The sequence below is a fragment of the Aquila chrysaetos genome, chromosome 4, assembly GCF_900496995.4.
Source record: "Aquila chrysaetos chrysaetos chromosome 4, bAquChr1.4, whole genome shotgun sequence".
Taxonomy (NCBI): Eukaryota; Metazoa; Chordata; class Aves; order Accipitriformes; family Accipitridae; genus Aquila; species Aquila chrysaetos.
The window spans coordinates 42,968,715-43,210,979 of record NC_044007.1 but is presented as its reverse complement, the minus strand read 5'-3'; the positions used below and the strand labels follow the sequence as shown (position 1 = coordinate 43,210,979).

Here is a 242,265-nt window from a genome sequence, read left to right as displayed (position 1 = left end):
ATATGTGTGAATGGCTTTACTTCCAAAAAAAGCCCAATTCTTTTTGAAAATGCACAATAAATAGAAACATATTTAGCTATAAATGCACAAATTAATGTTTGGGTTGGTAGGGTTTGACATTGCCAGAATTGATTCAGGAAGGGTGTAGGATACAGATGAGTCTGAAATGAAATCATGACTTGCACATAACATGAAGTTTCATGTGTGTGATCAGAATACAAATATTGTATATGAGCTACATAGGGCATCCCTCTGTTTAATCAAAGGGTCCAACTTTAGTACCTCCAACATTTAAAATCTATATGAAGATCTGAATTTTAGACCTGTTTCACTCTCAAGGCACTACCATGTTCTGTAGCAGCAATGTGCTTTCTATAATTATAAGAATTAAATGAGTTTCTAATCTGTGCTGATGAAACATTGTCTGGCTGTCTTTTTAATATGTTTAATGTTTATTTACTCACATTATTCTGTGAAATGAGGAACCTTGGCTGATATCTGCATGGGTGATGAGATTTCAGTTTGACACAAAAAAATAATGAACACATATAATGGGTCTTGGTAGGTAATTTCATTTTTATCTACCTTATACGTCATCAAAGGGAGTGCTAATGTAAGGTGTGGATGTGATCAGAGTGAGCAATGGAACAGAGTAAATTTCTTCTAAAAGTGCTCTTTTTGCTCACACTGCTACCACGCACACAGGAATGGATTTGAAATTGTATCCCCAGAGTGCATGGTTCACTTACTTAGTATCAGTATTCATTACACTGAATCACTTTGTTGTGATCTATTATGTGATTTGTTTCATTATTATGTCTTTCATTAATAGTTTGTAATACTAGCTCTCTTTGATGCCATTTCTGATTTATCAAGTGTAAATAATGCCTTCCTAATCTGTTTTTCATTACTAACAGTGAATACCCTCCTTCAGCAGATGCCTTCTGTATTTGAAAATTATTTTCTCTACCTATACGGTGTACAAATCAGGTTTTGGATTCGCTTCCCTGGATCCAGAGCCATATAAACACCTCAACCCTTTCACTAACAGGACCACCACAGCAGTGGGCTTAATTTTGAGCGCATCACAGGTGCTTGCAGCACATATTACCAGGGGGTTACACTTTGATAACAAAACCTGAAATACCGTAAGAACCCCCTTCTCAGGTCTTGCTTGGAAGACTTGTCAGCTAGCATATTTAGCTTGTGGCTAGTGCCAAACCCCAAACTTGCCTCTTCCACATGGTATATACAGTGATGTCTGCTGTGTTTGGCACAGAAATCACTTAATCTCTGTCCTTGCAAGTGGGACAATTTTCGGACAAAATTGCTGGCCAAAGACAGAGACATTACAGAGGTGCCACCTCGTGTCCACTCTGCTGTTGCTGCACAGCAAGGGTGCTGCCTTGCTTTTTTCCTCCCAGCACCCTGCCCGACCTGTGGAGAGCCTGGGCAGATACTGACACTACTGATGCCTCCACAGGGAACAGAGATGTAGCATGGAAAAGATACTGCCCTTTGTTGACTGGGTCAACATGAAACCCAGGCATTTCGCACCCATGGGAGCCTTGGAAGGAGCAGTGAGGTAACTCCATCAGCTGGAAGAGGCAAGGCTGTGGTGGAGAGAAGGGTTTGACTTCTGCTGCCTCTCTATGATGCAACCTGTCCTTGAAGATCTGTGTGAGAGGGCAGTGCCCAGAGGATTTTGCTATTATTATTATTATTATTATTATTATTATTATTATTACTATTATTATTATGAAGCAAGAACATTTGATTTTGCACTGCAGAGAAAGCCTGGAGCTGGGTGCTAAAATACAGACCCTGGAGACCATAACATAGTCTCTTAGACATAACACAGTCTGAAAGTATCCATTAAGGGTCCAGTATTAGTTAACTCTATCTTTTTTCCTTATCCACTTCTCCTGGTGTGCTTTTATATATATTATTAGGTTGATGTAGGTGACATATTTCTGCCCATTGAAGCCCTTAAATGTCTCAGTTTCTCTTGCTGATGATGTTAAGGATTTGAAAAAAATATGACCATGTTCTGACTGGCTCATCGGACCATTTAATATTCTCCCACTGCCTTGCTGAAACTCATTATACAAACGAAAGGATTCCCTCCTCCCAAGTACGTATGAGCAGTTATATTGCATCTATCCATCCTGTAGTTTGTCAGTTGTGGAAATGGAATGAGAACAAGAAAAAAGGAAGTACCAAGTGCTCCTTTTTGAGTTCCTTTAGAAGTCTTGGATAAATACCATCTAGTCCTGGTGTGTTGTTAATATTTATAAATGTGTTTGAAATATAAACATCCTCAGCTCGCACATCAATTTAAAATGGTCCCTTGGACTTCTTCTCCATGAAGAAAAGCAGTAGTCTGGAAAAGTCCATGAACTCCTCTGTACTGAGCAGTGCAAAGCAGTGTCATAACTTTCTGTGCTGTGGCTGAATCGTTGTTGTACAATTCTTTTGCTTGGCTTGAATTAATTTTAAACAGGTGAACCAAAAAGGGGAAAGGCAATGGGACTTTTCTTCTCCAAACTTTTGAAAATTCTTAATTACATCTTAAATTCAGAGTCACAGGGCATGTTAATATCCCCTTAGGCATTCCATAAAAGCTTTTCCCATTTATCATAAAACATGATGCGCTTGGCTGTTCGTTGGTTTCTGCATGCACAATGGCAGTGAAAGACTTGTCAGCATTGTACAAAGCCTGGTTGCAAGCTCGCTTCCTGTGATGTCTTCCCATATGTCTACGTCTTCTGCTCTCATTCGTTATATATTTATGTCTATCTTTGATTATATTTTTAAATACATACTATGAAGCAACATGAAAGGTAACTGACATCTGTTTCTAAATAATAAATGCAAATTTAAGAAATCCTGAGTTAAATCTTTCAAAAATTCTAAGAAACAATTTCTTCTTTCATACATAATATTAAAATCCATATGCTGTCATCAAAGCAGGACTGTTCTCAGTCATTCTGGCTGCTTAAACCTGGAATTCATTTATCTATCTACCTACCTACCTATCTGTTTATTTAGACTGTACAGTTGAATGTATTTACATGTTTCTAATGTTTAGACATTCTGGAAATGTAATAAAAGAAACTACAGCCCCAATTCACCATGAAATTTAAATATGTGCCTAAAATGTAAGTATATGCCTAAACCATAAGTATATAAACAGTCTCACTAAGTTTGATTTATAGGCTACTTAAAGTTAGGTGTGCACCTAAGAACCCTGCTACATTGCATCTCTTCCTTTCCAGATCACATGTAGTGGGTGCGTATGCGTTGGCATTTTCACATGAACCTTCACACGCTACAGAAAAGAGATTTAGGTGTGCAAAATACGCCTGTCAGCATCAGTATGTTATAAAACAAAGTAATTTCTGAAACCAGGGAACATTCCAGAGCATCCTTTGTAATTCTAAAAGTGGGCTAACATATGGAGATACTTGATTCATGCTTTTCTCAATTTTAAAGGCAAGTTTATAGTTCAAAAATGTTTCTGTGTGAATCTACATGTAGGTCTATAAATAAAATAACCCCAGGCTAAAGCAAGCAAGCAATAGCTGTTTATACTCAATATGTTTTAAAAATATATGGTATTTTAATATTAATTTTCTAAACAGCGTACCAATTTACCAATGTATTTCTGATTTGTGCTTATGTTAATTTGCTGAAATATTGGCTTCATTGAAAGGAAATGCCTTCTCCCTTTGCAATGAAGTATCTCAGTTATTGGAGCATACAGTGGCATGTGCCTCTTGTGAATGAAGCTGTTTGGACAAAAAGGCAATTAAGTACTTTAGTGTGTAAATATTAAACATACAGCCTATATTACAACTTCCACTGACACTTGTGTGTATAGTTTAAACATGAATCTATTGAAAACATCTGAAACTTGTGAACATTTTGTAGAATAATTCTCACTTGCTGCTTCTAAAGAAATTGATTGCATGTGCATGTGTGCCTGAGGGCACTGTTTTAACATGGAAAACTAGTTAAAGTCAGATGTATGGAAGACAGAATAGTAAGACGATGTCAGAATGAATGAGAAAATAGATGTTCATCAGATTCTCCAACAGGTCACCCCAGCTTTACGTCATATGCATCAAGACAGAGAGAAGCACAATGCAGGAAAAGCCATTGGGTGTCCTTGGGAGAGAAATAAAACGTTTATCAGAAGGTAGAAAAGAAGGGGGAAGGAAGGAAATCTGCTAGCAGATTCACCAGATCTTCTGGAAGAAGTCACCAGAGAACTCCTTATGGCTTAGGACTTCATTTATTTCTAAGGGGGGTCTGCTCAGGAGCTTTGCTCGGCAGCAGAGACTGGCCCGTTGCAAGCCCTGCCAGGACAGCATGGTTCTGCACAGCTCCTTCAGGATGCAGAACTGCTCCCCAAAGGACTGACTACTGTAAGAAAGGCAGGTTTTGTGCCAAGATACTGCCATAGGGTGTCAAAAGCAGGCACAACAAACTCATTCTAATGCTTCAGTTACTCTGAGCTAGAAGAAAATGCAGAAACATCAAGCACGAAACTGGAATTGTCAAAAGTACTGCCAAATAAAAGAAAAAAAGACTTGGGAACCATTTGGAATGAACGCATGCAAAAATTGATTAGACCTGTACAATATACTGATAGTCTAATGGCGAAATGAGAGAACTACAAGCAAGAGCTTGAGTGTATTTTGATAGGGCAGTCTATACAATATAGCTAAAGAGGACTGGGAAAAAGGTCACAGTTAGGAACCTGAAGAAATAAAAAACACTTTAAAGATAAGAGGATTGGAACCCAGAAGCTTATTTCCTGGACATTTAGGTTTGAGCTGATAACAGTCTACAATGAAAAAAACAGAAAGACACACACACACAAAAAAGTATTCCTAAAGTAGACAAAGGTGATGTGATATTGTAGGGCGGGGGGGGGGGGGGGGGGGGGTGGGAAACAGGAGTTGTAATTCAGAACAAAGCAAAAGCAGTACTTGTGATACCCATAAAAATGTTTTCTTTAAACAAAGGTGCAGAAAAAGGAAGCCAAGAATAAAATCTCCTTCAGAAAAAAATTAGCTTTACATGAGAAATGAATGTGTCAGTACTTGGTTTATGAAATATGTATCGATGTCTGTGATCACATTTTCGCCCTTCAATTATATTTTGCATTTAATAATTTCTGAGGTTTAGTAACAACATTGGCTTGCTGAATGCATGCTGGTTTGTACACAGTGTGTATACAAACTCTTCTGGCCATGATACAGATCCATAGAAGCTATGTCAGTCTAACAGAGAGGAAATTTGGTTCTGTTTCTTGGAAGCAATTTCTTCAGTACTTACATATTATTTGGGATCCTTTCCATTTTTTACCTTTTAAGTGAGAAAACAAAACAGAAGACATTCCTCTGGAAGTATCAAACGGCCTTAAATTTAATTTAAGTTTAAATGTTCATCTATTGCACTGCCTTCATTTAACAGATACTGTTAACATGAAAATCAAGTGGGAAAGAATATTATTCCCCTCACAAATGTGACAGTAGCTGAATCCAAGAAGAGAAAACCAAACCAACCAACCAAAAGAAACAAAAAAGGAGAGAGGAGAGGAGAGAAAGGAGACAAACCAGAAAAATGTAGGGAAGAAAGTGTAAAACTCTCCCCACCACAATAAAATGTCTGGCAAACTGAACACCTTTCAGACTTACAGGTCTGATCTAAAGCCTACTGCGGTGAACTGGAGTCTTGCTAGGCGATGGATCAATCCCTTTGGTCAAATTCTTCCCCTCAGTGAAGCGGCTGAGGGTAAATAGACCAGAAAATTTGCCCCACATCTGGGGCAGGGAGGGGAGGATGTAGGGACACTTGGTCCCAACAGTTACCTCCTTTTAGTGTGTTGGACCTTGATTGCCGCTGTTTTATTCCCTCCATCTTGAATCTTCAAGTTACTCTCTTACCCCACACCCAGCCCGAGCAGTTTAGGTTAGGATTCCAGCTCTAGGAACACAGTTGTTCCCCCCCCCCCCCCGCCGTGTATCACACTATAACCACCCTTACAAATTTGTAGCTTCTTTTAGACCTGTATATGTCAGACAGACTCAATTAAAGTAACTTAAAGTGCACACCGAACCATTTTATTAAAGATGTAACTATAAATAGAATAACACTAGAAACTTGTTGGTATATATAAAGCACCAACTTGCAGCTGAATTAGCATCATTATTAAGCACCTTCTCTGCTGACAAGGTAATCTTAAGTGAATATATTGTATTATATATAGGTGCTGACAATTATTAAAAGATGCCTTGAGAAAGAAGCAATTTCCATTAAAAGTCTAAGGCAATAACAATCATATAGACTGTAATGAGAATGAAATTAATATGGGGTTACAAAAGGAATAGAAATAAAAGTACAGCTACACCACTGTAACAGAGATTGCGGAGCAAATGTGTATTATTTAAGAACCATTATGTGATGATGTAATTAAAGGCTCTTGTAATGTGTGATAACATACAAAATAACAAGCCAAATTAATTTTACGTGTGCTCTTCACCTTTCGAACTTTGATTTCTATGTGCTTAGCACTCTTTGAATAATACAGTAACGCACACTGTAGTCTTTTCTTGAAAGCTGGGTTATGTATCAGTAAAAGCTAATTTCCAGAAAGCAACTTTATACTTACCATATACATTTAAGAGTTAGAAGGCAGATTTTTCAGCTGTCCATATGACTTCTCTTTAATTAATGAAGGGGCTATATTTAGTCACGTATCTTAACGTAACAGTGCCCTATCACAGTCTCACTGGCATTCCTATTAAGATATTCCAGCAACGTGGCTGAACTATCTCACCGCTCTATTTTGAGGAGGCAGAGGGCACGCTTACAAAATATTCCAGAGGTAAAAAAAAAAAAAAAAAAAAAAGTCGAAGAGGTCGATGGGTTGCTCATCCTGTACGTTTGGAGATGCAGGAGGACAGAGAGGGCAGAAGGGCCAAGGGTGGGTGGCAAACGGCCCTCCCCGGCCGCACCCCGACCCTGCGCCCGGCAGCTGGGCATCGCGGCCCGGGTGACTCCCGGGGGCAGGAGGCTGGCGGCTTTCAGGGGCCGGGTAGCGACCGCACACCTGCGTCCCCCGCCGGGCTCCGAGTGCGGCGGCAGCCGCGGGCCGCCCGAGGCGGGGCGGGGGGGGGGACTCCTCGCTGGGGCGCGGCCGCCGGCTCCGCCCGGGACGGCTCCCCCCGGGACGGCTCCCCCCGGCCCGGCTCCCGCGGGCCGCCCAAGTTGGAAACTGGAGGCGGGGTCGCCTCTGCCACCCGAATACCCGGGGGAGCTCTGGGGAGCGGCCGCGCTCCAGGGGCACCCCGAGCTGCGGGGAAAGGGGCGGGGGCGCGGGGCGGTGAAAGGCGTCGTGAGTTCGCCTGGTGAATCTTACGCATAAAATGCGGTTTCTCCGGGTGGCGGAACAAAACGGTGTCTCCCCACCTCCCCCCAAACGCCTCGAAGAGAGCGTGAGTCACGGCGCAGTGCGAGAACCGCACCTCGCCGTCGCATTCCACAAAGTTAGGGGAACTACGGCAGCGTCTCCTGCGGGACTTGCCGGGTCGGCGGGGGCGGGGGTCAGCGCAGCTCCGCGGGTGCCGGCCGCTGGCTCCCGCTCTGCGCTCCGGCGGGGCACCACCGCCGGCCCCGGCCCCCCGGCCCCGCGCCGGGGCGGCGGCGGCTCCCTCCGGTCCGGGGATCCCCGCTCGCAGGGAGAAGCCCGGGGAGCGGGGGCCGCCGCCCTCCTCGCCGCCCCATCCGCAACCACCCGCGTCCCGCCACTCCGCCCCCTCGCCGGCGGGGCAGACTCACCCCAAACCGCGCCGAGGACGCCGGGGGGGGGACGGCAGCGGAGCCGTCGGCAGCGCCGCGCCGCTCCCGCGGCCCCGGCCCCGGCCGGCGCCGGCCACACCCCGCCTCTCCCCGCTCCCTCGTCCCGCGGGGCAGCCGCCTCCCCGTCGCCGCCGCGCCCACCTCCCCAGGCCGGGCAGCCGAGCGGCCGCCTGCCCCCGCCGCCGCAGGGCCGCGCTCCGCACCCCGGGGGCCGCGCCGGGCCCTTCCCTCCCGGCGGCCGAGCGCCCCCTTCCCCGCCCCTGCGCCAGCGCCGGTGCCGGTGCCGGGCGGGGGGCGGCGGCAGCGAGGGAAGAGGGATGAGGTCATCCTCTTTCCCGGCGTCAGTCAGCTGGGTGGTGGCGGCGGCGGGTGCGGGCGGAGGCGGGCGGGGAGGCGGGGGCGGGATGCGCTGCTCCGGGCAGCGCTGCCCTGCCAGCTCCCGGCTCGGGCAGAGCGCGGCGGCGGCGGCGGCGGCGGCGGCCCCGGCAACCGCCGGCCCCCGCGGAGGCGGCGGCGGGGCGGGCGGGCTGAGCGCGGCTCCTCGCAGGCAGGCGGCGCTGCGGGCGCGGCCGCCGCGGAGGAGCCGCCCGCGGGCGCGCAGCCCGGCGCGGAGCGGGGAGAGCGGACGCGGGGAGCGGCGGGTCCGCGGCGGCTGCGGCGGCGGAGGGCGGGCGGCAGGAGGCGGAGGAGGAGGAGCAGGGGGAGGCGCGGGATAAAGGAGCGCTCGCTGCTCCCGCTCGCTCTCCGGCGGGGCTGAGGGAGGCATCATGGCCGCGAAGTCGGACGGGCGGCGGAAGATGAAGAAGGGCGGCGAGGTGGCGTTCACGCCGCTGCAGAACTCCGAGCACTCGGGCTCCGTGCAGGCGCTGGCCCCGGGGCTGCCCGCCGGCGCCGGGCCGGGCGGCGGCAGCGACGACGACGAGGCTCCCGGGGGCGGGTGCTGCAGCGGCGGCGGCGGCGGCGGGGACGGCTCGGGCGGCGGCTCCCGCTGCTGCTGCTGCTGCTGCTGCTGCTGCTGCGGCGGCGGCGGCAGAGGAGGAGACGGCGGCGGGGGCGGCGGCGGGGGCTCCCGGGGCTCGGGCGGGGGCTCGTCCTCCTTGTGCCTGCGGCTGGGCAGGGAGCAGCGGCGCTACTCGCTGTGGGACTGCCTCTGGATCCTGGCCGCCCTGGCCGTGTACTTCGCGGACGTGGGCACCGACATCTGGCTGGCGGTCGACTACTACCTGCGGGGCCAGCGCTGGTGGTTCGGGCTCACCCTCTTCTTCGTGCTGCTGGGCTCCCTCTCCGTGCAGGTCTTCAGCTTCCGCTGGTTCGCGCACGACTTCAGCACCGAGGACAGCGCCGCCGCCGCCGCCGCGGCCGCCGGGCACTGCCCCGCCGCCGAGAGCAAGCTGCTGGTGAGCAGCGGCTCGGCGGCCGCGGACATCGACGCCGCTCGCCCCTGCACGCCGCAGCGGCAGGCGTCCACCGCCAGCAAGAGCAACGCCACCAACAGCAGCAGCAACAGCAGCAGCAACGCGGCCGGCAGCGGCGCCGCCGGTCCCCGCGCCGGCGGCGGCAGGTCGGCGTCCTGCGCCTTCTGTGTCTGGCTCCTGCAGTCGCTCGTCCACATCCTGCAGCTGGGGCAGGTCTGGAGGTGAGCAGCCGAGCCGGGGCCGGGGCCGGGACCGGGGCCGGGGCCGGGGCCGGGGCCGGGGCCGGCTCCCCTCGCCGCGGGGGAGGGAGCCCGGCCGCGGGCGGGACTGCGCACGGCGAGCGGCCGCCTGTCCCCCTCGGGGTCCCTCCTCGGGACAGCGCTCCCCGGCCCGCCGGGCCGCGAAGGGGCTCGGGGGCGGCCGGGACCCCGCGGGGCCGTCAGCGGCCCCGGCCGCGGGGTGTCCCGCCCCGTCGAGAGGAGCCCCGCCGGGTCCCTGAGCGCCCTGCGCCGCACGGGCGGCCGCCGCCGCCGCTCCGGGAGGCGCTCGGCTGCGGCGAGGTGCCCTCAGCTTCCCGGGACCCCTCGGCCGGGGGCTAAGTGAGAACAAGGGAGCGGGCGGGGGAAAATGGGAACACCCCGGCGGTGTGCGGCTCCCGGTCTGCGCACACGTGGCCAGGGCGGCGTTGCCGCCGGCGGGGAACTTCACTGACGGCGAGGAGTTTCTCTGCAGAAACTGTTAATGAACACCCCGTTGCTGCGTTTTGATACTTCTGTGTAAATTCGCTGCGTGCAGTCTGCTCCATGCTACGCGTGTGCGTTTTCTGTATAGGTGATTTAGTAAAGGAATGGCTTCTGAAGCAAACTTTTGAGTAACTGCTCTCAAAAACGTTCACAAGCGACTTAGTGTGCGTTACAGAAAGGATGTGCAGAAGTAGGCTGTGGAAGGCACTTACGGAACAGGGAGGTGACATCATAGTTTGCAAAAGTGAAGTTTTCCTTTACTTTAAGCACATTTCCAGGAAAGTTTTATATGCAGGCCGATTACCCTGCAAACACATTTAGTGCTGCCTGAAAAGTGCAGAGTTCAGAATGCATAGTGTATAAGGAGTTAAAATTTCCACATAACATTGTGGAAGAGAGGGTCTGTGTTGAAGAAGGTCATGTGGTGGGGCAGTGCACTAAAGCAACAGCTAAAATCCTTTGGGGGTATCTCGTCTGATGGGTGGAAAGGAATTCTCTCAAGTTTCTTTTCCGGAAACATTAGTTTTTCACAATTATTTCATTAGAGAGTTTAATTCATTGTTCCTCTCAACTTCCAACTCTGCTGTTTTTAATCTCTGTCACACCCTTTTGGACAGGGACTTTTGCTCTGTATTAGTGCGGTATCCACTACTGCTCCGTTCTGCTTGTGGCCTTTAAGCATCAAGGAATCCAAGTGCTGCGAGATAATAGACCAAAGATCTTGGCGTGCCATAACTAAGTATCTTTCACCTTCCAGGTTCTTTGGTTTATTATAAAAACCACAATTTTCTAAACTTGTGAAACTAACTCCCAAGTTACAGGTGTGCTTGATATTAACTATGAGAGGGAAACAGAATTCTGAATGAAAAGCAGTGCTTTGTTCTGGATCTTGTATGCTTGTATGCTCTACCTCCACAGTTGAACAAAAGTTAAATTTAGGACTTTCTGAATGAGATGGTTTTATGTAATATTTAGACCTGGTCCTGCAGAGACAGAAGAGTAGGTACAGTGGCTCAAATTGTACATAGAAATTCATGTTGATACTCATCCATATAGAAAATAAACAGTGTGTATCATGCTGAGTGACACAGAAGAGAGTTTTACAAAGTCTGGCATCATGACTCTGTATTGGAAAACACAAAGAGCAGGGCTTTGGGTGGAGCAGGGTGCGATCTGATATTGCACAGCACTTCTGTCAGATGAGGTGGCTGGGATTTAGAGCTCTCCAGCTGCTTGCTTTTTGCTGAAGCACAATCTCTTTTAACATAAGATTTGCTCCTTGCAAGAGCACCTAGTCCTTGTATTTAAAGCTAGCTGAGCCTCTTTTGATTATATGTAGCTTTTCTTCATGTTTTATGTGCAGTAGCTTAAGACTACCAGAATATTAAATCGATGAGGTGTGTTAGGACATTATTGATGTTTTAGCCTGTTAAACTTTTTGGTTTTTTTTTCAGTGAAACAGAGTAGTAGAATTGTTTGTCTGTCAGTAATTTAGTAGTGTTTATTTGCAGTTTTCCACAAACATACAAATTATGTGGTCAGTTGTATGCAGTCGTGCATATCAGCACTTCATAATTGATTAAAGTGACTTCATTTTAATTCCCTAGGTATATGCCTCATAAGGGAGAGCCTTTGGAGTCATCTAAAACTAATAATGGGCACCAAAAAGGAGAGGTCACATCAAGCCCTGAGAAACTCTGTACATAAGCGTGGTGTCAGAACTAACACAATCTGTGGAAATTTTCTGGAAAATAGTGTCTCTATTTGGACACTTAATAGTCCAAAGCTTCTGCTCTGCAGTTAACATCTGCACTGGCCTGAGCAAACAGCTCCTGAGCATTTAGGCTGAAGATGATCTGAAGTGTTTCCCAGTTGTATGTGTTTGCGGACTAACTCTTTCTTTGATGCAGCTAAACAGACCGTGCCGGCTGTGTTAGCACCACAAGTGCCCACGTGCTGGGGGCACCATCCCCACAGCTGACAAAACCCACGTTACCCTTTGTTCTGTGCCTTTCTCTGCGTGTTTCCCCTCAGCTTTCAGTTTTTCCTTGTCTTTTTCTTTTGGCGGTGGTTAAAGCTCTCTTATAGCTACATTTAGGTTTTCTGTTACTTATTGTATTTAATCCCCCACAAGCAAAAATGACAGTAATATTTCTGTCATTTCTCTGCCGACAAGAAGTCCTAGGTATGAGAACTGAGGTTTTGCATCAGGGCAAGGATATCAGGGAATGAGGAGAGAGGTTTGCTTGTGCCTGATTCTCAATATACTGAAACTGGTGTTCATTCTGCTTTAATTTGGTGTTCGTTGTCCTCTGCCTCCTCTTAAAATGCTGAATTCTTGAGGTCTTCAATTTCCCTTTATTTGTCCCATTGCCAAAGGTTTTGGGGGGAACTGTGTCAACTGCTTATTTAAGGAAGCCATTCTGAGGAATGGGGGATACAACTGGCAATCCCAGTGTTCTTGGATTACAAAAAAAAAGAAGTGTAAAAATGTGGGTTTAGTGATTAGTTCTGTCAGGGTGATTTTTAACAATTCCAAAGATTTTCTTTGTCTTACAATCAAGATTAATTTTTGTTTACAAACATATTGGAAACCAGATCATTGAAAATGATTATGTGTTAATTTTAACTAAAATGTGCTAATGGGAAATGAATGAGGTCTTTAATGTGGCATGGAACAATGCTGGAAATAGGAAATCTAAAATTACTAAAACAATTTTTTTCCTAGATTGTAAAAAAGGGGATCTGCAGCAGCAGCTAAGCTGCCAATCAGTTCTGAATAAAAATGTGTCTTTTTTTCTTTTGAAATCGGTGTAACGACTTTTTTCCCAGAAATTTTAGAAGACTGAATTCTTCCATTTTGAAGAATAAGCATTTTTTTTTTTTCGGGGGTTGGATGTTCACAGACTTCCTGATAACACTGTCCCTCAGTTAAAATTCCAGTGAAGTCTCTGAGGAGTTGCTTGCCACAGCTGAGTGCAGATACAAAGCCTTTGTTGGCAGCTAATTTCACATTAAAATATGATCACTGATGAGATTCTGCCTTCAGAGATAGATACAGCTACATTTACTTATCCATATTTCCAGTGTGTTCTGCTTTTTACCAATATGTGGGCATGGAAGCCACGCTGTGGAGCCCTGTTCTCCCAAGCAGGTGCTGTGAGAGACATGGCTTTTTATTAGCAGACTCTGAGGAGTACGAGGAGGATGTAACGTACTGGGTCTTTGTATTCCATTGAAAGGAAAAAAGGGAAGTGGGTGCTTTAATTTATAGTCTGTAAGGACTATGTAGAGGTATATGGGCCAGTAGGATTCAGATAAAGTATTGCCCTTTCAGCCTGGCATGAAAGTATGTAACCACTACCCTTGAGTATCCCTTTGATTCACTAAGCTTCCCAGGCTTAGCCCTGGCTTTCAGATTTTGCAGTGGATAGCAGGACTTGGTGACTGGATGTTAAGAGATAATAGCATTCCCTTGGCATCTGTGGAGCTGGTTCATTTCCTTGAATACTTTTTCTCTGGATGAGATTCCTTTGGGCTGGCAGGACTGGGGAGCCATGCTCCTGAAGCTGGGTGAAGGTGTCCTGAAAGCCAGCCCTGGGGGGAGCATGGGTTGTGGGAAACTGGGTGGGCAAGAGGAGGAGATTGCAGGACTTGATGGTGCCCATCTTGTGGTGTCTGGAAAGCAAGAAGTAGCTCCCTGAGACAACTGTTGTGCCTTGCAGGGGAATGGTGTGAGCAGGCTGCCTTCATGCTCGGAGTGCTTGGAAGTTCCCACGGTCGCTGTCATTTTGTCTGAAAGGCTGCAGTCAAAGTGCCTGAAAGGGAACTGTCAAGTTTCTGTAGCCAAAAAGGCCAGAGGAAGGGTGAATCATTGGAAAGAAGAGGACTGGAAATTACCCTTTAAAGTTATTTCTGGGTAGCTGAGATGATACTGAGATGACTTAAGTATATCCCTCTCAACAGAGTGAGGGGTTTTGGCTGAGATTTGCTAGCTGTGTGGGAATCCACCTAGAGAAGGAGGAGGAGATGCCAGGTTAATTGCTGGCCCTTCCAGGTGGCACTTGTCCAGGGCAGGTATCTGTTCCAAAGGGGGTCTGGTTCCCTGAGAAGTGATGCCATGATTTAGCTACATCTGTGTCCTGGTTTCAGCTGGGATAGAGTTAATTTTCTTTCTAGTAGCTGCTATAGTGTTGTGTCTTGGATTCAGCGTGAGAAGAATGTTGATAACACACTGATGTTTTCAGTTGTTGCTCAGTAGTGTTTAGTCTAAAGTCAAGGATTTTTCTGCTTCTCATGCCCAGCCAGCAAGAAGGCTGGAGGGGCACAAGAAGTTGGGATGGGACACAGCCAGGGCAGCTGACCCAAACTGGCCAACAGGGTATTCCATACCATGTGATGTCATGCCCAGTATATAAACTGGGGGGAGTTGGCCTGAGGGGGGCAGGCCTGGGAAATAACCTGGTACCAGTCAGCAAGTAGTGAGCAGTTGCATTGTGCATCACTTGGTTTGTATATTCCAATCCTTTTATTATTATTGTCATTTTATTATTGTTATTATTATCATTATTACTTTCTTCCTTTCTGTTCTACAAAACTGTTCTTGTCTCAACCCATGAGTTTTACCTTTTTTTTTTCCCCAATTCTCTCCCCCATCCCACTGGGTGGTGGGGAGGAGTAAGTGAGCGGCTGCATGGTGCTTAGTTACCGGCTGGGGTTAAACCACGACAATCTGCTTATGTGTAATACTAAGAAATCATTATCTTCCTTCTCCTTCCTGGCTCTTACTTGGAAAAAAAAAAACCCTGAACAAAAAAGAGTTGGAGGAAGGTTGTAGAGGTGATGCTGGGTTCTGGAAGCAGTGTGAGTTGCAGTCCCTTCTGGTGCCCTGTGGAAGCATTTTTCACAGGGCTGGATCATCCGCCAAAGAAATTTCATTGCCTGCACTCACAGGCTTCACCTCTGCAATCAGTTGATGCTCTTACAGTTTCCAAAAAAAAAAAGGGGAATGGTGTCTGCACTGTGTATGGGAAGTCCTTATGACTTCCTCAGGTGCTCACTGTTAAGCATGACTGGGTGCCTAAGCTGGAACTGTGGGCAAGGTAGTTCAAATTAAGAAAAACATCATCAGTCTTCAAATCAGCTCAATTCCATCCTTAAATAGGTACATTTGTTTTCACACTTTTGCTCTACATAGTAGTTTTGACACTTTTGTTCAGTAGTAGTGTAGGAGTTCAGTGTAGTTAGGTGGTCAATAACTCCAGCTGCCATTGGACTGCAGACTGAGATGTGATAATATCTCAATCTGACACTAGTTTTTCTCACTGTTTTGAAATCTGCCAGATAATTTGTCACATTGAGTCCAAATTTATGAATCATAGCCGTTTTCTAGACAAGATTATTGCATATCCTCCCCATCTGTCTCTTAGTGTAGCGAAATGCTAACACTCAGCAATACCATATTTCTTTTATTGAGTTACTGCAGTGCTTGAGTTAAAGTCCTACTGGCTAACTATTTTGCTTGCTGTGTCTTTAGGACTCAGGAAAGGTGATGGGCTGTCAGAAATAAGAATTAAAGTTTTCTTTTTTTCCCCTCTCAGAAAGCAGGATTAGAAGGGGCAAGCCCACGCTGTAGGTGGCCTGACTACATTTAAACTTTTGCTAATACATTCAGCAGAATAAATATTCAATTTTTTTTTCTTTTTTCTTTTTTTTTTTTTTTCTTGAAGACAGTGATATGCAGATGAAGGCTGTGCCTTTCATAATTTTTTTGGAAACACACAAGTGAAGCTTTACTATGTTCTTAAAAATCTCTTACAAGTCTGCATACAAATCAGATTTTGTATTCAGTTTATTCTAATAACCTAAGCTACATGTAAAAGATGCTGATGTACTTCAGAAGAAAGATACTGTACTTTAATAATTAACAAGGGTTCTCTCTATAGAGAATATTTATCAGTTACGTAAGTTTTCAGATTTTCAAAGGATTGCTTAAGCACTAAAACTTCTGATTGCTCAACTGGCTTAGTAGGAGAACTAATATTTTACACATGGAATGCTTTCTAGAAATTTATATATGGGAAGAATTTGTATTTGGCTTTGACCAGACCAGTGGGAAATCTATATGATTTTAGGGGTTTGTGTTTCAGAGGATTTGGTGTCACCATGTATAGATATTATTCTAGAGTTCTCTGATGCCATGCAGGAATGACTGTATGTACATACCATGAATTCAAATAAATGTTTCGCATTATAATTTGTTTCTAAATGTTGTAAACTTGCAGCAGGTTCTTGCAACCAACTGAGTTGTTTCAGCTAAAATTTCTGTTACTTACATCAGGGAAAGTATTTAGTGCTGAAAGGTCAGTCTGCATGTCCACGTCTCCTGTGGGAAAGCAAGAAAGTGTAACATCACAGCATGATCTATAGCTTCAGTTATCCTGCTCCGTATCTTCAGGTCATTTACATCACAGTTTACCTTGTTTGGAAGAGTACTCTTTTTGTCAGCTGGCTTAGTCCTTAATATTTGTCCATGAGGACTAACTTGGCTACAAAGGTACAAAAGTTCTAGTAAAATTAAAATGAAATCAATTCATATGTCACTTATAACAGTGTTCACTCATTCTTCCATCTCTCTGTTCCAATTAAGTAGCTTCTAATATACAGCAGATTAATCACAACAGTGACTTACAGTTTCAGGAAACAGGTTGTTTTGGAGGAATTTATCAGGCACAGACAAAATCAATAGCTCTTTTGCTTGCATTTCAAGGTACAGTAGAAATTTGTGGTTGCTGAAGTATATTTACAAAGTGGTGCCATTTTTGTCTATTTTAGCACAGCTGTCAGTTGTATACATTGTGTCAAGTAGACACATAGGAGTGGAAGTGGCAAACAGGCTGTAAAAAGAACTGTTTTGATTTGCTTGATTTTTAAAATGAAAGGAGGCTGATATAAGAGAGAACACGAGGGAGAATTGAGGGAACATATAAAAGGAAGCAGGTTGTGAAAAGGCACAGGAATACCAGATAATCCTTGTATGCTGTGTGCCTAAAACTCCAGTTTATTTCCCTTCAGCCACTGACCAAAGAGAGATTACTTGAATAATTTGCTAAGTGACTGCTTGAGACACTGGAGAAGGAGGCAGGAAAAAAGAAGAGTTGTGTGTCTGGGCAAACTCACAGCGAAAATGTTAGATACCCAGAGAAAATGTTAGATAAACTCTGATTGCAGTGAGTAGTCACCTGAACAACAATAAATACAAAGGTGAGGTAACAGTTTGACATCAGTTCACAGGGGAGGGAGTACTCTTAAGTATCTTTTCATAAATTTTAGAATTAAAAAAATCTTGGTCTTGGATATATATTTTTCCAAGAGATTTCACCTGAATTTCCTGACAACGATAACCTGAATTACCATCTCCCTGTGTTCTCTAATTGCTGAGGTGGTTTCCTATCACTGTCCCTCTCATTCTGTTTCCCTCCCTGAATGGCTGAAATGGGTAATAATGTCTTTTTTCCCCCAAGATAAAATAATTGCTATCCTAGGTTATTATTTCCATTACTTTTCTTTTGACAACATGCTTGTGCTGTTCACTATGTTCATGGTATTTGTATGGCAAGCCATATAAATCTTTTTGGTTGGCAGGAATAATCAGTGGGGGTGGTTAACACTATCAGTTACAAATGATTTGATATCACGAGTTGGAGCAAATGGAGCGAGACTGTTTTGTGGGGTGTTTTCAAAGGAAGTTTGGCAGCCAGTGATGTGACAACAAAAGTAACTTCTTCATGTTCTTCTAAAACTGGAAGGTGTGACTTAGGCAAGACTAATGTACCAAGGACCGGTACCAGCTGCTTTAGAGAAAGATGCAGATGTCTTACGGTGAATAAAAAGTGAATTAACCTACAGACGGAAGGACAGTTTTCCTTATCTCTATCAGCTGCTATATATCAGATTGATTTGTGCCCTTAAGAATGAAGGTTAGTGGTGCCACAGTTTTCAACATTACTCACTTTAATGGGATGTTTTCGTGTAAACATCTGAGCTATTCTAGGATCCTGCCAACTTCTTTGAGTGGTGTTTTTCCATGTGTGGTGCATAGGATCGGCAGATTAGTTCCAGCAGATCCAAGAAAAGTACCTTGTAATATCAAGCACTAGACTTCAGTTCTCTACAGAGGGATCTATACATGCATAGAAAACAACGAAAAGCCACTGTGCTGATACTTTCACTGTTTAATAGTGGCTAGTGTGGAACAATAAGCTTTGTCATTATAAATGCATGGTCTTTTTTTATCTTAAAAAGGAGTATCGGTGGAGGTGTGTCTCTTCTTATTTTTCTTCAACCCTAATCTTCATATGATCACTTTATATGGAAATCTTTCTGTGCCAGATCTAAAATAGACTCAGCTCTGCAAAGCAGAATTTAGATGTTCTTCAGGCATAAAGACCTGAAAAGATGATCTAGAAAATTGGGCTCAACAGCCTTGTTAGGAAGTTTCTTGAGGAACTTAAACATAATGGACCATAGTGTTCAACTTGAAAGCATCCTAGAGGCTTGTATTTCTGTGTTTTGCCTGTGTCCAGAACCTCCGCAGCACACACAGCCTGAGTTTCTATTTCTCATTTAAGCCCACTGCAAACCAGAAGCTCAGCTGGAGCGGCACCAAAATCCCTTAGTGGATCCAGTTGGCAAGCATTGTTTAAACCTGCTTTATGAGCAATGATGAGCTTGGATCCCCGACAAGTATTACTGACTCAGCCTTGTTTTATAGTACTGGAAAAATGTCCCTTGTGATTAGAATATTTGCTCAGGTTTTAGGCAATCTGAGTCCACTGCCCTTTCCAGCTGTGAGGGCTCAGATCCTGTCTCCCTGAGTGCTTTCTGCACCGAGGCTTGGGCAAGACTGGATGGGGACATTTTCTGTCCTTCCTGCTGGAGCTGTGTTATCATGCTGACAGAAATGTCATGTTCGTGAGGCCAAAGAAGAAGACCTAATACTTGGGGCCTTCAAATGGGACCAAATACAGATTTCCCTGTCTTTCTTTTTTACTGCTTAATTAATTTTTGTTTCCTGCCTTTTAACCTTCTCTCTCTCTTATCCTAAAAGTACGCTGCTGGTATTTCTGTTTACAAACATTCATCCGTCATGCATAGTATAACCACAAACGGCACCATAATACAGATCTACATGGAAATGCCTGCTTAGCTTATGGGAGTAGCTCTAGATGACCTGAATTAGCTGAAGGATTGCTTTATTCATTTTTTCATCAATGTTTCCCTGTCATATGTAGTCAACCTTAGAAAAAGAGAAAGAGGAAAGATGTTTTTGATACGTCACTCAGTAGTTGTTTCACCCTTTTCCTCTGTTGTCTCTTGCAAAAGTGAATTAAACAGAAATTTAAAAAATGCTTGAGTTCCTGGTTCTTGCTCTGAGTTGATTTTCTGATAACATTTTTGTAGTTGATTTTTATCAACATAAGCGGCACAGTTTTGTGGCTGAAATAAAACCCTATCTTCATGTCCCAACTCCTTGTCTCTCAGCTCACCACAAGCTCCACAGCAAGTGGAGCCCAAGTTTTCAGTATGCGTAATTTTGGTTGCCTTTTTTACCTCTCTGAGTTTCAGAAATGAACTACATCACTGCTTCACTTTCATTGGAGTGGAGCTTATTACCTCTTTTCTTTTTTTCTTAAAAGGGGAAGAAGATTTAAAATGGCTCACTTTGGGATTCAAAAGCAGTGCATACTTCTGAAATTGTTATCCTTTAGTTATTTAGTACGTATTTGCAGTCTAGTTGTTATATGGCTATTATGAAGCTTAATTTTTGTAACATACTTTGAGATACTCAGATGGAAAATGATCTAAGTGGAAACAATTCAAAACAAATTATCATTTCAACATGCCTGTCAAAACATGTTTTAAGTTAAACGTGTTGAAAACATGAACATCTCTCTGTAATGGACGTCATTGGGATATTAAAGCAAGACTTTAATATTTTAAGGATTTCTTTCCTCAAGGGTTTATGCTTATTATGCCCATAATAGGATATACAGCTTAAAAAGTTTTGTCCTTCACCCTATTTCCTTCACCTGCCCACTTCTGCTGCTTTAAGTTAGCTCATCACTTCCTCTCTTGTGCCATTTTCCTTGTTTGTTAGTTTGCTTTATAAACTGGATCTAACATGCTATGGAAAGAAAATGGCCTGGGTAACAAGGGTTAGGAATTTTTTTAAACATAATGGAGGTGCTAGAATCAACTTCAGTCCAAAGCTTCCAAGCACTGGACATTTCAGCTTCAAAACCAGTGACATGTATGGGTGACAGCAGACAAATAAGCTGAGTGTACAACATTTCCAGTAGTAATGGCGGAAACTACATTCAACACAGAATTATTGGAAAAAGCATAAATGTAAGCAGAGTTCATAGTATATTAAACAAAGATGTTCTGTAAGTAAAGACTGGGCAATTAAAGATGTACCCAAGTGAAGCCAAATACAGTGCAGAGGATAATTAATGTGGCTGAGACAACTCAATAATAACGGCTTTGAACTTCTACAATAGTGCATTAATGCGTGTGTCAAAAGGAGGGATTGCATTTACAGTCAACAACCATTTGTTAGGAATTTTTACCACACAGGTTAATTAAGGACTCATGATAACAGAGTATGAAAATTACCTTACCGAACTAAGGGCTGTGTTTGGTCCTTAAGTATGCTATTCATTATTTTTTCTGTACCTAAAAAATAAAAATTTGGAGAGGTATGTTTTTCTATACCCTGTCTTCATTCTGTTAGTGTCACTTCTGTGGCAGAGCTACTCCATTAATTAGCCAATTGACTTAGAGAATTAATTAATTATTGGGTGTGTTCTTTGCATGGCTGGATTAAATCAAGAGGGCTGCTGAGAAAACTAGCAAAGGGTTCAAAACCAGCCACCCCACCATGAGTCCCTAAGTTTGTCTCTGAAGGGGCTGGCTCAGCCCGCTGTAGAGCCTTCTGGTGAGTGTGGGTGAGCAGAGCGTAAAAGTGTGGCACCCGTTGAAACGGGTTGAAAAGTTGAAACGCACCTGTTCCCTTGCCAGGTTGGACCTGTTACTCAGATGCTGTCAGGGAGACTGAGAACTTGAGAATTTGGGCTTGTTTTGTGAGTTTGTGGGGGTTTTACACTCATCAGTTTAAAAATATAGTCCCTCTAGAGGGAGAATGCTGGTCTCATGACCAACCTATGATTTGGGCCATGGGAGGTTCTTCATGTGGGCCTTGCCTCAGAGAGCCCAGAGCAAGTCTTTGATCTTCGTGTCTCCTTTCCTCTTCCAGCGAAATGTATCAACAGTTTCCAGCCTTACCTGTGTTGGTAAGGTGGTAAGCTGTTTGGAAGAAGGATTTCTTTCCGTTCCTTTGAGAACTTCATAGCACGGCAGGAGGCTGATATTAATGTGCAGGTTTGGGGCTACTTCTGTAATACAAGTAATGAGGAGTTGCTACTACCTGTGGTTTAAGAGTGTGTTCAAAAAAGAGTGGTGTTTTTGAGCAGGTGTGTTTCCTAACTCATCTCAAAGTCAATTCCAGACCTGGACTCAGACCTTCTCTGTGAGTCTAGCTATTCCTACACTGTGCATCTCTTTATTACACAGCGTGTGGATTGTCACAAGAGTGTCATCCTCTTCTGTGATAAGAGCCAGAACTTTTCTACAGGGCTACCATCTTTTAATAGGACAGGTACCAGATTTGTGGTGTATCCTACTGCTGCAGAATTTGTATTAATAAGTCATTATCAACATTATTTGCAGTGTTTTACAAATGAGAGATTTCTGCAACAAAAAATGAAATGATACATCCATACCTTTCTATTTACTAAATATCAGGTATTCTGATTGGCTTTCTTTACATGCAGAAAGTATTGAATGGGAAGAACATTTTGAAAAATGTTGACTGTCAGCTGAATTAAGTATATTTCAGTAATGGCATAAAAAATGCTCCTAATGGATACTCTGAGTAAGAAATAGAAGTGTATTACAAGAAAAAGTATAATATTTCAATTTTTTTTTTTAATATAATGCTATGTCTTAAAGGATTTTAAATTTCCATAAAATGATTCATTGATCTTTGAAACAATTGGGGCTTAAATTATCAACTTGTGTTAACACAGGATGTTTTCAGTAGCTCAGCAAAACCTATATCCCTAATTTTTAATTTTATACCAGCACCTAAGGAGGAAAGATGGCCAGTAGCTTTATTTGACAGCTAGTACTAATATAGGAGTCCAACTTAAAAGGACACTGTTCATAACCATCATCATAAAAAAACCTTACAAGTATTCTTTTGAAGTTCACTTACGAATTCAGTTTGACTGTGTTAATGACTTGTACTGATTTTTTTGAGCTTGAGATTTATTAGTGCAAATACTTAAGGAAGGTGTATTTTAAGCCTGAGTGCCAGAATATTAATCAAAACCTTAATTACATATTCAGTAGTAATATTCACAATTCATATGGGTCTTACTTAATTTCATTACTCATCCAATCAAGGATCAGAAGCAATGACATATGATTTAAATAGCAAATTGTTTTGGATATTTCTAATTAGTAGACACAAAGGATTGGTTATTAAAGAAATTAACTTCGGCACCTTGAAAACTGAAGAATAACCTTGAAATAAGAATAAACTCAACATTCAAATCTGTTCACAGAAAATTTACAGAAAGATTTGATCCATGTCTAGTGTGTATAAGCTATTTGCAAATAAATAAACAACAGAAATATGATAGAAATATGTCTTCTAATGGCATGCCATAAATCATTCTTTGGAGAATTCTTCATGAATAGCAACCTTAATAGTTGTGGGGAAGGAGAAGGGAAGAGAGAAGGATTATTTATGTTCATTTCAAGTAATTGTTTTGAGTTCAAGTATTGCAGCTGTCACTCAAGAGTGCACTTTATTGTGAGAATACCTCTTTGACCAAATAAATTCTAATTTGGTCATAATGCAGAATGTGTCACACTGGATTTATCTTATTATGTGGGAGTCTGCTGCTGCTTCATCTGTGTTTTCACTTCCCCATCCTCAAAAACCTGTGAAGACTCCTGTTGAGGGGGCAAGGGTTTGAAAAATGTGTCTGAGAACTTGAAGGACCAGTGGGAGAATTGGGTCCTTCTCCCTGTTCCTGCTGTCACACCATGCTCTGTTAAGTGTCCTTCATCTCCACTACAACCCAGAGCTCTTTCATTCTGTCATGTACCACAATTGATGCCAGACGAAGGCTGCTCTGCAGCTCCCTTGAAGCTGCATTTTTATAAGCAGTATTGGATTCTAGAGGCAAGGAAGCACAAAGCCATGGGAATAGTCTAGGACTCCTATTGATTGCCACCACTGAATGTGTATGTATCTGTGATTTGTTGCAAGCAATTTCCTGACACAGGCTGTCCCACATCTTACTGTTTTTTAGGGGAACATCATTTTAGCATATAGACTTCACAGAGAGAAGAAATGCATGAAGGAGTTGGGTAAAATCTGGGAGCCGTCAGTCATGGAAGTATCTTTCTAAATTTCCTTTTTCTCTTGGCAACTATTTTTATCATATTCAAGCACTAACTCAGAGAGAGAAATAATGTTCACTTCAAAAGCCACTTCCTCCTCAATAAATAATTCAGAGCCATAGATTGTTCACGAGGAAATATCAACACACTGGTAGTAATTTAATATACTGAGCAATCGCACTCACTTTAGCCTACATATGATTTAAATAGAATATGACAGTTTAGGGTCTCCATTTGCCCCATGGCATGTTGGGATCAAACTTGGCAAGTGATTGCAGTGTTCTCGTATCTTCTGAAGAAGTGAATGAAAGTTGCATAATTCAGAGAGGATTTCTTAATTACATGCTAAATCAGAGTCTGCCTGCTTGTGTTCTGAATCCAAATTTTTGCCCAGGACCAGCTTTAGAGCATGTGAATATTTTCTCTGTCCTTTGTTAACTAGCACCTTGCAATCATGTCTCTTCTTTTAACTTGTCAAACTGTCATTTTGAAGCACAGTTTCAGTATATTAGCTACCTTTGCTTTATCCTGTGGGTGAAAGGCTGTGCCTACCCTTCCTGAGCTGTCTGACCCATGGGATCCATCTGCTGAGGATGACTTCCTTTCTGGAAGTTTTACCTCCTTTGCTTTTTAAAGCAGTCTCTTTTATTTATTTATTTTTTTCTTCCTTTGCCACTAGTAGGCCAACACCCTACACCACAGAGTGTTAGCTGCTGGTTGTGCTGGGAAGGTTTGTCGTTCTTTCTGTCTTAAATAGTTATGATTAAAAATAGACAAATTCCTTCTCACGCTAATGCTCTTGCCCTAGTAGTAGAAAGACGCAGAGCTGGGAGTACATCTATGGCACGGGTAATGTGTGCTACTAGAACAAGGCTACAGATCTGTCATACCTGAACTCAGGTTAGGACTGTATTTGGGCTCAGTATTTGTGCTGTTTCTCAGCTGTATTTGGGCTGGTCTGTGCTTGGTACATCACTGTACTTTCTTCTGTTTTGGTTCTACACAAACAAAATTAGTCTAAACGCTGAATGAAGGATTATGGCTATAATCAGTTAAACCATAGCAACTTATCTCTGGTTCGCATCCATGGAAGTGGGTTTGCATTGAAAGCAAGGGATGCCTACAATCAAGAGATGTTAAGTGCAATGCATAACTTCAAGTATTTGTCCTTTGCATCCTTTAGGGTCTGTATCTTCTAGCAAGCCTATTGTTAGGAAGCCTTCTAACCATAGCAGTGTTTATACCAAAGATATATAATGAAGTCATACATAGGGACATGTAATTGTCTTGGTGATAAGATGCGGCCCAGGGCTGAATTTCTCCAGGAAAAGAGCAGATCGAGATTGAGGAGAAACATGTTTTTCTGTGTTCTTGGGAAGGAAATAATTGCCCTCCCTACTTGTATAGCATTCTCGAATTCGTCTGCCTGATAAGGGGAAAAGAGGGCCAGGGCTTCTCTCACAACCTGTTTGCCTACAGAGAAGGCTGTAGCTGAGTAATTCTTTCTCCAAAGTTCCAGTATAATCTGAATAGATCTAGGAAGGGCTCAAGGGCAGCCATCCTCTCTTCATATAAATCCATGCTTACATGAGGAAACGTAACGCCACAAGATTTGGCTCATTACTGTGAATGTAATGGTGGCCTTGTTACTTAACTTCCTGGTTAACCTGGCCTTTCAGCGGGACTACGCCAGAGATTTCATTTTGGAAACAGTCTGCTGATCATATGGCATGCATGTGGAAGCAAGGAACATTAGGTCAGTGGTAGATGTGTTTCTGCTTTGATTTAAAATGTCTTTAAGATGTTCAGAAATTTCCTTTATGTTCCAGTGGGATAAGAAAGTGGACGCATGATGGAGCAATGGTGATCGGCACATAACTCATAATGCTACAAGGGATGTGTTTTGAAGCACCAGCCGCTACTGTGCAGCTGGATGAAAGAGATGTCTAAAGATGCACTCTTCTTGTCTAACTGAGCAACTGGCCTCAAGCTGGTGCTGACACATCTGGAAGAAGGACTTTAAACTGAGAAATGAGAGGAGAAGACTGGGGGAAAATCATATATCCCCTATACCTTTTATATATATGTATAAAATTAGTGCAAGAGGAGTAAAATGGGGAAGAGGAGGATAGCACAGTGGATATAGAAATGTTAATAGTAATTTGGTTAGCTAAGAAAACGCTTAAGCTGCTGAGAAAGTAAAGTGTCAATGACACATTGCTGCTACGATTGTGCTTGTTCTGTTCAGTGGCTGAATGTTGTCCCTAAGGAAAAGCTGAAACATGGATAGAGACCTACCAAAAACCTGTGCAAGAAAAGGGAAGAAGTAGGAGCATCTGTGCAGAACTTGAATCAGGTGAGTTCATGACTGGAAATAGGGCCTTGAATGCTGTATTCTACTGAGGAAAGAGAACTCAAACTAGAGACCTGCTGGTATACTACTATTAATGATATGATAACTTGAAAGAGGGGGTTATATGTGTTTAAAAAAAATAAATAATTTTTTTAAAGGTCTGCAAAGGTGGTTTCCCTGGGCTAGCACTGAGCTTCAGTAATGGATTGCTGGAGTATTGTTGTGAGAAGGGAAGGGTAGACAGTCCAGAAATCCGTGGATGTTATCATCGGGGGGATTTTAACTACTTAAATGGATACTGGAGGACACAGCCTATTAGTAATCATCATAGATGTTTTCATGTGATAGCTGACAGTCTTCATCAAGTAGCTAATGTATCAATAAGATGTGTTACAGTGTTCTGTTTTTTATGGAGATATTTTGGAATTCTTAGAATTTCTCAGTAAGCAGTGAGGACACTATGGATGGCTAACACCAAGTAACCTTCAACAAAGTGATCATAGAATCACAGAATAGAATCACAGAATCATTTAGGTTGGAAAAGACCTTCAAGATCATTCAGTCCAAACATCATCCATGCCCACTAAACCATGTCCTGAAGTACCCCATCCACTCGCTTTTTGAATACCTCCAGGGATAGTGACTCAACCACTTCCCTGGGCAGCCTATTCCAATGTTTGACAACCCTCTCAGTAAAAAAAATTTTTCCTAATATCTAACCTAAATCTCCCTTGCCTCAACTTGAGGCCATTTCCTCTTGTCCTATCTCCAGCCACCTGACAGAAGAGACCAGCACCCACTAGATATCTTCCTTTTATGTTTCTTGAGGAAATAAAAAAGTTGCTACGTGTTTGGGTTTTTTTCCCCAAAAGAGCAAAATTTCATAACTGAGGCAAATGGCTAGTAGGAGAAACTTGCAGAAATAAATATATAAAGAAATTTTAAATTTCATTGAAATTAATGATGCTAAGACTGCCAGGAATCTGAACATCAAAAAAGAGAAAAAATTGTAGGGTGTGGTGCTAAAATAAAGTGTATGTATGCAACACGATTAGGAATATGCAAGAGACACCTTCCCCCCCTTGCATCCTTTCCTTCCCAGTTGTCTGATCAGCACTGTTTCAGAGGTCATGAGGTTTGGAGATAAAGTCAGAATTTCCAAAGCCAAGCTGTGCTGGGCTTTACAGAAGAAATAACAAATAGCAGAACACTCTTAAGCTACGTAATAGGGACAGAAAAAGGAAGAAAGAGAGCTGCTATCTTGTGAGGGTGGATATTAAAGATAATCTGGAGATGGCTTTCCCTCATTTTTCAGTAACTATGATTATGTTAGCATGCTGGCAAAGGGAAGACAGATAATGTACATGATGGTATTAAAATAGAAATAACCACAGCTGCAGTGAAAGCAACAGTAAATGAGTTTATCTTTGTAAAATCAAAGGGAATTGATAATTTCCATTCCAGAATATTGAAAGAACTGGTGAATTACACCTGTATTTTGAATCTGTTAAGATAGAGATAGCACCATAGAACAGGAGAACAGCTGCATGTTTAGGAAGCTGAGAAATAAAATTATTTAGCAACTATAGATCTATGAGTAAGTGAAGCTCTAAGTGTCCTTGCCTTTAAAAACTTTTCTAAAGACATACAGTTAAAGGGGTGGAATGGAATAAAGTGTAACAGGATTTACGAAAGATCGGTACTGCCAGACTGACCTGGGAACTTTCTCAGTACTGTATTGAATTTTACAGATGAAGGCAATGTGGTGTGCATACTCTGTCTTGCAGGCAAAAACTTCTGATGCACCCTGGAAGTTCTCAGCAGAGCTGAACAAGAAGGGGATTAGCAAGGGGCTGTAGAGTAGGCAAGGTAGTAACTTGCTAGCAGGTGTGTTTAAGTACAACCCACAGAGCTGAATTACGAGAGGGGCACTGTGCGGCCACAGCCACGGCTTCACTGAGTGACCCAAAGCTCGTGGCACACTGAGTGAGAGCTTACATTCCTCTTGGCCTCTTCCTTCTCCTCCTCCCATCCAGGAGACTTATGTTTAAATTACTGCACTGAGATTTTGCCAGAATTTCCAACCCATAGCTCCTTTGTTTTCAAAATTCTGAATTTTATATCAGATAGAAGTTTGCATTTCACAGCCTGGTCTGAGCATATTGGGATTTTGTTTATTCTCCAGGCATGATCTGAACAGATAAAAAAAAAATTGCTGGTAGAAATACAGTCAAAACAAATTGAGGCTTTCTACATTTTGATTTTGCTCCACAGAGATGTATTGTCACATGCTATGAAATCAGAGGGTTTAAAAACTTCAGAGTCAATGATTTAAGCTTCCACTAAATATCTTCTCAAATAGGATTCAAGCTTGTATATCTGTGGCGTACCCCGAGACCACAGTTAAATTAGAGCTCTCCATATGTTGCAGCATGCCAGAAAATTTTGCTTAAACTTTGCTATGATAATATGTATGTGGGACCAAGATTTTTCAAAAGGTACAATCCTCAGTTTAGATACATAATCTCGGTGAGATTTACTGGCTGCTCGGCAGCCATGAGCATTCAGGTGTTTAGTTAGGTGTCTGCAAAGTGACAGAGGAAACTAACTGTTATAGCTGAAGATTGCGACTAACTTTATATCATTTAGATCCAAAGTGTAGAGATAAACTACTCCAGACCAAAGCTAGCCTGGGTATTATACTTGACCATATGCTTTGTAAGACTGCCTGCTTGGAGTTTTTAGGGTAACTAAAAGGACTTCCGTCAGTTCCTGCAAATTGAGGTGGTGGTGGACTCTGTGTGTGTAGTCATTTGTACTATCCTTAAATCAAAATGTAAAAATAACATCATGTTACTGTGAAAATGGCTTTGTTTTAATTTTTATACTTCAAAACATTTTTCACTTGCTGCTGCAGAATAACCACAACAGCCAGAGAATGAGACTAATTGAGAAACAGAACAGTATTGCTTCACTGAGCCAGATTATATATTCCTTGTCCAAAATTGTAATGACACAGGTATATGTCAAGTAGTTTTGAAGAGCTTTCTTTAGGCTGTGTTCACTAATGTTTGTTGGTTGGTTCATACTAGAGTTTTTCTAACCTCAGGCGTAGAGCTGTCCCTTTTCTCTGGTGTTAAATAAATCTAGGTGCTTCAGGAATTTAGTCTGAAAAAAAATGAACTGATGTTTTGGACTGAGTCTGGAATGTGTTCCCTCTTGTGCAGAGTACCACAGCCCTAACTGGTTAAGTAGTACTCAACCTAGTGTTAAACCGGTTTAAAGTACAAAAGATACATGGGCACGTGACCCTGCGTGCTAGTCCGCAAGCGGAGGCATCCCTGCCCTAGGATCCACATGAAGTCCCCACAAGCTTAATAATGCGTCTGACTCCTTTAATCAGCCTACTGACGCCAGTTCAGAAATTCACAAAGTAAGTAGTATCTTACTCATCCGGGGCGGGGGGAAGACAGAATCAGGCCATTAGGTTTGCTAATAATTGTAAGTTTGCTAATAATAGTTACAAAAGGGATTACTCAATTGCTGTGAGCAGTGGCACTTTTTTTTTTTTTCCAAAGAGTTGGGATTTTTGTTTGGTGAGTAGTGCTTCAGCAGCCCTCAGAGGGAGAAAATGTATACAGGACTCTGGTCCTCCAAACACCACACCACTTGTGTTAAGTACATGTACAAGCAGCTGAAGAATCAGGGCCAGAGTTTACTAAGCTCAGACAAATGCAGTCACATGAGTGAGCCAGAGAAATAAATGATTAAATAAATCAAATATTAAGTGTGTGTAATACAGAAAAATAATTTGGGGCTTACATTGCTTCTTTTCTTTTTGCTTTTAAAAAAGGTAACTACCATTCATTCAGATGCAACAAAATATTGTTGGGCCAAAAGATTGTTCAGTTTCAGCTGCAGATTTTGACTCATGAGTAGACCTGAGGCACCTTGGATGGCAGATTAGTTTGCACTGCTAAAGCATCCAGAGTTGTATATTCTGCTGATATTCTGTATTTGCATACTTCTCGATCTTAAAACCAACTGAAGTTTTTTTAGAAGTCAGCAAAAATTATTCTGGTTGTGCATTATGCTAGTAAAATTTTTGCTGAAAAACAGGACACTTTTCAATAGTGAGATTAGCTAGACTGTGAAATATTACCCCTCAGGGAAGTTGTAGGAGACCAGTTGCACGGATCATTTAAATGCAATTAGAAAAAGCAGCAGAGGATGGAGCCAGGCAATTTTCCCCTCACCCCTTTGCTTCCTCCCCAAATAAGTTTGGAAAATGTCATTTGGGGAAATAATAACAGATTCAGGTTGCATTTAGCAAGTAGTTTTGGCTGAAAAGGGGCAAATTTGAAGATAGTTTATTCCAGTAATTTTGTAAAAATGTCTGCATGTTTGGGAAAGAAATTTCATGCTAAAAATGTGACTTGTCATTTTGAAATTTGGTACTTTCATTTATGAATTGGCTCATACTTGTTCCAGGTGATGCAAAAATATGTAATTACATTTTTCTTTTCCTGCTTCTGTCTTTCCCCAAGATCAGATTTTAATTGGGCTAAACTTTTTTCTTTTTTTTTTTTTCCTTCTTATTGAACCAAAGAATCTATTATTTGCACAGTTCTAGAAAACATGCTGAGAAGTCAGTTTCAGGCTGATAGAAGGACAGACTTCATGTCTTTTCCTGTGAGGGCTCTTTCATTTAGAGTCTGTGATTTACAGGTTGAGTTGGCTGCCTCAGTTTAACTGATGCCTTTAGTAGCTTTCGAGTTTGATTTTTTCTGAAAATCTGGTGATGATATCAATGACTTCAGTTTCATTATGAGGTACACTTTCTCAGCCCCTCTCAAAATTAGCGTCTAAGTAGCTCAAATTTGGTGCTTAAAGCTGAAGCAGTTCTAAATAGGAGTAAAGACTAAAAGGATCTTTAGTGGTTCATAAATCTTAGACTGCTTTTCTGAACAAGGGTGAATTTTACCTACTGAGCCCTGGAAGGTTACCTCCTCTGTAACTTTCGCTGTATGCATGTCAAATTCTCTGACAGATGGGGAAGAATTGAAACCAGTGAGGCTTCATAAAAATAAGAGTTTTGGGGCTACTGGGATTAATGCTGGCAATATTTAGCAATCTATAGTAGAGCAACAGATTTATAATTCAATATACATAACTTCATTAGTCATGTTTCTTTCTTAAATGGTGATAAAAAAATAAATACGTGCTTAGAAACGAAAATTGTCTACAAAAGCTTGGTTTTGCCTAGTTACTTCAGAAAGGTGCTGTTTTTCCTCCTCTGTTGCTGTCTGTCGTTAATTAGGGAAGTGGAGATGGATGTGTAGAATTAGGTTGCACATAATCTCATCTGAATATTTAATCATAAATGATTAAGATGAAGATTTATAACACAGATTTTGACATTCTGGCTGATATAGCAAGGTTAATAGAGCTATATTCTCCCCAGTTACAGATTGTCTGGGAAAGTGGGAAAGACAATAGTGTCTACAGACATTAGAGGGCAATAAGATCTCCAAGAATGTTCTTTCATTTCATTATTCTTAGAAAAACTTGTCCTGATAGTCTGATGTAACACTAAAAGTTCCATGAGGGAAAATTTAAACAGAAGAAACAAAGTTGAAAGGAAGATTATTTTCCAGTAAAACAAACAGCAGTGGATTCTGATAGAAAAATAAAAGCAGAGCTACTTCATGCGTGTCCTAGTTTCAGCTGGGATAGAGTTAACTGTCTTCCCAGTAGCTGGTACGGTGCTATGTTTTGAGTTCAGTATGAGAAGAATGTTGATAACACACTGATGTTTTCAGTTGTTGCTAAGTAGTGTTTAGTCTAAAGTCAAGGATTTTTCAGCTTCTCATGCCCAGCCAGCGAGAAAGCTGGAGGGGCACAAGAAGTTGGCACAGGACACAGCCAGGGCAGCTGACCCAAAGTGGCCAACGGGGTATTCCATACCATGGGACGTCACATCTAGTTTAGGAACTGGGGAGTGGGGGCGGGGAATCGCCACTCAGGGACTAGCTGGGTGTCAATCGGCGGGTGGTGAGCAATTGCACTGCGCATCATTTGTACATTCCAATCCTTTTATTATTGCTGTTGTCATTTTATTAGTGTTATCATTATCATTATTAGTTTCTTCTGTTCTATTAAACCGTTCTTATCTCAACCCACGAGTTTTACTTCTTTTTCCTGATTTTCTCCCCCATCCCACTGGGTGGGTGGGGAGTGAGTGAGCGGCTGCATGGTGCTTAGTTACTGGCTGGGGTTAAACCATGACAATCTGAAAAATCTGAGATGGTATTTGATGGAATAAACAGCTAATGTGATATGGTACAACCAAGGACAGAAATTTTCCTGTACTGTCTAGTTGTACATTTTTGGATTAGAGCCTACTGAGTTGCATGTTATACCCACTCTATAAGAGTACAAGATCATTGATATCACCAGGACCACATGAGTTGGATATGGTTACATGCATTAGCAATTATTAGTCATACAATATATTATCTTATAATCTCCCAAACAAGAAAGAATGATTGATTAATTATAATGCTGCTCTGGAGGACTTGATTTGCTGGAGGAAGAACTGACATACTGAAAAGATGCTCCCCCCGCCCCCCCCCAAAAGGCATGTGTGTTGGAAATTGAGCATCTACACCCAAAATTCAATCTGAAATTCAGTTCAGCCACTACCTCAGCCTGGAAATGTTCAAACTCTATGGGCATCATTTTAGATTATGCATTCATGTAGGTGAAGAAAGGACTGCTTCTGATATGTAGAAACATCTCAGCGTTAATATAGCTGGTCAAGTTGTTGTCTGTGTCAACCCTAGCTCTGCCTGGGATCTAAAAATTAAGAAGTGCTCTGCATATCTGTTGTGAGGATGCACTGAGATGGACAGTCTCCAAGGTTGCCAGTGAATATTTCTGGGATCAAAATCTCTGAAATTATTAGCTGGGGTGTTGTGCTCTTTTCGGGTCCTGTGCTAGCATACCTACACAGTGCCACTTGGCTTTGTGCAGGTGTAGTACCTGCTACCCATCACCCTGTCATTGTCTCTTTTCTGTCTGTTCACAGTAGGGCTTAGGATAGGGTACTCGCTAGTACATTGGCCAAAGTATATTGCCACTCAAGTCAATGAAAATTTTTACCAGGGCCTTTAAAAAGAGAGTTAGGAGATTGACATTTTTTTAAATCTACGGTATGGGAATTCACAAAGACTGAATTTATCCTAGGAAACCTAATCTTGCATTCAGCTTAAAGGAGGGAGTCTCCCCCAGGAGGGGAGTTGACAGCAGAAGACTGGTTATAGCTGGTTGCTGCTTTGAATTATCACCCTGGAAGAGCCCGTCTCCTCTGCTATCTGTAGGAGGAACCTAGGGAGCCTGGGAAGAAGTCAGCTACTGGAAATAAATATCTCTTCAAGTGGCTTTCCCTCCTGTGCTCCTTACTTCTATCTTACTAGCCCTGGGCTGTTGTTGCTGCCCATTTCTTGCATCCTCCGATATTCCCCCCTGCCTACCTGTGTCGTCCTTGTTCGCTGTTACCAGATTTCAGGTGGGAGCGCTACCTTTCCCATTCACAAATGACTCCGCTATAACATTGACCCACCTCTGGTGGTCATATCTGGTTGCCTATGAAATTTATCACATAATTTGTGTTGAGGATAGAAGGCTAACTGTTCTGCAACCATAGGTAGCTGTCCTTCTTGGTTTTGTAGGGGGTGGACAGGATTTTTTTACCAGACTTCACAACTTCCAGCAGTAAATGAGCTATTTAAGCCTTTTTGCAAAAGCCATCGTTCTCTTTTTGTAAAGTCAAAAGAATTGACATATCTCATTAGTCTGTTAAGCAGTACAAAGATAAATGCTTTATATATAAGAATGAATACAGATGATGATAACAATTAATTGGTAGGCTTCATAAATATAAACTACAGTGGCTGTGAAGGGCTTTTCCTTCTAGAATCTCATGAGTGGTTTTTTTTAATTTCATAGATAATTTAGTGTTTTAAATAGATGAATACTAATATTAGGTGGTCATAGATGAAAACTGTCAGTCTACAGTAAGACATGGATATTGTCTGTGCTTTGTTAAGCAAAAATGTATTTAACTCCTGTTTGTGTTTCTTTCTTAAACAGTTGGAGATTTTGATAGAATAGGGTTTTTAATGACTTTGTAAACAAGATAGGAGATGATTGAATTCTCGTAGGCAAGTGGTGAGTTGTGATCACTGTTTCTTCCTGGCTGAAAATTAATTATGAAGCTAATCCATGCTAAAATGTTTGAGGTTTATTTCTGTATTGTTGTTCAGCTGGATAGTTATTTACTAGTGCAAAATGAAGCCTGGTACTCAAACAAAACCATGGTGTTTTTTACTCAAGTATATATAAGTGTACGTAAGGCAGAAAAACGTGTTGTCAGCTCCCACTTTATTTGAAATTCAGCCCTTCTCAGCAAATTTTGTTCCCTTATGTATTTCTTTCATTTACCTTCCGAGTCTTGTCTTAGAATATGTTTCTGTGGGTAATTACACTAAGTACCCCCATGTGAAAGCTGCTGAGCAGGGCTGGACCTTTAACCTGTAAACTTTCTCAGGCAGAGACCATAACTAAAGTGCTTATAAAATTCGTATCTTGGCAATGATGGCTAATATGCCTGGAATTGGAAAATAATAGCAGTAGCTAATGAGGGGATTTTCAGGAAACTAACGCAATCAAGTAGGCCATCTCAGCCCTGATGGGAGAGCTGTCTGCTTTTTAGTCAGAGCATCCTTTTGCACGGGAGTTAATGTGAGGTCTGGGAAGGGACAGCATATCCTAATGATTGGCTGCTTTTCCCAGCTGTATCAGCAGGACTAATAAAAGATATTTCCCCTTCCTACAAGCCTTCTTCCCTTTTATCCTGAAGCCTTCTTCCCTTTTATCATGAAGCCATTGTGCCTACAACAGCACTACCAAATTACAGTCAAAGAGAGATTTGTGATGGGTGTTTGGGAGTAAGGTAACAGCAGTGAACTGACAGTGACCTGTAACATCACCCAGGGTTGAAGATACTGAAAGTAAGCAGAGGTGAATGGTAAATGTGTTAAGACGTGATCCATGTAGCAGTCCTCCCTATGCAATTCCTGAAGGGGAAGTATAGTAAATCCAAATGACAGATACGCCTTTTTGTATGCACACTACTTCATTCATAAGGGACAAGTAAACACTTTTTTTTTTTTTTTCTGGTGAGTTTGCAAAACTGTAGACAAGTGACAGTGTTAGTTGGTAAAAAAAAATAAATAAATTGTTCATCTGTGTTGCCAATGTTAGAACAGTAGATGTGATAGATTTTCCTAAAAGAACTCTTCCTTCATATGCTGAAGTCAGGAGGAGCATAATTATAAGTTAACTAAAAATAAGAACCAGTTTTCTTATTGACAGCTGTCAGTAAATATCAGTACAGCAGAAAATATTTGACCACAACTTGTACTTCTAAAATTGCTAACTGCTAGATTTGCTGAGACTGGTCATGGCATTGTTGGGTTTTTTTGCTGCTAAGAAGTGACACTAATGATTACACTTCCAGTTTGAAGCAATTTTTACTGCAGTACTTAAAATATGAAAAAATCTTTACTGGTACTATTTGCAGGAAAATTAATTTTTTTCAAAGCCATTCTACTAAATGGAGTAGAATTTCCTAATAGCTTTTGATTAAAATAGTCTTTTTTTTTTATTTCTGCGTCCTTTAAATTTCTTCTGCCAGTGTTTTATTGCATTACTTCAACTTTACTGCTGTCAGTGCAAAATTTCTCGTGAAGGGACACTTGAATTCTGCCAATAGGCAATACACTTTCTGTTCTAGACAGTGATGTACATAATATTCCTTTTTCTAAGGGATAATTCTATCCTGAAAAAATCCCCACAACAAAGTTTTGCAGAAAGGCGGTTTTCTGGCATCTTATTCATAAGCACATGCATATGTATTCCTGCAAACACACACAGACCTTCTCTTCTGCACACTATTTGATTGGCATAAGAGATGGCATAAGCATAAGGATTTGTGCACAGACCTACAAATGATAATATTAGCCATGTCCTGATCCATCCTTTCCCGCTATTTTTGCAGGCACCTTTCTGGTGCTTCGCAACGACTGAATTTCAGGGACCGCTACAAATGCTATCCCTTTATACTTGGATCAGTTCCTCACTGGTATGAATTTCCACCTAGCGATAACCTGAGGCTTAGCAGCAGTTTCCCAGCAGTAATGGCTAAGAAGGCAAGAATTGCTTAATAATTGTATATCATTTCAGTTGATGAAATGGAAATTGAGAAGTCTCAGTATGAACCTTATTAATCCTGTCCAATGTACATGAGGAGGGATGGTATGCATGTTTGCAGTCCCAGAATGGTGTGCACCATGGCTCTTGGGACCATCAAGCTGAGCAACGTCTCCCATAGATAACCTCAGTCTTTCCTCCTGCTGTTCGGTACAAACCCTCACTGGGGCCTGCCTTAAATGAGAAATAAACTGTTTGGAACATTGCCTCTGCTGGTGGCTTGCTGGAGAGCTCTGTGGGACCTGCATGTTCATGAGGCTCTCTGAATACCTCCATCATGAGAACTTTTCAGACCATTTACTTTCAGTCAATGGGATCACTTGTTTCAGACTGTAATGACATCACAGTGTTGTCACTGTTGAGCTCTGCCTTGTGGGACCTTTGTGGAAGCAGGTGGGGAGCCTGAACCTCCAACTGTATAGTGAAAAATTACTAGACAAAAAGCACGTCGAATGAAGTAAACGGTCAAGAATGGAGGTGACGAAAAATCAGTTAAATCTTATCTAGCTCTGTTAACAGTATGGGTTACTATTGATGCCAATAATAAATAAATTAATTTCATTTGAATTTAATTCCAGGTTTTCAATATAATATTTCAATGAAAATGTTTTTCAAATGACTACTTTTGTTTTAACTCATCAAGCTTAACACTTCACAAGTGACAGAAAGAAATCAAATGAGGATAGCTTTCTATCAAGAATTTTAATTGTATCACTGGCCCACGTTTTAATTTTTAAATGAAAAATTCTCATCTTCTGAAAATTCTGGCCCAAGTCCAGCATCAGAGCTATTGTGTACTGGAACCCTCCAAAAAGGTAATCCAAATTAAATAGAAATGTGAATCCACAGTGGATTAATTAAATGACATTAAACTCTCATGTGGATACTCTGAATCAGAATTAAAAGTGTCTTGATTCAATTTAACTTAATTTCCAGAGCAAATTAGTTAATTAAGTGTGCTGTAATTTTGAATGAAAGTGTCTACACAGAGGTTTAATATGTTTTGACTAATCCACTTTAAAAATTAATTCAGATTAACTTTCTTGAGTGACCCTTGTACTGGCACACCAAGTTGAAATGAGCAATGCTGAAAGGCTAGTGCTCAAAAAGGAAAACTGTAATCGTGACTAGCAGCTCAGACTTGATTTTCGTCTTGGAATTTTATACAATCAAGAAGCAGCTTTATTTCTTGGGCCAGAAATTGTTCGTCATGAATAAAATTCATTCTGTCAAAGAAAGAGAAAATAGTTGTGCAGCCTCAAAAATGAAGTGCACATGATGGTGCAGTTGGCATTGCCACAGGAGGTTGCTATATATGACATGTTTTTGAACATCAGAGCAGGGAGATCCCAAGTATTTCTGGTACTACAAGAACAGAACAGAAGGACAGCATTTCTCAACAGGCGAGGAGGAGAGAGAAGTCCTGTTAACATTATATATTTGGAAAAAAATCATGGACCACCATGGACCTATTCCACTATTGATTATAAGCTGGAAGGGAGGCACTCGGATGAGGATGTGAAGGGGAGAGTACTGCCTTGGTATAAGGAAAAAGCAAATTAATCAGTAGCTTTACATTATCAAACAACGTGAGTTAAGAATGGTTACAGTACTGCCAGTCGGGATGGAGAAGAGAAGGTGAATGTGGCTTGATATCTGTGCAGCAATGGAGAGGGAAATGGCAAGGAAGAGGCAAGTGGAGAAGCACAGGTGTCTCTTTCGATGGTGAAGACTCCTGTGCAAAAACTGTGGGCACTGTCCCACCTTAGCCTGCGCCACAGGTCTCCTGAATGAGCTATGAAGCGTTAGCTGGACTGGCAGGGCCAAAATTGGGGTGAAAGAGATGAAGAGTGACAAACCTAACCCATGCCCTTAAGGCGTTCCCTGAGCCACCATGTTCCTCTGTCCCATGCTTCCTGGCACTGCTGTGATGTTTTGGACTTGTAGACTCTGTCTCAGCTAAAGGTACAGAGAGCGAGATGTTTCCTTTTCCTTCAGCTGATTATAAAGAACAACATATAAGGAGGAGCCAGTTTGGTGCCATATGAGACCAAAGTACTACCAAGCAAAGAGCAGGAGGGCATGTGCCCCACTGGGATGAGATAGGAAAAATATCAGGAAAGAGGGATAAGGACTCAGCTGCTGTCTTGCAGAAGTAGTGCTTCCTCCATTGACCCAGAGACTAACATGTTTGTCTTGGTCAACTTTTTTTCTTGATTGGTATTTTATTGTAATATTGGTGGTAGGTAATTTGCGGACTCTAAGACTTCAGGACTCAGTGCTTTGTAATGGTAATGTGATACAAAGCTGCGTGATACAGAGCTGAGACAATATCAAATGCACACTTTGATTGTACTTTGAATATTTGTCCTTATATTTATCCACTTTTGTTATACTGTGTCCATTGCAAGAGCCTTTAAGACCAAATATCAGCCTTCAAGCACTTACAGAAATTACAGCAGCTACTGCTAGTAAAACGGAGAAACAGGTGCATAAGAAAATGAGATTTTAAATGCCTGCTTTAATTTTACTGCAAGAATAAGCTCTGGAAACAAAGCCCTGATTGGAAGAGTGCAGAGAATCAAAAACAAGTTGCATGAGTGTCTTCACTACATCTTTTAATTATGAGGAAATTTTGCCACATTCTCATTCTGTATTATTATCAGAGCACAATTTTCATGTCTTTCATATTCTAAAAACTCCAGAATGACACACACATTTATTTCTAGTATTAAATTGTGCTGCTAAAGCACATTCTGTTTGGCATGACGTCCTTTCAGTTTAATTTTCTCCAAAAATCCGTTTCATCTTTTCAGAATATAAATGGCATACCATTGACCCTTCAACTTCCTGCTATTCCCTCCTGTCTTCAGTACTCAGATGACTAAGTTGGGAACGTGTTCAAGTGGTGGCATCTGGCTCTTTGGGGAGCTCTGTGAGCAATTATGTTGGCAGCTTTACAGATGGCTCTTCATGCATTGTGGGGTGAATCTGAGCTTTTATCTTTTAGTTATCTGTGATTTGGAAGAACTTGCATGCTGGTAAATAACTGCACTCTTCCCTTCTTGAGCACCCATTCAAGACTAAACTAAATGCTGCTGCATTAAAAGCTCATTGCTTTATGAACCAGACACAAATAAAACCCATACAAGTGGTCATCTACAAAGTTGTTTTTAGAGGCTTGGATACATTAATAGCATCCTCCTCAAAAACTCTGCTCTTTGTCTTCCAGATAACAGACACTGTCTTGTTAGCCAAGTGTTTTCCAACTGGAGATTTAAGTGCCAATTCTTGAAAGAGAAACTGTTAACTCTTTAAAGAGAGTATTTCCTTAGTTTATAGTCCCCTTTAAAGACTAGTTGCTTCAAGTGTGTCTGGAGGATCTTAAAACTTGGATGCTTTGGTTTTTTTTTTAATATGTGTATCTGTTAGATATATTTAGAATAATCAGAAGGCCTTATTAAAAGTGTGTATCTTCTCAGAAAACAGTCAATTAATACTGAAGTAGAATGTGGGGACAGGCTGCAGATCAGAGAGCACTGATGGGTGCAAGAGGGTGAGAGCTTCTAGACTCTACAGCCTTTGGTTTTTCGACCCAAGATAAATGAAAGTGTGGAGACTAATTTGTCTGTATTTTCATAGCACATCTGACCTCATCTCAAGCAATTTACTTAATTTCTTTTGGGGACATGGAGGCATGTGTAGGTAGGTATGAATAAGGTTTGAAACATCCGTCAGTATGGGTAACAATTAGCTTGAGCATCTAAAAGACATCGAAGTCCAAGACGAGATGTGTTTAACTGAAGATGTCTCATTTCATCCCCTTCCTTACCTGAGTCCAGAGAACAGCAGATTCACATGTGAAAATGGCATGAGTGCACCTAAGACAGTACACTCAGGGATTTGTATGTGAAATCTGTGTGCAGAGCGGAGGGGGCAGTCCGGTCCAGAGCTTCTCACTTGGAACCTGTGAAGGGAATTGCTGGTATGGTGTCTGCCTATCTGCCTACCTTCTCTCTGTCTAGAAGGGATGCTTTTAAGCAAGCAAGAAGATGCAAGAGAAATCTGGACACTGATTCTTTGCATTAGTGATTCCTATAGATAACGGATTAATAGATAATGTCTTGTTCTCAAAAAGCTGTCCTGGGTCACAGGAAAACATGTGATACATTACTGCCAAGATTACACATTGCCTGTTGGGGTCTGAGCTTGGTGAAATCAAGAGGGCTTTTTTGCAGGGACCAATTTTTATAGTTGCAGAGCTCCCCCTGGAGCAAAATGAGGTCCTGGGACCTGGCAATGAGGGAGGGAGACTCTCAGAAGTGCTGAGGAAATGTTTGAGGTATATGATGTAACCTGTAAAATCCTGGCATCAGGATGCTGTGTCATTTGAGAAAGTTCTCCAGAATTTTCACTTTGATTAAAACTGCTTGATTATAATCTTTGATTATAAAACGTTTTATAATGTGTTCTTTATGAAGCATTCCAGGAATGAGGAGTTTGACATAGCATTTCTAATGAGACAGATTTTGAGCAAATACACCATATCTGAGTTGTTACGAGTTCATAATCTTTTTTAATACTTAGATATAGCAACTTCTGACTAATCTTTTTCCAGTTGTAAGACTGCAATGTATTCATTTGAATGATTAGCTGATATTTTGTAAGGATGCCTAAAGTAAAATGTGAATCAGCTTAAAGGACTTAGCAGAAAGCCAGAATTTTTATATATCCTATAGAAGGTTGAATTGCAGCCTCTGAGGATCCTCTGTTCACACTCCCAGTCACAGCCCAGAGACAGTAAAAATTGTTAATGAACTGTGAAGATCCTATGACTTTCATGTGTCTTAGCTGATTTGATTATTGAACTGTACCTGGTTTTAAAGAGTTAATTTCTGCCTGAGACAACTGGCACGCAGAGGAACACAGCATTGGCCTTAGACAACCCTTCTGCTGGCATTTAAGAGAAAAAGTAGCGAGCTAGCTAATTTTGAAGATGATCATGACTCTCCATTCCTGCTCCCTGGGCAAGGGAGATGAACAAAACTGGCCAGACTCAGAAGGGCCAGACAGGAGCCTCAGGCAGAATGCTGAATTTAGGGAAGATAAGATGTAACCTGGCTTTTGTGTCAGTGTTTTCTCCAGTTGCTTTTTCCTATGATTTCTAAAGAAGCTGTTCTGAGTTACTGTATTTATCATCCAGGCATGTCTCCAGAGGGATGTCCCTTGCAGATGCCAAACTCATTAGGACCTGCTGAAAAATGAGGCTGGGGCACAGTGAAGACATCTAACCGTTGAACCCAGGAGGGTTTTTTGTGTTTAGGTGCACACCCTTGAAACTCTTCCTAATATTATTTTGTGATGAAACCTGGGTATATACCTCTGGTGTCTCTGAAAATAAACCTGAGTATATGAGTAAAACGAGAGCTAGGGTACACACCAGCAGACCACTTGATCTTGATAAGAAAAGCCAAAACTTAAGCAAGTATTGTGGTGTGCATTTACCCTGTGCGTTAGAAGCAGTTTAGTGCTCTAGCTCAGTGGTCTCCAAAGTAGGATGCACGCATAAGACAATCCATTGGGGTATGGGAAGAAAATATATTTTGTACCATTAATAACTAAAATAACATTTTTTAAATAGTGTTTATTTCATCTTTATCTCATTCTTTCCAATTTCTGTTTTTGTGTATGCTTTACAATATACATAAGTAGTACATTAATATAATTAATAAATAAATAAAATTTATATTGCTGAAAATGTTTCTTACTGATAGGTGTTCACAATCAAAAAAGTTTGGAGACCACTGCTCTAGTTGATTTCTCAGGTGAAGGAATACTGAGCCCTTCTGCAAGGCAGGAGGAGGTAAACTCTGTCTGAGAGGGTTGCCTTAGGAAGATACTCTCTGTAAAGTCAAATGTACAGCCTCTCTGCTGTAGATCTGCCAAGAACGTGTAAGTCATGTCTAAGGGTAGCATGTGACTGGGGAAAGATTTAGAAGAGGGGCAATTTCCAACAGCATGGAATAATCTTTGTTTGCCTAATGTTTAATTACTTCTTAGTAAAAGGTAGTTAACCTCTCATTATAATAACTAAAAAATTACTGCATTTACTCAGAAACAATGAAATACTGACTAAAGGGACCTAAATACAATAATTCATCCTCTTAAACAGATAAGTTTCCTGATGGAAACTCGATTCCAAATTTATAATAATGAAAACCAACAAACAATGATTTTGAGATATTTTGTTGCTGATGCTAAGTATAATTCAAGAGAATATAAGTATACAGTTCTTTTTTTTTGTTGTTTTGTTTTGGTTTTGTTTTAAAGAATTTCCTAGGCAGATGAAGTCCTCTCTTACATATCGAGTAGGGCAGAAGCATGAACAGCTTCCTGTGGTTGTATCAGTAGAATAAAATAGTATGAAAGACAAATGGGAAATGAAGTAAATGTCTAGCATTAATCAGTAGGATCAATTTTGCAAGACATCTCTCTGAACTTACTTTAGGAAACAGTATGAATGCCATGAAAATTCTTAAAACTACAAATAATTTATTATTGGTTTAAGTACTTCAGGTTCTGAATGCCTGCTTCTGTGTTGCTTCTTGGCTAGCACTGGAAAATGTCCAGTAAAAACTCTCTATGCCCCCAGGTCTTACGACCTACCTATAAAAAAGAGAAAGCCAGTGGAATATTCACTTCTCATCTTCCTCTTGGGTTTTAATGTACTTTGTTGACAAATTTAAATACTTATAGCTTATATATTAAACACAGACTGACAGTAATACACCAGTTTACCACAATGTATGTATATAAACACAACCATGATCAAAGCCATACTATAAACAATCATTTCTAAACTCTCGCCCCAGTCAGCTCAGAGAAGGGAAGAGATGCTTATAGCCTGCAACGTGCCCTAGGTTTGGCAGAACTGGGTCTGTTGACCTGACATAGTGAAAGCCAGGACCACATAGGAAGAAAGTCCTGAGGGCACAGCTTATGGAAGTGGGTGCTTTCAGTTCTATGCCTTTCAGCTGCTTCCACCTGACACTGAATCATTTGGAGAAGTCAATTCTCTGGTTATTTAGGGCCAAACCAGTTTTATATCAATTTCCATATCTTACTCTTTGTATATACTTCAGTACAAAATTCATATTCTACATTGTACTGGCCTCTTATTAGTTTCTAGACATATATATGAGTGTGTCTGTGTAATATGCATGATATAGGCAAGCTATGCTTTACTAGCTTTTGTTTCCAAAAGACTTAGAGGCATAATGCATTAGTTGGTTAATCTGCAGAGTCATGGCATGAATATTTAGAATAAGTAATTTGCTGCTGCTTTGTTTTTAAATTGAGAGTAGTCATGTTAAAAGGGTTTAGGAAATTAACAGCATCTCTTACTCTGCTTGCTGTAAGAACAATCTAATTGTATAGAGGATGAGCGCAGTGATATACACATATAGTTATGCATTCCATTGTGTAACTTAAACAATTTTGGGAGAGGTAAAGAAGCCTGTGTCATAAATGCACAGCACAGTGGCAAAACTGCAACTAGCAATATTTGATGTACTCAAACTGGGAAACACTCAGTAGTCACTATCTGCTGTCAGCACTGCTGTGCCCTAGCTTATGCCATATAATTCTCCTTTGGAGATTTGAGTCAATGATGCTTCTCCCAGACCCCTCACGCAGTGAATCCTTTCCTGCCCCTTCTCACACTGTCAGTCCTTTGCTGACATGGCCCTTTCACAGGCTTTCCATGCTGTTCCACCGCAAAGGGAGAATACATACAACCCTGTAGTCCTTTGCTGGTTAGGCAACAGCAGACAGTGTCCAGTTAATAACAAAATTAAATAACTCCAATTAAATCATAAGATTATTTTTTTTCCCTCAAAGACACATATTGAATTTGTCTTCTGTACCTAAGATCAACAAAACTCTAATCCAGAACTAATCCACATAGTACATGATGGAGAGGTAAGTAGAAAATGTGTACAGCAGTTGTGGCTTGGAATTGGGATCATTAGCTGTGCTGACATTCCCACAGTACTGCCAACTTGATCTTTAGGTGATCTCCATTGGCTTAAAAATTGTGGAATTTTTAACTGTAATGAATTGCAGAATTTGTTTCCTTCTATTTGTTGGCTTTTTAAGATCAAGGAGAACAATTACTTCAAGATTTTTCCTAAGCATATGGCTCAGAATTGTATTAGTTTTTAAAGATGTATTATTTTTATGTAATCTCATTATACCAGCCTTAGGGAAAATACCAATTATTGTGTGATTTGCATGAGTTGGCAACACTGAAACAGTAGTGTGGTATGGTGCGGTGTATCACATGCTAGTATTGCACCACTGAGGTGACTAATCTGCTGTGTTAATTCTCTGTTCTGTGGGAGATAGCTTGAGAAAACCCTTCCTTGACAGTGATAAGCTCACTGCTGACCCTTTAAGTATCTTAAATTTTCTTAAAAGCTCACAGAGAATAATGTGACACTATTTTCTGTTCTCTATTGTGGATCTAATGAGAACTGATGAAAAGAATAGATATACAGCAGACTAAAGAAAACCCACAGGTTAATGCTTCCTTTGGATTACTTCATATTTTACACATTACAACTCTTCACAGAAGTCTTTCTAGCAATCTTTTAAAGATGACATTCATACCTCTCAAAACAGGCACCACAACGTATCTGTCTTTACCAGTTCTGTTAAAATTCATTTTGCATGTTCATTTAGTGTTTCAATTGGCAAGTGGAATGTTTTTATGGCTTTAGAATATGCTGTGATTTATTGTCTTTATAGAATTGTCCAAGTTTTAGACTGAGTAAAACAGTGGCATGCAAGAGACCAAATTCTCATGGCATTTACCCTCTTGTAAATTCGAGGTAACCTCGCTGATTTTAATTAATAATACTGCAGGTTTACACCGAGATCATGTCCACATTCAGAAAGCTTTCCTGATTAAAGCTAAACTGAGAAGGCAAATTATGATTTGTTTAATTAATAGTCTGTAGTTCAAAAGATTATAATTCAGGATGAGATCTCCAAGATTCATCTCTGAGCCGGGTTCCCAGTCCACTCAGTGAAAATATTGTCAGCTACTGTGAGACTAGAGTTCAGGGCCTTTGGAAACCCCCTTGGGTTTGTGTTAGTATTACAGCTTTTGAAAGAAAAGCTTCCAATGCCTAGGTAATTTCAAGGCAGTGTAAGGGCACATGGGACATTGTGAAGGTGGGTATAATACGAAATTGTACCTTGTAATCATGAGGTTATTGATCCTGAAACAATAGAATTTGCCTATATTGTCATTTATTAGACATGCTACTATTGCCATGTTAATGATTTTATTTTAATATTTAGTTCACATAAGTATTCAGGGGCCCTGTCAAGATAAGGGAAGGAGAAGACCAGTAACTGTCTTCCAAATGGCTATTTTAAGACAGAAAGTAATCACTTGTTCTGAGTGGCCGAGAGGGCCAAGAAATCTTTAAATTGGGGTGAATATTAGGAAAGACTTCCTGGGCGGAAGGAGGATGGGGCAGCTGAGTGGATAAGATTGCCTTGTCCAAGAAGCAGTGCATCTCCTTCATGGGGCTGTTATTGTGTGGTGAGGAAGGGGAGCAGGAACTAGAACATTTGTTGAGGTGTTTGATCTTCCTGGAAGATCCTAACAGTTCTAATGTGAAATAATCACAGTATTCTGGTAAGAAGGACTAGGAAAACATCTTATTTCAGGCAGCGACTACAGCAAAATATTTATGAAAAAATAATGTATGTACTCCTGCAGTCCCTTTACAGCTGAAGGAACAGTGATGCTGAATGCATTAAATTTGGAATTAGAATACTAATTATTAAAAAAAGCAGCCTTCTGAATATTGGGCTAATGACAGTTCTAGGGGTATATTAATGAATCTGTGTGAAGGAAGACAGGGCTGGAAAATGGCTAATCAAAGCACAAGCTATTTTAAAGTGATTCCAATTTTATCTCATGACCTTCACAAAAAATATGCAATATCTGTATCAGTAAATACTCTGCTTTTTTTTGCTTGCTTAGTGCTTCTAAAAATATGTTCTTCTTTATACTCAGGAAATAGAGAATACATAACACTTTGGACGAAACGGGTCAAAATACATTTCTTATCATTACCTGTATTTGCAGACCTCTGTCAGTGGTTGAAACCAGCCAGTTATTTTCAAGAAGGGTAGATTTGGGGTAACTTTAAAAATCATAGAATGGTTTGGATTGGAAGGGACCTTTAAAGATCATCTAGTTCCAACCCTCCTGCCATGGTCAGGGACATCTTTCACTAGTTCAGGTTGCTCAAAGCCCCGTCCAACCTGTTCATGTACTGTTCAGAAGTGATAAAAATAAGAGAGGGAAAAAAGCCCTACATAATGTCTGTTAGCATAATTTCTGAACATCCCAAATAAACATTTAAATACATTAGAAATTTAGTCTTATGAGTTTATGAAGCCCAGAATCATCATCATCTCCTAACTGGTGGGATAGTGTATAATTCCCCTTGTTATTCTCAGTGTTGTCTGAGGATGCAATAGCAGTGTGTTTAAGAGGTAAGCTGTCATTTTTCCCCACTATAGGATGTAATGGTGGTACAATAAAACTAATACTAGTTTGACAGCTTTTGCATTCTTCTGTTGTATTCTCATTTGTTTCTGTTAGTCACGCAAATGCTCTGATTGATGAATTAAATCCTAACTATGGCACTTCATGAATCCAAAGAGAAGTAGTGATCTTCTGGAGCCATGGAGACCCTTTCCCTGTACTGAAAACCGTAGCTGGAGGTTAAAGGTTTTGGAGCCTTTATGGGATGCAAGACAGGAAGTTAAAATAGTAAGAGTTCACCATCACAGATAGATGTTGGCAACATTAAGGCTTGCATTGCCACCTCCTCATGGATTGACAAAAGCTGTACCCCAGGCAAAGTTTTGTATTCTGCTCAGTGTAACACTGTGTCAGATGAAATGATAGAGCTCTCTGTGCAGAACTTCCTTGCTCATGGGCATTTGTTCTGTGTATCACTGAATTCCATCAGCTCCTGGTCAACACAGTAGAAAGTTAAAGTACTCACCACCTTACAGAAATTCTCAGTTCCTGATGGAATTGGGTCATGTTTGTGTGGGGTTTTTTTGTTTGTTTTCTTTTTTTTTTTTTAAATATGGGAATCCCTGGGTTTTTTAGTTCTGCTTTGAGTTTTGAAAGTGGACTTGCTCTTGCTTTGACTATTTGGGTTCAACTCCATCAAATTTCTGATACTTTTGGCATTCCATGGACAGCCCCAGAGTCAATCATGCAGCACAAGTAACAGGAGGTCCTTGGCTGCTATGAGAGGGGAAGGAGGGAATACAGCAACAAGGAGATCAAATAATCCCAATTTGCTTTTTTTTTTTCCTGCCACGGAAAGTCAGCTAACAGCTACAAAAGGGAAAAAAGATCTGTTGCATTAGGTTGCCTTGTATATATTATCCTCCATTCTGTTATGTGGTTATTTTTTAATAAACCTTGTTAGGAAACACTTCTCAGAAGGCTTTTGATCTGAAATGCTGCTTTGGTAAAAGCTGGAGCATTTTCTCAACCTGTTTGTTTAAAAAAAAAAAAATCTTAGGGATTTTTTTATGAAGTTCAGAATGAAATTCTTGTTCAAGAGCAAGGAAGTCTAGTAGCAGTAATAGCACAGTGATCTAGATTCACTTTGTAGATCTGTTTCAACAGTCTGGTTTGAGTTACACACAGAAAGGGTTTATATACATTTCCTCAATCAAAGAGAGAACTGAGCAGAGTAGAGGCATGAATCTGGGTCTCCTCTGTAGTCATACTGTAGAATTAAGTCTCTCTCAAATCCCCCCCCCCCCCAGTGGAGCACTCTCGCTTCACACAGATAAATACTCATAATACTGGGAAAAGGAAGGCTGATTCTAGAAGTGGTGGGAAGATCCTACATGCTTATTTATGGCCCACTGAAATGTTGATTCAGTAGTATGAAATCAAATGGTTCCAACAAAAGTGACTAGGAGAGGTTTTATTTGGTATCAAGTCAAGCTCCAGGGAGATCCCTAGCCACTTGATTATTCTGTGTGCTGTCTCCCTTTTCCTACCTCCCCTTGCCCAGCTTTTATTTAGCAAGTTTTGATTGTGTATATGTGTGGAAAAAATATCATTTCTGAAACGTTGCATTTTTATGGACTTCTGTCTACCAACTAGTTTTAGATTTTAAGATGACAATGAAAATATGCATGTGTTCTTGCATATTTTTATGGAGTCACAATAAAAATAGTACTAAGCTTATTTCAGAATTCATCCCTTTAATGTCCAAGATGGTTTTGCTAAGGCTCACTTCTAAGACACTTACATTTTATAATTAATTCTAATATAGTACTTCATACTTTTATAACACCTGCTGTCTCTAAGGTCTTTATCTAATTCACAGAAAGTAAGAATTTTAGCCTTATCCCTTTGAGTTAAGTAATAACAAATATTTTCTTGTATAGCTTCCTTTTTTTTCATTGGAAGGCTGAGAAAAAAAGTGTCTTTCCTTCTCAAAGTCTTCACTGTCTTTGATTTCACCGTGGTTTGATTCCAATGATTTGTTTCTTCAGGCACTACACAGCAGGGTCTTGGACTTTAGGGTCATAAGCTGGAATAAAATCCAAGATCTTTTTTACCAGCAACCACAGGCACTTACCACTTGAAATAAAATAGAATTTCCATTAACATGTAATAAAAGTTTTCTTTTAGACTGAATACTAGAGGGCAGTATAGCTGAAGCAAACTCTGAAATTTTATTAATATGGGAATCAAAATGTGCAATAGCCTGTTCTCATGGACAAGGCAGAATAAACAGCAACCCATAGCAGATCTGCATACTGGGGCTTATTTAAGAGCCAACGAGAGCAGAGCTTTTACCCTACCCGATTAGCTTGCACACCTGCTGGTCGCTCTCCCCGCAGCGTTACGCTCCCTCAGTCTTGACTTTCCCACCGAGGGGCCACCACTGCCCTGGGAAGGCTGGGCAGAAAGTCACGTTGGTTCATATTGTGTTGTTGCTCGCAGTCACCCATCGCACGTGTCACCAGCCAAGGTCCCTGAGCATCCACCAGCATCCGTCTCCTTGAAGTGATCTGATCTCCAGGATCTTCCCTGACTTCGAGGATCGGTCCTCCAGGCAAGATCTTCACCTTCCTTCCAGACCCCCTTCTTTCTGAGACCACCTCTTCTGTTCAGCAACCCTTCTTTCTGGCAGCAGCAGTTCTCTCCTGAACCCCAAACCCCAGTTTCCCAGTCTAAATAGTCTCTGTGCGGAAGCACAATGCGTGATCAGCCTCCTGATTGGTGACTCTGTCTCATGTGTCCTTATTAATAGGAGGATTCAGGATGTGCCACTTCTGTTTAGCCCAGGTGTTACTGAAATTTTCTCCTAGCTCATACCAGTTGCGGCTAGCTTCTGCTTGAGGACTCAGAAGTTCAGGTTTGGACATTCCCCTCCCCCCCTCCCCCCCCCGCCCCTACACCCAATCCTCCGCTGCCTTTTGGCATTCACAGTTCAGGCTATTTTTTCACCTATGACACCCATTTACATTGGGTAAACCGGGGAAAGTCTAGTATTACAGGCTTCAGGATCCCCCTTGCTATTTTCAGCCTAACTATTCTCCTAGCTGTAATACGCTTAAACCAAATTCAATTTGGTTTCTGCAGAGACTGTTTGCACCAGAATTTCTTATCTGTAAACAATCTGTTGTCTCTTCTCTTTCTTTTTTGTCCTCATCTCAGTCCTTTAGGGATTATGACAGAATTTGAGTTTTTCATATTCTCCTGGGCATCTTCCCAAACCAGCCTTCCCATCAAATGCTTCTCTCTGCTCTGCACACCTTTTAAAAATCTCAGCATTTAGCTGTGTTAAACTACCTTTTCTGGTCTGAGAAATGATTGATACTCCTGGGTGAATTTTAATTGCACTGTACAAGCATGGGATCATGTGATTCCCATTAACATTTATGGGAGTCGTATAATTAAATCCCTGTGCACCACAATGAAAATTTACCCTTCTATCTCCTTCCCTTTGTTGCGCAGTTGTATGCCATGCAGTTGGGGTAGTTAGAACATACTGAAAGAAATGCAGAAATACCGCTCTCTTCTTTCTTCCTTCTTCTCCCCCCCCCCCCCCGAAATTACCCCTTTTTAAGGGGGGAAATTCTTACGAAATTCTCCCTTGTCAGCATTGAATATGCCAGAGTTATGAGTGTAGAAGGCTGTTTCTTGCAGTTATCTGATGCTGTCATCCTTCCAAGACTTGTATAACTTGGATGTTCTCCCAGCAGCTGCCATGTAGTCCCACAGATGACAGATTAAGTTTAATTTAGTGGCCCTACATAATGAAAGAAGGTCAAGGTTTTCACTTTATTTTGGTTGTTGGTTTGAAGCCACCCAGGTTGACAGTAGCCAGAATCATTATTATATGATGAATTTGAAATTGCTTATGAAACAAACCCAGTATTCTTAATAGAGTTCCAAGTGGACAGGTGTCCACAGGGCAATTAGCAGTGAAGGAATTAGTGCTGTTGTGAAGAAGCCAGAGATTAAAAAAAGCATTGGGGCTAGACAGACCTCTGACCCGAGGTCGTGATTGCTCATGGTAACGGTGAAAGCAAAATACCAGTATTGTAAAGGAAGTTTTAGTGTCATTGCATATGCTACCCTGATATTATGGCTAAATTAAGATTCTTTTACTGGTGCAATTGTGGGCTTTCAGAGACAGTCACCTTTTTATTTGTATATTGCAAAGAGAATGGGTAAATACCATTTATTTCCTTTTCATTATAAAAATCAAACTGGTCTCACGGTGATTTCTCCACTTACTATTAGCTGATTGCACACTGTACTGTGGCAAAAGGAACAGTTTTGTCCACTGCAAGAGGAATATTCCTATTTCTCATCTACATAAACTATAACTTGTCTTTTGATTTAGATACGCAATGTCTTAGCAGTCATCCACTATTAAATGCTGAGTCATTTGATTGCTGTTTCTGCAGTCTTTTGCTGACTCCAGCAATGCTTCAGCTCTTTGCTTCCTGGTCAAAACAAAGACCTGAATCAGAAGTGGCAGCAGCAGCTTATATACTGTGAATGCATTTTTAATTTAGAAAAGCCCTCACTAAGAACAAGTTTTTACATGTTCCTAAGTTAAAACAAGCTTCTGGGAATTCAGATGCATCTTTTATTTCCACCTGATCGCTCAGGTCTTTTTGTATTTTTTCATATATATGTGTGCATATATATGTTTGTGCTTATACATATACATTCATACATATGGATGTGTATATATATTTAGTTTAATATTTTTTATCTCAGTGTCGACTAAAGTGGGTGTTTTATAAATTAGGGTCCACATTAAAAAAATCTGTGCATATTATAAAAAAAATGAATCTCTAGGACTTAATTCCAAAAGTGCACCTACAATTGATTTGCTTAGGCAGAACCAACATAAGGCAAACTGGATCCTGGTCTCTTGAAAATGCAGTTCATCATTTTTAAAGGTTGTAGAGATTTGCCTTTGCTTTGCCAATTAAGGCTGGACGTTTGGTTTACGTAAACAGCATACAGATTGCATACCTTGATATGATAGTGGAAAAATCTATATGGACAAAATGTTCTAAACCTATTACTTTTTTTATGAGTCTGACTTAACATCTTGAAGCAATGCAGTGTAAAAACTAGGTTAATGCTGAAGAAAGCTGTCCTAGAGTGTGATAAAAACAAAATGTAAATTCCTGAGTGAATACTTAAAAGAAACCTGAAAAGGCTATTAGCAAGCAGATCTGCTTGCTGATTACACATGGATTAATGTAAAAGTTGACAAAAATAATTGTTATTAAGTTATTTCATGCAATCTCTTTCAAACCCAACAAAAATATTTATTATCCTGATAATAGGTCCTGTTTTCCCTGTGTGTTACTATAACCGTCATTAGTTCTTGTAATGAACTGGGGTGTGTTAAAAGTCCTCCTTCAAGTATGCAGGAACTTCATTACCTGTCTTTAATTTCTGTTGATTTTCTGTGTTAAATCATAATTAATTTTTAAGACTGAGATTTTTATATTTTAAAAAATGCCAATGAACATTATTTGCTCAAGATTTTCACCAACTAGTAGGAATCATACTTCAAATACAGTTATTAAAATATTCTGGTTCTTCAGTAGGGGGCTAGTACATATTACAGCAATTACTGTTATTTCATACAAAAAGCAAGTCTTGCCCTATGGTGCTCTGATGACAGTTTTATCATGATTTGGTCACTTTTTGGTCTGTAATTCATCAAGCCTTGTAAACATTTACCCATCTGAATTCAACTCTAAATAAATGATCCTTTACCATTTCAACAGTGGTCAGTGACTTTTACTCAGTGCTGTGTTTATTCAAACATACAAATCTCAGATTTTGGTCTTAAGTGATAGTAAGTAAATAATACTTCCAATCTTTTTCTTGTGAATCAGTCTCCCATTATATCAAGTGTATATATTGTGTAAACTTTCTTAATGTGTATTTTCTTATCTAGTATTTCAATTTGAACTTTTACTGAAAGTAGGAACATCTGTCAAAGCCTGTTTTCAAAGGCTCCAGAACATAATTTTCAAGTCAGTTAATGATTTCAGTGCACTTAATAATCCAGTTGGTCACAGAAGAATGGATGTACTAATCATTAGTCATTTTATTTGAAACTTCCTCTTTAGCCAGTCTTCATCTTCTCCTTTTAATAAACCGTAGTTTATTAAACTAGAGCTTAGTGACTTAATGGTCATTAATATAAAAAGCAATATTTGCTTTTATTTTGCAAGTATTGCTGTAAAATATTGTGATTAATTTTCTGGCTGAAGAAGGCTTTTTCTGTGAAAAGCATTGAATTTTCACCCTTTGGGATTTCCTTTGCAGCATGCTGGAAACTAATACTTTTCTCCTAATGGACCAAAATGTGTGTGCTATTAACATAGTGAGCTCAAAAAAATACTTATGTCTTCCATCAACACCTTCACTGAACACAGGTCAGCCGTGATTATATTCCTGCTAACAGAGGGAGACGCTTTTTTGATAATATCTTCACACTTAAGTAGTTATCTTTTTTCCATGTAATACGGCATCGCGTAGTGTGGCTTGGGTTCCCAGAGTCTGGCTGCTGACGGGTATCTGTTCCTATTTGCGTTGTGAGGAGATGGATGAGACGAAAATTGCCCAGTGGCTCTGAGGTTATGTTCTGTAAACACATGGACTTGTTAGAGCACACAGACAAGGTAGATGATGGTTTTTGCTGATTCACTTCAGTGTAAAGATGTCTTCTACAGTAATGCTGCCTTTGTTTTTTCCTTGAAAAAAGATGTAAGAATGAGCATAAGCATAAAATGTGATAAAGATGAATTAATAGACTTGCTACTTGCAATGCTGCCAGGACTCATCTGCTTACGTTACTGAAATAAATTTATGTTACTACAGTTTGTACTAGCATGGAAGGACTGATTAAACTACAAGGGAGTGTATTGAATTCTGTTCTAGCTGAGGTAGCATGAACAGCTTTGTTAACTACAGATACACGTAGCTACTCTGCATTGCAGTGTTGAGGTGCTTGAGCTAGATTAACTAGCTTGGATACAAAAAAAATCCAACAAAAAAAACCAACCACAAAAAAGCCCACACCTGCACAATGAAAGACAATTTTCTCCTCTTCTTGGATAGCCTACTTCAGAGCACGGTGAATTTGGCCATGCTGTGCTCTGTGCTATTACCCCTAGTTAGCTTGGTACCCAAGCCACTTCATTCACATCTAGCCTGGGCATCTTAAGACTATCCTGCAGACTGCACTGTGAAACTCAGATAAAACAGGATGATGTGGGGACCAGAAAACACTAAATTTGACTTTCCAAACCCAGGCTAACTTACGAGGGCCAGCAGTTTTCCCATGTTAGCTTCCCCATAAGTAATTTGGAGACACTTACCATATAACTCAATGCAGTTGTCTTTCCCGATTAAAAAAAAAAAGTTACGATAATGTGTATCTTTAACAAAACAAGTGACTATTACAAGGACGGAGATGTTCAATATATTGTATGGCAATATATTGGTTATTTAGTTCAAAAAGGAAGGGAAAAATGAATATCGTGTGCTCCAGAAGAGAAGGTGCTTTATTTAATGCTCTAATAACACACGATAGAGTCATCTGCTTAGCCCCCAAACTACCAGTTAGCTCACTTTCAATTTGGCTGTGGGAAGAAGAGGATCATCCAAATGAGCTTTGCAAATGCACTTCACACAGATTCTGTGCTAGATATTTAGGAACGCTCTAGAAATGCTCAAAATCAGTGTTTTTAAAGAAAGAGCTCTTCATCATTTGCTAGGTTCAACACAGATTTAGGACTGCACCAGATCTTACGTTCTCCACTGGGCATTGTGCCTGTCTTCTTAAAACAAAACACCTCTCCAGTCCCCAGTAAGCAAAAATACTCCCACAGTAGTCCCTTCTTTTGGCCCCAGACCCTGAGTTTCTTCTTTTCTTTCGTGTGGCAGATCATAGTTGGATTCCTAATATTAGAAATTCATTCAGTTGGTGCAAAACCAGTCAAGGTGGCTTCCTTGTGATCTGTTCTGAACTCCTTTCAGAAGAAGAGATCTGTGTCATGTGTGAGGGAAAGCTGAAAACAAATGTTTTTTTTGAGCATGGCTGGGAGGAGAGATGGGCTGCTGCTTTGAGAGCTTACAGAAATCTGTAAGAGCAAACAGTGGAATACTTAAGGTTAATCTATTTCAGGGTTTGGTCCATGAGACGTGCTAGAACGGAATGAAGTAAAAACTGTGGAAGAGATGGAGGTAAAAGCAACTATGCCCTTTAAATGGGTTTTCTTTATCTTTTACTGCTAGATAACCACTTAAGCTCTCTGAGTTGATGAAGACAGTAGATAAGGAGCAGTTGGGGTCAACATAGTTTCAAGCAAACCTTAAGACAGGGGCTCTCTTTGTATTTACATAAACTAAATTTAACAATAACAAAACATTACCATATATAGCATTGGCTTAAGTTAAACTGTTTAAGCAGTTCAGGAAACATGGATTGATTTCCTAACATGTGATGTATCTCTCTTAAACGTAACAGATACTTGTGTAAAAACTATTTCAATCCTGCACTGGAAAAAAAAAAGGTGATCTGGGGCTTTGTGTAACTGCCTCCTAAATCTGACGTTGCTTTCTGTCAGTGGAGCAGGCCAGCCGTATCTTTTGTGACTTTTATTAGCACAAATGAAGTTAACTGGAAGGTTTGATTTCTGTAAAGCAGTGTGTGCATATTTAGTAACACAAATGATTTAGAGCTATTGTTAAATCCCCTGAAGCATGCAAATTTTTGTTAAGCTTGATTAGTATTTGTTAGTTCCATATGTTCAAAATCTTTCCATTTTAGGCTGTCTGTTGTTCAGTAAGGAATTAATTTCCAATTTAATCTTTCTATCTACAGTGTGTCCTTTACAGGTACAGTCCTACAACAAGGTAGTATCAGTGAATTGTTAGAGATAGTAAACTGTAGTATGCATATTAAAATACAGACTCATTTTCAAGTTTATGTGCCACAAAGCTAATGGACTTTATTTCAACAAAAAGTAGCTCTGCGTCCTCTCTCTATATATATTTTAAGTAATATTCCTGTGCTTTCATAAATTACATCTGGAGGACTTAGTTGTCATTTAAGAATTCTCAGTGTCTATGGGCAGCAAATTCTCTCTCGGAAAAAAGCTTTTCTTAAAGATCCAGTTATGTGAGCTGTACAGCTTAGAAAACTTTTGCTTTGCATTTTAGCCCTTACAGTTGCAGACAGTATCTCCAAAAACAATCTTTAAAGGAGTATAGGAAAACACCAAAAATTAAAAAAGCTTATTTAAATTTCACCTATGTGCGTACAGACCTAGGTTCACTGTTACTGAGCATCTGGCATTAGCCACATCTGTTAGCAAAATTAGTTGGTAATTTTAAGAACTCAGATCTTGATGAACAAGGGGCTTTGCATCTCTGCTTCTCCACGTGTAGAATCCAGGTCTGTATGCTGCTGGAGAATACAGCTAATCTAGTATCCAGTCCTGTAGCCATTTACAATAAATATGTAATTCAGGAATTTGGGCATTACCATCTGCTAACTAGCTAACTGTGATTAGTGGCTTTGGAAAGAAGCTTCTTACCACAAGGTATGAAGAGTTAAAGTTAAGCCCTTTTTTTTATGATTAGCCTGTCCATTGATAGCAAGGGTTTGTATCAGTTCATTCAGTGCAATAGGATTATCATTATCCTGGCCAACACTGAGAGCCAACCTAGTTTTTTTGGCTACAGGCTTAGTAAAAACAATGGAGAATTAATTGTGTGATACAATTCTGTTGTTTGCCTTTTTGTGGTAATTAATAACAGTGGATAAACTTTTTTGTGTGTTGGATGAATAGACTTTTAAAATTTTTTTTTAACAGAAATTTTCTTATTCAGTCCACAGTTGCAAAATTATTTAACTGAAAGGTCAGAACAGCAATTGCCAGATTTGCATGAACTTATAAATGTCAGAGGTTGGTCCAGTCTGAGTTGCTATTTGAAGTTATTTTGTATGGGATTTTTGGTGTTAAATATCTGCATTTTTCACACACAAAGGGTCTTGGGTTGATTGGTTTCCTTGGTAACAGCTCTTTGCTCTGATCGCATAAGCACACTGGAGTGGTGCAGAACAGATTATTACAGAAACACATTGGAATTAGTCTGATGTAATGGGATGTTGTTTGAGCTGTTACCGAGTTCTTAATTCCATTATCCTTTATGTTATTCCCATTAATACTTCATTGTCATGAAATAACAAGTAGCTTACTTAAGACTAATCAAATTCTCTTTAACAAGTTAGTTGTTGGCTTCTGAAAAATTTTTAAATGAAGGAAAGTAACCTAACAAAACTCTGAATAAAATGTACTGTCATGATTGGTGTAGAAGAACACTTAATTCTTGGCGAGTTAGCTTGCAAGATAAAAATATTTATACAGCTTAAATTTATGTTGATGGATTGTCTCAGTCATCCTTTCTTCTTAGCCCATGGAAGAGTTCCCTTGGGTATTTTTACCAAATCCTCTATGTCAGTCTCTGATAATCTTCAGAATATGTGTATTTTAATAGGAATTACATTATTCTGGAGATTATGATTAAATCTAAAATAGTAGAGAGTTATTTCAATCAAGTCAGATATAAACATGGCAGTGGAATTTTTGAAATGGGTCAGTTTGAAAATAAAGCACATTACCTGCAAAATTAGAAGAAGTTGCATGCACGTGTTTTCAACTGCCACGTGCCAGGTTGCTGCCCCACTGCACCGGAGGCTTTTAAGTTTTCTGGAGTCTTGGGAAGCTCCTCAGGCACAGCATTACCCCTGTGCTGAAATGAAGGCATCTGCGATCACTCCTAGGATCTCAGGCTGCAGAAATCCATAAGGCTGGGATAGCAGTAGCTAGCACGGCGGTGCAAGAGGAGCCAGTCTCTGGGGTGAAACATTGCTGAAGTCCTCATGTCCACGCTGCCAGCATTTCCTGGCAAGTCACTAACAATTTAAGTGGATTAGGTGTAGTCTGTGGCATGGCTTTAGGGTTTTTTACGTCCAAAAGGAATCTGGTTCCATGCCCTGAAACCTCTTTATGATCAACAGTTAAATGTGCCTCCTTAAAGTAAATGGGAACGGCTGGGAGGTTTGCTTTAGAAACACTCTCCTGATCAAAGCCAAAACCTCTGAGGAAGGACACCCTGAACATCCCCCAGAGCCCCAGTGATGTGGTCATTTTTATGTTCATAGATCAGCTGGTCAAAGGGCATCTGAAAGCTGAACTGACCAGAAAGAAAACCTTTGGGCAGGGAGAAAGGGAATCCTCCCTAACTGCTAAAAGGAGTGTATACATATGAACGAAGCAGCAGATCCTTACGTGTTTTCCTTATTTTCTTCACCTCTTTTTGAGTGTGATTTGTATTAGTGAGAATCATGCCTGGGATTCGTGACTGGTCCCCTTGCTGTTCACTTTTGAGTCATAGGACACTTATTCCGCTCAGTAGCCAATTTACCTCATCCATGGTCTGATAATCACAGTAGACGCTTGTGTAAAGGCAGCAGAGCTGTCATCTTTTCTTTTTCCTGTGACATTGAGAATCTCAGTTCCTTTCAAGTTGTTCGCGCTTTGAGGCCTCTGAAACCCAGCAATACATCTGGTCTTTGTTTTGCTTTTGAAGAAATTCCACTCCTCCTAGCCCCTTTCCTTCAGAGAAGCTCCCCAAGGGGGATTTTCTGAGGCATCTCATTATTCTGAGGTGTTTCCACTTAAATAGGTCTTCCTAGCAAGGGACCTTCCCTTATTCCTGGCTAGAGAGAGATGTGACACAACCTTGGTCAATTCTATCTACCCAGAAGTATTCAGTGAAACAGCAATTTCATTAACATGGACAGGATCTGTAAGCAATACATAGGCAGCCATACCACATCTGTCATTTAGATGATCCTGAAAATCACTAGGGTTAAATACTGGAAATGCTACTTTGAGTCAACTTCAGAGATTCAGACGGAATATTATCAATATATAGGATAATGACAGCATATATAATAGCACATGCTAGAAGCTCTCTCAGCACTTGAGTTTATTCAGAAAGTTTATTTGCAACTTTAAACATTTCTCCTGAACCGTGTGCTTGTTGCAGATGCTGAAACAAGATTGTTTTTACTCTGGTTGAGTTTTGTGACCCAGTTTATGGAATAGCCCATAACCAGCCATACTGGCACAGGTCAGCAGATGACAAACTGTAGCATAAGGGCAAGAAATGAGCTGCGAGCAGAGAGAACCCCTTAAACTGTTTTCATGCTATCTGAGTTGAAAAGGAATGTTGACTTCCATACAAGAACAATATGTGGAAGCAAGGCAAGAGACTAAGACTCTGGCTATCTACTTACATATGCACATATATATAAAAGACAATGCAATTACTTTTTGTGATTCCAGCTCAGGTTGTGTGGCATTTAGGAGTTACTTATTTTTCCAGAGGTGCTTTCTCTTTGGGAGAGTGTAGACTTCAGACTGCTAAGACTTTACTCAAATCTGAGTACTGGTTCTCCCCTTCTACCTCAATGCATACTTTTTTAGTTTAGCCTGAACTTCCTTGAGCAGAGACTCTTCCACCCCGTATTCATACAAGGACCATCTCGAGAGAGCCTTGCTTTTTGTTGGTATTTCTTGGTGATGATGTGATGCAAATAAATAATGACGTTGTACCAGCCATGAGGAAGGGTGGGAAAAGTTGACCTTGAAAAGTACTCACAAATGATAAACTGTGTTCAGAATTCACAAGTGTCCAGCTTATAAATATTATTATGGTTTATTATTATTTATTATCATTTAAGGTGATGCAGCATCTGATGGAAAAATTAATTTGTGGGTAGGTGACAGCTCAGTCAGGAAATTGGTCATCTTAACTTTTGATGAATATCAATTTTGTTTGCAAAATCAAATGGCAGTTACAACATTTTACAGCCAATCCTTTCCATGCCACCCATTCTCATGTCAGGCTGATACTCCCACTTAGACCAATACAAATCCAAAACAGCAACAAGTCAGTGGACTTACATCTGCTTGAAACTTATGACTGAGAGAGAGTATTTAGCATATATCTGTCAGCAGGGGATTGGGAGTCATAAGCTGCCTGCAAGCCATCCACAATACAGTTGTGCTGTTGAAAGGCAGAAGGGTTGCACAGTGTGCCATAACTCTGCCTCTTCTTCCCCTGTGTAGTGCAGGGTAGACACGGGCATTGAAGCTGTAGGGCTGCAGCTCAGTCATTTCTACACTGTCCAGGCAGAACAGGCAGGTGAAATGTGTTCTTCTGGATTTCTCCTCTTCTTTCTTGGTTATCAAATTTTACATCTAAGTTCCCAGCACGTGGGGTAGGACTTCATCTCTTTCTATCCTTAAGGGAGTTTAAGTAGGTTGAAAGACATTGTATATAATTTTCCTGAATATTTTTCCTTTGTCTTTTGTATTTTGTAAAATACAGATTATGGATAGGGAGTGAGATCAAGGTTGATGGCATGTGGAAAGTCAGAGTTAGGAAGGGAAAGAATGGGTAAACCCACAGGAGGAATGGGGTTAGTTGCTGCCGCAGTGAACACTGCAAGTTCACTGTGCCTTTCCTTCTGCATGAGTAAACTGTATTACATAAAATACAGCCTCTTCAGAGGCAACGCCAAGGTTTCTCTGAAGGATACTGAAGGGATTAAGTAGCCTATTCAGCCTATTCAGATGTTAGAAAAAATATAAAAGCATAAAGAATATGAAAGTAAATTGCACACTTTAACTGTTAGACATACTTAAAGATGGGAAAAAGTTATGTCTGTAGCAGTGAAAGGGACCTGAAGAATTATTTGTCAAGTCCCTTCTAAAACCAGCAAGGTCAACTATAAGAACTGTATTATTTGTCACAAACTGCTGAAAAAAAATCTGTTATTTATGGGTCTGAAGTCTGACTTTGTACAATGTTCCTAAATGAAAAATGTCATCAATCGTATCACATTAGTTAATATAGCATGTAAATAAGAACAAAGATATTTGGCCAAATACCATTGTAGTTTGATGAAAAAAATGTAATACTGTCTTTACTTCATAAACACCACATGCTTCCATTGACAGTTCAACAAGAATAGGTTTTAACTGTTCAAAATAATACCTTTGCCCTTAAAATGTCTGTTGATACTAAAAGCTGACTGTTGAAACTAAATAGAACCCCATTATAGCTGCTGTCACTCAGTGACTTCCAAATCAACTTTGGTCATTTTATAATTAAAAGTTTTACCTAATGGAGTACATGCAGGCTATTAAATGCAGTTGTGTTGTCTAACTATCTTCAAAGAGGTTTCTCACTGGAGAAAATAAAGATCCTTCAGCAAATCTTTGCCATTCTTTCTTTATCTATGCTAGCATAAACAAGCTCTGATGATAAAGCAAGGAAAGTTTCATAATTCTGTTAATGTATACATTACACATTATCAGCATTTATGTGTTATTGTGGTGGGTTGACCTTGGCTGGCTGCCAGGTTCTCACCAAGCCGCGCTCTCACTCCTTCTCCTCAGTGGGACAGGGGAGAAAATAAGATGAAAAACTCATGGGTCAAGATAAAGGCAACTTAATGAAGAAAAGCAAAGGCCATGCATGGAAGCAAAGCAAAGCAGAAAAATTTATTCTCAACTTTCTATCAGCAGGTGATGTCCAGCCAATTCCTGGGAAGTAGGGGCTCACTATGTGTAGCAGTTGCTTCAGAAGGTGAACAATATAGCTCTTATTGCTGAGCACAGCATCATATGGTATGGACCCCTTGGTCAGTTGGGGTCAGCTGTCCTGGCTATGTCCCCTCTCACACTCTTGCTTACCCCCAGCCTACTGGCCTTTGGGGGGGGGTGGTGGTTGGAGAGCCAGCCTTGATGCTGTGCAAGCACTTTTCAGCAGTAGCCAAAACACTGGTGTGTTATCAACACCGTTCTAGCTTCAAATACAAAGCACAGCACCACGAGGGCTGCTGTGGGGAAGGTTAACTCCATCCCAGCCAGACCCAGGACACTTATACTAAGCTGAGCTCCAGCTTGCCTGCTGTAGCCAGGCTGGCTCTGCAGTGTAAGCAAGACTAAAAGTGATTGTGTGGTTAAAGAATTGAGTGGTATAAAAAAATACAGATTGGGATAAATTCCCATATCTGCTCCTATAAAACCTCCAGCCATCCCCTCTGCTCTTGATACTAATGTAGGGACAATATCCTCTTTCCTGTGCTTCAGTTACCAGATTAGATGATAAACTGGGTAGCACAGGAGCTGACTTTTGATATGTCTGTACACACAGAGAGGCACTATAGGGTGCTGCCCCTCATTTAGTGCACGTCAAGGCACTATAGGGTGCTGCTCCTCATGTAGGGCACCTCTGTGGTACTATAGTAACATGAGTCTTCACTCATGTAATTAATTATATCAAAATCATCATGTAGAATTCTGAATAAAGTGGTTGAATAAAACGTCGATGAAGAATGTGGCGTTTTTACAAGTTTAATCTACATATTGACTTTTTCTTGCCCTTGTGCTTCATCCCATCCTCTGTCCCTCAGCTTCCTTGCCTGAACCATATTGGGTTTTGGAGATTTAACTTAATAAGTACAGACCACTGGCAAATACAGCTTCACAGCTACGAGAAATTTTAAGCTATTTTTATTGTAATTTTTACATTCAGACTTGCATGCAGTATCAAGCCAACTCTTGTAACTACAAAAGAATAGAATCTGGTTTCTAGAAAATAGCATATATATTGCTATTCAAAGCCTGCTACATTTGTTGATCTCTACAACTGTTTTTAAAGTCCTTTTTTTAATCTTTTGGTTCAAAGGCCTAGTTACCTCGAAGTTAAGGCATAACAAACTTTGTTATACCTGCCTAGTGTCAGTAGGGGTCTTTTAAAGACTTTCATCCATTAAAAGGAAAGAAACAGCCCTTTTCATATTAAATATGTAATAAAAGTGATAGCGGTCTCAGGTTAATTTCATGATTTTTGTGGGGCTTTTGGCCTAAGAATATGAGGGGATTCTAAAATATAAGGAGGAGAATAAAAACATTTCTACATTATTTTTCCCCATGCCTTTAAAGAAATCTCTAATGTTTTTAAAGAAAATTATTCGAAGGGAGTAGGAGGAATTAAAAAAAAAAAATCCAGATTTCAAAGCTAGTGTAGTTATTGAACCACATGAGACATTTCAGTGTTGACAGTAATCAGAAAGAATCGTCTTTAATGCTGTTTTCAAAGATATCAGAAAAAATGCTTTTCTGTGAGGGAAGAATATAATTTGATAAAACATGCTGGTAATATGAATTCTTTCCCTGAATATTGTTAAAAGCAGATTACAATATGCAACTGAAAATTAGCATCTATCTTCTCTCTGGAGTGGCAGAGAAGGGTAAGGACAGCTGAGGCTGCTAACCAAAGAGGAACACAATTGCGGCTCCCAAACTTTTGCAAGTCTGAGTGGAAGCATAGGCTGTAGGGTGCATCAGAGAAGCGTTCCTCCTCAAAGAGGCATTTGTCCCCCATTAGACCAATAATTCAGGTGTATTTCCATAAAGAGAAAATGTCTTTTTTAGACCTATGAGCGTTTGGTTTTTTTTTTTAAATAAAGACCATGTATAGTTTAGGGATTGTCTACAGAGTGACCTCATACCACTTGTCTCTCCTACACATGACTATGGGTTCAAACCAATAATTTTGTCTTGGACAGGAGAAACTGGAAAGAACACCTGGGCCCTGTACTCAGATCGTTTTACCTCTTCTTGCTATGCTTTTTCTCCTTTCGTATTCAGCATGCACATGACCCTTCCTCAGGAAGTATGCAGAGGTTGCAAGGGAACTATCAGTCATGTAACAAAAATTTCAAAATCACTAAAAATTCTGAGAAGATTTGGTGACTATAGGATGTCTCAGGCTCTCCTGTGAAACTCAGAAGAAATTAAATTTTATTCTTTAGACAAACAAAGACCTTTCCTGTATAATTGTTGCACATCCCCAGCATCTTTCAGACCTTCCTTGACATTACAGTTCTTCGAGATTCGGCACTGATGGCACTCACTAGAAGTGCTGTGATTAGTTTAAATCCTAAACCTTATTATCATTTTTAAATACCGCACTGCAGTGCATTTTTATTGATGTGATTGATCAGGGCTCTTGTGTTTTATTGTTACTGATCTTTAATATCTAGATTATAAATTTTTTGTTCAGAAATACATCTTACCCAATGTGATGTGCAGTGGTGAACAAACTGTCAGCTCAACACAACTGGTATCAATAAAGATGAATTTTACAAGGTATTTCCGTCTTGTCATGAAAGCTGACAAGCATAAGACCAAAGGTCTGTATCTGAACTGTGTGCCATATTTCATTGCCATGCAGCGAAGATGATTGCATCGTCTTTGTGGGTGTTGAACAGTGACTGTATTGTCCCAAAGGTAAGTTAGAAAAATGTGTCTCGTTTCTCCCACTACTTCTTTTGCAGTGCTGAGGTGTCTCAGCCATGACCTGTCTCCTGCTGTTACTCAATAACATAAAAGGCTGAGAGAGAAGAGCTCTTGTGATTGTTTTGTGTTATTTCAGGATTTGTATAATTCAAAGAAACTTTCTAGTTGGGGTAGCTTTTGGGCTGGTTTATGCTACTGTTCCACCCAATGCAAGGAATGCAATGCAATGCAAGACTTTAGAGGGAGGGAGATACTGTCTGCAGGCCTCTAGGTCCATCTCCAGAATATTCCATTGTCCAGTTATGGAATAGTTATATTACGAAAGGTACAAAAAACTTTCTGCTCCTGGTCATAAAGGTTGCAATGTAACCTTCTGTAGTTAACCTGCTGCCAGTTTTCATGTCTGGGACAGCAGAAAGAGGTGGAGAAAAAACCATATTTTTGTGGCTTTACATTTTTTAAAAAATTATTGTACTATATTGTCAGCAGTGTTTACTTTTCTAATGAATGACAGTGAACCTCTGTGCGGATGCTCCTCAGGTTCTTCCGTGACACTACAGTGGTTTCACAGTACTGCAGAAGCATCATGGGCATCCCATGGTCAGAGGAATTTGTGAGGTCCTGCTCTTAGTTATGCAGTGCTTAGTTATACAGTGCTGTAATGGTGATTAGTTAAGTGCTGAGGCGGGATTTTCATGGTTATTAGAGGACATTTTAATAGAAAATTACTGTTGTTTGATGACACATTTACAAGTTTGAATTGCGTTGGTCCTGAGTGGGATAACTGTGCCTCTTTCTCCTTCTTGTGCCCGTACAAACGCAGGGTTAAACACTTCCATCTTGACTTCATGATTTTTTTACATCTTCTTTGCTATGACTCCAGAAGTTATGGCTTTCTGAATCCTAATTATTAATTCACTGGTGATAAGAAAGAGTACTTGTAATGCAGGCAGTGGAAATGAGCTTGTAAAACCCCTCACGGGGTTGGCAGTGCAGGAGCGGTACACATCAGGTTTCCTCATCTCCTCTTCATATTCTGCTCACAACGCCTCTTGCATTTCACAGGTTTAGGTGTTTTCTGCTGAAATAGTAGTAACCTTGGGAATCTTAAGTGGATTTTAAATAATTAACTGGTCAGTTTAAGTATTTTTTTTTTTATTGGTCTTAATAAAGAAGCTGCCAAGGAAGTAAATAGGGCTTTGCTGTGTTGATTCTGTGCCATTGCACAAACTTTTTATGGACTGATTAAAAGATAGGATAAATTTATCACTAGTGTAGTAGATACAACTCCACAGTCTACAGTGTACCCATTTAAACTGTGGTTAAGTAATGTTTCTAGTTCCTTCTCTGAGGTGTATCATAATTTTTTTTTCTTTTCTTTTGTCTGATATATAGGATTGCCACATAAAGGATAAAAAATTACTTTTTTGATAACATCTAATATTTTTTAAAGCAAAGTGGACTTTGGAAAAATATCAACAGATGCTGTTTGAAAAAGTTATGCTGAACTTGCAGTTGATTCTTAGTTATGAAATGCCTTTAATAATTTTTTTTGAAAATCAAATTCTTGAGTTTTTTACTTCAGGAGCTGGATTTGGGTAGGAAATGGATTTCAGCAAGAAAGGTGTAGAGAGGATATGAGTACAAATATATAGGAAGCATTTCTATAATATCTACAGCTCCATTTCTTTACATGTTGTTTCCAGGAACTTTGCCCAGTTGAACTTTATTTTATTCTTAAATAGCTATTGACTGTCCCGTAAATGAAGTGGACATGAAAATTTTGCCTATTAGGTCTAGCAGCATTTCTTCTTAAATTTGCATGCTAAATAATGCCACAGAAAACATGTCAACATTTCCTAGTTAGCAGCAAAGGATGATCAATGGTTCTATGATAATTAGTATAGTTGACAGTCAATCAAAGTGATGAAAATAAAAGGCTCTGATCAAAAGACCTTTCCTTCTGTGCATTGTGAATTAGCATAAACATTGCCATCCCTTCATAATGCCAGTGAAAAAGCAAATATTGCTTTGGCATAAAAAGGATCCTTATATGGTTAAAGGGCGATGAATTTAATCCACTGCAATACTCATCTTTTTTTCCCAATTCCTGTAATTTAGATAAAACAATTTAAAAAAAAACCAACCTGTTCTTGGGGCAGGGGGAAGTTTGCATTGCTTGTTTTTAATGGCTGGGATTGGCAGAAGAAGGTGTGTAAACTGAACAATCATGTATAAACCAACCAAAATTAGCAATGTCTTAGGAGCTGAATGACTATGCCAAGAGAGAAGATAGGTTAACTTAAAAACACTTGCTCCTCGCTTCTGTCCCCTGATCTCTGGGAAGCTGTGGGAGCGGAGCTTTGACAGATCCCATGGGCAATGCATTTTACCTTGTCACCATCTCCATTTTCAGCATAACACCTGTGACTTTCATTTATTTAACTTCACTGCCATTAGTGGGATGACTCATGATATTTGTAAGTACTCACATGATTGAGCCCTGCTATCTAACAATAGTTTGATTCTGTATAACAATAATCAAGAAAAATACTGAAGACAAAACCTTGTTATAAGAGCCACCTTGGTGTGGATCTTGCTTTTAAGAGTCAGGGGATGGATCTTTTATGAACAGTCCTAATTTATAACATTTCTCTCTCTAAGGATTAGAGTTAGGCACTCAAGAGCTAAGAACATTAAGCGTGGTGAAAGATTTGTTTTTCTTGCCCTCTATTAATATTCAGCACATCCCAGCCTGTAACTAAAGTACTGCAATACACAGATAGATGCACAGATGTTTCAAGAATAATCCCCTCTTTTGTATAACAAAGCATTTGTTTCCCTTTCACCATAATTATTATTATTATTGATTGCTTATCACATGAGCTACTAAACATTGAAATAGCTTCACCTTTCTCCATTCCAACTCTTGTAGCCATTACATGTTGTTGTTTGTTTGGTTTTTTTAATAAATTTTAGTAAATAAAAATAATACCACTGTTGGCATTTGGTACTTGAAATCTGACCTTAACAGCAGTGAAGTCCTGTTCTAAAATGTAAGGTATCAGTTATGAGTGAAGTTAAGTGAGAAAACAGGGCTGTGTCCTAGAAAATTGCCATTCACATACTTGGCAGTATTTTCACTTGGGGGTTGGAGCTACACAAGCAATAATAATTTTTGAAAAATTAAAATTTTTCTTTTTTTCAGTCAGAGGTAATGCAGTCAGGTATGGTCAGATCTTGATTTAATTTGTTTGCTTCTGTTTGCTTGTGCTCGGTTTACTATGAATGCTCTTTTTTGCTTCGAAACTGATGTGTAACAGTAGATAATGAACAGGGGGCATTCAGGTAAGCTACAAAAATATTAGAAGCAAGTTTTTTTTTCTCTTAACAAATATACTGCATGCTTTGAACTCTTCTTTTATGCCAATGAATGTATGGTCAGTGCAGATCCTATGAGTTCTATAGTTCTATATGTCATTGCAGTCAGTTGGCTTCATGCCTGAAAAATATGAAAATGGTTTACAAAGCAGAGCAGAACCATTTCATCCTCTGAACATGATTTCAGAAGTGTAATTTACCAGCAATTAAAACCCCCCAAAATGTAAACTGAATTACTCTTCTCTTGGGATTCCTACCACCATTTAATTTGTGTTTGTTTTATCCTTTGGCATTTTATCTTCTAATAAGCCTTCAAGGGAGAATGGAGTATTAGCTTTCTATTTAAAGGAAAGGACAAATAGATGCAGAGTAAGTACACTCTAATGGCCAAAATTATTCAAGATTTTTGGCTTCAGCAGCATGCAAATAAACGTCTGCATTTACTGGGTTGGAAAGGTTTGTTTGTTTTACAAAAGCATTTGCAAGAGATTTATTTACAGGTAATAATATTTATTTACTATCTTTTCTCCAACTGAGTAGATACAAATTTTCTTAGGTTATTTATTTGTGGAACACCAGCTGTTTCACTATACTTGTGTTCAACCTTCAGTATTTCTGTGTTTCCATACTTTGAATATTTCTTTAATGGAGAAGCTGACAGTAAATTTTAATCCTTCTAGTTGTTCATTTATCAGCTCTCCCATGTGTGACCCACACAGTTTATTGCCTTGGCCAGCTGGTGGTGAAAAGTGAATAACCAAAATACTACCACTAAAAACCAGATAAAACCAGAATGGTCTTTCTAAGATTCTCTTGCCATTCTCTAAATTAACACATCTCTGAACTGGTTTTCCATTCTTCTAGCCCAATTTCTGACTATAAAATTAGAGAAAAATCTTCCAGAAAGGTTATTTTTATTTTATATGCATTTTTTTTTCATCAAGACACTTCAGCATATCTAGGAATACACTAGAGGAGCACAGCCTCAACTTGAAAGTGTTTGCAATGTGATTAGTTTAGAAGGGTTTGCACTTTCTTGTACATTCTTTATGTACATTCTTTGTTGTCTTCAGGTCTGCTTTTTATACCTCAAATTCCCAGAGAATATTCTGCTATCTTGTGTTATAAACTGTCTTCTCTTTAGAGACATTTTTTGAAGAGAAGACTTGGAAGACTGCAAACAACTCATTAAAGCCCCCAACCTGCAAATATTTGCTTGGTAACCACCTATGACTTGCTCTGTTTTTCTCCCTATAGTAGAGTGAAGCATTTCCATAAACGTGTGCTTAGTTGGGGTTTCCAGGCTGAGCTCCCTTCAACACACTCCATGCTGATGGAGTCTAGCTTAGGGCCCTGTTCATTAAGTCTAGCTGGTGGTCTAGGGTATGGAGTATTTCTTGGCCCCAAATATGGGTTGAATGAAGGAGGTAGCTGGTAGGTTGGTGCTCTTCAGACGTACGCAGTTTTAAATGAGCATATAAAGCTCAGGTGCTATAAATTCCTTCTGCTTTTGTGGCATGTCATGTAAAAGCCCTTCCAGCGTGGTTCCTGCACAGCCACATGATATCATGATATCCAGAGGTGTGTGGGCCAGGCTCAGTGTGCACCTCCTATCCAGATGGAGGGAGCGAAGCTTCCACCCCACCAACAACCAGGAGTTTGCCTTGGGCATATGAATGGGAGTAGACTTGCACTGAAGTATTGGCTGTTTGAGCTTGAACGAGCTCTTGCTTGGGTTGTGGTCAAAATACAACCAGAATTAATTCGCTGTGCCTGTGGGGAAATTTACACAAAATAGTGCCTATTTATTGGCTCATTCATAATGCTTATCTTGTAAGGGGCTAATATGGCCATTTAGGGCCTGGAATGAGAAAAAATTCTGCCCATACAGAGCAACAGTTGGGATTTGGGTGCATTTGCCCCAAGTGACTACAGGATTTCCCTGATATTGCTTCATGTATTTTTCTCAAAAGAGGAACAAAACTAATTGCCGAGATCTTTCTGTCCTGAGGGATGTGTCATGGCCAGAGAAAAGTACTCTTCAAGCCATTACCTTCTCATAGTTATTTCTTGCCAGACCCTCAAGGATAAGCTGTCAGTGCCCGTATACAACAGATTATATAAGATCATCATTTTCCACTCCATGTAAGATGTTACTCTGAAAGCTATATTCTGATATTAAATAAAAATACTTTGTACTATATTAAGTCTTGCATTCAAAGACATAAAAATGCTCCCCAGTGTTATTATTCATGTTTAACAGAAGATTAAAAAAAGCCATGCAAGGGTGTGGTGATTTGCCCAAGGTTACAGGGTTACAGGGTCAGCAGTGGTTATCCCAGTCTGAGACCCTCTCCTGAAGTATAAGGAAAAATGTTGGGTGTTTCGGTCATGCAATTTAATGCAGGGAAAAGCCTCCCTACTCATGTGTAGTGCTAACACAGCAGGAGGATTCAGAGAGAGCCTACATGTCATTAGTTCGGATCAGATTACAAGATAGGGCTTTAATAAGCAACTGTGATGTAAATCCAGTAGACAAGTTCAAATCTTCTTATTGGACATAAGTATAGCGAGGTTTTACAGAGTACGAAGTAGTATGAGATGTAGGGCCAGCCAAATTGTTTTTTCAGTGGGTCATTTGCCAAAACCTGCAGACTGGGGCTAGGTGAAACTCTGCTAATCCAGGCTAAAATGTTTTGTGCAATTCACAGTAAATTCTTTTATTTTGAGTGGTACCGTCCTCACCATAAACACTCATCTGAGGTTTATACTGGGTTTTCTGCACTCGCCCAATGTTTTAGATCACCCAACTGAAAAAGAAAGACCTATTATTCATAGTATAACAGCTCAGGAAAAAAGACAATAAAAATTTTACTTGAAAGTGACAAAAACTAAATCGTAGTACATTTTTGACAGATAACTAGTATTACTATGTACATGGACTGTACATGATGTAAATAGGTTTATAATATTTGGAGGTATACTTTGAGCCGTCATCTTTGCAGTATTGCTAACATGGTGCAATAATATCTGTGTAAGCAAAGATAAAGAATTCTCGTGGGCAGTGGATATCAGTTTGGAAGATTATAATTGCTGAGAGCTTTCCACACTCTTTTTTTCTTCTGAGTATATCTTCCCTTCCTATTTCCACTTACTGCATAAAACTGAGCAGAGCTGACCCCAAACCCCTTTCCTTGCTCTTCTTTTGCTGGCAAGGAGCCTTGCCTAGCGCAGGAAATTGCCACAGCCCTCACCAGCAATGATAGTTAGCAGAGCCAGAGTAATCCTGCACTGTGACCTTCCAACTTCCCCTAGGTTTCGGGAAACAAGGCTGGCAGGGAGACTTGCTCAGTTTGGCAAGGTCGTGCTTCTGCCTCTGCTGCACCCCCTCTCCCCAGTCTGGCATCCTGCTCAGAAGGGAGCCATCCTCCTCTTATCACATATAGTTATGTCCATGTGCATTAGCTGACTTACCTGAATAGCTGTCTTGATAATTTACAGTGACTTTCTGGGTTTGAGAAATGTATGCCACATAGCATGCTAATCTACCGTATTAATGCGAGTGATAAATTAGGGTTTCAGTCTCACTCTACTGTCTGGAAAAAGACCTTTCGTGTGCACTAGGTGCATTCCTCTACACCTAGCCTTACAGAGAAGCTCCTTTTACAAGATTTTCATAGTTCTGAATTTTTTAGGGCTGTAAAATTCGAAGAAAGACCTCTGCAAAGCTTTTCATCCAGCCACCACAAATGTCCTAAATTTCAGGATAATCCATCAATTTTATTATGAGGGAGTAATCTTGGTACCAGAATAGCTACAAAACACACAGAGGTACTTCTGCAGAAGCAAACAGACAAAACAAAACTTCTTTTTGATGTTAGAGTGGATCCTGGCATCCACACAAGTATTTTCTACAACATAGTACCTTTAATCATAGAAAGTACCAAGGCTAGATCAACAGAGGGATTTGAATGTTTGTAATTCCTTTAGAAACTTTAATTGCAGCATTTAGACACTATTGAGATTGGTTAAAACTTGCTGAGCTACTGTTTAACTTACATCAGGTAACTAATACATTTGCATTCCTGCCATTGAGTCTAACTATGCTCCTCCCTAAGATACTGGCCGTGACTCCTCTGACCTTTTGGAGGATTGTCTGTGCACCCACCTGCAACTTCTGCTTTTCACTGTACTAAAGAGGTGTTAAAAAAGTAATATTTTTACTGAAGAATCTGAGTAGTATAGAAATAAATATCTGCAGTATGTTTGCAGAATAGTTATACCTAGGACACAGAGACAACTTTTTAAAACCATGTGATGATACTGCTTAGTAGTAACTAGCTTAAGTTACTTTTTAGTATTCTCACTAGCACCACAGTCTTCATCAGAGTCATTGGCCTAGCAAGCAATATAGAAAGTAATCACAAATCCTGACAAAAGCGCAACAGCATGAGCCTAGCAAAACCTGTGCCTGCTATTATCCTGATCATTTCATTCCTGTTGTTAACCCTGATGGTCTAGCACATGCTGATGTGCTCATGGCAGGCTTTGTGGACTTGAGGAGTACTAGTATTTTGTTCTTCTTCTCTTCTCATTTTCCATTTATGGCTTTGTTTTTTCAGACCTTGAACTCTTCAGGTCAAGAATCACCACGTGGTGTATGTAGAGGATTGCTCAGGTACTAGAAGAAGCACAGCTGTGCAAGCTGTAAGTTTGTTAGGATATCACAGTGTCATGCTAAGGCAATTAGAGTGCATAGACTCGGATCAGGTTCAGATCATTTAGCTCTAGTTTGGTATCTCTGTGTGGTGCTGTGTTGTTTTGCTGGGCCTTTCCAATGTCTATCTGAATAGCTTTGAATAGCATGTCTATCTGATCTATCGTGATGCATAACAAGAAGTTGACCTAGCACACATTGAGCAGGTATGATTTGTAGGGGTTTTTTTAGATATGTTGCAAGGCAAGATGGAAACAAAATTACTTTTTAAATGAATAGAACTTCAAGCAAGCAATAATAGCTACATTATTCTGTGTAACGCTGTACCTATGATACAGTCCTTTCCCAAAGAGCTTGCCATATAGAAGCCCAGTCCTGAAAACCGTACTGGAGAAGGTGCTTAATGGTGGTTTTACGTATTATGACTGGGCTGTACATAGATAGCACTGTGAACAATGGTATATCAGATATCATGCATTAATTTCTACGTTTTCTCACTAATAAGAAAGGACAGTGATTTATCGCGTATTGATCTAATGATGTTTTACAAGCCAATAGTTACTACTATACACTGCAGTGCATTCGCAGTATACAGGAATAAACCATGAGGCATTTGTCAGTTAGAATATTCCTTGCATTACAGATTTGAATGCCTTTAACATTAGTCTATTAGAAGTTACCTAAGTATGCTCCAAAAATCTAATCCCTGAAGGTGAGGTGAAAAGAGCTTCCTGTTAGACATCATTCAGCTAGAGTTGCAGAATGAAGGGTGACAGCATCATGTGAGAGCCATTCACCCGAACTGTCATTTTACATTTCCAGGAGGAAAAAGATTTAAGCATTCAGTTTATATATACAACTGTTTCCTTATCTTTTTTCCTCTTCTCTCTTGACCCTTCTGGAATGTATTTTCTCCACTGTTTCTTTGGGGCAAAGCCTTAGCACCCTGTAGGTTTTCTGTCGGACACTCTGGCTTGCACTCGTGACCCAGCTGAGTGGACTGTGGAATGTGTAACAAGTCTGAATCCTCGCTAAATAACAGCTGTTCTCCACAATGCTTGTTACTGAAACAGAATTACTGCAGATCTGCACCGAAATTTCTGTTGGGAAGAAAATTGATCTGAAAATTGCCAGTGCCAGCTTACCTATTAGAATAAAACAAATGATATTAAATCTGTTGGTGTGTGTCTTATATCCTGCTCCTGTCTCTCTAGCCTGCGGAGACAACTGCAATTCAGATCGAAGAGAGAATGCAAATTCAAAATCTGCCGGAGTTATAGGTTTGCTTATTTGTTCTCACAAAGCACATTCACCTGGCTGGTGGTGGTGCTGATGCCTCTCTTCTGGCATTTAATAGTTCATTGTTGCAGCAGCACATAATTCTTTTGAGAGTGTGAGCTGGGGAGTGTGCCCAGAAAAAAGTAGCTCTTATCCCTTTCCTACCCATGCCACCCTCTCCATTATGTACAGCTCACCACATCTGTTTTATTAGTCAAGTAGTCATTCCACACCAAGGTTAAATACCTAGGACACTATATGTACCCTCTCTGGTAGTATTAAGTTGTGAAGTACATTGTGATACAGCTGCCGTGAGCCCCTCCTCACCATGCAGATGTACTGAGCATGCATGATGTGACATGGGGCTGATTTAGTGGGGTTTTATCAAGAATGCTTAAAGAATGTCTTTTAGCATCCCACTTCTCAAGTTCTGCACAATTAAAATAAAGAAATATACTTGCCAGCGGCCTATATTACAAAGAAAAATGATTATAGCATTCAATCTGTGTAATAGCTTGTAAAATGAAAGCTGCAGATTACATTTTAGTCACTGGGGGGTTCTAAATTAACTGCTTTGACCAAACTAGGAAATTCTGAGTTAAGTCTGAAAATCTGTTCTAAGAGTCAGATCTTATCCCTGACCACTTACAGAAAACAAAACCACAAAGTAAGATTCATCTGCACAGTCTTTCAGTTTAATCTTGGAGCTTTTCTTTTCCTTTGTGTGTGTGTTGTTTGCTTGTCTTCAAAATAAATTCTGGGACTATTGACATGCAAGTTATGTCCATACTTAAAGCCCTAAGCTGAATGCCATATGTCTTTTTCCTAATTTGAGTGAATAGGCACATCAGGAAGTATAGGCTGAAACTTGAGGTAGGACAGTTTGTTGCTTGTTAGAGCAACTGCCCTGTGGAGTGGACACGAGCTAATTCCACTCCATTATTGCTAGTTTTCTGTTGTCTTCCTGCAACTAACTCCATGGGTGTTTAGGAAGGAGAGGCAAGTTGTTCTGCAGGTCAGTTGGAAGTAATTCAGAGAGCTTACCAAAAACCTCAACATCCTCCAGGAATGAATGTAGTGCCAATATGCGCACAAGTGCTCATAGTGTGGTATAGGTATACTATGAGAAAAGTACAGTTACCCCAGTTGACTTTGCACTGGTGAAACACTTTTGCTTATATTGTACTGTATATTCAGTTGTATCATAGAGGCCGACAGAATCAGCATTAGAAACAGAACCAGCAGTTACAACCATTTTGTTTTATATGTCTGATGTATATTTGGGTGCTGGAGCATATGATGTATGAAGGGAGAGAAGAGAAGAGAAGAGAAGAAAAAGAGAAGAGAAGAGAAGAGAAGAGAGGAATCTGGTAGAGGACAGACTCTGAGGTGTGCAGTGAAAGAATGAGAAATGATGGACACAAGTCGCAGCCAGGCATAAGGAACAAGTTCTTCACCTTAAGCGTGGTCAAACATGAGGGCAGGTTACACAGAAAGATCCCCATTCCTGCAGACATTCAAAATGTGACTGAACAAGACCCCGAGCAACCTGATAAAACTTCAAAGTTGGTCCCATGTAGAATGTCCTGGTTTCTTACCAACATAATTCTGTAGTTCCATGAGTATGATTTTTCTTTTTAAATGGACTTCTGAAATTCAGCAGATATCTCCATTTATCTCTTGTTCAACATGCAAAACCTCATGTATGCAGAAATGTGCACCTGGCTGTACTTGTGCATGGTTCATGTGTGTGAGGTCACTTGATGGAGAGGGGTCATAATGTTAGGCTGTAGCAGAGGAAAATCTGGATTCTTCTGGGGTTTCTTTGAGCACAGAGCCCTGCCAGTTCGTACTCTGTTGCACTTCAGCACATCATCACACCTCTCCCCTGGAGCAGTACCCATCTGCCAGGTGCATGCAGCTTTGGAAGACATGGGTTATGGAGCATGAAATTCACCGAAGAGTTGTGTCTGGCATATAGGGTCCTTCGATGAGCCGGGAGAGAATTAGGTATTAGTACTACGTAGTAGGCTCAAGTCAGGGAGTCATACTCAGCGTGCCAGACTGAGGCAGATGCTCCCCTCGATGGCTGGTATGGTAGTGGGAAACAGGAGGCTGAAGAAGTAGAAGCAAGTCCCTTGCTGAATGCAGATTGCATAAGACTTGGCAGGTTTGCTCTGGCTGTGTTTCACACGGAAATATGTAACTCTCAGTTGATCCTGAATATTTAGTTCAGTCACTGAGTTCACTCTGGAGCAGCTCCAGTCTCTTTCAATGAAGAGTGATGTGCTGCAGAGTAAGCGCTTACCTCCAGGTACCCTGGTTAAGACATTTAGAAGACCTCTGCACGCACGGAAGAGGGAAAGTTTGTAGAGAAGTTCAGCTTCCATTAGGCACAGGAGAAATGGCCATTTTTTCAGGAGAATTTATATTGATGTTTGGTGTCCATCATGGATTTTCTTTCTGCTAAAGTCTCCTCTCATTGTAGTTTCACCTAGTTCTCTCCAAAAAGTTAGCTCCAAATGGTCTTACATTTCATGAGCAGTTTGGGAGGCGAAGAGGCTCCACATAGGTACACTTTATTTCTTTACTCATATAGCACGCACTGATTCATTTTTTTAATGCCTTCGGAGTTCATTGGGAGTAGCAATTGCACATCCAAGAACAGAGTGTCCCCTTGCTTTTTTGAAGTTGATAATAGTGGTAATCTAATCTCAGAATTGATTTGTACTAAATTCAGATATTAGCCATGTCACTGCATTGTATTTTCAATCTTGTGTTTGGAAATAAATTCAATGATCCAACTTGATATCTGAGCCTGAAAAAAAAAAGAGAATATAATAGCCTTCAGACTAGATAAGTACTTTCAAAAAGGGTTTAACATCTACTTGACAGAGAGAACGCTATAGTTTCACAAATCCATGTGCAATTCTCTTTTGTGAAGCCAATCTAATGTGTTACCACCCTTTTAAAAATTGTAAGTATGTGTTCTAATGATCATACTGTTATTATATTTTTAGCAGTCTCATGTATGTCTGAGTATAGATATCCCGAAGAGATGCACAAATTTTTGTTAGCTTCTTGCCTATAGATTGTATGCTTTTGGGGGTTATTGGTCACCTGTTCCAATGACAATCAGTCAGTATCAAGGAATAAATGTAAATGTTTTTCTATAATGTACTGTAGTTCCCTTGAACTAAAAAAAATCTTTTCAGTTTTTCCATCTTCAAATATTCTGAAGAAAATTTTGTTCTAATTTGGCTGTCAGACTCTTATTTCATTATACATTTAAAACAGATATGGGAAACATATATTTGGAAACATTTTACTCTTTCAGTGATGCTGATAGTGATGATGCCTTGCGGGATGACAAGAACATTGGTCTGTCTTGTGTCACTGGCAAAGTTATTAATGAAGTTGTGAATGTCAAAATCTTGCTGATAAATGATCACGAGGAACACATCTTGCTTTTCAAACTCCAGACTTTATTTACAGGACTAACAATAAAAGCTGTCTCTCTGACTATATTCTTCATCTGTGATCGCTGAGAAATGATAAACATGGGCAAAAGGCATCTTTTGAAATATTATAGGATTCTAAGTATAAGACACATGCTAGAGTTCATTCTGTAACTCCTTCAGGTGATGAAATACTGTAGGTTTCCAATATGGTTCTGCATGGCTTGCTAAAACCAAACCGTGGTAACAAATTCTTCTTAGATTATTATTGCTCAATTGTGGATCTGATATGTTTACTGCTAAAAGATTAGACATTGTCATTCCCACTATTGTCCAAGTAAAGCAGGCCTCTTCTAAAAGACACTGCATGGTTTTAGGTAGAAATTTGAAAGGGCATTCATTGCTCCTTCAGGAGGTCTAAGATTTCTGTTAGGGATGAATGAAAAGAGTATGATTTGGACACTGAAGTTAAAAGACCTTGTTACTTGGATAGTATCTTTAATACTGTGCTCCCTTAATCACCCCTCTTTCTTTCTTTCCCCCTTATGTATCTTGCCAGAGAAACCAAAGAAATCACTTTCTCCTGTGCTTCATTGTCTCTAACAATAAAGAGTTAACCAAATACCAATACTGAAAAGTGCTTTTGAGTTTTACCAATAAAAGGCTCCAGAGCAAGGTTATGTTTATTAATAAATAACAACAGTTAAGAATAGGGATGTTGGTGTAAGTGGTGAGGAAGCAAAATAATCTGTAGCTTTACATGTAATCAGTCTAGCAATTCCAGAAGGCAACCTACCCTAAGAAATCTGTAATAGGCTGTTAATAATTCGATTTTTGGTCTTACTGGAGCTTGAGCTGTTCAGATTCACACATGGGCAAAGATCCTTGCACTGGTGGGAAATTGAGTATCCTATTTCTATAACATCATGTCCCCCCAAAGGGACATCATTCCCTTTTTCTTCTCAGTATTACCTGATGTGATCTGTATATCTCCATCTTTGAAGAAGGCTAAAATAGCCACTGGTTAAAAAGAGTTAATTTTGCTACCTTTACTTACAGTGACATAGAAGTCTTAAAATATATATTGCCCCTGTAATAACTGCTCCTGCTTAAAAAATATGCTTCATCTGTTTACAAAAAATGAAATGTGGTCTATATAATCATGCAAAGACAGTCTGGGTCTTGAAACTAGTTGTTTCTGCAGTAACCCTTTAGAAAAGAGGCTATATTAGGCACTCAGAGTAACCCTCCCCTCAGGCATTTTAACCAATGTAGCATGCCATGTTAATGTTGTTACACTACTTCTGGTATCCCACTAAGTTCATTTAGGATTAGCGTGTATATCCATCTACAGCACTACATTTTCATTTTACCTTGTGATGTTTGGTCTTAGCTGGTGTTTCTTTAAACACCGTATTACCTGTATACTTCCTGATCTGCCATAGCTATTTCCTAATTTCTGGTTGAAACTCAGGAGCTGTGTTGACTGGGTTGTAAGATAGCATTGGTGTTCTTTAGATGGGAGTTTAGAGCGCTGGGTTACTAGCAATGGCCTTTGATTTTAGAATGCTTTTGCTTCTTAGTTAACAGATCTTCAAGGTGTTGATGATCTTCAAGGTATGCAGCCTCTCTGCTTTATCATCTTGTTTTTGAGGAAGGCTTCAGGACAGTTTGTAGAAAATAGGAAAACAGAAAATTGGTATTATGAGTAGGATTTCTTCATAGTCATCTCCTTTATCGTGTTTATAATCATGCATTGTTCACAGTGCTAAAATTATGCTTCTCACATGTTAAAGTATGAATGCTTTGCTGCTTGTAAACTAGGTGCCATGCTTTATGGTTCTGTTTTGTGCTTCTCTCACATACTGGAATCATAAGAACCTCCCCAAAAATGACTGCAATCAAGCCAGTGGTGTCTGTCTCTCTCCAACAATAAGGAAGAATAGCAATTAATGTTTGTCGTTCTAACAATGGACTTTTTATCTCAGCATTTTGTCCTTAAAGTTAAAACTTTAATTATATACTGGACAAAAATTTCGTTTTAGCAATATGGCTAACAGATTAGATGACAGAATTAAAGTTACTTATAAACAAAAAATCAGGCCAAAATACAGGATGCTTGATACTCCTGTTAAATTAGTGGATTAGCCCTCATTCAGTTCTATTAGCAGGGTTATGTAGCAATGATATTTTATTATATAACTAAATATATAATTTGTTTATAATTTGTTCATAGTTTCATGCTAAGGGATTTGACCAGTGAAGTTTTCAGAAACCAGTGTGTCTCTTCCACAGAGGGAAGATTAGACCTGAACATTTCAGTGGCCATCTAAAGAAGCTTCTGTAGGCTGTTCCAAAAAGGCTGCTGTTTAAAAAAACACAACACAAACACTAGTTAATTAAACTTCACAGGATGATATGTGTTCATCTGAGAATTTATTTTGGGAGCTGTAGAATGCATTTCCATATTTAAAGGGAGCATTTATCTGTGATATTACTAAGCTTCCTAATTTGCCCTTGCCATCTTGGGTAGCACCTAACAGAACGGAACAAAAGGAATATTATTTGGCAATGCAACACCATGAGAATTTTCTGGCATGCAGTATTGTCTGACACTGTAAAACTTTTTTTTGTATATATTCAGAGAAGTGTGATAACAGAATTTTGGAAACCCCTTCTCAGCATGTGGCACAGAATATAGATATGCCTATATACACACTTAGTTTATTGGAATATTAATTTGAATTTTTCTGATTCATCTCTAGACTATGAATACATGAACCAAAGTTGAGCTGCTTTTGATAGTGAACTGTCCAACTCTTGAGTGTCTGTTCAGATATTCTTCATCTCTTCTGGGTTCCTGTGAGACTTTTTGCCTGAAATCCCATGTTTTGCCTTCAGTTTGATGCATATTTCTTTTGCATCACTCTTCAGCAATGAGTATTCTATTTGATCTGTTCATCCACAAGAGATCAATAGCTCCTTCTAGCCCTTCCTCTCTAAAATTTAGGAAATTTGACCTAAATAATCCAGGTATCTAAAATTCTTCCATGGATGAATGAATCTCTTGAAAGCATGATTCATTTAAAGCAGACACCTATCCAGTACTCCATATTTTAAAAGCTATCTACGTAAGAGCAGTGATGGAGGTAAATATTTTTCATGTCTATGGTACTTTTATTAAAAGATTTCAGTGTGCGAGAGAGAAAGGAAAAACTGAAATTTCAGGAACCAGAAATTCTTTCCTCATTGCTAATGGGAGAATGCCACTTTGTTATAAGCCTTGCTATTTGCTCTAATTTTGATGGTGTCAGAAAGCATTGGCTGATTTTAGGCAAACAGTCAGTTTTGGCCGGAAAACGTCCTAAAGTCATAGACTGGGCCATCAATTGGCTCTTCTCAAATTCATCTCAGAGAGAAACTGTTTCCTGTGAATTCCTGTGAAACGTTCTTGTGAATGCTTTAGCTAATTTAGTATTAAAATGGTAAGCTTCTGAATATTTCTCTCAGAAGATTAATTCAAGTCCTAGCAGAATTTGTTATACTAAAGAAAATTTGTGATTCTGAAATTCTTTAAAGGTGAATCAAATTTTGCCATTCATATTGACCAGCTATGTTTACTTGAAGAGCCAACCCTGACTTCCTTTCCTTTCAGACAGTATTTCAGAGCACATTGTTTGATTTTGAGTCAAGAGGCGGTGGTGTTTCCCAGACTACATTTAACCAATACTGAGGCACAATAGAAGGTAAAACTTCCCTGAAATTGCCATCTTTCAGGTGAGGTGACAAAACCATTGGGATTTCAGTTGGAAAAATTCCTGTGACATCTATCACATTGAATAATGTGTCATCTGTTGTTTTTCAGGCTATATTGGTTATTCTCTGCTTGCCTAAAATTTTTTGTAGAGTACTAGCTGGGGGAAAGTATTCTTTCCTAAATAGTTAATGGGTGCCAGTGAATCATCTCATTATACTGAATGATCTGTTTCTCTATCACCTGGCAAAATACACTGTGAGAGAAGCATCATCTAACTAACTCTTGTGGTCCAATAGATCATTTTATTAACAGTATTCAACAAGCAGTGTTTCTTTGTAATGCATGTGTTGCCTGGTTAAAGGAGGATTCTCCTTGGATTCTGCTTGGAATACACAAAGGAGAAAGGTACTTGGGGAGGGCTGAATTTGGCAACTCTATTCCACTGTGTGTCCTTTTACTTGAGATATTTTAATAGGTAGCTTATTAATCAATCATACTTTTAGAAAGATAATTTTTAGAAGTAGTACATGTAAATTAGATTTTCTGTATTATACATAGGGACAGGAAGGACCAGTTTCCCCTAATGTGACTGATGCTCTTAAAAGTTGCTGGAGTTACAGCAGTGCAAAAGTGACCCACCTCTCTCAATTCCACTGGCAAACGCAGATGTGAGTCACAACAGCCAGTAGATGTCAGTAAACACAAATCTGAATGAGAGAGATCTGAAAATATTCTGCCTTTTGGGGAGTTCGGCTAGTCAGTATTCAAGTGTGATTTACATGGGTGGTAAAAGACGATCAAGTGTCTCCTAAAGGACTCGAGTGTTGCATTTTTTGTGTATCAGAAGTATATGTGATAAGCTTTTTCTTTTTAATTTTTTTTTTTTTGGAAGCATCTTTCCATGGGTAGAGGGAGGAATATTTAATTTGTGCCTGCAAATTCAATTTAGCAGGTGGGGAAGATTACTTGATACCAGTGCTTGACTTCAGTGGCAACCCATAGAGAGCGTAACTGGGAATGGGGAAGAGGAACCATAGCAGTAACTCCCGGGAGCTTACCCCTGCCCAAGTCTGCACTGCTTTGCTCAGTCCTTGCCTTCCCTCTACAGACAGAAGACAACTGAGGGAACCATTATAGCCTACGTCACTTCAAGGCACTGATAGGAGTTATAGGAAGATTTGGCTCTAAATTTGTTTCTTTTCACACTGAGCACTGACATAGTTTAAGATCAGTTTTAACACTGGCGCCATTCAAAATTGTTGGATTCAGAGAGTCCAGCCTCTAATGCTTTTCCAGTTGCAGAGAATGAACATCACCATCAAGTCTTCTGCTAATAAGAGCATTTTAATGACTCTGATTATGACAAAAGTACTTTTCAAAAGGTTTTAAAGAACAGTTGAAGGTTGCAGCATGGTAATGCATCTGTAGTACTTCTACTACACACTATTAATACACTAGGATAACTGTTGAATTAATTAATAATGGATTCAGGCCCTTCACATCAGGAGACAGGGTAGGCACTCTCTTAAATGGACCCATCAGAGAAAGTAATGGTGGTACCTGTCTTTTATATAACATTCATGTGTTTTGAGCAGGAACCGTGATGGGAGGAGGCAGTCCTGGGGTCTTTACCCTCGGTTCTGTGAAATCTCTGTGGATTCATTCAGTAGCCTCATCCTCAATAAGAAAAGGGTGGTTTTCAACCCCTTTTAACTTGGTGGTTGCAGCACACTCTTCACTTTGAAATGCTCATGCTGGAAGAAGAAAATTGGATATCTCCCATGTCTGATTGTGATTCTAATCACGAAGATGTTACCTTCCAGACTGGTCTCAGCCATGTATAAAACACAGCTGTGTTTTAAAATATAATTTAAACTACTCCCTTATTTGAAAAAGGAAGGGTTTCTTGGGATGGTTTTTGGAGGGGGGGCAGTTCTTAGGCAGAGAGTGAGCCTTTCCGTCTTTGGTGGCCTGAGATGTTTGTAGCACTGAGTCAGCTGCTTTAACTTAGGAGAGAAATGGGATGTCAGATACATCTCTGTGCTAAGCATTTCTGGTGAGCAAGCTCTAGGCACTACATTGTTTAAATGTGTTGGGTTTTTGATTCACCATGCTGACATGTTTTGCCTTGTATTATGCACTGCATGTGAAACCTGTATGCTTAATACAGGTTTCTGAGTACTACATCTCTATATTGGCTATTGAGTGGAGAGGCTAGTGAACAATGATGTGTGATTGAGGCCTTTGCACAGTGGACTAGGTGCTATCAACTGTAGATGGATTTCTCCTGTGATGCTAATAGAAGCCATCCATCCATATCTGTGTGTTAAATGCCAATGGGAAATGCAGGGAGAACACTATTTTTTGTTACTACTGTTGCTGCTTACAGCCTTTTAGAAGGCTATTTTAACTGTACTTTAGACTTTAGCACTACTTAGTGCTTCAGTCACTTTGGGTAAAAGAAGAATGAAATAATTTTTTTTATGTGACTTTTGAAGGACTTCACTTCTGGTGTATGCCTCTTTCACCTCAGTGCTCCACCTCAACTATCTTGGTCCTGTTTTTCATACTTGTGAGTAAATTAAAGCAAGTCAGAAGTAATTTATTCAAAGCAGAACATTATTTAGCTGCTTGCTTAAGGGTCAGCAAAGCAAATGGTAAAAAGCAAGAAAGCTTCAAAGCACATCTTTGCTCTTACATAAATCTTAATCTTTTCTCCCAAGCTTTCGGAAATGCTGTTCAGCTCAGCTACTTTCACAAACAACCCACAAACTGCAGATGTTGTGATTTTTCCTTTTCAGAACTCTCTCAGGCATTTGGTGATAGCCCCATTCATCTTCATCGCCAGCCTTTCTTTTTTCCCTGCCTGCTTCCAAAAGGGAGGAATGGGAAAAAAAAGTGTTTGCTAGGGTAGATGTAGTCAAGTAGCAATATTCGCCAATTAATAGCTCCAGGCACCATTCAATGAAAAGACTTTATCACTGGTTTTGTTCAGTTTCCTGATACCTTCATCCATGTCAGCCTCCTGCGCTTTAAAACTATCGGACCGCATAAACTGAGGTGCATATGATGTATAATATTCATGTATAATGTAAATATTTAAGTGATGCAATTATTCTTTTCCTTTCTCCACACTGAATTTGTCTTCTCCCTGTATCTCTTACTCATTGATTTGTTGTGATAGAACTCATGTACACTTTACATATATTTGAGTTAACATATGGTTCCAAAGATTTAAGCTATATAAGAAAAAATCTATTTTTAGTGTATCAGGATTTACCATGAGAGAAAATCGTGGCCTTAGGTTTTCCCATAAGTCTCAGTAGCCATACTAGAATTGAAACATGTAGATGTTGGCTTACTGTTACGTGAATACAAAGACAATTCTTTTTCCTCTGCTTCTAAATTTTGTTTCATCTTAGAAGGAAACAAAACCGGTAAAAAAATTATTACCCTTGTGTACATGTATACGGATTTTATATTTACATTGTGTCTTTTACCTGTAATTTTCCAACAATCTGGTAAAAAAGAAAGTGCCAGCAAGCTTCACAACAAATTTTGTAAGGAGAAATCAAATACAGACTGTACATTGAACTCAGATAAATGAACACTGTGTCAGGTAGAATTATGTCAGATCAACTCCACTGCTGTGAGCGAGCCGAATGCGATGCAAATATCTGTATTGCTTCTGTATTACTTACTGCTAGTCAGATGGAAACATGTATTATTGGGTGCAATATGTCGTGAAGTTGGAATGAATGAACTTGGGACAAGGGTCGTCCATTAGAGTTGCTGAAGAGAGTGAGAAGTAGATACCAGTCTAAAATGATTGAATGGTGTGTGATTACATGGCAGTGAAAAAACATCCAAGAAGATTACATTTCAGTCCAGGGAGGTCTGATTGTTGCGTGAAAAACAACTACAGTGTACTAAACACAATGAAAGTAATAGAGACTAAATTCACAACAATGCTTTATAATTATATACATAATTAAACCAGCAAACTAGCTACTTGTGTTTGGAAAAATATGTGTAGCTGAAGATTTGAAAGTGGCAAGTTAAAAGTATGCCTATCGGTTTCTGAGTTTCTCTATAAATTACAGGCTTTTTATTTCTACTCTTCTTTTATTTGTCCTAAAATCGATATTCTAATGACAGCACTGCAAATGGAAAAAAAAAAAAAATCTCTGCCTTTTGTTCAGGCATGAGGAAGCTGAAATCACTTCAGTATTTCAGCAAAATGCAGGCTTTCTTCAAACATGTGAACATATCATATACATTTTGCAACTGTTCCAAAGAAGTCAACTTTAAGATATATTTCTCACAAATCCATTGTTTTGACCATTACTCAGTGCAAAGAAGTACCTTCTCTTAGATATAAACTGCTTGTATTTTTAGCACTTGTTGCACAAGCTCTTTTCCCATTGAGACAAGGTACACAAAAAAGGAAGACATCTTTGCTGCTAACAGAGAGTCCCAGTGAAAATGAATTTTGTTCTCATGGCATATTTGTCCCAAGGGAGATAGGACCACACTCCAGAAGTAATCAGGATTTTTTAATGAAGCAAGTTAAAATGTGAATAAAAGCTCCAGCCTCTTATTCAAGCACGGGAGATCCTATTATCCTTTTATTCTCTGTGGGGTGCCCCGTTTATGTGAGTAAGTCTTTATTGCAAGAAGCGGGCAGTGGAACATGACCCAGCCAGCCTCCCTCGTGAGAGGGACTGGAGCCATGGGTTGTTCTCTGAAGACGCAGCTGGAGGATGTACCTCAAGATCTTCACCAGAAGCTGCAAAATGATCTTGCCCTCTGCTATGAGGCAGAGGTTAGCTTAGACAACATAAGATACATGACTGAAGCCTTTCCGGGCTTGAACAGAAAGGTTACAGAAACAAGCTTAAGCCAATTTTCCGTGAATCATACCACCTTTGCTGCAGGGTTTGAGTTATGCAGTTGGCAGTAATATGCATGATGATGTGATGGAGACCTGCTCCAGAAAGAGGGCCCTTCCTGACAAAAGTGGTGATGCTCTACTACATGCTGAACCCTCTACATGAGACATCAAGAGAAATACGGTTTTCCCCTTCAACAGCCCAAGCTGTGTTGGAATATAGTGCTCATTCATGGGCCTTTCTCTACTCACTCGGCACCTACGTCTTTCAGGCACACACATCTTCCTCCTGTGAATGCTGAGGGTTAGTCCTAACCTCGGAAAACCTTCCAAGGACCTGTTTATGTAATTTTATGTTTCTATCCATGTGCTCCTTAATAGTATTTCAGAGGCCCAAATTTATGTGGTTGGATCTTTAACTAGTCTAGGGAAAAAAAAATATGCTGGAAGTCCTAACCACCGTAGTGGGTCAGTACCCACAATCCAATTATTATTTGTATGCTTAATATATTAATATTGCAGCAGACTTAGAGAATTTAGTAAAATGCTCTCCCTATCTTCTTCATTAACAGCTGTCTTCATATGTGCATTACTTTTTACATGTCGCTTCTTGTCCCTAGTGTATGTTGAACAATTATAAGTCTTCCAGTTTTTCCTCATGACGCTGTGTTTCCAAACACCTAATCTGACCATTTCTGCTGCTGCCTTCTGGACTTTTCCTAATCTGCCTATCACTGTCTTACTGTGATTTGGGCAATAACAGATATGGTATTCCAGCCATGTCAGTACTAAGTATGCACACCAGAAGGTTTACTTCTGGATGCATATGTGCGACATCATCATGCGGTTGGTCCCTATTTGTTCATAATCTGCTGTTTTTCCTGGTCCTGTTGCTGTCCAGCATGCCATTACTCATTTATTGGTGTACTTGATATTTTTTACCCAAGCATGCTTGTATGTATTGAATTTCATAGGATTGAATTTGGGCTATTCCTTGAAATTCCCAGTATCACTGAGTTCTGATCCTTCCTCTGGAATATCCACAATTCTTTCTGTTCCAAAATGACTGAGATGGGTCTCAGGTGAAACCACACAGAGCTCTTTTTGGAGAACCATTTCATTTTGACCAAAACCTGTTTTTAAGAAGTGTTTGAGTGAGCTTTTTTCAAGCAGAAATGTGCTGTTTTATGAAGATTTCATCTAGACCATGTTTTCTAAGTCTATGGGAATATTGTACAGCTTTCCTTACATTATGGGTTGCTTTATATAAAGCCGACCTTAATGACCCACTTAAGGGTGGAATTTATGTTTAGCAGATAGAGAATTCAGTCATATTTTGGGGACTTAGCAAAAAATGCCCAGAGTGCTGCAGTACTAAGCCACAAATTGAATGTTCTATTTAAATCTTTCTGCAACAAATCTCCTGTAACCCAGACCCACGTCATTCGTATTCCAAACCTTGTCAGAGTCTGATTCACTCAAAAATTTTAAAACTTTTTTTTATTTATTTTGGAAGTTGAGAGAGGCTTCAGTCATTTTAAATTTATTTTCTTCTGTAAGTATTTTAGGCAGTCAGTGAAGCAAGCACCAGGCTATTATTGTGGTGCAAGGTATACTGAAATAGAAAAAGTACTGAATGCTGAAATCTCCACAAATCTACTTTCTTGAACGTATAGAAAACAGTGAAACTTCTGGGAAGCCAATGTTTTGAATATAAAACAAACTGAAAAAATATTTAAACTATATCTAAAAACCGATGTGCATTTTCTTGTCTTGTTTTGCTTTTTTATGAGGTGAGTTTCATTGATTTCAGCACAGCATTTTCAGTAAATCCTTCTATCAGTGAGGTCTGTGTGGCACAACAGAAGAGTTTAGATGTAATTTATAAATAAATCCAGCATTCAGCTGACAAAACCACCAGGCAGACTAGCAAATTGGCTGGAATTCCTGGATTCAGATCTCCTGATGAGGTAATGCTTTTTGGTTTGACAATCTATGCTGCAGAAGTTACATTTTTGCTTTTAGTGTATGCAGACCTTTAGCTTTAATGTTTGCAGAATATTCTTACTCTTGTCTTTTAAAACTGTGCTCTAATATTTTTTTCTTGGTCAGGTCCTGCTTCAGCCAGTTTTACTGGGACTTGAAATTCAAATGTTTTGAGATTTTTGAGAAATATTTTCTATCAAATGGCACAATGATACATTCAGAAAGTTCATTCATGGTTACATGCATCATTCATGGTTTTTATTCATATATAACCTCCTATTTGTTTTGAAAGCTTGCTCTCAAAATATTCCATTGTGTACAAAATTTCCCAGAGCACATTCCTTTTACAAGTAATAGTCTTTTATAGGTCGCTTCTAATTTGGACACTTCACTGAACACAGCTGCCACAATTAGAGTCAAATTTGTGATTTTCTCCATTGTATGATACCAGTGTGAATGATACATAAACACAGCTGGCCTGAATGCAGATTTCTTCACATGATGATGCCTATCATCAGCAGCAGTTCTCTGAGGCACTGACCCACAGAGGCCAAATCAAAAATCAAATTAAGCATCATAAACACAACTTCATTACTATTCACACTTTGAAAATCACGGACAGATATGATTTATATAAGAAAATTGACCAAATGTCCCTGACTGAAGAAATGCACAATATAAGGTTTCATCATACCATGAGACATTTAGGCATAAAACTGTTCCCAGCTCCTGCAGTTGTAGGTATTCTTTCAAAAGAGCATTGTACCTAAAAGGATGATGCTGAAAGACAATCTCCTTCCCCATGTCTATGCTATTAAGTAAAAATACTAATTTGCTCTAAAATGACATGAAAGTTCTGTTAAAATTGTATTAAAGTTATTTATTTGTGCAGATACCAGACTCCACAGTGACCAGCAGGGATTATGTATTCCTGGAACTTAGTGTCAACAAATACGTTGTCTTTCCAAAATTTTAACAGGATTTTGAGTGTGTTTGGAATAAAATCATTCTCCCATCAAAAGTGGTGGAGAGGGAGAGATTACAAGGAGAAGGCCATGAAAATGGAAAAGGATTTGGGAAGGGCCTGACTATGAAAAACAGATTCAAGCAGAGAGATGGATTTGGCAAATGAGGGAAAGGACTAACTAGACAAAGGCGCAGAGGATGACCTGACAGTGAGTGCAGGGACTCAGGTGGAAAAAGAAAGGCTTGAGGTAAAAGAAGGAAAAGCACATGATAACAGTTAGGCCAAAAAAGCTAAATTCAGGATAAGTTGTTTGAGGAGGAGAGACTGGGAAAGCTTGAAGGCCCGTGGTGTGGATCAAAGGGATAGTGAAGAATCAAGAGTAAGAAAGATGGCAGTGGAGCAAAAGGATTCCAACATTGATGCTGGAGGAGCACATTACCAATGCAATCCAAATTTCTCAGAGTGAGTGAGGGGGAGGGAGTGAATCCGGACTATGCAGTAATGGAGCTTGTTTTTCTGTAAAATGCCTTTTAATCTGCTGTGAAATTTGAAAGTTTCTGAATGTCACAAGGCAGCTCAGAAAGAGAGTTTCAGGCTCAAGGCAGTTAAATTTTCCTTTGTGAAGCTGGATTCCATACCTGCCATAAGTTTTATATAAGAATACTAGATAAATCTTTTAAACCAGACCTCCACAAATGGGCACTGATTGCATGTGTTCTTCTTCTGGGTGCTCAGCTGAATTCATTAACTCTTGGTTTATGCCCGCTCAAAGGGAGTGGAAACTTTATACCTGAATTTCCAAATGACACAACTCCTCACATGCCAAATAGAAGCGGTTATAATACTATCAGTCGGAGAAATGTTTAAAAAATAAATCAGTTAATATACGTGAACCATTTGAGTATCATGGTGATGAGCAAGGCTGAAAAACCCAGGAGGATGCTAATTCTGTTAGTGGAGCAAGACTGAGCAGGAGGCAGTAAATACAGTGGCACAGGACCACGTATCGACCCTGGAAGACGAAACAAAAGAGAAATGGAAGCTTGTCCAGCTGATTTTTAGCAGAGTACTCTTCCTTCCTGTGAACTGAGTACAGCAGTGATCCTGAGGGGAAAAACAGTGTGTGAATGTGTAATTACAATACTGTATCATAATGTGTATACCCAAAGGGACTGGATTAATTTTGCACAGGCAACCTTTCTTCTGACATTGCCTAACTCTGAAATGCATGATTAGTGACTCTAAGCGGGAGCAGAGGGACTGCTTTTTTGGTAGTTCTCCTGTGTTTAAAAAAACACCCAGTAACAGCTCTGAAGCATTAATTGTATTTTATATGCAATAACATCCCTGGTCATGTTCAGTCCTGGAGTTTTATGTTAGTTTGTTTGTTTACTAAGACTGTAATATTTGTGCTTAATGTAGGGTTGTATTAATTATTTCAGCAACCTGAACTTCAGGTTAAATAGGTATTTAGCACGTGAGTAGCAGTGTATGTAGGACAACTATGAGTAATGCAACAATTTTCTTGATAGTCTGCAGGGCCAGACAGAATAAAATTGCTTGTTTAATAATCAAATCTGCTATGGCATACTCTTCGCAGTCCTTTCTCAAATGACTCCTAGAGCTTGCTCAGAGACCCAGGCTGCTTGGGAGTGGGAGGAGGTGTTGATATTTCTCTTTGTTCTGAGGCTGCGGTACTCTGTGAGGTGACTGTGTCGAGTGATGAGTATCCTGGTTAGGGGAGACCGAGTGTGAGGCTCCCACAGCACAGCCTGTTTCTCTTCTGGCCACTTTGTGTCCATGGTTGTGCTGTCTGCACTGAGATGCTTCGTGGCTCTTTCCCAGTCAGTAGTGCCAATCCAGGAAGACCTGCAAGAAGGTCACTTGGCAACTGTGAACATCCAGGTGACTAAAACTGGGGTTTAATTTATATGACTGTCACAGTGTTCTAGCCCTTGCTTGAAATTCCTGCTGACCTGCCACAGAGATTGGTGTAGGGTTTGGGTTTGGGTTTGGTTTCTGCCCGCCATATGGATCCTATATAGCTGTGGTGTTACCCTTGCCTGGTATTCTCACCCCATCATACTATGATGATCCACTGAGTTCAGTACAATATGTCAGTTCTTTTATAGCTACACTTGAATTTTGGGCCAAATATTTAGCAAGAAAATGAAAAATCAAGAACATCAGAGGATATCATGAATTCACCTTATTTTTGCAGAGTTGTTCCTCTAGGAAAGGAAGTTTTTTTTTTTCCTTTTCTTTCAATTCAGAATTAATTATAAAGATTTTTTCAATTTTTATCAAAGCAGTGTTTTTAAAAAGCAATTTAAGTCCAAATTGAGGTATTTGTTTTAAAGTCAAGCTCATGATTAAGTGGTGTCTTTTTAGCTTCCAATTTCAGTCATCATAATTTTTTTTCTTTTCAAGATACACACTGAGCAGCTCCAGCAAGCAGAGTTATAGAGTAACTATACAGCAACTGTAGCTCACAGTACTATTTACTTTTTCTTACCAGAAGAAAAAGTAGTGTACTAGGACTGTCTTTCCATTATCTATATTTATAGCTTAGATTCCTCCTAGATTCCACCATTATGAGAAAAACTTGCCTCAGATTACCAGAATGTCTGACTGTTTCATAGTCTTATCATAATGTCCCTTGATTTGGTCTAGCTGTGTTAAGAGCAGATTCAGCCAGAAAAGGAGAGTGCCAGATGGGGTTTGTGACATACCTGCATATCTGTATCCCACGGAGGGATGAACAGTATGTTCATACAGTCTTTTTCCGGTTTGGGGGGGCTATAGGATCATGCAATATAGTGTGTATCTAATGGACTACCTTTGAAATGCCTTGTGAAGAAGATGCTAAAATTTATAAAATTTCAAGATAGGGATGGAGAGTAGCTCTGTAATATCAAATGTGTTTCTGTGTTTTTCATTGTATCCAGCCTTTGTCTAGACGTGCCACAATATGGTTTCTCTTCCATGCATTTATACTTGGTTCAGTAGATTTTTATGGAAGGTAACATGTAATACTCTGTTTAAAAAATAGTGCTGTCTGAATCTCTTATTTTAGAAAAATATTTTGTATTCTTATGATCAGTGGTATTTCAGCATTTAAATTTATTGATGGTAACTCTTTGTAAGATAGGAAAGCTTTATTGTCTCCTCTTAGGGATAGCAATGAAAAGCAAAATGACATGATGGCAGGCAGGCTTGAAAACTGAAACAGAATAGGCTATCTGAGATATGTAGCAAGCTAAAGTTGTGACTTGAATCTGAATTCACTTTAGTGGTATAGTGTTGCCAAACAAGATCATATACTTACATGATAAAAGCAAATTTGACTACAGTCTCGTCTATTTTGTGATGTGCTGACTACAAATCTATTTCAGGTATTTGATGGCTGGAATAAAGAGAAGGGCTCCTTCTATCATGAATAAATGTTTCAATCTTCCCAGGATAATTTTTCCAGCATGCTTCTGAAAAACCACTTTCCCATGAGATTCTCCTGAAAGCTATGCACTCTTCCTAATGGTCATACCTGTTTCTTTCTTTCCTTTTTTTTTTTTTTTTTTTTTTGGGGGGGGGGGGGGAGTTGGTTTGTTTTTTTTTTTTAACTAATGGTCATGAAACAGAGAACTTGGCTCCAAAATAAAGCAGGACTAGTTTGGCTGCTTGTACAGAGAAGCTATTGACACAAAATTTGGACTGGAAAGTATTTGGCTGTTAAAACGGGCTAGAAGTTGTGTTTATGGTATCTTTGACAACAAAATTTTGTGGGAACACAGACATAGTCATTTTACATCAGGTCCCATGTTAAGAAAGTCTAATTATTCTCAGACACTATCTAGAGCAATTTTTTTTAGAAAAAGAATGTGAGAATCCAGTGAAGATCAAGGTGAAGACTATTTCCAGTTTCCTTCTGACTGATAGGAGTTTGACTTAAATCTGGAAATTTGAGAATCAATGCTGCTGCCAATAATTGTACCATAATAGTTCAGATTCTGTTATCTATATAAATGTTTTTCTTTGGCTGTTGTATTTCTGACTTCAAGAATCCATGGCGGAAATTAATTCTATAGTTTCATTGTGTAGCATGTCAAAAAAGCATTTTCATGTAACTGTTTTGAATATTCAGTGATATTATTTTTTCTGTTCACTGGGTACCCTTTCGCTTCATGTTTATGATTTCTAACTCCTGTTTTCACACTCCATCTTTTCTTCTACCTGAATTATTTTGTATATTTGTATTCTGCTCTACTTTAATGAATACGAATTGAAAAGAACTGAAACATGGGTCATTCCAAAACTATTTTGCTTAATCTACTAATTTTTGCAAAACAGTGGTTCTTTATTGTACAGTAACTGAGAGCAATAGTTACCAAAGTGTGGAAGGCCTGGGCTGAAATACCTCTTCTTGTGGGAGGATTTCATTCTGTATCTTTTGCCTTTGGAAGAGAATGCCTTAACCACCAGCCTGCACAACATGCTGGGAAGAGCTTACCTGAGTCTCTCTTCTTGGAAATTGTTCCCTAACTCAACCTGATACGCACTGAGAGGGAAGGAATAGTGTAAGAAAGATCTGAATTCTTCTGTTTCTATCAATAGCAGAAATTGAGGAATGAACTGAGATTATAGGTCCTTAACTGTTTCTCAAGTCTTGTGAATGTAGCCCTTTGTTCTGCAGGCAAAGCAAAACATCAATTACTTACATATTCTGTACTAGTATCATTCCCATTTCTTTTATTGAGCTGACAGCACCAGTATTTTCCAATTATACTCATGGACAGAAGTTTTTTTCGTTTCTGTAAAGTATTCTCATTTCTTTTCCTTGAGCAACCCCATTACTTCAGCAATATTCTCTTTGAAAGAAGTAGCAAGCTCTGCGTACAATATTGCAGGTGAGAATGACAGAGTTATAGGGCAAACTGAGTTTCTGATCTCTTAAAAGTGTGTACCACTTACGTATGAAGCTTGGTTGTCTTAATTTCCTTGGGGTGAGTTCATAGACTGAAAGAAATTCAAGCTCAGATCTTGAGTGACTTGTGTAGCAAAAATGTTTAAATTAGCAGGTTTATCACTTGATCGCTTGATTTTGTGTTTGTGAGTCTTCTGTTTTGGGAAGTGGGATCGACAGTAAATGCACTATGCCTTTGTAAAGGAAAGAGCATCATTTGGTTTAATGAACGTGAGCAAGGCATAATATTGCAGATTTTTGCAAGAACGATAGATGTTCATGTATAGATCTGGTATATTCCCTATAAAAGCTTAACTGCTCAAGAGCTCTGTCTCAGGCAGTAGGAAAACCAGTATCTGGCCTTTATAGAGAGAATTTTTCATTCATTTTTATCCTTTTGTTATACAAGCTTCTAACCATGGCAAACATTCTCTGTAGCATAACTAGAAGAGTGGGAGCAAGTTACTCGTGTTTGATAGCTCTGGAGACTCTTAACCCTTAAAAACTTGTCAGCTTATTTTATATAGAGTTTACATCAGATCTTAGCTGACTACTGTTAGTTTAAGTAAACATATATATGCTTATGGATTCAGAAACTTGGCCTCTGGTGAAGCTTGTCGCTGTGAACTGTTATAATACTTTTATGGACTGCAATTTGGAGTATTGGTTGCTACTTCTTGTTTTAAGGACATGAAAAAGTGAGGCTATGATCCAGACTGCCCAAATCCTGCCTACAATGGAATTAAAATGATTTAAACCCTGCTGAATCCTAGACACTGATCCAGCCTGCTTACTTAGTAAGGCTATTAAATCCATCAGGCATTGAAATTCATTAGATGCCTCCCATGTAGTCTGAGTGTTCCCTAGGCACTAACATTTTGTCACTCTGCATGCACAGAAGAGCCTTTCTTTCTGGGGAATTGAGTGCCAAAAGGTATATTGCAATCTAAGATGAGGCAGAAAGGTACCTGAACCAAGAAGCCCCAAATATTAGACTGTGCAATGTCTGTGTCTGCCTTCACCTTATATGAGGACAGTACTGGGGAGGAAAGGGATGGGATCTAAGCTTCTGTCCCTGGTGATAAGCAGCATGACCGGGACATGGTTTAATGGGAAATGCGTAAATAAGTCAGTCGTCTCACAACTGAACGTTTTAAATAATAAGCTGGACTTGAGCTCTTGCAGCACTTGCTCCCTTTCAATGCGCTGGACACGGTGACACAGTGCCTAAAGAGCTCTCGGTGTTCACTGGGCCACTCTACTGAGACATGACCTCAGCTCTGATCAGGCTGAAGATAGCCTGGCATCCAGATCTTCCACTTCTTTCACACATTTTTATTGCCAACCCAGTTCTGTGGAGTGCCACCACTCCATGGACTAAGTGAGTGGAGCCGTCCAAAATTTTCCTTGAGCTTCCTGTGATCTCAGTGAGAAAGATGAACCCCTCATTTAAGCAGACTGGATTGATGTTGTCTGGAAATGCTTGAATTCCATATATTGGCAGGAAAAAAGGAGAAATACATAAGCTAGGAAAACTGGATATACTTTTGCAAGTCTTCAAAGGTACCTGAATCTCTCCATTGACTTTTAGAGAAGCTGGGCAAACTAAACTGCCTTCCCTCGCCAAACACATAAAACCGAGGTGATGCAATATCTGAATTTGAGCAGACTGGATAATACCCTGAAAAACAATGTTCTGTGGCCAGATGGTTGAATGAAAATGGCATGAGTCTCCTGCGGTATGAATATTGCGAATGGCAAAATTTCATGTTACCCTTGCCAAGGAGAAATTTTGTATAATGAACCTTATTGCTGGAGGGAGGAGTCACATGTACAACCTTTTCTCAGACTCTACATGAACTCCTTCGTCCAGAAGGTGCAACAGCCTACTTATTCCTTCTGCCCTGTTGTTAATGTACTGTTCTGTCTGAGCAATACAGCTTGAGAGCAAATTGTTTTGATGGATCCAGATACATTTCTGTATTTCACTGCCACTAGGTTATCATGATGTTCAGGGACAAAGAGCAACAGATCTATATCTGACACATTTTGATATATCACACCACCTCCACAAGCCAATTGTTTCATTTTGACTATTATTCCTAAATAACTGCTAACCTAAGGTATAGAGAATACTTGCTTAAAAGCATGAACAGCTCACACATGGAGGGGGCTCTGCATTTTTAGGAGAGGTTGAGGAAGGAGTAGTCGTGTGTGTTTGGGAGGTGGGGGGAGTGTTTTGTTTTTCCCCATTAAGCATCAGATTTGTGCTTGCTGTTTTAAGGAACCCGACAAGTCAACGCGATTGGATTGTATAAACCTTATTCCATTTGACCTATTTGAAAAATCCCACGTGGACTTCACAAAATGCTTTTTCACAGAGGAGGGTTTGGTGAAAGTGTATCATAACTTACTAAATGGAGCCTGTTCAGATTCCTTTGGAGTCCTTGGATATTTGCCAGGGTCACCAAATGCACTGTCACTGTCTTGAGTTGGGCTCACAGATGCTGCTTTGGTTGTGTCTAAATCATATTTAAATTATTAAATATGGTAATCCTCCATATGCCGAGGACAAGCGTGGTCCTTCCTGTTCTCAGGTCCCTTGGCTATGAGTGCTAGATGTTTCTTTTATCTGTGAATTGTTACGTGCTGTTAAAAATATTTACCTTTTTTGTCCAGAGTTATCTGAATAGCAGTTGCCCTTCTGCAAAGCACATATATATTTTGAATTTATACTGTTTCATCGAACAGTGAGATTCCAACCTGTGAGCACATTTATGTAATCTCTTTTTATCCTAGCTCCATATAACAATATTTTTTATTTCTAAGAAGGGAGATGCAAATCAATTGTAATTTACAATACATAACCTCTAACACTTTAAAAATCATTATACTCAGGATCTTTTTCAATCGGAAAAAAAATCAAACTACTACTAATCTGTGTATACCTTTCACTTGGGTGGCTAATTACTCTAACATTGAACAGGGAGTTCTTCTATCTTCTTTGAGGTTTGGCCTTGCCGTGGCATTATGGAGAAGCCATACAAAAACTATAACTTTGGGGACATATCACTCCTATTTTTACACTTTTTCCTTTAATGGTGGATATTAACTCAAAGGTTTTACCACTGTATGTTCAAGGCACTTAATGGCTCCGGTATAAAATATTTGACATTCCTGTTTGCTTCTGAGCATTTGTTAATGTAAGAGTTGGCAGGTTATGTAGCTCGAGACTGAACTTTATGCCTGTTAAAGATTTTAACATCTTTCTATGGTTGTGGAATTCACTTACGATTACTGGTTAAAATAATCATTTGTCTAGACACCTAAAATTAAAAGACTGTTTTGCTGCTTTCTGTATGAAGTACTGATGATGTTGCTATGAGCCTTGAAGTAATTTTCTGCATGATTTCATTTGATCCTTAACCTTTTGATTTGTTATATAAAACAAATTGACAGTCAGAGAGGGATTATGTAAAAAGTTCATTGAATAGCCAAGTCACCTATTCTCTGCAGACTTCTCAGATCTGGTCAAGAGCTTTTCCAACAAAAAAAAATCTCTTTCTGCTATTGAGGGTGAGGAGGACGGACAGGGATGGCTATTTGCTGAAACCCAGTGTTTTGAAGAATTGAGTCAGTTGGTTTTGATGATCATCTAACCAGCTGGGCCTGGTTTCTTCCTGATGCTTTGCCTGAACAGAAACCCTTCCCATCACTTCTCAGGTCTTCTGCTCAGAGGTGGCCTGGGAGCGAGGACCACTCTGAGCATGAGAGCCACTTGGGGGGAAGCAGGGTTTTGCCAGCCCCGCCAGTACCTTGAGGTGTCTGGGAATTAGGGCTGTGCTGAAGCCCCTAGGACTGAGTCCTGCATGCCCAGGCTGTGTAGTGCTGGATAGGAGGCAGTATGAATGTGCCAAATAAGCCAGAACTACATAATACGTAATTTGGGCCAGCTTCATAGCTTTCGGTCAGCTTCATGCTGGCTGCAGAAGGACAGGTGGTGTTAGCCTGCTAAAATGTTGATTTCTGTATAATTTTTGACCAGGATGAATGCTTCATGTGCTGCTGCTTTTTTTTTTTTTTTTTTTTTTTTTTATCTGGGATTATTGGGATCTGTAACGGCAAATTTGCAGGATTTATTGTTTACAGCATTTCATAACTGAGGTATCTATTTTTGTCTTAATTTGGAAAAATCTGAGTAACTTGTATGCATTCTGAGAAAGCATGCCTACCCAGAAATATCTCTCTTTCCAATATGAAATGAAATGCTTCTTAAATATTGACTTTACCAGCAGTATGGGAATTGTGAGTTCTGAACATCTTTATTGATGATGTTGATCAAATTAATTTATTTTAGGGATGCCATGTCACTGGTTTTAAATGACTAAGTGCCTTCTTGGAAGAAGAAGCAGTTACTGTTCTGTGATAGTCTAAGAAATTCAGGGTGGGTTTTTTTTCTTTTCTTCATTTAATATAGTATAGCCGTCCTGTGGCAGAATTACAGAGACATGGCTCCAGCTGTGCTACTCAGCTTCTGTAAGCAGAATTAAAATTGCATATAAATGGTTTAATTGCCCTTCAGTTTGTAATATTGCAAACTCAAGCTGTGACTAAATTTTTTTTTATCTATAAATATAGGACCAGCATTTGTTAATGTTTTATGCATAGCCATTCTTATTTATGTTATGGGTTGTGGGCAGTAAGATAAGGTGTGACCTCAGAAGACCTACTTTTGGTAGGTGCAGCTCTACAAAGCTGGTACTTGACATTATTTCCATACCTAGGATGACTCACTAGATTTTGATTAACGTTTTAAAAGAAGCCAACACTCATTAAATACAAAGTAGCTGTTATCAACAGCTACTATAAATGAACCCTAATGGGGTTATTGAATTTCATTTTACGTATCAGCAACAGCTGGTCCGTTCAGAGAGTTCCCATTCAGCTTCTTACAGTCCCAGGAACTTGAATTTTTTTTTTTAATATGACTGAGGGGTCCAATCTCAAATTATTGATGGGAGTAGAAGCCTCCTGGTGCCACTGGGAAAACTATGAGAGGTGTGCAAAATCAGGGATAATAAAATATGACAACATCTTGCATCGTATCATTGAATGGACTGTTTTTATTTTGTATTCACAAAAGCTTCTCCAGTGAGATGAAAAGGTGCAATCAAGCTCATCCTTTATAGAGGGAGGAGTTTGGCCCTTCTGTGAAGCAACACACCCTAGATAAAATACATAATATTTTTCTAGTCTTAGGTGGAAGACATTTTAGTTATTGTTATGAAGAAATAGTGTGCATGTGGCCATATTTACATGTTTATTTTGACAGGAAATTATTTTGACTGCTATTCTAATTTAATTTTCTCCTGAAGGGGAAGAAAGAGGAGACAAACATCTACATTTTTTCCATTTTAGTGTTCATATTGCTGTATCAGCAAAAACCTGTTCAATGTCTATGAAACTATGAATTTCTGTCATTTCATAGCCCAGAAGATATTATTATTCATTTAGCATAATGGATAGATTGTGATTGCTTGTGCTAAATAACCTAGACATCAGCCAGATACTGTCACAGTTAACAAAATGGTGTAGTGAGCATAATATACTGCTTCTATAATGGAAAAACATATGTTTTTCAGTTTTATAGCTAGATGCGGAAAGCACACTTAGTTCATCCTATCCTGTTTGGGGGCTGAGATAAAAGCATATGCATTTTTCATGGAAGGAGGCAACACCTGAGCAATTTATGGCAATGTAGCAATTGGGGTTTTCTATCTATAGTTCTATAGTGACCCTAAGGACTCAATAAACTCCTTTCAGGGAATCACACCTTTTGCATACAATACTGTTACATTTTTCACCTCCACATCTGCAATAACTTATAGAGTAGTAGCATACTCCTGTCAAGGCCCTATTGAAATGAGTCAGCTGTTAAAATAAAGGACTTCTCAACAAGAATATAGCTGCTGTTATTAATAATATGATTTGCAATTGCAAGCTATGGTTCATGCACGTTGTGCTCATGTATGTCTAAAGAATGGTAGAAAGAAGAACGTGAATTCAGTTTAGTCAGACCTTTAGTGCTGTCTTATCTTGATGAGTCTACTTTGACTTTCTCTCTTTTTTTTTTCTTTTTTCTTTTTCTGTCTTTTTTCTTCCTCTCTTTGTTGTGGTTTCAGAAACAAGGCATTACAGGTGAGGTTTTTTTAAAGATAAAACTGCTAGCAATGTCTCCCTGCTAGTCCTATGTGTAATTTAGTAGCTTAGAAAAGACTCTAAAGTACATGCAGCATTAATTTTACTTCTTACTTTAAATCACCACTCAGAATGGACAGGCTTCTTATCCTTAAAACTATATCTTTCTGCAGAATCCTAAGAGCATAAAAGGAATAAAACCATGAGAAACTGATTATGCTTAAGAGGGGACCATCATTCTATGTTTTTGTAGATAGTTTTAAAACCTCCATCACACTGCAAGAGGCAAATGTGTGCTGTGCTTCTCTCAATCGCTGTATTTATGCAAAAACTCTGCAATGAAAATCATCTCCGGTGCTTTCAGTGAGGAGACTGTAACTCCCAGTAAGTGATTCCCTGCAAAAAGCACTGCTAAAGTGGACTGGTCAAAAGTTTTTATTCCAAGTATTATAAGGGCTCTTTGGATTTAGTCCAGTTTGAGTGCACACAATACTGTCTGTCATCCTCATTTTGCGCTCTAGATACTGTTCATCTCATTTGTGTTTATGATGGAAGATTAACAGATAAAATCAAAGATCTATTGCATGTTTATTTCACAGGCACACACAGAGAATATTTTATATCGTAAACTGCCCAGGAACAGGTGTTTTCTGATCTTGACACAAAGTCAAGTTTGATGGCACTAGATTAGCAAAGGAGATCAAAAAATAAAATGAGTGGTAAGTATCCTTCTCGGTTTATTTTCATCTGAAGATGTTTCCCATGCTAATGTGCTGCTTGCTTAAATAGAAGTGCCAAATAGTGTTAGGACAATTCAATTATCAGACTCTTTGACAAGCCTGATTCTGCCTTCCAAAATACGAACCATACAAAGGGCAACATGTCTCTTTATTTGTTTACTGCCCCTCTCTGCAGATCTTCTTGTGTCTACTTGCATTCATAGGACTTTCCTAAACTCTTAATTTAACAAAATCTAAACCAGGTACCAGCTCTCAACCTTCAGGTAATGAAATGCTTCCTGGCATGACATTAGCCTTTGTTATATATAAGGGCACTGCTGAGATGCAGCCTCTTGCTGGGTCAGCCCAGGCAGTGCAATCACCCTGAAGAGCAAAGTTCCTCATATGGTGCAAATGTACTCCTTCCTGATCATATACACTTCCACATTACTACATTAAGTCCATGGGAGCACATAATATTTCATAAATTGAGAACCCCTGATTATGCATGAGTTAAATTTGAGGCTTGGATTAGGTGACAGTCAACGACAGCTGGCTGGGTTTGGGAGACTCCTTGGTATTTTTAGGGATCCCACGACAATGTAAGCACTTCTGCTAAGTGATTGCACCTTACTGTACAAGGGATTTCTACTTAAAATGACCATAAGCAGAAGCATATCCATGAAAATACCCTTCTTAAAGGCACTGTCATGCATACCTAACTTGTCAAAGAGTGCATTGATAGCAACGGAAGTTATGCTAGTAGTGAGGCTCACAAAACACGCTGATTGTAGGAAATGCTTGATCTTTGCAAACTCCCATTTTAAGCTGACTGCCACCTCTTTATGCATTATATGTGAAACATCCTGCATTTTTCCAGAAGAGGTAGTATTTCAGGATCAAATTAACTGGCAAATATAGTAAATTATTATGCTGTAAAAGTAGTCTTGATTAAAAAGTGACCAGGTGAGATTAAAAATCTCTAATGAAGGAAACCTCAGGGTACCATGATTATAAAGGCAGAAAAGAATAGATGTCTCAGTTCAATTTGCCTTTGAGTGCAAATACTGAGTTTGGGTCCTGATGGCTGAATAAAGCTTCTTCCTACTCATATGATACAGCAGTCATTGAGTGTCTCTGAGTACCAAGTGCAGGAATGTCTGATAAAAAAAAGTTTCATCCTGAAGTGCTCATTCCTGGGGGCAGAATTCTCTGATTCAGAATGTGGCGTGTTTGATGAAATCTTCTGCAAAACCAGAGTTCAAATGAGGAGCATCTAGTTCCCTGATGGCATCAGCAGTGAGTCTGATGGAAGTCACTTTCACCAAGCAGCTGCAAGGCTCAGGGGGATTCTGGTTCTCTGGAAATATTGAAACATTTGCATTTAGTCCCATTTTGACCAAAATGAGACTCAATAACAACAGAAAAAACCATCCCTTTTCTGCCATTAGGGAGTCTGACTTGTCAACCAGCTCTGTCTGCATCTCATGTGGTGGAGATGACACTCCTCTGATGTACAGAGCTTTGGCTGCAGGGCATTCCCAAAGAGGAGCTGGACTCAGCATTAGGCTTGCCTTTGAGGTCCACCTGTGCCACCTCCTGTTACTTGTGAAAGACTTGCTTATTTCTTAAAGGCTTTTTCTTGTGGAGGGAGCAGTGGCTAGCAAATGGAAGGCTTTGACTGACGCAGTAATAGAAACCAGAGTTTGTAGGAAACAGATATTTCAAATCTGTGCATAATTCCAACATTTGGAGCGTAGGTTGGTGGCAGATTTGTGCTAATGTGAAATGGAAAGAAACCCCAAATTTCAGTTCCTCATGAAACAGACATTCCTTTCTCTTCCCATTGATTGTCTCCAACATAAGCGCTGATGGTTTTGGTTTTTCATTACTGCAACATCCTATATAAAATTTAAAAATAACATCAGCTGTAGGCACCTAATTAGCATTAAAGCTTAATAGCTTAAAAAGCATGAATCAAGTTATTTTCTTCCATTGAAAAGCAACTTGTCAGTCAACATAATTCCAAAAAATAGATAAATTTTTGATAGTTGCATTTTTAAAGGAAAACTGTATTGCCTCACCATAACAAATACTTTCTTGGCAGTTAAGAACCAGCTTTCCAAGTGCTCTATTCCTAAAAGTGATATTACTTGTTGTTTAGTTTAGTATTTGGCCAAGGCTTCTGTTTAATATGCCTAGTGTTTGATTTAATTAAGATTTAAAAAATCTAAATAAATATATTTATGGTAGACATTGTCAAGAAATTGAATGTTGGCAGGAGTATTAACAAGCCCTGTCATTGCTACCAGGTAGCAAGTAAGTAATATCTCCTTGACGTGAATAATGCTTGTGAAAATGCATCAGTTTTCATTGTCACCTTGAATCTTCCTGCTACTGCTTTAACAAGGATTTGTGTACTAGAGACATCTATGTAAAGGTGTAGTTTATGGGTGCAGTAAACATATACAGGAAAAAAAGTAATTGTAATACAATCAATAACAAGGAGAAAGCTAAGAAATCTGGACTACCACTAGTAGTGCACAACCTCAGGAGTAAAGGATTCCTACTCCTTTTTTAAAACATGACAGAACTGAGAGAAGGAAGGATGTGGAGGACGAGGTGGAAGTGCAAATAAAAAGTAACTGGAGGGAATAAACAAGAAATTCTTGATGACAATGGCAGTAGGGTGGGGACACTTCCTTCCTGAGAAGGACCAAAAGAACTGCAATTGGAGAGGACACAAAAGACAGTGGAAGAAAGTATGTACCCTGAAATGAGAAAGCAGCCTACTACAGTGTTGAATGCTTATCCTATAATGTGGTGCTAAGTAACTCTTTAAAATCACTTCCTCTGACAAAGCAAATGACCCATTTCTATCTGGCAGAGGATGAAAAATAAAATCCATAATGACAGAAGTGTGTCCTAGGCATTCTTTGGTAAGTTCAATGAGTAAGTAACGTGCTTGGTGCCAGCTTTTATCTTGCTCAGCATGAGCTCTCTTTCTGTGGCTCCAGGCTTAGAAGTGCCCAAATAGAACAATGCTGAATAGTACTCAACTTTTCTAAGACAAGTGCCAAATACACATTTATACTAGGGACTCTACCACAGCCTGACAGAGGAAAGTTCATTAGCATGTAGGGGAATGTACTTACCCAATCTTGGCATCTTTTTTTTTTTGCTGTCTAAAGGAGCTTAGCATTATGTTTTCTCATCACTGCACTAGTATTCTCTGATTTAATTAGATGATTGCCAACTATTCTAAAGTATTAATGACTTTCTAACAGCTAGTCTGACAAAATTTCTTCCAAGTTGCAAACATCTGTGATTTGCCCAGGGTTAAACTTCTGTGAAGGCCCATACACAGTGATAATTTAGCCCTACATATTAAAGGTTCCCTGGCTGGGGTCCTCCACTGCTGTGATTTGCTGTGACCTTCTCGCTGTTCCTACCTACCATGTAGAAGTTTTCACTAGCTTGTGCATAGTCACCTTCAGATCCATTTCTGTGAGGTCGGATCACTTTGTACAACACTAGGCAGATGCCTGCTCAGGTTTTGCAGGCAGCATAGTCGCAGTATGCATGCACCAGCTAATAAGCCCTTGCTCTCAGACAGATTCATTACCCCGGGGGCAGCACCAGAGCGGCACAGCAGCAGAGCAAGATCTCTTGGTGCTGTTCCTCCGTGTGCCTTTCTCCCCAGGAGAGCAGTGCAGAGAGAGGGAGGTGTTAGAGATAAAACACGGGGGGAAAATTCATCCTGTTGAGAGCCTGCCAACCTAAAAAAAAAAAAAAAAAAAAAAAAATCACAAAGAAAAAAAAAGGTGGTTTGAATGCTGTAGATGAAATGCTGTTGATGACATGCTGTAGATGATTGTACTGAGTCACTAGAGGCATTTGGGACTTAACTTGTGTGCTCAGGTGCAGTTCTCTTGCCTCCAGGGGAGGTCTTTGACCTGAAAATGCCCGGGGAGCCTTGGTGTTGCCATGTTAGAAGGCAGCTATGCTGGAGTCTTCACAAACATTTGGACTAAGGTTTCTAAATGTCACCTTTTAAGTCTTCTCTTTCAAGTCCACTTTGTAAGTATTTCACCAAATATTTGTTCCAGTTTTTCAGGAAGTGTGTTAGCCTTGCCTTCTTCCCTTGCCCTTTCCTCAGCTTCCAGTGAATGAAGTTTTACCCATGTCACTTTTCAGAAGCATTGTTGCAGGGTCAGATGCCTGAATAGATGGCAGGGCTTTTGTTTAAGACTAGCATGGGTGAAGATCTTGCACCACAATACAGACTGAAATAAGATTGTGTGACTTGTTGGACCAATGCAGTGAAACTGCACCGTTCCAATATCAAATATAGCAAATAATTTAATGATTAATCCACAGAAGGAAAAAATGCAACAAATCCATTTGAATTCTAAATTGAAGGGAATTACAATCTGCTTGCAGCTATTTTGCAAAGTAAGCATGGGGCTAAATTGTTCCCTAAAACTATTCACTCACTCGTAATCACAGTCAAGACGAAGACCTTCCTTGAGAATAATAAGTGCAAGAATGGCATTAATCTTAAGGAAGGGCTAAATCACTGAACCTGTAAACCAGATCAGTAGACTCGGGTGATGGAAGGCAGCCACTGTTCTTTGGCACTGAAGTACTTCCAGATTGCATCAAATTATCAAAATTCTGCAGAGGGCTGGGAGGTTGGCAGTGACCCTCAAGCCTTTCTACATGCAAAGTTCCAAAGCTTCTGGTATTTCTTATGATCTTTTACTGATTTTCTCTCACACACTACACGGGAGGAAAAAAAAAAAAAGAAGAAAAAAAAATAGGTTATTTGCTTTTCCTTTATGACAAATTTAATTTTGTATTCCTCTTTCCCTTCCAGTTTCTGTTATCAATATTTACTGCTCATCACTCATTTTTCATTAAATATCATTTATGCTAAAACTGGGTTAGTGGTAGGAATATCTATGCATGAATATTTTGTCAAATTGGAAATTGCTGACTGCAGCTCTCAGAGTAAATCAGAGTTCATTACTAAATTAAGCTGCCCTGATTACAGTTTTACTTTGTGATGGTTTTTGCATCTGTACTAGATATGGGGATAGCCTGAGTGCCACCCACTTATATTTTCACAGTGCAGATATATTCAATTGTTTGAGCATATCCATTTGGGCACATATGTGCACATTGATTGCATATCTCCTTGCAGGTTCCTGAAGTCCATATTTAGTGGTATTTAACCGTTATTCTAGTCCCCTTTGCAACAACTTATTCTTGTTGGCTTGTATACAGTGGGATTTTCAGTCCTGTGCACAATCCTGTGTACAACCTGTGCAGAGGGTCCCCATAGCATGCACGGGAGGAATCTCAAGGAAACACTTACAGAAAATGGCTAGCTGAGTGGGAAGCCCTGTAAATTAGAAGTGAAACGGGAGAGATGTGTATAAGAGAGGAAGGAATCTCGGTACCTGAGGTTGTGAGGATGGCTGGCAGGCCAAGGTGAATGTCATATCTCTGTCTTCACATCTTGTCCCCAAGCATCAATAACTGCTGGAACTGAGCATCTAAGTCAGATCAAGTATTTAAGTAGCCCATGCTCTGTTGTCAAAACTAGTGCAGTTTCATGCTCCCTCTTAGCTCCTTGCATTTATTTACCAGTACCCCCTGCTCTGCTTTGGGTGGCAAGCTTCCTGCCCCTCCTCCCAGCTGTGACATACCTCATGCAGGATGTTAAGTGTATTTGGTACCCGCAGCGCCTGTCCACAGGACGGGGGGCTGCTGCTGAAATATGTGTTCCCTCATCTGAACAAGGATCCCCTTCCGAGTCTGCCTGGTTTTGTATGTCTCAGGACACAAGCGAGGGCTACGGGAGCTGATGTTTAAATGGCTTTTCAACTGATTAGTGGTAGAAACTTAGATGTCCGGGGACCCCGGCCTAGGAGTATTGGAAGCTGGACAGCAGGCGGGCGACAGCTGAAGATGTCAGTGGCATGTCCTTGCCAGACATCAGGACGTAGATACCAGGTTGCAGTGGCTGTGTACATACTCATAATGAAGCAAGGCCAAAGCACCGCCATGTTGATTGCCCTTACCATTAGCCTCATCCCTGGCAAAGCTTTAGCATGGGCCACCTATCACTCCCTTAGCAGATCAGAGATAGGCATGGGCGTGACTGGTCCCTAGCACATTCCCAATGGACAGTTGACTTATAGGCAGGGTCTCAGACCACATTATTTGCTAGTACAGTTGTAGCCACAGGTTCTCTGAAATGAAACAAAGCAGGGTTTCTAGACCTCCCAGTTCTTCAGCCTGATTGCTCAGCCATGCTCTCACACTGTGCAGCGATGTTACAGAGCTGACTGTAATGAGATGACCGTGCACTGTCTTTGATTTTCTCCTATGAATACCTCTTTCTGGATTATTGGCCTGACTGAAGCTTCTAACAGAGTGGAAACACGAGTCACTATGTTGTTTAGCTGGGTCAATAGATAATGGGTTCCCCTGTTTAGCAATTGTATTATTGAAGAGGCTTTTTGTTATAGATTTTCCTCAGACCTATGATTTCCATGAAAATATAGTCATGAAGAACAGCTTCTTCAAAAGAAAGTATTTTTCCCTGTTAGACTATAACAAGCAGGAAGGAACAGGTCAAAAAGGCAAAGTTTAAATATCTATTGTTTTGCCTAAATCTACCATTTTTCTCATAGAGTTAAGTAGTTTTGACTTAGCCTTGATCCTCTGTGGCCTTTCAAGGTCTCCTGAGCCTGACCTTTTAACTGCTTTTTGGACTTGTATTTGAGGAGTACCTACCAAAAAATTGTCAGGGTTTCAATTACCACAATAATCATGCCACCATATAGCAATATGAATTTTTTGTATCACATACACTGAAATATTCACAAACTCAAAAGGTATAGGTATACTCCATCATCACTTCTGTCTCTCAGCAGGGTTCACTTTATTTTATTTTCATTTGGTTGTTACTTGACTTTCCATGCAACCTTTTCTAATTCTCACCTCCCTCTTCATGAACTGAATAGTTCCACTGCTGAAGTTAGTCTGTTCATACTGAGTGTAATTTTCAGCAGAAGTTTTCCAGCCTCTTCAGAGGTTTGTGTGCTCTCTGAGCCAACTGCTGGGCCAGAAGGCAGATGCAGGGATGCTGAGAAGCAGTCTACACTGCTTCCCATAAGAGTGTCCCAGGAGTGTCGTGCCAGTCTCCAAAGGTTGCCTGTAGGGCACGACTAGCCTGCAACCTTGTGCTGTAGCAATAAAATGTTACCCAGCAGCCATCCTGCCAGGCATACCATTTATTAATCACAGGCTATATCTCCCAAACTGGAGCCACACTGGAGCTATTTTCAAGCCACATATGGCTCAGCAATTTCAGCTTGGTGATTCTGAAGTAAGTGAGACACATTGCATAAGCCATGTGCACTAACATGTGTGGGAGGAATTGTGAAATGCTGCATACATTAAATTTTGTTGTATTAGGGTGGTGCCTATGATGAAATCTTGCCTGAAAATTTCTGATACTACAGGGTCTCCCGAATCTAGGTTTTGGATGCTAGATGCTGCTTCATGCTGGCAGTTCAAAGAAAAGTTTATAAACTTACAGCAGTATTTCTATTTTCTTGCCTATATGATGGTTTTCCAGTCAGACAAACTGTTTTGTTGGGTTTTTTAGCCAAACTCTGATCAAGACTTCAGTGACTAAAATTATGACAAAGCTTCCCAGAAATTGATATGTCTGTTTAAGATTCAGATTTTGACCTATAAATAGAATAAAGGACGACATTGAACATAATGAAGAGTGCACATATCATCACATATTTAATACGGTAATGGTGCTGCAAATGGATAATTGAGGATTGGCAACATGAATCATTTAGAATTATGTTCTCAATTCTACGAATATTCTTACGGGCTCTTATAAAGTCAGTGCCAATTAACAGGGGCACCTGGGCTCCGAGATAAATCTGTTTGTAGGTATCTAGGACAAGAGCATTCTTCAAGTTAAATCTTTCTCCTTTAATGACTCCTTAAATGAGTCCCAGATTAGGAGATAAGCTTCTATCTGTGTGGATAGCCACACTGGGAAAGTATCTGCTGTGATTTATAGTAGTAAATCTGACTGACCAGCCATGGGAGCCTGATTTACTTGCTTATTTATTTACGAGTGCTGGACCCTTTGACTCTAGATGCAGCTGAAGGAACTCAGCCACTGTGAACGTCAAGCTTAAATTAATACAGACGGTCTGAGCCTCACATGAAGAAGTTGAGTTTGTGTGTTCAGTCTCAGACGGAAAATACCTGACTCCATTCAGATCTCTTTACACTGTGTGTAGAGAGGTATGGGGAAACAAAGTATGTGTGCACTCTGCATAGAAATTTTAGGTTTTCTTTCTTTTGAGAAAATATTTATAGGTCTGCCTGGGAGGCTAAGCCCAAAATTCCACTATGATTAAATAGTAAGAGCTCCTGTCGGCAAAGTTGTCAGATGTGTGTTAATATATGGTGCTCTGGTGGAGTTATTTAGGCTTTGCTACTTACTAAACTGTAAAGGATTTGTTTCTCGGTGTTCAGATGTCATCTTTGATCCAGTAAGATTTAGCTTAAAGACCTTTTCCTCTGTTCTTTGGCAAGCAATCAAATCCAGCTTTCTTTCATAGTCTTCTGAGAAACATATCAAGATTATCAGGATTTCCAGTACCTCACATTTTTTCACTGTATTTATTGAACCCCATAGATTCCAACTTGTTCTGCAAAAATATATGAGTTGGAAATTCATGTTGCAAGTAAGAAAAAGTCAAATCAATTTAAACTAAAGTATATATATTTTGGCAATTAGGCAGTGTTCCCTGCTAACATGTCTGTGGAAATTTTCCAAGGTTCTGCTTCTTGATCAAAAGAGCTCAATGTATTAAATGGGATGGGATATGGCTAACGGTGCTACTTTGCTCCGAGATTTGGAAGAGGATCTCAAAATGCCATGCCTTTTCCTCTCCTATCTTGCCTCTTCATGCACTCTTGCACTACCCCATAGTGTGTTTTGGTTTTCTTAAGGCAAAATGGAAAGTAGTGTGGCCTGTGGCCTATGTATTTGACATTAGCTCTACAGTACTTGAGTGTCCTCCTACCCAGGAATACCCCAGTGAGATTGTCAAATTCCCCTTCTGCTCGCTGCCCTTCTGAAAGGGTTCAAATTCAAGGTCTCCATTTTAGCACATTTTGAGCAGCAGTTTTAGTTTCCAAGTGCCTTTTCCCTTGTGGGGGCTTGTCCTTTTACACTCTGATGTTTCACCTTCTGATATTAGAGGTGTAAACTATATATGGCCTCAATGTTTTGACTGTCCTTCCATAGGCCAAAATGTGATTGGAATTTATTAAAATTACTTATTCTGTTCTTCTTGGAGGCCTTTGGAAAACCAGGCTGGGAGTTTGGAAAAGGGATTTGATCCAAAAGGCAGAATGTAAAGGAAACAGAGAAGTCCCTGTGGCTGTATGGAAACACGCTGATTATCTTTATCCCTCTGTTCAGCAAAATCATAACATTATCTGTAATAGGGTTAGCAATGCATTCATTGCCTTTACAGAGTCCACAGAATCCTCTCTTCTGGCCCGTAAGTAGAAGGTGATGGGTACAACTACAGGAGAAGTGTAGAAACTAGTGTAGAAAGCCAGTGTACTTCCTTGGCTGGCATTATGTGTTTCTAGCTAATGACTTAAAATTGTTAAGAGCTGTAGCAGAGCTTATTTACAGCTCTATTGATTTTTGTCATCATGAGTGCCATTATTGCCTTCCCTTAGCTTTAGATGAATGATCAGTAACTTAATAAATGAAAGCAGTGTATGTTCATGTTCAGAAAAGGAAGCAAGCTAGTGCAAGGTGTATGACCACTAACAATTAAAATAAAGATTTTAAACATTTCTTATTAAAAAGATACACTCGGTTTGTGAGGCCCAGCTGTTGATGTGGATTCTGTAATTCAGTTAAGCAGCAGACAATAAAAACTGGTGTAAATAAATGAGACAGGAGAGATCAGATGATACAAGCCTGGGTGTTGGAGACCTTTCTGTCTTTCAGTATTTCTGACTCTGCCAGCCATTTGATCTGATGACAGGCTGTTTGAATCTTTTTCTCTTTGCACTTTTTGTCTGCCATATACAAGCCCTTTTGAAGCATAGTTTTCTTATTATGATTTTGAAAAAGTGGTGAAATGGATCCCAGTTTCTGTCAGCATCAGTGGATGTTAAAACAATACAAAATTAAAAACTCACACCTATTACTCAAATTTATCCTACAACACTAGATCAAGACTGAAAGATAGAGTTCTACTACAATTAATAGATACATATTACATATGGCAACCCCTCTAATTAAGGTGGCACAATGTTCTTTAAATGTTTCCATTGAATCACTTGTAAAAGGACTTGTCAGGAAGCTGATTCTCCCATCTGCAAGATGTTTCAGGACTGCAGTAGTTCTTTCATATAGTGTTAGCATTGCACTGTTTTGCCAAATGCATCCCGCCCCTCCTCCCTCCCCCTCCCCCCACCATGTTATCCAAATGTGTGTATCAGCCTTCCATCTGAGATGAGCCGTTAGTGCTCTGGTTAGGGACAGGGCTCCTTCTGGACAAGCTAACTTCTGAAAATGAGATTTTCATGGTCTTAACTTCTGTTCAAATGAAAATTTTATTTGTAAAACACAGGTTAAAAAAACCCAAAACTGTTTCTGAGAAGGAGATGAATGTAGGGAAAAAACCAAAATTAATCATTCTTAACCATAAAAATAGCATGATCAGAAAATAATTACTGTAGAGCAGAAATGAGTTGTTTAATTTTGAGTATAAAATACATTTATGTGATTGTTTATGTTTGACTAATTGCTAAGTTTGCAGATTAGGAAAAGGATATCCCATAAAATGAAGGGAATACAGATAATTTACATTGTGCCAATGTACCTGGAAAATCACATACAATCAACTTAGAGCATTTCTTGTCCTGAACTGGCATGTTTCATCCATGAAGTGACAAGCAAATAATAGTCTTTAAGATGGATACATAGGAAACACTTTCTTTTTTCTCATTCCTGCTGTCGAATACTTTATTTCAAAGTCTTACAATGGATCTTGCACGTTTTGGGGCTAACTTTGGCTGTGGAGCGTAGAACCTCTTAACACTTCTCCACTCAGTCATTTGAACCTGTGGGAAGCACAGTCACAGATTCTTCTTTCCAGGCAACACGGCATATTTAATTCCAGGTGCCTCCAGCTGGTCATGAAATCTTAAAAGGAGATGAAGACTTAATGCTATGCTTTCCAAAATGATTTTTAAGTTTGTGCACCCACATATGACCAAGACTGATAGAAGTAAGCACCCAAAAATACTTAATGTATCTTTCAGAAACACACATGCGATAGATTTCTTGGATTCACAGTTGGATTTGGCAACTTTTCAGTTTTTAATTTATTTCAAATCATGAAGCCCTTTTTCTCCTCCAGCCCTCATAAAAGTGTAGTATTTATCCTTACATTTTTCTGTATGAGAAGCCAGAGCCATGAGAGCAGTCTTGCCCACGATGACACAGCCAATACAAATCTGAGACTCAACCCCAAGCCTGCTTCCATTCCATAGATGGTTGTAACTATTAAAATATGGGTTAACTAATGTTGCTGAAACAGCAGTGTTATCCATGACTAAGTAGCAGAGTAGGAGTTTGGAAAATGAAGGTCCATCATAACCATGCAATGAAAGGCAGTAAGTCCCCACGCAGATGATGTGGGTTTTAAATCTGAGTTGTAGGCAGGTCTTCTGTCAGTAAAGCACGTGCTTAGGGTTGTGTGATGCAGTACAGTCGTGTGCTTGTGAACAGTCACACTCAGAAATGCCTGTTGGCTTCTTCCAAAAAATGCAGTGTTCTGAATAATCGCAGCACACCAAGTACCATCAAGATACAACACAAAATTACATCGGTTTAGGGCACAAGTACACAGCATCAAAAATGCCCTGTAAGTAGGCAATACCTGATCACAAAATGGTGTCAGCAATTAAGACAGATTTTTGTCCTCTTTTCTTCCTTCCAAGCTGATTGAAAGGGAAAAGATGAAAAACATTTTGACAGGCAAGGGAATCCAGCATTAAACTCAAGCTGCCTGATGTTACCACTTTGAGGCCAGCTTTACTCGGGTAAAACTTTTGAGTGCAAGTTGACAGAAGAGCTTGGGGGAAAAAAAAAAAGCAAGGTCAGGAAAAAGCATGGGAAGATCAATCCTTTAGTTCTCCAAAAGGCTTCATTTAGTATTTTGCTGAAGAGGACAAGGCTTTGTTTTGGTCTCTCCCTTGCATGTTGTCATTTAAGTATAGCTTGTAAATGTTCTTTCAGAGCTCTAGGAAATATGTCCAACACTAGGTTATTGTTGTCTTGTCTATTTTACTAAAAGATCATGCACAAAAATTTGCTCTGGGTGCTAGGATATGATAAAACCAATTCCCAGTTATGGATAACAAATAGTACAGGAGGATGCTTATAGCACTTTTTAATAGAAACCATTAAATCAGATATTTACTCAGTTTCTCCTTGGAGGCTATTCAGAATTTAACTGACTCACAAATGGATTATGCAATAAAGTATGGGATAGTATAAAAACAACAAAACAGTAGACTGAACTGAGACAAAACTATACCTTTGGTTTTTTGGGGAGCAATAAGGTTTGCGGGTTTTGAGGTCTTCTGTGTCCATTCCTTCTTGGAATTTCAAAAGATTTAGGGTGGGTCTGGGAAAATTGTAAAGTTTTTACAGTCAACTTAACCAAAAAAAAAAGGATGACTGGTACATATGTCAATGAATGCCTTGAATGGTCTGTGTAATTAGCTATTGCTTGCCAAGGGCAATCACTCTCCAGGTTATTGATTTCTGAGCTCTCTGGAGAGAGGTTGTGCCCAAAGCACTGTTGTTGCAGTAAGAGACGCTCTGGGAACTTGTGGACTGCCTGGGAATCTGCTCTGACCTGCTGCTTCTGAACATCACTCTCTGCCTCTTCCTTCTTCCTCTTGGGTCCTTATCTTGCCTTCTGCAGGCCCTAAGGTAGATCCTGTTGCTGTCTACCCTTGCTTATCCTGGCTCTGCTCTTTTTTTGGGATCTTCTTTCCTGTTTGAACTTCTGTGAAGAGCACGTTTTGGCCTGATTCTGGACTGTGCTCCTCAACTTGGTTTATATATTGTGCTTATGGACCCCAACAGCCTCTCTTTCTCATTGAGACAGTCACTCTTTTTCCCCAGGTCCACCCTAAGCTTATTAATCTTTCTGCATTTTTTCCCCACTTGTTCATCTGCAGCTGGGACAGTATCCCCAACCTAATACTTCAGGAGGCATTAAGCCAGACGGGCTGTGGGTTTCTCCATCTCCTACTGCACAGAAAGCGCATCAGTATGACCTGAGAGTGCATAGCCTGATTACAGCACATTTAATTCAAATCAGTAATACAGGTAATATTTGTTTTCCCATATATGATACTCAAACCTCCACCCAGTAGCAGAAATCAGATGGCAGTGGTAGTGTGATGGAAGATTGTCTCACTTTGCTGCAACTTCCATGTTGCATTAGTACAAAATGTTGACTGATAATTCTACCTCGTTTCCAGAGATGCCTGTCAACACGGACCTGGCATGCAGTTTTATATTTCAAGATGTTCCCATGAACATTACTTACAGGAAGATGCCTTCAGCACATTCATGGTGGAAAGGAGGTTATGTATGTTCTGTGTCTGTGTTAGCTTTCTGAAGATCCTGCACGTTTGCTCAGATCCCTTTTGGCTGTTACACATGGTTTGCACACTTCATGCTCCAAACCAGAAGTAGGCAAAGTCCCAAGGAAACACGAATGCTTTTGTTCCAGTAAAGTAACCTGCATACTTTTTAGGGCTTACGGAATGTGAACATGAAACGTTAAAGGCTGCCAAAGATGCTAGGGAGAGTCTGGTCTGCTAATATAATGTAAATCTACTTTTTAAAATGAGTAATTAACAGAAGCAAAACTGGAAATCACAAAAGCGGTGTGAGGAAACGTATATTTTTCCCCTGTGCGTTAGAGGGAGCCTTGCAGACACTTGGGAGAATCTGCCTAATGACATTTGCATATCTCTCTAAGTAGAAGAGTTTCCAAGGTAGTATTTAAAAAAAAATTGATGTTATTCTAACCTCATTTACCAGCAGCATAGTCTGTTCTGCACTTTGAGCATGGATTCAGGTCCCACTGAATGTTATGAAAACATACCTAAGGGAAGTGTCTGGACATCACTTGTGATATACTTTTTTCTTATTCACTTTAGAAGCACGAGAAACGTGTTTAATTTGAAAAGGTTGATGATGATAAGAGTTAACTGGCCGAACACTTGTAATGGAGACTTGTCGCCAGGTGAGCACTTAACAGCTTCACAGTGCCCTAGTGTTGCACAAACTGGTAACTGTCCTAAAGTAATTGCTCTTGGCTGTATTCTCCTTTCCTGGCTCGTGAGGAAGGGGCACTCCTTTCCCCAGCACCAAGTGGGCAGCAGCATCAGCACCTCCTCCTGCCTCTGCCCCCCAGTTCCTGCTGGGGCTGTTGGCTGTGAGGTGGCGGGGACCATGGACTTTGTTTTTGTTACCTGCGCCCTGATCCCCTTTGCTGGTCGGCTGACCACGGCAGCGGCAGGGGGGCTGTGGGGAAGTGAACGGCACATCCCGCCCTAGCGAGGTGCTAAAGAGGAAAAACTGCTCTTCCCAGCAAAAACAACGCTGCTGCCAAATAGCTGGTTGCAGCTTATGAATGCTAGGGCAGAAAGTCTTGCTCTGTGTGAGAAGGTAAGATTAGGTTCTAATTAAATAACTGCAGAGGAATCATTGGAGTAGTCAATGTGCAACACCCATGAGAGGAAAAATCAAGTTAGGATGGAAAGGTTTTATTGAGGCAACTGAGACCATATCTGACATGCTACTTAGACTGATCCTGCTATGCAGGAGCCAGAGAAATTAGTTTTAACATGAGAAGCGTTGTGGGAGAGGGTGCAGGACTGGCTGAAACTGGTGCCTGCTCTTTTCTGGTAGATTGCCCTATTTGAAAATGCCATAATAATTGGAATTACAACCAAATGAGTCCTTATCGTGGACAAACTAAATATTCAGGGACATGCAGATTGTGATTCAGCAGATTGGTGGTAGGGCATTCAGCTGGGAGGTGGACACGTGTGTTTGAGGTGTTGCTCCAGGAAACATTTATATCCTTGACTTGATATACAACTAAATCTTTGGATCTTACATTTTGCAAGGAAAAAACTTTCAAGTTGGTCCGAGCTGATAATTGCTGTTTATTATTTTTTTCAATGCATAACATAAAAGCCATTAATATGTACTGCCCTAACTGCATATCTCAGCCTTTGATTTTAGATCACAGCAGATCTTGTTTACACTGTCAGTCCATTTCATGTCCTGAAGAAAGGTTCAGAAAATGAAAAGAAAACCTTTCAATAAAATAAATTTTGAAAAATTTGAAATTGCAAAACAAATCTTGAGTTTCTGAAAGCTCTCAGAACTAAAATTATAAAATGTTTGCAATTTTTTTAAAGATATATTTAAGAAAACTTGTATGCAAAAGCAGTGCTTTTAACCTTAAAAATTCAATTTTAAGTGGGCAGTAGTTACTTACATTCTATTTACTGCTCTAAAAGGCAGTAACAAAACCCAGTCAAGAATTTTAATTTTTAAATCAGTATTATTAAAAGGGAAATAGCATCAAGGAGCTTGTGATACTTGTCTAATTGGTGTCAGCCGGGTATGTGTGAGACAATCCACTCAGAGCAGCCTCAGCAATGATCAGAGCTCACCCCACGGTGCCTGCGACAGTGCCCTGTAGCTGGGCCGTTGCAGGGAGGAAGCCTCCTGTTTTGTTGCTACACATGGTCATGGTCCATGCCATGCAGCCTTTCTGATAGGGGAGCTGCTTGAATTGCATTGAATCTCTCTAATAAATCAGTGAATGAAGAAAATGTGTACACCATTATCTATTTAACTGGTCTCATTTAGTTTTCTCCTAGACTTCTAAATGAAATGTTATTAAAATTAATGCAATTAATTTATTTTCCAGCCATTAAAAATTAGCTGCTTACCTAAAGAGTATAGGAATATAAGTGCTCCTTAATGAGAGCATGGCTCAGGGTTTCATTTGGCCTTAAATCAAATTAGGAGTGTAATTAGAGCACTGTTAACAAAGTATGTGTTCCTCAGAAACTAAGAGAAGGCTTCTGTTGTCCATCTTCTGTTCATATCAACAACCCGGGCCTTTTTAAAGCTCCCTTTGTATGGCCTGTATCTTCTCAGGTCATACCTCTACAGGTCCGGGTATGCTACTTTTGATGCCATTGCTGGCTAAACTGGCTCTTGAGGCTATTATTCGGGATGTGTAGTTTCAGGATGTAGTTTCATGGATGATACAGGCGTATCGGGTTCTTGCGCCATTTGCACTGCCGTCATGTTGTCTCATGCTGGACGAGCTGCGTTCCTCATGTCAATCACACGTTAATGACGAGGCACTGCGACAGCTGCTGTTTGTAAAAATCATGTGAGACCTGAGTTCAACTTCAGTGTCTGTACTTAGATACTAGGAGAAAACAGTTCCTGGAGGAAAAAATGGAGGCCTCTCAGCTAATTGCTGGGTGATACTCTTTTGAGCTTCTGTTACTCAGGAGATCAAACTAGGTGAGGAGAGTGGTGTCTTCAGGTTGTAAAATATATGTCTGTAGCAAGGCTAATGAGTAATCAGTGGCTTTTATGGAATGGTAAATTCTAAGTTTTACTTTTAAATTATGATATCACTAGGTTTAAAGTGTGATAGAAGTCAGGTCCATTAAATAGATGAATTAAAGTGCAGATAGAAATGGTACAAGGCATATCATAATAAACAGAAGTCCCCCTGCCACCAGCTGGTGTGTCCAAGTGCTAGCAGACTGCTGCAAATTGCACCTCATTTGCAGGTGTGCAGTGTATCAGAGAAAAGCGAGGTTGGTTCTGGTGACTCTCAATGAGACAAAGAGGCCCCTGTTGCATCTGGAGGCAGAGGAGAGAACAAGGGCACAGTCTCAATGCTCCTCAGGGAAAAACTGAAGAGAAACAAGCCTGGAGGGATGGTGAGAACGGGAGAGCTTGCTGATGCTCCCCTGTTGCTATAGCCATCCCTTTGTGCTCCGTATGTTCAGACGGTACATGAGGTATGGAGGGAAGTCATCGGACTAAGATGTGCATGTGCCCAAAATCCCATTGCCTTCCTGGGAGCCATGCAAAGATAAAGATGGCAGGTTTTGTTTTCTTTAGCCACTGTAATGATTTGTTCTTTGAAATGCATGTGTAAATTATGAGTGACTTCAATTATTTTAAAGATGGGCATTACTATGCATGACTCAGTTTTGCAGTGCTTCAGAGAGGAAGTTTTCTTTTGTCTTCAAGATACTATCAATGCCCATTATGTTGCCAGTGAGGTGCTGTAACTGAAGTCAGAAATAGAATATGATTAAGCTATGGTGAGACTAGGCAGAGGAGAGAGAAGTCTGCCTTCATCTACAGCAACTCCCGAACTGCCATGAGACTCTCGGTTATGTAACGACTGGATTGTCTGAGACTTCATCTGTGAAGTGCAGCCTAGTCGTTATGTATTAAGAAATCTCTTGCATCCACTTTATTTATTCTTTGATATTTATTCTTGAATCACTGAAACAGTCAGCAGTAGGGAATAGACAATTAAAGGGAGAATTGCACTACTAAACACTGTGTAGTGATCACTCATTCCAGTAAAAAGATTTTTTTTCCCTGATATATTTGTATTAGACAGTACAAATACATTTAACTTTTAGGAGAATATCACAGCTGAAGAGAACATTTCCAAGATGTTCTGTGAAATTAATCTTTCTCTAAAAACTGTTTACAGTTTTATAGGTGAACTGTGAACCATCATCTCTGAATCTGTTCATAAACTGCTGTAGGCAGTTGCTCCAATACCTCTCAAATGCCTCATATTTTGAGGGTTGTTGCTCATTTTGTCTCTAAAGTTGCCCATGTTCCACCAAACCTAGTATCCCTCCAGTATCCCAAGTATCTTCTCTGTTATTGAAAACTTTGCACCATAATTAAAAGATGTCAAAGTTCATGTAGAGAAAGCTATTTATACAGAAGATGGGAATTCTCCAGCTTTCACTGCTTCCTGCATTCTGTTTTATGTCACACAGTGCCTAAACCGCAGGAGGGATGTGTTCAGTGCTGTGCCCCGCAGTCTTAACCCCCCGTCATACAGACCTGCCGGGGCACAGGGTGACTGTCCCCATCCCACCCACGTCCCCAGCCTTGGGCTGACATGCAGCCAAGGTGCATAGCCAGAGCCAGGAGACGGAAAGCGCTCCTGGGCTCAGAGTTCAGCTGGACCTATGATGTCCTAGATTAAATTTTGTGACGTGAGATTTTAATACTTGTCACTACAGATTTCGATCTGAAGTTAAGTGCTTTTCCCAGTGTCTACTGCTGTCATTTATTTTTAGCATGTGCACAACTGGCCAAACCAAACCATGACAAGCTTGGCAGTGTTCCGTGTGTTTAGAGCCTCCCTGGCCAGCAAATCATCCCCTGTGCAGTGAATCATAACATGCACCTGGCCAGGTAGCTGACACAGATTGTCCTAAAAGCCCAGCTGTGGGTGCTGGCTACACATTGGCCATGGCCAGCAGCAATTTAGGAGGGTCCAGGGGTAACGCAGGCTATCAAAATCTGTTATCTGAATGATAGGCTTTCAACACAGAAGTGGATTGGGACCCATTCTGTCTGCTGGCAAGATGCTACTGTGCCATAAGAAGTTACGGCATAGCTAAACTGCTCATCAAGGATCCTGGGATTTGAGACGAAGTGGAAGGAGAGAGGAGGGGAAGAAAGCTACATTAGGAAGTTGGGAGTGTGTTGGTCCTTGAGCTGAAAAAGCTTCATGGTGAATGTGCAGCAGTGGTGTTGCTCAGTGGGGACAGCACGGAGTTAGGATTTGGGTCACACAGTATATGAGCAGCATGGTTGCACACAACTGCATCTTGAGCATAACATGAGTGGACCTTGACTGGTGGTGTGGTGGCAAATAGCAGATGAGGCAAATATCAGAAGGGTGCCAGTGTTAGATCCCTCAGCAGGTTAGTAAACTTGACATTTGAAGTATTTCTCCTCTTGGTTTTGGCAGCCAATTTTATCAGGTGGTGACACAAAGTCAGCCTTACGAAGGCAAATGCTGAGATGCAGTCGGTGGATTGTGAACCAGCTGTTGGCCTGACAGGGAAGCAGTCGTATACACCAAGTGTGAGTGGGAAGATGATTTGAAAGTGAAAAGCACACACAACTGATTTAAAAGCATTCAGCAGAGCAAGCACCATTCATGGTTGTATGGGGCATAGCTGCTAAGTCAGCATCAAAGAGGCAGTAAGTTTTCAAAGACTGAGAACAGGGACCTAAAAATGAGTGCCTGAGCAGAGATCATCAGCTTAAAAAAACCTATAGAGGAGTTTCAGGTGGATCAGGGAGGTAAAAGTTACAGACAGCAGGTGCTGAAGAAGATGACTGAGCTGAAATTTCTAAGGACGAGCTTTGTGGACAAGTGCACTTGAAAACAGCAGCATGTGAAACTTTCCACAGTGCAGTCAGCAATGTGGGGAATATTCTAGAGTTTCCCGAGCAGATTGCTGGGCCTCACCAACTTACTTGACACAGGCATTTACTGTCCAAAGTTGCATTCATAGCTCAGGTTCCTACCCTCAAGAGAGAAATTGCAGGAATGCAGGTTCAGTGCTTATGCATCCGGCGTTGGCAGTGAAGGTGGAATGGAGAGCAACTAGCAAACTTGCTACCCAGCCTTTCTCAGCAATCATTAAAGTGTCAGTTCTCACTATTTTTTTCATAGCTGCAGGCGGGAACGTTACTGCTAATTTTCAGCTCCCTGCTAACACTTAAATTAAGACTCTAGAGAGACTTGGTTGGGTTTTTTAGCGCCTGAGTAGTCATTTGACAACTCGCGAAGTAGTAGATGAATGCTGGTGAGGTTGAGAACTAGGTGTTGTCCAAGGGTAAATATGTGTGGCAGGGAGGCAGGGAAAATTCACAACAAAAATAGGCTGTACTGACCTGGGAATGAGGATACTTGAAATAAAATTGCTGCAGGCAAGCCTGTTCTCAGAGTATAAAGACCAAAACAAGCTCCCTTGCCTTGCTGATGTGCTTGGAAGACTTTAATATGACCTTGGAAGAGTAGTCTGCTTAAAAAAAGGGGTCAAGAGCCAAGGGTCTAGCCTGGGGACTTAAACAGAAGCCGGGATAGGGTTCAAACCCTGGATTTTAACCTGGCATAACATGCAGCATGAATGCCACAATGGTATGTAAGAGTCAGATGGAGGAAAGCAGGTCTTTAGCTGTTCCAAATAGCTGTTTTGAGCATGAATTATCAGTGTGAGGAGATCACACGTGTTTGTGCCAATGCTGAAAGCTGTCCTGTTGCACTGTTAAAATGTTCTCTATTATGGGAAAGAAAGATTTGCTGAACCTGATGTTCCAGAAGCTGTAGTAAGCAACAAGCAGGAATACAGGCTGATGGTACCAGGAAGCTAGCTAATTTCTGCATGGATTTTATATGAAGATCTTCCACTGATAACTGCAGCTTTGCACACACAAATTTCAGTGAACTTTGGATAAAGTCATAAATAAGGTGAGGGATGATCAGAACTTTGCAAGTTGGGCCAAATAATGGGATAAAATTGCATATGTTTGATAAATTTGCATATGTTTATTCACTGCTATATGGTAGTTGTCTATGTTTTTTTTTAATTTACTCTAACAGACACATATTTTGATCTTATTGAAATCCACAGTGAAAATCCACAGTGTAAATTCGTGTAAATGGTTTAAAATATTGAGAAACTCATTAAATAAAGGCTGATCCAAATCAGTGATACTAACAGCTCTGTATAAAACTGTATGTATGTTATTAAGAATTTCTAAATTAGAAGCCAAAAAAGTGATCTGTGTGTAAATCTAGAGATTTCCACTGCTTTTCTAAAAATCTGAGATTTAAAAAATTATTAAATATCTAAATGAAGGAATCCTCAGAAAAGCAGCACTTGGCTTTCTGAAGTCTAGAATTTTTAAATTTATCCAATAGATACCTGAAGAACTCGAGTCGGGTGTTGCCTCGTCTTGGACAGAGAGGAACATCATTTTAGTACTCTCTTACGACATTTGCATAACGCAAAATGCGAAACATTGAACTAAAAGACATGGCTCATTTTATTTAAGTGAAGACCTAGCTCATTTAATCATTACTGCCTGCCAAAAGAATTTGTAAATTACTAAGCAGTCTCTGACAGGGAATGATACTTTTTAAAAAAGCACTTATTTTGAATTATTGTAAGCAATTTCAATTTTATTCCTTTTCTAAATGAAGCTGCACTTACTTACCCCAAAGCCAAACATAGGCTCCAAGCTCAAATATTTAAAAGCACTAGGGAGAAACTTAGGACAATACCGTATCTTTCTGTAATCTGTAATGCATTATTTCAGTGTTTCTTGGCTCATCCCTCCATGTTAAAAATAGAAGCACTGTTCTAAAGCAAGTTGGTTTATAAATTTGACTCAAATACCCACTTGGCACCCTGTTTTCCTGGTGATGATTGTGTGGAATATAGTCCCCTTTGGCCTCTTTCACAGCTCCGAATGCTCCCTTGCAGGGCTAGTGTGACAGCTGCAAAAACAGATGCCAAACTCTGTATGATACCGAATTTTTCTGTGTATAATCCTTAAGTAGTTTGTGTTAAATAAAGCGACTCTGCCACTGCACACCCAGGCCATTTCCCCTGTGATGCAGCAGTAAAAGAAAGTTATCTACATGTATGGGTGTATGATGGAAAGTTTACCGCTTTGCTCTTAATACCTCTGTGTCTAATATTGCAGCAGGTGCTTTCTCTTCCCCAGTAAGCTCCTGTCTCTGCTTCTCATTTGTTTGGATTATAAAAATATGTCCCAGTACTTCACTGGTACTTAGCTGGTTTATAACTGGCTTATTGGAAGTACAGGTGGTATACACAAAACATTATTTGTATTATGATCTTCAGTTGGCTCCCTGAAGGTCTCTCTGTAAGCAGCATTCTGAATGTAGAGGCATTTCAGAGCTGAAGTGGGGTCAGCTGGGTGTACATACCATGTGAGAATCCTTTCTGCTTACTTTGTTTCATACCATATTTTTTTTTTTTCTCACCGTGCTCAGAAAAGTATTTAGGAGATACCCATTAGCATAAATAGGAATTACATAGCAGTATATCACAGTTAAGCTGTACTTACTGAAGCTTTTATATCTACAGTACTTAAAGCATCACTATTTTTATGCTACTTTTTTCCAAAGCATAAAAGTGATTATTATTTCTATGTATTGTTATTTAAGCCTGTTTTTTCAAAGAAAAGTCTTTCCTATTAACTCACCATTTTCAGCAACTGTTTGCAGATTAAATATTTCCAGGCTTTTTTCCTCTTAAAACATAAATTGGAACAGTGCTCCTAAGCTTTTCAACTTGGCAAAGTCTTAATCAATTTTTTATGATTTCTTTCCACTTACTGTAAATGTAAGAACAAAGAATATAGAATATATCCATAGTAACAAGAAGTATATGTAAGCTTATGTTCATGTGTCTGTTTGGAGAGGTTAACAGATTATTTGACCTTGAATGGCTTGTGTGTAGAATTGGAAAACAGCGTTCTCTGCGCTTTATACTACAATAAAATTTACAGCACTTCATGTCACCCTGATTTCTTGTCACTGTCCTTCTGCGTTTGTGACCCTTTGGTTCAGAAACAGTGCCCTAAATCCTTATTAAAGTATCCTTTGTATCAAATTGTACTTGAATGCCGAGGGACAAATCACATTGAACATAAAGGAGCTAAAGTGAAAAACAGTTTGGATTTAGATATTTTGCAGTGTTCTTGGCAAGATGTCTTACTGAGTAACACTTTAAAGGCATAGCTCTGCATGCTTTCAAAATTATATTCACTACCAAATGAGAAGGATGAAACTGAAGTCTGCTGAGAGGTTACTGTAGAAGAGAGAGATTGAAGATAGGCCTAGTCTTTGTGTTTTAGGGCAGATGTCAACACATAACTAGAAAGGGAGAAAATCATACATCCATATTGGTCCCTTGCTTAGACCTACATGATGTGATTTAAGGAAAGATGAGTTTGTTAGCTTAATTCCAAGCCGAAGGTTATATGGTCATGGCCTCTTTTTTTCTGTCTTGGAGTGTGGGCAAAATAAGCTGATGTCTTGCTTGCAGCACAGGCAGAAACAAGCTTACATCTGTCCATAGAGTGTGTGAGCTGAACATGTTCACAAAAATCTACCGACCTGTTGAGGCATACTGGGTGAAGGACATCTCACGGTTTCTGCGTCAGTGCTGAATTCCACCATGCTGCTTGGCTGTAGCTCTTGACTGAATGACAGCATCCTTTATTGTAAGCCACGGAGCAAACTCTAATACCTGAAAGCAGCTGTACAGATCTCTAGGTCTAAAGTCAGGAACCTCTTTTAGCTCAGGTTTATAGTGTGGCTGGTGAGACATACTGTGCTTTCTTTGAACATCACAGTTTACTCCGAGGATCTTCATGAATGCAGTGTAGCCACCAAGACCTTTTCTGCATAACCTATGTGTAAAGATTCTTGGCATTGCTCACATATGTGTTTAGCGATGTTGTGGCCACTGAATGTACCTTTTCAATCCGCAGCTTCCCCATTTGTAAAACAGTATTAATGATATGTATCCACTTCAGAGGCCAAAGTACAAATTCCTAATGCTACATTTATGCAAAGTATTATTAAGATGACCATCTGGCAAAGGAGAGATTCTGGCTTGCAGCCCTTTGTTCTTTCATCTAGCCATTCTGTTACTATTTTTTAATAGCTCTGGGTTCCAGGCAGGTCTGCAAGCCCCGCAAACCTTTTAACACCTCTGAAAGCTTGGGATAAGCTAAAGAATTCACAGCAACTCTTGCAGCACACAGGGGAAACGGGGATCAAGAATCCCAAATTCTCTAAAATAGCAGAGATTTTGTTCCTGCTATCCCCAGTTATTCCCCACAGGAGTGGATGACAGTTCATGGATCATTGAGCCTGGTTCCTGCAACCACAGCCAACCATGTAATAGATGTAATAGTCCAGAAGAGACCAGAGGAAAAGCCAGCCTGTGTCTGCTACACCAGCCAGCACAAAATACTTTCCTTCCCAACATTCCTGTATGTAAGGCAAAAATCTCCCAGAATTACACAGTGTCACATGAAGAGAGTGTAACACAGATGTCCTGCATCCCCACAACACTATGGGCTTTGGGAAAGTGCCACGCCATTCCTGGGACATAGACTGTGACCATGGTACAGAGGGAGGCAGGTTCTTCCACCCTCACTGCCTCTCTAGGGTAATGGTCCAGAGGCTGACCTTTACTCCTCCCTCCCCTCAAATCTGGTCACAAGTGTTTTAACTCTAAACACACAGACAAGTCAGAAAAACCAGGAAAGTGAGAGTTTTCTCAGCTCTGCCAGGTATCCTGCACTTCCTGCCCCAAACCCCAGTGTCCTGCCTCGGCTGCGGCCACGTCTTCAAAGGATGATTGCCTGCATCCAGTGGAGAGGCGAAGAGAGTGCAGTTCGTTCTCCCTTAGTTCCTGCAGTCAAAGCCCTGAGCTAGAGGAAGGCAGGTCTGAAGTGTAATTTCAAAGCAGCTTGATTATGACTTTGCATTAGCGCCTGCCATAGAAGATGATGCATATACTCCTACTGTAACACTTGTTTTTGCAAGTGAGAACTAGGCATAATGGGAGATGAGATGTTAAAAAATGGAGCAGTAGAATAAACTGAAATTAGGTAGTGGGCCTAGCCACTGTTCATGCAGGAATAACAGGGATGTTTGAGAAAGTGTCTGAGCTACTGATAAAAATGTAGCGTCATGCTAGAGTCAATTACTTACCTACAGCCTTGGAGTGTAACAAATACTACACTTCTCCTAAAAAAAAATATTAGGGGTGACTTGAGGAACATAAAGCACTGACCTTAAATTAGGATCAGGAACATTAGTTGAAAAAAGCAAGGTAGAGCCTATAAAACATTAAACTAAGCATGGTACAATTAGATGCAAATCAGTCTGGCTTCCATGAAGAAAAAAATCTAATCTTACTAATCTAATAGAATTTAAATCTGTCATTAAAATAGCAGAAAGTGTTTTGTCAGCTAGTTCTTTATCTAGACTTTTGAAAAGACTTTGCCAAAAGTCCCTAACAGGATGCCATGTCTGTCATTTGTCATAGTAGGAGGCTGTCTAGGTGTGCTGGTTTTGGCTGGGGTAGAGTTAATTTTCTTCACGGTAGCTAGTATGGGGCTATGTTTTGGATTTGTGCTCAAAACAGTGTTGATAGTTCAGGGATGTTACTGCTGAGCAGTACTTACACAGCATCAAGGTCTTTCCTGCTTCTCACCCCAGCCCACCAGCGAGGAGGCTGGGGGGGCACCAGGAGTTGGTAGGGGACACGGCTGGGACAGCTGACCCCAGCTGACCCAAGGCATATTCCAGGCCATATGACATCATGCTCAGCATATAAAGCTGGGGGAAGGTTGAGGGGGGGGGCTGTTGCTTGGCGACTGGCTGGGCATTGGTCGGTTTGTGGTGAGCAACTGTTTTCATTTGCATCACTCGTCTTTCTTGGGTTTTATTTTTCTCTCTGTGTTATTTTTCTTTTCATTACATTATTATTATTATTATTATTATTATTATTATTATTATTATTACCACCACCACTATAATAATAATTATTATTATTTTATTTCAATTATTAAACTGTTCTTATCTCAAGCCCCAAGTTTTCTCAATTTTATCCTCGCAATTCTCTTCTCTGTCTAATTCTTTTCCCCCATCCTGCTGCTGGCGGGGGGCGGTGAGTGAGCAGCTGTGTGGTGCTTAGTTGCCAGCTGGGGTTAAACCGCAAGACTAGGGCAGGAGGCCATTTGGAGCAAGAGATGACTTTGCCTGTGATAAAAAGATCAACTGTTCCAGTAAAAGGCACCCCCCTTTGCAGTTCTGCTCCTGCTCCTTTTCCCAGCCCCTGGCAGGGTGAGAGGCACAAGGCAATGGCTGGGGGATGCTGCACAGGAGAACGGTGCAGGACTTCTTTGGCGTCAGGCTGGAGTCAGAAGAGAGATATCGGCAGTTTCTATGAGTAGGATGAGGGTAGGTATTACCAGAGGGATAAGCACTCAGACAGGGTATGCTGAGGAGGAGATGAAAGAGGCCCTTCACATACCTGCATGAAACTTCATTGATCTTTTCTATTATCCATGTGTCCCGTAACCCAAATTAGCCTTTTCTTGATTTCCTTCCTCCCCACAGATCTTCAAAACCCCACTGACTCTTTCTAGGCTTCTTAGGAACCAGCTCTGCCATCACAGTGCTACTGCACCAAGAAAGAGGACAAATTCAGCTATGCCCCTGGGATCTTGATGTGGCTTTGTCAGAGGTATTTAAGGAAATTAAGTATTCAGGGTAGGCAGGCCCAAAATAAAGGAATGTTATAGACTATAAACTGACTGAGGGAAACAAAGAGGAGCTATAGATGGCTTATGGTCAGTATGGAAGTAGGTTAATTACCAGCTTTCTCCAGGGCATTGTACAAGGACTGATGATCCATGTGTGCATTAATGACCTGAGTGAAATGAGATGTGGTAAGATCTGAGAATAAATAAATATTAGATTAAACCCAAGCAAAAAAGACAGTGAAACTCTGTCTTCTTTTTTAACTTAACTAAGGTCAACACCAAGTGTAAAAAAAATGGAACTAATATGTAGTGTTAGGAATTTTTTCCTGCATGAATATTACTCTATCTTAAATCCATATCAAACATCATAATGGCTTCTCAAATGAGATCATCTTGGTATGCACTGCAAAGACAGTGGAAGTAGCTGTCAGCTTAAAAGACCCTGTTCCTCATTTTCAAGATGCTGAAAATCTTGTTTTACCAATGGAGAGCTAAAGTTGAAAGGAAATCTGAAAAGCTGTAAGAGGTCGGCATGTGTGAGCAGCTATCTGTAGAGACAAGCTGGCATAGAAAGCCCAGTAGAACTGGGCCTTTTTGTTCCAGAAATGTGAAAAATTAAATATGCACACAATATGGTTTTGATATTCTCCTCCTGAAAAACTTGTTTCTAAAGGTTTTCTAAATAACTTCATTGCAGGGATGATCTTCAGTCTTTGTCTCCCACTCTCATTGTCCCAGAGGGAGCAGGAAAAAAAATATTGAGCCTATTGCACTCCAGTATGTGTCAAGGTGATCACAAATGCTCTACAGAAGGCTGCGTCTGAGTGTTTTTACTTTGGGTAAAGGCACAGTGACATGAAGACTAAAACCCCGGCAAGGTGCACTCTCGAGACAGGGGACAGCAATGAGGTTCAGTTGGTTGGGTAAATACAGCACTTAATCGGAAGATTTGTGGCTGTTGAAATTCATCACAGACTTGTACAAAATAATGCGTTTTGGAAGAGAAAATTGTACCAGCTCACTCAAGTGTGTGAGTTCTTCACCTTTTTAGCAAATGATGTCCTCATTAGCTGCCACAGAAGCTTCTGAAGTTTATTTGCAAAGTACTTCAACCTTCAAGATTCAGCACAAGCCAAGAAAAATGACTTGTCTGCATGCATGGATTTTACTCTGAAGAAGGAAGAGTTTATCATTGGATTCTGGTCCAGGCAGATAGATTAGACAGTCTAACCAGCATGACAGTCCTTGATGTATGCTCTGTGTGCAACAGCTGGACACTCTAGGAGTTTAAATATTTGTCTCATACAAAGAAATGAAATAAGAAACCAAAATGTGCATCAGTGAAATGAAATACCCATGCTTATAATTCCAAAACAAACAATATTTTAATAAAATCTGGTTCAGTTATAATTATTCTCACACAAGTTTTCTATCTATCTGGAACATGCAGGGCAAATCACTAGCAAGCTAATAAAATTATCTGAGCATCTTTAAAAATACTTTTTCTGAGGAAAAGCACCTAAAAGTATAGTCTAGAAAGAAGTGAAGAACTTGGTGAATAAATTTGTGAACCTGAATTGTAAAGTTAACTGCTGGTGACACTAAGATGTGAACACATGGAAAAGCATGCATGACATGGACAAGTGCAAAAACCAGCAGGATTCCTCATGCTCTTCCTGTAAATCAAACATAGAAAATTGACCCTGATTTTTTTTTCCACCCCACAAGCTAGAATACTTTAACTGCTGCTTTAGAATTGAAGACAATAGTTCAAAATATGAACTTGACATTTTAAATAGAAAAGGCAGCTGCCAAACACATCCCTTTACTCTATTTTCTTGCTTGCAGGTGAAGTGTGTAAGCTCCAGGGTTATAACAGAACAAAATAGAGGTACACTAGTTCAAACAATATTTTTATTACTGCTACGTGAATTTTCAGTCTGACTCTGTATTGCTTGGAGGAGGTTGAGGAGTGCAAGGGAGCACTATTCCAGTAATGCCCTTAATCCACTGCCTTTATAGCTGAAATATTTCAGTTGTAAACTGAAAAATATAAAATTGAAGTTGGTCCTTTGAATGATCCATGTAGATTCTTTATATCCATCTAACCTATTGACGGCAGTAGACATTTATGTGGACTGGAAGACTAATCAGATGCATTATGAAGTCACATCACTGTAATCATATTTGAATGAAAATTCAGGATATTAATAGTGGTTACAAAACTAAGAATACATACATTAAAAGGTCACAGATTGATTCCCTATTGAGATATAAAGATCCTGGATGTATGCTAATGATTGCTAAAATAGAACTTTTGTTTAATTTGGGCTTAGTGATGTCAACTTGCAACCTGGTGATACAGACCGTATGAAGAAGAGGTATGAAGAAGAGGAAAAGGCAAGCTTGCACTCATGAGAAATAATTCAGGAGTATAAAAATAAGTGTAAAATAGGAGAGAAGTTTTGGATCTGAGATGTAATTCTACTTTCACCCTGCTTTATGCAAGTGTAGGTCAAATACTGGTGTAATTGCATTGATACTGCAATTGGTGGAACTGCTACTGATTTATCTTTCTATAGTAAAGTAGGACAGTGAGATTTTTTGGCCTATTATTTGGCATATAGATACCTGTATCCAAATTTTTCAAATAAAAGCACTTGAGCAAAAATTATTTAAAGGATTTGCTAAGCTTCTGTAGCTCCTGATGATTTCAGTTTAAGGCTACCTTACCTCTGAAAGACAGCAGCCATAAAGTGTGTTAATACATCTTAACTTTAGGGTACAGCCCCAGTCTGGGTTTGGTTTATACAGCCTGGAGAAACCCATGGCAAGGGGGAAAAGGAAGTACTATGGGGATGTAGCTCCTTCAGACCCCTGACAAATCTATTCCGTATTACATGTATGTAGTTGAATTCTCTTAATTTTCATGAGTCATTGCATTTTAGAAAAGCCTTGCTCTTTTTGGTTCTGCACCTTCATTGCATGTGATTTTAAGAGCAGTTTTAATAAAATACAGTAATTAAAGAGCAAGAAGGGTACTGCATTCAGGGAAGAGTGTGGGGATTTGCCTGTCTAAATTAATGAATCTGTTTTAAATAAGCCTTTTTGAATATGCAGAGAAACCTATATATTTTCTGAGTCTGTTCACTCCAAAATATCAAGTGTTGAAACATCATATCCACATCTATGTCAGATGTTGTGATTTAACTATCAAGAGTCCTAGATTACCGCGATAATTACTTTCAGTGGTTCTGTTAATGCACAGTCATTCTTGAAAGGTATACAACTACAGGATTTTTTGTATCCTTTAAAATGGAGGGCTAGAGAGTTCCTGTATATAGTTATGCTGCCATAATTATACTGTATGTAGCTACATTCCTTATGGGAAAAAGCTGTAAAAGGAAAAGCCATTTTTCAAGATTTCATTACGTTTAAGACATACAGTGACAAATTACTTAGTTCATGCATGCTGCAGTGCTCAAGTCAGTTTACCCTTGTCTGCTTCTCAGTTTAAGCTTTGCAAGACTAATTTTTCAGGCTCTTGCCTATTTGTTGGGATCTCAAAGAGGGTGTAATTGATTACAATTTTACAAGAATTTAAAGGGCATGATATTAGTTTTGCTACCTGTTTTGGATAGCTATGTCATAGCATCAAGTATTAACACAAAATTGCAAAAAACACAGAGAATATTTGTGTATCTTTGTACTTGTGTGTATATGTGTATGCATGTGTATATAGATTGTTATTTTCTATGTTGTATATAAATAAAACCACAGCTTGAATATTCAAATTACTATTGGAGGAAGGAATATTTAAATGTTTGAAATCTGTCCAATATCTATGTAGCTCTGATTTTAGAATTGTAGCCTATAATCCTCTCTAAAACTATTATGTCAGTTCTGTGTCATATTCCCAGATTTTGCTAAGAACATAAGTGGAATGAGTATTCTGATATGTATATAACAAGCAGGGGTTTTTTAACCTACAAGCCGTTGCCAAAGCCTAACAAGATATTCAGCAGGATACAGTCTCTGGATCCAAGCTGTAACTTACCCTTTTTGAATACATAGGACTTTTTTCAGTGTGTGCATTAACAATTGATTTTATTGGGAAGAGGCCAAATTTGTTTGCTGCAGCCAAGGACTATGGTGGTTTTGGATGAATGAAATGAAAGCATGCATAAAGGAGGTCTTATACTGTTCATAGCTAATTAATTTCTCTGGTGCAAATTCAATATTAAGTGCAGATTACAGCTGCATTGGTTGTTGGGGGAATTCAGGAGGATATTGCATCTTATGGGGGATGCTAATTTAAAAGAATGGCTGGCCAGGATGCCAATTTCAATAACCATTGAAAACTGTAACGTACAAGAAGAGACAAGGGAGAAAATAGTGCCTGATGTGGTACAGATGGAGGGTCCTTCATTAGGAAGTACCTGAGATTGCCATGACTTTTTTGGAATGGACAGGGTGCTATTATTTCCTGAAATGTGCAATTTGATTTATAACCAATATCTACTGTGAAGCAATTATTTTCCTGGTCAAAACTGAATTAGTAGGGTCCTTACTTGCATCTAGCCATTTTAGAAGAACTGGAACCAGTGTTCTGCTAACTCATTGATTTAACGAGTAGAAAATGAGGCTTTAAAAGAGTTTAAAATGGAGGAACAAGGTAGGTAGAAGTCCCCAGTCATTTCTTCTTTGCTACTGAAACAGTATTTTGTTTCATTTAACCTGTAATTGTATTTGTGTGCATAAATTTAGCTATTAAGCATGTACATCCGCATTCTGCAAGTGTGTTCGTATGTGTGTTTGTGTATAAGGTGACTTTGTACGTGTGAGACAGAGAAGCGTTTTTAGCCCTAAAAAGAAATAAACTTTTGCTGTTGCTTACTATGATTCTTTTCCTCTTTTAAAAGTGCCAAATTTTCCTTTGCTGTTCTGGATGCTTCGAGATGGCTTGTGTTTTGGGGAAAGAGTGGGAGGGAAAAGAGAGGATTTTGGGAGGAGGGGCTGGTGTTGACAACTTGTTAATGAAATTTCAACGTTAAAACACATTGAGGATTTCAGTAAGACAATCTTCTGAAGAAAAAAATTTCCCTTAACATGACATTTTAAATACAATCTCTTTCACTTATATAGCACCTGCCATCCCAGGGAGCTAGTCTTTTGCAGATCCTAATTTAATTAGCCTCCACATATACCTACAATGTTACTGAACAGTACCATTCCCATGTAGAGATGATGAGAGATGTGCAAGGAGATAAAGCTACTATATTGCATTAGAATTAATGGCCTGTCTCATGCTACCTTCGACACAGGAGAATACTTAGGAGGAAATACTGAGGAGGTATCTGAAATCTCATCTGCTTTTGGTTGCCTACTGGACGCTGAAAATTAGCTGCTGGTTCCTGGTAATTGTCTTAAAACTATAGAAGTCATAACAGGGCCAGCCTAAAGTGTGGTGGGCAGAGCACTGCTCAGGGAGTGCATGGGCTTCCTGCAGGTCCTCCCCAGCCTGGGGGGATTCAAGCCCCAACAGCCTCATGTCTCTTGGGAGCTACTCAGCCAGAAGGCCACAGGAAAGGTTTGCAATAAGCACACAATCTGCTTTTGATCACTAAATGTGTTTAGGCCAGAAAAATAGAACGGGGGACCAAGGGGCATTTTGTGTGTAGGAGTGACTGAGGTTATAGCCAGGATTGGGTCCATATCGGAGTGGTAGGCATGTAAATTTTGGTACATCACATATGGACAAGAGCAGGGAGGAGATAGCGAGTCATTCAGCTGGATCAGTGTGGTAGCAGCTCTGGGCATTGCAGTAATTCTGGTGTTCCTGGTGGATGAAACTGGAGATATCACCAGTTGTTTGTTCCTCAGAGGAGTAGTCAAGATTTTCATCAGTCTCTGGGCTGTAGGTGCTTAAATTGAGTTGCATTCAACTCTATGAGCACACTTGCTTTTTGTGCATCTCTGTCTTATCTTTTGTACTATGTTGTCAGCCTATCTCCACTTAAGTCATCCTGCAAGCTTACGAGAGATATACAGAATGAGAATTAGGACTGAATTTTCCTCACTCCTGATGCTAATCATTTAGAGCATTTCCTCCCTCCTGCTTGAAGCGTTTCCCCTTGTCACCAGGATACGGTTCAAATCAAGCCAAGAAGATAGAGATGGATGAAACCCCACAGGTTTGCCTTGAAACAGCATTTTCAAATGTGAAAAGCTTAACAGGAGCTTAGTCAACTTCCTCAGTTCATTAATATTAATTTGGAGGTCTCAAGAGGATCAGTCTTCTTTATGACTTCTGGTACGCCCTGTGCCTAGTCAAGGTCCACCCGTTGCAAACATAGGCCAGATTCCCAGAGTGCTGAAATTTGTTTCATCGGCTTCCAGGCCTGCTTAATATACTGAAGTCCGAGAGTGTGAAAAAAACCAATGTTGAAAGCCAGCTAAATGAAGGGATTTGGACTGGCTCATTCAGGGCATTTTGTTTGTTTGTTTGTTTATTTGCTTATTTGTTTCGTTTTCATTTTGACCAGGTTCACTTCTTTTTAATCCGCTCTTCTTCTAGACAAAGTGGTCTGAGCCTAGCTGTGGCAATTTAATGCTAAATGCCAGATTCACCCCTGTGGGGGAACGAGGTGTAGCAGACACATTTACAGCCAGGCAGCGGATTATAGCATGAGGAAGGTACCATGGACTCATTCAGTCCAGGGAAGTAGCACACAAGCTTGGGGACTGTAGGGGGGACTGCATCCTGCAAGGTGGGCTGGCACGAAAAGAAGCCTGGAGCTTGTTCTTTGCCTTTGGCTGAACTTCCTGCATTTACCATTTTGGTGGATTTATCTGGGAGAGCTTCTATTGATGTTGCCTCAGTTCTTTGTCTTCATTTCCCTCAAATGGTTTTGTTGAATCTCAGTCTGCTTCTGGGAAAAAAGTTAGGTCACAAGCATGCCGATTCCTGTAGAGTGTCCAGCAGATGTATAATAGTATGGTATAGCATGTGTGTGTGTATATATGGGACGTGTGTCCATGCATATACGTGTATGCCTGTAATCCTCAGCCTGTCCCATTTTATCGATCTGACCCAATATTTAAAGGAAGCTAGAGGTCTCAGTCATGGTGATTTCAGTAAGAGTTGGGCCTCTGCCAATGCTTTCTGGGAAGTGGGATGTTTCAGTGTTCTGTGAAGATGTAGCTATAATGTGCTTCTAACTTAAGGTAATCTGGAGCCAAGTTTAATCAGATACACATTAGTGAATGGAATACACTTTCCAAATAATGAAATTCTGGTTGGACCACTCAGCGCAAGATAAGAAAATCACAGCAGATGCTACTAAAGCAAAGGTGGGAGTTGAGGGCAGAGACTGCCAAGAAACAGTATATGTATTTTGCAGAAAACCCACTGATTTTTTTGTCAGTGTCTCTTTCTTTGCGTGCCATCTCTCTGCAACTAATTTTCCCCTAGGAAGTTGTAAGGTCACATTGACCTGTATGTTCAAACCATGCGGTCAGGAAGGAAAAAAAAGATAAAAATGCATTTGTGAAAATACTTAACTAGTCAGTACAAAAGGAAACCCTTGGCACAGGAACAGGTTTTCTGCAGACTTTTTCAAACTTAATTTCAAAAGCAAATTAAATGAGTGAATGATGGTCTTTATCTTGACCTAGGGTTTCAGTGCTTCACAAGTATATCATGCCAGTCTGCAGTTTGGTATAAGGAAGAAAGAATCACAGGTCTTTAGAGACAGCGTTGATCATTAATGTATTTTACAAGGAAAATAAATATTCTTCTGGAAAGATTCTTTTTGGTCTTTTTGCTTTCATGTCCATCTTGACAAGGACAAGATGGAAAAACAGAATGTACGAAGAAAACCATTGAGAAATATACCTCAATACTAGAATGTTTTTCTCTTCCTTTCAAGTAATTTATAACACAAAACAAGAGCTTTAACAATTCAGTTTTAAAAAAAATAAAATTGCAGTGCATTGAATTAAACAAAGCACAGAGAGATCTTTATTACCGTTACGCGCCTGGTATAAGTTAGTTAAGAAGCAGACATGATTCTTTGGAGTACAGCCAGCCATATTTGACCAGCATGCCAGTTGAAATGCATTTTGATACCTGCATTTCAAATGTCAGTAAAAGGTAGGGTGTTTCTAATTAAAGAATCGAAGTATTCCCTGGGGAAATATGGCAAGGCAAAACTGCACCCTTGGAGCCACCAAGGTGTTTCCAATAAATGAAGCTGCCCTGCCATGGCAGTGGGACTCCCTCCAAGTGCTGGATGATGCAGTTCCACCTTCCTTCTGCCTTCGTCTGCCCATGGCTTACTGTTCTCTTGCCTCTCCCTGTGGTTCTGGTGCTCTGTGATCCTCATGGAGCCATTTCAGCATGCTAAGATGACATAAAACTAATCAAAATTAGATGAGAAAAACAGGGGTGGTTCTTGACCAGCATGACATGTTGAAACAGCTCAGCACAGATTCAGACATGTGCAGCAGCTGGCATGAAGGAGGGAGTAGGTTTGCACAGCCAGGATTCATGGAGTGTGAGTGTCAACAGGTAGATTGATGTAGGCTTCCGTTTAGCCGTGGCTTTAATTGCTTTTTTGAAATGGCCTTCAAAGCACAGGGTCAAATTTGTTGTGTATCTCTGTAGGTGCAAATTGCAGACACAACTAAACGTGAGCACAGAAATGGAGGACAGTAGCAGGAAACCTTTCAGATCATTATAATTGTCTTCTTGCATGAGGACATGCTTTGAGAGAGCAAAGAAATGCTGCCAGAAGTAAACATGTCAAAGCCCTTAGAAAAACAACAGAATCGAACACCCTTGGAACTGAGACAATCATCTTAAAAAGGTGCTTCACTTCCTTCGAGTGGTTTTTTCAAAGACCAGTTCTCAAACTTAATTAGCATTCCTAAGACATAAAAGACCTTCTCTGACATAGAAAATGGTAAAAGACATGTAGAAAGCAAATGTGTTACCTTAGCTACCTGTTTGGGGTGACATTTTAAATACAGAAAATAAAGCTGGCAGAATTATAGTGACCTTTCAGCCTGAACAAATAAAATAACATCTGCCAAATCTAAATGGCTGCCTCTAGCTGTAGGAAATTATATGCATCTTTGAGCACTAATACATAGGTCTTAGGTAGAGCTAGCTTTAGTAATCCCTGCTAGACCTAAACAATTTATTTCCCAGCAGAGCGTGGAAGGCTGAAAATTCCAGGAATATGGTGCAAGCGCCAAGGGATACTTAGGGACCAACCATGGTTGTGGGTGTGGGGAAGCCATCTGCATAGCCTTCCACCCTCTTAACCTATCCTGAGTCCCTCGTTTTCTTTGGAGCACCCAGGAGGAGCTGTTCAGTGTATCCCTGTATGTTTTCTTTACCCCTCCTATACGTGCACATTTCTGTGTATAGAAGCAGTCTTCTGAGTTATATGCCCTCTTTTTGAATTTCCTCTGGAAACTGAGGGCATATATGTGGCCTGGGAGCCAGCAGCAATCAGACAGATTGCTGTTAGAAAGGAAATTGGTGGGTCTAAAAAGGGAAAGCTTCTCTTTATAATATTCTCCATAGAAAAAAAGGAACTCCGAAAATTACTTTTTCCTGCTTCACCAAGCTCTTTTAGCTTCTGGTCTCAGCTATACCAGCAGATAAAGCAAGTTCTTAATTGTGCTCTTGAAAAGCTGAGAAGAGCAGTTCATAGTTTTATTGCCTCCTTTATCAGGTACACTTCCATCCCTATCCACCTTCACCTCAAATGCTCCTTAAATTCAGAGCTGCCACACACATGGAAAATCCAGTTCTGCACTTGGGTGATTGGGATCCACAGAGCAAGCAAATGTCATGGAGGCACTGGTATTTTACCTAGCTAACATAGAAGGCATGCAGGCTCCATGAATTGCAACCATAATTAGCCAAAAATACTGAATTTCTTAATGGTTTCCAAAGGTTAAAGGAAGTTCATGCAATTTGCCATCTGGATTAATATAAATGGTTTTCAATTTAAGCAAATAAAGCCAAACAGACTTCTTATTATTAACAGTGGTATTATTAGCATTATGTATAACTTCAGTTGCACATAGGATTTTGAGAACATTTTTATTCACTGTGCAAAGAGCTAGGAAGACATGTGTCATGTATTCCTTGAAGAAGCCATAATCTGTAAGTCTAGGCCAAGAATCAGACTCGTAGCAGGTGGCATTTTGGAGATGGGGTGTCAGTCTGAACATGGAATTCCAACTCTGGCATCTGCCATATGTCTGAGGGATTTTCGGTGGCAGGGGCGGGTAGTTAAAGAGCTATCTGCTTGTTTTAAGATGCTAGAATTGCATTTTTTTTTAATATTTAATTTACTTGTAAGCTTTCATTTGTTTCACCAATGCTGTACCTATAAACCTGACCATAAGTACCACCATACTGATCCCTTCTTAGTTTTAGTATTAACCTTTGATGATGAAATGACTGGCCTGGTAGGTGAGGGGAGAGCAGTGGATATTGTCTACCTAGACTTCAGCAGGGCTTTTGACACTATCTCCCATAAGATCCTAATAGAGAAGCTGATCAGGTATGGCCTGGAGAAGCAATCAGTGATGTGGATTGAAAACCGGATTGAACAAGCTGAGCTCAGAGGGTTGTGAAAGCGGCAGGAACTCTAGCTGGAGACCAGTAACCAGCAGTGTATCCCAGAGGTCAGTGCTGGCTCTGCTCCTGTTTAACAACTTGAGAGATGTTACATCCATGATCTGGATGATGGGGCAGAGTGTATCCTCAGCAAGTTTGCTAACGTCACAAACCTGGGAGGAATGGCTGGTACACCAGAGGGTTGTGCTGCCATCCGGAGGGACCTTGACAGGCTGGAGAAATGGGCCAACAGGAACCTCATGAAGTTCAGCAAGGAGAGTGCGAAGTCCTGCACCTGGGGAGGAACAACCCCATGCACCAGTATACGCTGGGGGCCGCCCAGCTGGAAAGCAGCTTGGCAGAAAAGGACCCGGGGGTCCCGGTGGACACCAAGTTGAACATTAGCCAGCAATGTGCCCTCACAGCAAAGAAGGCTAATGTTGTCCTGGGCTGCATTAGGAGGAGTGCTGCTGGCAGGACGAGGGAGGTGATCCTGCCCCTCAGCACTGGTGAGCCCACACCTGCAGTGCTGTGTCCTGTTCTGGGCTGTCTGGTACAAGAGAGATACAGAGCTACTGGAGACAGTCCAGCACAGGGCCACAAAGATAATTAAGGTACTGGAGCATCCCTCTTTTGATGAAAGACTGAGAGAGCTGGGACTGTTTAGCATAGAGAAGAGATGGCTTGGGGGCAATCTTATATACCTGAAAGGAGGGTGCAAAGAGGACAGAGCCAGGCTTTTTTCTGTGATGCCCAGTGACAGGACCAGAGGCAATGGGCACAAACTGAAACACCGGAGGTTCTCTCTGAACATCAGGAAACACTTTTTGACTGTGAGGGTAAGCAAGCACTGGAACAGGTTGCTTAGAGAGGTTGTGAAGTCTTCATCCTTGGAGATATTCAAAAGCTGTCTGGACATGCTCATAGGCAACTGGCTCTAGGTGATGACCCGGCTTGAGCAGGGAGGTTGGACCAGATGACCCACAGAGGCCCCTTCCAACCTCAGCCATTCTGTGATTCAGTGATTAAGATTGTAATGGAAGGGTAAAGCAGATCACCCCAAGTTTGCCAGCAGGGCCAAAGCAGGATTGGGAGATACCCTTCAGAGCTCTTTCAACCTGCAGTGTGTTTAGGGGAACCAGTGCTGGGGAATGTTTCCTGCCCAGGTGCAAAGGGATAGTGCCAGATGCTTTGTGGGGAGCAAGTGTTCCCCCCCCCAAGTCCCAAATGAGCGTTCCAGCTCTGGCATTTGCCCCCTCCCCTGGTGAGGAGCAGATGGCCCTATGGCTCCTGGCAACCCCCTGTCCAGTTTTACCCTCTTGAAAGCACTGCTGTGCTACCTCAGGCTCTCAATTATACTGATTCTCGGGGTGGCAATGAATTCAGACTTGATACTTAAAGCATTGCTCTTTGTTTATACATATATGTACAACAGTTTGGGACTTAACCTGCACACAGATTTTGTGTTTGTTCAATTTGTAGCATTTCAACAGTACGGTCTCCCAGGTTTTACAAGCCTTCTATCGGATGTTATATCCTTCTCTACTGGAATAAGATGCCTAAATGGCAGGGGAATGACAAGCTTATACATATGCATCTGTATGCAAATACGATTGTGGTTTATGTTGCAAAACTTTACTGATCTTACACCAAACTAAAAATAGTATTAAAAAAATGTTCATAGGCCAAAACTTAGCTAAATTTTTTCAAACCTTCGGGTGGAGACTAGTTCAGTGCTACTGGCTTATTTCAGTTTACCTTAAACTGCCTCTTAATCAATCCTAAACCAAAGCAAGCCACCTGTAAGTCAAGAGTTTAAGTGCTTAAATCAACCATTTTAAATTAATATTTTCAATTAAATGGAGGTAACTGCCCTTGTAGACTAACTCATATGGATCATACAGATTTTTCTAAAGTAATTTTTTTCTTAAATAGACTTTTCATTGGAGTTGCTCCTGCTGCACATGAATGAATCTTTTCTGAGCGAATAGGTAACACGTAATGTGACTCTGACACCCCTGACTATTTTGTGCTGCCTCTTTCAATGGCCATTTTGTTCATCTGCCCCTTAGGTTGTCCTTCTCAAAATACAATATAAAAGAGATTGATGTGGTCAGGTCTCTTTTCTCCTGTTTGTCCAGGGAATTCCTGCCACAGCAAAAAATCTTTCTTCATTCTTGTTGCATGTCTGTGTTATCTCTGCCTCCTTTTCTGAATAACTTCACAGGCAAAATGGCTGTTGAATTCACAGTCAGTCTCAGCCTTTGTTATAAATTCATGCCCTTTGATACAAGCTATTCCTAGAAGCATTTGTTCTCATAGGCATTTTACTATCCTTCAGCACTTCTTGGGTTTTGAGCTATATTTTAAGATGGAACTAATATTGGAGTTGAGAATTCCAGTTAGACTAAAAACTGTAGATCTCTAATGACCACAGTTTGCTTTCAAGTCCTACATGTAATTGCTGTCTTGCCAGCTCATGTTATTTTCTCCTTTGGTTTGTGTGTTGCTCCCAGCATGTCACCTCTTATATTCCGTCTTTTTCTATAATACATTGATAAGGGGGCAATCTGGGAGGTCTGTTAAGTTGGCAAAATTCCAACTAGATTTCTCAGGGTCTTTTTCTCACTGACGCCCTTTCGGTTTGGCCTATGGGAATTGATGAAAGGCTGAAATGAAAATGCTGCCATTTGACCTAGAGCTTTTCCCTAGGCAAAACCCAAGCCAGAAACTTTATTCCAAAGATTTCTGAATACTACATTTGCAAAGCATGCAGCTATAGTGCATGGTGCAGTGTTCAGCTTGGTATTCAGGACCATTTCTTTGTGAGATGCTGTTGAGCGCTACTAATACTATTAGCTGGCAAATTTGGTTTTGAATTGAATCTTATATAAAATTCTTCAAGCAGGCAACATTTAAAGCACATTCTCCATTAGTCAGGACCACTTACAAGCACCAACAGGAAGGTAGCCTGAATTCCTGTTAAATAACGCTGACAGCCATTTGAATATCAGATAAAGATCACACGAGCACTGTCTGTCCATATCTTAATGAGTGACTAATCCCACATTGCTTCCTGAATGCTTATAGATTGCTCCATCCAAACAATGAGCATTCAATTTATTAGGAGTTTTATACCGGAGGATTAGCTAATAGCTTTTCCTGAGTACTTCAAAAGAAAAAGCTGAAGCATAGACTGCTATATAAATAGGATGAATAAAAAGTTATTTACAGCATAGATATTTTCAAACAGAATTCTCAGTTGTGTTTTCTCTGAGCCAGAAAGAGCAGGCAGGTCTTATAAAAGCTCTTATAAGCAATTTGGAAGGTTTTTTGGAGGAAGGAAGGAGAAGGTTGGCAGTAGTTCATTTTTACTGGTTAGTGGAGGCAGCTAGCTCCTGCTGTTTCACAGTGTGAGATTACATGCTAGGCCCCCAGAGTGACACAACCCAGATTCATCCTGGCACACACCAGTGGTCATGAAAGAAAGATGTGTATATGGAAGGAAACACATTATATTTTGTCTGTGGGGATAAAATATAGCCTCTACCCTAGCCATTCTGATTCTCTAGTATTTGTACTACTTTTGCTTCTCTTCACTTTTGCAAAAGATACTGCAGGTATCTCCTCTGCTGTGAAAATGCAATTTTTTCCTTTCCTGGACCAAGGAAATCACAACTGCCTACTCTTGTTCTGTGGAAGTTGACACTGGAAAGCTGCTTATTCTGCAGGCAGATGAGTCTACTTAATTTATCAAAGACATCAGAGAAAGCAACAAACAACATGGGTTCTGGTGAATAATGGCGTGAAGGTATTCCCTCTTCCAGATGGTGAGTTTGACCACGAGTTTGAGAGCTTGCCACAGAAGGATTCCCTAACAAAGCTAGCCGTGAACTGGCACAGGAATGCTCAAGGGTATTTACCCCGCTAGCTGCTCTGGTGCTCCACCTCCATGTTGAACCCTCCCTTGTGGACTGTTCAGATCAATAAATAGCCCATGTCCCCCTGGAAATGGTCTGAGAGATGGATGCTGGGAGACACTTGGTTCCCCTGGAGGGGCCTGATTGTCTCCCTGTGTGCAGTGTGAATAATAAACACTGGTACCCAGGAGAAGAGCTGGTCTCCAGACTGAAAGGTCTCCAGCCATGGGACACTGGTTTTCAGAGTGTGCCATTGTACACTTTGCTCCTGTGGAAACTAATAGGTGGTAAGGTAGGCAAAGGGTTCTTGATGCCTCATCCTGGTCTTGTCCTTATGTGATAATGGGATGCTGCTTGGCTGCTTCTTCAGAGAGCTGGGAAATACACCTGGTACCCCAAGCTGAGAAGAAGCCAGAGGCACTGGTCTCCAGCTGTGCCCACTTCGTAACTCTACGAGTGGTCCTTTCTTCAAGTGCAGTCAAATAGGTAGTCGGGAGACAGGTGCATCTTCCTCGCTGGCCTCAGAAGGGGGGTCTCGGGACCATTTCCAAGGGCTATCATCATAATTCTGTCGTAGCTGGGGAGGAACAGGGAAACAATTCGGCTCCTGCTGCAGCCCCAGGGGCTGGTGAAGTGAGGATGTCTATGATAATGATTATATTCCTGTGACAGCTGCATGGTACAGATCCTTGGCCATGACTAATTGCCTTTCCAGGGAATGCCTGAAGCTCCCTTGGGGATTCTGTGCTTTTCTGCTCCCTGATTCTTCTTGATATCTCCAGACTGAGACAGAGGCAAACCAGGATTCAGTTCCCAGGGTGTTTTGGGCTGACTAACAGGCAGACAAGCTTAGATGCAAATGAAGATATGACATGGGGAGGAAGGAAGGAGAAGAGGAGAAAGAAATTCAGTGTAAACCACTGTTGGTTGGGGATCTCAACCCTTGTTCACAGGACAGAGACAGCCTTCCACTTGGGCACCCCTGAAAGCGTGTAAGGCTGCGGGAAGGAAACCAAAAGGAGACAGTCACACAGCAGACTGTGACTCAGGATTTTAATTTATCTCTTTGGAGTGCCCTGGCATTTATCAATAAAGACATGTTTTCCTAACAGTTTCAGTTGAGTTTTTTTTGCTTCAGGAAGCCTGTATGGACCCTTCCAACATGGCGGGAAAGCCCTCAGCTTTTCAGAGGACACAGAGCAGGGCAGATCTCTGCTCTCTCGGGAAGCTGCTTGCCCTCAGGGGTCTGGTCTCACACAGGCATCACTTCCAGGGCTGCAGCCTCAACGATAAATGAGAAACTCCAGTGTTTCCCATAGGTGGAAACCAAGGGGCCTCTGCGGCCCAAAGCTATTTCATCAGCTTTTGATGAAGCAGTGGCTGTGGTTAAAGAGCACGCAGGTGTGCGGTGCCATACAGGAAATGAGAGCGCAGTAAAACTTTTGAGTTGTGCTGCTGAACATGTCTAAATGGCCTTGTCCCCTGACTGAAACAGGAAAGGCAGCTGTTATGCAGCACCAGTGGCAGTGTCTGGTGAAGAAACTCTGAGGTACAAAGCTATAGACAGCTGCAGCACACTATGAATATTTTTTTTTCCATTTCATTTCTTCATTTTCCTTTTTAATTCTAGCCCATAGTTGATAGTGCAAAAAATGCACTAATGTTTACTCCTGAGAAGTATCGGGGTGGCATCTTGAGGAGCTGCGGCCAACGGCTGTATCACGCCCCATGACAAGGTTAAGCCATCCCCGTCACCGGCGGTGCCACCATCAGCTGCCTGCCCGATGGGTCCGCGGCCGCCGAGCTCCGTCTGCCCCGGGCCCTGGCACTGCAGAGGGGAAAGCTGACGCGAGGACGAGCACCACAGACACGGCAGGGGCAGCCAGGCAGCACGGGGACTCACAGGCTGGTCGGGATGCCGCAGAGCCGCCGGGCTGACGGGGAGCCCTGGGAGGCGAGCGCGTACTGGGATTACCCCGGTTTTGAAAGCAGGAACACGGAAATGATTAAACGGAATGGCAGACTTGCAGGGGTATTTCTGTCTGATGTGGCAGCCCATGGCGGGCGTGGTGTGGGGGTATCACCTCGCTGTGTGCGTAGGCAGGGGGGTTGCTGCCCATCTCACCTGAATATGCAGGGTGCAGAGAAAAGGGACAGTAAAATGCTGTAAAGTCAGAGGGGTGCTAGCACAGGACAGCCCAGCATCCATGTCATTCAGTGCAAGCGTGCGAGCTGCACCTCTCTTGCAATACAAGGAGGTTTTTTCCCTGGAGGGGGCCCTTGCCTCACGCAGGGTTGAGTCCCACTGTAGCCTGAGCAGTGGGGCCAAGCAGCCATACCCCGCAGGTGAGGGGGGTTAGCAGGGGAGCAGGGATTTCTTTAGACCACCCTGCCTTCTCCTCATTAAACCTGTCTCCCTACACCAGTGGTTCACGTACTGGAGGTCTGCAGCTTGGCCATGTCAGGAAAGGAAGGGAAGTGCTGGGGATGACTGGCTACATTTGGGGAATTCAGACAGTAGCTGAATTCAGATGGCCATAAAAATTTAGATGACCATAAAACGCTGCTCTAATATGACTCGTGGCCATTTGGGAAGGATCACCCAGTCATGGAAGATGCTGGGGAATGCTTTATAGGTCATAACAAAACAGATGTAATCATTTTGTTTATGCTCATAAAGTGCCTTGCTTTGTATTAAAGGAAGTAAAGGAGCTACTTCTCTGATATCTTAAATACTGCAAGGGGAAATTAAATACCAGAAGTTGGGGGTTGTTTTTTGTATTTGTAATGGAGGTATCTTCTGGAAATAAGTCTTTTAACATCTCTTATGATGAAATACTCCCCAGTGGGATCTGTCCTCACATGGATCTCATCTCAGTGACACAAATGAGGATGCTGCACTCATAATTTAAAGTAAATTAAGCCCAGACTTTTGACTGCTGGTAAATTGCCAGAACTGTGCTTGGTTGGACAAGCTTTTGTCACTGCTGTGCTACAGAATGCATTTCAGTTTCCTTTTGCACATTAAACCTTAATGCTCCCATCAAAAAATAATTTGATTGGAAAATTAAAAGTTGGCTGCTTGTTCCTTCCTAAAAAAAAGAATTAAAACTGAAGGGATTTGTCCGTTTCTTCAGAACAAAAAGAATAAGCGTTAGCACACGCTGTTAAGGAAGTATTCCTGCTAAAGAAACTTTTTTTTTTTTTAAGTATTCAGGCACACCTAATAAAAAGACACATAAGAAGCAAAATAGAACAATCTGTTGTTATTTAACACGGCAAATACTGTTGAGATACAAATACAGTTAAGTTTTCTCTGGTAACTAAGCAACAGAAGAAAATACCACTTATCTGAATTGCTGTTTATTCTACTGTTTTTTAACTCTGCAGTAGTGATTTTTATTCTCCACACCTCAAATACAGAAAGAACAACTGTTTATGATATGGCTAAATTGTTTAATGTACTGTTTGATACAGGGGCAAATTAGGCATCAGAATAAATGTCTAGGACTGCTACAACTAGCCATTAATGACTTCTGATCTTCTCGCAAATGTTTTGGTAGATTATGTAACATAAGCAAATGTCCTCTACTGACTTAGGCAATTGTAATAAATATGGACTACATGAGGCATGAAATCAGAACATTTTCATTTTTCCAAAGAATGCAAATGGTCTTTCATTCATGTGTATCATCCTAAGGACTTTTTAGATTAAGCACATGGTAGCAATGTAGTCTTTGACACTTCTAAACTGAAAACTTTTTTCTAGAGCTGTGTATATTACCATCAGATGGATGGTTTCATTAAGGTGGAAATCTGTAGCGAGAAGTGCTCAGAGCTATGGTCAGACTGGACTTGCATATGGCCCTGCACTTCCATATGCACATACTTGTGCACATTGTCTAAATGAAAACCAACTGAACATAACTCTTCCTAATCTCCAAAATCTCAATTTGTAGCCAAAGATTTGCAATAAATTGTGAGGCTGGAAGAAACGAGGTAAGGGCAAATGGCAAACTTCAGGATGGGGAGCTCAGAAGATTGAAAGACGTTGACTGAGGCAAACCGTGTGCAGCAAGAACAGTTCAGTCCCACACGCATGGGAGCAACATGTCCACCAGCAATCAGGATTTGGATTCTCTGTTCCACTTCTTTATAAGCCTCAACTGTCTGTACTAAAAAGAATAGTGTCTGTGAAGCATAATGGAGCAGCTTCTGAAATCATTTCATAGAGAGAAGTAATGGGCATAAATGACACCCAGCTACTATGAAGTAAACCAGGTAAAAACCCAAGTTCTGTTAAATCACTGCCAAAAGCCCCTTCCGTTTCAGTGATACCAGGATATTCACGAAAGGCCTTTTATAAAAGAGTAGATGAACTGTAGTCAGGTTGGAAACCTTTAGCCCGAATGCCAGTGGCATCTCAAGTCTCTCTTCCAGAATATCTGACTCTGAGGAATTGCCTCCCGTTTGGAAAGTATTCTGGGGGCCTCGTTGCCTACCTTGTACTGGAGCAAGAGCTGGGGAGAAGGTTTTTTATCCACAAATTCAGGACAGAATATCACATTCCTAAGAATGAGGGAGAAAGGAGTGAGATTTTTCTGCACACAAGAAAAGGACAACTTATCCCCATCATGGGCTTATGAAATCTCACCTGGATTTGAGTCTGCTGAGTACCTACTCCTGTAGGAAGGTATTAGGTTGGTCAGCTGCCAATTCCTGGGGAACGAACCCTGTGAGATTATTTACATTCATCCCAGTTAATCAATTAATGTTTGTAAAGCACTTTAAACTCAGAAAGCACTCTCTATAAATATTTGGTATTATCATATAATTACACTACCACATCTCAATTAAATGTACAATTGGGCATGCTTTAATCATGTAATTGAAGTGTCACCAGAAGTATTTCAAATATAGGTATCTCAGTCTATGCTGACCATCCTCAAGAGTGGTATGTAACCCTGGAGTAAAATGAGGACTCTTGATTTTGGAAACACTGGGGAGCCACTGTCTGATCAGAATGAATGTCTCTTTCCCTAGAACAGAAATGCAGGTTTTCCACAACTACAAATATAGGTAATTTTTTTGCTTCTATTTGTCTTGCATCTTGAACACTTCTTGTGGGCAGCACACGGACTAACCTGCTTTCTGTTTGTTTTTTACTTTACTGCCTTCCCTCATTACTATAATGGAAAAAGAATGTCACTTGCAATCTTGTCTCAGATTCGTATCCTTCAGGGTTATGTTTTATCAATGGTCTGTATACTGTGCTGTGTGATGCACTGAAATAAATTAAAACAATTAAATGCTGAAGCATTCTACACTTCCTCCAGAGGGTAAAAAAGACATTAGGTCTCAAATAATGATATGTATGTTGCCATCTGACTATCAGCAGTATAGGAAGTATTGCTTCCTACTCCGTTGTCTTCATTCTGAATAGTAAGCTTGTTTATATCAGTGTTGACAACCCAAGCAGTAGTCTGGCTTCATTTTAAAATAATAAGGTTTGATATTGCTTTTTCATAGTACATTTTATAGTCTTCTAACTGTAAAACCTTTAGGAAACTAAGTTACTTCTAAGCTTTTCTCCACAAACATGAGAGCTATGAAATTGTGGATTTTTTAGGGGTGGTGGAGTTTTTTATTTGTTTTTCAATTTTCTAGTGAAATCAGAAACTTCAGTGGACTATCTTGACTTATTAGACGAAGTAGTTACTTTACTAGATGGCAGTATTGTTACCGTAATTCTCTTTCCTCCTTTTTTTCCTTTTTTCCTCTGGTGCTCTAACTCTCACTTCTTCACTCCTTGTCATTTCTTTTCATGTCAATTAAATGCTCTTTGGAGAAATGGATAGGCGAGTTTTGTATATTTGTACAGCACCTGCACAAGACTTTAGCTGAGGCCTCTGGATGCAATCACAACCAAAATAATAACATTCACATCTGTTCTTTCAGGTTCATTGGCATCAGTTTACCCTAGAATGAACCTAAGATATTTTCCAATGCAGAGCTGTTATTACTTCTTCCTATATTGTTCTGGAATAACTGCGTATAAGAGCCACAACCTGGACTCATAGAAAAATATGAGTTTCCATGAAAATGATACCAGAAGGCCAACATATAAAAACTCTTCAGGGCAGGAACTACCTCTGAGTGTGTCCGTATAGCACTTGCTGACAATAGGACTCCAGTGAGGGTGTCTAAGATGCAATTACATAATGCATATATATATATATATTTATATATATATATAAAATGGAATGTGTCATTACTGCAGTGTTAAGCTATATTTGGAAATCATAACAAAATAAGCACTTTCTCCCAATTTTTTTTCTTCTTTCTATTTCACTAGGGGGAAAAAATGCCTTTGATATATGAAGCATTTTATGAGACCATCTTTTTATTTTAATAACTGCTAATTTGCACACCTAACATCAATTGCTGGTGCAATTAATTGTGGATGCAAATGAGAATTTTTAGCTGTCTAATCACCTGATTGTGCCTATAAATCAGTGACAGTAATTATGTGTGTAAATGCTCATTTCAGCCTGCTATTAATTTGGCCAAAATTGATAGGACAGAAAAAAATACCACCCTAGGCTGAAATTTGGTCCCCAGTGTGTAAAAAGAGAAAGTATCTTCCTCCTCTGCCTCTCGTGTCTAAATTGCAGAGCTAAGTAGACAAAGAGCAATGATTCCCCAGTCCCCAATAACTCACTGCCAGTGTTTCACAATAAAGTGCAATGGGAGAGGAAATATTTCCATAAGGGTTCATTAATCACAACATATTTGCCATGCACAACCACTCTGCAGAGCAGGTAAAGAACCCTAGGGGACGTTGCCTGGCACAGCATGTCATTTTCATAATAGGAAAAGTATTTTTTGCACAAACGCTGTAGAACTGAAGTTGCAGATGGCTCCACTGGCAGAGCTAGAGCCTCCTGGCACAACCCTCAGCAGCCAAAGCTACTTTAGGTATTTATAGCAAGGGTTAGTGATATCTCAAAAGAAGGATGCTGAAGATGCTGTCTGCCCCCGCCATGTGCAATATTCCCAGGTGTGCCCCTTGGGAGGCCACGTGAGGAGTCCAAGCCCTACCTGTCCCTGTTGTGCTGCAGGACACTAATGAGAGGTCTAGGAACAATTAAACTGATTGTGACTGAGAACCTGGAGGTCCAACAGACCCCATTAGCAGAACTGCGCAACAAAAGATGCCTTTCCAGCTGGGTGGCTTCTTTCAGATCTGGACAGCAGGCAATTTCACTTTACGTAACCCTGAGGACGCCGGAGAGCCCCTGTTACCCCATCATACTCTGACCCATCTAGACCTGCTCAGTGTTTTGCACGAGAGGTGGGGTCGGCTTCTCGTTTACTGTACCTCTGTGGTCTCAGTCTCTGAGTAGTTCATTGCTGCTTCGCTCCCACATGGGACTTTGATAAAATTCAAAGCCACCTGGTGTGATTTTAATTTAAATGTGAATTTAATGTGCTTTCCTTTTATATTGCTATGATGTGCATTGTCAAGAGAAATGGTGCAGGCTCAGAACTGGCCTCTCAGCTGTTTCTCTGTGCTACTCCCTGGTTTTGTTTGATGAATATTCCTGAGTAAAACTGTTGCTCTGCAGTGGCACGTGCATCGGGTACAAGGGTTCATTGGATACAAGCACAGCAGTCATTCTTCAAGGGGGCAACTGATTCTTGGGCTGTTTGCCAGTCAGAGGCCAAAAATCTTCTCATCACCAGGAGATACCTTCAGAGTTACAACTGAATAGAAGAGGGAGGAAATGTTGCATGTAGCCTATATAAAAAGAGGTTCGACAATTCACCATGCTCCACCAGTTATGAAAAGTGTTTTAAGACAAGAACTTGTGAAAAGGAGGAGAAATACCGAAATGTTTTATCTTAACCAATTAAAACAATTCATATTGGAAGTGGTTAAAATTTACTAAAATTTTTCTTACTAGAAAATATAATCTCATTTAAAAAAAAAAAGAAAAAGTGCTGTGAAAACATATTAAAAGATCATAAGGAAATGCTTTCAGGACCAGGATGTGAAAGATACGTCAAGAAAAAGAGAACCAGAGATCCACATCAGTTAGTAGCCCAACAGGGCACTCTGGTAGGATGCAAGACAGTATCTTCAGAATTTTTCGTTAAGTGAGACTGTTTTTTCAGCCAGCCTTAATTCGTTTTGAACTAAAATTGTAGGAGCAAGGTGGGAGCCTAGACTTTCTGACACAGAATAACAAAGAGGAGATTAGAATAATAGAGCAGATCAAAGGCCACCCAGAGTGGTCAGTGTGCTGTGACACAAGCGTGTCATGGGAGACCGCTGCAAGCTCTGCAAGGGTCATGAAAAGCATCACAGCAGCCAGGTGGCTTGGCCATCAGAAGACATCCCTTGCTTTCTAAAACCACTGGTTGCTCCCGCACCCACTGAAATCTCTTTAATTGGCTGGTCGCCAGGTGTTTTTCCTCCTGCTTGCACAGGCCACCAGAGCTGACGTGCTTTCTGACCATTACTTCTCTCATCTGCTGGTTACTGCTGCCAGCAGCAGCAGCAGCCTGTTGGGCTCCTGGCTCCTGCTGCTTCTTACTGCTGCTGCTGCATGGGAGTTATTGTAGTGAGTCACTTCTAATCACCAAGGGAACCCACAGCCAGATCTCTGCTCCTCCTAAAATAGGAGCTCACAGCTACATCTTCTCTCCTCCTAAAATAATCAAACTATGAGAAAAAGCACTATATGTTTGGCAGTACCTGAAATATGATATTCAATGCATTAGACGGGTGGAAAAGATGGACTATGAGTTCAGCCATAGCAGGGCCCCAGGCTAAGACCACCCCAGGCTTGCAGTGCAGGTGGTCTTCCAAGTCCACATAGAGCCATGCAGAAAGATCAGTTCTTTGCAGGTTCTGAGTAGAGACCATTGCAGAATCACCTTTTTTCCCCCCATTATTTGAAAAAACTCTGAGGGACGCCACATAATCAATACATCCCCCTTATATTTCAGTTCAGAAGACTGGGTCCTTGAAAGGAATACAATTTAACAAATAAGACAATGCTAAGCTTTTTAAATGGTTTTATGAGGGCAAGTCTTGTCTTCAGTTTAGTTCACTCTTATCACATCAACTACTATAAATTGCAATATGATAATCCTTTTAAATAATAGTGGTTATTTTGAAGTACACTGAAAAAATGGTGGTTATTTTCAAGCAGAAGTGTTACCTGCAAAATATCATTCTGCATTTCTATAACCTCTCTCTTTTATTTCTAGGTATTTCCACACAATATACCTGGGTATCCGGAGTCGACGGAGTGGAGAGAATGACAGATGGCGGTTTTATTGGAAAATGGTGTATGAGTATGCAGATGTGAGTATGCTGCATTTGCTAGCCACGTTTCTGGAAAGTGCACCACAGCTGGTCCTGCAACTCTGTATTGTTGTACAGACTCGTACACTCCAGGCTCTCCAAGGTAGGGGTTCATTTAATCTATTTGGTTTTTTATGATTTTAGGAAGATGTAATTTCTATACATACATATTTATCCTTCTTTCAAACTGCTGTGCGCCTTGTACTTCTGGCATAAGAGCAGATCTTGCCTGCTAGCTGCTATTAAGCGGTTAACAATGACTGTCAAGAAAGCCTGTGTTGTTGGAGGTTTTTTAGCCTTTCTTATTGGCCCTGGGGTGTGGGTAGGATTTATAATGTTTTGCTTTCTGCACGTCCTTGTAATAGAGGAGCTCTTCTGATTATCCAGTGGGCCAATGTGAAAATTGCATCAATCAAACTATTGCTCTTATCCCTGTGCTTCTTTCTGTGAATGTTCAAACCCCTCCAAACTGCAGTAATGACGTTCATATGGTATTATGCAAAACAGAAAACAACACAGCAGAAAACAGCTATTCTGTGAAGAAAATGCCAGTGTCTATGGAATACATGTCCATCAGTTCTCAGCCATGTTTATCTGAAATAATACAAGTCAGCTCCTGAGCATTACAGCAATATTCATTCCTTCAAGCTCTGGGTTTCCTTCTAAGGTTGATGCTTTCAGCAAGAGTGATTTCTTCTTTAAAATGGTAAATGCATGCATAAGTCCTGCCATAGGGGTTGTCAGTCAGCAATACAGATATAAGAATATCACTTTCTCTACTGCTTTTTTGATGCTACTTTTGGTTACCTGACAGCTTTCCTTTTGTATTGCACCATTGTTTTGCCTTATGGCTGCACCTGGGCAGAAATTATTGGCAAGGGAATGAGGTGAATGAGAACTTGGGATCCAGAAGGTGACACAAATGTCATGAGGCAGAGAGGAGAGGAAGAGGAGCAAAGGGACAGAGGGAGGAAGGAAATGCAGTGGTTTTGCCATTTGTTTTTAAGAAACAACTCATGTGCTTGCCACTGTACAAGACAAAACTATGACAGCACCTTGCTCCAAGAAGCTCTGGGTCTAGTTAGCTTATTATGAGTAACGTGCAGTGAGACTGATCAGGTGAAAAAGGAATGGGAACAAAGTGGGTAACTGTGTGAAGACCTTGATCCTGGGCAGTTTCCTCTGGATAAATCAGAGCCTTTTCATTTACCTCCCCTTTGAACTGACGTCTAATAACAGCTGTCCTGCTTCCTGTGGTTTTTGGTTTTGTTTCTTTAGATCTGAAACTCTGTCACCTTAAGGGGAAAAGAAAGCCAAAGTTTCTGTTTTAATTACTTGGTGCTCTGTACAAAGAAGGTTGCCTAAGCACTTCCTGCAGCTATTTCTCAAAAGGATGCTGCCCGGCATCAGCCAGTCCAAACTATTATCATTCAGGAGAAGGTATTATCACTTCAAGAAGCTTTGTCCCCCAAGAAAAAGAGACTCCAGAGAGATGTTTAGGAGAAGAACATAGCCAGAATACTTTATGGTCAGCTGTAATTTAGCTATCTTCATAAACTATTAATACAGAAGGCCTCTCACCCTCATTTTTGTGCAATAACAGATCTGTCTACGAGAAATGTGGCTAGTGAGTAGGCACTAAGCCTGTGATGTACCCTGCAAGTGGTTGTTAATTAGAGAAAACCTGAAATGCTTCAATTTAAAAGGCAAAAATGGTTCCTGAAGCCTGCAATCAGCTCTGTGAAATCTATGTATCAGAACCCAGAAAGGAATAAAACTATAATTATGGATTTCAGCTGAGAAAGCTGAAAATATTTACTTATCCTCTCTTCCCCCATTTTCTCCCATCTTCCAAGGAGGAAAGGCTCCATTTAAAAAAAACTAAGAAAATTAAACAAGGTTGTAGCATTTTCTTAAACAGTAGTACCATTATATTCCCCTGATGAAAGTTAATATGTTTTAGTACATTGCCAGCTGTGAAAATCCTTTTTCCGTTCTCTCTCCTTTTTTGAAGAAATGTTAAGGATAATGCATTGCACTATAGGATGGTAGATTTGCTGTGAGGCTGCATAAGGACAGCATAGTTGCTCTCAGTGTTATCATGCTGCAACTGAGTGTTTTAAAAGGCCTAGCCATAAGGTATATGCTTCAGCTAGCTGTCCACTCACTGAGGCTGTTTCAGAGATTTCTAACATGGATCAATAAACAGAGTATTGGATTGATTTTCTGTGTTTAGAGAATGCTACTTGGTTTTTATTATTGTTCTTTTAGTTCTCTGTCCCACAGGACAAAGTTATCATGACAATTAATAAGTGCCATCTCTGGTCCATGTTCTTTAAAGTATACTTCCATCACAAACCACAAATTTGGCATGGGAAATGAATGATACTGGAAATGTCTTGGTCTATAAGCAGGGTATTTCTATTATCAAGCCATTAATGACCACAAGAAAAAATGTTAAATATTTTATTTATGAAATTGTGTATTTTCCATTCTAAATGCACCAAAATAGCATCATTCCCAACAGGAGAATGCTGTCAGTGTGACTGAAGATTCCCCGTTTTATAATGGGTGTTGGCTAGGTGTGGATTATTTCTTATTTCAGTCCTTAAGCCCTGCTAATCAAGGTAAGAAATACATACAGGCATGCACGTATGTGCTTAGGACGAAAAATACTGCGCAATGTGTACAAAACCTTCCCTCTCAGTTTTCCATACACAGCAGTGAGGACCACTTCAAAAGCCCGGAGGATGCACCACAAGGATCCTTTAGCACTTGCCTGGGCTCCCCAAACATGAATTTAAAAACTGCAATGTAAAATTCTAGCAAGGATTGTGTACCACTGTACTGTGACTGCTGCAGCAGAACATTGCTTGTGCATAAACCGTCACTATGGACTGGCATCTCTCTTCTGTGTTGGCACCCAGAGAAATCTGAGTATTGATAAAACAGTATCTAAATTCTTATCTAAAAATCAGATTCTTCTTTAAGATTTCATCAAAACTGGCACAATTAGAGGAAGTGATCTTTCTTATTCTGCCTTCAACCAGCAGCCAGGTCCCTCCCAGAGTGGAAGAAATTAAACAGCTTATGGGGGAAGGTGATGATTTCTCAATGCTAATTCCTCAAGAAAACAAACAGCTTCAGTATGATGCTGGACTAAGCTGGAGCTGTGCTAACCCCCCCTATTACCTCCACCTTTTCCACCCTGGTGGTTCCTTTGAGTTTGAAGAAATATCTACTCTTTAGAAGACAGTCGTGCCTCAAAAATAAGTAATTCCTCAGTCTTTTCCTCATGGGAGGCTGTTTCCCTTCCTTTCTCTTTATGTGCTCTGAGCACAGCATTCTTGCAGCAACTTCTCTGCTGAGCCAGCAGCACCTCCAAACTGCATTGCTTTTTTCTTTTTTTTTTGCCTTTTTTTTTTTATTTTTTTCTCTTCCTTAGTTACTCTGTAGGAAAGTCATGTCCTAAGCAGCTTCATGGTGGGAGTCAGTAGCTTCACCAGTCCTATTCTAGGTGGGAACTATATGAGAAATGAGGCAGCTCTGCATGTGGGGGTAGCAATGGCAGAAAGTCCACTGAAACAACTGATGTTCATCCTGCATACATCTGTTTGCATAAGGGCATATATGCAGACAGAAATGTCTGAACCATCTGCAGGTGAGCTAGTTCAGCTACCAGAAACAGTCTAACAGCAATAGCCTCAAGGCCAGGATGGGCTAGCTGATCTCAGTGCTGGTCTACATACACCAACCACCTGGACCCGGGCCCTTCGCCCTGTGTTTTCAGTTCTGCTCCCAGGGCTGGGCAACCAGGTCCTGCACTGGATCTACCTCCAAGTCACAGGGAACCAATATACCAGAGTTGAAAGTGTTTGGATTATTGGATTACCCCAATAAATTCAGAAGGCTGCAAGTAATTCCCTTAAAAATGCCTCCACCCTTCAAGCTATTTAGCAAATAAGCAGTAGTTTCACAGTCTTTGCTATAAAAACAAACACTTCCACAATAAACTGCCATAGACTAAGTATTAGGCAGATTTGCTGACACAGTAAGATCAGTCTAAAGGCTATGAGACTCTTCCTTGGTTGGGTCTCTGGACATCCAGCATAATGGCCACATCTTACCACATTTGCTCTGCTGGCTCAACAAGTCTGAGGACTGACAAAATGACAGACAGACCTGGACTGGCAAATTGGCTCAGGGCCGTTATTCCGCAATGACTTGAAGCCAACCTACCTGAAGGCTGCCCCTGAAAATCTTTGATTTAATCATGGCAAGTCCTGCCAGCACCTCACCCGAGTTGCATGTTCCCATCGCATCCCTGGCATTGCCATGGCTGTATGCTGGGTCCCTCGGACACTTTTATTTTCCCCATTGCTAACTTGGTTGAGTCTCAGCAGGATCTGGTTGGACTCCCTGGGGCAGGGAGGTGTCGCACGACTCGTAGGGACTAGGGGACACGGCATCAGGGTGGGTAGGGAAGGTCAGGGCTGTCCCTTTCTGTGGCACCTCGTTTAGGAATCATGCATGCAGACTGGCAGTCATCCCTTGGCATTCCCCTTTTACTTCCTTCGATTTTCCCACTATGCCATTTGATTTTAGAAAGACTTCCCGTCTTCAAATTAGTAAGCAAGCAAAAAATCCTGCTGATCATCTGATTGGAAAGAGAGTCCTTTCTGTTAGCATACAGTTACTGTCCTCTTACTCAAGGGCATGGTGTTCTAGCTGCTCCAAGATGAGCAGATAGACAAGATTGCTCCCTGGATTTACCACAGATTTCATTATTTATGCTGTATTAATTAACACATTGTTTAAATTATAGATTAGCTTCTCATTCCTGTTTACTGCATATTATGCTGGCTAGTCAGCACTTGACATTTTTTTCTTCATCAGCCCCTGGGGGGTTTGTTCTGGCTTCTCCATACAGTACTATTAATCAAAGTCTCTATCAAAGTTTAATCAAAGTCTAATCAAAGTTTATATCATATAAAGCTGCAGTTCTTAGTATAGACTGACAGCAGTGCAGAAGCAAAATGAGAAGTTCAGAACAATTTATAAATTCATCAAGTTTCATTGAAGTCACCACACTCCCATAGAGCTGCTGGATTCTGCTGAAACTGCATTTCCATGAAATCTCCCTGGTCAACCATTTTCCCATTTTCTACCAGCTCTGTTGGAAACTCCTACGCTGTTCATATGCTGACACCGCAGCCAGCGTACAAAAGTTCACAGTGCCACTAAGCATCGCTCTCCCATCCTTCTACTCCAAACGATTTGCTGTTCCTGCCTGAGCTGAACAAGAGGTTCAGAGACTTGCTAGCAGTTTATGACATGGCTGATAGGTCCTAACTTTATCTGGCAGAAGGAAATTATGTGTTAGCTAGTTCCTTAAAAAATCCTCTGGCAAAGCTCATCCTCATGCATCAGGAATTCAAACTCTTTTCATATCAGTGCAATAAACTGAAATTCATTTAAGTCCATATATTTTTTTGTGAGCACAACACTATGCTTTTACATGGCTTTTCTTTTTTTTGTTACCTTCACAGCAATTTTGGATTTCTCTGCAAAGTGCTGCCTACATTTGCAGTGCTCTTTAAATAAATAAAAAAAAGAATTCTGATGTAAAATCTTATACAATTCAATGTATATTTGTATGGAAATAAGGTGCGGCACTTGAGTTCTGGGCAAGCTGCCACTGCTTTTCTCTGTGCCGTCAAGGTTCTGCACCACTGCAGTCCAGCGCCCAGCCTTTCCAGAGAGGAAGAAAAGCAGAGCAAGCAATAGTCCCAGATTCTGCCTGCAACTTGGCAAAACAGATTTTCAGTGACAAGGATGAACAAATATGATATACTATAGAGTAAATGTGTCTTCTGCAAATGACTTTTAAACTGATCTGTACGCCTCTTTGCAAGTCTTAAAATGTTATCTTGCACTCATTAGGATGGAGCCATCATATTAGCACACCCTTGTTTCTGATAGGACAGGAGAGGACTTCCTGAAGGCGATCATGTCATATAATCCATTTCATAACCTGATTACAATCTTAAAACTAGTTATACCCTTTGTATCTAATATACCAGTTGGAAGTTTAATTGTCTGATTGATAGAGACCTACTGCTGCTGTCCCGCCTTTTTAATTTCATCAGCAGTCTGTCCCTATTTATTCTTGTGCCATCCCTGTTTTTACACTTGTTCCCTAAGGAAATGAGGTTCATATGATGCTATAGTCCATTTCTGTCCTTCAGTCCTGACTATTAAGAACTTGTGATCCATTGCACTATTTCAACCAAATACAAAAGAGCAGCCAACATCTCAAAGATAATTATGTTTCTTTAAATGTTGTGAAAAAAGGCAGCCAAGTCAGAGGAAAAAAAGACAAATGAGACCCTCCACTAAAGGGAAAAAGCAGGCAGACTTCAGCTGTTACTCTTTTTGTTAGGCACCAGCCACCAGCCGGTCCAAATATGCATCCTTCCAGCATCCATCCTGCACTGCTCTCCCCTGCCCAGTGGGACTATTGTGATAGACAGATGGGATTAGGGAATGAGAGACACTTTGATGGGAAAGTAAGAATCATTCCTTCTGCTGCTCGTTCTCTCATCTCATGAGAGGCTCTGCATTCTCTTCTCTTGATTATCTTCACAGACTTTCCCTTCATCATTTCCAGTCTGAATTCATCTTTGGTGAATATGGATGACCAAGACTGTACAGAGTACTCCAGATTACATTTCTCCAGAGCTCTCATATTTCTCATGGCAATATCTCACTAGGTGTGATCTAGGATTGTAATTCCCTGTTGACTCAGGCATTGCACTGGTTAATCCTAGTTATTTCATGATCCTTTAAAACACACAGGCTCTTCTGGTGTCATGTTACTCTCATGAGGGTTCAATTACATTAAAAAAAAATTTATTAGTAACTACATGCATGTAATGAAATTTCATCTCATTTCTACTTTTCCAGCCTGCAAGGTACTCCTGATTTTTCTGCATATCAGTCTCCTTTTCTATGTTGATAATGTCTCCCCAAACCTTATTAGTATATTACTTTTTAAAACCAAGGTCATCAAAAGAAATATTCAGCCAAGATTGGTTTCAAGAGTAATCAGTACTGAAAAAGGTAATAGGAATCCTACTCCAGCCCAAGAATGTTTCAATAGCATTTCAACATAATCCTGCAGTATCTTTCTTTAACTAGTTCCTTTACCTGCCTTAGCTATCTTCTACTAAAGGCACCGGATTGCCTCTTTTCCAGTCACATGGCACCAGTTCTGAGTGGAGAGACTTACTTAAGATGCTTCTCACCAGCAGAAGGATTTCATACGCCAGCTTTTTCTGAATCCTGAAACAGAGGTTTTCTGGTTGCACTGGGTGAAAACAAGGAGCTTCAAGTTTTGCTTCCATTCACAGTAATGCAGATTTCCTTTCTGTTCTCATTTCCTATCAACTGGCTGTGTCTTTGAGCCCTTGTTTCAAGAGCCTTTATTGAAAATTGACCTATAAGGCACATCCTTTATTGCTGAGCATCCTTTTTCGATTTCCATCTAGGTACCATTTTTGAGGTGGGTTTTCATACAGGTAGGTTTTGAGGCTTTTTCTAGAAGTTTTTTGCTTTGCAGGGTTTAAAAGCTCCAGAAATTCTTCTGTGTTTTGCCTTAAAGAGAATCCAAGTCTCCTCCACAGAGAAGTCCCTGAACAATTAACTTCTGCTGCCTTCACTCATTTCTTTAAAATTCTGATAGACAGACTTACCAACAGATCTATTTTTGTTTATCTCTCCATTTTATTTAGATTAAACCAATATTCATGTCATCTGATGCTATTTTTTATAATTAGCTGTCCTATAACAACCTCAATACTTTCTGCAACTAAGTTTAGAAAGAAGCCTCTCTGTTTTCTGTCAGAAAATCTGTCAGTTGTCACACTCCGGAATATCCGGGCTGCCTTCGGTAGCATTTGTTCTGCAGCCTGTATCTGAGAAATTGGAGTCTGCCATAATGAGACAATTCTCTGCAGAATTTCTCCCTGTAATAACAGTTTGAACATCTCTATCCATATCCAAATATAACTCTGGAATTCTACAGCAGAACTACCCACTGTCTTTCCCCAAAGTAATTTTCTATGCAAACAGAATCTGTTTTATCGGGGATCCCTTTCTGAAACATCAGTCTGTCATTCCATTCACACACACTGCTTTTACCATCATTTTCATCTTTTCTGAATACCAGCTCCCCTTCAGTACCTATGTGCAGGGAATCATCATGAGTCCATGATGTTTCTGTAACCCTCTAGTACTCTTTGCAACCCTGTAGTGCTTTATGTATGCTTTTACCCATGACTGTTTCCTGTGTTTTGATACCCAGATTCATTGCAACAATAGTTCTCTTGTTTCTTACATTAACTGATTCAGTTTTCCATGTATTAGACACTATCCTTTCACTAACTGCATCACCTACCAGAACTACAGCTCTCATCAGTTACGACTTTTTTTGGCTTTCTTCTTCCTGTATACCTTGATGTAATAGGTGTCCCTATGCCAACTGCTGCATTCTTGTTTCCAGATATCCTGTCCCTGTCCATTCATGTATCTAGGTATGATACATCAATACAACTTTATGCAAAAGAACCAGTGTACACAACGTGGCAGGTACTGCCAGGAAGATAAGGAGTTGGCAGAGTGATGGTGTTGTTTCTTAGGACATCCATAACAAACCCACTGTACAGAACCTCAACCTCTGAAAGTCAACCAGAGAAGATATTAGTGAGCATTTTTCTTCTTTCCGTTTAAGTGCAGGAAAAAAAAAAAGTGAAACTTGTGGGTTGAGATAAGAACAGTTTAATAGAACAGAAAAGAAGAAAATAATTATAATAATAACAATAATAAAATGGCAATAATAATAATAATAATAAAAGGATTGGAATATACAAACCAAGTGATGCACAATGCAATTGCTCACCACCCACTGACCGATGCCCAGTCAGTTCCCGAGCAGCAATCCGCCCCCTCTGGTCAACTTCCCCCCAGTTTATATACTAGACATGACATCACATGGTATGGAATACCCCTTTGGCCAGTTTGGGTCAGCTGCCCTGGCTGTGTCCCTCCCAACGTCTTGTGCCCCTCCAGCCTTCTTGCTGGGAGGGCATGAGAAGCTAAAAAATCCCTGACTTAGTCTAAACACTACTTAGCAACAACTGAAAACATCAGTGGGTTATCAACTTTCTTCTCATGCTGAATCCAAGACATAACACTGTACCAGCTACTAGCAAGAAAATTAACTCTATCCCAGCTGAAACCAGGACAAATAGTGGCTCCACAAAGCTGCTAATACATAGATAGTGGTAAAGACAGCCCAAGACACAAAGTAGTGCATTTAGTTTCTGCGAGCGTGATATATTGCCTACACACTGAATTTTATCTGTTGGGGAATGTCAGAAAGTTAGCGGCATATCCTTCTGCTCCCTTTTTGTTGTGCTAAAAGCACAGTTGCCAAAGAACAGATTCCTAGTTTCATTTTGGGTTACTGTGTTTTCTATGACTGGTACTTTTGTTCAGGGGTGGGAAAAAAGTGATGCATGCTTGGCACAGAAAAAGCTCTCTTGTGTCTAATATAGCAGTGAGAAATTGCAGTCGTGATTGTGTCTTACCCAAAGACTGCACAATACGGCAGAGATAAGAATTAATGTGAATTGTTCATCAGGCAGTGGCCTTTAAAGCTTCAGTCAGGGAGCCAATGTAAACATCCAGCCTTACTCCAAATACACAGATCTGAAATTTCCTTTGTTAGTGCATGATATATCCCTTCCCTTATTCCCTATTATTATCTTGCACCTTTTTGCCTATCTGCAAAATTACTTTTTTTGCCAAAATTTACCAGAAAAGTAATCCTTTCTGTCGAGAGTGATTTTAGCTGAAAGTTGCAGGTCAAAGTGGGACTGCATGTTTTAAAATGTGTCTCGCATGAAGTTCGTTTAGTTGTATACAGGATATACTACAGGTGATGAACTCACCTAGGGAAATTAATATCTATAAATTATTTTATAAGTATTAGTATTCTTCAGTTGTGCATACACTAGGTGAGTATCAAACTGCAAATATAAACAAAATGCATTGCATTCTTGCTTTGTGCTCAGAGTTTTGCAAGTATCAATGAATAGCCAGTACTACAGTGATACTCAAATGAAAGGTCCTGTCTGGCACAGGAAGGTCACCCCTGGGGGCAGCTTCTCACTGGAGCCAGTGGAACTGCTTTCATGAATAAAGACTATTCACTAGGCTGGGGTTTACAGGACCATTGTTTTACAAAAAGGTATTAAATAGCTCTCTATTGTGTTAGGCTTGACGCTCTACCTAACCTAATGGGGATACAAACCTATTAAATGTATTTTATTAGTTTTTGGTTTCCCTAACTAAATTATAATGAAAATAAATTTCAAATCCTTTTTTTTTTTTTTTCCTGTGGGTGTTATTTCTCGTAGTGTGTCAGTTAATAAAGTGGTAAACTATATTCTGTTCTCTGTATATAATGAATACAATTTAAAAACAAACTATTAATGGCTTTTGTGTTACAGTTGAAGAGAGAATTTCTAGTTTTAGTTTTAACCGGGTCCTTTAGCGTATTGTTTGTGCATGGGTGGCCAGTGCGCTCTCGTGAGTTAAATAGCCTGCGCAGGAAGAATCTCATGATATGAAGGCTACTGAATCACTATTGATCCCAGTCCATTACATTTAATAGACACTGCGTCTGCATGCTCTTTCCCACCCTGTGGACATTTCAAGGTGCGGAGGGATTCTTCCATTCTCACATAATTGAGTAAAAAAGCGTGAACTGAATCCTCTCTCAGTGTGGCTTTCCTGGCACAGCCACGAACAGTCCTCCCTGTCACCCTCCAGCAGCCATCCGGGACTGTCACGGGGTTTTGCAGGAGCTCTGGCAGCAGCACCCACCCACCCAGTGTCACCGGGAGGACCCAGCAACCCCGTGGCAGGGTCAGAGAGTGGCCGAGGGACTGATGGGGAGCATCCTGCAGGTGCTGGGCACTGGGGCCGCGGGGCTTTCGGGACTCACGTGTAGCAGAGATCAGCAGCAGCAAGCCCCTTCTGCCAGCTGCCGTATCGCTCCGAGCAAGGCTGCTGCCGTGTCCCTGGCGGTGGGGACAACCGAATGACTCATGGAAAACCTCCTGATTTGCTGCAGTTTTCAGTCTACGAAATTAAATAAACTAACCCCCATCTCAGCTTACTGTTTATGCTGTGCTAAAATCTGCGGTAGCTCAGGGGCTGCTTCGTGAGCCGTGCTGTTGTCCCCGTCACAGGGGCAAGTGAACGACGGGGTGTACCCCTCCTTCAGCCATCTGCTGCCACCCCTGCATCAAAGCCCTCGGAAAGCTTATGCAACTTCAGGCTGTTTTCAGGTTTTAACGAGTGCCTTTGGTGCTCTCATATTCTCTTTCCCACTCTGTGGAAAAATGTATTGAGTGGTTCATTATCACTGGAAAGGTGGATAGACAGGAAAGAGCTGTTCGTGCATGCACTGTCTAGTTAAATTGGCTCTTTCCCAGGTCTCTCGTGCCACAGAAAGGCGTTCAGAGCTCATTTTGAACTCCTAGGTTAGTCACTCTTGGTAATGAAGCTTAATAAGTAAGATGCCCCAAAGCCATAAAAAATTGAGCTCTGGTGATCTTCTTGATCCTGACCCTAAGTGGCACGGTAGCATTTACTTTCTGGGCACTCATAGCAGCTTGTCATCCTTACTACTTACATCTAGAACAAAACATAACTGCTTTCTTAGGTAACTGGGCTCTTTGCTGGTTTTGCTCAGCAGAAGGCAGAAAACATACAATGCGAGTCCAATGCAACAGTAAACTGAAAATGGCTTCCCATGTCTTTTCTTCAGACCCACTGTAGTTCCAGCAGATCTCGTAGGCACGCCATGAGACCAGGACTCTCATCTAGAGGGTTTTAATCAGGTCTTTTCACCTGCAAGCACAATACACACTAAAATGGTTTGCAGTAAAAAGTGATTCTTCTAGGTGATGAATATTTTATATCTTTTTCTTGGCATTTCCTTTAAAAAGCATGATTTTACTTTCCACTCCTATGGAGTCAGTTTTGTTTTAAAGAGCTGTCTCAGAAATGCCTGAAAGTGTCTTGAATGGTGATTCAGCAGGAAAGGGGATTACAATCATCTTCTTGAGGAAAAAATCCAAAGGTGTTTTCTGTTTTTGTTGGAGTTTTTTTCAGACTTGGAATTTCACCTCCTTGATAATGAGGGTAGCAACAAAACTGAGAAAACAAGTTGGAAAGAGTGCATGATGTAGCCATGCACCTGGCTGACTCATTCCCCACACCTGCTCTGGGGTGGTTCACTTTCAGCTACTTCAATGCCATTCCTTGAGATGTAGAGCGGTGCAAGCAAGGGCAGAATCAAGCCTTTGGCTTCGCAGCAGCAGCACATCGTGTGGCAGCAGCCTTTGGAGCCAGATGGGTTTTCTGAGCACAACATAATGGATTGCAATTGAATTGATATTTTAAGCTAACAAATGTTTAGATCAGAGAGGCTCACAACACAGACGCTTACAATACAGGGCTGATTGCAGCATGACAGAAGCAGCTAAATGCTGTAATGGGGAAGGTGGTGTCAGCATTTCACTTCTAAATTTCGATTCTCAATGACTTCAAGCAGCTGTAAAAATTCACTTTTAGCTGAGGCTTGAACAAGGACATGGGCCAAGACCCAGAGCAATCTAAAAAGGGATCCCAGTTCATCTCTGTGTGAAAGGCTTCCCAGTATGAAAAAGCTTAAATGTAAGAGGGTAGCAAAATCTGCTTCCCCACAGATAGGCTCCTGTGTTTGTTTCTGAAGCTGACGCAAGTGAGGCAATGAGAATGAACAGAGCTTTGAAAAAAGCTCTTCTGAAAAGATCAGCTGGATAAAATGTACGGAGCTGCAAGTGATCTCTAGGAAAGCACATCAGCCATACTTCACCTAACTTGAAAGCTAAAGGACTAGTAAATTGAACAGTAGCAAAGTTAAAATTGTGTATTAAGAAAGTACTCTCTTTAAACCATTAGCCTCTATAAGGTATCCCTTTGTCATGAAGTATCACTGAGGCCAAGCAACCAGTAAGGGTGACCAAGGATTGAAGAACCTTATTATTATTATTAATAATAATAAAATTAATATTAACAATTCTAACAGCAATTGCTTACAATCCAGGCATTCTGGAGGTAATTACACTTTTGTATCTTTCAGAGTTCTGTTTCCTGAGGTAGAAAAAGCCCTTTTCTTCATGGCAGGTTATTCCTGATCTGTTTATTGTAGAATTTCTTATACCTTTCAGTGAAGTGTCTTGCACTGGTTATCAGCAACACAAATGAAATAGCTGGCCTGCAAGACCAGTGCAGCTGACTTGTCTTATGTTCACCTGTTACTACACTTGGGCAACTCTTCTGCATTATGGGATTTTTTTCTCCTACTCGAGGTTTCATCAATAGGGAACAGTCACCAAGACCAAGTCTTTCAGATTATACATTCAGAAGTATTTAAACTGGCTCTGCAGAACAAATTAGGAAGATCAGACACTTAAAAATATCTCCTGTTTTGACAGTCTTGATATCTGTACACACTGTGAAATGATTTCCAGATTTGATGCTAACTAGAGAGTTCTTTATGCAGCCTTAAAACAGAAGAGACAGATCACTGCATATACAGAAGTTAAAAGTAAAATTGAAAGGTATTGTAGAAGATGGTTAGACAAATATCTTAACACGAGCAATTTGTAGAACAAAGTCCTCAACTAAGAGAGAATTCCAGTTAGAGACTTTCACACATTTTTCTACATAAGAGCCGTACCTGCCATGAAATAAAATAGCCCTGCTGGCAAGACTATGGAAGGATGGTTCTCAGATACCAAATTCCTGGTCCCAAGAACTGTGTAGAAAACTTTGCCAAATGTCTCCACTGCCAAGTCTGGAAGGAGATAAGATAAAGATCTGAAGTCTGAGGAAAGCTGGAATATAATGAAGAGAACACCAGACTTTTAGATCAAGTCTTTGGGATGCTATTTTTGGTTTCTTCCTGTAACACGCCAATAACCTGTTACTTTGACAAACACTTTAAAAATCGGGTGTCTAAAGTTAGGAAAAGGGATCCATAGTTAAGCACATAAGTAGGTAATATGCTTTTCAAATGGATAAGGATTTGTAACTTCAAAAAAAGTTTGCAGTTATGTGTTTGTAAATATGTTATGGCTACAGAGGAATTGTCTAAATACCTGTTGACCCAAATGACAGCTTGCCCCATTAAAAAACTGAAATTATGTAACGTTGAAAGCCATGAAAATATTTGTGAGTCTTTTTATGGTAACCTGTGAAATCATTAATATCTCGTAGTCTTGTGACTAATAATAAACCAGTCACAAGATATTTTGCAACTTAAAATGCTTTCTTGACTCCATTAATAAGCACCATAATATCATTACTGGATTTTGAATATATATATATATCTTTAAAAAAATAGGGTTGTCTGGAACATGATTAGATATTCTTTCATTTTTGCTCTTTTATTGAAATATCTCATGCCCATCAGACTCTGAACTTACTTATAAGTGGGTCTACAATTTTGCTGCCTGATAAGATGGCCAAGAGGAAGAAAATCTTTCCTTAAGGATAGTATTAATTAACTAACTAATATATAGGTTTTGATTGCTTCCCTCTCTATGGACACCAAAACATACATACAAATTCATTAGCACCTCACCGGTGAGTGCTAAAATGTTTATTACTTTTTCGCGGTGACTATTTGATGCTGGTTCCAGTTAAGCACTACTGCCCAAACATTCATTCTCTGGCTTATTAATCCACAGTGAAAAATCCTATTTCCTCCTCCTTCCTGTCCTCCCCTCCATTCCCCCTCCCAAACACACTTTTCCCTCCCTGTCATTTGCAGAAGATGCTGGTTTTAAAGGCAATGTCATAAATTTTGAAGAAGAGGGAGGCTATGCTTTCAACCAGTATTTCAGTTGTCAAAACCAGATGCTTTAGCTGCTGAGTGTCTTTGTGTGCAATCATTAAAATATGTTCAGCCCTCTAAGGCTCTAAGACCATTACAAAGGCTGTAATGGTACAACTCAGTCTGTTTTTATCATGGCCTCTCCCAATACTTAAAGGAATGTCAGGTGTCAGATGAGAAGGGATGTATTTGGGTCACCAAACTCAGTCTCCTGCAATGAAACACAAAGAAACTAATGAAACAATATTAAGCTACAAAACACAAAACAATAATCAACAAAAATTAGCAATACGTCATCTAACGATGTCCCAAGTAAGGCAAGAATAGGCAAACTACCCAGAATAGCTCATGTATTTATATGTGGAGTGACTCAGGACTGAGATTAGAGATTTCTAGGCAAACAGGCACTAAATCTGTATTGTTATCCAGCTAGGGCATGAGAAATGTCCCCACGTCTCCTCAGTCAGAACTGAGAATTCACCCTGCACGTGGATGTCCTAAAAGCTATATAGGTGTCGTGGTTTAACCCCAGCTGGCAACTAAGCACCACGCAGCCACTTGCTTATTGCCCCCCACCCAGTGGGATGGGGGAGAGAATCGGGAAAAAAAAAAGTAAAACTCAAGGGTTGAGATATGAACAGTTTAATAGTAAAGAAAGGAAGACGATAATAATGATAATAATAACAATAATAAAATGACAATAATAATAATAAAAGGATTGGAATATACAAAACAAGTGGTGCACAATGCAATTGCTCACCACCCGCTGACTGATGCCCAGTTAGTTCCCATGCAGCGATCCGTCCCCTCCAGCCAACTCCCCCCAGTTTATATACTGGACATTCACATGGTATGGAACAGCCCTTTGGCCAGTTTGGGTCAGCTGCCCTGGCTGTGTCCGCTCCCAACTTCTTGTGCCCCTCCAGCCTTCTTGCTGGGAGGGCATGAGAAGCTGAAAAATCCTTGACTTGGTCTAAACACTACTTAGCAACAACTGAAAGTATCAGTGTGTTATCAACATTCTTCTCATACTGTATCCAAAACATAGCACTATACCAGCTACTAGAAGGAAAATTAACTCTATCCCAGCTGAAACCAGGACAATAGGTTTGGCAGAAGTCTGCATCTCTGCTAACATTTCCTTTAAACAATTGCAAGGAAAAAGAAGTAAAGCAGTAGTTATGTGCATAATCATAAATTGCTCTAGCCTTTGTGTTTCCATGTCCTAGTAAGCTTCAGGGTTTCACCAAGGAATGCAAATTAAAACTGACTGCAACAGTTGGCTCTAGATTTTCTTGTCAGGGAGCAGTATTCATTTTCTTCAGTGCCTGGTTTCTGTTGCCTTTCTGCTTAAGAGAAAAAGAACAAAAGGAGGTAAGGAGGCAGATCGAGACAGCATGGCATAAAAACTAAAATATGCTAAAATTATACCTTCTTGCTGCCATGAAGTGCTATAACCCAAGGATACTGAAAAGCTAGATCTAAAATAGCAGAAATGTGCTGTTCTGAGAGGGGAAGAAAGAGGCAAACAGATAAAGGTACCGGCCAGCAGAGTGCAAGCATGTAAGTGACCCACCAAACTTTCACTTACATTTTAATTCTCATCCCTATGCAAGCTTCACCCAAAGCCAGTGAGACATTGTGAGAATGAATCCTTCTGCAACATTATGCTGAAGAAAAGCACGTGGCCCATATCTTTTCTTCCAGACAAGATAGCTTTCTAGAATAATTGTAACACTGATGCCACAAGTGGTACCCAGCCCTCACAGCAGCCTGCAGGAGCTTAGCATAAGCTTCAACCCTGCTTACCACCACCCACGGGGGTCCCATCCACCCAGGTCACCTCCAGCTGACCCCCCCCGGTGTAACTCGTGTTGTAAGACCTGCAGGTATTGCGGGCAGTCTTTCCTACCATGTATGTCAGCGGCAATGCTCCTGTGAGCCTCAATGAGCACGCCAAGCGGAGCTGTGTCCTGCAGGACAGCCAGCCTCGCGTGGCTCAGGAGCAGGCTGCTCCCCCCACGCCCCCCACGCCCGTGCTGGGGCTGTTTGAGCAAGTCCTGGGGTACTGGGCCCCCGGCATGGGCATCTGACACTGGGTACGGCACAAGGAAATTCTGCAAAGATTTCACACTAGCCGTTTGGGTTCGGCTTTGGTTCTTGACACGTGATGGTTTGCTCTGGTTTTGACTCAGGCTCGGGTTCAGTTTGGCTCAGTGATTTTGAGTTATGCTTCTCAGACATCACCCACTGTCACAGGGTTACTGTCAGTGATTCTTTTAGATGGATTCTGGTGGAATATGCCAACGCGCTCAAACATCATTGATCATCTGGCTCAGGTTCTTCTTCTGACTTGTATATTAAATGAGCTGACATTTGTTTTGGCTTCTTTTGTCTTCTGCCGGAATTCAAGCTATCTCCAATGAGCTTGTTTCAGCAATGTTCTCCTTTCTGCTCTCTGCTTGGATGGGGGCTTGGTTTTCCATTGGTTTCAGCAGGCTTTTGATCCACACCTTCTTATAGATACTGCTCTGAATATCCAATTCTTTTTGTCGTCAGTGGGAGTTTTATGCAAGAACATGTATAGTTACGTCAACAAGAGAGAAAAACTGTCTTAGACTAGATATTACTCAGCCAGTTGTAGAGGAAAAGTTTGCCTGAAATCAGCATTACACCAAATGGAGAGATGTCAACTGTCTGTATATGCTTCCTAGATTCTCATGTGAAGAAATCATTGGAAGCTGCTCAAAAAACTGACAAGTTTTTTTGTATTTTTTTTTAATTGGGAACATCAAGTGTCAACAATATCCTGCATACACAATACTGATACAATTTATGGCCCAGTACTGTAATCTCTACCATCAACTGCCATGGGAGCTGCCTGAACAATGAGTCTTTATTATGTGTAGAGCATTTCATACCATCTGTGTCCCAGAACACTTAAAAGAGTTAGATAAAAGTCTCAGCAAATAACAGCAGAGAATAAAGAAATTTAAAAGGTTGAGGCAAAAGAAAGCAGAAATAATTCAAAGTCTTAGTCAGACATGCAGCACAGAGCGTGGCAGTAAATGATGCCATGTATTTCTGTTGAAAATACCAAGAAATTAGAACAGGTTTTTTCCATTTGCCCTCTGAAATACCAACACTACTGCTCAAGAAAGCTAAAGAGAATTAGTGTCATAAACAAGCAGCCTGGAGTCTAACAGAAGCAGCCACGCAGAGTGTGAAGCGTTCAGTTCAAGAAACCATTGAGTCCTGATGTAACAAGATACTTAAGCCAGTCCATGTGATTAGAGTCATTCAACTGTGGAAAGCTGGGCATGTTTTTAAATACCTTGCTGAATTGTGAAGATGATACTAAGGAAACTGCATGTTAAGGGTGGAATTAATCTCACTGAACTGTAGTTCTGTTTAAAAGTTAGATGTCCTGTTTAAGCCATTTTTATAGCCAATTAAGAGAGAGGCACCTGAAGGATATTCATTCTTTCTTGAGGGGCATCTAATATAGGTGAGGTGGCTTACCCTATAGATACACTTGCTTCTCTCCATGGCCTAGAAGTGGAGCCCAGGTAATTAATGTAGTTTCAGTATCTGACTTTAAGATGGCTATAATCAAAGGAGATGGACACACATTCACTTTTTCCACATCTTTCACTGCAAGATAGCTGCTTGAAAAATTTGCAGAGAGCTTTCATGAGGTTCCATGCATGTGCCAGGAGTTTGTATTGCTTTAGAATCTGAGAAATTTTGAATTCCTCCACCACAAAAAGTTTTCCTGCATTATCACCCAGGACTAAGCTAAAAGTTAGTTTAGAATGAAAATAGGATGCTGCACTTAAAAAACTCATGCTGAACTCATGGCAGTTGTGTGTCAAACCTGCAGCAATGAGAGAGGCTGCAAATGTTTGTGACTTAATAATGCTACAGCTCATACAGTGAGTTACAATATCTGCTCTGCGAGGAAGGAACAGCTTGTTCCACCTGCCAGAAGATCAGCCTTGCAGCCTTGTACAGGAAATGCTCCAATGTGATACCTTGGGAGTATCCTCGTACAACTGGTCTGTCTAATTCATACTGGCAGGCACAATCTAAATTCAGTGAATCAGAAGATACATGAGATTTCATCAGCAAGATCATTTGAGTAGACCAACAGAGGCACCACCAGCGTCCGTGAGCTGCTTCAGAGAACTGTTGGGGCAAAGGAGAAGAGTACAGAGGCCAGCTAAGACCACTTGATTGCAAGTGCCTATATTGCAAACACTTTATTGAAGGGGCATGCATAAGGGAACTGGTTTTCTAGGGATGAAATATTGGGCCCCTGGTTTAACTGGTTCTCACAGGCAGACATGACGTGTGCAGTTCTTGCACTATTTTTTACAATTCTTGTTCTAATAATTATAAATACCTCTTGTATACTGAAGACATATCTTCACTGTCTCAAAGATCTTAATAACGATTGAATAACAAAATGCAAACATTATACTTTGTCAGCATAAACAAAACAACTATATCAAAGGTCCTACAGGCATTGCTCATTTGTACTAATAATTCCTGCTTTGCAATCAAGTTGCACAAGATGCCAAGTTAATTATTTTAAACACTTTTCACCACTTAGCACTTATTTTGGACTGCAAGTGGGGAAGTGAGGAGAGGAACAAAGAGCAGGGAAATGGAAATTCCTTCACCATCAAATAACTGAGGCATATGACAGAAGAGGATTTAGGAGGATAAAGCCCTAAGGAGATTTTTGGAGATTTCACTGGTTTGTTTAATGGTGAACCATCCAAAAATGAAATGGCTGAAAAGCTGGAGGCTGAACAGCATAAGATAGACTGTGCACACAGAAACATTGCAATGTTAACTGCTGGAAGAAGCATAAATTATGCATTTCTGATGTGTCTCTGTAGGCCTTGTAACCTTTTTTGCCCCTTAGGGTGCTCGTTATCTGCAGGAGCAATTAACAGATAGTATCTAGCAGCTAGCATGATTTCTTACCTTTAGAGTGATTTCAAATCAAATAAAAAGGAGGCTAATAGACCCAAGGAGGCCTGAGCTGTGAAGTTGTTTCTGAAGTATATTGGATAGAAATAATGAGTAAATTGAAGGTACATGGTGCCAGGGAGCCTGGATTATGTCTAGCTGGTTTTGCTTGCTGAATCTTTTATGTTTCAGATAGATATTGTTGTTACTGTGAGAGATTATGCAAGTGACACAAATAATGGAAAAACCCTTCATCAAGTAATTCTGAAACGAGAGGCCTAACTTCCCTTAATTCAGCGACTTCATGCTGATTAATCAAAAGATCTGATTTTTCAACTACCAAGAATAAAACAAAGGAGGAAAAATGCATACTTAAGACTGGTCTCTGAAAAAGAAGTTCTGATGACTAGCAATCTGCTTAATTCCCCAAACCGAGTGGAAAATTTTCAACATTTAAGTCTGAGGAATAGTGTAGAAAAAAATAACTGATCAAGTGCAAACTACAAAATTCTAAGATAAAATTTGTACAAAACTAATTATTTTAAGTCTTCAAAAAGTCTAAATTAAATGTTTCTTATCTAAAAGAGCAGATTGTTGAATACAAATCAGTCCTATGTTATGATACCTCTAGAGCTGTCCTACTGTAAAATGCAAATCCATGAAAATGTTTAATATACAGACCCTGTCACAGTTCTACATGCTCCTCTAGTACTAGATGTGATGCACAATCTTTTTTTTTTCGGTGGTAACATGCTTTATTTTCAGTTCTTTCCTAATGCATAAAATCATTCCCAAGGCTACCACCTTATATGCACTGAAATACATTATGAAAGCCACATAAGTTAAAAAAAAAAAAAAAGGCAATTACTAAATTTCTCATTAAATTGGTTAAAATAAACAGAAGTTTAAAATTTATGCCCAGTGTCTTTTTACTGTTTCATCATGAGTGTATACTGAGTCTGGAAATGGAATTTGTAGACTCCTACACCATACAGACCTGCAGATTTCACTGAGAATCCAGGTGGAGTCAGGGACCTGGGTCCCATTACAAAACTGAAGTTTTAAGTCTTAAGTTCTTGGGACTGAGGATATTTTTCTCCTGTAAACTACAGTGTCTTGAACATTTAAAAAAAATATACTTGCAGAAAACCTTGATTTTATAATAGTTTCATGATGATTTGTTAATGAACTGCATAATTCAAAACTTTCTATTGTATTATGTTTAAAATAAAGAATAATTACTGTAACTATTAGTATCAGGCTTTTAAAATAGTCTAATTGCATCTAAATACATTGGGAATAGTATAAAAAAAATTGCAGGGAAAAATCTTGGAGTCATTCAGTTCACCTGAAGTTTATCATTGCTCACACTGTGGCTAGGATTTCACTCCCAGGAGAAGCAAAACCAGATAAGAAGTGAGACTGCACGGGTAGCAACATGATTTCATTTTTCTCAAAATTATAAAAATATCTATTAAGCCTAAAAAGTATATTCAAATTATGATAACAAAATGCAATTTAATCTTGCATGTAGAAAAAAACAGTAGATTTATTATTTTTTAATGTGTAAAATGATACCTAGATTTCAGAAGCAGAAGATGAAAGGATGCTATTGAGCTTGTAAGGAGGGGATATGTTTTGGCTGACACAGCGGAAGCAGACTGGTTAGCATTTAGGACAGCAAAGCCAATCATCTGACCCTATCCTCCTCTAGAGGAGTTAGAAAGTAGATCAGGAAAGAGGGCAGGCAGAAGGTCACAACTTTGATCTTGAAGGATTTCAATTACTCAGGTATTGATTAGGATGACAATTATACAAAAGCTGTAGAGGAACACATTTGTAAAGGTTGCCCAGGATTGCTTTCTTTAGCCATTTGTTGAGGTGACTACATAATGAGAGCTTATTTAAAAACTTATCTTAACAGTTGTGACAGTTCTAATAAATAAGCAGAGTTCAGGAAACAGCGAGACCTTTCTAGGATCTGCTAAAAACAGTTTTGTGGTGAGGAAACACGACGCCGTTTCCCTATCACAACTGCGACCACTCCTTCCGGAAACTCCTTGTCAACTCACTTGTGAGAAATGACAATATGCTTTCCAGAGATCTTTTGTCCCTCCTACGTTAGCTCAGAATATGTCTCTGCCCTGACTAAACTCCTTAAAAAGTCAGCTTTAAATCACAGACATACTACCGACAGAGGGTCAGAAAGACACACATATCTGCACGTGTGTGTGTGTAAATACTAAGTCATCATCCTAATATTAGAAGTTTTCTTGGGATCAATGCTTTATAGTCCTTCAAAAGAAGACCCGTAATTAGGTGGAACATCCTCAAAAATTACCATAATGGCAGTTAAATTTCCTGTGCAGTATGGATTTAAAAACATTTTTTCATAGTCTTTGCCAAATAGAAATTTCAATAGAAATGAAATCTTATTCAGTCAGAATATGATCCACCTCTACTATTGAACTGTTTACTCATCGTACACAGAGAGTGCTGCTTAGTTATCACAACAAAGGCTTTTCGAGGAGTTTCATTAAGCTGAGGACTGCTTCTAGGCCAAGGATCCCAGGCCACATTTGCAATTAATCCCCTATATTTTTCTAATGCTTGAACAGTGTAGTAATTTATAATTCATCCGAGGGTTTAATGCTACCTTCAGATATCCAGGCTCAAAGCCTGACTAATACAACACATTTATTTCTTCACTTTTGAGAAGTGGAATATGAAAGGGCTGGTATCGCCTCTAGCACCGTTGTTTACTTAGCAGCCTCGTGCCCCATTTTAGCCAAAGGTGATTCCTCTGCAATTAAAACAGAATTTCATCTATTTCCAGCCTTTCTTTTGCGCAGTTTCTCTGACACGATCTGTAATGAGCAGTTTGTGTCCATCTGGCTTAGTCGCGTGCAGAATCAAGATATTCCAGGCTCTCCCCATTCCATCAGGGATGCTGTTGTTTGTCAGCTGCTGCCTGTGCATGTCCAGGGAAATTTCTACAGAGGCTAGAACAAGCTCTCCGTGACAGGTCAGATCTGTTCTGAGGAGTTTTGAAAGATGCAAAGAATTTGTGAGCGCAAGGATCTCCTAAAATACCTCAGTATAACTCTGCTGCGCAATTCAAAATTAAGGCGAGTGAGCTGTGAAGCATGATTTGCCGCTCCTACAGGCCACGCAGACTTTTTTATGTGAGAGAACCCCCTAGTCCCCCCATGCCTGCTAGAAGAAACAGCCCAGGGGAAAAAAAAAAAATCCTTCTCGGTGCTTTATTCCCTGCAGAGGAAGGGAACAGGGCTCCTCGGCTGGCAGACCCCGTTCTTCTTTTGCCGTCAAAGGGTACGGAAACAATCCTTCGTAGCCTGCTCAGGCTGCGGGTCAGGCAAACTTGAGGAGCCAGCGGGCACGGAAGGGGGCGGGCGCGGGGCTGCCGGGCCGCCGCCCCCCCGCCGCAGCGCCGCAGCGCCATCTAGTGAGCGCCCGGCCGGGGGCCGGCGGCCTTCTCCGGCGGGGCTGGCCCTTCTCCGGCGGGGCTGGCCCTTCTCCGGCGGGGCTGGCCCTGCTCCGCCTCTGCGCTGCCGGCTCCAGGTTACGCAGCCGTGAGCAGCCTGCAAAGGCGGCCTTACGGAGCTCCCCTTGGAGGGACCGGCGCTTCGATGCAACCTCCGGGTCCTCGGCGACGGCCGCAGCGCTGAGGAGTTGCACAGCTGCTGAGTGCCGCCGTAGCCGTTTGCTCTGAAGAGCAGGCAGGACAGCAGAGAGGGAAGGAGGGGACAGTTCGAGCAGGTCAAAGCCTACGCAGACTTTGGCGTTCTAAGCACCTGCCTGAGAGAGGTGCTGGGGAGGGGAACGTTAGGCTTGATCTTGCAGGAGGAGGCTTGGGAGCGCTCTGGTGGCTTTTGTCAGAATGGCTGGGGCTTCAGTATGTGCCGCTGGGTGTTCACGGAGCTGAAAAAAACAAATGGGAATTGAGGTCAAACTTTGTCCCTCACATCTGGCATAGTAAATATACTACCAGAAACCCACGTTGAGTAAATTTACTACCAGAAACCCATAGTACGAACGGGTGAAGGGGAAGCTGAAAGCAACTGGATTCAGAGAGGAATGAGCAGGAGGCTATAGCAAAGGAGCAGTCATGTAGGCTTGCAGTGGTTGGGCTGCTTGGCTCATCCCCACTGGCTTCTTTAGCTTTCTTGCTGGGGCTGCTAGTACCTGGTGTGCATATAATACAGTTCCAAACTGCTAAAAGAAAACATAGCAAGGCAGATTTGTTATATTGCTTGGAAAAAAACAACTCCACGCATAATAAATAGTGCATCAAAATTCATACCTGTTTTTTTTAGAAAAAGATATACACACGTTTATTACCAGTTTTAAATTCTTTATGATATCAAATGTAGCTACATCCAATCCCAGAGGGACTCCCCTGCAGAAAAAGGGAAATGTATTGCATCAGTATTTCATTACACAGTCCGCTGATCACAAAACACATCCACTCTAGGTTTACCCCAGAGTCCCTACCCAACACGCTGCTCACTCGGAACAAATGCAAGCTCCAGAGTCTCAGAAAAGGGAGTTTAAACCACAGGCTTTCATTGTAGCATCTTGTTCCCTGTAGATAATTAACACACTTCACAAAGCTCTGATTAAAGTCGTCTTTTTTTTTTTTCTCTCTTTTAATCTTGCCCTGTCATCTAATGGTCCAGATACTGCAAAAATGAAAATGCATTCATTGAGTTAATGATTTTCTGGACTGTGATTCAACATCTCCTTTATTTTCTGTCTTCCCTAATAACTACCTCAGGAACCAGCTGGTGTCTGCCATGTTTACACATTTTGGAATATAGGAACCTCCAGCTTCCATATAACAAGCTGAGAGTAAGTGGTCTAGGACCATGTTGGCAGGGTATCCCCTCAGCCCCAGGGGTGCCATCTGGCCTATTTAAACAACTTCTTTGTATTCCCTTAATGATGTTAATATGGGGAAAAGGAGATGGAGGTGCAAAGGTCAAGCAACTTAACTACTTTAAAAATGCCCCTTTAAGGCATCAAGGCACTGGTTCCTGAAATGAGTATGTGGAAAAAAAGATGGTTTTTTCCTTCCAAATATGACAGATTTAGTAAGTTAAGATATCATGATGTCTACAGTAATGTACAGCTGGAGTGACATATAAAGTCTGTTCTCTGCATCCTGCGCAAAGCAGGTATGAAATATGATTAAACCAAAATGGTATTTTTTTAAATACCCACTTCACACAGCCATAAACCACTTCAAGAGGTGCAAAGCAATGAGAAATCAAGCTCCCAGTGATGAAGAGAGCAGTGGTATGCAGGAACACTACACTATTCAGCAGCAAAGTGGTTACAGTACAATGCAAATTGTTCACTTTAAAATTCAGGTTGCCTGCTCTTGCTCCTGGTTGCATAACAAACTCAAACTCAAATACTGATTGCTTTCCAGACTCAAGCACTGTTCAGCTAAAAGATCACTATTGTTCAGACTTTTCCAGGAAATTTGGAGTAGTTTATGCTGTTAAATCAAAATTCTAGTTTCCCGGTTTGATTCAAGCTCTATGAATTCAGAACAGAACAGAGCATTTATGTCAAATAAGTTAATACATGAAAGCATCCTGTTTTCTTCTCACAAATGGTCTACTACAGCTACAGTTTCAACAGTGTCCTTTCATGATATCTTGTCTTTTGAAGCTGAAATTCAAAGTGTGACTTTGAGAACATAAAGATGAGAAATTGGAATCAGACAGAGTATGTAGCATAACAGTCTTTATAGGAAAATACCAGAAAGCTGAAGAGCATTTAAACAAGCAGGGTTCTGTCAATGTTCGTGTAGGAATATATAGAAATTATTGTAAAAATTTCTTTACTTCTCTTCAATTAGTATTTTGCATTGAGGTAGCATTTATAAGAAGTACTTGCCAAGTTGTGCTATATGCCATCCCTACATATACTGAAAATAATAACTCATAGTGAGTTAAAACATATGGAGGACGAAGTAGAAACATAAAAAAATGGAAAGGGCAGATAAACAGTCTGTTTGCTACCACTGAATATAATAAACAGTTTCATGTCAGCTGCCTTACCTATCGTATAGAGATGAGATTTGAGGAAAAATGAAAAAGAGGATAGTTTTGTTCTGAATTCAGGCATTTTATTGAAGTTCTTGCTGTGAGTGAAAGATACCAGAGAGACTACAAAAGAGCCCCAAGAAGATGTGGGCTGATGGACAATGAGGAGCTGTATTTTTGGGAAAGCAGAGGCAGAGAGAGGAATGGAAGACAGTAGAGGAGGTAATCATGATAACAGTTATGAGGAGTAATGTGACAGGTCTTGTCCTCAACAAGATGGTAAGTTCATTGGGGAGCAGAGTATTTGGGGTTTTCAGTTCGTGTAAGTAATAATTATACTGGCTTTCCTGAAAAAGGCTCCAAGCCATATTACTGTCTGCTTTCTTTTCTGGTGGCTAGCACTGCAGACCCCTTGGCCACAGCTTAATAGGACCCAGATAAAGGAACAGAAGTGAAGAGCTACTTAGACATGCAACGCTGCAAGAGCTGAAGAGCTCAGTGCAAAATCAAGTGCCCTGGAGTGCCTCCCTCTGTAGCACGAGTACTGGCACAAGGGCAACTCTCCCAGATTTACCTCAACAGCCTTAGATTTCCCTTAGTCATACCTTGGTAACACAAACACTTTTGCTTTTGTAAGCAAAGCTTAAGACATAATCCCCATCCAGACACCTGTGAACCAGAAGCTGCTTGTTGCTGTATTACAGATGGGTCACAAATGTGAAGCTCGTTCTGCATGGCTTCTGGCAGCATGGCTTTCTAGCAAACATCCATCCTTCTCTTTGCTTTTCTCATTTTCCCTTTGTGTTACTTGTGTGGGTATCACGGCTTAAGGCAGCTGTAAGCCTAACAGGAGGCACTCCTCTGCACCTCCTTTGTGTGAAGCCCTCCTGCCCTGCATACAGTAGGGGAGAAGGACCAGCAAATGCCCCATGACATGTCATCTACCTAAAACAGTAGGTGGGGATGCACCACCCTGGTCACTTCACAACCAATACACAGCCTGGTGCCCTCTGTCCCCTTTCACTGGGCTGCCTATTAAAATTGTACAGGACCGTGCTGGTGGTATGAAGAAGACAAGCTGGGAGCTATTTCTGTGCACTAAACATGGGCAGAACAGGGGTGCATCACTGATGGTGTGTGGGATGAAATGCCAGATGACTGTGGCAAGCTTAGAAAAGACAAAAGTAGCAGGGTGACCACATTTGAATGTGATAGGCAAAGCATTGAGAAGCTGCAGGTCATGCTCAGGGATGAGAAGAACACAGTCTGAAACAGGAACGCATATGGACTGCAATCATCCATGTGGAGGGTCAGAAATTCATCCATGGGGAGAAAGTCAGCAAATGTGGTTGCTGAATCAAGAAATGGCTAAAGCATCACCAAATAATTTGTTTTTGAGAGCCAGGTCTCGCAGGTATCTATCAACAGAAAGCAACAGCAAGACTTTTCATGGCTGGAAAGTAGGAGATGAATGGGACAGAAACATTAAAGATTTGCTTTAAGCTGTTATGGTGACAGTGAAGCAAATGACAGAAGAGGTGTCGTGGTTTAACCCCAGCCAGCAACTAAGCACTACAAAGCCACTTGCTCACTCCTCCTGGGAGTGAATCGGAAGAGTAAAAGTGAGAAAACTCATGGACTGAGATAAAGACAGTTTAATAAGTAAAGGAAAAACCACGCACACAAGCAAAGCAAAACAAGGAATTCATTCACCACTTCCCATGGGCAGGCAGGTGTTCAGCCATCTCCAGGAAAGCAGGGCTCCATCATGGGTAATGGTGACTTGGGAAGACAAACACCATCACTCCCAATGTCCCCCATTCCTTTCCCTTCCCCCAGCTTTACATGCTGAGCATGACATCATATGGTCTGGAATATCCCTTTGGTCAGTTGGGGTCAGCTGTCCCAGCTGTGTCCCCTCCCAACTCCTTGTGCCCCCCCAGCCTCCTCGCTGGTGGGGTGGGGTGAGGAGCAGAAAAGCCCTTGACGCTGTGTCAGCACTGCTCAGCAGGAACGAAAACATCCCTGAATTATCAACACTGTTTTCAGCACAAATCCAAAACACAGCCCCATACTAGCTACCATGAAGAAAATACTAACTCTATCCCAACCAAAACCAGCACAAGAGGATTTAGGATGAGGAAAACCCTAAGGAGATTTTTAAAGACTGCACAATATAGTGGTGAACCTTCCAAGCTGAAAGGTCTGAAAAGCTGGAAGCTGATCAGAGGAAGGCAGACTGTGCACACAGAAAGATCTGGTTAGTACAACATCAAGTGGTACAGCTGTTCAGCTGCAGCTGACCAAGCTCTGTTTGGACCAGACACCATCATACAAGGATAACAGAAAATACATTTGGACACTGACAGGAGGCTGGAGCACTGCTGGCCAAAGAGCTTCATTTCATTCCGCGTGTCCAGGCACAAGCCAGCTACACTGAACCACAGGATCTACCATCTACAATGTGGTAGAAGATGCCTACTGATACCAGTCATGCAGATGGTAGTTAAAACACCTTCTGAGGAGTGGAAAGAAATGACTGAACACAAGTCAGGCCAGGAGGGGGATTTTGCCATTTCTAGTGGTGGTTGCTACCATGTATTGCAATATTATGTTACCGTGCACCATCCAGGAGAGGAGAAAAGGGTCCAGAGCTGAGCAGAGGAATGTCAAATCCAGCTACAAAGAAGTATGCATGAATCTCTTATGAGTTTTGTAAACCTATGTTTGTAGGTTTGTGTGCCTTGGACAGCTGGCTGAAAAACTTAATAAAAACTAAGGGTCCAAAATTCCTTCCCAAAATGGTTAGGAGAAGAAACAAACAGCAAATCACAAAATCATAGACTAGGTGAGGGTGGAAGAGATCTCTGTGGATCATCTAGTAAAACCCCCTTACTCAAAGCAGGGCCATCACCTAGACCCTGTTGCCTTGGACCATGTCCAGTCAGGTTTTGAATATCTCCACATATGGAGACTCCACAGCCTCTCTGGGCAACCTGATCTGTTGTTCAATGGCCGTCACAGTAAAAAAAAAGTGGGGGGTTGTGTTCAGAGGGAACCTCCTATGTTTCAGTTTGTGCCCATTGACTCTTGTCCTGTCACAGGGCATCACTGAGAAGAGTCTGGCTCCATTTTCTTTACACCCTTCCTTCAGGCATTTAATACATTAATAAGATCCCCCCTGAGCCTTCTATTTATCAAAATCCTTTATGCAGAAAGGTTTTATGAGGTATAAAATCTATGAGGTTGCCATAAGTCTTCATAAACTCTTCATAAAAGAGCCAGAGAGTGGGGATAGGGCAGAGTGCTGGGTTAGAAGAGGTGAGAAGAAGAGATCTTTGCTAAAGACAGCCCTTGCTTCTGCACCTCTGAGCAGCAAATGGATAAAGCAGGATAGGAGGAGGTAGGAGTCTCCCTTTGCAAGAGAGGACACTCTGCTTGCTTCTGTGGCTGGGGGATCTGCCTTTGCAGACCACGCTTCAGCAATACTTCCTGCTCTGCTCAACAGCAGCATATTCATGCTCCAGCCCAATGGCCCCTAAGAGACGGAGGCTGGTTTTACTAACACTGTGGGTAGAGAGCAGCAGGACTGCTGGGCCAGTACTGGATGAGCAGGTGCCCAGGTAGGTCATCTCCCCTGAGCCTGTACCCAGTGCCATCACCAGGACCTTGCATGTTAGGGAGGGGGAGTTCTCCGTGAAAGCACACAGCCAAAAGAAAGTGTTGCATTAAAAAAACACTTCTGTGCAGGTGACCATCATGAATTAATTTCATAGTTCATTTCGGCACTAAAAAGGAAGCTTCAGAAGACTATTTTCTGTTATAATGGCTATCATACAATGCATGGGAACGTGTGCAATGTGGCCTTTCTTGACATTTTTTCCATGCAGTTTTTCCTGAATTGAAAAACGGATGATGGGTTCCTACAACACTGCAGCTTGTTTACGAAAAAAATCACAGATCATAACTATCTTACACTGCAGTAATAGAGAAAACTAATGTCCTTTTCTAAAGGTTTTTTGGCTTTCCTAATCCACTGTCTGGGACATGGTTTGCAGGTGATGCCTGTTTGTTCTACCAAATCATAGATAACCACAGCATCCTGGACTGGGGCAGCACTCCAGTCTGGTTCCAGAAATCATTACCAGAACAGGACTTTAGAAGCAGAAAGTAATATTAATAGAATCGCTGTAGATTAAAGACATAATTGAGCAAAAGGTATAATATGTACAAACTTCATTTCACAAAGATTATTAAAAGATAAAGACACTATGTCCAGTCCCATAAATATGCTCATTCTGAAAAGTAAAATTTTCAGATAAGGAAGGACATTCATTTTCTCTGTTTTATGCCTGAGTCTTTATAGCAAGTAGCAACTGGAGCGAAAATTTATCTCTGCCTTTAGATATCCAACGTTTTTAATCTTTGTTGAAAAAAATTATTTCAGATGGGTCACTGCAAGATTTTTCTATGTGGTCGTCAAAATATGTTGGCTATGTTGATTAGTGTTACTGTCATAAAGGTTAAAGGTTGGTTAGGAAATGTAGCTTTTCTGTGGTGTATGCTTATTTTAAATTTTGGGATATAATTGAAGACAACTTTGGTTAAAGGTATATTACAATATTAAAATTTGCAATCAAGCTGGCCATTAAATCATCTCGCTATTTATTTTTCCTTTCTATTAACAAAATAATATTTTAAATAGATATTTTATGTATTCCTATGCATGACAAATTCCTTCCACTTTGGTAAAAGTTTTACAAGGCTGGGATAAAATCCTAGTGTAGTGGGTTGACCCTGGCCAGCAGCCAAGCACCCACACAATCGTTTGTTCACTCCTCCTCCCTGCTCCAGGAGGACAGGGAGAGAATAGGAAGAGCAAAAGCAAAAAAACTCCTGACAGTTGAGATAAAGACAGCTTAATAAGTGAAGGAAAGAGAAAAAAAAAATATAGATGAGTGATGCAAATGCAATCACTCACCAATTTCCACCAGCAGATCAATGCCCAGCCAGTGTCTGAGCAATGGTGACCTTGGAAGCCAAAATCCCCAACTTCCTACTTCCTCTACCACAGTTTTTGTTGCTGAGCATCACATTATATGGTATGGACTATCCCTTTGGCCAGTTCGGGTCAGCTGTCCCAGCTGTGTCTCCTTCCAGCTTCTTGCTCACCCCCAGCCTACTCGCGGTGGGAGGGGAGAGGGAGAGCAGAATAGGAAAAAGAGAAAGCCTTGGTGCTGTGCAAGCACTAATCAGCAATAGCCAAAACATCGGTGTGTTATCAACACTGTTTTAGCCACAAATCCAAAACACAGCACCATACAGGCTGATAGGAAGGAAGTTAGCTCCATCCCAGCCAGACCCAGTACTCTCCCTTTTACTGATCTGAGAATGGAAAGGATTGTTACTGCCTCTTCCATAGTCACCTGTGCCTCTAATTGACACTGAGACTCTGGATTTATAATCTAGGATGGAAAAGTTAGTTAGCCTTCACTTCTGATCTTGCCCGTAACCTCAGTGAAAAGAGGGAGACCAGTAGAGGTAGGAAGAAGCACAGGCATGTGCACAGAAGGCACAAAGAAATTATTCATTTCATTCTTCATTCAAACTTTAAATGCTTTGTAGCATGTAAATTCCATTTTAGTGATCTGATAACTATGTCACTCATCAATGAATGATGTTTTTGGACCATGCCACAGTCACACACACTGCTCACTGATAGTAGCAGCCTACCGAGATGAGCAATTTGATCCTTCTTGCTGCTTTCACCAGTGCCAAAGAGAGGTGTTAAGGAAGAGTGTGTTACTTCCAAGAAATTCATGAGATTGGCTTACAAATCAAGAGGGATTTTTAATGGCATTGATTTTGCTTATCTTGTCATGATTTCACTTTCAGAGTGAAGCTGACAACTTCAAATTTGTCTATAGTCATCTCAGGTTCAAACTTCAACAATGTCAACCACTACACATGTAAGTGGCTTCCCTGTCCATTGCTTTAAGGCTATGTTGTTTTCCTTTGCTTAGGTGGGGATCTGCCTTGCTACCTTGCTGCATCCCACAACAATTAGCCTGTACAGAAAGCTGTCCAAATAATGCTTTTTCTGGCTTCTCCACTGGTCCTGACTTCTCTGGTCCTCCACATCTGTTTGTGGCCTGTATTTCCCTCTTCTTTTGCCAGTTGTCACATTCTCCATATGTGTATCTATCTGTATGTACCCAGGTACATATACCAGGACGAGGGTGTGGTGGACATCGGTATACAGTGCCTCCCCAAGCTGCCAGTACTCATCCAGGCAATGGCTGGGCTACTCGGGGAATTAGCACAGACCCAGGGTCTGCTTCCATAGGGCAGTTTGGATAAGACTGCCCTGCTTGTCTGGGTTTGGTGTTTTGGGGAGATGGAGGTGGAGCAGAAAGAAGATTGTAACTATAGGGATGCAAGTGAAGTTGCCCTCAAGGCCAGACAACAGCTCCTGGACCTTTCTATTCACCAGTCTAGACATTTTCCTGCACAGCATCAAGGTTTTTTCTTCTAGTTCTTATTGCCTTATATCCACCACCACTCTCGCTGTCCATTTTCTTGCTCCTTTACGTCATCCAATCCCATCTTCTTTACAGTTATTTGTGTAACCCCCAAATAAATCTTCTCTAAGGCCTTTCGTCTCCCTGGAAACAGTGGGAACTGATGCTCGTTTTACTAGGGCAGCTTCATGCGCAGTCACCAGTGCCCGCATCTTACCACCTCTGAGCGGGGACTATTCTGAAAATGGGAAATTTTGCAAGACTAAAATAGAAATTTTGTTTGACACTAGGAGTGGGCAGATTAAAATACATACCATGACAAAACCAGAGGAGCTGGCCACACTGCTAATGGGGGCATTTGCCAGCAAGTGCCTATAGGCAAGGTGGCAGCTGCTCTCATCACACTGCTACCCAGAGAAGCGCGTCACAAGAGGGAAGTCTGGGATGTGACATTCCTTCAAAGCCCCACGCTGTGAACTGTCACCTTGCTCTGGTGACACCTGTGTTGGATAGCTGTGGGCTGGAGGGAATATATGGGAAAACGGCAACAGGCAGGTCCATATTGACACAAGCAGGTGCTGTGATGGAGCCCCGGGAAGGTGACCCCAAGTTTCTGTGGGGAACAGTGACAGTGAAGCAACATTTAATCCCTGGGACAGGATTAAATAGGGGGAGGGGGACACGGGTGCAGTGGTGCCAGAGGCCAGGAGAGGGAGTCTGAGCCCAGGAGAAGGAAAGGGAGCCGGGAAAAATCCTCCTCACCCGCTGCTTTGGTGGTGGGACTGATGGGGCACCTGGTGGGGGGACAGCAGAGCCAGAGCCAGGTCATTCCCGCAGGGACAGAGCCTGCCTGTGTGTGTGACCTTGCACACTTGCCTACCAGCCAGGTCGGCAGGCTTCTGCCTCTCACCTAAAACCAGAAACATTTGGTAAGGGGGTTTCAGTGGTATCATCAGCCAGGCAGCAGTAAGTGGGTTTTACGCTCGGGCTATTAATTACTGTGACCATCAGGTACGCCGTGTTTGAGTGCTTGCATGCAAAACTGTGTGTATATATCTACTGAAAATTTTCACTCTATAAATAGTTTATATACTTATATATATATATACACACACGTGAGTAGTTGTACTAGTGACTAAATACATCTATTTTTATCCAATCTTATGATTCACCAGACATGCACCCTCAGTTTCCTGCTGACATACACAGCTGTAATCAAAATGCCATCCACTCTTTTCCCACCTTTATGATGTGAAAATGGTGCAAGCTGTGGATATATGTAATTTTTAAACTGCATTTCTTTGCTTCTGCATATCCTAGCTATGAAATAATGCTTAAACAATTCCTGCATTGAAAATAATATGCATAGTGTGGTAACTTTTGAAAAATCAGATGAAGACTAACTAAATCATGCCCCAAGGAACAGTGATTTGTTCATTTGTTTTGTATTTGTCTTAGGCTGAACTGGCCTCGATGGGTGTATTTTTAAGTGTTTAAAGTAAGTTGAGGCCAGAGTCCGCTTTTGAAAATTCTAATTTGGTTTTCAAAATAGGTAGCGTAATTTGTCAAATTTATTTCAAGCCTTGAAATGTTCATGCACTGATCTCTGAAACAATTTTCTCTTCTTCAACATCCTTGTCTCTAAATTGGTGGATAAGGAATTGGCTGGATGGTCACACTCAAAGAGTTGTGGTCAATGGCTCAATGTGTGAATGGAGACCAGTGACGAGTGGCATTCCTCAAGGGTCGGTATTGGGACCGGCGTTGTTTTAACATCTTTGTCAGTGACATGGACAGTGGGACCAAGTGCACCCTCAGCAAGTTTGCTGACAACACCAAGCTGTGTGGTGCAGTCGACACGCTGGAGGGAAGGGATGCCATCCAGAGGGACCTTGACAGGCTTGAGGTGGGCCTGTGCAAACCTCACAAAGTTCAAAAAGGCCAAATGCAAGGTCCTGTACATGGGTTGGGGCAGTCCCAAGCACAAATAAAGGCTGGGCAATGAGTGTATTGCGAGCAGCCCTGAGGAGAAGGACTTGGGGGTGTTGGTTGACAAGAAGCTCAATGTGACCTAGCAATGTGTGTTTGCAGCCCAGCAAGCCAACCATATCCTGGGCTGCATCAAAAGAAGTGTGACCAGCAGGTCGAGGGAGGTGACTCTGCCCCTCTACTCTGCTCTGGTGAGACCCCACCTGGAGTGCTTTGTCCAGCTCTGGGGCCCCCAACATAAGGAGGACATGGACCTGTTGGAGCAAGTCCAGAGGAGGGCCACGAAGATGATCAGAGGGCTGGAGCACCTCTCCTATGAAGACAGGCTGAGGGCTGGGGTTGTTCAGCCTGGAAAAGAGAAGGCTCTTGGGAGACCTTATAGCAGCCTTCCAGTGCTTAAAGGGGGCCTACAAGAAAGGTGGGGAGGCACCCATTATCAGGGAGTGTAGTGATAGGACAAGGGGCAATGGCTTTAAACTGAAGAGGGTAGATTTAGATTAGATGTAAGGAAGAAGTTCTTCACTGTGAGGGTGGTGAGGCACTGGAACAGATTGCCCAGAGAGGTTGTGGATGCCCCATCCCTGGAAGTGTTCAAGGCCAGGTTGGACGGGGCTTTGAGCAACCTGGTCTAGTGGAAGGTGTCCCTGCCCATGGCAGGGGGTTGGAACAAGATGATCTTTAAGGTCCCTTCCAACCCAAACCATTCTATGATTCTGTGATTCTTTACTCATCCTACCATTCTCCTTCTTGAACCCTCAGAGATAATATCTAGAAAGTATCCTCCCTTTTTCCTGATATCAACATGTCATCCCTTTGAAACTATGAGCAGATTAAAAATCAACTTTACTGGTGCCTGAGTGAGGGTTAGAAGAGGGTTAACCAAAGAGCAGTCAGGACCAATCTGAGAAATAACTGCAAATGGCTTTTAACCATCTTCGTCTTGTCCTGCCACAGACCCCTCAGCCATCACCTGAGTGCCACAAGCATTTCCTAACAACTGTCATAACACCACCATCACTGACAACAAGTTTGACCTTGCTTCAGTCGCCCGTGCGACAGTGCTGTGGGTTTGTTGTCAGCAGCGCTAACCTGGCTGCAAGCAGGTGCTGGGAGGGAGCTCAGCACGGGGTATCTGCCAGAGCCCCCACCACCTCTCAGACAGGCCCTCACTGCTGAGCAGGCTGGAAGGAGCTGGTCTAAACCTGGCTGGGATGTTTTAGTAGCGTGGTTAAAACATAAAATTATACTGCGTCATTTGGGGGGACTAGGGATCATGATACTTAACACCACATTCCACATTTTTTCTTACTGAATGGCCCCAGTCAAAATCAGATCTATTCCGTGCAGGCCGGGAAATCAGGCACCAAGATGTGGAGTAAAGGAATAATTCACCTTTCAGACACGCCCACCACCCCTTCTAAACACAGAGAATAACTCTCAGTTGAAGACTGGGTGCGCAGAAGCAGGTTGGGTTGCTTCTGGCCTTTGTAGTAGCCATGCGAGGTCGGCATTGGGGCACAGAAGCATTTTGTGCCTGGTCACTTACGGTAACTTCTCTCATTTCTCCTCTATGTACCTTAAGCTGGGGAGGAATGTATCGCATCAAGCTGGATGTCAGCCTTGGAGCAATGCCTCGCTACTGGATTTCCCAGGGTTCTGTGACTGGTTATTGTTTTTTGCACTCCAGGAAAGACAAATTCTCCCTGTCCCGCACCTTCCCCTCACACAGCAGACACAAGGATCAACTGGATGAAATTCCTGTCTTTTGGTAGCATCTGACACCCATTGCAGGCTTATGTTGTGTCACCTTTGAAAAGTAGTGACAGCAAAGTTTCTAGGAGACTGGGGTACTTAGGATTTTTCCTTAACCCTGTTTTTGTTTAATCTGTGTTTCCTTGTCTACCGTGTCCTATAGGGCAAACCTCAAAAAACCCCAAACTTGTCATTTGCCCAGAAGGGGCATTCTCAATTGAAAACACATATTAAACGTTCTGTGATTATGATGAATCATGGAGCTGAGAGCAGACAAGTGTGCACATTTCCATTATATTGTCCTCTTTAAATTAAAGCTTGATGAGAATCAATGTCAGTGTCCTTGCCCTTGCAAAAAGAAAGGCAATACTTCACCCAGAAGTATGAAAGTAGTCAATACTTCTAAATAGGAAAAGTTAGAGATGGAGTATGTATGTAAGAAATACTGAACCTAAGGCAAATGCACGTAGTGCCCACCCACTGTGTGAACTTGGATAAAGATGTGATTTTTCACCCCTGTTACTTTATTGAAAGGATGTAAGACACTTTCATGGGAAGGCAGGCTGAACTGGCTTTAGTCTCCAAAGATGACAGAGACAGAATGAGCAAAGTATATCTGCAGCAGAAAGGAAAACCAAGGAAGAGATAATTACATTAAGTTATCTTTCTCCATTAAATTAAACTTTCACATTTTTTTTCTTGATTGACTAATCTCTGCAATTTGCCAGATTTTGAGCTGGTATTTTTTAATACCACAATGTAATGGTATCTGTTCCTCTCAATATGTCTATTTAAAAAATTCTGCCAAGTAGATTTGAATCTTCTTTTAATGCAAATACTTTATTTCCAAATGGATACAGAAGTATCTATACGTGATGTTACGTTTCACTTGAAAATACATTCTCTAAATTCATTTGCTTAGGCTCAGAGAGAATGTAGAAAAGTAAATCTCAGATTTCTTTCTGTATTGTTATTAATGTTCCAATTGCTCTGTTAAGTTGGAAAAAAATCAAGTTATAAATGTTTTAAAGTCCCAATGAGTTATGGCATCTTAAAAAGAAGTTATGACAGTTTAAATTAATTAAATAAAAATACCAATAGCTGTTCCTATGGTGGTATACATGGTAAAAGTTGCTGTATCTATTCTCGAGGGAAGTTCAGAGGCATTTTGCAAGAGCCTAGCAAAAAAAGTATCATAAAGCTGCTCCATGGCACACTTTCCATCCTATTGTGCAATACAGTATTTTGAGTGCATTTTTTTATGGATTTGCTTTAGGAGATGCAGTGAGCCATGTGATAAACTTTCCACATTTTGTAATACCAAACACAAGTTTGTCTTCAGAAAGTGTACTATATATGTCAGGCTGGACTTTGTAGGGCCTGGTGTGACTGTTAGTATTAATATTTGCTTTTCATATTTTAATTTTTCTAATACAACTTGGAAATTATGGCCATAACTTTAAAGCCATTTTGCATTTTTATTCCATGGTAATCCATAGAATTAGACATTGAAACAAAGGTAATTTAGTTAGTTCTGTTAAATTTATTTAAATACACATAATGAGTTACCAGGTTCCATTCCAATGGCAAATACTGCCTACGAGGTTGAACAGTGATCCCCACATTTGTACACAGATAACATGTTAAGGAATAACGCTGGTACTAAGGTAGGTCGCAATTGGTGGTTCACAGGCAGATAAGAAAACAGCTTCTCTGACCCAGTAACCTTCTAATTTAGCAGTAAAAAATGATGAAAGATAAGCTTAGAAGTGCACAGGACATGCTGCCCTTAATATGTGGGTTTTCTTTGTGATTCCATCACAGATTTAACATGTGATCCTGGACAACCCATTCAATCTCAGTGCATCTGTTTCTTCATCTGAAAAGGTGAGGAACACACATGCCTACCTTACAAAATAATGTGAAAGGAACAATGCAAATCCATGTCTTAAGCATTATGGGAGGATCCATTAGAATTGTGAAGTATTGATATTTATTTTTCTCTTAAATCCAGTATTTTATCCATCTCTTGAAGTACAATGCACACAAGCACAACAGGCCAATTATTTCCTAATATATCCAAGATAGTCTTATGCCTGTGTAGTACTGCAATCACTCAGCACCAGTGTATCTGTAGAGATCAGCTTTATTGACTGTCTGATTTCTGATAATCAGTGCTGCATAATCTGAACCTCTCCACACCCTTATAACCAGTTCTGGCCCGCTAAGAGCTTCTTAAAGATTTAACTCTCTGCACTGTTGAGACAGCTAAGAAATGTATGCAGTACAGTAACAAACTGTACAGATAAATTTTTGCTTGGGGTAAACCTCTCCAGCAGTGATATCTTTGCATACTCACAGACATAAATACACAAAAATATAGACTATATAGAGACAGAGGGATAAATAGGAACTCTGGTAGTGACATTCTTTGTGTTGCTTATCCAGAAGTTGTTAATGTATAGAGTGTGATACCACAGTATTCCTTTTCTGCTGTGCTTTTAAGGGCTGAAAGCATGTGTTTCATTTGCTGACATAATATGTCCCAACTGCTTGATCCTGGGGATAAATAGCACACTTTCATATATGTTTGGTCCATAGCAGAGCCAGTTCAAGCATCCCTGACTCTGGTGTGAATCACCGAGTCACTGGGGTTGGAGGGGACCTCTGCTCGAGGCAGGAGCAGCGGTGTGGTCACACCAGGCTGCTCAGGGCTTTATCCCGTCAGGTCTTTAAAATTTCTAAAGATGGGGACTGTATAACCACTCTGGGCAGCCTGTGCCACTGCCTCACTGTCCTCATGGGGAAAGATTTTTTTGTTATGTGCAGTTTGAACCTCCCTTGCTTCAACTTAAGACCACTGCCTTCATCCTCCCACCTTGCACCTCTGTGAAGAGGCTGGGTCCATCTTATTGATGACCTCCTCGTAGGTTCTCCAGGCTGAACAAGCCCTGGTCCTGCAGCATCTCCTCACAGGGTAAGCGCTCCAGCCCCTGATCGTCTCAGTGACCTTCTCCTGAACTCACTCCAGCTGATCGATGCATTTCTGGTATTGGGGGCCCAAAACTGGATGCAGTATGTACATGTGGCCTAACGAGTGCTGCATAAAACAGGATCATCAGTTCCCTCAATCTACAGGCTGTGCTGCTAATGATACCACTCAGGATGCCATTCCACCAGGGCACATGGGGCTCATGTGCCACTTGCTGTCTGCCATGGCCCCCAGGGCCTTTTCAATAGAGCTACTCTCCCACCAGTCCGTCCCCAGCCTGCATTGCTGCCAGCCGTTCGTCCTTTCCAGGGGCAGGACTATGCTGTTCTTACTGAATTTCATAAGTTTCCTGTTGCCCATTCCTCCAGCCTGTCTAGGTCCCTCTGGATGGCAGCCCTGCCTTTGAGCATATTGACTGGTCCTCCCAGGTTGGTGTCATTTGCACATCAGATGAGTGTGCAGTGTTGCATCCTCCAAGTTATTGATAAAGATGTAGAGGTCCCAGGACAGACACCTGTGGTCCTCTGCTGCTCACCAGCCTCCACATAGAGTACAACCCATTAACCACCATCCTCTGAACCCAACCATCCAACAAATTTCTTTACCCACCCAGTTTTCCACCCTTCCAGACTGTATCATCCCAACTTGAACACAAGAATACTGTTGCAGACAGAACTGAAAGCCTTACTAGAGTCAAAGTAAATGACATCCATTGGTCTCCTTTGCCCAGTGTCCTCGCCGTTTTAGCGTAGGAGGTAATCAAGTTGGTCAGGTATGATTTACCCTTGGTCAATCTATGCTGGCAGTTCGCAATCACTTTCTTCCCCATGTGGCTGGGAATGTGCTCCAAGAGCAGTCACTCCACAATTTTGTGTAAAAACCCTCGGTCTGTGTCTGTGCAGAACTGATTCTGCTGAACAATAACCTGGACAGAAATAGTTTTGGTTTTGGCTGGATGACACTTGTGGTCCAGTTTGCTGCAGAGCCATGCTTTCACATGTGCCATGACAACAGTGGGGGAGGTGTGAAGGTGGGAACCAGTTCAGGGCAGGGATGGTGGTGACTGCTTAAACCAGTTTAAGTGGCACCACTAAATGCATACACTAGTGGCATATACTAAATATTAAAACTTGAAATCCCTTAAACCACACACAAATGCATATGAAGCTTGCTTGTCTGTGACCTTGTAAAAGTTTTCTGCAGCTTCCTAGACAAAATAGTTGCATATTCGGGGGGAAAATGACATATTTGCAGCAAATAATTTGTCCCTTGCCTGTTTAGTGCATGCAGTTACAGTAAACAGAGTAGTATTTCATTTTCTTACTCTCTTGGTCCCTGCTGTACTCTGCCTTCATTTGGTAGGTTATAGTCTCCTCTCAAGTGAAAATGGTATGTAAACAAAGTTTGGAGGAAAAGGGTATTAAGGTTTTTAAATATTTTTCCAGAGTAAAAAAGGAAGCCCACAGCACAACTGTGAAATCTGTGCTAATTTCCCATATCCTAGCTGCAGTGCCTTAATGATTACACTTTTTTATATGCAAAAACATATGTTCTTCCATGCACTACCTCAGTAAAAGCCAAATCAAACAAAAACCCCACCACTATTTGTTTTATAAGCCAAATTAAAATTTAAAAGTTAAGGAATTAAAATAAAAAAGAGCAAAAGATCTGCAATGCTTACTTTATTCTTGTAAAGTGTATTTACAACTTTGTGTTTATAAGAAACAATTACTTAGGAGTGCACTTGGGCATTCTTTTAATTTGAGTAAATGTTCCAGCAACTTTTTTTGCATAACATTTACTTCAAATCTCTTTTGAAAGTGCCAAGTGAAGACTGCTAGTGTATGGGTTGACAGAGGCGATGAGGATCCCAGTTCCAAGAATGGCATGCAACCCACTTCTCTTTTCTAAGTAAATTGCAAATAACCATGTAAACTGCAAAGTAACCATGATGCTCTAAGGATATAAGTGAAGTTGTTGTAATAAAAGGTATCGTTTCTCCCTACAAACTTATCCTAAAGTAAATTGTTTTCTCTAAAGAAGTAGCAGGTTTTACAGCACAGGCTAAAAATGCTAAGAATAAAGGAGATGAAGGCAGAGGTTACAAAAGAATAGTGGACAAAAGGCAGTGCAGCACTTGCTCTTTAAGCCTTAGTGGAGAAATCCCAGTGCCCCAAGTGCCTCTATATGCAACATAAACTCCAAAATTAATTTGACATATTTAAATGGTACATATGAGTTCACTCTGCTAGTCTATGCAAACTCTGTGTGAAGAAATCAAGAGAGTGTGCTCAGACCATAAACTCAATACCAGCCCACTTTAATCCCCGATAACAATTCTGTTTCACTAAGTCCCATTGAACCAGTCATCTTGTTATATGATAGTGCTCTATTGCATTACCCAAACCCTTTATGGTACACATGCTTCCAGCTCATCTGTTAACAAACCAGTCAAGTCACTAGTTTCAACAGCTTTGACATCACCTCCAAGGTGCACTCCTACAGGTCTGAACCTGTTGTTTCTTTCAGCAATGCCTGGGTGCCTCCCAGAGTGGGGGTGGTTGTAATCATGCATCTCCACCTCCATCGTACCGCTTGCAGTTTCTTCTTCTTGCACATTTATATAAGAACAGAGGTGCGAAAGTGCTAGAGCAGTGGGAGACGATACTTTCCAGTTCAGAGTCAGCGACACATTTGCTAACAAATGCATGTTTGGTACCTGCACTTTTTTAGCGTGCCCCTTCTCAATGCTGTTTTCTGTTCCTGATCCCTGCTCCGTAATTCACCAGGTTCTGTTGTTAAATGATGTATCTCATGTGGTGTTTTATCAAGAAAATTAAATTCAACTTTCTAAATTACAACGTGTAAGGCATTTAATGCCTTAACTTTTGTAATCTCTCTCTTTGTAGATCAGCCCCTTTTTTGCTGCATGTTTCTATACATCAGTCATTGCTGAGCAGAAAAAGTGTTGAAAACAAGAAACTAGTTATTAATATTCAGTGGTCTATATAAAAAAGTAGTGGAGGTTCTGTGATAGGAACATGAGGCACTGCACTTGATGAAACTAAAGGTTCTGATCAACCAATAATTTATTTCTGACAGTGGCCAGTAGGAGAGATACTTAGGGAAAATATGTAGGAAATATTGCTCCCCTCTCTTGGCAGGTTCTTCTCTGTGTTGCCCAACAGGAGTATGAGAACCAGTGATCATAGATTGAAACAGGAGATGTTCTGACTGTGTGTAAGAGGGGAAAAAAAAAAAAATCAGCAAGAAGAGAATTAATCATGGAACAGGTTGTCCAGAGAGGTTGTGAACCCTCCTTCCCTGGAGTTTTTCAAAAGCCCTGAACAGCCTGGCTTGTATTCAGTGTTGATTCTGCTTTGAGCAGGAGTTTGACTAGGTGACCCAGGTCCCTCCAACCTCAGTGATTCATTGATTCTAGAAACCCTACAGGAGTAATTGTCCCTTCTGCAATCAGAGAGCTATCACGTCTCTGAGCAGTTCTCACCCTGATTGCATGTGTCTAAATCTGTTCTTCATGAAATGAACAGCTGCAGTTTTGTCCATTCTAAAGGCAACAGTATTTAGACTGTAATTTCATAGAATTTTATTCTGTCTGAGGCCGTGATTATTTTTATTCAAACATTGGCTCAAATGCCCCCCTTAGATGCATGGACTGGCAGCTGTAGCTATCAAAAAGAAATCAGTGACATTTGCAGTACACCTTCTTCTGTGGAAATAAGTGTTCTTGATAAAAAAGTTTTAATTATGGCCCCATGGGGCAATTCTTTTGAGTATATGAGAGATGTGTTTTATGAGATGTGTTTGCTATAGGTATCTGCCCTGCTTTCTGCCATAATAATGCAACATCCCTCTGTTGATGATATGAACATCCAGTAATTGCATCCTGTTTATCTCTTTATCCATGTGTTCATGGGCTTTAGTAACAATAAGAAGTACTTAGGTATTATTAAGTTCATTGCACATTCAAAATAATCTACAAACAGTTTGAGCTTTTTTTGTTGGTGCAATGCTTTGAATTTCTAGAGCAAACTAGAAATTAACCCTGGGGATTGGTGTCTCGACAGCTACAGCTAGGACCAAAAGTCCTACTCAGTCTGAAAAAACATATGTGCCCCATCCAGTAGTTCCGGCAAGGCTAAAGCAGACCACAATTAATTAGCAGGTAAGCACAGGATCTTGTGAATCTCCATTCCAGTGGAGACCACTTGAAAAGATTTTTGTATTGTGAAGGAACTAATTTAACAAAAGGATTCTGTTAATATATTAATTTCAGACTCTGTGAATGAAGATGTGCATTTTTGCCTACTGTTTCTGAAAATAATCCATGAAGCTAAGGGCATACAATGCCTGTCATATCTCAAGGGGTATGAGCCCATTGCCAATGCAGGCATACATACAGTTTTTTTATTAGAACTTGACTTGAGATAACTAAACTAAAAGATTTCCTGTCATGTTTGATGAACGGGATGCAAAAATCATTTGTCCTTTACAATGTCCTAGGAGGCAAAGAAGAAATTTCAGACACTGTCCAACATGGCTTTGATGAGAAAGTAATTAAAGTCACTGCCTGAGCTGTCCACATGTTTGAGTCAGATAACAATGTAATTGACTGTAATGGTCCCTATGCTGAAGGACAGTAATCAGAAGATAGATGTGACCGAAACCAAATTTGCTAAGGGAAATTTTATTGACATTTCTAGCTAGTAGTAATAAGTCAAAAATTAATTTTACTATACGCAAGAGTTAAGTAAGCTATGCTATGCTGATTTTTGAGGAGAAAAAGAGAACATAATTCAGTGTCTAGGTGATTTTCTTTTTTTCATGATAATAACCTGCTATTCATAGTTTACAATTACTATTATCGTCTCCTTTGTCTTGCAGCAGTTATCACATGTGCACCACATATGCACCTCAGCAGTTCTACCAACAGCAACTGACTTTGCAAGTGCTGCTGGTGGGCCCAGCCTACATCACAGCCTCATGGCAGCATACAGTAGTTTTAGGAACTCATCTCCTCCCTTCCCAAGATGGTTAGAAACTAATTTTAACTACAGATAATTTTGTAATTTGCAGGCAAAGAGGTCAGTTTGACATACTCCTCTCAGCCTGATTGAATTAATTTTAAATGCTTTGGCAGCTTTTCTCCATGCTGCTGTTACAAGAATTGTAGATAATGGTACGACTCACAGCTGATCTCAATCCCTCCTCTAAAGGAAGAAAATAGCAACCCCTACAAAAACCACAGGTGACCTAATACTTTTTGGTCATCATGTAGCTTGAATTGCTTCTGGTCTCCCCCCACTTCTTTGTCAATTCAAGCTCACGTGGATATTTTGGAATGTAAAGTAACCGAGCATTTCTATTCTGATTTTTTAACTGTATTAGGTTTTCTGGGTATGCTTAGAAACAACTAACATTTTCTACTTTTTATGTCAATTTTTACAAGATTTGATGCTCTAAGTTACATGAGGTTCCTTCACTGTACTCCAAAGATAGTCCATTTGCTTCTGCAAAAAATTCTTCCAGAGGAGCCAGGGTGACACAGTCTAACTATAAACCATTAGTCTTGTTTTCCTTTACTGCAGTTTCATGCAGCTGTCATTCATGATCAACCAGTTTAAGCTGTGCAAAGTTGAACACAATACTTAAGCTCCATACCAGCCTTTACCAAAATGGTCCTTGAGCCTCTAACAAACATGCAGAGGGTGTTGCTGTTTGAGCTTGTGCATCATCTAAGTAATTGATGACTCTCATCTCAGTCTTCAAGCACCTCTAAACAACGGCTAGCACTGCTGAGGAAGGAAAGGTTACTTCTTCCTATTCTTCCCTCAAATCAGCTGGGAGAAACATCTAGTTTTGTCCCTGAAGTTTAATGCATGTTGGAGTACAATGATCATAGTTCTGTCAGTCAGCGATGTGTCAGTCCTAGGGAAGTTTTTGCTCCTTACTTAGAGTCAAAAGAGCACCAAGAGACCTTTCTATGAACCAGGATTTAGCCCTAAATTTCAGGTGTACAGTTCTCAGAGTTGCTGAAGTAAGACACTAGTGTCACTTTTAAGAGTATCCTAAATTTGCAATAGTGGCAGCAAAAGCAGCACACCTTTAAGTTGTACATTAAGTAGATTGGATTTGAAAGAAACAAACCCTGCCCCATACTTTTCTTGCAATATTATTCTTCCAGTAACTTTTCAGCAAAGAACCATGGCATCATTTTTAAAGAAATCCACAGCCAGCCTTTAATTTGCATGTAAACTAATCATTTGCACACCTAAGTAGTAGAAAGACACCCACAACTTTTTATGTCTATTAAATGATGCTGACAACTTCTGGGCTCATAAACTGGTCATTCAAATTCAGCCTGTAACTACAAGGTAAGTTTCAAAGCAACCTATTTATTCCTGTCCCCTCCTGAAGCTGACCACTCACACTTGTGCTGGTGCAGCTGCTTATGGCATTACCTTCTAAACTGGCTAACTTAAGTGATCAAAGTTTTTAAACTCCTGTTTTTTCTCAAAGGCTTCCTGAATAATATAGATGTTTCTGAAGATCGGGTGAAGTTTAAGGCATATGGGGGAGAAGGGAGAGAAAAAAGATAAGAACTTTTTAAGCCAGTGTTGCTACTGAGCAAAAAGTATGTGGAACCAGAGCCATTAAAAACACAGGTTTGGTAAATGTAAACCAATTAAAGAAAAAATAAAAAATTCATCCCTAGCACTCCATGTGTTATTGGTCAGTTCTTTGTAGATGATTGTATTGATCCTTCAAATCTATATTTCTCCTGTAGACTCTAGTTCAGCAAAATCCTTAAACAGGTACTTGGCTTTAAGCATTTGAATGCTTTTATCAAAGCTCATTATAAATAAAATTCACCCTAACCTCAAGTACTTTCCTAAATTTGGGTATATGGGATTGTTTGAAGTTAAGCATTCATCTAGGCATTCAGCTGAATCTGGGCACTCTTGTTATAAAGTCCCTGCTAAGGCATATATAGCTGATAAATGTCTTTAAACACATCTTATGGAAGGAAAGATCTTATTTTTTCTTGTACAAATGGCATTTTTCAAGATAGCTGTTCAGAAAATTTACCCCTGCCAAAGTAGCCTGTGTACGTCTTTCAGATAATGGTGGCCTCTGATCACTGAAATTAAATAGCTGAAGCCCCAGAAGATGCTTCAAACTGAGATCTGGAGACAGCAACACATTAGTTCTTTTCAATGCATTTTTCTATTTAGTATTTGCTTAAAGTAGGAAAGCGAAAGCAATTGTTACCTAAAATTCATTTTTGGGGCCACTATCACAAGGTACTTACACCAATTTAAAGTCACATTACTGAGGAAATGGTCAGTCCTCCCGCCCTCTTCTTGGCAGACTTTTCCTACCTTTACATTGTCTAGTGGTAGGACTTTTGGGGCCACGCAGATCCTGCTGAAACTAATCCTATGTACAAACAAAATGTGCAAGTTTTCATCCAGATCATCTTGCCAAACCACCAACTGCAAAGCTGCTGCTGGCACAAGGGATGTGCGGGAGTTAACAGGATGGAGGAGGAGCCTGGGAGCCCTGTGGAGAAGAAGAGAGGTGGTCTGGAAGACATCACCCCTGTTTTCCCGGAGGAGAAACTCCTTTGTTTAATCAGAAAGCTGTTAGTTAAGTTGAAGGTTCACTTAGGGAAGGTCAAATATAAAAGTATAGTGAGAATATTTGAATGTGCCTGAATGAATGGAATCAAATGCTTATGTCTTAGAAATGGTTTGGCCAACTTTACTGTCAATATGAAAAACAAAAAGAAGGTATTCAATCTTCAGCAACAGCTCTTTACAAAGTCAGGATGGAACTTGTTTTATGCTTCTGATATCTACAGAGGGTAGAAGAGATGCTGAGAAAATCAAATCATTGCTTGTATTACATTTTTTCTTTTAGTCTTTCCACACAGGAAAAAAATGTTTTTTAATGCAAAACTCATACATAATTTACAGTGTGAACTATTCATTAACAAAAAGCAAGCTTTGACTGGTAAAGCCAATCAGCAGTTGAGCTAAAAGTATATATTTTTGTGCTGTTTGAAGACTAACCCTAGGTCTGGTCTGAACGGGAGTCTGTCTTTATTTTAATCTTAGTAGGTAATGGTTTAGTTTCACTGAGCTTTGATGTTTAAAATCTGAACCCAAATATTTTACTGTGTTCCCTTTTTACTTTACTCCCATTTTGAGAGACCTGAATCAGCCAGGGAGTACACTAATGCAGAGAGTTAAGCATAATAGCTCTGAAATGTCTAATTTTCAGTGCAGTCTCAGCCTCTGGGTCACTGCAAGACCTTGCGCTCATTTCCTAACCTCCTCCCTGCCTTGTTTGCACCTCGGATAAAATTAAGACAGTCAATTTCCTTATCAAAACCTGCACGGTGCACTCATCTCAGTAGTAACTGAGCAACTGAACATACTTCACAGACACTCAGCAAGGATTACTTATTTTGTACAGCACTTTGAAGATGAAAATGATTTGTTAAGTTGTAAGGCACAGTGTAGGCATCTTGCTCCAAATGGTCTGTTCACCAAAACAAAAAGAAAAAACCTCCAAACCAGCCATGTTGCCCTTGGCGCTCTGCAGAGTCCCAGTGCTTGCTGTCCTGACTGCATGGACTCATCTCAGCCTCAGCTGGTTGCAAATACCAGTTTCTTCAAAGTTCCTAAGCCCAGGAGGTTTTGTAACAGGTCTTTTCTCAGCACTTCCAACTGGTTCAACCAGCATAAGGGCTGTTAGGGATCCCTCCTTAAGCATCTACCTCTCCTCATTTGGTACCTCACCTAAGCCAAGAGCAAGGCACCCATCTCAGCACTGGGGATGGCACTGCAACACGCAGCATCGCAGGGACTGAGTCTTTGGTGACTGTGGGTGAAGTTATCAATATAGTGTGAGCTATGTTTTCTAACCCGTTTCTAACAGATCTAATTTCCATCTTTGAGAGGATGGTGCCCTCCCTAGCCTAACCACTTTTCATCTTAGATCTACACAGCAGCCCCAATGTTTTAGGCAATAGCATGAGCTCTGCAGTCTTTTTTTGTCTGTCAGCTAAGGTAGTGGCTAATTGAAATGATTGTCCAGCAGCTTCTTCAAATTGAAATATTATTTACTGTTCAGGTACTGAGCAAACAGAGGGAGAATACACCCTACTTAAATCATGGTCGTTATAAGCTTCTACATCCAGGCAAGTCACCTGCTTCACGGTGCTTGGAGAAGTAAACGCTGTCACGTGCTGTCGCTCTCTCTCAGAGAAGACAGCATTGCTGCTGTTGCAGCACCTACCCTTCCCAGCTTTTTAGGAGTTTCTCTAGCTATTTAAGACTTTAAAGCTCTGGCATAAGTCATGGGTACCCCAGACACCTGTAGTCATAATCCATGACAGTATCTTCACCTACTTCATTTTAGGAATGAACTCTTTCTATATTTGCTTTTCATCCACGGTAACTATGCATAGCTTCTTCATATTACCTCCATTTTACATTCAGGAAAGATGATTTCAGACAAATAAAGTGAATATCCCATTTTCATCTAGCACAAAGTCTAAAACCCAAGGTCCCTAATCCTGGATCAGCAATGTCTACAGTACCTAGAATATCTCTAAGTTCTTAAATTTTATATTTTATTTCACTCAAATACTGTTAGCTGGAACCCTAGTGAGGTGCAGGAAAAATTTAAAGTGGTCCGCAGCTGGACTATTCTGTTACTTAAGTAGTCATGATACTAAAGAAAGGTGAGAGGAACCTTGAAAGAATTAGAGAGATGCGTATTGAGAGATGCCTAAGCACTTTGGGCCATATAGTCCAGTACAAAGCACCTCAGACCCAGTCACTGAAGCATGATTTTCTATAGCCCTACCGAGATCCCTAGAGCTAAAGATTTAGAACTGCTTTATTTAAAAGGTGTATGTAGAGAAAGCCTGTACTAATGATGCTAGTCTGTGTAAGCAAATTTTAGCTATAAGGCTAAAATGATCACCGGTCTTTCCCTCTGTTTCTTCATGGCTACTTAATGTATATCTAAATTGGGAGAATAATAGAACTGATGGTTATATGGGCTATGCTGTGATTTCCTTAGCTCTCTCACTCTGTTTTAGTATTACCAACAATGAAAATCCATGTTCACTGAGTTTAAAATTCAAATCTGAAGTGTCTCTCTGTCCACTCTTCTTTTTCATCCTGTGTTAAATGTGAGCATGCTACTGTCTTTTGGAGATCCTTATCTTTTCTTTAAAGGCTTTTATACCCTTGAATACTTGGGAGTATTAATAAGCTCCTTGTTCATTCTTAAAGATGGCATTTTTAAGAGGAGTGCAAGACAGGACAGGACAGGACAGGAAAGGACAGGAAAGGACAGGACAGGAAAGGAAAGGAAAGGCAAGACCTTTTTGACATCAGGAGGCCACCAGTAACCTTTCTAATGCTGTAGCCTGATAAAAGTAATCTGTCATGGTTTAACCCCAGCCAGCAACTCAGCACCACGCAGCCGCTCACTCACTTCCTCCCAACCCAGTGGGATGGGGGAGCGAATTGGAAGGAAAAAAGTAAAACTTGTGGGTTGAGATAAGAATAGTTTAATAGAACAGAAAGGAAGAAACTAGTAATGATAATAACAACAACAATAAAATTACAACAACAATAATAATAATAATAAAAGAATTGGAATATACAAACCAAGTGATGCACAATGCAATTGCTCACCACTCCCTGAATGATGCCCAGTTAGTTCCCGAGCAGTGATGTGGGCGCCCTTCGCCCCACCCTGCGCCAACTCCCCCCGGTTTATATGCTGGACATGACGTCACATGGTATGCAATAGCCCTTTGGCCAGCTGGGGTGAGCTGCCCTGGCTGTGTCCCCTCCCAACTTCTTGTGCCCCTCCAGCCTTCTTGCTGGGAGGGCATGAGAAGCTGAAAAAACCTTGATTTAGTATAAACACTACTTATCGACAACTGAAAACGTCAGTGTGTTATCAACATTCTTCTCATACTGAATCCAAGACATAACACTGTACCACTGTACTACTAGGAAGACTATTAACTCTATCCCAGCCAAAACCAGGACATAATCATAAAATAGGAATTTCTCAGACTGTGGAGAGTATCAAGTAATCAACATTTGAAATGTATTTAGATGTGCAGATGACTGTTACCCTAAAACAAATGTAAATGACATAGCCTTAGATGAGTAACTCGTTGGCATAAATGGATTCCTCACTTAAGCTTTTATCAGAAACTCTTCATATCTGTGGTGACCCTTATGTGACTGCAAACTGTTGAGTCTGTCTGTAAAGAGCCTGGTTAATTGCAGTACTATCTGCACTATCAAAGAAGCTCTTAGAAATCAATCTGACATTCCTTTTAAAAATGCACTAGAGAGATTGAACGCTACCTTTGAATGATGTAACTTTTGTTTAGCAATTCCAAGCATTCCACCTGGTTGTATAAGCCCTCTTAACAGCTGCAATGAATCAGTTGATGACAGGCTTATCTGATCCACTCTCAACAGATGGATTTGAACTGTTTCACATCTATACAGCGCATAGGTAGTGCACTACCTAACTGTGTTTACATCACCAGGGTCTGAGAAAATCAAGGCAGCTTCTCTTGTTACCTTTCCAGAGCCAAGAAAAGGCTTTCCTGTGCAATGGCATCGCTAACCCACACAGGCACAGTACAGAGGAACGGAAGAAAGGAGAACTAGTCAGTGCATACACACAAGCGTGGTAAACTGGCTGATCTTTATGGCCTTCTTGACTGAGCTCAGGTGCAATACCCATTTGTACCAGTTTAATACCTGACATGACCTTAATATAAAACCTTGCTATTAAAGGGGCTTTCTGGTGCTGTATGAAGGCCCAAAGGCTTATGTCAGCCACTCAGCATCTTGCCCCAGTATAGCAGTGGCCCTCAGAAAACTGGACAATGGTGTGAGCAAGACAAGAGGAGACAACGTTGTACTGTCTTCTGTTTCTGACAAGTGGAAGATGGTTAATTGCCACAGCTGCTAATCAAGTATTCATCAAGGTTATGAGCCAAAGCCATGCTGTGTGTCCACTGTATCCCTAACTAGTTCCACAAATCAATTGTAGTTGTAGCTGGGCTTTCTAGAGGAGCCTGAAGTCATTTGTTTGAAGTTACACTGAATAATATTATAACCGCATAATGTTAGCAGAACCTTTTAATATATAGAGAGAAATATCATGCTTACATTTCAGATATTTTTTCTACTAAACTTTCATGAGTTAGGAAAAACCCTTTTGAAGTCTCTTTATAGACTCATATTTCAGCTTAATTGAAATACTTGGATAAAATTGAGACCAAAACTTTAGCACTCAGGCATTTAAGTAGAATATCTTACTTTTCATAGCACCTTTAAACTGCTTCTACAGCTGACCTAGTTTGGCCCTCCATAGCTTATAAAATCCTCAGAGGCAAGTAAGAGAATGATCTAATCTCTAAGTAGGCTGTGAATGAATAATTTCCAATAAAATTTCTTCATAATTATGTCAGCTTACACTGGCAAACATAAGTGATATTATTAATATTTATATTTCTTATTTAATTGGAAAATGTAAGTATTCTTACATAAGGACCAAAGGTCCTGAAAGCCTTTGCAATAGAAATATATCAGTCTAAGGTATTAACTGGTTTTGGTTAAGACTTAGATCAATAATACGTTGTGTGTCCCATTAGGGAGTATATAGTAGGTCTTCTTGCACCTGTGCCTAGTTTCTTACAGTGCTACGTAGCAAATCTAAATTTTTTAGCTCAGTCTGTAGTATGTTCAATTTTTTTAGCTATAGAGGTCCCCACTTTAATCTTTCAAGTTTTGGCTAGCATGGATATCCTTATGGCAGTATCAAAAGACTTCAGCTACATAGAGCTTCAGTGATAGATATTACAAAAAACTTTACCATTATAAAATGCACAGCTTACACTTACTTCAGAAACTATGCCCAACATAAAAATATAAACAGGACCTATGCACAAATCCAGCAGAAAACCCTTAGGTGAATTCTTTCTAATTCTGCTCACTAAAAAGCAAAAATGAGTTTTCAGACTCTAGGGTCTCTTACTGAATATACCTTACCACAGATATACCTGTCAACTAATAAAAAGGAGCTGTTAGTTTAAGCATACTTGTTCCAGACCCTGATGGCTCTCTGATAGCCAGGATCTAAGTCAAACAGAGCTTTGTGCCTTGGGCTGTGCCTGTGTAAACCTTACTGTTTAATTAAGCAACTGTACCAGAGATCTGTACATTATGTAAAGGCTGTATTACTTCTTTTAAATGCTTACCTGGTAGCCAAAGAACACTTGGGGGTTTATGAATAAAAGAAACAACAGAATTAGAAATTCAACAGCCATTCATGAGGAATCTTAAAGTTATTGCATGCTTAATTACTGTTTACATTTAACTCTTCTTATCTAAGGAGCCATTTGGCTGGTAAAATTTGCCAGGACTACAAGACTGTATTAATCCAGAACAGATAACGATAATACAAGCTGCCACAATAGTTTGGGTTTTGTTTTTTTTTCACTAAAGTATCTTCGAAGCTTTTAGATGGGACAACCCTGGGATGAATATCAGCTCCAATTTCCATTTAGTATTACCAATGAATAATGTTTACAATCAAGATACACTATAATGCTTCCATATGTTGTATTTCAGGCAACCAGGGGCAGAGTTTTCTCTGAGATTATGCTTTTTTTTCTGTAATCTAGTTAATTCAGAAAATCCCAAGTTTGCTGGCCATGAAGCAGCACTACAAGATTTATCCATTTATCAAAGTCATATACTTGGCGAATGATTACAATGGCAAATGGTAACAGTTTTTCTGTCGCTATTGCTTCAGTAATAGGCAGTACAATGTTATCTTGAACATTTCTACAACTCGTTACTATCTTTTATTTTTCCTCATAGACTTGCAGATGAATAGTCAGAGGAAATATCATGTGCATCAGCAGTTCACAACATCAAGAATGGTTTATTTTGCTGCTCACAGACAAACTGACTTAGAAGACCGCTCCAAGTGGTCATTAGCTGGGTTTTCCTCATTTAGTTATTTTGTAGATTAGATATCTCAGATCTGTGCTGTCCTAAAAACAGTATGGAAAGACACCAGTCACTGAGTCAACTTCTGAGTATCTCAATGCATGTTCTAGAATGTCTGTCACCTACCAGCCTGTGAAGGCCACGTACCCATGGTTGTTAGAGTGTCAGTGTTTCTCCTGAAAGGGTATGGATTAAGATGTTCAGCTTTGCACAGAAACTCTTGACACCTCATGGTGGAAGTCTTGACTATTCTCTGAATTGCACTTCCTCCACTTTTTTTATGGAGGCTTTTTGAGAGGAGTTGCCAGGGTAATTTTGGCTTTTGGTTTTCATCACCTTCTCTGATTGGAATCTGAATGTGGAAAAGAAGTTGCATGGCCTGTTTACCCATTCCTGGCAGCAGAAGGAACAAGTTACAAACTCTGATTATTCTAGATCTGTAGGAAGCTGTGAACTATTGTTATGAAAGACACATTGCAGGTACTAACAGGGTGGGTGATATGGTCCTTACATTGTTCTGTTTTTGTCCTCTGGCAGGACCTAATGAGTAGCTGTGAGTAATTGCTCTCCTGTCATGAGGTCTGTTTAATATGGATTGCGAGTAGATGTGATGTACTCCCAGCTGTGTGGTATTCTGTAGGAGGGGTGTATGAATCAATCCAGACTGAAAGGTGATAAATGGAGAAAAGCTGGCAGAGATAGCAAGGGATCATACTGATATTAGCAAACAAGGATGACATGATTTGTATCACAGGTGTATATACTGGCCTCCTTATGCTCTGGCTACGTATAACCAAATGCAATTTCTTTTACTTTTAGGTGGCCACTTAAGTGCAATCTCTTGCCGTCATTGCAGAGTTCAGTCTCTCACCTTGCACACCACACAGCAGGCATGAATACCAAAATAACTCAGGAAACAACACTTTTCCATGTTCTCTCTTTCAAGTAACGTGTCAGAACAGCTGTTATCACCTCCAAGCTGAGTAATTTGGTGCAACCCATTTCTTACTGTTGCAGCTGGTATTGCTGAAGCACTGCAACTCTAGTTGAGTAGATGCATTTGCCTAAATACTCTTCATGATGAACTTTTGAGCTCTAGACTGTATCTGTCTCCTACATGACCCATTAAGGCCTGTATTAGTTATCTTACAAACTCTCTGGAAAGCTCATCTTTAGCATAAGTTATTTATAGAGGGAGCTAGGTGTAGTTCCTAGGATTTTATTTAATTTCTTATTTGTCAGAGCATTTATCGTTGGGGGGACGACACACACTAGACTGATTGTGAAATTAAATGACATGAAGATACCCAGACTGTGGGGCAGAAACTTATTTGTGCTAAGAATATAATAATGCAATAATTAATAATTCTTCATAATAAAGCAAAGAATCCTACATATGTTTTTGATATAAACATGTCCTATCAAATGACTGAAAGATATATTTATGACCCATGAATCAGAGTTGGCCTGGCCATCAACTACTGGCAAACAAGGAAGCAGAATAAAACTAATCTTTCTACGAGATACCTTCATTGAAATTATATTGAAATGTGTCAGGTCTTGTCTGATAAAGAATCTAAGCCTGCCTTAGTACAAAGGCTCCTATTGCCACACCTGGTCACCATAAAGAAAGAGAAAACTTCCACTACCTCATTCAGGCAATGCAAGTAGATCAGAAACATGCCATTTCCTCTGCTGAAGAATTGTATTTCTTTATAACAATAAAATTGATGTGTTGAGCAAGTCGCTGCCATAACTGAGGTAAGCATTGTATTCTATTCAAATAGGAAACCATTCAGACTCCATACAATGAAAATTAATAACAGATTCTTCCAGGTTGAGGGTTCTTTTTTTTTTTCCTGAGTTACAGACAAGGCTTACTGAGATAATTTTTTTTTAGTGTTCATTACTATGTGCTGTAACAGTACAACGTACTGAACATATATATTCCCTGTACATATTTTCAGCTGGTAGTGTATACTACAGTGTACTTTGCTCTTATTGCAGAATGTCACTTGTGATGAAGTTCTGTGAAACAATGCAAGAAAGGCACAAGCTGGCAATCATTGCCAAGAAAACAGTGACCGTTTCAGTCCCTATGACATATACATAAATAGCCCCTCTGTGAACCAGTGGGGAAATTTGCAATACAACCGATAGAAATACATGCATGGAACTGCTACAGGAACATAAAAATTGGTTGCATGGGCCCTAATGCTAAAGTACATGTCACCAATACTTTCCAAAGCCAATTGAAACTACTGGTTCAGAATATAATACCATAATAGCAATAGGGCAAACACTTTAAAAAAATTGCCTAATTGCCAAAATTGATGCCAGGACAATTGTCCAAATAAGCAGCATTTAGAACTTTGAGGGCAGCAGGTCCTGTACACATTCTGTTGACTTCACCGTGTTCTTCAGCCAATTCAACATAATCACTCCTCTTACAAGCAGACTTCAGTTTTCTGTTCTTCTTATTTTCTGGAGGAAGCAGGAAAAGATAATCTAGTAATAAAAGAAATTCAGGTAAGCAGGCTTAATAGCTTCTTTTTACCTTCCATGCAAGCCTGTTGCAAAGGTACGTGTTCAAATTACGTGTTTCTTTTTAACTGTTTTCTTAACTTCTTTGATTCCTTCTATAAATGACATCAGCAGGCCTGATGCCTCAAACTTCATTGGCTCGTAAACAGATACTAAGCAATATTGAGCAACTGGTATGTTGCAGGCTCCCCTTTTATCATATTATTTCTTGTATCTATAAGAAATAAATGAGGGTCTACTGAATTAAATAGACCTGATTCTCTTCCAGTATCCTCCCTCATCAACAGGATGTGTCTGATATATTAGTGTATGCTGTGAGAATTGTACAGACTCAGAAAATGAGAATAAAGTAAGAAAAATCTCACATTAAAGCTTCTGCTGGTTCTGCCAGAAGCTCAGTTCAGATGAGTTGGAAGGTAACTTGCTCTTGTTTGAGGCTGACATTTTGTTCTCCAGAATCTGTTTAGTTATTTCTAAAGTTCCTAATCCCTATAGTTATGAAGTAAATTAAAACAACTCCAGATCAAGAAAGTGATGTGTGCCTGTTTGCGGAAAGTCTCAATAAATTATGTTGAGCACCATGAAATAGTTCCTTTGTGTCAATGTGTTGTCAGGTGTTCGGTGGCAGTTATTGAACTGAGACCACTCTGTTAACTACTTCACTGCTGATTACAGTGTATAAAAATGAAGATTAGTAAATACATAGGAAAAAGTATTATACATGCAGACATTTTGGTTTGGTCTCATCCTTAAGGAGTTTACAAAAAAGCTGTATCACTTTCTCCCTCATCTTCCTGACTGGAACAGCCCACTATGAAGCAGGAAAAACCTAGCATTGGCTTTTGTCCACCTTCCACCAAGGATGAGTCAATCCTAAGGTGCCTGATTCAGCTCTGCAGTCTCTTCTTTGTCCTAGTGGCAGCCCCTCTTCTCTTCTCTGGAGGACAAAAGTAGATGTGTTATTACATTGAAGACATTGAACACATACGGGCCATGTTTTCAGCCTTTTCTGAAAACTGAAAGCTAAAATTATGTATATCAAATAAGAACTTGTGAGTGCATTGAGGAGTGAGTGACCAATGGTTTGCAGTTTCTTTTGGTACAAGGTCTGATGACTAAGAAGGGAACTTAGCAGATGGTAGATTCAGAATTAATAAACAGATGTGGCTTGTCATAGAGGGCATATTTAAGGTTTGGAGCTCCTTGCTAGAGGATGTTCTGGGTGAGAAATGTTATACAAGTCCAAAGAGAAGCTGAGAGTGGTCATGGAAGAGAAAAAGAATTGAAGGTAGCTAAAACATAAATCCACATTTGGGGAAAGAGGAGAGTATGGCTGTCCTGTTTGTGTACTTTTCCCTAAGTGACTGATCTGGGCCATTGCCAGAGATACGAGGCTTCATGCACTTTTGCCTGAGCAACTGTGGCAACTCTTATCTTCTTAATCTTTCTTCATTGGTATTTATGTAGGAGAGGAGTTTTTCTTTTGCTTTGCTGTCAATAAAAAATAATGAGTCGCCACCACTGTTCTTTGCAGGTAATCAGGTACTTTTAAAAGACTGTAACGAAGTGGGAAATTATCAGAAGATGGTGATTGTGTCTGTTGAATCAGCCACCTAAATATTATATGGTTTCTAATACTTCTGTCAACTAAATAAGCAAACATCCACTTCTGCAGGACTTATCAATGCTTATCGCCTCCTAACAGCAAAGCCTAGGGTTCCACCACCCTAATTCCCCTGCCTAAAGGATGGTATGGACTCCTGCAGAAATTACATCAGCCCTCTGAAACTTATCCTAACCTTAACAATGGTCCTGTCAGGACCGTTATCTTTGAGGATGCTCCCTCAACACCATCATGGAGTCAGTCACACTCATGTAAAGCCAGGTGAGCCAGCATAGCCTGCCAGAAGGATTAAGCAAACAGTGGGGGGATGTGGATACACAGGGAAATGGTGCTGCAGAGCTGCACAGCCTGTCATATCCTGCAACATAGGACCACACACCATACTGGCTGGTCTGAAAAGAAGACACTAGAGATGACTTCGCTTCACTGGTAAGCCTGCATCTGCCTGTATGCAATTAGCTGGTTCTTCTGTTCTGGCCTGCACAAGGCAGAACATCCTTCTTTTGAGTTTACTTTCTCTTTTTGTAACCCTTAAGGGCAACATTTTCTTTCAAGGCTTCTTTTTGACAAGACTTTTTTTTATTTTTAGACTTCTTACAAAAACACCCTACAAGGAAAAATAATGTGTAGATTTGAACATGAGTGAATGGCTTTTCCTTAGGTTTTGGGGTTTTTTTTTATCAATATCTTTAATGATCAGATACTATTGCTATTACATTTCTATATAACTAGCAAGTCAAACAATCTGGAGAGTTCTGCAGAGAGGTAACATGCCATGGACAGGTTGTTTGCCTCTCTGAACTGTACTTTTGTGATCATCACAACACATTTCTGTGAAAAAGAGTATTGCATATTCTCAAGCGTATGAAGTATCATTAAGGACAGCTTCTGATATCCTTACAGCAATCCTGAGTAGTGCTGCTACTGTGGGAACAGGACAGTGCTATCTGGCATGAATAAGGATATATAAACACTGCCCTACAGCTTTTTCTCTTTTGTTCACTGGAGATTAAAAAAGCCATGTATTTTTACCTTGGACTGCATGTGACTGATATTATCAGTTGTACCATATCTGCTGGGTGGGGTTTTTTTATTCATTTTATTCTTATCTTTTTATCTCCATGGAATACGCTTTCTGAAATATCAGGGCACTGCATGAATTTGAAGACTTGTTGATGAGCCTAAGGGAAAAAGTATGATGCCTTCTGTAAAATCTTCTTGACCCTGGAATTATCTGTTCTTAGCAAGACAAAATAGAGCCTTGTAGAAAAGGAAGGACCTGAAACATGGGAAAATGGAGTCATCTTGCAACTTTTCCCAGAGGTCATTCTGTTGGTTTGGACAGTTGCAACTTCATAGTAATTAAGGTCCAACTGTCTGTATATCCCTTTCCATTAAGTTTTACCTAGATATCTTATACCAAGCACAAAGACTTGAGTGAGATTGCATTTCATTTCTAAAAATACCTAACCTGGCTACATGGAGAGAATGAAATGAACTGATGATTAATCAGTGCCCAAAGTATCAAAGAAATTGCTTAAATAATCTACATTTCTTAAAGGAGTCTATGTATGTCTCCATTTTTAATCTACAAAATGAGAATAGAGATGTAATAATACTTTACAAGGGTGTTTGAGGTTCAATCATAAATATTGAGGAGACTTTAATTGAGAGGGTTGTTTGATAGTGTAGACTGTTAGCTGGAAGAGGAGTGCATCACACACTGGATTTACTGACACTCAGCTCATATTTGCTCAGGAGATTGTCTCAGGACAGATGAGTGAGAGACATGTTTATTTTAAGTCTGCACTAAATTACACCTTGAAAATCTTGTGGAGAATTTTTGCATGCTTCTCTAGGGTGGCTGTGCTAGATGCCTTATATTTTTTAACTAATACTGTATTTAAAATATATTTATAATAAATATACTTACTATCTAATGTAAATAATTGATTACTTAGAATAAATATTCATGAACTCAAGCATAAAACTCACTCAGGATTAAGTCAGTTGTAAGCCTATTCCCGATCTTGACATCCATATCGTTGACCTTCCTACAATACCCTGCAGATTTTCCATCCTAGCATTTTAAGTTGTAAATTTTCATCCAAATAAGCAGCTGTCTCCTTTTCTGACATACCCACAGCTCTTCCTCTCTGGTGTTGTCTGCAGCCAGTTGGCATCCACAGGATGTCAGAGCACATCACAGCTGAGGAGGGTTAACCTTTCAAAACAGTTTACCTCCATATGTGACCAGTTTTTGCAGCACTGCAGTATCGTGGCACAACCTCTAAGTATAGCCCTTAGATGTGTTTCTAGGAATACTGACTTATAAATAAATACAGTTGACAGTCTGCTGATCAAAAGCCTATATTTACCACAGAGAAGTTGACATGGTGTCATGTAGGATTTGACAAGTAACCCTGAAAATTCCTAAAGTATGTTCGACATCTTTTGTAATTTTTCTGAGTAAAACCAAATTTTTTTTAAAAAAGAAACTTATGGCATAGTATTCCTTTGGATTGCAGAAGATAATCACAAACAGTAAGGGGCAATAATAATTTCATTTCTCTCAGAATCATGGGTAGGATTTTTAAATGTTTTCTGGGTTTACTATTTGATGTTTCAGCTGGCTGTACAGTAGTGACGCAGTTTGCTATATTGCTGCTGCTTCTGTTCCTCTGTATTCAGTTAATTCAGAAGAAAAGTTGGCCATGTCTACTTGTTTTTCTCTATACTCTTTGTCTTTGCCAGTAACATATCTGGTCAGATGGGGGATTGTGCTGTGGTTTTTGGCAAAATGACCCTGGGAGGATATGCCAGAATGACACCTTCGCTGTACTTTGAATACCCAGTGAATGAGTTCCTCTTAGCATTGGCCTGGATTTCATGGTAGGTAGTTCTGCCTGCCTACACCTATGGCTGGTTAGCATGTAGCACTTGTGCACTTGATGGCAAAGAGAGTAAATTCTTTTGTGACTGTGCTCAGGTCTTCAGTAGTTGGAAAGGGTCCTTACATCTGTTCACGTTCACTTTGCAGGGTTTAGTGAAAACCGTGGACTGCTGCAGGGAATTAGCAATTTCTCAAAGGTCTCTTGCTCTAGAAGTATATTGGCCTCTGAATGATGATGTGTTTTCCCTCCTGGAAGATTGTTCTAATGGTGCTTTTACCTTATCTTGGATTTTTCATTGATTTCTGTTGTTGCTTAAGTAGGAGCTTCAGCACGGAGGAAAAGCAAGTTCATGGGTACATGACTGACCACAGGCAGAAAAGGATATACAAGTATCTTAGCTAGATAGAGCCTCTTTGTCTGTCCCTGGAAACAGCAGAGCAAGGCTGAACATTTAAAAGTTAGCAGAAGAAAACTACCATTAAAAACATAGCTCAAGTCTTGAAGGAAGTGTAATTTTCCCAGACAGGCAGTGAATTTGTCCTCAGCAAGGGACCAGGTCAATGTGCCCTCAGGTTACATTTCCAAAACTATAACTGAACTGGAACTGGCACTGAGGATTCAACACAAAGGGTTTATTTTGAGCTGTAGTAGGGGTCTTACAGCAAACTTAAAGTTACTTTTAAATGTGGAGATCTTGGCCCATGGGATTTCATCTGAAGTACTTTAATGTCTGATTCCCACTAACGTCGGGGGGGTTAAGTACCTAAATACTGCCAAAGATCCAAGTTTAAGTTACTTTTGAAACTGGAACCAGGACCTTTCACAAATTTCAACTGAAGTCTTTCTTATGATGGATTTAACATGACTCAAATCCTAGTGTGTTATGTGTCGCCTTTGCACCTTGTTGTACCATGGGTCACCATTCAGCGAACAAAAGTAAAAAGTTTTACCCCTAAGGTGAAATGTTGGCAAATACAGTCAGCACAAGAAAGAGAATTGTATTAAGAAACAGCTCTTTATGTTCCTTTGCAGTACCATTTTCCTCCCGTGTGACTATGTGCCTGTACTGAAAGCAGTTCTGGAGACCCTTATTTTTCCTCATAGAAAGAATCATAGGTGTTTTCTAGTTGCTTACAATGCATTAAACCTTTGCTCCGCTTTCTTTCCTCCCTCCCTCACCCTCTTCTCTCTCAAACATTTAGCTTAGGTGGTTTTCTTGGGCTTTGATGCTTTGTAACTGAGGGAAGACCCTTGCATTGCTTGGCAGGCTGACCTATTTCACAAACACAGGCAATTACTCCCACCACAAAGCAGCCCTTAATCCATAGCCAGGGACTGCAGGAGAGCTTTCCAGTGTGCAACAATCCCCTGATGCTCTGGCAGGCGAGTAGCTGTTCCCTCCTGTGCAAAGAGCATGGCCCTGGGAAAGGCGGCGTGGCTACACTCCTCCAAAGCTCATCAGCTGAATCAATAGTCCTTTAAAACTGTCGGCAGCAAAGGCAGATGACAGCCACCTTCAAGCTGTGTTACTTTATACTGGGTTAACGTATTGGCAAACTCCCTCATTCCACCCTCCAGCTGCTTTGAGGGCCGAGGACCTACATTTCCTATGAGAAATATGTGTGATTATTTAAGCATTTGTCTTCAAAGGTACAAAGGGTGCTTTGATTAATTTCAACGCAGGGAACCAAAAATGAGCAAACTAATTATATTAACAATTTATTTAATTAATTGGCATTTTAGCCGAGGTATGCGGTGTTTACCTTTTGGGATGTAAAGGCGTCCTGTGCTGTGCTGTGGATGCCTGCTGCATGCAGTCCGCCTGGATTGGCATCCCATTTTTCCTCAGTTCTGTTAGCATGCATGCCTTATAAAGTCATTGATTATACAAATTGGCTAGTTCAATTCCTTTTTCTGGATGGTGTTTGCATTTTTAAAATGCAGTGTGGGGTGTTCGCTTATTAGTCATATTTCTCTAGCTGTCACTCAAAGTGACTGCGTGACTTGATTCCCTGCTGGTTAAAAAAAATTTAACAGAGAAGGTGCCAGTCAAGTTTACCAAACAGTCCAACAATAGAGAAACTGCAAGCCCAGAATACTCTCCAGTTTCTGTAATTATACACTGTGCAGAGTAATAATTGTATGATAGCCTGCCATTCATTATGTGAGCTTAAGTGCTCACATTATAGACTTCTATTTTGAGGACATTATTACCAGGCAGTAATAATTCTGTTCAGGTTGGTAATACCTAGTATACATTAGCTTTTATAGAGCTAGGGAAATTTGTTAATATTCTACTTACAAATATGCCAATAAAATTGCTGCTTTATTTCTGTTCGAAAAATGTAAAAGAATTTTTTAAAGACAAGTAGCAAATCTTTGCCTCCATTCATCCTGAATATTTCAGAAAATATGGATTTAAGCCAATATCCTTATTTAGCCAGTGCTGCTATTAAATTGCTATTTAAATAGCAGAGTATATACCCTATGGCAACAAGTACAGAAGTACCAGATGTGACTGTGCTGGAATGTGCCATTGGCCAGAAATAATAAATTCAAGTCACAGTGTTTGATTGAATAATTGTACTAAGTATATCAGAGAAGACATTTTCAAAAGGCCCATAAGGATTTAGTGAACCAAATTCCGCTAATGATCCATAGAATTTATGCTCATAAATACCCAGTCCTCAAGTATCTTTCAGATGAGGAAAACTATTGAAATTTTACACTTCTGTAAAACTGATCTGAGAAGAATTAGTTCATCTAACAGTTATTGCCAGTGAATTAGCATGAAACCCATTAGAAGTTTGTTTGCACAAATGTGAAGTCTTGAACAAAGCTAGCACTGCTGTGATAATCTTGTGAATGGCATCTAGGGTAGGAAAAGCTCCAAGAAAATTTCTTTTATACTCACCCAAAGGCATGCCAGTGTTTGTGGGAGGCATTCTCAGCGTGCTTGAAAGGTGGTGGTTAAACGCTGTCTTTGGTTGAGCACAGGCACAGAACTTCACCTGCAGTTGTAAGATAAATTAAGCACTTCTTGATCTAGGATGTAGAAAGCTGATAAGTTGATAAGATAGTTTTATTTATATAGCTCTTGAGAAAAACTAATCATGATCATTCTGAATTGTAATTGTTCTTTCATGTGCTTCTAAGAATGAAATCCCTGTCACTGCCCAGTACTGTTTGAAGGTTAATTTGAAAACATTTTCTCCTTGATGCTTTGACCTATTTTCAAAGCCCAGTTGCTTTTGGTGCATTGAGTGGGACTCAACTGGCTTCCCAAATACACACGTTGTTTGTCTTTTTGGTAACCCAATTGCTCAGGAAACAAGTTTCCAAAGATCCAACTCTATGCTGATAAGCTAGCTTTTGCAGTGGGGCCACAGATTGTAATGGGGGCTCATGGACAACGGTGCTCGAGTCCACTGATAAGCACAGTACCAATTGTCATGGTTTAACCCCAGCCAGCAACTAAGCACTACGCAGCCGCTCACTCAGTCACTCCCCCCCCACTCCCCGTGGGATTGGGGAGAGAATGAGAAGGAAAAAGGTAAAACTCATGGGTTGAGACAGGAACAGTTTAATAGAACAGAAGGGAAGAAACTAATAATGAAAATAACAACAACAATAAAATGACAATAATAATAATAATAAAAGGATTGGAATATACAAACCAAGTGATGCACAATGCAATTGCTCACCACTCCCTGACTGATGCCCAGTTAGTTCCCGAGCGGCTATTCCCCCAACCCCCACTCCTCCCAGTTTATATACTGGGCATGATGTCACATGGTATGGAATACCCCTTTGGCCAGTTGGGGTGAGCTGCCCTGGCTGTGTCCCCTCCCAGCTTCTTGTTCCCCTCCAGCCTTCCTGCTGGCTGGGCATGAGAAGCTGAAAAATCCTTGACTTAATATAAACACTACTTATCGACAACTGAAAACATCAGTGTGTTATCAACATTCTTCTCACACTGAATCTAAAACATAGCACTATACCAGCTACTAGGAAGACAATTAACTCTATCCCAGCTGAAACCAGGACACCAGTGCAGACAGCTAATTTGTTGTTTGAAAGTTTGGCCAAGGAGTCCGCTGCAAAGTGGTACTGAGGTGCCACTGAAGGCATGTTCTTTGTGGCTAGGGTAATAGATCTGCTTTAAAACTCCTGGGTTCCTCCTCTTGAAAAGGCTTTGTACGTTGATATTTCAGGCAAATCATTCAGTTCCTCTTTCCCTGCTTCATCCATCAGGAAAATGGATGTCATACTAACATTCTTCATGAGCTATTTTAAGAATAATATAATGACTATAGAGAATGCTAAAATATTTTGAGAAAAGGTGTTAGATCTGCAAAGCATTGTTAAAATGTCCCATTCACGGAAATACGCACATTCTGGGAGCTAATATGTTGCTCAGCTTGAAGAGCTTAGAGGAATACAATGGAGCTATAAGGGGAAATTTTGTCACCTTTTCAGCACTGATAAAGGAGAGGGAATCGTATACTGGGGACAGAAATAATGTGTTTTACTAACTGAATATTGGCAGACACGTCTTTTGCACGAACATCACTCACATTTTCTATAAGCCTCTGAGATATGCAGTTTATGAACTCTTGAGGTTGCACTGAGAATAGGGTGTATTGAGATCATGCCTATAAATTTATCTATTTTAATGTTAAAATATGAATTTCTGTATCTAGATACTCTCTGAATGGCATAAATTATTTTAATGCAGGCAGAAATACAATGTGACAGCAAATAATTACAAATACATTCCTGCATTCTGTGGAACTTTACATTGATTACTTGACTATTGTATTCAGGTTTTTCTCACTTCATTATGAGAAAGAGAGGTAATAAAAATGAATAGAGGCACAGGGCAGGGGTTATTCTGATGAAATAATTCAGCAAGTAGGAGCGCTAGTCAGAACAGAAGAAAGTGAATTGAAATGCCCTAGATAATGAGGGCTGCTTTGGAAAAAGTAAGAAGCAGTGAGTACCCTTGCTCACTTGATAGTTACACAAGCAGACCTTTGTCCTCAGTGTGACATCTCATATTAAAATATGAAGCAGTTAATAAAGCTAACACTTTCTTTAAGACTAACAAGAATATTAGTTTCCTATGGATTCATTGCTGTAGGGGCATCTTTAAAAAAAGAACAAAAACAAACAGCAAACAAAACACCACAGTTGTTAACCAGATTTTGAAAGAACTGGCTGTTTAAGGAAAGCAAAAGAGCTGACTTGGGGGGGAAGGCCTGAAGAGCAACAAATAGGTACAACCTGTCTGTGACTACATACAGGCTGGCTGCCAAGGGAAGCGAGCATGAGATGGTAGCTGTCCAGGTTTTATGGTGGACCACAACACACTCCTGAACCAGAGCGTGATGGTCTCAATGCCCCGGTCATCCAGGGGTTGTATCTAAAAGCAGAGGCCTGGGCACCTTGTCCCAGTGCTGGGACAGCCATGGGGACTGTGGAGACATCAGGTGAGATGGGCATGGGAAGGGAGGAGGCAGGGCTGGGGGTTCGGAGCACCTCTACGGAAAACAAATATAGGAGCCAGGAAACCTGTGGAAAAGCAAGAAATATGAGGAGCATTGGGAAAAGAGTAGTTTGAAAACCTTGCAGATGAGGTGACAAAGAGGAAGGGGAGGTGTCTCAGGGAAGATTTGGGATGCAGGTGATGCTGAAGACTTTTAGGGGCAGAAACAATGGGAGGAAAAGATGCAGAACCAAAATGGATGGGATGTTTAAGCTATCGCTTATGGCAGTTATTTTGCAAGCGGAGAAGGAAGCGTTGAGTATCTGAGAAAGCATGAATTGACTCACACTCTTGCACCTCGATAGACCTTACTATTCAAAAATAGAATAAGGAAAATCTCTAAATAAGTTTGTACTCATATTTTGTTCTAATCCTAAACAACACAAAGTATCTCTGTCTCCTGCCTCCCAAATCAGGGTAAGATTGAAAGAAAATAATAATGTTGATAATTTAACTATACTAGGTTGTTGCAAGAGTGTTGCATTTATTCCTAACCTAGTATCAGTGTCCATAATACGTTGTTCCAAAACAGTCAGCAATAGTAACAGAAAAATGTTAAATTCATCAGGGTATAACCAGGCCATAAAGTGCTTAGAGTTCAAATTAAATACTAATATCTCAAAATATAGCTTATTTTGGTATCCTAACATTAAAACATGTAGAAACAATCTACATGCATACTGAACAGATTTCTGATTAATGTGAAATATTTTTTTCCCAACAGTGCCTGATTGTTTGGGGAAATTTATTTTGCATTTGCTCTAATAAGAACTGCAATTATAAAAAAAGCTTTTGCCTATTTACTTCATCTCTCTGTGGAAGATCATTTACTCAAATAGATCATGACAGTTTTTTCACTATAACTGGGAATGTGAACTCTTTGAAGCCTATTTCCATATTACCTTTCAAATCTTGAAATGTGACATTTGTCATGGTATTGGTTTTGATTCTTTATTCAGCAGTGTATTTGTGGCATGGCTCAGAGGGCTTTCTATGAATCCTGTTTTCTAAGGAATAACTATGCTTTTAATGGACTGAGAGGGACGAGTTATCTAAATGTAGTAGTAGCAGAGGTAAGCTTTTTTTCTGCAGGCTGAATGAAGAGTCATTCACTGTTGCACATCCAAACAACTACCAAAGTTGAAGGGTAATAGCATATCCTCACACACACACACCCCCCCCCAAATCGTGGGCATGTGCTCTACCCTGTTTCCTCTCCAAATCAAGATGAGTAAGGTGGACCATAGTGGAAGCATTTTGTTAGTCTAGTGTATTCACCGATAGGTTTAGAGCTACTGTTTCTGGGCTTTTATCAGTTGTTGCTACTGCTGCTGTTGTTGAAAAAGGACTGGGTTTTGTCTATCAAATTGTTTAGTTAGGTTACTAGTGTAGACTGAATGCTTTATTATTGTTATTCTGTTTGTAAAAATGTGCCAGTGGTGGGAATTGATAACTTCTTGATCATCTTCAGTGTCAGAAAAAATGCCTTGCTAATCTGCTGTCATGCCATATTAACAAACCAATAAATCAGATAAATAGTAGATATGCAGCTGACTGCCACTTCCCCCTTTGTGTCTGCAGAGAACCTGATTTAAAGTCACACTGGTGTAAAACTAATAACTATTTATTTGCTTTTTGAGGTAGATGCTCAGTAATCTCTAAAACATAATCTCAGTCTTTGAGTTCCAGTTATGGGGCCCTCTTTGTGTTCTATTTCCAGCCTAAACTATACTGTCTCCAGCTTGGAGGACGCTGTTGCAGATGTCTATAGACACTGAACCATTCATTTTTAACAAAATATTGGAGAAGCAGGTGAATTCCAGAAAAGCAGAGTGCCTATTAATATAATTTCATAGGTTCTTCAAGCAGCAAAAATAATGAAGCCTCATTTCCTACTGGCTTCTTTCTATCTGTACTGTAAGAGTAAACACATAAGGTCCTCATAGCCTTCTCACACAGTGTGTCCTACTCCTACCCTGCCCTTAACCATTGCCCTCAATATATCTCCAGTTTTTCTTCAGATCCCCTGGATTGCCACACTGTACTGTTCTCTCCCGGCCTTGTTCTCAGTTCTCTCTCATGACTTTGGGTTTGGATAGGTAAGAGGCAATATCTGCTGGGGTTAGCTCAAAGTTATATCTATGTGGATTTGCCAGCTGCCAGGAATATATTTATTCACTTACTAATTGGTCCCTGGGTTTTGGAATAAAAATGCCTGAAGGCATAAAAATGCCTAAAATTCAGGCATAAAAATGCCTGAAGTCTGCTTTCCTTTCAGAGGGAACACTTCTTTGGGCCCTTCTCTAGCTGCCATTTTCCCTGAACTTCACAGAACTTACTATCTTTGAGATTTCTGTGTCAAATTCTGTTGAAATCAGTTGGTCATTCTTAAAAATTACCATGGAGCAAACTGATGTGCAGATGCATAAAGAAACAGATCTACAAATCATAAAAGAAAAGGTGCACAGAGCTAAAAAAAAGTATAGATTAGCCTGACATTAATTCAGTATAAAATAATAGAAAGGTCAACTGTGTACTCAGGTAAGAAAGAATTAGAAGCTAGGTAGTAGAATTCTGCAAACCTTTTTTTACTGAACATGAGGTCTTGTTACCCAGACCTGTTATCTTTCATTGACAAGCTTACAAGTTATAATGATGACACCAACTATAATGAATGATGTATTAATTTTTTTTTATAGTTCATGGGAATTAAAATCATATGAGATCTTGAAGTAGGAGTGAGTAGGGCTCACATTAAGTGAACTAAAATCTGTCTTCTAAATGCATATGAAAATTAGGAAAGAATGAGTGAGGAAATGCTTAGCAGCACCTACCAAACACTTGTCCTTGCTCTCATCTTGTTTGGTACCGTTATGAATGATGATACGTAATATTTTCTGGATGAGTTTCCAGTGACTGGTTAAGTCTTCCCAGCCTTTGCACAGAGATGTGAGGGTAGTTAATAGCACGTAGGACAGGTTACCACCACAGGTTGATCTGAATCATTTGGTCAAAATTATCACATCCAACTAATACAGAAAAGTGTATTTGGGAATCAGAAACACAGACTACACCTATAGGATAGGAAAATTTCTATCTTAAAAAACAGTAATTCAGAAGATGGCACAGGAGTCAGCAGAGACAAGAGCTTGTTTGTGAGATCTCAGTGTCAAGTTGTGGCTTCAAGCCTTATTTTTGTTCCATGGGTGTAGAAGGAAGATAGGCAATAGACACATACCACTGTGAACACCACCAATAAGACCGCTGTTAAAAGCCTGTGCCCTGTTCTGTGACTCACACCTCCTGCACGATGGAGGTACTGAAGGAAATTCAAAGGAGAGGAACAAAATGGTCCCAGAAGCCATGAGTCAACCATTTGGATATAAGACTTTAAGGGACTGATCAGCCCAGAAGGTTGAAGAAGTAATTCAATCATCCTCTATGGGTACTTGTACCTGAAAAAAATGTGTGATAGCAGGAGCCAGGGAAGCTTTTGCAATTTTCTAGACAAGCACCAGAAATTAAAATTAATCCTTTTATTAATTAAAATTAATTTTAATCTTGCAATAAGGTGCAATTTTTTTGGCACAAACCACATATAAATATTGAAAAACCTTTTCAGAGGAAATGTTGAGTCATTATTTTTCTTGGAGTCCTCAAATTGTGCCAGTTTATCTGTCTGTATGTAGTATATAAATCTAAATATACTGTACATATAAAGTGTAGACAGATACATAATATTTACCTATGTATATCATGTGGAAATATTCTAGATATATCAGAGGTAGGTACAGATACAGTTGTAAATCTTCCTTACTGATAACGAATGGCTTCATAACTAATATTGAAGACAAAGATATAAACATGAGATCTAAAATAATCCAAAACAGCATGAGATAGAGCCAGAATTAATCTCCAGACTTCCCAGAATATTCTGAATATTCTTCAAATCAGTTAGTTAGATTTTGCTTCAATTTAAATTATCTGCACAGTAGGTAGAAATATGGATTTTCTTTTGGAAGGGAGGAGAGGAGGTTAGTGATTGCTTTTCCACTAACAGAAAAATAAGTCTCTTTAATGAATTATTGTGAAAATGTATGTGAAGTTTTTCAAAGTGAAAGAAACATAGCAAAGAGTGAAAACTGTAATATTTCAGTTTGATCCAGAGGAAACTTAAATAGCACCATGTACCAGCCAAAGCTGACAGCTCCAGTTTTCCCTCTGCTAAGAAGGATTGCACAAATGCTAAATCGATTTCCTTTTCAGAGTGATACTAATTGCCTTTTGTCCCTGAGCACCATATCGGGCATTATTCTCAGCATCTCTTCAGAGCTGAAAAGCTTAAAGAAGTTTAAAAGGCAAACACAGAAAAATGCTATATATATAAAATATTTCTTAGACAAATTGTGTCAAATAAGGTACTAACTTCAGAATGACTTTAATGTGCAACAGGGAGAAATATCAGTTGCTTAATGGGACTGAAATTTATCCCCTTTCAGAAAGCCAATACGAGCCTATGAACCACTGAAAGCCAATCCTAAACTTATGGCTTAAGGAGATTTAAGGGGAGTAATGGCCCCATGCTATCTTTCTGCACGGAGTCAGTGTTTCACTGCCAGTGACCTGGTCCCATGCTATTGATTTGTAATAAGACTTAGTATAAGGTATCTGGGACATTTTTCATGCCAAAACATGTCTTGGCTTCTAGTCTTCTCTGTGTTGGATGCTGGCCACTGCTAGTGCAATACCTAAAAAAAAACCCAACTCTGGTGTATTTGAAATACTGATTTAGCCCTTCCTCTCCCAAATCCTCAACAGACATTTCTAGAGCCAGTGTGATACTGCTATGTGTATTTTATGATATTCAGTATCTCTTGAAAAATATACTTAGAAGAGAGAGTTTGGATCCACCTGATACTATTTCTCATACGTTCCACCATACTGCAGCCAGTGTGGTCATTTCAAGCTGTTTTACTTGTGGGATGGTAGTGGAAAACACATCAGAAAGCTTGGTTAATAGTGAGAACATATATCTTTCACCAGCTCATTTCAGGCTTAGGAAAATCATCTTCAGATATTTAAATTTTTTTTTAAATTGCTTTGTCAATGCTGTTGACATTTTTGTGGATATTCATTTAGCCACACAGATGATTAAGAGCCTTAGAGCTATCAGGAATAATGCTTTAAGCTCTCATTCTGAGGGCTCTATATGATGGGACTTTCAAAGTCCACATGTCCTTCTCTTCCAGCATTTAGTCTTTACATAACTGGACACACAAATGTTCTATTAATTTAAAAACAACTACTTGGAAATACCACTAAACGTCAAGTCTTTGTAGATTAAACCCTGATCTCTATAGTATCATTGCATATTGAGAAGGGAAGGCGATATCCTCCCCCCCCAAAAAAGAAAGAAAGAAAGAAGAAAGAAAGAAGAAAGAAAGATAGGAAAACGTATCTCTAAGTATGCCCTGACATGATGCTATTTCAAAGATACTGAGGGCTTCTAAGTGAAAAACTGATGTCCTGGAAACCTTTGCTTTTAGAATTCTGAACATCCATGAAATGTTATGCTGAAGTTGTTTGAACTCTACAGAACTTCAGCCAAATCACTGGCTGAAAACCAAAGGTAGATTAAGTCAGACTGGAAAAAAAAAAAAAGTGCATTTTTAAAGTGAAGGTAAATGTCCCTTGGAAGGATGTTTTCTCCCTTGTTTGAAACTTTTGAATTCTAATGCACCTGTTTTAACACAAGTATGGGATTCACTCAGTGTTCATGAGGCAAAGCTCTGTGGCTTGTATTGTAAACCTACTTATTGTTACTGTGCTATCTCACTTTAAATATGTATCTATATCTATGACACACAATACTGAAGTATCAAATTTTGTGCGTGTTTCACTATTAAAAAAAAATGGTAACTTTGTTGTGACTATGTTTAACTAAAACAAACAACTGTTGATATGTACTTCCTTTTTCCAGAATTTATACTTTTCTCTACAGGCATCGAAAAACTGTTACTGTAGTAACTTTCTAATCCTCCTGGGTATTAGTTGCATTCTGCTCCCACATCCTCTAATTAAATGTCAGGAAATTATGTGGCAGCTTTGATATTTTCAGACATCCGTTCTTTGAGGTGGCCAGTGCCTTGTAGGGTGCTGGCAGGTGGCAGAACACCCTTCAGAGGAAGGAGGGTTTAGCGAAGTTTGAGGTATGTTTCCATGTATCCCTGTGCAAGGAAAAAGTCTTTTTCTTGAGTAGTCCTGGAAGGAACAGGTACAGCCTGGCCCCTGAAGCCTGAATGTTGCTTTTTAATGACAGTATGTATGGTTTGTGCATGCAAAAAATATATTGCTGTGAGATGATTAGATGTAGTGGGTTGACCTTGGACTGCAGTCAGATGCCCACCCAGCTGCTCACTTACTCCCCTTCCTCAATAGGGCAGGGGGAGAAAAGAGGATGAAAAACTTTGTGGGTTGGGGTAAAGACAGGGAGATCCCTTACCAGTTACCATCACAGGCAAAACAGACTCATCTTGTGGAAAATTAATATAATTTATGGCCAGTTAAAATAGATGTGGATAGTGAGAAACAAAGGCAAATTAAAACAACACCTTCCCCCTGTATCCTCTTTTTACCAGCCTCAACTTCACTCTTTCACTGCTGACCTTTCTACGTCCTCCCGCCACATGGCGCAGGGCGACGGGGAATGAGGGGTTGCAGCCATTCCATAACAGTTTGTCTCTCCTGCTCCTTCCTCCTCACACTTTTCCTCTGCTGCAGTTTCCTTCAAGAAATATCCATGGGCTGCAGGGTGGATATCTGCTCTACCGTGGTCCCTCACAGGCTGCAGGGAAATACCTGCTCCACCATGGGCCTCTCCCACAGGCGCCTGGAGCACCTCCTCCCCCTCCTTCTTCTCTCACCCCAGTGCTTACGCTGCCGTTCTCCCTTTCTTCTTTTTCCTCCTCCTCTGCCTATGGAGTGGTTTTGCTCTTTCTTAAATACGTTTTCCCAGAGGCATCACCATCTTGGCTGATGGGCTCAGCTGTGTCCCGCAGTGGCTCAGTCTGGAGCTGGCTGGAAGCAGCTCGAAGGGGCTGTGTCTGGCACGGGGCAGCCCCGCGTGTCCCCCTGCCCACTGCCAGCACCTGGGCACTGACATCCAGTACATTAGAAAACAGTTTTATGCAGAATTGATTAGGAAACTAATACCACCATGTTTTCACTTCAATGGATTTATTTCCAAATCGTGTACCATTTTAGTTCTGGCTTTTGTGTGGATGCTTTGAGAGTTGTTATTCTGAAGTTTAACTTCCTTGCCATCTTTTGATGTATGGGTTCAGTCCGCACCCGTGGCAGCCCCGAGCCAGCTGCCAGGGTCTGGCAGGCCGCTGCCCTGTGAACTGGGAAGGACAGCATACAGACCTTGGGACAGGTGACCACAGTGACTTGGCAAAAGAAACAAATGCTAATGCTAATTTTCTCCCTATTCATGCTCATACACTGTTGTAGACTAAGTACAATGTCTTCTAAAATAATATATATTTGCATATTCCTAAAGGAAAAATATATTTTGTTTTCATAAAAGACTGAAATAATCTAAATGGCATTTACTGTGTACATCTTTGGGCTTTTTTTTACTTGATGAATATTTTTCCAATGTGTTTCCAATAAAAGAATTCCAGTTCACCTTGTTAGCAGCCGTGGAATGAAAATCTGTGCGGCTGGTTCCTCCGAATCAGTGGAATATACCAAGAGAAACTTTGTCCAGAAGTTGCATAAGCAAACAGAAAAATATTTTATTTTCAACAGAAAAATAAAGGTAAAATCACAGAAATGTGGATCAACAGAAAGGCGTTTCCTCAAAACTTATGTTTTTACAGGATTTTTTATGTGTCTAGTAGACTATGTCTTTTTCTCCTGTTGCGTAGCAGGCAGAAGTGCTACTGCTTGTGCCGTTGACTTTGTAAAAGGTGTCCATGTGTGCAGTGCATTGGACCAAGCAGTGCAGGTGGAGCCTTCTCCCATAGATGGTGCCCTATCTTTAGCTTAACATCATGTTATCATGATGTTTCTCCTCAAGAGCTAATGGCAGGGGTTTTGTTCTGCTTGCGGTTGCTGCAGTCTCCAGATAATCCCTTGATTTCTATAAGCTACTTGCAGCAACCTCAAGACATCAAAAGCATTTTTTGCCTAAGAAGAAATGTACAAATCATGGAAATGAGCGTGGAGCCAGTGGGTATGTTTATGCTGCACATACTTCACTGGAATATAAAGATACCAAATTACCTAACAGACAAGGAGTCTAGCTGTGAAAGTACAGAAGTCTAAGTTTAGCTTCCTAACAGGCGAAATGATCTCATGCTGTCTTGCCAAGCCTGGCAGCATACAGACTGCATGACATACATGAGGACCTGGCGGTTGTCACTGCCTGTGAAGGACTGGACTTGATTAGTGGCTAATAAGGACTCCTGAATTGTAAGTTATAAATATAACACATCTTTAGTAGAACAAGAAACTAACAAATATTAGGAAAATGCACTTGTGAGGGAGGAGAAGAGATCACCCAGGATGCTTAGTCAGCTAGTGACTGGCCTTAGCTAGCATATTCTGGCAGTGTGACTTCAGTTCAAGTATCTTAGAGAGTCAATTACTTCTATGGCTTGATGAAAAGGTAACAGAGCTTTTGGTTGTTGTGCCCCAAAACCCTTTCATCATTAGCTGTCTGTGAAGAAAGAGAGGCCTGAATTACTGACTGTGGTCTCTTGAAAGACAGGAGAAATCCAACTTTCATGGTTCTTGTGGTCCCTGCATGCTAAGTTGACTTTATCTTTAGTAGTTTTATTCATAGATTCCAAAGGAACTCTTGAGATACTAACAACAAAATTTGGGTAAAAGACTTAGTTTGGATTTAGGGGAGAGGAAAAGGGAAACTGTTCTTGATCTTAGCTTGAAATAAAATTATGACCATCATTCAGCTGTAGATGTGTTTAAAGCTATGACCAGGATTGCTGCTCAGCAGAAGCATCTCAACAGTACATCTAACAGTTAGATTTGCTAAGGTGGATATGACCTTGAGTGCAGCAAGAAGTAAATAATTCGGCAGGTGTCTGATACAGACCCTAAGAATCTGCTAAAGATACGTACAATAAACCAACCTTTTGTCAGTTGACTTTGGTCCTCTAGAGGCCAAACCACCACTGGAAAAAATTTAGGAGTAGGTAAAATGAGTAAGGTTGAAAGTAACATGTAGTATATATAATGTTTCTAGACTTCCAGGGCAATGGTAAGTTGTCGTGGAGAGCCAAATTAAAGAAACAGCTGGAAGTTGTCTCACCAGAAGTGTCTATAGAAAGCAGCTGAAAGGAATCATGGGAGAAATTATTCCTATATATGCTAGCATGTTCTCTAAGCATTACATAACACTTAGGAGAAGTAATATCAGGCATAAATCTGATTTACATTTCAACAAGGAAGAGTTCCTGTCATGCCTTGTGCTGTATTACCCCACCCCAGTACACAGTGGGAGAAAGTGAAGTCAAATGTTGGCAGACGAGCTCATGAAACCATCTATATTGCCTTGAATATCCCTAGTTGTGAATGGAGCATGTGGCAAACACTTGAAGTATGAACTACTAGAGATTCATCCTCAGACAGTGTCACTCCCATGTTTGTGGGTAGCGAACAGTCAAAGCCTAAAACAATCTAAGTCTAAAACTACAGAAGTGGAATATTTCAGTAAGGTACCATTTCTATTTAGGCACGATCAGATCTAGTGGTACCTAAGAAAGAAGAAAAAAGTCCTTTTCTGACCTCAAGCAGCTTGTTTCAATTGCACAGAAAGCCTTTGACTACGATTTAGGACAGTTAATATAAGAGAAACTTTGCTGATGTGGGAAAGTAATAGGATTATCTTGGCAATGTGCTTATGGAGAATGACCCTGGACAACAAGGGCACAAACCTTGGAGTACAGAAAGATACGTTAAGATCAGTGTACAGCATACTTTAGGGGGCTGGACCTGCCTGCAGATGTTAAGTTAGTGATGCTTCCCTCTTCTGAAAAAAGCAATGTGCTAGCAAAGACTGTGTCAGCAAGGATCATTGTACGTGAAGTGTCCCTAACTATGAAACCTGGTGACAGACTCTGAGGGCTGTAAGGATGGATTCCAGTATGGATACTTCAGTACAGTGCTACAGCTTACCCCAGCAGGCTACATCTGCAGTCATCAGGGAAGGAAATAACCCAGCTGAGGGCAAGAGTTTATATTGTTATCCCTTTAGATAACAGGAAAGCATAAAAAAGTAAGCTTCATCTTCAGGTTTCATCTCACAGTGTTGGTCAGGGAATGATACCCATGAGCATGAAACACATACTGAGAACCTGGACACACGGTCCCTGATACGATCAAAAGCTGCCCCTGAAGCATGCAAAGCGTCCTGTGTACTAAACCATGTGTGGAAGCACAGTATGTATACCTAGTCATACATTGCCATACTAGTATATGGGAATAAAATAATTAGTGCAGAAACCCATCGACTATTGTCAAGCTGGCTGCAAGGCCTCCATGTGGACGTCAAGCTTGTGTCTATACTTGCAAAGCAGCATGGCAAAAGCTGTGTAAATATGGCAAGGCATTTTCTGAAGCTGGAGGGATGCAGTCATGATATACTGTCTCCTACAGTATTAAGGCCTTAAGGGAGACTATGAATATTAGAGATCCTTGGCTTTGGTTCAGAGAAGCAGCTGGAAGCTTGGATGCATATAATGTCACTTCTCCAGCTGGGTAGGAAACTTATAAAAATAGGCTCCCGAAAAAAATGTTTCATAGTCCCAGATCCCAAGCAATGTTGTCATGCCCAGATGTCCTGCTGCATTTGGTATTCCTGCTTTTACATGAATTTACTCCTGGAAATGGTGAGATGAGTACAAGTTTAAAAAGGAGGATGAAGCAGAGAGAGAAGCCTTGGCAGGAGTTTGATTTCTGAAATCAGGTTGAACGTCAAGGAGCACTTTCTCTGATCAGTTCATTCATTTGTAGGGTTTCCAGCTGACCTGAAATGTTCTGTACTTATCCTATATATGATTTATGGACTGCTCTGAATAGAAAAAAAGTGGTTTATGGACCTCAATATGCCTTTACTCTCCCAAGTACAAATCAGGAATAAGATAAAATTAGTGTGAGAATAAGACCCATATTTTTTTCAGTTACACCCCAGTCTAAAGCTTATATTGTGGGAGTGGGAGAAAAATACAAACTAGTAAATCATATATGCTGCTTAGACATTGAATTGCTTTCCTCAAAGTTAAATAAATTGGGACAACCATAATGCAAAGGCAGAGTTGTCAGCAGGATATAATTAACTTGTGAATTGTCAAGCGGAGATGTAATATGGAAAACTCATTTGTTGTGAGCAATTCTATTTGGATTACTCACGAACGAAACATTTCAGTCAGATTTCTCACAAATACCATTGAGGAGAACTTCATTGACTCTCCTGTAGCTATTTGAGCTTGCTTCCCTGAAATAATATTACATTTGTGAATGTATCCATCTCTGTATAAATCTCTTTTCCCTCATATATGTTTGCTTTCACCTGTGAAAGTCATTTTCATGGTTTTTTTATCTTGTCTTTAATAAACTGTAGCTTATTGCAGTGTATTATGCATTGTATTTAAAGTACCAATACAGATATGCCACGCTCTATAAAATGCAAGAACATCTCTTATGTATGGAGAAATGAATCATTTCCAGGGAAAGAAGTTAAAATTATAATTCAATCAAGGCAATTCTGTTCTTTCGTTGTTTTCAGACAGGAAGTGCACTATCTTAAGGACATCTGAAACTCATCTGTGATTACAAAGTTGTCATTCCCTTATACAAATCATATAGCTAAGTAATGCAAACTATTCACAGAATAAAAGGGGTTAAATTGTCTTTTTCACTCAAAACATATTCTAATTAGTTCCTGACAGAAAGTTGTCCTGATACAATGCATTATTGGCTAGTCTCACGATCGAGACTATTGTCGATGGGCTAAGCTACGAAGGCTGGAAGCGGGTAGGTACACTCCCCACTAATTGCTATTCAGAGTTTTTCAAGTGTCCATTTTACAAACAAACAAAAGCATCATTTGCTTGATGCAATATGTGAAGTGATCTTTTTCCTGTGCAAAGCATGTATTTCTTTCCTCTTCGGGACAGAGCTTTAGAGACCAAATCACATACTGTGGAAAAATTTTGAAGGTTCAGCTTTAGAAAAGGAAGAAACAGGAACATGATTTCATGTTTCCCAAGGCCATTTTACAGAATACCTGCTTTCCTGGACTTTTAACAGTCTGTAATGGATAAGCATATAGTTTCTTGAATATATATTCACTGAGAATGACTAGTTAATCTTAATTTCCAAGATAAAGACCCTAAATACAAGACTCTGATATACAAGACTGTCAAATACACCAGACAGCTGCTGCAGCACCCAAAGAGAGTGCAGAGGCTGCAGCTGAGCAAGCGGGAAAGCTGGTTCTTGTTCTTCATGAACAGTGGCTCCACAGATCACAGTCCAATCTTCTCTGTTCATTTCTGAATGGCAAATAAGCCTTCCCAACTGCAGAAGTTAAACCACCCGCATTGTTACAAATTACTTGTTTTCCACTAGGTCTCTAGGACATCCTTTTTTCCTGGTGCCGTGTTAGTGTCTTTAAAGTTTTGGTTTGATACTAATAGAAATTTATTTTAGTTCTTCTTTTGAAATAGGGATAGAGGTTTATACAAACACGTACTCAGCAAATGCATCAATGTGTTCTAATTAATGAATTATCCATTCAGTGCTACGATAATTTGCTTTATCTCTAACCATTCCCAGTGAATTATTTATATAGTGACATTTATTAGCAAACTGCCATTTGCATCACTTTTACATTACTGTTCTCATTATTAATTATACTTTTAATAATTCTTTAGTGCTTGGTCTAATCAATAAAGAAAAACGGATGGTGCCCATGAAGCGTTTAGCCTTATCTTAATTCTATATCCTTAACGCCATTGCCAATAGCACAAGAGTAGATACGTAATACTTTAATTGGCAGTTCTTTCCTTTTGTACATTCCCTTGTCTCCTCTTCTCTCCTGTATGCCAGTATCCCTGAGCTTGTTCGGTAAAAGCAAAGGATGTTTCCCTATTAATGACTATTTAAATAACAGAATTACGTTGCTATTGTACTTGCTTCTTTCTTTCCCAGACAATGACTATGAATTAATTAGCATTAGAACATTGGAAATTCCTATGAATTTTAACATTTTATTTGGAACATTCTGTGTGCATTATTGAATGATTTTACACCTCCTAATGCAAAACCGATGATATCTCTACAACCCTCTGGGGGAGTGTGTGAGGTCGTTAAAGTTAGATTTGCAAAGAAAATACATGGATTTCTCTCACACATTATTCTTTCCTGTGCTGATAATGCTATTTTTGAGCGCTTGTTCAGAGCGGCTCATTTCTATTGAAACATTCTCTTATCCTTTACCTATTCATCTACCTTTCCAAACTTTTCATTTCATAAGGGAAATGAACTGTGGTTTTTCAATACTGAAAACTTTCCTACAGGAAGATGAGAACTTACGTTTTCAGCTGTAGTGTTGACTCCAGAGATAATGGTCACTGAAAGGCAGCCCAGTGTGAAAAGCAAACGTACATGTCAGAAATGAAAATAACAGTTTATACTACATCTCCTTCATGTCTTCATTGCTGATAGTTTATTCTCTCTGTGAAGGAGGATTCCAGAAGTAACATCGGTGTTTTGGCATCCAGGCATCTGTGTGCGAACAAAAATGATGAAGTTTTATTAAAAATTCTCCCTGGAGTCCTAATTTTGTTCTATATTCCTGCTGATTGTTTTTTATTGGTTTTATTTTTAAAACAAAGGTTTTTTGGATTCATGGGAGCTCATAACATAATTAGCACCCTGCCAGTGACTGAAGGAGAAACACTGGCAAACACAATCCAAATCCCTCTGTACTACTTACTGAGCAAAATCTTAGTGTGTTACACCAGGTGGATTGCTTAAATAGATTTTTTTCCTTCAGAATCAGGTATTATTTCCATAACCTACATCTATCTGTTTTAAAATAAACTTTCTTTTCAAAAGTGAATAGCAACATGTATGTAGGCTTAAATTTACCACTTTGTATTAACAAAATTTGCATAAAATTTATAATATTTAAGTAATATATTCTTGATGGTTAAGTTCTAAAGAAAGCTATTGAACAGGGAAGAAACATACTGCCTATGCATCCAGAACCAAAGGTTGTTGAAATTATTAAACAGCTTTTAACAGCAGACAAAAGAAATGTTTTCTTCATATCAGTTTGATTTACTTCAATAACTAGTTCAAAGTTAAGGATCTGCTTAGAATTAGAGTAAGCTGAAGCATCATTATCTTTAAATGGTCTGTGAATAAATTCTCAGTCTGGTACGCTAAGACTTATGAATTCATTCATTAACTGTATATAAAATTTGCTTTGGTAATAAACCAGTTTTAAGTATAAAAGGTTTGATGCATTTTTCCTCTGTATACAACATATTTATTGCAATTTTATTTAAATAATAAATACACTTTAAAGGCTGGGGTTTTGCATTTCAATTGAATTCCCATTTCCATCCAAAGCAGCTTGATACGAGTTGTAAGTAAATAAAAATTAATCTGCTAGTAAAGAAGAATTATTCATTTCTAACAGAATGCTATGTAAGTGTTAAGCATTTGAATAATTATGCTGAACTATATTACTTCTTAAATGGGAATGTAAGGTATTTTTCTGGTAGTGTATGGAAGTAACAGATCAGTTTAAAAATTAGATTCAGTTGCAAAGGAACTTTTTTTTTAAGTTTACCTACCGACAACAATCAAACTCACTTGAGGAAAAAAGAATAATAACGTTCAAAATAAGCATAGAAGGGTTTTTTAAAAATTTGTTTTATGTTTTTTTGTATTTTCAAGTGAATAGGAATTATTTTCACAAAAATAATGTTTGAAAATCTCATGAGAATTAATTTTAGATTGAATGCTTTTTTGTGAAAAATATGTGACAGGTTTTCCAGAAATATTATAGTTCAGGGCCTTATAAATAAGCAGTTCTATGATACATGGGAGATAGAATGGCTATATGAACATTAAGTCATAACTCCTGACTCCCTACTTTAGGAGCATCTATACTCAGTATTTTAATTCAGTAGAAAATTCCAACATTTCTAAAATGTATTTGATTTCCAACTGGAAGAACATAAAGGTTTAACATTTACTACGTACTAAAATTCTGTTTAAAAGTAGTGGAAATATCAAAACGGGCAACAGTTTTTCCCTCAGCAAGAGTAAAGCAGTTAGTTTAAATTCTGATGTAACAAGAGTTACATTCATTTATTTTAAAAATGTAGGTTTATGCTCACATTGTTATTGATTTGGTTTATATGTATATGATGCTGGCATTTTAATTAGAAAGACTTGGTTGCTTTATATTAGGCTTCTTTAATGAGTTATCAAAATCAGAAAATTCATATCCTTTCTTTAAAACAATAACCATAGCAGATCCTGTTAAATCACACAGCTGACAGAAACACCTATTCCCGACTTGCTCAAAGCTGTGAATTAATTAATTAGTTTCAAATATAAAATTGCTAGAGAAGCATTTCAGAGTGCAGCTTGATAGCCACTCTTGTTTGTGTGTATCCAGCATGGTAAGGGCAATGAAATCTCAGCAGCAGAGGTCCATTCCTCAATACTGGCTGAGCTAAAGGAGAAGGAAGAGGTTTTTATTATGTCAGTGGTGGAGAACACGTTGAAAGCAGCAAGGATCTCTCCAGTTTCAACCAAGTGCTGATATACTAATTATGCCTTAACTGCATCTCCTGTTTCCTCCTAGGTCTTACTGCTGCAGCATCTCTCGTATCCCTGGCTTGGGCTTTGGCTTCCTACCAAAAGGCCCTCCGTGACTCCCGTGATGACAAGAAACCCATCAGTTACATGGCTGTTATAATCCAGTTTTGCTGGCATTTCTTCACAATTGCAGCAAGGGTCATTACTTTTGCTCTGTTTGCCTCGGTTTTCCAGCTGTACTTCGGGATCTTCATCGTGCTGCACTGGTGCATCATGACCTTCTGGATCGTCCACTGCGAGACAGAGTTTTGCATCACTAAATGGGAGGAGATAGTTTTCGACATGGTTGTTGGGATAATCTATATCTTCAGCTGGTTCAATGTCAAGGAAGGAAGGACACGCTGTAGGCTTTTCATTTACTATTTTGTGATCCTTTTAGAAAACACCGCCTTGAGTGCTCTCTGGTATCTGTACAAGGCCCCGCCAATCTCTGATGCATTTGCCATACCAGCACTGTGTGTAGTGTTCAGCAGCTTTTTAACAGGCATTGTTTTTATGCTAATGTACTATGCCTTCTTTCACCCCAACGGACCAAGGTTTGGGCAGTCGCCAAGCTGTGCTTGTGAGGACCCTGCCACTGCCTTCACCCTACCCCCAGAAGTGGCCACAAACACCCTACGGTCCATCTCCAACAACCGGAGCGTCACGAGCGAGCGGGATCAAAAATTCGCGGAGAGGGATGGGTGTGTGCCTGTGTTTCAGGTGAGACCCACCGCACCGTCCACACCTTCATCCCGGCCACCAAGGATTGAGGAGTCTGTCATTAAAATCGATCTGTTCAGGAACAGGTACCCAGCGTGGGAGAGACACGTGTTGGACAGAAGCCTGAGGAAGGCGATCTTAGCATTTGAATGTTCCCCTGCTCCTCCACGGCTACAGTATAAAGATGATGCCCTTATCCAGGAGCGCTTGGAATATGAAACCACATTATAAACAAAACAAAAACACGGCTTGAAGAAGCTCCGACATTACAGTCCAAATTAAAGGGTTGACAGTAGGGCTGTAGGAATAACTAAACTGCATACTACAAGCAGAGCAGCAAGCTGTAGTGTTCTTAGTCTGGCTATCATCATGATTATCATTTGATCCACTGTGTGCAGTCCGTCTGCAAGACACTGATACAGCAGCGTCACCTGAAAGCCTCAAAAAAACCCAAACGCTGACCCACACGTACAGATCAGTTACTGCAGGTGGGGAAACTCACCCATGACTCCTTGCTGCCATGAATCTCTGACTGCACAGTACTCACAATCAAACCAATAGGAAGGCTCTGACCAGGGCTTTCAACTTTAGCCAGTAGTGCATTTATTTTAGAAATGAATGGTTGATATTTGCATAATCAATGGCAAAAATAAACAAACAAAACCTTTTCAAAAATAACAAAACTGTAGCACACAGTATTGCTGTTATGAAAACTCTTTTCTGGGGAAAAAAATAGGAGCATAGTAGTCTTCAGCACGCCCATAGATCAACCATTCAGTTTAGAATAGGTTTGCAAAATAGTTCTTCATTAAAAAGATACATCGTCATGTTTGTAAGGCTGTCAATGGAAAATAAACTAAATTCTGATTAATTAGGTCATAAACATTAGTACTACCAGAACTGTTTGTTTTCTGTGGAATTTCAAAGTCTTTTTAAATGCAATTTAAGTTCTTTATGTTACTTTCAACATAAATCCTATGCAGCTCACTTCTGGTTTTCAGGAGGAATAAGGAGCTCTAGCACGTAGTGATGTAAATTAAATGATAATCATGATTCAGTGTTCAATTTGCAAAAAAACCAGAATATATATATATGTAAAAGAACAAGGAAGTATAGTTTTCATATTCTAAACTTTTTGGAGGACCCCATTCAGATATTTCAGAAGAAACTACAAGATGAACACACTGAAACTTCTCTGTTTCGGGACTGAGAATGCATGATTCAGTGTGTGAATGTATGCAGGGGTGACAAGAGACTGTGACATGCCATACCCTTCTAGTGCCAAACATTGTATAACTGCAAGGTTGATATTGCCTGAGGGACAGATAACGAGTGGCACGAGCCCTACCAGAACAAGAAGCAGGAAAGACCAATCAAGTTGTCAACGTGTAGAGACAGCTCTGATTTTTCCCACCCGAGGTGAAAGTGATGTCTTTTAAAGGCTTTCGGCCACCTCTTAGTAAGTATATTCACCGAAGTATAGTATAAGCAAGTTATGTGGAAGACCCTCTTCTGCTTGTTCAAGACTTGTGTCCAGATACGTCTAAAAATTACGCTGAATCTCTTGTAATAGAGTGCTTTTGCTGCAAGCTTTTGGGTTTTAAATACCTCCCTAAATCTAGTCAATGGTATCCTCCTTTATGTTAAAAGTATCCCCTGATGGTGCTTTCAGATGCATTAAAGGTGCAAGTCAAAATTTGATAGTATTTTTTTTAAAGCTGGTGCAGAGTGAAAAACTCATGAATTATTTCAATATTTTTGTAAAGTAAAAATATGGTATAAAAAGGTTACTTTTTATAAACCTCAAATCTTTTAATACATTTCATTCTCTTTATAGCTTAGATTTTAAGAATTGGTCCATGAACTTTATCAACTGGCTTCTGCAGGTTGATATAAACCTGGTTTTCACACATTATGGGTTTGTTTTGCAGTGTAATGCCATATGAAAGCCTACATGGGTACTTTTAGAATACTCTATAAACCGTGGATCCTGCTTCAAATGTAAGTGGCTTGTAAAGACACCAAGCGATTCCATAAGAAACAATTTGCTATAATTATTTCCATCCATTTTAGGAGAGTGAAGCAGAACTGAAGAGTTACTGTTGTAAATGGCATTGTCAGGATGGAGAAGACTGATGATTGGTATTGTAATCTTCACTGTCAGGTATATCCAGTGTAGTCACTGCTGTATATGCTGCTGGGTAAATTTCAGTCTTTCCTATTATTAATATTTGTACTATGAAATGGCCAAGGTTACACGCCTGTGTTTATTTGTATGCATTCAATTAGCCATTTTTAATGTTGACTTTTTTTATTAGCAAAATGTTCAATAGCTGTTGTTCTTTGCTGGGGCGAGTTCCTCAAAACAAAACATCTGTGAAAGTGCAGGAATCTGCAAGGCAGAGGGAACTTTACACAGATCCAAAACCACCCGTGCTTCAAGGGTTTCTTAGGTATTTTCGAATTAAGCAGTGGCCAGCTGCCTCTATAATAATTTTTTAAATAAAATAACTCTTTGATAGTCCAAACCTGAAGCTTTGTACGAAATGATCGCCCTTTCCTCCATGGAGATAATAGCTAATTATTGAGAGAAAAGTACTCATATTTTGTCAGAAAATATACCACTGCAAGAACTGCTAAAAAAGATTTTGGGAGCAAGTCCTTTGTCCCGTGAAAGCCAGTAGAGCCTTCACTCCAGAATCAAACACTAGCTCGCACAAGGAAATTGCTGTTTTTCTTTACAAACGAGGCCAATGACAAGCTTTGTAATCCAAGATGTGAGGGTTTCTTTTGGAAACAGTTCGATGGGTTTGCTGCTGCTTTAACAACTCAGAAATTTTAGCATGAGTGAGGCACGGTGGGCAGCGCTCTCGAGCTCTCACCTCCCTGCAGCACCTCCTAGGGAGAGGGCCAGCATCGCAGCTGTCAGAGAGGCTTGTCCTCTTCTGATCTCCCTCTCAACCTGTCTTGCTCTTCCTCGGAGCTGCGAGCCCTTTGGTCAGGGCCTACAGAATTGAAGAAATGTTGCTTCATACAGAATTTAAAGGGTTATGGTCTGGACCGGTGCTTGCATTGCAAGGCTTCTAAAGAAGGTTTGGGTTGAGTTTGTCTGATTTGCTCTTGTTTGGTTTTGGAAGGAAGGACACAGAGGCGTTATTTATCCGTGTGGTTTTTAATATCTAGCATTTACTTTCTTTACTCTCCCAGCATTTTAAATTTTTTTTAATAATGTTTGTAAAAATGTTTATCTTAAGCAAACTACTGCAGGGTTTGACTGCACAGCGCCATACATGGCAGTACGTATACACACCTTGTCTTCAGAATTCAATCTGGCTGTTTGAGGAAGGGGGAGAAGTCATTTTACACCACGTCAAAATTTGCTCTCCAAAATCTTGCTCTGTTAAGTTCGTAACATCAGTGATACCTGCCCTGAGAACAGGGTGGCCACTGAAATCTTAACTCTCAGATGACTACACGGGCAGTTTCTTAATTTGCATTGCTGTGAATAGTGGCATTAAAAGCTATAAGTATTTTTTATAGAAATTGTCAAGATTAAACATAGTCCATGTTGAAATTCCATGATGGCCTTATGGACAGTTAATCAATATGCACTATTCTTTTTACCACAGACAGTTTTAAAATCAATAAAGTTCAATTAAGACAGCAATAGCAAAAAAAGAATTGCAAAAAAAAATTCACTTCTGCTTTTGAAATAATGAAAAAAACAGGTCCTTTAAATTTCATTCCAGAATACAGGAAAATAAAAAATTCATAATTATATTCTGGTAAAGAAAAGCAATCACATCTCTTTGTTAGAAGTAAGAATTATGTAAGCATTCTTCCAATGAACCAAACAAATTTGCCTGCAGATTTAATGGTAACTTACCTGGTTAAAGACTTGGTCCTAAAATTTTGAGAGTTGTGGATTTGTACGCTACAGAAAAGACAATTTAACTAGTATTCACTACTCCTCTAGATAGATAAAGGAGAGGTAATGCATACCCATGGGCATTCAGAAAACATATAAGAAAATGTGAGATAAACCTTTTGTCTTATTTTAAAAGAGAAGTTATTTGTTCTATAATAGGATACATTTTTTTAAAAAAATGAATTCTTTGAAAATATGTGCAATACTTTTTTCCTGCAGATTTAAAAATGAAAAAAATCATTTCCACTTCTGTTTATATCAATTTAAATATGCTTCTTGTGCTACAATAATGTTTCTGTGCTTGGGTTATATGGGTTTGAGGTCATTTGCAAATCAACAAATTTTCTATTAATTAATTTCTATAACATTGGAGAAAATTTTCCTTCCAAAATTAAATGCTAGGCCTCAGCTGCCTGATTTTGTAAACTCTTAAGCAGAGGAGGTAAATTAAAATTTTATCTGAGCTGCAATTTTTAATATGTGGTGAATAGCTATTAAAGCCAAATTTGTTTAAAACATATGATAGTCTAGCCAATATATCATTATCTCCCCAAAAAAGCAATTCATGAATGGTACTAAAAGTACAAGTGCTGCTTTATTTGGAAAGGGACTCCTAATCACACAATATATTCATTTACTTTTTATTGGCCAGCAAATATTCACAACTAGCCTGTTGGGGTTTTTAGAACCCAAATTAAACAATTTTGAAGTGTTTGTGATTTGATCATACAATTCCTTAAGAGCCTTAAAAGTGTGTTGTACTGAGCTTTAGTTGGCTCTGCCAGTGATTCAGCTCCCAAAGCCACTGCCCTTTCTCCTCTCTGTCCCTGAAGTCATGCAATCCGGAGTGACTAAGATGCTGTGATTTACTCTGCACCCCCTGCACTGCCTGCACAATGCCAAGGAAAAGCTTCAGCAGATTGCTGGGGTCCTACTGCTGCCTCTCTTGCTCCTGTGCATGGTGGGAAGCAGAGTAAATTGCATTTGTGCATCCATCTAAACAAGCTTATTTAGGTTGAGTCCCTACAAGAGGTGCATGATGAAAATAATCACAACACATGTCCGTGAATTTACAAGCCCAACACTGTAATTACTAATTCTGTAGTATGACAATGCCAAATGTGGGAAGAATTGTCTAAATACACAATAAGCCATTTAATTTTGCTAATTGTAGCAATTAGACTAGCTCGCATGAAGCCCATGCTCTCAGCAGAAAGCCAAATGGAGTAAGCGGCAAACAGCAATTTATATACGAGAGACATTATGTTACGAAATCTTCCCTTGATTGTTTCTAGAACTATGTCTTTTCATTACAGCATTGAATCCATTCCTCTTTATTCTGATAAAACAGATAAAATGCAAAATGAGAACAGATTCTTTTAAACCTGGGAATTAAAAAAACCCACAACAGATTACTGCAGTTCACATATAGTGATTTTTGGAAACAAATTCTGTCGTCATTTTCACTTGGCTGCAGATTGCTGAGTGATCTGCTTCTGAGATGATTTCTCACATCTGGTATGAGCAGATTTCATTACAGGAGAGGTGGAGATGACCTTGTAAAGCCTTGCTCACACAAGGTTAGGGGAATAGTGTCACTGATCTACAGACCATTTACAAAGCTTTTTTAACACGAGGGGTCCCCTGGGACCATTTGTTTTACCGTAGTGACCTCACTGCAGGTCACTGCAGGTGTTTGGTGGGATTTCTTCACAGTTACACTGGTATGAATATGAGAAAGTAGGCTCCTGACCTTGAGTGAATAACTGCATGAATTCAGACCATAGTAGTGAAAGTCTTCATGTCCTAGCTCCTAACTGAAGTCAGCTGGAGACCTGCTTCGTACCAAAGAGCCTGAATGTCACTTGGCTCAACCAGAAATACATACTTTAACCTTAGTGCTAACTCAGCATGAATCAAAACATTTCTTCTTCTTTCCTTTTTAGTTCAAACATTTAAGAATATACCCATTTTGACCAAGTTGCCATTTTGTGATCCTTTTAAGGAGACTTTGAGAAATGTCTCTGAAACCAGTCATTTCCAGTGATCCTTACAAATGCCAATTGCTGACCAGCACATTCATTAAAAGGAACTTTTTCTGTACATGTAAGTTTGGCTCCTGTACTTAATGTTTTGTTCTGAATGCTCAGTATTTAATTCTTATGCACAGGATCTTATATACCCATTAGTAAGTCATGTGCCTACTCTGAATCCTGGAGCAAAGAGGACAGATATGCCAGATGCAGAGGAAAAAGTCCTCTTCTGCACATTTATGGGGTAATTTGCGTGAGCTAGAGAGGTAAGAGAGAAGCTTGTGTATAATCACAACAGAGTTATAGATGCTGTATTCATTGATATTTACAAGAAACAGTGAGATAAGCAGGCAACTAATAGAACGATCAAATCTAAACTTCTACATGCAAGACACTGTAAAATAAAAACAGCCAAGAAACTTTCAAGTGTAACGAAGCATCTCATTTCCAGGAATGGTTGGGATAAACTTAAAAATGTAACAGATTTGTCAATGTAACTAGATGCTACATTAATAGAAAGACATGACTGCTATGGATACAAGCATTTTCTGTATCTGTAGGTTTCAGCCTCTTATTTCAGATATCTTTGGAAGCAATTGCTTGTGGATCTTACTTCTGGGCATGCTGTAGCCCTAGGCATGCTAGCAGCTTTTCTACACAAGTTCTGTTCTGCTGTAGGAAAGTCCACATCCTTTTAACAAAGTGTTCAGTTTGGGGTTTTTTGCACTGAACTAGACCTCACAAAAGCATTTCTAGTGTGAAATAGTGTGAAATAGGTGTGTCCACTCAGCCACCTAATGTGTAAAAGGTACTGCAAAACAGAATTTCACCGGTAGTGATTTCCCTAAGGTAGAAAAGCTGCTAGCTGAGTGTCTAGAAGAGCCTTCAGAGACGTAAGATAGTGCTAAGGCAAGATGTAGGCTGTGTTTGGGTGCTACAAGTCCGCTCAGGGCAAGGCCTGGTCATAGTCCAGCACTCTCTCCCCCACCTCATGCACCAAAGAGCCCACAGAGAGGAAAATGACGTGCATGGGCTGGACAAAAGCCACGGCACACAGGGACCAGATATCTGGCATGTTGCGGCACACACTCAGTGGTCAGTGCAGGCACATCAGGGGCCTCAGGCTAATACTGTGATCCTCCAAACTGCACTAACCAGGAGCTCCTGAACTTTTTATGCTAGATGTTCAAGCACCTAAAATTTGGCTCCTGGACTTGGTCAGAAACATCTCAGTCTTCATGGCAAAAAGTAGCTCAGCTCCTATCTGCCACCTAAGACTGCCAGGATCCCCTGAGCAGGTATTCTTCTGCCCATCCTACCTGAAGGACTTGGGTCCTCTGGGGTGCTATCAGATGGAGCTTTACACAGAAATACTCATGACTGCTTTTCCAGCAGTAGATTTGTGGTAAGCAGACACCAAGGGGAGAGCCAGGCTCAGTTATCTCTTCAGCTAGCAATGATTCATATCTCTAGCTACCATCTCTCAGGGGAAGGCTATAGGGCTGCATGCTACTGAGGAGAAGGCCATGCTCCCTCCCTCTTATTTTGAGGCTGTTCCTCCTCTTTGTGGAAAACGTAAAGGTTATCCCGTGCAATGTAGACATACTTCTATTATTTTGATGTATTTGGTCCCCTTAGTGTTGAGGACTCTGAAGCTGTTGCGCGCGTCCAGTGCCATTGCCTGCTTCCAGCCAGAGTAATGTCTACAGTAAAAATTTGGGGCAGATGCAAAATCACTCTGCTCACCTTCCAACCTGACCAAAAGCTGTATGAACATGGTTAGCACTGTGACAAAGCCTGAATCTCTACACGCTGCCTTGAATCAGGTCTATTAATGCACTGTGTGCTACTCTGGCCACGTTCACCTGGTTTCTCGTTGGAGCTCAGGCAGACTTTGTGTGTGCACACCAGAGCTACATCATGTAGCTTATGCGAAGTTCCCTGAGCCCATGGTGCACTCCCTTTGCGATCCCAGTTCTTTTGCTGAACAAAGATCTGTTTGGGCTGAGCAAAGGGCAAACAGCCTCTATGCTGTCTAGTGAAGCATGTGGAGCAGACATGGTTTCTCTGGACAGTACTTTTGAACCACAGTTGTGTGCAAATTGCCCAGGTTATGGCAAATGGAAGAAGTTCAGTGCCCCTAGTTTGGAGCATGCTATAAAGAGTACTCTTTATGAAAGTGCTTGTTTTTCTCATAACAAAAATAGTAGGATCATGTCTCATACTTGGGAGCAAATTTACGGTATCAAATGCATTTCTATATATATGTGTATATATGTGTGTGTGTGTGTGTGTGTGTGTGTGTACACACATGACAATGAGTCCTGAGATTCTATTAGGATTCAATCTTACAGTTAATTTAAATTCTAAGCCTAAAAGAAAAGCACCACGAGCATCATCATCAAGGGTAATCAAGTGATAACTGCAAAAAGAAAAGAACATTATTGGAAAAC

General features: G+C 40.3%; 1 protein-coding gene across 1 annotated transcript; it reads left to right on the top strand.

The window, feature by feature from the left end:
* The first annotated feature begins 8,550 nt into the window (after window positions 1-8,550).
* XKR4 (XK related 4) lies at window positions 8,551-237,430 on the top strand. The gene is made up of 3 exons (XM_030012770.1): window positions 8,551-9,508; window positions 151,087-151,286; window positions 233,136-237,430. The coding sequence occupies exons 1-3, from the start codon at window positions 8,640-8,642 to the stop codon at window positions 234,080-234,082; spliced, it is 2,016 nt and encodes a 671-aa protein (XP_029868630.1). The 5' UTR covers window positions 8,551-8,639; the 3' UTR covers window positions 234,083-237,430.
* Window positions 237,431-242,265: the final 4,835 nt, after the last annotated feature.

Coding starts and splice junctions, on each gene's coding strand:
- XKR4 (XM_030012770.1), top strand. CDS start 8,640: ATGGCCGCGAAGTCGGACGGGCGGCGGAAGATGAAGAAGGGCGGCGAG. Junction 9,509..151,086: donor CAGCTGGGGCAGGTCTGGAG/GTGAGCAGCCGA, acceptor TTTTATTTCTAG/GTATTTCCACACAATATACC. Junction 151,287..233,135: donor TACACTCCAGGCTCTCCAAG/GTAGGGGTTCAT, acceptor GTTTCCTCCTAG/GTCTTACTGCTGCAGCATCT.